The sequence below is a fragment of the Globicephala melas genome, chromosome 13, assembly GCF_963455315.2.
Source record: "Globicephala melas chromosome 13, mGloMel1.2, whole genome shotgun sequence".
NCBI lineage: Eukaryota > Metazoa > Chordata > Mammalia > Artiodactyla > Delphinidae > Globicephala > Globicephala melas.
Window position 1 is genome coordinate 67,783,888 of NC_083326.1, and position 288,358 is coordinate 68,072,245.

The 288,358-nt window shown below is 45.8% G+C and overlaps 3 protein-coding genes, 1 long non-coding RNA gene and 1 pseudogene across 6 annotated transcripts; 3 read left to right on the top strand and 2 right to left on the bottom strand.

Annotated features, from left to right (window-relative positions):
• The first annotated feature begins 1,660 nt into the window (after positions 1–1,660).
• LOC132598336 (uncharacterized) lies at positions 1,661–4,565 on the top strand. Of its 2 annotated transcripts, XR_009566377.1 has the most exons (4): positions 1,661–1,771; positions 1,963–2,064; positions 2,581–2,671; positions 3,832–4,565. It is a non-coding gene; the product is annotated as an uncharacterized lncRNA (long non-coding RNA). The 2 variants fall into 2 exon arrangements; XR_009566376.1 differs by having other exon boundaries at positions 1,676–2,064.
• Positions 4,126–68,594, bottom strand: KREMEN1 (kringle containing transmembrane protein 1). Of its 2 annotated transcripts, XM_060310370.1 has the most exons (11): positions 68,464–68,594; positions 50,230–50,392; positions 48,543–48,570; positions 46,888–46,925; positions 45,275–45,366; positions 28,255–28,379; positions 21,737–21,890; positions 11,515–11,847; positions 10,507–10,665; positions 9,344–9,428; positions 4,126–7,722 (listed from the first exon to the last, which is right to left on the bottom strand). In XM_060310370.1, the coding sequence occupies exons 1-11, from the start codon at positions 68,558–68,560 to the stop codon at positions 7,554–7,556; spliced, it is 1,443 nt and encodes a 480-aa protein (XP_060166353.1). In that variant the 5' UTR covers positions 68,561–68,594; the 3' UTR covers positions 4,126–7,553. The 2 variants fall into 2 exon arrangements, with proteins under 2 accessions (XP_060166353.1, XP_030716592.1); XM_030860732.2 differs by lacking the exons at positions 46,888–46,925; positions 48,543–48,570.
• Positions 68,595–77,842: 9,248 nt separating this feature from the next.
• On the top strand, positions 77,843–79,221 carry C13H22orf31 (chromosome 13 C22orf31 homolog). The gene is given in 3 exon segments (XM_060310133.2): positions 77,843–77,877; positions 78,778–78,901; positions 78,904–79,221. Coding segments are annotated over 3 exon segments (447 nt in total). The 5' UTR covers positions 77,843–77,872.
• A 609-nt stretch (positions 79,222–79,830) lies between these two features.
• Positions 79,831–228,143, bottom strand: ZNRF3 (zinc and ring finger 3). The gene is made up of 9 exons (XM_030860725.2): positions 227,844–228,143; positions 137,359–137,484; positions 92,189–92,263; positions 91,642–91,773; positions 90,200–90,310; positions 89,142–89,309; positions 87,225–87,327; positions 84,785–86,554; positions 79,831–83,370 (listed from the first exon to the last, which is right to left on the bottom strand). The coding sequence occupies exons 1-9, from the start codon at positions 228,141–228,143 to the stop codon at positions 83,327–83,329; spliced, it is 2,829 nt and encodes a 942-aa protein (XP_030716585.1). The 3' UTR covers positions 79,831–83,326.
• LOC115855443 (origin recognition complex subunit 4 pseudogene) lies at positions 179,136–180,434 on the top strand (annotated as a pseudogene).
• Positions 228,144–288,358: the final 60,215 nt, after the last annotated feature.

Below are 288,358 nucleotides of genomic sequence, written 5' to 3' on the forward strand. Positions count from 1 at the left end.
TGGTTGGAGTGGATGCTGCCCCCAACCAGTGCAGGCAGAGTTGAGAGGTTGTGACAGAGACTGGAGACCACAGGACCCACAAAAGGTAAAATAGTTACTATTTAGCCCTTTGCAGAAGAAGTTTGCTAACTCCTGGTGTGAGTACCTGACACTGGATAAGTGATCAGTAAAGTGTATATGCATGGTTACTATTATGATTATTACTCTTTTGGTCTAGTTTTAACTTTCAGGTACCCCTGTTTTGGCTTAATGGAGAGATTCTGAACCTGAAGTCCATGGAAGGGTTTCTGGGGCTGGGTGGGGAGCATCTGTGAATCTCCAGAATTTCTATGTAGCTTTTGCAGGTGAGGTCTTTTGGGGACAGGCTTCGTGACATTCCTCTGATTCCCAAAGGAGTCTGGGTTGCCAAATAGGTAAAGAAGTGTAGAGTTGATGCCTTCCTCACCCCAGGCAAATTGATCTGTATTTTCCCTGGGCTGTCTGGAAGCAACAGGGATGATATTTGGGGGAAATATTTGGGGGCCACAGGGTTTCCCCTCAGACCCCAACCCCCTGCCCAAGTGGGAGGGGCTTGCAGAGCAACAGGAACCAGGAGCCTTGGCTTTGGAGCCAGCAGACTTGGGCTCAGTCCTGGCCTTGCCCTCCACTGGCCGGACTGCTTCTCTGAGCCTTGGTTCCCAGGCTGGGTTGACCCAGGGACGACTTTAAGGGTTGAGCACAGTGTCTGGCACACATACCGCAGAAATGGTAGCTATTATTATTATCAGCAGCAGCAGCATCCTTGCACATTCAGATTTCCTCAGCTCACCTGGGACCTATAAAAAGCTGCCCCACATTTGGCTAATATGAGGTTTGAATTCCCACTGAGTGCTCTTGATCCGATTTTACCTTTGGTACCAGTGACTAAGGCGAGTTCATTACACATATTCTCACGATCAGTGTGCAAAACAGCAGGTCCTCAATTAAGTTTTTAGAAGTTCAGTGGCTTCACTTGAACAGGGACAATGGTAAACGTTCCTGAGAGCTAAATAAGAGAACTGAAGCTTCTCTGTTGCAAGAACTTTGGCTGTTTCAGATCCTGCCATCTTTTTTCCCAAGGAGTTACTCTGGACCTCAAGCTTGGATCTGTTTTCCCCCTAAAATGCTTCCCTGTGGAGCCTGGTTCCCCAGCCCAGTCATCCACAGTGGGCAGGTTCATTCCAGAGCCTGGTAAACACCACTGAGAGGGCTGAGGGCATCCCTGCTACCGGGCTGTCCTGGAGAGGGGCTTCTCAGACACAGGCTGGTCCACGGCCAGCCCAGCCCGGTGCTGTCTGCGTCCAGTTGCCGGGTGTAGTCCCATTCAGCAGGGATCTGGTGGCTCCAGACAACAGCTGGAGACCAGGACGGGAGACTTCCAGCTACAAGCAAATGTTGCTGCTTCTTGAGGCTGAAATATTCTATCCCCAAAGTGTCCCTTTCAGCCAAGCAAAAACAATCAATCCCCCATGGGGACCCGACCCTGCCAGAGGAACAAAAGCTTCCCAGTTCTCTGCATCCCAGAGACCGTCTGCAGCTTCAGGCACGCACAGCCCAGTGGGGAGAGGGGATGATCACATGACCCCCAAGCTTGGAGACAAGGTCACCCTTGTCCAGCCCTTTCGTCTCCATGGGAAGAAGGGCCTTGGTTGCCTGACAGAGGATGGTGCTGATGCTGCCCTGGTGCTGGCTCCCGGATGGGCGGGTTTTAGTGTCCCATCTTGCGGGTTTGGAACAAGGAGATGAGGTCAAGGTCAGCGATCTCCAGAGTCCACTCAGATGGGTTTTGGGGGCTCCTCCTGGCGCTGCTTTGGGCAGGACAGTGGTGTGCATCCTGGCTGCGTGTATTTATTTTTCTGTTGCAGGCGGATCCATCTCTAAGAAGTTCACCAGCTAGGCTGTCCCATTTGTCTTCCACCAGACATTAAAAATATTTTCCTTCAGGGAAGGAAAGCGCATATGGGAAACAGAGGAGAGCTCAGAGAAGATAAACACTCAAGTGAAGCTGGCCTGTGAGGTGCCATCATGTGGCAACGGCCACAGCAGGTTAGGGCTGACTGGCGCCCTGGGCGCAGGCCGAGGTCAGGAAGGGAGGGGACAGCGGGAGGGGGGCACAAACCCCACGTCAAGGCAGCGCTTTCTGGAGAAGTGTCTGGAATGACTGCTGTGCTGCGCAGTTCTCCTCCCCTGCCCCTCTCTGTTCCGCAATGAATCTCTGGAGTGATACGGCCTTCAAAGTTGAGTAACCAATACACTGTGGATAGTGGAGGAAGCAGCCAGTGGAACTTAAGGCCACTGCCTATGAGTGGATGATTCGTTTTAGAGGAAAAGGTGACTACTGACCAAACGTCTCAAACAAGAGGGCTGTCACAGTTCAGTGAGCGTCGGCAACACTCAGAAGCTTCCCAGGGATTCTGGCAGGTCTGGGGTGGGGCCCAGGAACCTGCATTTCGAACAAGCACACCAGGGATTCTGAAGCAAGTGGTCCAGGCACTGCTCTGAGGAACGCGTCTGCATCTGAGGCGGTGGTAACGTGCCCCCTTTTCTCATTGCCATAACCAGCTGGAGCAGGGAGACCTCCCCCAGCAAACTGCCTCCTGAGAATTTGGACCCGGGGCTCCCAGAACCAGCAGTGGCTGTGTGACTGAACCAGGTAGGTCCGAAGCTTGGCTTCCGGGGCTGCCCCCTCTCCTTCTCCACGAGCCAGCTCCCCCCACCCCACTCCTGCCCAGGCTCCCCCTCATCTGCCTGAGTGTGTCCGTGACACTGTCCTCAGCAGCCTCCTGGGTGGCCCCAGACACACCCTGGAGATGTCATCTGTGTCCCCATTTCCATGGGCTGTGGAACCTAGGTCTGACCCTCCCTGGGTCTCAGGCTGCCTGTCCCGGCCTGACAGCTCTGCCTCCATGTCCCACGGGATCTCACTCAGCCCAAACAGAACTCAGCGTGTCTTCTCTCTCTTCCGGTGCCTTTTACGTCCTTTATCGAAAAGACTGGCCTCTCTCTCTCCCCAGCACCCAAGTCAGGATACTTGGGCATCACCTTAGACACTCCCTTGTTCTTCACCCCCCAGCTCCTTTCTAAAATAACAAGGAACAGCCACCACTTACTGAAAACATACCACAGGTAATAACTCATCACAACTCGATGAGGTAAATAAGTACTGTAATTGCCCTCACCTGACAGGTGAGAAAACAGGCACCTGGGGAGGGGGCATGCGCCCGAGGTCACGTGGTGGTGGGGTTGGGGGATGAGCCAGGCCCCTGGCCTGCGGAGGTGGCCAACTCTCTCTCAGGCCCTCCCCTCCCTCCACGGCGCTGGTGTGGGGGCCTCGGCATCTCCCAACTGGCCTCCTCGCCCTTGGTCTTACCCCACTCCGACCTGTTTTCCAAATGCACGTAGGAAATCCTTCTCACTGGGAATCTGGCGTCGCTCCTCCACTGAAACCCTTCAAAGGCTCCCTGTTTTACACCCCCGGGCTCACAGTGAACCAATGGTGGGAGCTGAATCCTGCAGGCTGACTCAGCCGTACTCTTAGTTTACTGCCCCGCACTCCTATCTGAGCCTCAGCTTCCTCATCGTCAAAACAGGGACCACAGGACCCAATGCAAGGGCCACTGGGGTGCACAGCTCCTCACGGGAGAGGGCAGGTCACATCCGAGCTTCTTCCGTGTTATAAAAAGGAAGGGGTGGGGGGAAAGGGGAGAGGAAGAGCTGGCTGCTCTGAAAGGCAGGGAAACCCATGTGGATGATAATCATGCAGCATGCTAGCCTTCTTGACCTTCTGAGACGTAGATGCTGTGCATCTTACAGGAGGGGAAGCTGGGCCGACCGACCTGAAGCCACTTCAGACCCAGGTTTTCTGAGTGCAGAGCCCTGTGCCCTTGCCCGTGGCCACCCTATGTCCACCGTGCACCATGTGAGTTTGGAATCCCAACTCTTCAGACCTTACCGGCCGGAGATCGGCTGTGGGTCAGAGACGCGATGAGAGCTGAGCGACTGGAAGACGCTGACCCAGTGAGAGCCTGAGGTCCTCCCAGCGCGACACCTTCCTGGCCTCGGGCTTGGGAGCCTCCCGTAAACACGACAACCTAGGGCCCATCACGGTTTCTACAACAATGAGAATATTTATTTTCTCCAGACGGTAAAAATAACATTTTTCTCTCTTTTGTAAAAGTACCATTACATTCCATTTTCTTAAATAACAATCCTAAAAATATATATTAAATTGTATACAGTGCGTCACACTTCATCTTATATTTTAAAATACATGATGTTTCTATTTTATTCTCAAAGTTGTGTATTAAGAGCATATTTACAAATAAAGCCATGTCATCCAAAGTCAGGATCCCTGCGGGAAGGTGAGTCTGGATGTGGGCAGGTCCTGGCGCTGTGTGGACCCCTCGGCGGCAGCCCCTCAACCGTGTGCTCCTGAGGACACGTCCTTTCTGAAGCAGTAGATTGACCTCAGACTTTCCTCCACACCCCACTGCTGCCTCGTTAAATATGTTCAACTTGGCAAGATGGGAACCTGGGAGATGGGCCCCCTGGGGTCTGCAAACAGAGGGTGAGGCCCCATCCCCCTGGGCCAGCCAGCCTGAGAGGAGGCAGCTGGGCTGGAAGGTCTGAAAAACACCCTGGGCCAGGGTAGCTAAGCTGAGAGCCCTGGCCAGGAGGTAGAACAGTGAGGAGGGTAAACAGACACCAGAGGAAAACAATCAAAAGGTTAAACATTCCCAAGGTGGTAACAAAAGCAGACATCAAACAGCAAGGAGAAGATTGGAAACCCAAGAGGGCAGCAGTTGACCGGGCTACAGAGTGGGGGCCACCAGGCTCTGCAGGAGGCCTGGGGTGCTCATCAGACAAGGGGATGGGACCTCGGAGGCCGTCCCCCTGTAAGTGCTAGGGAAGATGAAGTGCCAGGAAGCATGGGGGCTTGGTGACAGGCTGCATGCCCTGCTGGTGTCAGGATGACCCGGCCGGACACTGAGCAGGTCAGGCCACTCCTGCCTGGGGCTGATGATGGGCCATGCGGGTGGGGCCGTGCCCACCCATGGGTTCGGCCTAAGGGCCAGGACAGCTGTGCTTGCGAGTGCTTTGATCTTTGCGCTGCGGGTTTCTGGCCGGCTGGAGTCTTGAGCCAGAGCCCACACTTCAGAAGTTACAGCAACCTGGTTACCTCGCTCATGCCCAGAAAGGGGGCGCCTCACCCTTTTCTCAGGGTCACCCCTTTCCAGTCCCCTCCAACCCCCACTTTCTTGCCTCTAAAGTGGTTTCTTAGCAGATCAAGTGCTTCCTCCTTCGGTGCTCCTGGGTGTACATCTCCCCTCTTCTGGCCTCACAGGTTCCCCTCTTCTGGGACAATTTATGCCTCTAGTGTTTACTTAGCCACGGGGGGCCCTCTGGGGGATCATGCTTACAGAGGTTGGCCTGGGACAATTTATGGCCCTCTCCCCCCATGCTGTCCTGAGGCCGGTTTGGGATTCCTGGGGCTGCTCCCGGGATGGTAAGTGGGTCCCAGGGTGCTGGGCTGTGCCTGGGGTGGCAAGAAGGACAACACTGGGGTCACAGCCCTTCTGGGATCTCTGAAAAAGGGCTGCTCCAGGTGCTCAGACACACCGTGACCTGAAGTCACGAAATGTGAAGAGGGCAGGCGGGCCCATAGGATGCCCCAAGGCCAGTGATCAGAGGGAGCCCACGGCTGCGAGCGACTGCCCCTGGCCGGGTGGACCCCTCCCGGGTGGGACTCCACATTCCCTCTGTGCTGCGCGGACCTATTCACAGCACAGGGCCCTCTGTGACTGCACACACCTGACACTTGTGTTTGAGAGGAGATTCCATAAAGGCCAGGAATAGCTTGGAGGGGAGACTGCATACGTCAGTATATTCCAGTGGTCCTTGCACTCGGCAGGCCTGTCTCCAGACCCTGCTGACAGCTGCTCGGGGTAACCGCCCTTTCCAGATCAAAGCCTCACCCGGTGCCTGGGGCAGCGCCCCCGCTCTCCCGTGGACACGTGGCGTTTCCCCCTCCAAACGCCCCTGGCCCACGCTGCCAGCTCCCAGCATCTCTCCTGGTTGCTGGTGTCGCCTCCCAGCTGGCCCCACGCGGCCCTCTGTCTTTCTGGGAGCTGGGCGCAGACGCCTGCCGGTGTGGCAGACCCCTAGGGAAGGCCACAGCAGGCAGTAGCTCAGGGGTTCGGCGAGGGGGGGCAAAGTGCCCCAAACACTTGGCACAACGAGGCCCAAGGCTCGAGTGCCTGCGGGAGAGCCACACTCCGACAGAGGCCAGGCCCGGCCTTTGGGGTCCCAGGTGCTCCTCCCGGCTGCTGTAGACAAGGCTGCTCTTGGACGGACGGCAGGGCTTCTGGACGGGATGGCACGGACTCCCACCGCCCACGGCCGCTGCAGGTGCAGCTCTCAATCTTCGGAGGCCTTTCCTCAGTGGGGCTCCCGTTCCCACACCCTCCCTCCCCACTCCGCATGCCACTCTCTGCGGCTCCCCTCCCCTTCTGGGGGGCAGAGGGTGTGGGAGTAGGGACAAGAGGCCTCTCCTTCCCCACTGAGCCATTCCGAAGCCCACCCTGTCCCCATAAGAAGAGGCATGGAGGCCGCAGAGAGCACAGGCCATGGGAAATTTTTCATCCTCTTTTAAAATAAGGGACACTTAAAGGAGGGACTGCTGGCACCCTGTGTCACACGTTGCTTCCTGGATGCTCAACCATGTTTACACTCCCTGTTCTGAACTGAGAGTCAGCTTAGGAATCCCGAGACGGGGCCTGGCTCAGGCTTCACAGGACGAGCAGCTTGGGGGAGAGGTCACCAAATCCAGCCCAACAAGGAGCTACTGAGCACCTAGAAAAGCTTTCGGTAAAGTCTACTGCATGAATAAATGAATGGATGTTTCCTATGACCACCCCTCAAACTTGTCTGCTGGTCACCAAGCTGCAGAAGAAGCCATAGAAAGAAGCCCATGGGTGAAGGTGTCAGGTTTTTACATGACAGGCCCTTCCAGGCTGGAGGCGGCCCATTCTCTCCTGGAGCCCACGGAGCAAAGCCCCAGAGTCAGCACAGAGCGTGGGTTTCTGTCATGCTTTGGGGGGCCAACCCCCAGGACAGCCTCAGAACTCTCTCTGCCTAGCCTGTTCCAAACCATAAAGACCAGGAGAAAGCAATCTGTGTGGACAAAACTGAGAAGAAGCACTACCTACCCACTACCTGACAGTCGTCTAGAACGTACCTGAGCCCAGTGCTGGACACAACCATCTCTGTCATCTCAGCCCCACTGTCCCGACACCCTGTTCCTAGATCAGAGAGAGAGAGATGCAGGAGGCACGGACCGTAGGACCATGAGTCTCTCTCCTAAGTGCAGTGATGAAGCAGGTCGAATCCAGGCTATGCTGCCCCTGTGGCCGGTGCCCCAGAAGAGGCCAAGGGAGAGGCAGGAAGAGTCAGTCAAAGGAAACCACGGGAGAAGTGGTCCCCAGGGGCCTCGAGCTCAGAGGGATCTCACGTCCTGGGCACAGAGCGGGGAGGTTTTAGTCACTCACAAGAGGATTACGGTCATCTTGTTGACTCTGACCCTTGAGCTTCTTCTTAAAGATGGAAATCGAAGTAGAAGGCTTATAAAAAATGCTCCAGATTTCCCCCGACGTCCCTGGTTGACGACAGTCCCTAAGGTCCCCTAAGGCAGGAACACGATGGGATCTGTCGAACAAAAATAACTTAATTTTTCAAGTAGAATAGAACAAAGCGTCCGAAAGAACCTACCATCTCATGAGATACCTGCACCTATAAAATGGGACATTCAGTGACGTGAGGCCTCAGGAAACCTTATAGCTGCCTTTAGAGACCCGAGGGACTGCCATCTGGATGACCTGCGCCCTGTGGGATGGCAGTGCAGTGGGGCAGGTTCCAGCTCAGTGTAATGAAGAACCTTCTAGCTGGAAGGATTATTCAAATCTGGAAAGGGCTGGCCTGAGAGATTATGAGTTTTCAAAATACTTCTTTCTTTTTAAGCAGAAGAACTCTTTTCAAATGACACTTATTCGGAAGCCCACCTAGCTAAACAGGATGAAGGCAAGCCTGCTCTTCTTGGACTGGGACCTGCCTTTCTGCCCACGCCTGCCCTGCCCCCATGCCAGCCCCCGGCACTGCTTGACAGGGAAGCTGCAGAGGGGCTCGGTGTCAGATGAAAGTCAGACATGGGCTTTGGTGCCTCAGTGTGCGGTGAAGTGCTGGACCCTAGAGAGAGTGTCCTGCGCTCTCCCTGCTGTGGGGGGACACGCAGACGGGACTGTGCCTGAGAGGCTTCCCCAGAATGTGTGAACTGGGACTTAAAAAAAAAAAAGAAAGAGAAACACAGATATAGATGCCCAGTAGACAATAACAAGGACATTGTTTCCACTGAAAAATGTAAAGTGCAGGGTGGAAAGGCCTATGGGTGGTGCCAAAGAGGCCAAGGGCAGCCTTTACAGGGCAATGGAGGAGACGGCATTTAATGTACAAAGAAGTCTGTGGCAGAGAGCAAGCCAGAAGGTCAGGGAAAAGGTAGCTTTTACAGGACACCAATGCTCAGGAAGGCCTTGAAATGGAGAGAGCCCTTATGTTAATTATATCTCAGTAAAACTGAGAAAAAAGTTTTACTGAGGAAAAGAAAAGAAATGGAGAGAGCCTGGACTGAGAACCACAGGAAAGACAGAGCAGAGGGCTAAGAAAATTAGCACCCCCCTCTGCAGGCACACAAACATCAGTGCATGAACCATCACCCCTTTCCTGGAAGGCAGAACGGTTAAACCTGAACAGCGGAAGTAAGGGGAGGAAATATTTTTTTCCAAATTGGTTGGAACTGAAGGATGAAGTTTTTAAAAGCTTCTTAAATAATTGTTTTAAAATAATTATTAAGCAATAGTTAATAAAATGTTGGAATTCTCTTCCTAAGAATGTCTCACAGTTTCTAGAAGGCATCAGGAAATATGCCTGGTATTGTCCTAGGAATCTTTGCTCTTATGTAAACATCTCTTCAGGGGGCCAGCACAAGCCAAAAGATGGAAATTGTCCTGTTTTATGCCCAGACTATTTCAATCCTCCTTGAAATCGTATCCTTTAGACCCAGGAGCACACACACAATCCCTCAAACCTAGTGAGATTTGTCCAGTTGTACATTTCACTCTACAGAGAATGAGGAATGTCTATGGCCTCACGCTGCCCAGCACTGAGCGCTTTGGAATCATGTTCCGATATTACAAGTGTTCTCAGACAACTGAAGCGTAGTAGAAAAGGAGCCCTGAGCCTTCCCCTCCTGGAGTCGGATGGCTCTCATACTCACTTGAAAGTGATGTGCAGAAGCATCTTTGCTATGACGGCTGTGACTGTGAGGATAAGGAGCGTTGCCAGGCCATACACTGTCCATCCTGCAAGTGCAAAAGACAGGGGTGATCGGACTGTGTTGTGTGAGCTCACTTTTCAGAAGGAGGTCTGAGTGAGGCCTGGTGGCTCAGAGAAGCAGGCCTGGCTGAGGAGCTCCCTGCAGGTGGGGGGTAGCCATGCAACGCAGCTCGAGCTGGGCTGGCCCGGAGTACCAGACCTTCTGAGCACCTCGACTTGCTCTAGACTCCCTCCTGGAGAGAGGCAGGCAGTGTGGTCCAAAGCACACTCAACTTGGAGTTGAAAGGAGTGGTGCACATTCTGTCTCTACCACTGGAATCACTGTGCGACCACAGACGAATTACATAAACTCTCTGGGCCTCATTTCCTCATCTGAGGAATGGGATGTGTGACTTGTGAAATCCTACAGATACACAAACAATAGGATACACAGGAAGGGGCTCTCCTCCCTGACTTCCTACTGTGAGTCTTGCAGGGGAAAACCTCTAGTCCAGGGAATTGCGAATGGTATCTGCAGCTCCAACTTCCTTGGCAGAAAAGAGAGAGTCACAGTCCGTACCCGACCAAGTTAGCCAGCTTGAACCATAAGATCACCACCCTCTCTCCACCCGTCTCCTGCAGGACCTGCCTTCACAGCTCTGGTGACTATCTGACTCTTCTTTTGCTTTTTGTCTTTCTCCTTCCATGTGTCAGCCACAGATGGGCAGGGATTTTGTGTGGTTCGCTGTACAATCCAGTGCCTAAGACAGAGCCTGACACCATTAAAGCACTTACACATCTTCCGAATGACTGAATAAACACAGCTCTGGCAACTGCTGATGCACTCAGAGAGCTACAACTTGGGGCCGCAGGAAACACTGGGTTAGCTGATTAATCACCACGTACTAAAGGCAGCCGTGTTGGATGTTGGAGGTAAGGACTACGGAATCAAGCTAAAGAGAAAATGTCCCTCCAAGGCCAGGACAAACAGAGTCATGGAGCCAGGACCCCCAGCCTACCTCGGAAAGAGAAACACCTGAGAGAGCTCTGTTTCTGTAACCGCCAAGTGCACTACCCCCAAGCTCTGTGGCTCCCACCCCTTTGATGGTGTCTGGGAACTGCTACCTGGCATGGTCTGGGGTGGGTGGCTGGGGCTGGTGGTGATGACGTAGAGGACTTTGGAGGACCGGGCAGCGCTGACACTGAGGTTGGCCTGCTCCGTGAACACCTCAGCCAGCGTCTGGTTGGCAGTGGGCCTCTCCTGTGGCGGGTCTTCCTTGACGGCTGGAAGATCAAAAGAATTAGCTGGGGGAAAGCTGGTGGAGACAATGAAGAGGAGGAGGCACTGGTCATGAAGAGAAGGCAGTTTTCTATAGTTCAGTGCTGGGGGCAATTCTTGGCCCCGCTGGCCCCAAAGCAGAACCTGCCAGGCTCTGGCTCCGAAGGAGCCATTTGACGTGTCTCTGCGTGGATCCCGGAACGTGCTTTAGGGTTTTCCTGCCCTTGTGCCTCTGCAGCTATGGTCCCTCTGCCCCAAAGGCCCTCTTCCTTCCTATCTGTCTACCCCAACTCTACCTGTTCTTTCAGCCCGTCCCACCCGTGAGGAGGCCTCCTCCTCCTTCCTGTAGCCGCACACTGACCGAACTCTTCTTGAGGCCCTTGACGTCCAGGACAGAGACTAGGTCATGGACACCTGCTGTGTTCTCATGTGCGGGCAAGGAGTTGTGCCTAGCACACGTGTGTTCACATTACAGGGGCAGGAGTGCAGCCCCATGTTAGGAGGGTCTGAAGATGGTAAACCAGGCTTTGGGGATTGGCTAGGATGTTCAGAGGCAGGAGGATGGAGCAAATGACCTCTCTGGAACCTTCTGATTCTGCCAATCTCAGCTCTTTCTTTTAGTTAGTCTTTTAACTCTCCCATGAAAACTGTCATGAGAACGACTAAGACAGCAGAACTCACAGGTGGCACCTCGTTTCTGTATCATGAAGTGGGTACCAGTTATAAAATAGGAGGCGGGAAAACCTGCAAGTTGAGTGGGCAGATCCTGACGTACAGTCCTTCTGGCAAGAAGCACCCGAGGTCTACACATCACAATGAGGTTCAAGGGGAGCCCAAGGAGGCCGGGGTCTTACCTTGGTACAAGACAGCAAATCCCTGGGCCTGATTGACGCGATCAGAGAAGAAATACAAGATGACAAAGTCCAGAGAGATGTTAAAGGACAAAGGTGGGCGGTTCCTCCCGTTGAAACGGACCAGGACGCGGTGGGTGTAGCCGTCCAGCAGCTCCACCATGTCTGCGGAATCCCGGATGTCAAACAAGGCAAAGTTGAAGTAGATGTGGGAGGCTCCCGGGACCCGGATGGTCCAGTAGCAGACCCTCCCTGTGGCGTATGCGTCGGGAAAGTCGGGGGAATAGACCACGGAAGTCATGGCCGAGTAATTCCCACCACAGGCACCGACCAGAGCTGCAGGAGACAAAAGGATACCAGCCCTCAGGCTGGGGCTCGGCCACAGGGCTCACTTTTCAACCTGTTACAAACAAAACTTCCTAGCTGATGGGATCCAGTTTGGGATGTTGTTTTTTGTCTGCAAAACCAGACTGTCTCATGTTTCAGGATTGAATCACAGAATGAATCGCTTAAACCCTGAACAAATGACTGGAGGCTTTTTTTTTTTCCCCCAGGAGACCTTAAAGTTAGCACACAGCACAGCAGTGCGGCCCCGGCAGGGGCCAGGCTGGAGTCAGAGAGTCTGGGTTCGGAACCAGCTGGGCCATTGATCCCAGGGGCCATACTTCACATCCAGACCTCTAGCTTCTCACAGCTTTGAGAGTGGAGAGACCACCACCTACCTGCTCTCGTATCACATAAATGTGTGAGGACAGATGAGACAAAGCACATGAAAACACAGGACCTCTCTGCAGGGGGCACGGATGAGGTAAGGTCGTAAAAAGCCAAGGGCATCCCAAGTACCTTAGGGGTGCGAGGTTCATTTGAGGGGCCACACTTGTTTTTCAAGTGGGAAACTGTGGCACAAGAAATGACTTTCTGCAGAGGGGAAGCTCACTGATCACTCTGCAGCAGCACATTTGATGTCTCTGGACTCCCAGTTCTGAGTGGCAGGTTCTGAGTGGCAGATACACTTCACTGTATCTTATGTGCTGAAGTGCAAATAAGATCCTGGAAATGAAAGTCCTCAAGAGGGAGGGTAGGGCTGGGATTTAAAAAGCAGGCTTTGGGGGAGTTCTGCTTCCCTTTAGGATGTAGAAAGCTGCTTTCATCCTAACAATGAGAAAAAGCTCAGAACTTTTCTTCAATGCATTAGAAAGCTGAGGTCTCAAGACAACCAAGGCAATTTAATTCTAAAAAGTAAGAAGCTCCTCTGAGGAGAGTCAGGCCACACAAAGTGTTTCATCGTTGACGGAGCACAAGAGGAAGAGGGGGTCGCCATGAAAGTAAGAAAGAAGAAAGCAGCTAAAATTTTAACAAATTTCTAAAGGCTGAATGTGGGCTAGCCTCTCAGTCCAGGATGCCCGGGGACCCCAGACACAACAGGAGTCTGCACTCACTTGCAAGCAATTCTGTGCAGGCCTCCACCCAGGGCCCACGAGAATGACCAGGGTAGGGCAGGACACCAAAGGGTCCCCATTGGTGGTACCAGTGAGTAGAAGGTGACGGGTAGGAGGTGATGAGCCACTGCTGGGGGACAGGCCTGAAACCCTGCCCTCTTCCAGGACCCTCCTCTCAAAGGAAACAAAAGCCTTAAGCTGCAAGGGGAGGGGTAGCAAACCCTCCTGCTCCCAGGGCCAGCGTAGAAGCCCCTGGGGAGGGAGCAGGAGACTCTCTCGTTCCTGTCAAAGTAACCAGGCAAAAACTCATTGCTTCCGGGGGAAGAGCAGAGGCAAAAGCCATCAGCCCCTGGTTGCCTTGAGCCCCAGGATCCTGGACCAATGTCAAGCAGAGGTCTGCTACCCAATGGAGGGGCAGGAGACTCTTTTCTTCCCGGAAGCCCCCACAGATACAAGGCAGTGCTCGGCTGCCGGGAGAGGGGTATTTGGGGATGCTGGAAAGACCCCATCCCTGAGGCCCAGTGACACGACGTGTCTGAGATGGAGGATGGTGCAGGAGAACCAAGAACCCCCAACCACACCACGAGCACAGCGCCAAGTAACAAGCAGCAGAAGTCTACCATCAAGGGAGGGGAAAGGTCACGGGCAAGGAGGAACTGCTCAAAGTTGAGGGTGGAATGGGAACAATGAAAAAACCCCACTGGCATCCCAGGCTCCACACTGAGCACGAGGTAACAGCAGCCATCATGGGAGGAATCTGAAGGTTGACATGCACTGCAGGTGATGACAGGAACAGGGAAACCCAAACCCAGCTCGACCACTGATAGAAAGGCTCAATCAATCCCCACACCGAGCAGGCCTGCCCATTTCCAGGTGTAAATACACTTCCTCAGCCTCTACTATCCTTCTACGTATAGTGTACGGTATTCAATACAATATTACAACACACAAAACATAAAAGCGGGCTTCCCTGGTGGCACAGTGGTTGAGAGTCCGCCTGCCGATGCAGGGGACATGGGTTCGTGCCCCGGTCCGGGAAGATCCCACATGCCGCAGAGCGGCTGGGCCCGTGAGCCATGGCTGCTGAACCTGCACGTCCAGAGCCTGCGCTCCACAACGGGAGAGGCCACAACAGTGAGAGGCCCACGTACTGCTAAAAAAAAAACCAAAAAAAACATAAAAGCAAGCAAGCAAGAAAGAAAGGAAAATAAAAGAAAGGAAAATAAAAGACACTGTCGGGACTTCCCTGGTGGTGCGATAGTTAAGAGTCCACCTGCCAATGCAGGGGACACAGGTTCAATCCCTGGTCAGGGAAGATCCCACATGCCGTGAAGCCCCCATGTGCTACAGCTACTGAGCCTGCGCTCTAGAGCTTGCAAGCCACTACTGAGCCTGTGTGCCACAATCACTGAAGCCTGTGTGCCTAGAGCCTGTGCTCCGCAACAAGAGAAGCCAGCGCAATGAGAAGCCCACGCGCCGCAACGAAGACCCAAAGCAGCCAAAAATAAATTAATTAATTTATATTAAAAAAAAAGACACTGTCAAGAGATAAAACATCCGGTAATCATTTCACAATATATATACATATTGAGTGATTATGTTGTACACCTAAAACTAATCTAGTGTTATATGTCAATTACATCTCAATTTTTAAAAAAGGAGATAAAACAATCCACAGAACCAGACTCAATAATGACCCAGACATTAGAACTACCAGACAGAAAATATCTAGGGGAAAAGATGGACAACATGCTTGAACAGATTGGAAATTTCAGCAGAGATATGGAAACTACAAAAAAGAGTCAGATGTAAATTCTAGAAATAAAACAAACAATATTAGAGATGAAGAATTCCTTTGATGGGCTTAGAAACAGATTACACACACTGAGAAAAGAATCAACATGCTTGAAAATAGGTCAGTAGAAATTATCCAAAATGAAACACAGAGAAAAAAATAAATGAAAAAAGCAGAACAGAGCTTCCAACAGCTGGGGCACAATATCAAACGGTCTAACAATATATAATTGGAGTCCCAGAAAGAGAAGAAAAAGAGAATAAGATAGGAGAAATAGTTGAAGAGATAATGGCTAAGAATGCTCCAAAGTTGATGAAAGGTTATTTAAGAATCTCAGCAATCTTCAGGCAAATAAAACAAAAATTTAAAAAACAAAGGGAATTCCCAGGAGGTCCAGTGGTTAGGACTTGGCACTTTCACTGTCAAGGGCCCAGGTTCGATCCCTGGTCCGGGAACAAAGATCCCACATGCCGTGTGGCATGGCCAAAAAAAAAAAAGAAGGTGAAATAAGGCTTTCTCAAACAAAAGCTGAGAGAAGCCATTGACAGCAGACCTGCATTAGAGAAAATGCTAAAGGAACTTCTTTAGGCCGAAAGAATATGATACCAGATGGCAAATAAGAACATGAAAAGATGTTCAACATCATTAGAAATTATGGAAATGCAAAGTAAAACCATGAGTTACCACGACACACACGACAGAATGGTTAACATTAAAAAAGAGACAATACAAAAGTACAGGTGAGGATGAGGAGCAACTGGAAATCTTATATCTTGTCAGCCAGAGCGCAAAATGGTATAACCACTTCAAAAAACAGCTGGCAGTGTCTTATAAACGCTGAATATGCACTTAGTGTATGGCCCAGAAATGCTGTAATTCCTAGGTACTCACCCAAGAGAAATACAAACACACGCTCACACAAACACCTGTACATGTGTGTGTACAGCAGCTGTACAGCATCTTTATCATAGACTGATGTTTATCGATTGGTAAATGATGAATGAGTTCTGATACATTTGTACAAAGGCATGTTTCTTAGCAATAAAAAGGAACTACTGAAACAACACAAGCGAATCTCAAAAGTATTCTTCTAAGTGAAAGAAGCCAAACGCAAATGTTTAAGTACTGTATAATTCCATTTATATGACTTTGTTCAGAACACAAAACCATACAGATGGAACACGGGATCAGTGGCTGCTGAGGGCTGGGGGTGGTGACCACAAAGGGGCACAAGAGAGCTTTCTGAGGTGACAAAAATGTCCTATATTTCGACTGTGTACATATTTGTCAAATCTTACTGGACTATGCAACTAAAAGGGTGACTTTACTATATGTAATTTCACCTCAATAAACCTAAATTAACAAAATAAAGATTCCTGGGTTCTAATCTTGACTTTACCATGTACTAACTATGAATTTGAGCAAGATACTTATCTTCTGTATACCTCAGTTTCCTCATCTATAAAATGAAATTAGTAATAGTTTCTCCCTCATGAGGTTATAAGAATCAAAATGAGTTGATGCATGTAAAGTGATTAGTATGAGATCTGGCACAGAGTACAAGCTCAGTTACGTGTTAGTTATTTTATTATTATTATTATTATTTGAAAAGAAAAAAGTGTCCAGGTTAAACTGATGTTTCAACAGCAAAGGCAGACAAACTCAGAAATTTCGATTCCTAGATGCGTGCCATGCTGACAGTACATCCAATTCAGCAATTTTGAGAATAAGCACGTGACATCTATGATGGATTATTAAGTTCAGTGATAATTCAGGAAAAAAGGAAACTTACATTTCGGATAATAAGGAAACTTAAAACTTACGACTATATTCAAGATCTTATTTTTTGAAGGGGACATTGACCTGACACACAACCTAGGATGTGTCTTTCAGTCCGTGCATGTCACTGTTTAATTGGAAGCATTTTTTTCCCTTCAGTGGCATATAAAATAATGTTGCATCTCACAACTGATGGCATCTTGGAATCTATGAAATACAATTACTAATACAGTCCCAGCTGTCAGATCCTACATGTCCTTAGGCCCTCAATCTTTTTCACCATTAATCTCCTCCCTTCCCATCAAAATGTAAGTTCCATGAGGGCAGGATCTCTATCTGTGGGACTCTGGGCAAGTTACTAAACTTTTATGAGCCTCAGTTTTCTTGTGGGGCAAGTAAAGATAACAGTACCTGCTTCACAGTATTATGAGAATTAAGGGAGAGAATGCCTGGGAAATGGATAGCACAGTGCCCTGTAAATATAAGTGCTCCACTAATGTTACCAAGTAAGACCCAACCTATATGACTCACTTCTCCCTTCAGTGCCTAGAAGCTGAGGGAGGCCAAGAGGGCTGTTGGGCAGTCCCTGTGACCTGTTGCTGACGCTGGCCTATCTGATCTTCTGTTTGGTTCTGTTAATTCAGTACGTTTAACTCTGGGGGCAGCAGAGGCTCTGAAGCCTTCATCAGCGCCACTTTTACACACAGAACACAACCTACTTCAGCAACCTCCCTAAGCTCATGAGAGCCTGCTGGAAAATCAGTCACAGAGCCTGTGACAAATCACTGGATGTGGCAACAAATACTGAGCAGACAGCTTCCGCCCGCTGCCTGAGTAGTCTCTCTCCCGAGGTGGTTGTTCTGAGACACAGAGACTGAAACCTGGTCCCTTTCTCACATCTAACTCTCCTCCAATCTCTTAGGAGAGGCACCTTTGCCCTCCCAAATTACGGGATAGTCTGCAGTCACCATCTCTGAAATGCTCAGCCTCATCCAGTGGATCATAAGGATCTCCATGAGGCAGTACTTAAGCTCTTTAAACTATTTTACTCCTAACAGATGAAACTTTACAGATTATTTCTACAGTGCTGCATTTTGTACCTTTCTTTACAAAGCTGTGGGGTACGAATTATGAGTTGGCTGCTGTCAGGGGCCCCTGCCAGTCAACACACATCGGGGCCTCTGAAGACTGGAATAGGCAGCCTCTCAGTGCCATTCTTTTTAGTCCTCGAGGGCGTGGAAGCCAGAGGGGGCAGTTAGAGACCTGCGGAAGGGGCCAGTTTGATCATAATCTGAACAACCGGGCAAACTTTGTTCACATACTTTTTTTTTTTTTTTTTTTTGGTACGCGGGCCTCTCACTATTGTGGCCTCTCCCGTTGCTGAGCACAGGCTCCGGACGCGCAGGCTCAGCGGCCATGGCTCACGGGCCCAGCCACTCCGCGGCATGTGGGATCTTCCCAGACCGGGGCACGAACCCGTGTCCGCTGCATCGGCAGGCGGACTCTCAACCACTGCGCCACCAGGGAAGCCCTGTTCACATACTTTTAAAGCATTAAACTGGATCTGGTATTATGATCTATTTTGTTATTGTTAATACAAGGGATTTTTAGCTGCTGAAAATAGAAAAATAAAAAACTGTGGCAAACCTGAGTTTGAATCCTGGCTCTGGCACTTATTAGCTTGGACAAATTATTTAATCTTTTGATCCACAGCTTCCTTATCAACTGGGCTGTTGCAAGGATTAAATAACAAACTAAACAAGTGCCCCAGCATCAAGTCTAACATGAAGCAAGCACTCAATAGAGAGCAACTATTTTCATCGTAATTAATTTGTCTTAGGGCACTTTTGTGTGAGGCCCAGTGCTAACTCCTAGATATATTTCTAGTACCAAAGATGATACTTGGTACAAAGATGACTGACTTTAAACCAAATTATTTCCGTTTGACACTCCAGTAGAGGCACTGTGCAAATAAAACATAATTTATCTGCCACACTGAAGATACCCAATAAAAATGTGCTAAATGAATGAAAGAGTACCATATAAAAACTACACTTATTTTTATTGATATGAAATTCATCATTTTAACCACTTAAAAGAGTACAATTCAGTGGTATTTAGTTTTGTCACAATGTTGTGTATCCACTGCTACTATCTAATTCCAGGATATTTTCATTACCCCAAAAAGAAAACCCATACCTCCTAAGCAATCATTTCTCATGCCTCCCCTTTCCCCAGCTCTTGGCAACCATTAATCTGTTTTCTGTCTGTATGGATTTGCCTATTCTGGACATTTCTTATCAATGGAATCATTAAATATGCGCCCCGTATGTCTGGTTTCTTTCACCGAGCATCATGTTTTCAAGGTTCCTCATGTTGTGGCAGGGGTCAGTAATTCATTTCTTTTTGGGGCTAAATAATATTCCATTGTATGGACACACCACATTTTGTTCACCCATTTGTCAGTTGATGGACATCTGGGTTGTTGCTACTTTTTGGCTGTTATGAATAATGCTGCTAATGAACATTCATGTACAAGCTTTTGTGTGAACATATGTTTTCAGCTCTCTCGGGTATATACTTAGGAGTGGAATTACTGGGTCATAAGATGATTCTGTTTCACGTTTTGAGGAACTGCCAGACTGCTTCAAAGGAGCTGCATCATTAACATTTATACCAACAACGTACAGGGTTTCAATTTCTCCATATTCTCACCAACACTTATTTTTCATTAAAAAAAATTAACACTATATTCTGTTTAAAGTAGAAAAACAGGTAATGAACCCACACACCCTGCTTCTGTTTACTGTCTACGCCCACGGCTTGTTGGTGGTGTGAGTCCTGGCAAGTTATTTATCCTCTCCACAACCTAGGACTCTCTTCCGTAAAATGAGAGGGATAATAATGCCTTCCTCAGATGGCTGCCAGGAGGGCCCAACGTGACAATTCTTATAAAGCCTTACATACTAGGGACTCAGTATTTTTCTCCTTATTTTTTTTACTTAAGAGTATACCAGGGCTTCCCTGGTGGCGCAGTGGTTGAGAGTCCGCCTGCCGATGCAGGGGACACGGGTTCGTGCCCCGGTCCGGGAAGATCCCACATGCCGTGGAGCGGCTGGGCCCGTGAGCCGTGGCCGCTGAGCCTGTGCTTCTGGAGCCTGTGCTCCGCAACGGGAGAGGCCACAGCAGTAAGAGGCTCGCATACCACACACACACACACAAAAACAACAACAGGAAGAACAGAGATAGAAAAGGGATGTAGGGAAGGTAAAGAATAGGTGTTATGAGAAAAACAGAAGTACTGAACATTAAGAACAGTGTGCAGTGGACTTCCCTGGCAGTCCAGTGGTTAAGACTCCACCTTCCAATGCAGGGGGCGTGGGTTCAACCCCTGGTCGAGGAATTAAGATCCCACGTGTCTCGCGGCGTGGCCATAAATTTAAAAAAAAACAGCAACAACAACAGCAACAACAAAACAAAACAAAAAACCAAAACGGTGTGCAGGATTTAGCTGAATCTTGAACGTCACCCTTGGCAGAAAAAAAAAAAAAAAGAGTATACCAGGCACTCTGTAAGGTCAGCCAACATACTCTCCTGGGTTGGGGTGTTGAGGCAGAGGATTTTATAACAATGAACTCTGGAGATGAAAGGCTAAATGGATGTGCAGCACATATTATTTGCCAACTATTCTCCCTGAAACATTAGCTAAGGTGCAGCCTTTAACAGAGGTACTAACACTGAGCAAAACAGGATGTATAGAAAGCCACTGACAGTCTCCAATGGGCACACAACTAAAAAGACCAAAAATTAACCACGTGAGTTCTGCTCGCCAATCCTCCTGCTGTCCTCCCCCCACAAAAAAACACATTTTTGACAGTGTCTAAGCTGTAACCTGCGAAAGCATCAGTTATAAACTCGGGCTGGGTTTTACAGACACCATACGTAGTGGCTGAATCATGTCCTCCAAAAAGATATGTTTAAGTCCTAATGCCTGGTGTCTGTGTTGGTGACCTTATTTGAAAACAGGGTCTTTACACATGTTATCAAGTTAACTGAGGCTGTACTAGATTAGGGTAGGCCTAATCCAATGACTAGTGTCCTTGTAAGGAGGCACAGAGGGAAGTCAGTCACGTAAAGAAGACAGAGACCGGAGTGATGCAGCTACAAGTCAAGGAATGCCGAAGACTGCCAGCAATGACCGGATAGTAGGAAGAGGCAAAGGAAGATTCTTCCCTGGAGCCTTCATAGGGAACATGGCCCTGACAACGCCTTGATTTTGGACTTCTAGGCTCCCAAACTATGAGAGAAGAAATTTCTGTTGTTTGAAGCCACCCAGTTGGTGATAATTTGCTATGGCAGCAGCCCCAGGACACTGACGCACCACATGACATTCTGGCTTAAAACTGAGCCACTCAGCCTAGTCAAGATGTCAGCATCTAATCTAGCCTGGGGACTAACAACACTGTAGACTCTACAGTGTGTCTCAGTAAGCTCAAGCCTTTCCCTTCGTCTGCCTCATCTGTGACTATCTCCTTTCTGCCATCTTAAAATCTGGCGCTGCACTGGTACGAGGGCGCTTGCAAACTCTCATTACCACCGCGTAGATGTGGGTGGATTACGGGGGATCAAGTGGGCCAGCGGTTGAAGAGGTCAAGGCCCCAGGCCATACCCCGTTTAGATGCTCTGCCCTGGCTAGCATCTCACAGAGTGGCGGAGTGGCGGGTCAGGGAGGAGATGGGTGGGTCAGAGCACACTCAGTACCAGGCCTGGAAAGATAACTCGAAGCTTTGCATCTCTTCTCTGCTCTATCACAGTAAGATGTGTGTGATCTTATCACAGTAAGATCTCAGATGCCTCAGAAAACACTAAAAGGGCTTGCAAATTACATTAAACAAGAGGATCTTAAAGCTGATACTGAACCATTATATCAGTGTCCCTATTATCTTTTCTAGGTTGTCTGAGCATCTCACAATAGGCCAGGGCACAACTGTAAGTAATTACTTGTTAAACGTCTGTGCTCCCTTCTAGAGTCTTCTGGTTCAGTGCTGTATCCCCAGGGTCTGGTCAGTGACTGCCTGGCCTGTAGTAGGTGCTTAATAAGTATTGCCAAGTGAATGAATGGATAACGGGGAGGGAGGAAGCAGGGGCAGGCTGGTTCCCCTGGCCCAGGGTTCCTGTGCCTTGGACAGTGCCGGGCACAGGGCATACTCACTGTCAAAGACGATGATCCTGCCATCGCCCCCACAGGGCTGGGTGTGATCCCCGAAGCAGACGCTGTTGCACTCAGTACTGGCTGCCTCCCCGTACTTCCAGTAATCAGGACTGTTTCCACAGAAGCAAGCATAGCCTGACTCCATCCCGGCAAACTGCCACGACAGAGAAGCAGCACTTGGTAAGCGTCAGTCAGGGGTGTCGGTGGCCTGAAGGAGCCTGGCAGGTTTGGCCCCCAGCAAGCAAGCACTTCGTCTTCCCAGCCCATGTTCCCCAGGGACCTCTGCCTCATCCCACCCTCACCACACTTCATTACATGTGGACTGGTAACTACACACCACCAAGGTGCTTCCCCTTCAGTAAGCATCCCTTATTAATGTTTGCATTTCTACTGTATTTAAGTTAAAGGCAGGGGGGAATCTCATTAACTTGAAACATTAATAATAATAACAGCTAAACACTTTATTGAATGTTTACTATGTGCCAGGTGGTAAATGCTTTAAAGTTAGTACTCACAGAAAACTTACTCTAGGCCCCATTTAACATTTTTATTTTTTATATTACCATACAGTACGACTATTTATATGGTACACAGTCCTATGAATTTTAACCTATGTATAGATTTGTACACCCACCACTACAATCAGGATACAGAACAGGTGCATCACCCCAGGAACCTTCCTTGTGCTATCGCTTTATATAATAGTTCTCCCTCTAGAACCCCTGGCAACCACTAATTAGTTTTCTACACTATAGTTTTATCTTTTCGAGTATGTCATACGCTATAGACTGAATGCCGGTGTCCCCCCCAACCCCCGAAATTTATATGTTGAAAGCTAATTCCCAATGTGATGGTACTTAGTGGTGAGACCTCTGGGAAGTGAGGGCTTGCTCTCATGAATGGGGTTAGAGCCTTTATAAAAGAGACCCCCTTGCCCCTTCTGCCATGCGAGGACACAGTGAGAAGATGGTCATCTATGAACCAGGAAACGGGCCATCACCAGCCACCAAATCTGCCAAAGCCTTGATTTTGGACTTCTCAGCCTTTAGAACCATGAGAAATGAATGCCTGGTTTAAGCCAACCATTTTGTAACAGCAGCCAGAATGGACTAAGACATTGTATACTGTACATGGAATCATACAGTATGTTATGTTTTGAGAGTGGCTTCTTTCACTCAGCATAATGTCTCTGAGGTTCATCCAAATTGACGCATGTATTTTATAATTTGCTGAGCAGTAGTCTGTTGTATGAATGTACCACAGTTTGTTAATCCATTGAGTTGTTTTTAGTTTTTCATAATTATAAAATAGAGCTGCTATAAACATTTGTGTAGATTTTTGTGTGAACATAAGTTTTCCTTCCTCTAGGGTAAATACCTAGAAATGAGATTTCTGGGTTGTAATTTCTCTACAACCTCACTAACACTTGCTTTTGTCGTTTAAAAAAAATTACAGCTGTCCTAGGTTATTTATTATATGAAGTGGTATCTGATTGGTTTTGATTTGCATTTCCCTAAAGACTAGTAATATTCAGCATCTTTTCATGTGCTTATTGGCCATTTGTACATCTTCTATGGAGAAATGTCTATTCAAATCCTTTGCTCATCAGGGCTTCCCTGGTGGCACAGGGGTCAAGAATCCGCCTGCCAATGCCGGGGACAAGGGTTTGAGCCTTGGTCTGGGAAGATCCCACATGCCTGGAACAACTAAGCCCGTGAGCCACAACTACTGAGCCTGCGCTCTACAGCCTGTGAGCCACAACTACTGAGCCCGCGTGCCACAACTACTGAAGCCTGCGTGCCTAGAGCCCATGCTCCACAACACGAGAAGCCACCACAATAAGAAGCCTGTGCACCGCAACGAAGAGTAGCCCCCGCTAGCCACAACTATGCCGTGGAGCAACTAAGCCCATGCACCACAACTACTGAGCCTGCACTCTACAGCCTGAGAGCCACAACTACTGAGCCCGCATGCCACAACTACTGAAGCCCGCGTGCCTAAAGCCCATGCTCCACAACAAGAGAAGCCACCGCAATGAGAAGGCTGTGCACCGGCAACAAAGAGTAGCCCCCGTTAGCCACAACTAGAGAAAGCCCATGTGCAGCAACAAAGACCCAATGCAGCCAAAAATAAATAAATAAATAAATAAATATAAAAAAAAAAATCTACAGATCGTTTGCTCATTTTTTAGTTGGGTTGCTTGTCTTTTTATTGTCACATTGTAAGAGTTCTTTATATATTCTGGGCATTAGATTTTTATTCAGATATATGTTTTGCAAATATTTTCTCTATTCTGTGAGTTGCTTTTTCACTTTCTTAATAGTGTCCCTGATACACAGACGTTTTAAATTTTGATGAAGTCCAATTTACCTATTTTTTCTTTGTTTGTTTGTGCTTTTGGTATCATAACTAAAAAAACCACTGCTTAATCCAAGGTCATGTATATTTGTACCCATACTTCTTTCTAAACTTTTATAGTTTTAGCTATTACATGTAGGCCTGTGATCCATTTTTAATTAATTTTCATATGTAATATGAGGTAGGGGTCCAAATTCATTCTTTTTCCATGTGGATATCCAGTTGTCCCAGCACTATTTGTTGAAAAGACTATTCTTTCCCCATTGAATGATATGGCACCCTTGTCAAATATCAATTAGCCTTGGGACTTCCCTGGCGGCCCAGTGGTTAAGACTTTGCCTTCCAATGCAGGGGATGTGGGTTCGATCCCTGTTCGGGGAGCTAAGATCCCACATGCCTCAGGGCCAAAAAACCAAAACATAAAACAGAAGCAATATTGTAACAAACTTAATAAAGACTTTAAAAAAATGGTCCACATAAAAAAGAAACTTAAAAAAAAATCAATTGGCCTTAAATAAATGTATGGGTTTATCTCTGGACTCTAAATTCTATTCCATTGGCTTATATGTCCATCTTTATGTCAGTACTATAGCTATTTTTTCAGTAGTATAATTTGAAGTTATGATGTGATGTAAGGACAGGGGTTCATGTTTTTCATAAAGAGCTCCAGTTCTCCAGAACCATTTGTTGAAAGACTATCCTCTCTCCCACTGAATTACCTTGGCATCTCTGTTGAAAATCAACTGTCCATCTAAGTGCAGGTCTATTTCTGGACTCTCTATCCAGTTCCATTGATCTATAACAAAGGTTGGAAAACTCCTTCTATAAAAGGTCATACAGTAAATGTTTTCAGCTTTGTGGGTCACACGGTCTCTTCTCAATGACTAAACATGAAAGCAGGCCTGGACAATATACACAGGAATGGGTGTGGCTGTGTGTCAATAAAACTTTTTTTTTTTTTTTTACAGAAATATGTGGGTGGTAGGATTTGGCCCACATGCCAAATCTGACTCATGATCTATGTGACTATTTGTATGCCAATACTACTGTCTTGATTACTGTAGCTTTACAGAAAGTCTTGAGATCATGCAGGGCAAGTCCTCCTAGGATGATCTCTTTAAAAATTATTTTGATTATTCTAAGTTCTTTGCCTTTCCATATAAATTCTAGGATCAGCTTGTCAATTTAAAAAATCTGGTATGATTTTGATTAGGATTGTATTGAATCTATAGATCAATTTGGGGAAAACTGACATTATAACAATATTGAGCCTTCTGATCTATGAACAATGTCTATGTCTCCATTCATTTAGATCGTCTTTAATTTTCCCTTGCCATGTAGTATTCAGTGTATAGGTCTTCAATATCCTTTGTTAAACTTATTTCTGTTATTTATGCTACTGTAAATAGCATTTAAATTTTTGTTTTAATTTTTAAAATAAAACTTTAATTAAAAATTATTTTTAAAATTAATTTTTAAATTGAAAATTTAATTGTTCACTTTTAGTATATAAAAATGCAACTAATTTTTGTATATGACCTTATAAACTGCAACCCTGCTAAATCTACTTATTAGTTCTAATAGCTTTCTCATAGATTCCTTATGTCTACATACATGATCATCTTGTCCATAAATAAAGAAAATTTTACTTCTCCCTTTCCAACCTACATGCCTTTTATTTACTTTTCTTTCCTTATTTTATTGGAAAGGACCTCCAATACAATGCTGATCAGAAGAGGTGGCAGTGGGTCTCACTGTTTGTTCCTGATCGTACATGTAAAGCACTGAACCTTTCACCACTGAACATAAATTTAGCTTTAGCGTTTTTGGTAGATGCTCGTAATCAAATTGAGGAAGTTCCCTTCTCTTCCTAGTTTGCTTATGACTTTTCTCATTAATGGGTGTTGTGTTTTCTCAAATACTTATGCTGTATTTTCATTTTGAAATAATTCCAAACCTACAGAAAAGTTGCAAGAATAATACAAAGAACTGCCCTTTCCCTCTCACCTCGAGACCCACATTCAAGTTGGCAACTGCCTTTGTAGAAAAGGATCCAATCCAGCATCACAGACATACTTAGCTGTCGGGTCTCCTCAGTCTCCTTCAATCTGGAATAGCTGCAGGCCTTCCTTGACCTTTGTGACCTTAACATTTCTGAAGAATAAAGGCTATTTTGTAGAATGTCCCTCGTTTCAGATTTACCTAGTGTTTCATGCTTATATTCATATTACACATTTTTGGCAGACAATCACCAAAGTGATGTTATGCTCTTGACAGGTCAGGTGAGACACAATGTCTAGTGGTCCCATCACTGGTGATACTAACTTTGATCACCTGCATATGGTAGTGTACGCCAGTTTTCTTCACTGTAGAATTACTTGTTTTCCCTTTATGGTAGTATTTTGTGGGGAGATCTCTGAAGCTATATAAATATCCTATTCCTCACGCAACTTTCACTCACTAGTAAAACTTTTACTCACCATCCATGAGGATGTGGAATATTTACATACCTTGATATTTGTTCTCTGAATCAATTATTACTATGATGGTGGCCAAATGGTGAATTTTCTAATTCCATCATTTCTTCTACATTTATTAGTTGGCATTCTCCTGTAAGGAAATGCTTTTCTTCTCCTCATTTATTTGTTCACTTTTTTTTTTAACATCTTTATTGGTGTATAATTGCTTTACCATGGTGTGTTAGTTTCTGCTCTATAACAAAGTGAATCAGCTATACATATATCCCCATATCTCCTCCCTCTTGCATCTCCTTCCCACCCTCCCTATCCCACCCCTCTAGGTGGTCACAAAGCACCAAGTTGATCTCCCTGTGCTATGTGGCTGCTTCCCACTAGCTATCTATTTTACATTTGGTAGTATTCAGTTATTTTTTTATATCAGCGTGAATTTGCAGATTCTTATTTTATTTAATGGAGTATATTTAGTATTCTTATTATTTGTTTTGAAGCTCAAATTATGTTAGATTTAGCCAGTGGGAGTCCCTCCAAGTGGGTTCCTGTGTCCTTTTGACAAGTCCCTCACATTCCTTACTTTCTTGTACAAGATGTTTCAGGATCATCTTGTGCTTTCTCAGAAAAAAAAACCCAACAACCTTATCTTGCGATTTCTCTAGAATCAGCAATTTTCTCCAAGGAGCCCTAGTTCTTTTTAATGGAGAACAGTATTTATAAACCAAGATATGAGTGCTAAATGTGACCTTTACTACCAGTGTGGCACTGTTCCCAGGCCTTTTCAGTGGACAGACCTAGGAAATATACATGTATATACATACATACATACACACACACACTTTTATAGTTAAATTTACTTCTCTATATATATGTATCAGAAACCATACACTACACTAATAACTTCAATCCCTGTCCAACACTATAGACTTCATTCCAGTTTTCCCTGGCTTTCTTCTCTAATAATGAGAAACCTAGCTCCCATTATCCTCAGTATAGTTACTTATACGCTCAATCTTTTGCAAGCAACCAATCCCTTGATCACGTTGGGCTAACTGCCTTGCTCAGCTACCTGCCCCACAGAGGCCCTGAACCCTGCCAGTCTATTCTCCTCGCTTGGGCCTGATTAATGATCTTTTGACTGAAGAAGGAAGGAAGGAAGGAAGGGAGGGAGGGAGGGAGGGAGGGAGGGAGGGAAAGACTTTCTTTCTTTTTTTTGATATAATAAACAAGAGCATTACTGAACCTTCATGGCCGACGAATGAGTTTCAGATAGAAGAATGGATAGGAAGGAAAGAAACTATTTTGGACTGGTGTCCAGGCTAGGGCACCCTAATGTATCAAAGAAGTAACCACTACCTTGGCTTATTCCCAGATCCCCCACGGAGCCAGAGATGTCTCTGCTCATAACATGCAGGGGCTCAAGGACACATGTAACTGTGTTGGAGGTCAAACTGGGATGCAGATATTGGTGCTTTTCCTCCCCTTTTCTCGCAGTCTTTGGACAGAGTGCTGCCTCACGCCCTTGAATCCCAAACCTCACGCTTCCTCCAACTTCTCCTTGGCAGAAAAGTATACAGTCATATAGCTTCACAGGTTGTTTTTTAAAATTTATATGTTTTAAAGGTATCTTAGCAGAATGCACTTACACCTTTATCTTTTTCTATAGATACATAGCCACAGAACCATTACCTTGAACCTTTGACTCCGACAAAAACTGATACAGGTTTGTATGGTAAGTCTGTTAGACGTTTTACTGGCACCAGTTAGAGGAGGTGGGTTTCCATGATCCTTGTAGCAGCCAAGGTTTCCAGGCACTGAAGAAAAAAGAAAAACAAAAGAACTTTACAACATCTGGCTGTGAACACCAAGAGGGAAAAGCGTGTTGTGTCAGGTACTCTCATCTCAGCCAACATTTCCACTCCTAAGGTGCAAATGAATAACAAGCAATAAGCTTTAAAAATGGAAACCTTGGGCTTTCCTGGTGGTGCAGTAGTTGAGAGTCCGCCTGCTGATGCAGAGGACACGGGTTCGTGCCCCGGTCTGGGAAGATCCCATATGCCGCAGAGCGGCTGGGCCCATGAGCCATGGCCGCTGAGCCTGCGTGTCTGGAGCCTGTGCTCCGCAATGGGGGAGGCCACAGCAGTTAGAGGCCCGCGTACCTCAAAAAAAAAAAAAAAAAAAAAAGGAAGCCTTAGTGTCCTCTGCTAGCTGCTATGTTTTTGTTTTATTTTGACGAGTGAGGCCCATATAACTAAGCCTAAGAAATTTTTCACCTGTTCAATATTGATAGAATTTAGTATTGATGAGAACTAGGAATAACTTCCTAAAAACAGAGAAGCTACAATATGTAAATTACGTTTCAGAGTCACTGGACAGCAAAAAAGCCCTTGGAAGCCCACCATCCTATGCCTTATGCCTCCCCTTGTTTCTTAAAAAGCCCCGCAAGTTGGTTTAACCAGGTCCTTTGGTGAATGTATTAGTTTCCTATTGCTACTGGAATAAATGACCACAAATCTAGTGGCTTAAAGTAGCATAAATTCATTATCTTAACAGTTCTGGAGGTCAGATGTACTAAATGGGTCTTTTGGGGCTAAAATCAAGGCGTCAGCAGAGCTGTGTTCCTTCACAGGCTCGAGGGGACAACCTGTTCCTTGCCTTTTCCGTCTCCTAGAAGCTGCCCCTATTCCTTGGCTTGTGGCTGCCCCATCCCAGCCTCTGCTTGCCCCCCTCTGCTTCTATCATCACATCACCTTCTCTGACTCTAGTCCTCCTGCCTCTATGTTACAAGGACCTGTGTGGTTACACCGGCCCACCTGGGTAATTCAGGACAATCCTCCCCATCTCAAAATTCTTAACTTGATCACATGTGCCATGTAAGGTAACATATTTAAAGATTCTGGGGGTTACAAAATAGACATTTTGGGGAAGGAGATTATTCTGTTTACCACAGTGAACATATTAGTGTTTCACACAATCAGATGGTCTGGTCTAGTAGAAAAAGCTGCAACTGAGAATAAGGAAACCTAAATATATATACCAACTGTGGTAGACAGCTTTCAAAGACGGCCCTCCATGATCCCTACCTCCTGGTGTTCATGCCCTTGTGTGATCCCCTCCCCTTGAGTGTGGGCTGGAAGAGTTACTTGCTTTCGTCCAACAGAATGTGGCAAAGTTGATGGGACGCCACTTCTGTGATTGGGTTACAAGAGACTGTGACTTTAGTCTTGCTAGTAGACTCTCTCTATCGCCCTCTCAGCTTATATACTTTGTTAAAGCAACATATCATGCCCAAGATGTCATATGGCAAGGAACTGAGAATGGCCTTCAGCCAACAGCCAGCAAGGAACTGAGACTTTCAGTTTCTGCAAAGGCTGAATCCCACCAACAACTATGTATGCTTGAAGTAGATCCTTCCCCAGAGGAACCTTCAGAGGAGATCCCGGCCCTGGCAGACACATGAGAGACCTTGAAGCAGAGGACCCAGCTAAGCCATGCCCAGATTTCCTGGCCCACAGAAAGTGTGAGATAATAAATGTGTGCTGGGGCTTTCCTGGTGGTGCAGTGGTTAAGAATCCGCCTGCCAATGCAGGGGACACGGGTTCGAGCCCTGGTCCGGGAAGATCCCACATGCCGTGGAGCAACTACGCCCATGCGCCACAGCTACTAAGTCTGTGCTCTAGAGCCCGCGAGCCACAACTACTGAGCCTGCGAGCCGCAACCACTGAAGCCTGTGCGCCTAGAGCCAGTGCTCCGCAACAGGAGAAGCCACCACAATGAGAAGCCCGTGCACCGCGACGAAGAGTAGCCCCCGCTCGCCACAACTAGAGAAAGCCCACGTGCAGCAACGAAGACCCAACGCAGCCAAATAAATAAATAAAAATAATTTTTAAAAAAGTCATTAAAAAATGTGTGTTGTTTTGATTCATTAAATTTTAGAGTAATTTGTCATATAGCAATAGACAACTAACACACCTATATAACACATACTAAATATATGCTCATTGAATGAAGGAATGAATTTATTGTGAGCCATGGACAAATCAACCTCTCTGCCCCTTAGTTTTCCATCTGTGTTATTAATTTATGAATCACTTCACTATCAGATGAAGCCCTTTCCCTACGTTCTCTGTTTGGCTCCTCACAGTTTACATAACTACAGCTATAAAAAGACATGAATGAGGCCTGGTCCTAGAAGCACTTCTAGGTCAGTCAAGAGTTATACATTATCCAATTCCAAAGTGAGACATATAGATTCTTAGGAAGCACTTTTCCTTTATGTTTAAGACTGGAGAACAGCATGGTCCAGTTTAGTAAGCTTTATATCCAAACTAGTTTTTGGCATATAAAAATATACATGTATATAGGTATATGTGTGCATAATATATATATGTACACATACACACTTTTTAATTTCTGTCACCAACTGCATTTAACCAGCTCATTTTAAATTGGCAGGAAGTTAACCCAAAGAGTCATCCTTCCCCCCTAAGCCAAGTGGTTACCCTTCTCCTTTGCATCACACATGGTTCAAATATAACAAATGTGGCTCACCACACAAATGTTAAAATGCATCTTTCGGAAACAAACCAAATCTCTATAGAAGCAAATGCAAACAGAAAAGCTCTAGGCAGTAGGAGTTCACAGTGTTCAGTGGGGGCCTAGCTTGGGAATGGCTGGATTTTAGAGTTTAAACAAATGCAGTGAGTTAAGTAAGCATCTCTAGTCGGAGGCATATCTTATAAGCCCAGTTTGTTAAAGGGGCTTTACATATGGAAACCTGAGCCATGCGTTTAATGGTTTTTAATAAGAGCTACTTGATCGTGATCGTCTTGGTCATTTACTCTGATTTCTCTCTCATTTATTCCATTATGTTCACAAATAAGCATGATATTATGTATTCATTTATAGACAGCCCAAGGCACATAATCATAAATGTTAAGATTAGACATAAACAGGGTCGTAGTTTGCATTGATGCAGCTGGAACCTATAAGCTTTATTCACAATAATTCGGTGAGCAAATCCAGGCAGCTCATGTTCCAGTGGGGCAGTGAGGTCCCAAAACGCACCGGGAGGTAGATCACTGGAAATCAGACCACACCATGCTGCTGCTGCTCCACCCCTCTGAATACCCATGGCCTTAGGTATCATCCTTGACACCCAAGTCAATCGCTTGCCAGACACTGTCAATTCTACCTCCTAAAATACTGCAGACACCTGTCCACGTCTCTATCCAGCCTGCCATTTCCCCCGTTTAGGCCACCGTTCTCCCACTCAGACTATTCCATCAGTCTCCTATTCCATTTCCCTGCTCCTAGGCTCACCCTATTCTAATCTAGTTAGTACACTGCAAGCAGAGTAATCTTTACAGTACATTCCAGGCAGAGGAAGGCCAAGGGCAAAGGCCTAAGGCAAGAACAACCTTGGCCTTTGCAGGAACACAAAGTAGTGAGTATGACCAGTGAAAGAGAGGGAAAAGCAGCAGGAGATGCAGAGGTATGCAGGAGCCCTGCCTAAAACCCTCAAAGCTCCCATGCTGCCCTTCAGGATAAAGTCCAAACTCTCTCACATGGTACACAAGGTCCTGCCTGATCTGTGCTGTTCCCCTACCCCACCCCCATCAGCATGACCCCTCTCTCTATCCCTCGGCTCACATTCTATATGAAAGCCAAGATAAATCATAGTGCATCTGCAAGTTTCCCACCTGCACATTGCTCTATGGCCTCTGGACTTTCTTACAAAAGTCTGTTTCTTCTGCTTAGAATGCTCTTCCCTGCTTAAGATTGCAGCCTGAGCATCATTTCCCTTGGGAAGCCCCATGGGCCTCCCATCATCCTCCCATCCCACAAAACAGGTTATACGCCCCTGCTGTGTAGTCCTACAGCAGCCTATGCTAAGCTTGATTCTAAACACTTGTTTATGTGTCTCTCTCCCCAGTTAACCATGAACAACTTAAGGGTAGGACTGTACCTTCTGCCCACTTGTATTCCCAGGGCCTAGCATGGTCCTAGCCATACAGCACGTGCTCTAAAACTGTGTGCTGAGTGAACAAATGTGTCCCACACTGCCAGCTGAACTCATGGAGAGAGAGAGGTACCTCTTAGGCAGCAGGGAGTCGAGAGAGCAGAGCAGAGTGAAAGGCAGAGCTGATCTGCATCACGACGTCCACTTACAGCCAGTACCCATTGGTTTTGACTCCTCTCTGTCCTCTTTGACTATCTGGAAACACCATTCCAGATAACCAAGTTCTCCATTAAAGGTTAACTTTAAAACTTAAAATTCTATCTTTATCATTTTGGATGAAACTTTTCTAAAATGCATTAGCTATTTTTTTTAAAAAAACTTAGTTTAACTTACACACTTTTAAGTTTTTCTTGGTGGCTTGAGGTCACCAGATGTACGTCACCAAATGGTCCCAGACTGGTGTGCTTTTCTGTGTTCCTGTGTCTGACTTTAATAGTTAACCTGTCTCCGTGGTTACTGTTGGGGCAGCTGAACCCTCAGAACATTAGAACTGGAAGGAGTCTTAGCATCTACTTGCTACTGTTCGTGCCTGTGGTCCTTGCTTATCCTCTTCTTAATTTTCTGCTTCTTAGGCTTAGAAGAAAACTATCGAGCTTATTAGAACTGTGTGGAAAATAATAGTTTCTGAAAGAGGGAAGGCCTTTACCACTTCCCACTTTCGGCCATCCATACTGTAGCTCAGGGGTTGTTTTTTGCTTGCTCACTTCCCAGTTCTTGGCAACGTTCTGAAGAGCACTGGTGCTACCATCACCTGTCCAGAAGCAGCCAGCATTTTGCAGCATTCACAAATGTGGGCTTTCGAGTCAGGAGGACCCCAGGCTTAACTCTGGCCCCTCCACCATGGCCTTTCTAAGCTGAGGTTCGTCCACAGTGGAATGAGGAACAATATGGGCCTCAAAGGGTTCTTGTGAGAATTAAAATTAGATAATGTAAATAAAGTAAACACCACAAGGCCTGGCAATATAGTATGTGCTGAATAAACAGTGTTTGTTATCATTATATACAACAAGGCTTTCATCATTTACCACACCAACAGGAATAACCTGCTCGGTTAACAGAAGAGTAAAATGGGACTTCCCTGGTGGCACAGTGGTTAAGAACCTGCCTGCCAATGCAGGGGACACGAGTTCAAGCCCTGGTCTGGGAAGATCCCACATGCCGTGGAGCAACTAAGCCCCGGTGCCACAACTACTGAGCCTGCACCCTGGAGCCCGCAAGCCACAACTACTGAGCCTGCATACCACAACTACGGAAGCCGGTGCACCTAGAGCCCATGCTCTGCAACAAGAGAAGCCACGACAATGAAAAGCCCACGCACCGCAACGAAGAATAGCCCCCGCTCGCCGCAACTAGAGAAAGCCCGTGTGCAACAAGGAAGACCCAATGCAGCCAAAAATAAATTAATTAATTTAAAAAAAAAAGAAGAGTAAAATAGCATTGACTTAAAAGATAAAGTCAAAGGCAGCCACCTTGGAAAACCGGGTTTGATTCTAGATATTAAAATATTAACCTCTTACATCTGGCTAGATACAGTGCACTGCCATGCGAGCCTTTCACATGAAACTCAGGTCCCTTTCAAGAAGGTGGGACAGGTGATGTGCTTCCTAGGTGACTGAGAAGCTGCAGTTCAGCAAGGTTAAGGGCCTTGCATGGGGACACACAAGATGGAACTAACTGGAGAGCAGAGGTCAGCTCTAGAGTGGCAGATTCTCACTCCACGGTATTTTTCTTGGTGTCCCTGCCCCCCCCCCTTTCCTCATGGGGACAGTCTGGGAGCTAAACGACAGTGACTTCCTGAGAATAAGGACTGAATCTGCAAACACGCAGTCCCTCAGCGCCCTGTGTCCCACAAGGCTGGCCTCTGAGGGCTGTCACTGCCTCTGACTCGCACTGGAAAGTGTGGCTCGAAGTCTCGCCAGAGAAGACACGTCATTGTCGTCTTCAAAAGCATGACTAGTCAACTGAGTGGATTTCCAGACTGTGTCCCACCCTTAGCTCTTCCCAGAAGCAGGGAGGAAAAGTCAATTTGAAAAAGGATATTTGTCCTCAGATTCCTTTTTACTTTCAAGACCACTTTAAAGTCCTGTTGCTTGGTCATGCATTTTTTTCTTACCAAAGAGGCTCCAACACATTCAAGTTTTAAAAATCATCTTAAAATATAAATGGACCCCTTGTTTATCATACTTGATGCTTTAAAATGTGACAGTTAATTACCAACAACCTCTTCAGATGTTCAGAGTTCCTGACAGAGATAAAAGTTTTAGAGGTGGCTGAGGGAAGATGGTTCTCTCTTCGGATTAATCCAAGAACTATTGTTCTTTTACTACCACAAGGAACTGTTGGGAAGCAACCAGGCAGGCTTCCTAAATAGCCATTACATTTGGATATGACTGTGGCCTCATTGTGAAGGTGCTAAACACACCTCCATGGGGGCCTCCACAGCCGACAGCCCTTTTCTGAGAACCACTGTCTCAGAGGACCTGCTACCTGCTACCGTAACTGCTGCTGGGTGGGGACAGGCCAAAGAACCCCACCCATCCTCTGGTCACAGCTGACTCCCACTGGGGCCACCAGATCCTCTCTCCCAGGAAGGTGGAACTGGATTCCAGTAAGTGAATTACAGGCACTGGACTTGTAGGGTTCAGTCAAGTAGGGATTAAGGCAACCAGCCACGTTTGGAGCACGTGAGTGGATGAGTGAGCTGATTCTGTTGGTCCACAAAGAGGAAGAAGAATGGACACCATACTGAGAGAGAGGCATAGACGGGAGGCCATGTGGCCCCAAAGAGAAATGGCAAGAGAGGGTACTTCCTTCCCAGGTTCTTGGGACACAGGTATTGACTTCTGCAATATATTCCCAGTGTCCTTCCAATAAATAAATCTCTTTTGCTCAAGTTAGCTTGAGTGAGTTCTATTCCTCGCAATCTAACAATTCCTGACAAACACAGAAAACATGGCTTTTATTGTACAAGCTCAATCTGAATAAAAATCTTCAGATGGTAATTTGCTTAAGAAGAAGTCCTGACCCATTACTGTGTTTTCTATTCCAGTGCTCTGACCAAATCTGAGATATTTGTTTAAGAAACCAGAAGCAGGGCTTCCCTAGTGGCGCAGTAGTTGAGAGTCCGCCTGCCGATGCAGGGGACACGGGTTTGTGCCCCGGTCCAGGAAGATCCCACATGCCGCAGAGTGGCTGGGCCCGTGAGCCATGGCTGCTGAACCTGCGCGTCTGGAGCCTGTGCTCCGCAACGGGAGAGGCTACAACAGTGAGAGGCCCGCATACCGCCAAAAAGAAAAAAAAAAAAAAAGAGAGAGAAAGAAACCAGAAGCAAAGTTCTACATTTTAGAAAACTCTTCCCTGGCTGTACAGAACTCCTCTTACTTTTTCTTACAAATAAAAATTTGGTTCTTCAGAAACCATGCAGTGACTGCTTATTTTTTTATACTACAAGAATAAAGATTTTTATTAAGCATTGTAAGTTGCATTCAATAGCCTTCAGATACACCACACCACAACCCATATACAATCAGTCAAACCCAACAGCAGTTCATTCTTGCACAATCCATGACTTAAGGCAAAACTCCCTTCAACTTACAGTAAGACCCTACTCAGGTCTTGCAGGCAGGGACTGGGGAATTGCATCTTATTTCTGATCACTAATGTGTGATGAAGAGCATCAGGAGAATTATATAAAAATGAATAAGAAGTGATCTGATTTCAAAGTACATTGTTTGGAAACATTGACAAAAACATCAAAATGATATAAGTATACCTGCTTCTATTAAATTCTTGATGGGAAAGTTCTCAAGAACAAGCAATTTGTTTCCTGCTACAGAAGGGGGGGGCGGTGACTGCTTATTTTAAATGTCATTTAACCTTGTGTGGCAGAGACTATCTTCTGTCTCAGGGACTCCACATTGGTGCCTCAGTAGCTGAATTCTCCCTTCCGTGGGAATAAGGACTAAGTACACATGAGATGATACCACTGGTGTCCTATCAGAGGACCAGCCAATTCAAATACCTCCTTCAGAGCATCAATAGGCTAAGCGTGGATTACTCCACACTCTCAGCCCATGACTATGAGCACACTGTACCCCATCCTGTCCATCTATAACTTCCGTTCCAAACCTGACAGCCACCAGTTTGGTCCAAGTCTTATCATAATATGGCCCCTTTCTACCTCTATAACTTTTTTTTAAAGTTTTTTTTCTTTCTTTGGCCATGCTGTGCGGCATGCGGGATCCTAGTTCCCGCACCAGGGATTGAACCCGTGCACCCTGCAGTGGAAGCATGGAGTCTTAACCACTGGACCATCAGGGAATCCCTCTACCTCTATAACTTTATTTCTAAACATCAATTCTCATTTTCAGTCACTCTGATTCTTCATAGCAGCCCTACTTATGTCTCTGAGTCTCGTTATCGACTCACCCAAATAAATAAGTAAACACCGCTTTTTCTTCCGCTTTGAAATTTTACCTTTAGGGGAAGGTGGTAAGAGTTCCTAAGGATCCTGACCCCCATATAACCCTGATGTATCACAGAGATAGTTCTCCTCTGGCAGGAGTTCCTTCTTTGAAACTTAATTTCTGGTGATATAATGCGGGAGACAGTCTCCAAAGGAGGGTCTAATCATTTCTCCCCTCCCCACTTATGTCATACATGTGTGTGACTCCCCACTTTAAACTTGGAATCAATTTCTTCTCCTCTTGAATCTGGACTGACCTTGTGACTTGCTTTGATTAACAGAATATGGTGGACTTCTGAGTTCACTTCTTAAGGGGACTGGAAGCTTCTCTTGGAAGCCAGCCACCCTATAAGAGGTCTAAGTATGCTGTTGGAAAGAGAGGTTGCCCAGGTAGAGGCCTGAAGCTGTCTTGGATGCCCCAGCCCCAGGAGAGCCCCCAGGTGGATGCAGCCACCTGACTGAGCCCAGGTAAGAGCAGTAGAAGCATGGCCGAGCTGAAACTCAGCCAACCCACAGAGTCAGGAGAAATGACAAGTTGTTGTTGTTTTAAGCCACTGGGGTTTGGGGTGGTTTCTGATGCAGTAACAGACAACTGAAACACCTTACTTGACAAAAGTTCAGTCCAAGTTCAAGAGGAATGATACAGCTGTGTCTCTGGGAAGAAGAGCTCAGTCTGACTTGAACATTTTTTCTGGGACACCACAAATATCCCAGGCAAAGAACCACAGAGGCATCTTTTACTCTTCCTGCTGTTTCATCCCTTATATATTCCACTTGTCAAGTTCTGACTTCTTCCTAAATGCATCTTGGATTAACCCTTCCTGCACGATCTCACTGCTGCCATCACCGCCCAGGCCCTCATCTCCTGCGTTTAGAAATCTACACCCATTCTCTCCTCCCCAAACATCCCTCCCCCGATCTACCCTCTAAGGGACACTGGGCTCATCTTCCTGAACGAGGGCTTTCAGCGTGTCAGCTGCCAACTAATCAGCCCTGGCTTTCAAGGTTCTGACCCGGTTCCTCTCTGTCTGCTCCTTTCCTCAGGCATCTTGGCTCCCACCAGCGTGCATGGCAATCCCGTGTCCTTCCTCCAAGTCTCTGTCCAGCTGTTCCCTGACCTGCTGTGCCCTGACCTGTCCAGCCCCATCAGCCTTACTCGATAACAATGCCTCCAGCTCCCCAACCCTCACGGAGCCCTCTCATCTTCAAAAACTCACAGTTCTCTACCTCGTAATTCAATCTTATTTATATAATTGGTGGGCTGGTCTCCAATTTTCTCCTGTGTTTATAACTCAGATTCCTAATTACATCATAAGATTGAGGGTAGGGACTATTTCTTATGTTTATGTATACTCCTTACAGGCAAGTGCTGGTGTAAAGATTTTACAGTAAAATTGCCCTTATTGATCTAAATGATTTTCCCTTTTTAAGTTATTAGTATGCTTTACACAACTTTGCTTTAGAACATTTTGGAAATGTGATATACGTAACTGTCGCTGAGGAAAATGTCCATTTGGTTCAGAAAGTCTGTATTTTTTTAGTGAAAAATTAAATAATATCCACTGCCAAAAACAATGAGTAATCGAGTATATGCCAGATCTGAAAGCATAAAACTGCACTGTCAGAACGAATGTGGGGCCTCCTGTGCTCCCCGAGTGCAGTGTCACATCAGGCCCCAGGGGAACGGCCTCCGAGCAGCTGAGGCACAGCTCCGGGGCCCTGGGGCCAGTCATATAAAGCAGGAACAGAAAGAAATAAAATGCAGGTCAGGAATAACCTGTTTAGGAATTAGATGACAGGAGCATGCCAATGGTGGTTTATGTCTTGGAGAAAGCACAGGCCACCACAATCCATGCTGTTACTTGCATGCCTTCCCTCTGCTAGGTCCTGGACTCAGAGTCATGTGTATTTTACTCATCTAATCTTCAAAATAACCCTGAAAGGTAGAGATGTGGAAACCAAGGCTCAGAGGAGAGTCATTTGGCCGTGAGCTATTAAGCGAGTAATGATTACAACCTAAGCCGGTATGACTCTGGAGGCCACATTCTTTCCACTAGATTGTGTTGTCTCTCTTCTTGGGAGAGATATGACATCACATCAGCAAGAATATTTAGTGAGCACCTGTTACAGCCTCCACAGTGCTAGATGTTGTGGAAGATTTTTAAAATATATGGCTCGAGGAGGGAAAGCCCCAATAAATTCCATCAGTACCCCTCTGTAAATAAACATACAGTCCAAGTAAAATGAGGGGGCCGGCTGAGCAAACACAGCTTTCAGAGAAACCCTCGAGTACCCCTCCACCTTAAGTCTCTCCTTCAGAGATTCCAGAGCTACCCCTGTGCCGATATTTGAACAGCTTAGTCCAGTTGGGAAAACAAAACTGCTCACATCAAGCAAGAATAAACAATCAAAAACAAGATTCTGACCATGCTAATTTGGGTAGTCTAAAAGGGTTCAATTAGACAAAAACATTAAATAATTGTAGTGGAAAGAGAGAAAAGGTAAAAAATGAGCCGGCATAATTCATATTATTAACGTTCATCTTTTCTTTGGCTACCAGCTAAAGTTTAAGGTTTCATTTTAGCTGTAAAGTGTTAGTGACGTGCTGAGATGTGTCTTTTTCAAGGTGAGGTTCAGCCAGTGCAATGGAAACACGGTGCTGGGAGAGACCCTGAGGCCTGGACAAGGCTGCTGATGCAGGGTTTCAAACAAAAGGTCCACTTCTGGGGAGCCCCTTCCCAGCTGAGAACAGCTGGGCCGGGAACACCCGCGGAGATGGGCCCAACAGTCTCCAGAGCTGGCTCTGCCTGCAACAAATGCTTCCTGGATACCATCGCAGCCTGCTTACTCCCGGGGCTTGGGATTTCCCAAACTCAAAGAAGAAAAGAAAATGACTTGGAGCTAACAGCTTGAACTGCAGACCCTCTGTCGCCACTGAGTTAATCCTTTGGTTTCTACAATGTCAAAAAGGCAATCCTAATAATTCAGCATACTATCAGAATTTCAAACTCTAATTCCCAAACAATCCACGAAGAAAAATTCTCAAGAATGACCTCAACAGTAGCCTGGATCCATCTCAAGGTTCCCGCTTTTAAGGAAATAAAGGAAATGGGGCTGTTCTCAAGTACTGGACAGAAATGGCACTGGTCTTGCCATTAGGAGTCCTAGATTCAAATCCTATTTGGCTCAGAGGGTAATCCTCATCAAATCACTTAACCACTCCAGCTTCATTTTCTCATCTGACCAAGGGGAGCAGGCGGGAGAGGACATACCACCTGCTTCATAGAATTGTTGAAAAGGTTAATAAGATAATGTGAATATAAGTGCTGTACACGTACTAGGTACTCAATAATAACTGAAATAAAAGCTAAAATGTTTAAAAATCAGTGCTGACATTAAAATGCAGAAAGTGCTGACAAAAACGAAACATTTTCTATAATTGAGAGACTGCTCTGACCACTACTACCAAAGTGCCCTTGGCTTTTTACTCAAAGTCTGAACTTTAAAAACTCAGTCTGAACTTTAAAACTTGAAGTCTGAACTTGAAAAACTCTTATTAGGGATCACAATCGGAAGGTTTCAAATCCTGTTTTGGGGGTTGCACTTTTGTAAGGAACAACAAATCTGTTTTAACAAAGTCAGGGTATCATTTAAATAAAAGGAAATTGAGTCAGTGAGACTGACCGAAGTTCCCATATGGCAGAGGTGCCATTGCTGGCATCCTCTTAGGCTGGTCTGGGAGAATATGATACAATCACTACAGAACTTCTCACGGATTAGGAGGGAGAAACCTCACCCCATATCCCTAATACAGAGGCTTAAGAAGTTATGGAGAAATGTTTCCTTCTGACCCTCCACACTCCCCTCAGCCTCATCACTATCTTCTTGGGTCAAGTCTGTACCCAGAACATTATCTGGCCCCATCTAATTCTTCTCGGACCTCATCTCCTGTCCTTCCTTCTTAAAACTGATATCTCAGCAACACTGATTTTGCTTGGGAATTCATGTGTGCGTGTGTGTGTATACGCATGTAAACTGTTTCCTTTGCCCAACCCTAACACCTAGAACCTGGCTGCTTGAAGTGTGGTCCTGCAGTGCCAGCATCCCAGGGGTGTGTTAGAAATGCAGAGTCCCAGATCTGTCCCAGAACTACTGAATCAGAATCTGCACTTTAATAAGATCCTTGGTGATGGTATGTACCTTACAGTGGGAGAAGCCCTGAACTAAGACCCCACTCCTTCCAGAAGCCCTCTGACAAAGAGCAGGCCTGCCACCCACCGTGCCAGGGCAGATGCCCCCCTTTAGTGCTCCCATCCTTTTGCTCATCTCACTTATTACAGAGTATCTCACATTTGCTGATCTGTTTATATGTCGGCCTTCAGTCCTAAACTAGGGGCTCCCTACAGGCTGCAGATCATGCCACCCTGTGTCCTCTACTTTGTACAAGGTCTGGTATATGGTTAGAGCTTAAATAATGTCATTTGTCACAGCTAATGACTTCTAAAGTCCTTGTGATTTTAAACTCTAATAACTAATTTTAAATAACTAACTCTAATAACTAATAGTTTTAATAACTTTAAATAACTAATAGTTTTAATAAGTTTAATAACTAAAACTTTAATAACTAACCTTAATAAATAACTCAAATACCTGTGAGTTATATTTAAAAAGTACTACAATTTAGCTTAGTCATGTTACACATTTGAATCCAGATACTTTGAATGTATTTACACATTCACTTTTAAATTTTTTAAACGTTATAAAATTTTTTAATATTACAAAAATTATTTTTATAATTGAAACTTTCAAGTATACACAAAAGTAGGAAAGAATATGAGGCCCTTACCCAGCATCAACAAATAGCCACTTTTAAAAAACCATTCTTGGGCTTCCCTAGTGGCACAATGGTTGAGAGTCCACCTGCCGATGCAGGGGACATGGGTTCGTGCCCCGGTCCGGGAAGATCCCACATGCTGCGGAGCGGCTGGGCCCGTGAGCCATGGCCGCTGAGCCTGTGTGTCCGGAGCCTGTGCTCCGCAACGGGAGAGGCCACAACAGTGAGAGGCCCGCATACCGCAAAATAAAAAAAAAAAAAGGACTCTCTGTATATGTAAACGACCATGCCATTATTGTACCTAATAAAATTAAGAGTGATTTCTTAATATAATCTAATACTCAGCCTGTATTCAAATTTCCCTATTTCAAAGATGAATTTTTATAGTTGAGTTTGTAGAAATGAGGTGAATATTTAACAGCAAACCAAAAATAGCTCTCGGAGCCAACATGATAAATATCTCATGCCTGTGGCCTCAGGCCCTAATCAGGTATGTGAAAAAAATTATATCTGCCTTTAAGTGCCATTTGCAGGTTCTGCTCCCCCTCAACTAGATTACTTACTTTAAAAAACTGTACAAAACTTTTATAAGAATCTATAGGTAAAAGAACAAAACAAAAGCCATGCTAAGCATTACACAGCATGTCCCTCAAAAGCAATAAAATAAAGAGGAATTGGACTGGTGAGGATGATTATTTAACAACAGACAGATGCGCAAGGGGTGGACATTAAGCCAAATGATTTCTCCCTCAGTAGCCAAACCAATAGGACTTAGAGATTTAGAAGGCGGGACACAGAGGAGTGGTAAACTTGATGCTGTTGGAATTTCCTTTTAAAAATCTGTATTTCTTCTCTCTGCAATAAGAACGAGGTTTCTGAGAAACATACTGGCAGAAGCAGTTTAAACAGCAAATCCAATTACCTCAGAGTTGTTCTCCTTTTAACAGTAAGTTCTGATCCATGTTCCGTAGGTCAAGAGCACAGTTCAAATCTCTCTTTGCCCCCTTCTGAATCAGGCTTGTCTTTGCCTCCCTGCTCCTTTTAGCTCTCTACGTAACAGAAATTCCGGTCTCCACACAATGGCCCACCATTCAACCACACTCAGCTTTGTCCCTAAACATTCACTCCCCCTGGCTCCTGCTGGGTCTGTTATATTCAGATATGAACTTTCCAGGAATCTGATCATGTCACAGGCCTTTTCCTGTATGACAAGTTCAATGCTAATCATGAATAGCAGGCTTCACACAGAGGGTTAGCATTATTCATGATGACTCCACATCCAGAAATAGGGCAAAACTGACCTAAAATAGGCAGGCTGGATCTCAGTTGAGTCCACCAGGCAATTACCAAGGTCTCTTGCTGCAAACAGCACAGAAGTTTTTCTCAACTTTGTTAATCTGACACATTAGAAGCACAATGTCCTTCCAGACTCAAGGTCTGAGGCTCAGCTTCATGGGAAGCACTGGTGCCCTCAGGGTGAACAGAAGGGTTTTCCGAAGAACCAAAGCCAGACACTGCTCATTCCTCCCACACCCCCAAACCAGGGGCTCCCCAGTTCTCATTCCCAACTTCTGTATGTCTCCCTACCCTGATCATTTCAAGACTGGCTTTAGAAGCTTTGAGAGAGTTACCAAAGGGCCTTAAGAAAAATAATATTTAATTTTTCTCTTTGGGGACAGTGAGGCACATCTGACAAATATTACAGATTAGAGGGAAATTTAGGTGGTTCATACTGTTTTGCTATAATTCTCTCCTCTGGAACTTAGTCTCAGTGACCACATGAGTCCACTCCCATTGGCCCAAATTATATTTTATAAATGCGAGTTGAGGATTATCTTTCCAAATAAAAGCGACCGGATTGAAATCCCCTCTTCGCCATTCCTGAGAGAATGACATAGGCTGGTACTAAAAGACTATCTTTGTGTAGAACTAATGGACCAAGGAAAATCTGCTTTCCTCTCCCCCTGCCCCTTCCTTTTTTACATAACTAGAGCCAAATGAGATGTTTTTCACTTTAAAAATTTGATTAAGCAGCCTGGGCAAAAGCCTAGTCTTCTGGTCTTTACTGTTTTCTCAATTTGGGGGACTGAATCAAGGTATATCAGGTTGGAAGGATAGCAAAGTGAGGGTCTGACTGCCAGACAGTCGTGACATGTGGAAGTTTAGTTCATGAAAGGTGAGCACTGGTCCCCTTGAGGCAGAATTCAGACCGCTGTGGTCGGCAGGAGGGAGAGGGTCGCGGGTCCCACATGGACCTCCATACCCTCTCCACACACACCCTCCTGCCCTGAGGACTGGGAGAGGAGGCAGGGCAAGGGGTAGGTTTAAATCATAAGGAAAAAGAAAAAAAAACAGGTAGAATTATTATGAATGAGCTGTCCTTTTCTTCAGCTCTAGGACCTGAAAAACCTTGTTCCTCTGGCATATTTAAGAAGATATTATAAACACTGCATTAGTAAACGCCTTACAGTGCCATGTTTGATTTTGGTTCCTGTACTCTAAATCTTCCCACAACAGTTTCCACCTTGTTTTAAAGTATCCTTCTAAGATCCCCTGCCACATCACATATTCCCTGAGGGTCAGGGTATCTTTCTGCCTTTGTACCTTACAGATAATAAACACTGAATACGGGAATGAATGAATGAACCAGTTAGAAAACAGGTCTTGTGCTAAAGAAAGAAGAAAGTGGGTTTTCCAGTAGTAGAGAGTGACAAGTTGTGAGTTATCATAAAATAACAATAGAACATATTTATGCTAATGTGAGGAAAGGGACTATCACATTGGCTTTGGAGGGTATCTAATTAGATATTTACTGAACACCATTTTTCAGGAGACATATCACATCAAATCTAAATAGTAAGCAGTATCATAACTTAGTTTTACTGTCTATAAAGGGCTATTCATTCATTGTAAAAAAAAAATTTTTTTTTTGGCAGCACCATGTGGCCTGAGAGATCTTAGTTCCCCAACTAGGGACTGAACCTGGGCCCCAGCAGTGAGAGTGCTGAGCCCTAACCACTGGACCGCCAGGGAATTCCCTCATTCTAAAAAATTAATTCCCCAAAGTGCAAGGTACTTTTTTTTTTCTGGACTGCTACTGAGCTGGTGCCATCTCTATTCAAGAAAGAATCAGCATGAGGAAATCAAGCAGAAGCAGAAATTGTGGTTGGGCTTATCCATCAAGGGAATGGGTCCTGAGAGAACCTGAGAGTCCCGTTTCTGAAAAGCCTCCATAAGAGAAGTGAAAATCCTCAGCCCAGGTGGCTCCTCCTTTCACCTGCTTCAGGAAATCCACCTGCCTGCACTACCTGCCCCCGGCAGTGGCCTCCACTCTGCACGCCTAGTGCTCAGCGTCCCGAAACCTGCCATGGGTGCATTAGAGCCTTACTCTGGCAGGCGGGAATCTCACAGTACTTCCAGTAGACACCATCCTCGTGCTCCGCCACGTAGCACCAGGGGCTCACATCACCGTCTGGGTTTCTGTGGAGGGAAAAGGACACACCTGGTAACACTCCCATTGTTTTAAGTCAACTGGCTCATTGCTTTTCAGTTTTACCAAATGCCCCTCACCAAAAACAAACAAACAAAAAACAAAAAAACACTTCAGCTTCTGTGTTGTTTCTAATAATTCGTATAGATTTTAATGCCACCTCTTATGAAGAAGAAAAAAGTGGTAATACTACAAGAACAAAGCTATCCACTCCAACAGAAACTTCAGAGTTTGAGGGTGGGGGTAGGGAGTGAGTAAAGGTGAAATATGTTTACACAAATTCACTGCAGTGTAACTGGGACAATTAACCACTGAACAGATGATGCCAAACAGCACTGGCACCTTAACCATGAACACGGTGGTCCCATGGCTGGGAGAACACAGGTGCGCGCAAAACTACAGATAAGAATACGAATGGAGCAGGGACTACCCTGGTGGCACAGTGGTTAAGAATCCACCTGCCGTGGAGAAAAGGGAACCCTCCTGCACTGTTGGTGGGAATGTAAATTGATACAACCACTATGGAGAACAGTATGGAGGTTCCTTAAAAAACTAAAAATAGAATTACCATATGACCCAGCAATCCCACTACTGGGCATATACCCAGAGAAAACCATAATTCAGAAAGACACATGCACCCCAAGGTTCACTGCAGCACTATTTACAATAGCCAGGTCATGGAAACAACCTAAATGCCCATCGACAGACGAATAGATAAAGAAGATGTAGTAAATATATACAATGGAATATTACTCAGCCATTAAAAGGAACGAAACTAGGTCATTTGTAGAGACGTGGATGGACCTAGAGACTGTCATACAGAGTGAAGTTAATTCAGAAAGAGAAAAACAAATATCGTATATTAATGCATATATATGGAATCTAGAAAAATGGTACAGATGAACTGGTTTGCAAGGCAGAAATTGAGACACAGGTGTAGAGAACAAACGTATGGACACCAAGTGGGGAAAGTGGGGGGGGGCATGGTGGTGGTGGGATGAATTGGGAGATTGGGGTTGATATATATACACTAATATGTATAAAATAGCTAACTAATAAGAACCTGCTGTATAAAAATTAAAAAAATTAAATTAAATTAAAAAAGAATCCACCTGCCAATGCAGGGGACACAGGTTTGAGCCCTGGTCTGGGAAGATCCCACGTGCCATGCAGCAACTAAGCCCTGCACCACAACTACTGAGCTTGTGCTCTAGACCCCGTGAGCCACAACTACTGAGTCACATGCCACAACTACTGAAGCCCGTGCACCTAGAACCCGTGCTCTGCAACAAGAGAAGCCACTGCAATGAGAAGCCCATGCACCGCAATGAAGAGCAGCCCCTGCTCGCCGCAACTAGAGAAAGCCCACACGCAGCAATGAAGGCCCAATGCAGCCAAAATAAATAAATAAATTTTTAAAAATATAATAATAATGTGAATGGAGTGAACGGTCAGGATGGAAACTTGGTGATTAGAGTCAAAGGCCCTGAAGATACGCAAACCCCCTTTACTTGGCAATTTCTCCTTTAGTGCTATATTCTAAGGAAATCTTTACTTACAAAGATGTTCACCACAGCATTTTCATAATGCAAAAAAGATAGAAACAACAATTAAGGATTGGTTAAACAAATATGTCCATATAAGGGAATACTAGGCAGCTGGTAAAAATGTGGTGTAGAGACACATTTATTAATATGGAAAGATATTCACAATGTCTTGTTAGGTTTTTTTAAAAAGGCAGCTCTAAAACATGATGGATGACAACAATCCCATTTTTGAAAAGATATATTTAAGGAAGGATATGCACCAGACTTTGAAAGTATTTATCACTGGATGATGGGACTACTGGTAATTTTAATTTTTTTCTTTTCCAATTCTCTTTATTTTCTCATTTCTTCTACAATGAACACTGTGTAATTTTTAAGCAATAAAGTAAAATTCACATCATGTAGTCTGCACTGACAAGCTTTCACCAGGATCAGGCCAGTCAACTCATGTTTGATAGAAATGGGTCCTATTTCCACGTCAAAACACTAACTTCTCAGGGAATTCTGAAAAAAACGATGCCAAAGAGTTTCACTCAGAACATACAGTCCTATAATCCTGGTACCAACTTCTGATATGGCAATAATAATTGCAAAAGACTTATTCCACATTTCTAAATGAGTGGCTTGGAATAAATGCCTTTAAGGTCTTTTCAACTCAGAGATGCCACGACAATAATGGGCAGCACTGCTGAAATAGAGCAAAAGATGGCAGGGGTTACTGGACACACAGAAAAGCCTCGCCTCTCCTCGCTGCTTTTCAAGCTCCTTTTATTTGGACTCAGAACACTGGAAACCTGACACTCCGGTTAGGCCGGAAATGGGCATAAAGACCCTGCAGCCGGAGCTCTGGAGCAGCCCCTATCAGGCCTGGGAGGGATCAGCCTATTGTGTGGCCCAGAAGATAAGCTGCCCTGAAGCACAAAGGGTCCTTTTATTTTTTTTGTGCCCAAAGGCAGGTACCAGTGCCAACCCTGCTGTCCTGGCCTCTCTGCCTCCCCCCAGTCCAGATACGTGGAGCCAGAGAAGTGCGTCCCCATCACTGGCCATCTCGCAGACATCTCAACTGGGATGGGTCTGGAAACATCGCATAAGACAAACATGGTGTCGGATGTCAGCTGAGAAATCAAAGTCGGAGAATTTGTACAAAGCCCTTCTTTAAACAGTTTCACTGTCATTTTCCTCCCTCTATTCAGTGTTCAGCTTTGATGTAGTATTTGGTAAAGGCTTTCGAAAACAACTGTTTGTCATCAATGTCAAAACCATTCTGAAAAGCATCGGAATAGGTTAAAAAAAAAAAGAACAAGCAAATTCATCTTTGACTCTGCTGCAGTGCTAAAACGAAAGGCCCCAGCTCTCTGATGTGATAATAATCGACAATTTCAGTATCCCTTTTTCTGAAGGATAAACTGTTAGTTCAGGTCTGGTACATTCCATCAAATCAAAGGAGAGGACCGCAGCCAGCCAAGGCTCAGGAGGAAGGTGGTCCCCTGGCTCTCAGTGTTTTCTTAATGGATATTTACTGGTGCATTTCTGAGAGCCTAGTGGTAAACTGGGTACTAATCTATAAGAAAAGATTTTCTTGTCAGATAAATAAACTTCATTGGAAATTTAAAATTTACCTTAAAATCAGGAGCACGTCTGAGAAGGCTTGCTTGATAGAAGGCAACAGAATAACAGAATAATATAATAGAATAAACCAACAGCCTAATACCAAGGGACACTTTAGAACAATAAGATAAGTAACTATGTAAAAATAAAAAACAAACACTGGTTTCTCTTCCTAAATACTCTTCCCAACCCAAGCCAACTATTCCCATGAATAGGAAAACTAGGGGAAGAAAATAAGCCAGAAGTGGAGTGGGGTTAATTTTTTTAATTATGCAAGAAAAAAATGAATGAACATGTATAACTTTGAAAATAAAACATCAAAGAATTCTTTAATGAGCATGTGTAATGTTAACAATAAAATACAAATGATAGCGAAATGTGAAATAGCATATATACAAATTGTTACCTCTGGGAAGTAGGCCTTGTTGGAGAGGATTTGGGAGGAAAGAGGTACAATGGGGACTTTTATTTAAACAATATATATATCTGTTGTGTTGGAGAATTTTTTTCTGGAAAAACTTTTAATACTTTTATAACAAACAAATAATACAGTGTAACATATAAAATATAGCAATCAAATAACAAACTAAAAAATAGTGCAATAGCAACAATGGGGGAATGACCAGTTGGTACACATTAGAACCAAGGTGAAGCAAAGAGCTGAAGGCACAGGGATAAAGATAACATGGACTACAGGCCTTGAGACTTCAAGAAAAGCACAAGGGTCCTAGGGTGTTAGCAAAGGTACCTGGAGAGGGCAGTAGGTAAACACTGTGGCCCATGCAATGCAGGTATAAATATGTTGTCTCAGCTGGGTCAACAGTGCCATGGTTGAGATTCCAACATTCTGGTAGCACTGGGGGCACAGTGTGTAGCTCAAAGAGTAGCTTGGTGATCATTTTTCCCTGTCCCAATGGCTCAAGAGGCTGCCTTTGCACCTGTCCTATTAATAATTAAATTCAACACATGGCTGACCCAGGAGTCATGTTACCAGGATCCTGGGTATAAATAGCTAAAACGTAGCTATAACCAAGGGTGCTCTGGTCCCTACTGACCAGTGATTCTCAACTTGTTTTGGATCACAGAAAACTTTGAGAATCTGATCAAAGCCATGGATCATCTCTCCAATCACAAGTACATGCTTGAAGCACCATGGGTCTCAGCCCCTGCGAGGGTCAGACAGGAGGTGAAAGAGCAAAGGAACACCTTAGTCTGTTGAAAAGAAGGAAACAGCACAAATCTGATGGCTACAGCTGCTCCCAGAGCAAGGTGGTACTGGGCTGGCAGGAGGTGGTACAACGCAGGGAGGGCAGCTTCCTTTGCTCAGAAGCAGAGGGAGGTTTGGGTCACAGATGGTGCTCTGCTTGCCCATGACATTCACAGCAGCTTAAGAAGCTGCGCTGTTTGTGCACTGTCTTCTGGGACAACTAAGAAAACCCTCTCAGAGAGACATGAAGCTATCAGACAGGAAAGCAGAGCTCTGAAAACCAGTATCAAAGCAACCCAAGTTGAAAAGAGTGGGTAGATTGTGTGTGTGCGTGCGCAGTTTTGGGAGAAAGATTTTTAAAACAGTAACAAGAAAGGCCTTGTGAGTTGGGCAAAAGAAGACAAAGAAGCCCTCCCTGTTGTGAGTAAGGCCAGAAGAAATGGGAAGAGGAGACCAGAGATTTTTTTAAGTACTGTGAAACCCCATCTTACCTGCAGTAATTATGCTCGCCCAGGCCCCCCTCCCCGTTGGGGTATTTCAGAGTGTTGTATGGATGCTGGAAAGTCTCGTTCCAGAACAGACATGGCTTCCCGCCTTGCAGTGCTGTCCAGTTCTGTGTTCCCCTATAATCTGCACCGTTGGCTGTGAAACATTCTAGGAGAAAGAAAAGACAGAGCAAACTAATTTTCTGGCAACATCTATAGCTTCCTCCCTCTCTGCTTGATGTTTTATTTGTTTTGTTTGGACCAAGCTAGAAATGGATAGTGTCTTGCTGATCCTGGACACAGTGGATTTAACATTGGTAGGGCTGAGGAAATCTGAAACGAGGTACCCTCCAAATGCTAGGCTCATCTTGGCACTCGCTTGTCTACAGACACTAGGACATTTTCCCCTGAAGTATACAGATCCCAACTAGGATATAAACAGGGAGCTGAACGGTAATGAAGCCTATGGAGTGAACCGGGAAACCCCCAAATCTGGGAAGAGTTGGTAACAGCCATCCGTGAGGAACTCTGGGTGCTCGGAGGGGGTCACTGCTCTCGCCAGCATCTCTGTGTGGTAACTAGAACCAGGTCACCAGCTGTAACTGAGCTCTCCCCTACAGTCTGAAAGGCTGCACTGACACTTGGATTTAATAAGACCATCAGATACAGCAAAGTTTTGGAATCCCAATCACACGAGTCTGGGAATGACTCACATTCCCCGGTAATGAAGAACAGTCCTCCCCACGCTGTTTGAGATAGAGGTGCCACAAAACAGACAGTCAACAGGAGGGAACAGGGGCTGAGTTGGCATTTTCTCTCACCTCTTTCTGAAATTCGTTCCTACAGGACACATTCAACATGGTCTGAGGTCCGTTTAATAAAATGACAAAATCCTTGCAGGTGCAGCAATGTGCTTCTAAAATCTGCCTCTCAGGGACATCCCTGGTGGTGCAGTGGTTAAGAATCCGCCTGCCAATGCAGGGGACACGGGTTCGAGCCCTGGTCTGGGAAGATCCCACATGCCGCGGAGCAACTAAGTCCGTGCGCCACAACTACTGAGCCTGCGCTCTAGAGCCCGCGCGCTGCAACTACTGAGTCCACATGCTGCAACTACTGAAGCCCGCATGCCTAAAGCCCATGCTCCACAACAAGAGAAGCCACCGCAGTGAGAAGCCCACGCACTGCAACGAAGAGCAGCCCCTGCTCGCCACAACTAGAGAAAGCCCGCGCATAGCAACGAAGACCCAATGCAGCCAAATCAAATCAAATCAGATCAAATCAAATTAAATCTGCCTCTCAGACTTTGGGGGGATGGGAACTTTAGCTGAGAGGATTTCCCCCCACATGTTGCATGCATTAAATTCACAGAGGTTCATGAGAAAGGCACAGTACAAAGAGCAATTTTTAAAAATTAGCTTAGTTGAAACAGATAGAAGCACTTCAAACACTTTTTAAAGATGTATCACTAGGAACCTGACAATCTGGGGGAGTTACATTAACATTCTTAGCTTTATTTCTTTCCCTCTCCTGGCATGTGCTGACCCACGACTTCCGGTATGAAGGACTCTCACTGCCGGCTCCTGCTGCAGTGCATGTGCCTCCTCTGGCCTAAGCATGTGCACAACACAAGCACATCTATATTCTGAAAGATATTCCTTTTACTATTTGAAATCTACCTGCTAACCATCTCTCTTTCTGTACCCCCTTCCTCTCCCTATCTGGGCCCTGCGTTTCATCTGGAACAGCCCAGTTTTATGGACAGCCAAAATAACCTGGACTCCCAGGCTGCAAAGGACACCCTAGCACTTTATCGTGCCTGGTGTGACATTTACATGTTATGAGAAGTGCAACTCATCATGTTCCAAGACAACCGAACCCTCCACCAAGAGTCTGCATAAATAAAAAAGTTCAAAGGTAATTGAAGGAGGCAGCTCGGTACAGCAGAAAATACACTGAACCAAGAGCCTAAGCCCTGGCTTCTTGTCCTGGACCTGCTGCTGACCAGTTGTGCAACCTTGGACGAATCACCACAGTCTGCATCACCGCTGATGTTTACAGAGTGTTCTACCGTGTGCCAAGCTCTGTGCTAAGTGCTTTACAACAACTCACCACCAACCCAGTGGGGAGGTCCCTTAATACTCCCATTTCACAGATGAGGCACCTGGGGCACTCGATCACACTCTATACTGCCTCCGACAGAACACTTCGGCATCATCCTTGCTTTCCCCATGCTCTTCCTCACCCCCATTTCTGCTCATCAGCAAGTCCTGTTGACTTTCTTCGAATATGTTCCCTGAAACCCCCCTCTCCTCTCCATCTTGGGTGCTGCCACCTTCTTCCTGTTCACCATCGGAGGACAATACGGTCCTGTTCAGGTCTCACAGCTTCGACTTTCGTGCTCCCGCAATGCATTCTCTGCACAGGGCTCAAAGTGCCCAGGAAAACGTGAGCACTGGGAACAAAACCCAAAGCCGTCATCCTTGTCTGTGAAGCCCCCTCGATGTGGCCCCAGGCCCTCCCTCCACCGGGCCCGAGCTCTTCCCCTCATCACGTGCTGTGCTCCAGCCACACTCGTCTGCTTTTAATTCTGTAAACACACCACGCTATTTCCTGCCCGAAACGTTCTTTCCCTAATACTTCCCATCACAGACTAAATATTACCTCCTCAGAAAACCCTTACCCACCATCTCCACTCCTGTTTTTCTGCCCTTCATTTTCTTGCTTCATAGCATTTATTATCACTAGGAATATATATGATCTGCTAGAGAGAAAGAAAGAGGGAGAGCGAGACTCACGTGTGCGCATGTGTGTGTGTGTGCGTGTGTGTGTGTACCACACCAGAGCCCTACCCAATCCCAAGGTTAGAGTGGGATCTGGGAACCTATATTTCTAGAAAGCTGCTCAGGTGATGATTCTAAGAACATCAAGCCAATCTTTGCTAATTGCTAGAATTTTAATTGCTATGTGTTAATACATCTTTTTCTCCTATCAAAAGTGGTTGAGGGTGGCTTGGGAGCCAGAAATGCTGGCCGACCACTGGAAGGCACTGGAAAGCCTTAGTAATAGACAGCAACCTGCAGGGCAGTGGGGTCGGTGTTCCCAGAGACTCAGATGACTTGATTTGTAACACAAAAGAATGTGGTAGCCATCCACACAAGTGTCAGCCCTCAGGAATGGAGTGAGGTGGCATCTGAGACAGGGAATGGGTAAGAGCAAGCCTGTTTGCTTTAGTCTATTCCTCCTAGACCCAGTCTTATTCTTAGCTATGCTAGGGAAATGGAGGCAGTGTTACCAGATTTGACAATTATTTTTTTAACAGACTTGTCCAGTGCATGTCAATTTTGGGGGGGAAAAAAAAACAAACTTGAACGTTCTGGATTAAAGTTATGTGTGCATCTTGATTTCATCAGAATACTGGGGTGTGCACTAGGTAATGAGGACCCTGCCTCCCTTGTTTCCTACCACTATGAAACTGGCCTAAGCTCTGGCTAGACAAGCAAGGAGTGGATTAAACCAATAAAAAATAAAATATCACATGGCTGGTTGTAATATTTATGCATTCAGTGAAAGAGAACAAGCAAAGGTGATAAATCTAATGTCTACGATATTATTCATTAATTCAACAAATATTTACTCAACACTATGTGTCTGGCACTGTTCACAGCACTGGGACAGCAGTGGTGAACACTCTGTGTTCCTAGAGCGCACATGCTCACAGGGCTTCACGCTCATAATACACCAATCAAAATTAACACTAGCCAGTGAGAAGTGCTACAAGGGAAAATGGAGTTAGGGGACGGAGATGGAAGGGTGGGGGTTCTCTTTTAGAAGAAGTGGGTCAGGAAAGGCCTGGAAAGGAGACGAGGAGAGGACGAGGGGAGATGTGGACAAGGGGAGGAAGCGAACAACGGAAAGGACACGGGAAGGGCATTCCAGGCAGAGGGCACAGCCAGTGCAAAACCTCCGCAAGCAGCAATGTGCTGGGGAAGGCTTGGGGAACTGTGAGGCAGCTCCTCTGATCCGACCAGGTAGGGTGAGTGCAGGGGAGGGTGGTGGGAAATGAAGAGGAGGAGGAGGCAGGCAAGGCCAGGACATGTAAAGTCTTGAGGGTCGTATAAATTAGATTTTGGCTTTTGTTCTAAGAGTTACAGGACGTCATTGGAGGGCTCTGAGCAGAGAAATGACACGATCTGACTTATCTTTTAGTAGAACTGTAGCTGCTGGGTGGAGGAAGAGCTGTGTAGAGACAGCTAGGCACTCAGCAGGGAAACCAGTTAGGTGCCTACTTGCAGAAGGATGAGCTGGAAAGAAGGATGGCTTGGGCCAGGCTGGTAGCTGAAGGATAGGAAGAAGTGCCCGGATTCCAGATGTATTTTGAAGGTAGAACCAAAAGTATTTGCTGGGGTCCCAGAGAGAGAGGAATTAGGTACAACACCAAGCAGCTGGATAAGCAGTGTTGCCATTTACTACGATGGGGATGACCCAAGAGGCACAGAATATCTTGGGGTGGAATCAAGGCTTTGGTTTTGGATAGGAAAATTGGATGGAGATACACAGTAAGCAGACGGCTAGATGAGCCTAGAGTTGAGGAAAGAAGCCAAGGCTAGATCCAGAGTGTGGAGGTAACAGCACTTGTGTGGAGAGAGAAGACATCTGGGGCTGAGCCCTGGGGCCCTGCAATGTTTCAGGCCTGGAAAGAGAAGGGCCCAGCAGTGATGTGCAGCCTGGGAGGTGGGAGAAAAGCATGTGGGTCTCAGAAGGTAAGGGAGAAGGTGTTTTGAGAAGAGAGGAATAAGAAGCTGTGAAAGCACTTTTATTTCCTCCCTGTCTTCTCCAGTTGGAACCCATTCCATTCATCTCTGCTGGACCTTCCTCTCCATCAGAAATCTTTTGCTTTGGGGATTGAATGAAAACAGCCATTAAGTTAGATACAAGTCTGACAAAAACTTAGTAAATACAGAAGAAAACTCCTTAATAAAAACTTCCAAGGCTGGCATCAAAGCACTCGGAATTAATTCTACTTTTCTAAGCTGGCGATTCCTTATCTTTTTCTCCAGCACCAAAACCTTCCAAAATATGGCATATGGCATTTATTTTTAAAAACTGGAGATGCGGGCTTCCCTGGTGGTGCAGTGGTTAAGAATCCGCATGCCACAGAGTAAATAAGCCCGTGCGCCACAACTACTGAGTCTGCGCTCTAGAACCCATGAGCCACAACTGCTGAGCCCACAGGTCTAGAGCCCGTGCTCTGCAACAAGAGAAGCCACCGCAATGAGAAGCCCGCGCATGGCAACAAAGAGTAGCCCCCGCTTTCCGCAACTAGAGAAAGCCCGCGCCCAGCAATGAAGACCCAACGCAGCCAAAAATAAATAAATAAATTTATTTTTTAAAAAAAACCTGGAGATGCTACTTTCATTGAAATTCTCTGGAGATATATGGAATCACATTAGGGTATACAAATCTTGGGTGAGAATCTCTGCGCAAATGGTTTTGTGCAGACCAACTGTTTTCTGCAGGACCTGCTGCTGCATGAAGGCCTGGAGGTCATCCCCATGGTAGGAAGATCTGAGGACAAAGACCATGTCTGGGTGAAAGTTCAATACTCCCCATTGCTAATAAAGGCAAGCTTGAGTTTTCTCTCATAAAACTATTATTGTTTATTATGTTTGGAATTCAGAAGGGTCGGTATAAAGACTGATTGACTTGATGGCATATATATTCAAAACTTTGATATTTATCCCTCAAATTCTATAGGCTCTCATACTCGCATGCTGTATGTAACATTATTTGAAGATTTCAGTTGATTTAGAGGCATGACCTGTAGAGGACCTAGAAATATTCCCAGATACATTTTCCACAATACAATTCCCAAAGTCTGTCTACCTAGTGATTTAATGGGCAGTTATCAGGCTACCATCAGGATAGGAAAAATATATATGGTTTGAACCCTATGTTGAATCCCAGCATTCAGTGGATAAAAAGTAAGGAAAAAAAGGTACGTTTTTCTTAATCAACATTTAAACTGTGGGATGAAACACATCTTTGTTTATATATGCTACTGAAGTCACATAATTCAATATCTGTACTTATTATAAGTGAAGAAAATGCCAAGTTAAGAGAACCAGGCAATTTAACTCCTGACAGGTTGCACGTGCACTGCATTTTTAAAGTTCATATTTAAAACTATAATGATGTGTTTTAAAATAATCAAAACTTGACATATATGAGATGGTGGTAGGAAAGCAAAAGACATTCTATTCCTTGATAACATTTAATAAAGTTGAAGAATAAGTTCTCAATGAAGCTCTATAACTAGGTCATTCCTAACTACACTGTTTGCCTGAAACCACACTATTGAGGTTTTTCTCATATTGAGTCTTGAATTTTCCTGGTTTTCTGGTAGCTAATTACTAGTTAGATCTCTATTATATGATGTTTGTGAGAGTCACTGTTTTTAATCCATCAAAGCTGACTTTCTGTTCCATGTAGGACCACTCAGCATCTCTATTGATCCTATGTTGGAAGAATCTGGCTGGTTTTAGCCCAGTTTGAAATTAACATGAATCAATAAGCATTAAATTGAATTATGGCATCTTAAAATAAGAAGGCAGAAACATTTTCCAGTGGGAACATCTGTTCTTTTAAAGACATCTATAAAATTTGGTAGGTGGGTAGATTATAGAAATACAAGGCTTAGTTGAAAAAGCTCCGTTTAATATACAGAGGGCAACACAAGAGTGTCGTCAGATGTTTGCACAACACACCTGATGCTCTGTTGGGTTTCCAGTACAGACTGGTGTCCAGTGGGAACTCATGGGTAGGTCTTCAAAGCCTATGGTCCCTGGCAAAATCGCCTTTTGCTCTCAGACACTCCAAAGCACTTCAGGAATGCTTATTTCAGTTATGTGGAACCCCACGGTAAAGAGGCACGTGGCCTTGGGAAGGCAGGGGTTCCCAGACTTTCCCATCCTAACACAGCTGAGCCTGTGAGAAGACACTGTGCATCTTTAACGCCGATGGCTCCCCAAGGGAAGAGATTCCCATGATTACATGGAGGCAGGCGATCAGGTCTAGATCACCTAGATTACTTAGAGAGACGGTAGGAGGGAGGGGCCTTCTAAGCACATGGTACATATTGAGAATCACTGGAAGAAAGGGGAAATGACACCAGACGAGTAGCTGACACTGCAGGGTTTGAAGAAATCACCTGGATTTGGGGCTCCATTTCTTCACTGGTGAAACAAGGGGACTTGAGACAGGTGGTCTCAATATCCCTTCACACTAAACTCTAATTTCAAGATTCTAACAAAATAGAACTGAGGCTCAAAAGTCTGAGGGAGTGTGACAGGAAAGGACTGATGGCTAAAATCTCTCCCAGGCTTAAAATTCTCTAATTCTACCTATTTCTCTAATGGAAGTGAGAATTCTATGGAAAAAAATAACTCACCTTTATGTGGGCCCTCCTTCTGAAGAGGCATTTAAGCACTCTTTTTGTTTAGAAGAAACTACATCTTCAACAAATAAATTTCAAGAAAAAAAAAGAAAAAGAGGAGAAACCTCTAGGTTAATAGAGACTCAAAAGTCACATCACCTAACTGTACCTGGCTTCGGTCCTGGTTTGAACGGTAAAAACACCGATGAGACAACCAGGGATATCTGAAAACTGATTACTGACTGGATATTTGATGATATTAAGAAATTACTGCTAAAATTTTAGTTGTGATAATGGTAGTGGTACTGCTACTATGTTTGTTTTTTTTAAATATTTATTCATTTATTTAAGTTGCGCCAGATCTTAGTTGTGGCACGTGGGATCTTCGTTGCAGCATGTGGGATCTTTTTTTTTTTTAGCTGCGGTGTGTGGACTTCGTAGTTGTGGCACACGGACTCTTACTTGCAGCATGCATGCTGGATCTAGTTCTCCGAGCAGGGATCAAACCCAGCGCCCCACCCCCCGAACCCCCCCCCCCCCCCCGCCCCGCATTGGGAGCATGGAGTCTTACCCAGTGGACCACCAGGGAAGTCTCTGTTGCTATGTTTTTGAAAAGAGTTCTTATCCTTTAGGGATACATACTGAAATATTTACAGATAAGATGATATGATATCTGAGATTTGTTAAGAAATAATCTAGTTGGGGGGATGAAAGAGGTAGAGATGAAATACTTTGGCCTTGGTTTATGATTGTGGAAGCTGGGAGATGGATACACATGACTTCCTTACACTTTTATTTTTGAATATGTTCTAAATCTCCCAAAGCAAAATTTTTTGAAAGGACATCTTGAAAATACTTACTAACATGTTGTTTTACAATTAATCTACCTTAGTTTCTTTTCAAGAACGATAAACAAACTCAATCAGCCATAAATTCAGTCATCTAAAATCAAGACAGACATTCACCTACCATGTTCTTAGACTATGTATTCACAGTTCAAATGACCAGAGGACAAAGTACTTTTGTACTTTTGCCCAAAGTAGAATTACCACAAAAATAATCACTGCAATTATTTATCAGTAGCTTTTCCATTAAAATATCTTTTAGATCTTCCTTTTCATTCATGGGAACAATGTCAGAAGAAAAGGCCATACCTCTCAAAGTTATTTTAACTAAAGAATTCATACTTTTGGAAGGAGACCTGAGGTCTTCTATTTGAATCTCCAGTTTATTCATCTCTATTAACAGATAAATACTTAATTAAAAGACTATTTTAAGAAAAACTGAACATATCATAAGTAACAGACAACAGGTTTAAATCCAGAAGACCCACGAAAACACTTCAGAGAGGGGTCCTTATTATTTGCTGTATAAAAATTGGAAAAATAGATAATTCTTGAGGCAGAGCAGGCCCAGAATGCAGTGCTGCTTGGGTACCACTCCTCCCATCTGGCTCTCATCTTGAATATGCTCCACTCCTACCCAGGCAGGACCCACTGGAAAGCATGCTGTGGCTGTCACTGTGAAGGACATGTGTTTTTGCTAGGAAGAGTCACCATGAACATGCAGTAGTGCTTGAGGAACTTACATTCATCATTTAGGATATTATATACAAGTACAATCATCAAACTGAAGACCAGGAGATAGTTCTTAAGAAAGAATGACCATTAACCTATCAACATCTAGCTCTGTAACATATACAGAGAGATTAGGCCAAGCCTCAGTGAAAGCATGGACTCACTAAGTTAGAAGTTACTAGCTCAGCAGAACTCTACGAAAAACATTTCATTAATTAACCATGGGCTTTACTGCCAATACCAACAGAACATATTCTATCATGGTGTGGTGATGGCACCTCTCTCGGTGTAATGTTTGAGTATAAATGGATCTACTTTAGATGTTTATTTATAAATATCCTCTTCAATCTTGAAATAAAATTTCACACTAGAGTTTTCACATAAGGAAACGGGAAGCACAATAAGATGTTTTAAAGCTCAAAGTCCAGTTCTCTGATGGACAATAACTTAGTACATTATAAATCAACTCTAAAGGAAACAAAAAAGACAAAAGATGGAGAACTATTTGAAAGCTCAGGGTCTAGAGGAGAGAGCACTATACTCCTATGGAAACCAGAGGCTCTAAAACAAGTCCCACAGCACCTGCTGCCCCAGCTCTTCTAAGATTTGATCAGCTTGATCTATAATTGCTCAAGAAGCACCTGGCCCTGCTTCCACTAGCCCGCAAGTTTCTTCACTCATCTTTGTATTCTCAGCAACTACAGAACAAACAGAACGTGCCTGGCAAACTTTTGTTGAATGAGGGAATCAGGTGTATGGAGGGCTAAGGGGAAAAACCCATGACAGACATGTTCAGAGTGCCCTGGTTTCCTCACCAATTTGTGCCTCCAGGCTAGCTATCACGCCCTACCTAGCAATGACCTGGGAGAAGTTCCAGAAAAGCTCATATAAATCAAGTATTTGAAAATCAAATGCTTGCTATTTAAACCAGGGGAGTCTGCTATTTAAATGGAATCCACGGTAGAGCTACTTGTAATAGGGAATAAGCAACCCCCTTTGTAATGAACACTCATGTTGATACTGAGTTTGCTTTCAATGGGAGACACCTGGCTCAAATCTACACCTTGCCTCACCATCACTTGAGCAACACTATTTCACGCTGTCTGAAGCTCTCAGTCAGACTAAAAAGGAGATAAAATAAACTGTTATAATCCAGCTTTTGCACAACTTTCATCAGTATTGCCTGTACCCTATTTTTAATTTCAGAGGGCAAGAAAGTTCCCCAATAATGGAGCCCTGGAGGGCAGCCAATGCTCCATGGAAGCCAGGCTCTGGGCTATTCAGCTTCCCTTGGTTGACGTGGGATGGGCAAGTAATACAACAGTCCTTGAATGGGGAGCTAGCTGACTGCCAGGTAGACAGCGTATCTCTAGAGAACATCTTTAAAGTAAAACCCGAAGCAACAAAATTGTCATCTTCTAAGAACCGGTACAGGGATGAGTCCTAGTCAGAGATGCTGGGCATACAGTAGGCATTTGATAAGCGTTTGTTAGTTGGTCCCAAGATAAAAATATGACTCAAGTGACAAGTTTCAGAAGTTCTGGCCATGGAGACAGCTTGAGGCAGAAGGAAAGTGTCAGTGTAGCACTGACTTACAAACAAGAACAGGCGTTGCTGTCACCTCTAGTCACCCAGAACAATAAGGGCAGATGGTGGCCAACAGACTGATTTGCTAGTCAAAGGTTTAAAGTTTCATGTAATGTTTCATGGATCTAGAGTAGGGTTGTCAGATTTAGCAAATGAAAGTACAGAATGCCCAGTTACATTTGAATTTCATATAAACAACGAATGATTTTTAAAGTATTCCCAAATATTGCATGAGACAAACACAAAAAATTACTGTTTATCTGAAATTCAAATTTAATTGAGTGTCCTGTATTTAATCTGGCACTCTTACTCTAGAGAAAGTGGAAACATACGGTGACCCACAGACCTTACTCCATTAAGATTTCTGAAACACTGTTCACGGAAATGCTTAAGGAGTTTAGATATGGACAATGAAGAATCTATTTTCTTAAGAGTGAAAAAAGATGTTGATCAGAGTTGCCTACTCCGAGGCCACAGTGAAGGGAAGGATAAGAGAATAATATAATTAGGACACGGTTTCTCGACCTCAGCGCTACTGACGTTTCAGGTTGGATAATTCTGGGGGGGAAGGGGGCCGCTGTCCTGTGCACTCCAGGATCGTAAGCAGCATCCCTGGCCTCTCTACCTGCTAGATGCCAGTAGCACATCCCTCCCCACCACACAGTGAGTTGTGACAAGCAAAAATGTCTCCAGATATTGCCAAGTGTCCCTTGGGGGCAAAAAATCTCCTCTAGTTGAAACCACTGACTTAGAAGAAATGGTCAAATAAACAGAAAGTGTCATATCCATTAACCAACCGGTGGTCATACAACAAAAGATTCTTCTCAAGGGAGAAATTTTCAGCTCACCCCGGGGCTGCCTCGGGATGAGAGGGCTAGTCATTTCAGCTAAGACAATCAGAAACCCTTCATCCGCCAGAAGCACTACAGAAGAATCTTTGGTAAGCCAAGCTGATGAAGCTCTGCATGGCAGTACACACATCACAGCAAGCAGGGCATCGAACCCAGCCTTTGAAGATGTTCCTTTTAAGTTAACCTCCCTTCCAACTAAACTTTTTCCAAATCTCTTCCTGCCATTTGGAAGTTGAGTGATTCTCAGCTGAAAAGGACTGTATATACGAGGTGCAGATGGCAGCAGTTACGGCCCTCACCAGATGCTGCAGTCTCTAATTTGATTGAAAGGATATAATTAGACAACAGAAACACTTTAATGAAAGAGCAAAACATGGAGGGAGGGAAGGATTGAAGGCCCTTAACTGATGCCAAAACACCCACCAGTAATAGAGGCTTTGAGTCTGGGGAAAAGGAAGGGGAAAGCCCCTTAAAAGGACAGTCCCCATCCTGTTTATTTCCCCATAGACATAGGAATAGGGATTTTATTATTGTAGATTTCCACTGTATTTTATGTGGGAACAATCTGATTAAAACCAGAAGAAGTCTTTGGAAGAACATCAAAGAAAAACAAATATGGCTTCTGTGGTCATTATTAAAAATATTTTTACCAGCCCAATAATTTTCTTTGAAGATGAATTTTTATAGATTGAACAGCAGCAAGTAATTTACATACTGTGATGACACTGGTTAACAATCCCTACTGTTCTAGAACTACTTGGTCGCCATGTTTTCATCCAACTTTAGGACACCAAGGAACATGGACAGCCATTTAACATTTCTGTTTAAAAGATATAAACTCTAACTCTGTTTAGAGTTAGTCCTATAAGTCAATGCCACAACTGTTTTGTATCATCTTTAAAAGTTGCCTATGCTGTTTTTATTATTTCCGAGCTTTCAAACTTTGAGTGTGAATATACTGCTCTGGTTCTAACCAAGAATCTAACCAAACTGAAAGAAATCCAGCCCTCAAAGTCTGAAGTTGCTAATGTGGTATGACACTGGGGTTTGGAAGCCTCCTCAGCCCACTAGAAGCAGGGCCCCGCCCTCGTGGTAAATTGAACAATAAAAGTTTAATGCTTTGGCTACTTGCCAGGGATTAAATCAGTGGCAAGAAAACTAGAAGCTGGGCCCAGCAGAGGGGCAGCCCCGAGAGGGTACTGTTATTAAGTACCCTCTCATAACTGCAGGAGGGAGAGGCAGCCTTGCGTGAGGTGGCCTCAAATCTTTTGTCTGTAAAGTACTTCCTAGCCCCCAACCTCATTCCTCTTCAAACCGTTGCAAGTCCAGAAGAGGGAGGTGTTTACCTAGAAAGAGGATTAAAAGGGGGATGGAAGGAATTTCCTTAGAGGATGAGAAGGCAGGTTTCTGTGGAGTGGCTATTTTTGAGGAGTGTGGACACCCTTCTAATGTTTCTACAACGGCCTCCATCCTTTCCCTGTTTAATCCGAATCCAGGATAATGTCCCAGAGGTGACGTCTGGGGAAGAAGCACTGCCATCTTGAGAGAATGACACTGAAGACAACAGAGGGGGAAAAAACAGAGTGACCTCAGGCTCCTCTCCTAGACTAATGCTTCCGGGTTCCACCTGGATACTCAAGGTCAAAATGAATGTGGAAGAATGTCAGTCACCGTCTTCACCCATTCACTGTGAGCCAGACAGAAACTAACCTGCCAGGTGACAAAAGGGGGCTTGAGGAGACCTCACCTCAAAACCTGCACAGGTAGTTTGCTAAGGAACACATTCACTTCCTCCTCTGTTATCCTTATTCAGGAGGCAAAAACTAAGAAAAAACTACAGATCCAAACTTGCGGCCTCTCCCAAGTGTTTTGCATTAACTGTTCCACAGTACAAACACAATGAATTTGGTATGTTTGAGTGTTTCATTTTGTTTTTTCGAAAATGTTTTAATTAAAACAAAATAATCATCCATGCTAAGCACACTGTTGTTTTTTAAAGGCCACTTTAAAAATGACAATAGAACCATTCAACTGTTTAGGAAAGTGACAGAAGTTTTCTTTTTTTTTTCTTTTCTTTTTTTTTTTTTAAATGTCTCAGGGCTGGTGCCACCTGCTGCCTGGGCTTTCCTCTGAGAAACAAATCTCTCAACAGTTTGATCCAAGCAACATCTGCATAGCTGAACAAACAATGCGCTGGTTCCGAGAAAGGCTCTATTTTCTTTATGTAGTGCACACTGAACCATACTGAATTACTTTTTTTTTTTTTTTGCGGTACTTGGGCCTCTCACTGTTGTGGCCTCTCCCGTTGCGGAGCACAGGCTCCGGACGCGCAGGCTCAGCGGCCATGGCTCACGGGCCCAGCCGCTCCGCGGCACGTGGGATCTTCTTGGACCGGGGCACGAACCCGTGTCCCCTGCATCGGCAGGCGGACTCAACCACCGCGCCACCAGGGAAGCCCCTGAATTTCTTTTTAAAGTATTTTTTAAAGTCTTATTAAAGATCTAAATGTATGTGTATGAAATTTCCGTCCCTTGATATGTTTTTTTTTAATTGTGGTAAAATATACCTAACACAAAATTTACCTTTTTAACCATTTCTCCCATGCCTCTTAAAGTTAGTTTATAGTAAAAGGTAAAAGGTTCATTTAGCAAGCCTCCTTGTCACTTTTCCAGACCAGTGAACACTGCAAAAAATCAACACATATGGACCTAGAGCAGGACTTGGTCAAGTCCAGCCTGCAGGCCAACTCTGGCCCACTGCCTGTTTTTGTATGGCCCATGAGCTAAAAATGCTTTTTAAACTTTTAAACGGTTGAAAACAACCAAAAGAACAGTATTTTGTGACATATAAAAATCACATTAGACTTCCCTGGTGGTTAAGAATCCACCTGCCAATGGAGGGGACATGGGTTCGAGCCCTGGTCCGGGAAGATCCCACATGCCGCGGAGCAACTAAGCCCGTGTGCCACAACTACTCAGTCTGCACTCTAGAGCCTGCAAGCCACAACTACTGAGCCCACGTGCCACAACTACTGAAGCCCGCACGCCTACAGCCCGTGCTCCGCAATTAGAGAAGCCACCGCAATGAGAAGCCCGGACACCACAACAAAGAGTTGCCCCCACTCGCTGCAACTAGAGAACGCCCGCATGTACAACAATGAAGACCCAACACAGCCAAAAATAAATAAAATTTTTAAAAAACTGTTAAAAAAATCACATGAAATTCAAATATTGGTGTCCATGTAAGTTTTCTTGGAAGACAGCCACACCTATCCATTCACAGTCTGTCTATGGCTGCTTTGCTCTATAAACATGACCTCCCTTCTCTTCATTCTTTGAGATTCTGCAGCTGTTGTACTGCAACAGACAGTACATGGCCCACAAAGCCCAAATTATTTACTGTCTAGCCCTTTACAAAAAATGTTTGCTGACACCTACCTGACTTAGAGCCTAAGATGGCATTATAGGCTCAAAAATTCTAAACTAAAGATGGTATATTGCCCATCACCCAAAATTTCTAATCTGTATATTGTAAAGCAATTTAAAGCAATATATTTTACCTTCATCATTTATTGCTTTTGATCCACATATGCTAAATCATAAGTGTATCAATAATATCTATATTAAGTGTACCAACTTGCTGTTTATTAGCAGTGAGCCTAAATTGAACTTCATTCTGCTCTAAGATTTATAAAAGGTCTCACTGCATATCTCAAACAGTTAAACAGCTTTGTCGAGGAGCCAAAAATTTTCACAAAAAGATCAGAGTTCTTTGATGCCAGGTCAGTTTTGATAGTTTCCTGTTTCTTAAAATACATAAAAGTAACTGGTAATGCACGTTAGTCCCCTTCACTCCTCTCAGCCCCTGGGTTGTATACAGGTAATTCTATACAACATAAATGGAGTCCCCAAGAGGGATAAGGCCCTGTACAGTATGAAGCTCTCACTGTTAACTGAACTCATAGGTTTTATGGCAAGACACACTGCTGTCTAATGGGACAAATTCTACATGAGGAGCTGGAGGAGGATGAGCATAAAAGGCTATTCACAGCAAACATAACCAGAGTTGATACACTCTGTTGACGCACACCTGAAAGCCCCTAAATGTGGTGAAACACCCAAGCAGGTATATGCCTTAGGCGGAAAACTCAGAGCTGAAGTCCACTCAGCCTTCCCTGCTCTTCCTACCTCTCGGCTGTCCCCTGCAGGTCAGTAAATTCCAGATGGGAGTTCACTTCAGAGAGCCCATCAGCCCACGGCCCTGGCTGCCTTCCTCCTTGAAAAGGGAGTCTAGATTCCACCACTAACCTCTACCTTCCTCCTTATCAGTTGTGAAGGAAAGGAAAGAATCTCAAAGAATGAAGAGAAGGGAGGTCATCTGGGGTTGGCTACACACTGTAATTAGAAGTAGCACTGATAGGGAATGAGCTAACTTTTTATAAAGTCAGCATTCAAAAATGCAAACCACCAGTAATCTAAATATTACAAAATTATGCAGAATATAAGTATTGAAATAATTTTTTCCATCCACAAAATTTTAGAGAAAATTACAGTATCAAAAATATGAAATGTCAAGTTTGGCATATCCTCAGAGTAAAACGTGTTTTTCATTGGAAAGGATTTTTAAAAACTAGTGGGTAGGCTCTAGACAGGATGTGATGCTGAAGACCATGTGGTATCTCCCTAAAACTGCCTCTGGAACTAAAGAGGAGAAGTCACAAAGGCACTGATGTACTAGGATGGGAGGGAAAAAAGCTGGTAAGGCTCACTGAATTGGGAACATGGGCCACTTATCATAAATCATTTCACAATGGTTATTTATTAACCAGACTCCAATAAAAGCACACACCAAGGTTTGAGGTTCAAACTACATAAGAGCTGCTGCATTTGACCCTTCCAAGCAAAGCAAAGGTGCCTGAGGAGAGGGTGCCACCTTCCAATAAGCATAAGCACACAGCTGGCTCACTGAACACTTTTCAGAGCTATTACTCTGCCCTTTCCAGGAGAGGAAACAGTTTATTTCCACCCATACCTCTCTCTCCATAGAGGTCATTAAATCCTGACCACACATATGGCAAAGTGGAGCTAAGGGGTTACTAGGTTACAGTTATGTTGACATATCCTGGCTCTCAGAAAGTCCCTCCTTCATTCCCCACATACAGCAAACAGTAGAAGTGATCAAACTTCTGCACAAGTTTTTGTAGTTGTCCCCTGGAAGGCCACTGATCACTCAGAAACCACTTCCTGAGCCTAAGGTTTATAGCACTTGGAGAGCCCCCTTCTACCACTCTAAAGCCAAGCTTTGCCTTTAACAGGGATTAATCAGACTCGAAGCTCATAGCATTCCCAGGGCAAAGGAGGTGTCCAGCACTTGGTGAACTGTAAAGCACTATAAAAAGAAGTATTAAATATGTTTAGTGACTGCCTGCTACATGTGGGTGTGTTACCTGCAGTACATCATTTAATCTTCACAACACCCTGCAAGGGAGTTATCATCATCCCTCCTTTACAGATGAGGAAACTGAGGCTCAGAGAGCTGAAGGCACAACCCAAAGTCACATAGTAAGTGACAACACTAAATCCTTATCTTTATCACAAATCCAAGCTGGTAAGTAAACAAAGCAACTTGGAGTTTTCTTTCATCAGCAAAATCCTGTCTCTCCAACATCACAGTCTGCGACTTTGGGTGGAGAACCCAGAGGCCGGTTTTCTTACTTCAGCAAACCTGTAATGCACTTTTCCTGTCCCTTCCATTAATGCCGAATTCTCAACACCTGAACAACTTGCGAACCAATGTACCTGGGCCAGACAACGCCCCCTTGCCTGCTCTTCAACTTGGAGAGTTCTGTTGCAAGGAAGGGTGTGCGGGCAAGCTAAGCAAAGTCACAGCTTCCATCCTGGTCTAGGGCCCCACCTGGGGAAGACCTGGCCTTGACCTTGGCCTGGGGAGCGGGTTACCCTGTTTAAAGTGTGGGCCTACTGGGGAAACGAGTGCTCTGCACTGTACTCTCAGGATAAGCACCCTAAGCTCTGTAGGGGAGAAGATTCCCATCATCCCTTACTTTCTTCCCCTCTCCACGCTGGACCTGCACCGAGTCACGGGGAAGTTCAAAGCGGCCCCGGTGGGGTGGGGGATGGCTAGGGAGGGAACGTTCTGGCTGGGTAGAGCCGGTCGTCTCCGGACCCAGGTCTACCTCTAGCAGGGCGGGCAGGTCAACTTTACTCTCCTCAACTTGTACTCAGAAATTAGTGTTGGGCAAGCGGGTGCAGCCGGGACCGGGCAGAGGGGCCGGGTACCCGCTCCCGTCGCCTCCGCACCCGCTCGTGAGCGGGCAGACTCAGGGTTCGCGGGCGTGGGTGGGAGGGGGGACTGGGGGCGCCGTTGTGGGGCTTGCGGAGGGGATCCTGGCCCCGGGTGTCGCTGAGGGGCTTGGCGGGGGGGGCAGCGTCTTGAGGCGGAGTGGGGGAGCGTCCCGGCCCGGGGGGAGTCGCTGAGGGGCTTGAGCTGGGGGTGCCGGGTCCTGAGACAGAGGAGACATCCCGGCCGGGGGAACGTCGCTGAGGAGCCTGACCAAAGGGTCTGGGAGGTACTGAGGCAGACAGGGCGCCGGCCGAGGGCGGCTGAAGGGGTCTGGGGGAGTCCCAGGTCCTGAGGAGAGGGGCCGCCCCGTCTGAGGGGCGTCGCTGAGGGACTGGAGAAGGAGTCCCAGAAGGCAGGGGCGAGGGAGTTGGGCCCCCCGGGCGGGCTCCGCGCAGGACGGGCGGAGCGGGGGGTGGGGGGGCAGCTCACTCACCGGGTCCGGGACCGAGGCCGGGGCTGGGCGCGGGCCGGGCGGCCAGCGTGAGCGCGGCGGCGGAGAGCAGGGCGAGGCGGGCGGCGGGCGGCGCCATGGGCCGTCAGTGCGGGGCCCCGGGGCGCGGCCCGGGGGAGAAGGGGCAACGCAGGGAGCCGGGGGCGGCCATGGGAGCGGGACGCTAGGCTCGAGCGTGGCCCCGCCCCGGCCGCCCGGCCGCCCCGCCCCGGCCCGCCCTCCCCAGCGCCGCCACCACCCCTGCCGCCAGCGGCCCGCCAGGCTCCGCCGCGAGGCCCGAGGGGCGGAGCCGACTGCGCACGCCCGCCTCGCCCCGCCCGCGCCTGTCACTCACGCCCCAGGCCCCACCCACATCCCCCCTGCACCTGGGCCCGCCCACCCGCGGACCACTTTCTTGGTTTGTTTGAGGGGCGGGGCCAGCAGGTGAGGGGCGGAGCCTGGGGCACAGCCTCCGAGTCCACAAGCGGAGGTTTGACCCGGCTGGACCGGGCCGGGCGTCCAGTGACCCTTGCTCCAACCTCACTCGGGTCGTGACCCACACGCGGGCTCAGCCGCAGCCGTTATAGTCAGAACAGCAGTCTGCAAACCGCTTTTCCCTGCTTGGCTCATCACAGCGGTTTAGAAAAGGGTGCTCTGGAGTCAGCCTGTCCGGGTTCATATCCCACTTGATCACCTGTAAAATCTTGGGCGGATTTAAAAGAAAAATAGCTCTCTTACTTCAATTTCCTTATCTGTTAAATGGGGACGTTGATAGCAATTACTCCCAAAGAGGTTGTACTAAATGAGACAATGCGTGGAAACTTTGACACACACACAGTAGGAGCTTAGAAAATGTTGAGCTCCTTTTACCAACCCAATTTTTGCAGCCACAAAAGAGGCAGCATACTGAGCCCCGGTTCCGAATCCTATCGCACATTTTTTGTCAGCTGGGGCATGTTTCCTGCTCTTTGTCATCTGCAAAATAGGAATATTAAAAGGTCTTCACAAGATTAGATTAGCTAGATGCAAGTAAAGCGCCCGATACCAAGAAAATCCAGAAGTGGGTGGGGCAATGGTGCTTTCTTAGACACTGCCATGCCGGGACGCAGAGAGCGCGTGGCTCGCTTAAACTCTCGGCCCCGCGTGGCCTCACTCCCCCACAAGGTCTTCCCCGCTCGCCCCCGCGGTCTGTGGTGGGCCTCTCTCCTCCCCCACACTACCCCAGGCAGAGATTCTCCTTCGGCTCCAGCCTAAACCGCCGCGGTGACGCCCCGCGGGGCAGGTCCGGGCGGTGCGCCGGGCGCTTTTAAGTCCCTGGTCCCAGACTTGCAAGTGCGGGCCTGTGCCCCACGCGGCGGCGGGAACCTCAGCCCTCCTGTGCTGACTCGCCGCGCCCTGAGCGGTGCTGGGCTGTCCCCGGCCCGCCTTAGGTGCACCGGCCCCTTCGCCCCCTAGCCATCCCCCTCGCCCGGTCCAAAGACCCGCCACCTCGCCCCCAACCATCCACCCATCCCAGCTGCTCCCAGAGCTGGGCCCCAAAGGCACAACTACACCCACGAGGCTTCTTGGCTCCGTCACACTACCCACACGACCCAGTGCCACGGCAAGAGTATGCTTGTTCAATCACTGTTTTCCCTGGGTCATTACCAAGGTCGAGAATCCTCTGGCTCCTTATTGGAGCAGGGGGATGCCCTCCACATCCCACCTGGTGTCTCCCACTCTTGCTTACCTTCTCCTTCACCATTTTGGGCCCTTCCCCACCTCCAAAATCACCTCCTCCAACATAACCTGGCACTCCTTCAACTCTTAACTTGCACTCTCCCAGGCAGGAGGCCCTAGAAGGAGAATAAAATGGGAAGATGCAGGTAAAACCATCAGCACAAAGCAAGTACTCAGTAAGCGTGATCCCTCCTCCATTCAACAAATATTCAGTGTGGAGCCTGTCAAGAGCACCAGCAAGACAAGAACTTACACTCCTAGAACTGACACTCAAAAGGAGGGGAGAGGCCAGTCAACCAACTGGAAAATAATGTGAATTTCAGAGAGCAAAATGTACTACAAAAACAAGAAAATGATGATATTGACAGAGGGTGCTCTGTGGACTGTTTTAAACAGAGTGCAGGGGAAAGGTTTTAGCAAAGCAGGACACAGCTGTCTACAGTTTACAAGGTCCTTTCATATCTCATCCTAGTTTCAGAGGAGGAAATAAGAAGAGGCAGATGGGGGGGGCGGGGATTCAAAATCAGGTTTATTTGGCCAAGTCTGGGGATTTATGCCTCATGGTAGCAGCTCCCATCTGTCTTACTGCCCTGCAGAAAGGCACCCCTGTTGACTGGGTACCAGCCCCCTTCCTTTATTCTGCTCTCTTGGCCTTGTGTAACCAGAATGGGCTACAGTGAAAAATGAAAATGAAAATGTGGGGCCCCTTGTTCAAAATTTTTAAGAATTTCAAGATGGTGACAACAGAGCATTAAACCAAGCCTGAGGTCCTTCTAAGCTCGGGGGCGGGGGGGTGGGCCTGTGTCATTAACTATACACACCCCTGAAATGTTGCAAGCCCATGAAAGCTGACTTGTGCAACAGAGCTCAGAAATAGTGTGCAAGCTCCTACCCCCACTGGCTGCCATGAGAAACATCTCTCTAGCTGTCCCCAGCCCTCCCTCCCCTCTTTTCCAGCGTAAAGCCCAGCACAGGTGATGGAAACAGCACACAGAGGCTAAAAATACCACCGAGCAGGTCTAGGTCAGGGCACGTAATGGCTCAAGGTCTTTGCTCAGTTATGTGGTCCCTGGCCCTGGCAAGGAGCTGCCTGAGATATTCATTTCAATACTTCACATGCCTCAGTCCTTAAGCAGCTTTATTTCATGGAAAGAGTGAGGGCATTGACTGTAGCCCCCGGGCCTCCAGGAAGATATTGGTGTCTGTCTGTCTGCCGGCTCTGCAGTCAGGCCCTTGGATTCCTCCCGAGGGCAGCAGGATTTGCCAAGAAGCTGAGAGATCTCAGCTGGTGGAGTTTGGGCGATCCTGGTATCTTTGAAACTCCAGCTGCGGTGATTTCTACTCAAAGGGCAGTCATGTTGTGGAGAGAGCACTGGATGAGGAGTCTGATTATAATAACAAGAATAGCAAACCTTTACTGAGGATTTTACTAAGCTTTCAGCAGTGTGCAATGTTTGTCATCACATTTCTCATATGATGGTAGCCCTATGAGGGAGGCACTCTTACGAGCCCCCTCATACAGAGAGGTTAAATGGCTTGCTTAGAGGTTGCCTAGTGGTGGAGCTGGGCTATGACCCCAGGCAGTGGGACTTTAGGACCCTACTCCTCATCACCATGGTAAATTGCCTTCTTATCTTTATGGGGTTCTAGCAACCAACGCCTACTGAGTGGTCCAGGGCTGGGATTAGGGTGAGGCAAGTGAGGCATTGGCCTCAGGCACAAGATTTAAGGGGGCCCCCCAAAACTCAGTAATCAAGACAAATATTTAATCAATTTTTAAATATATTAAATATATTTAATGGACAGTGTTTTAATGCAATATCTTTAAAAACTCTAAATGAACGTCAAAAAATTAATGATGGACAGGGCTTCCCTGGTGGCGCAGTGGTTGAGAGTCCGCCTGCCAATGCAGGGGACGCGGGTTCGTGCCCCGGTCCGGGAAGATCCCACATGCCGCAGAGCGGCTGGGCCCGTGAGCCATGGCCGCTAAGCCTGCACGTCCAGAGCCTGTGCTCTGCAACGGGAGAGGCCACAACAGTGAGAGGTCTGCGTACCTCAAAAAAAAAAAAAAAAAAAATTAATGATGAACAGAATCTCAAAACTGTAAATAAAAATAAAAAATAAAAAAAAACTGTAAATAAAAACAGGACCTAGATTCCTGATTTTCCTTTAGCCTCAGGCTCATCTCAGCACTGATCCTGTCTCCCAGGTTCTGGGTCAGGCAACTAGTGATGGAAAATTCAAGAGAAGCAGTAGTTAGTCTGTTCTGATGGGGGTGAAGGGAGAAAAAGAATTTGGTTTTGAACATAACAAGTTAGCAGTGTCTGTGGGGCATCCAGGTGGCCACACCTGAGAACTCAGAGCCAGGTGAGAAGGGGCGGCAGAATGGGCAGGGCAACCTCATTTCACATACTTGGCCCATGATAGGTGTGTATTCAGTACATGTGGTCTAAATCACTAGTCCTCCGAGTTTGCATCATGGTTCAGGAATCTTTTCAAGTTCTCTCATCCAAAGTTTTTCTCTTCTCTCCTAAAACTTCTACATCACAAACCTCAGATGTGTTCCCATATGGGTGTGGAAGTTTACTTGCTTGGGTGTTAAAATAAAAACATCTTCTGAGGAAATTAAAAACAACTAAATTCCACTAGAATTTGGGGGTGGGGCATGAAGGAGGAAGATGAGAGTTCATATAAATTGGCTCAATTTCCTCTTTTCTTTAACTTTTTTTTTTTTTTAATTTTTGGCTGCGTTGGGTCTTCATTGCTGCACGCAGGCTTTCTCTAGTTGTGGAGAGCGGGGCTGCTCTTTGGTGAGTGTGCGGGTTTCTCATCATGGTGGCTTCTCTCCTCGCGGAGCACGGGCTCCAGGTGCGCAGACTTCAGTAGCTGCGGCGCGTGGACTCGGTAGTTGTGGCTCGCCGGCTCTAGAGCACAGGCTCAGTAGTTGTAGCGCACGGGCTTAGTTGCTTTACGGCATGAGGGATCTTCCCTGACCAGGGCTCGAACCTGTGTTCCCTGAATTGGCAGGAGGATTCTTAACCACTGCTCCACCAGGGAAGCCCGGCTCAATTTCCTCTTTATTCACTGACCCTCTGGAAAGAGAACAGGAGCTCAGAGAAATTAGAGAGAAGAGTGGTAGTAGAGGAGAGAAAGAAAGAAGAAAGATTATCGGAGCTAAAAATACATTGAGCAGAGACTGGCTAAGCATCAGAGACGGGCAGATGTGTTTCCAGACAGAAGCAGTGGTTTAGATATGTCAGGAAGAACAGCTCCAAAGGATGGGTGGAAAATAAAGGTTATTTAGACTGATCTCAGCAGAGTGAAAAAGGTTCATTGGCGAACCAAACTCAGGAACAGGACTTTCAGCAACATGGAAGCCCTATGACCTCAGCCCCAAGGTCTCTGGATCAAGTGTTGGCACCAACAATGGAAACTCTTGCCATGGTTTCAGGACCCTGGATCAAATAGAGTCTTTCCATCCTGACTTTATACTTCTGAACAACCTTCAACAGAACAACCTCTGTTAAAGACTAGTTACTTTCCTTAGTGTGTCCTCAGGTACCCGCTTCCCTTTCCATCTAACAAAGCAGGGATATTCGGGACAACTTCTAAAACCAAGGGGAAATGTAGCTCCTGTAGATACATCACCTCCATAAGGTTGATGAATCTGACAAATGTTTAGTGAAGGTGGATCGTGGGAAAAGAAATGTCATGATACCCAAGTCAGATCAGAATCATCCCCTGTTTCAAGAGGCTGATTGCTTGACAGCAAGGATTTACTGTGTGGCACAGGGAACTATATTCAATATCTTGTAATAACCTATAATAGAAAAGAATCTGAAAAACTATACCTCAATTAAAAAAAAAAAAAGAGGCTCATTGCTTGGTCTCATAAACCAGATGGGCACACAGCTAAGGACCTGGGATGAAGTTCCTATAAAATGTTGGGTTAAGTCACTCAGACCATGAGCAACAGGGGCTCAAGAAGGGGTCAGATGAGTGAATGGGCCATAATGTTAATAACATTAGGGACTTCCCTGCTGGTCCAGTGGTTAAGACTCCGTGCTTCCACCACAGGGGGCGTGGGTTCAATCTTTGGTTCGGGAACTAAGGTCCCGCATGCCTCACAGCACAGCCAAAAAAAACAAAAAAAAACCCCAAAAAAACCCCCAACATTAATTAGAACTTTATTTACTGAGCACTTACTCTCTGCCAGGAGCCATGCCAAGTGCTTCACATGCGTTGTCCCATTTCCTCCGCGTAGTGATCCTGGGGTAGGCACTCCTACTATCCGCATTTCACAGATGAGGCAAGTAAGGCCCAGAGATGTGAATTCACTTGCCCATTGAGAAATGGATCTGGGAGCCATCAATAGGACTTGATGTGGTCCGTGCCCAGGTGTGGTACGTGGATGGGCCAACCAGATGCAAGGCAAAGTGTCACAGCATAGCTCTGAGTGGATAAGAGCAAAGGTGGTATAGACCCTGGTTGGGTTGAGTCCAGCCTTTGTTGGTTACTAGCTTTTGGGCCTGAGGCATGGTCCTTGAGCAATTGAACCTTCAGTTTCTTTTCTTTTTAAAAAATTTTAATTAATTAATGTATTTATTTATGGCTGTGTTGGGTCTTAGTTGCAGCACGCAGGCTCTTCGTTGTGGTATGGGCTTCTCTCTAGTTGTGGTGTGTAGGTTTTCTCTCTCTAGTTGTGGCACGTGGGCTCCAGAGCACGTGGGCTCTGTAGCTTGCGGCATTCGGGCTCTCTATTTGGGCACAAGAGCTCAGTAGTTGTGGCATGCGGGCTTAGTTGCCCCGCAGCATGTGGGACCTTAGTTCCGCAACCATGGATTGAACCCACGTACCCTGCATTGGAAGGCAGATTCTTTACCACTGGACAACCAGGGAAGTCCCTGACCTTCAGTTTCTTCATCTATAAAGTAGGGATGGCAGCAGCACCCAAACTCATGCAGAAGACTGTTGGTAGCATTTGGTGAGATGATGTTGGTAAAGTGTTGTCTAGAACCATGTTTGGACTACAATGAGCATTCAAATCAACACAGATTTTACTGAAACAGGAGAAATAGCACAGGCCAAATTACCCTGAGTTATTTCTAAGGAACGTGAGGCTTACTGCTAGGGCAGGGTCAATTGAAGGGAGTTACACAGAAGGGAGAGAAGAATTTGATAGAACTTGAAGAGTCTGTATCAGCTGCCATCTGTGTGAACAGCTCTGTGCTAGAAGGAGACACTGAGTGCTTCTTGAGTCAAAGGCCTAGGAAAGTAAATACATTTGAGTGTCTGGAAAGAGGTGGTGTGGGAAAGCCAACCTCAAGATGGGGAAGGAGAGAAGGAAAGCAGAAGAGCAGCTCCATGTGCCATTCTTGCCCTTCTGTCCCTGCCACGCAGAGTAAAGGCAGACCGTAGCCCCAGGGCCCGGTGGCACTTCTCCAGGGCTCACTGGCTTTGAAAGGATGCCTGCCTGCCCAGTCTCCAGACGTTTGCAGACCCTTCCCAAAGACAAACCCTTTCCAACGCCCAGCTCTAAAACTGACCGACCTCTCGAGAGGTGAGGCCAGAGCTTGCCACTGAATTAACCCCACTGTCCTCCCAAGCATCTGTGGGTCCAGATGCCGGTGGCCTGGTGGTGGTTCCACGGTGGCCTGCGGTGCGGTCTGCCTGCGACTTTGATTCACTCCAGGGACAAAAAAACTCAAACAGGCAACGCATGTGATTCCAGGAACTCCTGCCAGACTCATACTCTGTTTTTCCACCATTTCGCTCTCCTCCCCCCGGAGAGGGAGCCTCCTTTGGCATTCTGTACATGAAAAATCAAAACCACCAACAGGGCAGGCACCTGATAAGGAGATAGGCATTGCCCAAGAGTTCCCAGGAAGAGGCGTCTTTGTTCTTGTTTCAAGCCTTTGACACTGCTAACAGCTCTAATTACTGCATTTGCCATGGGATGTAAAATAAAACCGCATTCCAGAAACCACGTATTCTCCCCCGAGAGAGACATGCGGGCAGAGGTGCCCAGGGCTGCAGGAACGTGTTCTTTCATTTCTGGTCCCTAGCCTTGGCAGCTATTCTGAGAACTTAACAGTACCTCCTTTATGTGCACGGAGAAGGGCCCTTTCGCACCTGTAAGGATGCATCTCGCTACCTGTATCCACAGATCTGGTCTGCATATTTGACTACATTGCGTGCAAAGTGTGCTTCTTAAGAATGTCAGAACCTTTAAAATTCACCCGCGCCATATTGGGGAAAATGAGGGCTTGAGAAGTTCCTGAGGCTGTAAGCACAAGAAAATAGAACTTCTTCCAACATAATTTAATTATAAAAATCTGATGATGTAACACCCACCCACACCCACATCACAAACCAGAGTGACATCACAAATACTAGAGATAATGGTTCAAAACTGCATGAGAGGCAAAATCTAAACAAACAGCAATTTGCCCATACGTGACTAGGGCAGAGAAAGACAGGTGATAGAAATATTAAAACAAAACAAAAAACAGAGAAAAGGGAAAAGAAAATACATATTTCTTCCCCCTACTAAGCTAACTAAAATAAAATTTAAGGCAACCGAAATACGGTAAGGTGATTTTATTTTATTATAGATGACATTTCTTAGAAAGCCAGGTCTCTTTAAGTGTGTGATTCTAATCTATCCAAATTGTTCTCTTGTTCTTGGCTGGTCCCAAGAAATGGAGGCCAGCATCATTTACATTGTGCTTTTGCCTTTTTAGACCCCAGAGTATATTTCCCTGCTTAGCAGCTTTTCTTGGCTCATGGCAGTCTGGTTAGAAAGTGATTTCAGGGCTTGGCACGATTTTACCTGCTGTCATTTCTGGGTTGCAGCATAGTGGAGGAGTGGCTACAGCTCCTATAGGAAGCTTGAGCGATCCCATCTCCCATTCCTTTCCTGCCATGGGTTCCCTTAGCTTTCCAGGGGACAGAAATGGTCTTTAATTCCTTATAAATGCTCTCTGACCCTCCCTCAGCTTCCAGCCCAAGCATGCTATGTTCTCTGAGAACCTGACCATCACTGTGACCTTGTGAAGTTCTACTGCTTCCCTACTTGGTACAAAAGGTTTTGGTGTGCAGGAGAGAGGTTGTGCAGAAAGATTTCTAAGAGCTGTGTGGAAGGAATGGTCTATAAAAAGATGTTAATACTTTACCTCCAAAGTAGACCTTCTAGTCTCTGCTTGAGAATTGGCCTTTTTTATTCCTTTTCTCCCCCTTATAATTCTAGCATCCAATCTCTGTGAGATGAGATCCCAGCAACCCCACCTATGGACTCTGACAGTCTATCTTATGAACACCAGGCTTCAGGACTGCTATGTGGACTCGCCAGCTCTCACCAACATCTGGACAACCAGAAAGTGTGCAAAGCAGAACATCAATGCTCCCGTACCAGGTACCACCTCTTCTTGGGAAGTTGTAAAGAACCCATTAATTGCCAGTTCCTTCTCCCTGGTTAGACTTTTGCTCAGGCGACAACTGAAGGAGAAATGCTGCCCAGTACCACGCAAGTTTGGAGATGCGAAACCCTCAAAGAGATTAAAGCCCAAGGACGATTCAGCAACGAAAGCCGCCCAGCGGGGCGGGATAAGAAACTCCATCAGTTCCAACAGCAAGTGGCCAGTGGGGCAGTGGCCAGGTTCACCCAGGCACAGGAGGCCTGCAGGAGGCGTCAATGAGGTAGGTGATGGCTGGTGGTGGAGAAAATGTGATGGGGTGGGGAGAAGGAAAGGTAAGCTAGGGCTTCATGCCGAGAGAAGGAAACCCTGAAGTTAAAGACAGGATTGTGGGGGGTCAGGATGGGGGTGGGGGCGTGATTTAGTGGAGAGAGGACAGATCTGGGGTCATGCATATTTCTCCTTTGCTCAGTTTGAGAGGAGGATAAAGTGGCTTTCAGAAGTGGAGACAAAAGAAACTTGACTTGAAGCAAAAATGAGGATGGGAAAGGCTCAGATGCACATGCTTGAACCCCAGAGCTGAGCCACAGACCTGGTCATGAACGTCCACATGGAGAACTTGGCGCCCAGAGGCCTGATCTGAGTCCAGCTCCGTTAGTCCACAGTGGCCGGCAGAGCTCAGAATGCACCCTGGAGCTAGGTGGTCAGTGTTCAAATCCCAGCTCTGACCGTAATTGAGGGGGACCGTGGGCTCAGTCTCTTTCTACCTAGGTTTTTGTCATCTATAAGATGTGGAGAAACAGCCCTCCCCTCACAGGGTTTCATGAGGATGAAATGAGTTAATGCATGCAAAGGGCTTTTGAGCAGAGCCTGGCACAGAGTAGATGTTTGGGGTCCTGGGTGGCACTCAGTAGGTAACAGCCGTGGTCCACCTTCTGGCTGTGTGGCCTTGGGCAAACCCATTCCAATTTCCTTGCTTTTAAAGCTGTCTCCTGCTGACCTTACAGGGCTGTGGGGAAACACTCGCAGTGGTATCCCTGAAGGAATTCGGTAAACTAGAACATGCTAGACAAATGTTGGTTGTGGCTGTAACCAAGACCTGGGGACACAAATCCCAGATAATTATCCTGAGCTCCCTTCTCAAGTTTTAGCTTTGACTTCTCTGCTTTCTTCCTGGCTACAGTAAAGAAAGTTCAAAGGAGAAAAAAGGAACACTCTGCCAAGATCTTGAGAGCAGATATGCTGAACATGTGGCTGCCTCCCAAGTGCTACCCCGGGACATTGGGACAGTGTCCTGGAAGGGCCGAGCCTCACCTCACTTCCGGAAACCAGGAAGAGACAGCAGCTGTCGGAGGATGCATTAACCACCCATGGCCTCTGCACAGAGGGCCACTGGGCTCTGCACCACACGGTGGTGGAGCCAATGCTGTGGAACCCTTCAGGGACCCCCGAGAGGTACACTTAGGAGCTGGGCAAGGCCATCAAAACAAAGCCCTGGGAGGCTCTTTGCAGACAGGCTGCCACCCCTGAAGGTGCTCAGAAGGACCCACTGCCAGGCAGGAAGAGGCCAGAGGTCCACGAGGAGCATGCTCCCAAGAAATGGCCCAAGTCAAAGAGCGAGAAATAGGGACAGGAGCTCACAGGATTAGGGTATTCTCTGCTAAATGTCCGAAGAATAAACACCACTTTGCACCTTCCACGCGATCTCAGAGCACTTTACAGATCAGTGACTACCCTCCCTGGGAAACAAGACAGATGGGTATGAGATTCACTTTAGACTCGGGGCCCCTCTCCACCTTCATGATTTGGTCATTTCCAGGCTGGATGCTTAAGCTTTTTTCCTACAAGTCCCTTTTCCTTAAAGAGGGGCTGGAGGGCCTCAGTCTTCCAGATAGGAAAAGGCTTAGCAGATGAAGTCGACGGTTGTACCCAGTTTACGGTCACTATGTTCAAAAAGTGGACTGCTGGGATTGACCACCATTCCCCCCATAGGGCTGAGGAGAAAACCTATCACCACCTCAGAGACATAATCTCAAACGCTGTCTCTCAGATACTTGCCCAGACACCACCTGGATCCCCAATAACCTGAACTCTGTGTTAACAGGAGAGGAAATTACACAGATGCTCCCATGAGCGAGCGGATGTTATTAGGCACTGCTTCACGCAGACCTCTCCTTTGTGGAATCTGTAGACCTTTACCAAATAGAGCAATGACAATATATAACGTACTTGATAAAATTGTATTTTTTTTTTACAGTCATTTGTACAATTTGTTACAAAACCATAGAAGACTACAACTTGTTTTAAATCATTTTTGGTCGGCAAATATGTAAAATCTGTGTGCAATTATCATGTATTTACAGGGCCTCATGTTAGTCATTTTCAATGATTATTCCAACGTCACACTCTCAACATAAGACATGGCTTAAGATAAATATATTAGTAAATAAATATTCTGAGAACATATTTCCATAAATGAAATGTGCTGCTATACATATACAGAATATACATAAGTTGTTTTCTAGCCTTTAAAACATTTTTTTTTTAATGGTAATGTTGGAGAAGGAGCCCTTAGACCACTTTATTACAAAATCTTTACAGCAAAGTCTTTACAAAATATCTTTTAAGTGCTATGGGAGAAATTTTTAAAAAAACATTTTAAAATAGTGCCTTGTTAGACCAACACAATAGAGTTTATATAAAGAATAGAAAAAGGCAGTTCTGTTTAAAAAATAATACTCTTGATTAGTAATTATTTTTTAGACCTCATTTTAAAAGCATTAGTCCTGCATGAACTTTGAGTAGGAACTAGCAGCACATAAGGGAGGGTGTGAGTGGTGGACAGCAGAGTGGTGGACGTGTCATAAAACGGCATGGGTTAGGGTTAGGGTTAGGGTTAGGGAGAGGCAAAGAGACGGAGAGTTAAGGCCAGCATCCTGGGGCTGTGTCTACTACAAAGAGGTACCTGGTGGACCAGAACTCCCAACCCCCCATTTTTAACTGGTTCTAGCACTCTTCAGTCTACATGGCTGTCCTATACCCAAGGCTGAGCCACGGGACCACACCCAACAGTCACATTCCTGCGCGCGTGTGTGTTTGTGTGTGTGTGTGTGTGTGTGCGCGTGTGTGTGTCTCTCTCAATGGAAGATGTGATGCTCCCAGTTTCCATAGCTATGTAACTCCCACATGCCACTGAGAGGCCACCAAGGAAAGGTACTTGTCATCATTATTGGAGTCTTACGACTTCAAAGAAGACATTTCTTTTGATTTGAATGGTGAGGCGATATAGTTGGTCACCATACTCTGGTGACCCAACACAAATTTAAGACAACGGCTGAGGTTTAAAGCCTGAAAGTTTCACTTTTCTGTTTCTACCACCCTATAAACTATGAAAATTAAATGTCGTTTTTTTGGCCATCTGTAGTTACTGCTCTTTCAAATGAAAATTGGACTCATTTATTTTAATAAGCCCAGTTGAAGCCACATGCTCTCCTCATCTATTTATTGCTTAAGGCTGCTGAGGAGTGGTTTTCCAGCCAGGGCTAAAGAAAGCCACTTTGGGGGTATGATTTCAGACAAGGAAGATAATATGCACTCAAAGGCATTAAAAACAAACAAACAAACACAAAGCCACAAACGAACAAACAAAATCTCAACAATGAGAAGCTGCTTTTTGTAGTTCATGTTAGAAGCCATACCCCCCACCCCTTCCCTAAAATCACAAGATGCAAGCTGCTGTCCTCAGCAGCTGCTACTCCTGGCCCGAGGAATAAAGGCGGCCCAGATCACGTGTCACGGGGCTCAGGCATTTCGCACACCCTCGCCAACAGGTGTGCTGGGCACAGGCGGTGCTGGGGGTGGGGGTGGGGGCAGCCCCCAAGGGACTGCACCTCAGAGGCTGGATGACAAATCTCACCACAGTGAGCTCCTTAATGGCAAACGGCTCAATCGTTTGATGCTGGAATTTCTTTCTGACAAATCCTGTCTGGAAGTAAGTAAATTTCCTCATCACAGGCTGGGGTTTTTAAGAAAAAGGGATTCAGTAAGATTCTCATTCAAAACGTTGTGATGTGGACCCTGGGCTGACCTTCCCTGGGCCTGACTGGAGAAGAGCCGTCACAGTCCCCTGGCAGCCCAGGGTGGGTCTCTGCTTCCCCACCTACAGGGGGCCAGGACTCAAGGTTCCTATTCAGCAAATGAGCATTTCAGATGACAACAAACACCTGCTGAATAAATGAATAAACAGAAGTGACCAGAAGAGTTAGCGAACACAAGAGCTAATGTGATTAGTTTCTTCTAAAAAATTTTTTAATAACAAGAAATACATTGGACAAAAAGGATAACGATCCCTGATCTGAAATAGCTTTAAATAGATTCTCCCTTTTAAAATGGAAACTTTTAAAAAATGGTTTGGGTTTTTAAGCTCTTCTTCCCTCTTAAAACAACAACAGCAACAACAAACAACAAAAGGTTGGAACAATATATAAAAACCTACCCTTTGGGTCTAAACTATCTGATAGTCTCTTTCACTCTGTCTCATGGAGAATCAATACAGAATAGTGCATTAGGTAGAAAGGATAGTAGACATTTACAGGCGAGATGAGCAATTTCAGCCACGAGGCAGAGGGCTGAACAACCCTGAAGCAATGGGATGGGAAACGTTGTCATTCAAAGGGAGCTCAGACCCTATCGGGTCCCGGCGACGCGCACCCAGGAAGGCAGCCCAACGCCGGAAGCAGCCGGGGTGTGTGTGGCCGGGCACACACGGACGCATGCGCACAGGTCCGCTCCGGGGCGCCCTCCATCCCACCTCTCCCACAGCTGGGGTAGACACCAAGGCTGCAAAACCACGTACATTCCTCCTGGGTGTCTCTCCCCACACACCCCGTCGAGCCATCTCTGCAGCCAGTGGCAGGAAGCCCAAAATCAGGACTGTAAACTCTGTCCTAGTTAGGACGATGACCAGAGGGGACAGACTGAGGACACTACGCAGAATCGTCCCTGTCACCCTGGGGCTTACGTAGCAATGGCTTGTCCCGGCTCCGCAGTGCTGCAGACCTTCCACCCGACCCCAGGCTGTTTCCATCAGCTGCCTGAAGGTGCAGGCTGGAGAGGCATGGCTTCCGAGAAGGCCTGACATTTTGTATGTTGGGATTTGCCACGAGAAAGTAAGAGGCAGCATTGCATTGTTCCTCAGAGTTTGTACCCATATCAACTAGCTTTACTTCAAGTTTCTGGTTCATTTTCTAAGGCAGGTGTAGCCCTGAGCTTTTCAAAGGCCTGAGCTCCCTCCAGGGAGACAACAGTATCTACACATGATGTGGTTCAATTACTGCAGCAGTGATTTTTTTTTCAGCAAAAGTTGGCGGTTAGGGTTCTTTAAAATATATATTTAAATAACTTTTTACATTTACATATAATATCTTAAAAAACAAAGCAGAGAAGTCAATCCCACACACCTCGAACCCCAAGCACACACACTTTACAAAACAGAAGAGTAACATGTTATCAAGAGGCAAAAGACTAAGAGAATTTTGTCTGTTGGTTTGTTAATTGGGAGGAGGGGTTGCCACACGTGGCTCACATTTTGGGTTGAGGAGGGCTCTCTTTATTACCACTTTTGTGTTTGTCAAAGCTAAAAAAATCTTTTTTTTTTCTTTTTTTTTCTGTAGGAAGTCAGAGTTTGGAATCTCCATACAGTTCCCATTTCCACGGAAGAGTTCCATCTGAGCTCAGGCTCCAGGGCCTCCACTGTCGGCCAGGCGAGATCTTGGTCCTGGGAGAGAAAGAACAATCGTCAGGGGAGGGGGCCAGGCCCGCAGGCTTTGGGCACCACATGCAGGGACGAGGCAAGGGACCTGGGGGCCCATCCCAGCGTGTGGTGGGCTCTCAGAAGTGACAGCTCTGGATGCTGGATGGACTGTGTATATGGTAAAGGGCTGAAGTGGAGCCCCCTTTCTGAGGGCACGGAGGCCTTCTAGGGAGCCGGCCTCCCACATTGGGCTGTGCAGAGCCTTCTGGAAACACTTAGGCAGCATGAAAACACAATGTACAAAAGATGTGCCTTGGGCCCTGTTGCAGGCACTGGGAAGACCCCCATTACGGAGCTCCCACACCGCACAACAAAGTAATTTCAGATTGTGAAAACCTGGGAAGTAAACAGAGGGTGTGAGAGTGAGCTCGGAGGGGGCTGGAGGCCAGCTCTTAACCCAAGATCTGCAGGAGAGAAGCGGTAGAGAGGCCTGGAGGCTGGAATGAACCTGGCACGTTGGAGGAACAGGACGGGGGCAAGGCGGCTGACATCATGAAGAAGGAGGGATGCGGGAGGAGGTTGGGCGGGGGCGGCAGGGCCTGATCATACAGACCTGGGTGAGGGGTTTACATTTCTAAAATTTGGAAGGTAATGGCAAGTCAGTGAAGAGTTTTCTGGTATAAAGACAGACTTATGTTTTAAAAAAGACGACTCTGGCACCCACGTGGAACAGAAGGCAAGACTGGCCACAGGAGACCAGTCAGAAGGCTACTGCCCTCACCCTAGAGAGAGGAAATAGGCCTGGCTGCGGACAGCAGGCGGGGAGCAGAGCAGATCCACGTGGGGTTTACTTTGGAGTTGGAATTGTCCCAGTGCTATTCAAAGGTGCTAGACTGCACACTGTTCACTACTGAAGACAAAAGATTTGGCAACTTTATCACAATTTGATGATGTCTGCTGAATCTAATAATAAAAAATCTGGACTTGGGTTTTGCATGTCTTTTGCTAAGTTTCATTTTTCTGGGGATTCAATTTTCTGGACCAGGGGAAAACCAGCACATGTGGTTCTCACAGACAGGCTGAGAAGCCCAGGACCCTGATGCATGAGGGGCAGGGAAGGCTCAGGGCTGGGGCCTGGGCTTTTGGCCTGAGCATCTGGGTAGGGAGCCTTGGAGAAGGGGGTGCAGAGGGAGGAACTCGAGACACTGCTGTGGCAGGATCAAGCGGGATGCTTCTGCAGCATCTGGGGGAGAGAGCTCATGGAAGCAGAGGGCCAGCAGGTCTGGAGCCCAGAGGAAGGGCTGGATTGGGGAGTAACACTTGGAAATCATCAGTTACGGATGCTGTTTAAAGCCAAGGGCACCAAGAAAGTCACTCAGAAAGTGACTGTGTGGAGAGAAGACCCAGATCCTGGCCTACCGTCACCGCCCGCTCTCACCTGCAGCCTCAGTGGCTGTGGCACTGGAGTCCTGAGTGTCCTGGGGGGCACTGGGGAAGCTGGCCCCAGGGGCCCCCACATCCTCTGGAGGGCAGGGAAGTGACAGCGGTGCCCTGGCCGGGCAGCACGGAACCCGCTCTTCTTGCTGGGCTGCTCCCAAGCCTCTGTGGGGCCACAGGGCATCCGGACCTGGCAGTGTCCCACCCCAGGGGCTGAGGCCCCGGGTCCCTTGGCATTCAGAGGGCAAGCCCAAGTCACAGTCCACATCCTCCGGAATGATGGGGATGCGCTGGCTCAGGTCCCGGGCCCCGGGGTGGCAGCTGGGCGGGAGCTCCTGGGCCAGCGTGTACTGCACACGTACCGAGCAGTCCTCGGTGTAGCGGCCGCCACCCCCGCCCCCGCCCCCGCCATGGGCCACCTGCTTCTCTTCATAGAAGCAGCAGGGCAGGCCCTCATACTTCACCCCATCTGTCCTGGGCAAGTGGTCCGGGTGAAGGCCATAGGGGCCCTGGGAGCTCCCCGGCTGTGACTCCCCACCCTGGGGGCCGCAGCCCTCACAGGGCGGGGGGCCCAGGAACAAGATGCCGCCCCCAGCCGCTCCCGCTCCGGGGTCTGGGGCGGGGGTCTGGGGCTCACAGCAGCAGGCACACATCGGCCCCTCCCGGGCCCCCTTCCAGGTCCTCCTGAGGTCCGGGGCGGCCCCGGGAGAGGCCTCGAGCCCCCCTTCTGAGGTAGAGCTGTTGGGCCCCCGGGGCTCCAGGGAGGAGCTACTGCTGTAGTTCATCTCCAGGCTGCAGGTGGACAGCTGGTCCCCCGAGGGAGAGGCGGGCCCGGGCCAGGGCTCTCCCCGCCCCGCACCTGGGCCTCGGGCCGCAGCCAGGACCTCCTCGGGGGGCGGGGAGCCCTCGAGGCGCACCACGGGCCCCCGGCCTGAGCCCCCCATGTCTCCGGCGCGACAGGGGCTGCGGCTGCGGTAGACGAAGGGGTCGTAGTCGCTGCTGAGAGAGCTGCGGAAGGTGGAGCAGCTCCCGTACACGCCCTGGTTGCTGACCTCCGTGCAGTCCACCACCGAGTCGCTGGAGGAGCAGCGGCACTGGCCCGAGCTGCCGCTGCTGCTGCTGCTGTCGCTGCCCGGGCCGTCGGCCAGGTAGCCGCTGCACACCGAGCGGTGGCCGTGGTAGCAGCTGAAGCTGGACGCGCTGCCGCTCTCCAGGTGCGAGGCCGGGGCCGCGTGCACCGCGGGGGCGAAGAGCAGGCTGCTGCTGCCGCCGCCGCCGCCGCCCGGGGGGAAGGCCCGAGCCGGCCCCCCAGGGGTGAGGCCGGGAGGGGGCTGCCCCTCCTGCTCGGGGTAGCTGAGGCCCCGGAAGTAGTAGTGCTGGTACATGGTCTCGTACTGGGAGAAGCAAGCTGCCTTGGAGAAGCTGCGGCCGCCGAACTTGGGCCTGCGGAAGGGGGGGGCCGGCGAGTAAGGCCGGTGCTCCAGGCCGCAGCGGTGAGGGGCCAGGCTGTGGTCCAGATGGAGGGGCGGGTAGCCGCGGATGTAGGCGGGGGTCTGCGGCGGGAAGAGGCCCTGCTCCCCGCGCCGGTCCACGGTCAGCAGCGTGACAGGGTTCCCGTGGGCGTCCATGCTCGTCCTCGTGGGGTAGGCGGGGATGGCGCTGGCCCTGTGTACGCGGCCGGGGTAGTGCACCGGCAAGATCACCCTCTGCTGCCGGCCGCGCGCCAGACTGCCGGTCTCCAAGCACACGGCGCTCGGGTTTCCCTTTTGTTCTGGGGAGAGGCGGAGGAAACGCGGTCAGGGGGGCGTGCACGCTGGGGCCAAGGGCTCAAGGGGCGGATGCGGGCAGAGACTGAGGCGGCCGGCGCCAAGGTGCCCAGTCTCACGACCATGGCCCATTCTAAGCTGTCGCCAAACCTGGCCACGCGGGTAGAGGCCTCCTGCTTCTCCACTCGAAAGGTGGTCACTCCTGTCAGGGTCCATCTCCCACCTCCCAGCTGCTCTGCACGGCATAAGGCTCGAGAGAGCAACAGGGACACGGAGGGGAAAGGCATTTTCCCTCTTGAGAGAACAGCTATACCTGGAGGGCACCCTGCCTTCTGGGCCCTCATCCACCACCACAGGGAGGCAGCAGCAGCATCACAACCCCGAGGTACCAGGCACAGCAAGCGTCACCACTGTCATCCCGCTGAAGAGATTGTGGGCCCAGGGCCTGGAGAGGCCGGGTGCCTGGCCCAAGGTCAGGAAGCCAGTTCATGTCAAAGCCAGAACCCAGACTCAGGGTGATTCTTCAGAGGCCTCCAAACCCCAAGCCCCCACGCCTCCAAGTCCAGGTGGCAATGCTGCGGTGGTTTGCTCGCTCCCCAGCACGTGTCCTGCTCCTGCTAGGTACTCGGTAAAGACAGTGACACTCCAGCAACAACAGAGGCAGCGGAGAATTACCTATGATGTTGTGTCGACAGTGGGGGCAGGTGTGGTGCTGCAGCAGCCACGGGTCCACGCACTTCCTGTGAAAGCGGTGAGTACAGGGGATGACCCGCAGCTCCTGGGAGGGAGAGAGGACACACAGCCTGAAGGAAGGGCACAGGCAGAGGGCGGTGCTGTCTTCAGCCCTGCAGTGTTTCTTCCCGTGGACCAAGGAGCCCAGTTCACTGTGGCAGTGCCCAGAGGCTCCCCCTCCCCATCTCTAGCTACAAGTGGGCTCCGTTCCCTGGAGTCAGGGCCCACACATGGGTTCTAGGGAGAAAGACACGGACCATCAGCCAGCTCCAACCACGGTGCTTGGTGTTGAGGGAGGAAGCCAGCTCCCTTCTTGTGAGGAGGGCACTCACACCCACGCCACATATAAGGGACCGCCAGAGCTGTATGCTAGTGCAAATGGTGAGCCTGGGAGTATGGAAGGGTGGCTAGATACACCCCAAAACCTTCTGCACTTCTGGGATGGTGGCTGGCTCCAGATACCCAAAATGGGGTGGGTAGAAAGGAAGATGCCCAGGACTCATGATTGACAGGTGGGGCAGCAAGGGGGCAAAGTTCTCCCGTCCTCCCCTTCACTGGACCCTCAGCACTCACCTGGGGGCACACAGTTAATAACAAAGCACCCAACGTGGAGAGGAGGTAATGGGGTTCTGAGGCAGGCAGAACCACCTCTAAAGTTCCTGAGCCCAAAGCACCCTCCAGACTTGCTAATTTTACTTTGATTTTCCATTCTCTGACCAGCTCAATGCAGTAACATTCAAACACCTAAGGCTGTGCCTGACCGTGGCAAGAGTCCTATCTGGATTTTCTCGTGTAACCTTTGTGATCACCTGGAGTACAGGTCAGTCTCGGGCCCATATCACAAGCATAGGCACAGAGAATAAAGTCACTTGCCCAAGATCACAAAGCTAGAACCCTCCTGGGCCCAGATGAGAACTCAGGCAGTCTGCAGGTAGAGACCATGTGAGACTATTCATCTGGAGGCCTCTGCAAAACCTCTTTTTTCATCCAACAGTCTACACAGCAGCGGGACACTTTCATCAAAGGGGCATCAAATGCCTGCAACTAATTCTGAAGTGGTTTGCTCCCCACTCCCCAAAATGTGTGTGTATATGCACGCCTCTATCCAGAAGGAGATGAAGCAAATGTGGCAAAATGTTAACAATGGGTGATTCTAGATGAATGATCCAGCATTCATTGTCTGATTCTTGCAACTTTTCTGAAAGTCTTAAAATTTCAGAAAAAAGCTAGAAGGAAAAAGGGGACATCACATCCCTTGTCTCTCTTTCTTTCTTTTTTTTTTTGCGGTACGCGGGCCTCTCACTGTTGTGGCCTCTCCCGTTGCGGAGCACAGGCTCCGGACGCACAGGCTCAGCAGCCATGGCTCATGGGCCCAGTCGCTCCGCGGCATGTGGGATCTTCCCGGACCGGGTCACGAACCTGCGTCCCCTGCATCGGCAGGCGGACTCTCAACCACTGTGCCACCAGGGAAGCCCCCCTTGTCTCTTTATAAGTAAAAACGTAAACGTTCCATACGGCTTTGTAAGAGAGGTTTGTATCAAGTCAAGCGCCAGAGTTTTCAGAAGAGCAATTCTGAAATTAAGTGTAAATGTTCTTACAACTAGACGTTTTCTGGCCCATTATATATTTCTGATCAACTTCCGAAATCACCTATGTTCAGCTCGGTCCCCTGGAGAGAGTGTCTGTGTATGTGGCCACCTGCTTCCGGGGGGCGGGGGGGAAGAGCAGTTTGAAGGTCTCAGGACGTCTCCTGGAGACCTAGGCAGCTCGGCCCTTCCCCTGTGGGAAAAGCCCTTCCCCTTTCATCTGCAGGCCTGTCTACCTCATCCCCACCAGGACTGGCCCCGCCTCTGCCATTACCTCTCCATCGATGTACTTCTCCAGGCAGATGGCACAGTCGGACGTGGAGCTGCTGCTGAGCGTGTCCAGGGCCCCACAGCTCCCCTCCCGGCGCCCCTTGCTCTTGGAGTTGAACTTCCTGGTTTCCATCTTCTCCAGGGCCTGCACGGCCAGTCTGTTCATGGAATTCTGCACAGCAGAACGTGGTCCATGTTAGGGTCTGGGACATGTTAACAGCACTAGTCACCCCTGGGGCCATGGTCGGCCAAACACTAGTCTCCATCAGGCCAGGACAGACTTCTGAGAAATCACTAAAGATTCAGAGGCCACGGCACAAGAGCACAGATCTTCTAGACTCCCAAGTGTCCACCACATCGGTCTAAGCAGCAGTACCAGCAGAGGTCTACTCTAATTATTTGGCCAACTCTGCTCTGTGCTAAGGGTTCCTTCCTTCATTGGAGAACGTTCTGAGGGCAAATGAGACCATGCATTGGGGTGCCCAGCACTTAGCAAACCAGACACGCTCGACAAACATCAGCTGCTGCTCCGTCGCTGATGGCCACCCATCCTCCAGAGAAGTCAGCGCCCAGTCCACCGTCTCTCGCTGTGGACATCACACTGCTACACCTCTGAGAGTCTAGATTCCCGAGTATCCTCCCATTGCCCTCTACCCCCAATCCTTCCTTCCTACAAGCACATCGCCTGGAGAGCTTGGTAGATGCAGAGTCGGATGAAGCAGGTCTGAGGTGGGGCCTGAGATTCTGAGTTTCTGCCAAGCTCCCAGGTGATGCTGATGCTGCTGGTCCCCAGATCATATTTGAGGAGCAGGGCTCTAGGGGTCCAGGTTGACATTTAAACATTTCTTTGGAAAAACCCCCGGCTGGAAACGGCCCCAGGGCTTGGCCTTTGTAGGACTGGCCCTTTCAGAACAGAGACGACACAGTGCTATAAGCTTTGCTCTGCTTTTTCTCCATCTTTGCTGGTTCTAGGCCGCTGGGGACAGGCTGCAGGGCTCAGGACCAGGTCTGCGCCGGCAAAGGGGCCGCAGGGATGAACGCTCACAGGCTGCTCTGCGTTACCTGACTGCGTCGCTGCTTCAGCTTGATTTTGACAAGGAGGATGAGGCAGACCAAGGAGACCACGACAAAGAAGGCCAGGAAGATCCCCATATCAAAGTATTCCGTGGGTTGCTGGAACAGAACACGGACACAGTGAGTCACAGGGGATTGGCACACGGGCTGGGCCAGCCCTGGTCGGGAGAAGGATGGGGCCACCGGGCTGCTTTCCCCTCCTTTGCAGGGCACATGTAGGGTTCTGCTAAGACACACACAGTGTGCTATCCAGGCCCAGGTAGTGCCCCACAGCGTGGCCCGGGGAGGCCGCAGCGGTCTCAGCCAGGCCTCCTAACAGCCAGGAGAACTCTTTTCACAGAGCCTCGCTCCCTGCAGAATAGCGCAAAGTTCACCGTAACCGGTAGGAGAGGCCCTTCCAAATAAACACAAATATCACATTTATGGGACAAAAGAGTGAGTGTCATGTTTTGAGGGAACCGTGATTACTAACCATATAATTAATGGTTTACAACAACTCAGAAAATTGTATGCTGCTTCCACAAATATCAGCTTCCACTACAATGAGTCATATTTACCAAAGCGCCCTTTTTTCCTTTAAAAAGCAGCCAGCAAGTCAGTTCTTTTGCAAACTCCCTCTAGTTTTAGTTCTTACCTTTTCCTCATGGCACACTGCCTCCTAAAACCTTAAAGTTACCTCATCTGGGACGTGTTTAGCCAACAGGAATGGAGTTTTGCTAATTGAATGCTATGGGTATCCGGATATTTTGTGCAAAAGACCCATCCTCTATGTGAATATTCCAATATTCGTGAGGAGGAAATAAACCATCTGTGGGGCACCTGTCCTAGGTTCCTAGAATCTTCAGTCTGAGGTTGGGCAAAAGATGCCAGCAGTGTCCCTTTAATACACCTAAGAGAAGCCTAAAAAATGAAGCTATTCATTAACCACCTGGAAGTCGTGAGCCCCAATCCCTGTTGAAAGCTTACTTTTCCAGAATCAAATACAAGTTAGGGGGTTTCAGTAATGCATTTGCCCCATAGGAAGAAGGAAGCACAGGCTTTATCCTCTAGTCTAGGCCAGACGGAAGGAGGGAGATACAGGAAGCTGAGTGCAGGGTGTCCTTCCCTTCAATGCTCCTCAGTTAGCCTTTCACAGGGAGATGGGACAGAAGAGAAAAAAGGATAGGAGTTTACCCAGAGGGGATGCCAGGTGGAAGAGACATTTGGTCACAAATCACCTATCTCTGGAAGGACTTTTCAAATCCCCTCTAGAGGAGCCGGGTGAAATTTCTCCCTGGCCTCCAGCCTTAAGTCTGATCTAAACCTGCAGGAGCCTGGGGCGCATCAGCATTGTAGACGGAAAGAAGGTAGGAGCAAAAGGCCAAAGCCCAAAGGGGATTAAGGCACAGGCGGCAGCAGGGAAGGTGGCGGCGTGGCCAGCGGAGGCTCACTCGAGGAGGGCGGTGCTGGATCCTTGCTCGAGCCACTTTCTGCTTGTTGACAATGTTCATCAGCTTGATGGCGTCTGCGCCCTTCACGTACACCACTGGCCTCTTGAGTGGGTCTTCTGACCCCTGGTTTAGCTAAGGAAGGAGAGGAGGTCCTGGTTAGAAGACGTAATTACTTCAAGAAGCAGGAGAGAGAAAGAAAGGCTGGAGGAAAAGAACACGAGATACCCTTTTGGAAATCCTCAAACTCCTCAAGCATCGTAGGCTTGGAGCTCCCAGAAGGACGAGGCTGAGGATGATGCCCCTTTTAGGATGGAGCGGGACCCCAGAAGGGCCTTTGAAAATGCCTCACCAACCCTCAGCTTCTTGGCTCTTACCCCTCTTGATACACTTGCCTTGGAATATGATGTGCAAACACGGATAACTAACAAGGGCAGACAAGTGCAAGGGCCCTGAGGATGAGGGTGACACAACCGTGAGAAGCCAGGCTAAGTAAAGGAGGTGCTTCTCTCAGGGACACTGCAGCATTGGCCTGGCCTGAGGAGCTTACCTGGTCGATAGCTTCTGGGTTTTCAGACACATCGAAGATGACTGCGGTGGCTCCCCGCTGCACGGCTCGCTTGGCCTGGCAGAGTGAAAAAGAGCAGGTTGGCACCCTGGTCCTTACCTTTCTGAAGCTGGTCTTGGAAATCAGACCTGTATTCGAATGCAGAATCTGACAGTCACCAACTAATGTGACTGGGTGAGTTACTAACTTTCCTAAGCCTCAACTTGCCCATCTGTTTAAAAAAAGGGGGGGGTGGGGAGTGGGCAACAGCACCTTGTACAGTTATCCTGGGAACCAAATGAGTTAGAAATGGTGAAAATAAACAGCTGGGTACTCGATTAACCTTTGTCTCCCTATCCAGCCTAAACCTTAAAATCAAACTACAAACCAATAACCTGCCCAGTCAGCATAAAGGTATTGGTTTCAGTATTTTCTGCTATGAACACAGGGCCACTGGCAGCTAAAGCAAATGCCTTTGGTCCTTCTCTTGCGGTCCTGCTTCCTCCCCACATCATCCAGCACCGCAGTTAGAGGAACGTACTGAATATTTCCGAAGGAATCTCAAAACGGTCAATTTTAATAAGTGACATAAACTAAAGACCTTTGGACATGCTGTCGGGGGAAAAGCTACGAGAAATAATTGTAAATGGGGATTTGGAGCAGTTGGCTGCCAAACCTGGCTGCACATCAAAAACCACTTGGGAAGTCTGTAAAGCAGATTTCCTGGCTCAAACCACAGAGACTGATTCAGCAGGGCTGGAGTAAGGCCCAGGAAACTGAGTTCTGAAGCTTTTCCGAGGGATTCTGATGATTCAACCACTTGGGGAACTACTGATCAAAGATGAGATTAGAACGTTTTAGGGAAAAATGAGAAGGGGTGGGATTCTCTTTTGGAGGAAAGGATTCCTTTCCACCCCAGTGAACCTTCTAATTTCATGTCCAGCTAAGGGAACAATGGGTAGAAGCTGAGGAAGAACAAGACGTAAGACATAATCCTTGCTTATAGGAACCTGAATCTCGTTAGGGAAGCGAGACACCTCTAACGGGTGGGGGGAGAGCTCAAAACAAAAACCAAAGCCCCTATAAGATGGGCAAATGATGGCTAGTACTCAGAGGTCAAGAAAGTCTCTGTGAGCCAGAGTGCTTGAGAAAGAATAAAATCTGAATTCCTTCCCCACAGGAAAGCAACACTGAGCCTTAGACCAGAATGTGGCTAGAGCAATAGCTCCATCAGCCACCAGAGGGCGGCCTTACCTCACACCTTCTACAACAAGACAGCTCCCTGTACTTGGTACTAAATAAGCAGGACGGTGGATTGTCAGGGATGCAGCAAAGTCCTCCGCAACTGAACAAGCTCAGACACCTGAGTGCTGTGCTGCAGAAGCTGTCCTTGTTCTGCTGGGGACCCTTTCCTGTTGAACTGAGATTCGATGTATTTAGTCTGCTCTGCCGCTTGCCTGTCCCACCCCGTTTCCCCACCAGCACGCTGCATCAGGAGGGGCCCCTGGGCGCTGTCTCCAGCTCTGCCAGACAAGCTGCCAGTGGTGGGCGAGTCAGAGTCTCTTTCAGCCCCAGCCTCAGTTTCCCCATCTGTAAAAGGAGGAGGGAGCCTCTGTCATGAGGACTAGGGTCCCTTCCAGTTCGCAGTCTTGGCCACTCAAGGAGGCAAGGGACTGTCCAGAGTGACGCAGAAAGAGCTGCAACAGCTGTCACTTGCCTCCAGCAAGAGAGGACATGATGGCCCAGTGAGAAGTTTCGGGGCCAGGTGGTGTCACTTTCCTCCATAAAGCTCTTTAGGGGCACAGACCCCTTTGCCTGAGGTCAACAAGCCCTCGGGGGCTCCAGAGTTAACTAACAGCAAGTGGGTGCCAGTCTCAGGGGGTAGCCCAGCCGTGTTCACAAATTCAGGGACGCAGAAGGCCCTGAGGGACAGCACCACAAACGAGGAAATAGACAGGACTTCTCGTTCCTTTATTTGGCTTTTGTTCCCTGCTTGAGCACATCAAACAGCACCTGAGGGGACTGTGCGTGCAGCTCCCTCTTGCTTGGGAGCTTCAGTGGGGTGCATCTGGAGAGCCTGGAGGCCAAGAGGCTGCAGGCCCCAGGGCAGTGCAAGCCTCGGCTGCCGCCTGCTCCCGCCTCCAGCCCCCCTGGCTTCACGAGGAGGCAGAAGTCACGGGGATCTGGAGGCCAGGTATGACCCCCATGGGCCAGGCATGTTTTAAAAGACATTTTAAACAAAATCTAGGAGGGAGGACTCATCTCCAGGTTTCTCGAGTGAAAAGAGCAGGTCAAGAATAAGGTGCTTAATCCTGTTTATAGCTCAACTTTAGACACAACCAGGTTAATGCACAGGGTCCAAAGTACTAATATTTTGAGAAAATGATAATTCTCACAGTCGGCTTACTTTAAAAGTTATGTTTAATGTAAGCTGCTGTTAAATTAAGGTTGTATTTCCTGCACTCAGGACTGGACAGGAGGCAAGTCAGGATTACGTCAGGAACTCGCCTGTCAGGAGCAAGGCTTGGGATTGAAAATAGGCCATGAATAATCCACACTTAAGAAAATGACACGTTGATCATACTATTCCCAAAACAAACGAAAACACAGACCACTACTTGGTCATACTTTCCCCTTTGCCCCACATTTTCAGTTTAAAAATTGATGAGGCATCCTTAAACATGTCTTCATATGTTAGATCTTTCACTGTTTTCTCTAGTCAAGCTTGGGCTGGAATATTATTTCAAAACACTAACTTTATAAAGGCACACACCCAATGTCCAAATCTCTCAGAATAAGGCTGTTTCAACAAAAGGCTGAGAAAGATACAGCCTGGTGCCTGTTGCTAGATGAAGGTCACTGGTCACTGGGCTTCAGTTGGAGAGGGCAGTTACCCTTGACCTGTGCACAGACTGGATTGGGAAGAAGAGCATCAGAAGGGTGTGAGCAGCAGAAAGCAGGTGGGATGTCCTGGCAAGGCCTCCCAGAAGCAACTGAAGGCCTTGCCTACTGACCTCTGCTCGCCCTTCCCCTCACCCCACTCACACAGGTGTTCCCCACCCTTCATCACTGCTGCTGCTTCCATCAGGCCAGGACAGGTTGGCACCAGCCAGCAGGTGACCACAAGCCCCGCAGCAGAATGAGGAGTAAAAGGTTGTCATGGTCTCTCATTTACCTTTCCAGGGCTGTGAGACCCGAGGCTAGACAGTTGCCACAGCCACTGAGACACGTAGCAAAAGCACAAACATCTGCAGACTTACCTATTGCAAAGTACAAAAGGTCAAGCTCTAGAAGACAGGATCTTACGTGGCTGGCACTTATCACAATGCGAGACTCCTATGGTTATTCGATAAACGGTCATTCTAATTGAAAGCAAACCTGCCCAGACCGTACTCTTGGGTTACTGCTCCCTGAACGTGGATGTGGCTTTCTCCTAAGAAAGTGCTTCTATCAATATGTTTGAGTCTTGGGACTTCCCTGGCGGTCGAGTGGTTAAGACTCCACACTCTCAATGCAGGGGGCTCGTGAATTTCTGGACGCGTGGGGGGCATTCTGATAAGAATAGTCCCATTACCACCTTGTGGGTGAGAAAACCTACAGCCTAGAGTCTGCTTGGGTTTCAATTAAATTCAGGAATTCCAATCAGGAATGGACCTGGCACTCTCCCTGGTGTGTGCAGTAACACCCAGACTTGGTTCGGGGCTTGGTCCCACCCCATAGCTACTCCACAGAGCCCCTGGGAACAGACTCCATTTCCCCATTTATCCGTTTCTTCGTCAAGCACTCGATGTGGCGTCCCAGTGCCTAATCTTTATTGTAGGAAAACTTTCGATAGCACACAACCTTAATCGTAAATAACCCAAAAGATGGCCCCAAATCTCCTTTGTCCCAAACGCCTGACCAGAGGATAACCCAGGAAGCTGGACTGTTAGCACTGATATGAAGGCTTGTGTCTTCAACCTCTCACAGGAAGTTCTGACATATGGGGGCTTCAAGCAGACTTTTTTTTTTTTGCCTCTATTGAATATAATTTCCCATTCTGGCCTTTTTGTACTTATCATAAGCTTCCAACAAGTCATTTAAATTTTTTTGTTAATATGTTTAAGGCTGTGATATATCTCTTCAGATACGCTACTCATATCTTTTTGATATTTGGGCTATTCCAGTTTTTTCTTTATTCTTGTAATTAATGCCATGTTGAATGAATCTTGGCTTACATTTCCAATTTTCTTAGGATGGAGGCCCAGGGCCAAAGAATATGAAGATTATTAAGAATCTTAATACAATCCACATAGGATTTTAAGGCCCCTCCTTATAAACCCACTCAACTCTTAATTTATCTGCAGTAATGACAAGATAAGATGACACAGACAGTAAAAGACAAATCTGTCAACAGATTTAACTTCTGGATAAAGTGGCCCATTGCTGAGCTGGCTAGGAGGAGGCAGGCAGTCTCAGAGTAATGCTCTGCGTGATGCTTCAGGTGCACAAAGATCTCCAAAGTGAACTATAATGAGTTGATCTTACCTAGCCTACTGATTCTTCAAGGTCAAGTTCATGTGCAAAGCCTGTCACATAAGACCGGTAAGTGCTTCTCTTTAGTGAAAAGCAGCTCTTATCCCTCTCTGAGTTCTAATACCAGTCAAGATTCTCCTCTGCCACTTACCACTTTCTGGGATGCATTTTTCCCCACAAGTGTGACCATCTTTAGTACTTTTGCTATTAATAAAAGTAATATGAGCCTGACATGAAAATTTTAAAACAATTGAGAAACTGAAAGCAAAAGATAATCTACCTATTACCTCCCTATATCCCAGCTTTATAATAGTGTGGTTTATATCTTTCCATTTTTTTCAAACTCATATATTAGCAGCAATAAAATGCTTATGTTTATATACACTCACATACCAAAATATACTTAAAAATAAATTGGATGTATATAATGTTCTCAACTCTGCTGTTTTCCCCCTTAACTCAACAATATTATATGCAGTGATGCAGAAAAATGTCCATTCTTCTTACCGGCTACATATATTCTTCCCTTATATGGAGCTTAAGACTGTCCCTCTGACAGGCATTCAGGGGATTTCTTCATTTTCTCTATTATGAACAGTGCTGTATTTATCTTCTTGTACTAGCATTCTGGTGGAATCTATATCCTTTAAATTGCTACAAGTGGCCCTGCGGAGTCAAATGGCACTAACATCTCACATGTAAATGTCTTGACTGGGTACCAGGCTAAGCTGCCCCGGGGTCTATGGAGCCAGGAGGTACATCTCTGACCAGTGTCTGTGCCCCGTAAAGCCTAACAGAGCAGACTGCCCTGGGCGCGGCCCATACTCCACAAATTAACATAGTAGGCGGCAGTAGAGTTTAATTGTATTTGAGGTGCCATTTATTACTTTATTTGTTCACGTAGTAATTAACCAATTACTACGTGCGCCAGGCCTGGAGGATACACACAGTGAGCAGAATGGTGGCCGCGCGTCCTCACGGAGTGTCCATTCTGTCAGCAGTGCTGGCACAGGGCTCTCTGAAGAGGCTGGGGGAGTCATCAGGAAAGGTCCGAGCGTTTGGTTCTGAGGGCCAATGAGTAAGAAACTACCAACCAGGAGTCACTTATCCCACATCCCTGTAGTAGGTGTCAGGGGAGGAGAGACTGTCCCGGTCAGTGTCCTTTGAGAAATGCTGCCTGTGATAAGGCTCTTAGCTACCCGGCATCCCCAGGTTTTTTGACACAGGACCCTTTTTGCAGCAACTCCTGTCCATACCCTACCCTCCCTTCTATGGGAGAAATTTTGGGACCCAAGGCTCCGTGCACAGGCCACGCTCACGTGACAGGAATCTCACCCCCTAACCACTCCCTGGCTTTAACTCACGTAAGAGGGTGAGGGATGGGCCACAGATCGACGTTTTGATCTGGAAAATGATACTAAGGAATACACACACTGCAGTTTAAATGAGATGGTTCCTGGTATATTCAATTACAGTTGACCCTTGAACGACGTGGGGGTTAGGGTGCTAACCCTCTGCGCAGTTGAAGGAAAATCCACGTGTAACTCAGTCACCCTCCGCAATCTCGGTTCCTCTGTCTCCAAGGTCCTCCATACCCACAGTTCTGCATCCACAGATTCAACCAACTGGGATGTGTAGCACTGTAATATTTACTACCGAAAAAAACCCATGTATAAGTGGGCTGCATGGTTCAAACCTGTGTTGTTCAAGGGTCAACTGTATACAGTTCAATTTGACAACTACCTAAGAGGGCCAACTGTGTGCCAGGAGCCCCAAGAAAGATACAAGCCAGGACCTCCTAGAAGTGTCTGTCTCCACACACTTGCTGGTGTCCTGGGGGAAGAGATCTTGCTTAGCAAGGAGCAGGGTGAGGGCACTGAGGTCTCTTCCTTTCTTACCCAAGAGAGTGTTCTCTTGCAGCTCTCCTCTGGCATACTGATACAGCAGTATGACCCAAGGTGGCAGAAACCATGATCATGGAGAATCCAAAATGGCACCAGAGTCTCAGGGCTTAGTTCCCACAACCTGGCATCAGCTTTCTGCTTCAGCAAGGTCCCCAAGCTCCTGCCGCTGCTCCCGGGGCAGAGCTCACTGTTCTTGCTCAGGCTGATACAGGTGCATGGGCCTACCCTCCATGCAGTCCTCACATTCCTACAACCAGGGCTCCCTCCTTAGGGAGGTGCCCCGCTAGCGCCCCCAGGGGGCCAAGCTAAACTACAACCCTTTGCCCTCACCCCTACACTCAACTGCTTACTAAGTTTTGCTGATTCCATCTTCCAAATCCATCCACTGTTTTTCCATCTCCACTGCTGCCACCCTGTACAGGACACCAGACTTCCCACGTAAGTCACAACAACACTCCCCCCCTGGGGGTTCCTTAGTCCACCCCACCTGCCCCTGGTAGGGTCTCCACGCAGCATAAGAGGGACTTTTCTAGTTAATAAACCACCGATCTGACCTGCCCCACTCTCCCCGAACGACTCTGTGTCTGCTCTTAGAATAAGATGTGACTTCCCTGGCTTTTAGCAAACTCAACACTCCAGCCCCAGAGCTTGACTAGGAGGAGCCTCTATAGGTGAGCCTGCCCACCTGCTGGGGAAACACACCACATCGCCCCACAGCCCGCCTTGCCTCCTCTAACTCTCCCTGCCTTGGGTGTCACTCCCTCTGCACTGCCTGGCCTGCAGCCTGCCTCTGAGCCCCACGGGTGCAGCTCTTGTGACATCACACTGTAACTGTTTACTTAAAGTGCCTCCCTCACTAGAGGGCAGCCAAGGCCTCAGACTTCTTTCCTGCTCAATGCCCAGAATCCCACAGAGAGCCTGGCACAGGGTAAATGGCCAAGAAATGTCTGTTGCTTAACCTAAAAAGGATGAGATTTTGCCCTTGGGGTTAGCATCAAACACCCTGGGCCCTGCTACTCCAAACACAGGCTGTAGCTCGCTCCAGGCCGCCTGATCTCCTGTTTCCTTTGACTCTTGAATTGTGGAAGGTCCAGTTCTCTACCATATCTTCTTAGAACTCAAGATTCTCCGCAGTGCAGATGTTCGGGATTTGGTTTCTTATTAACCGCATGCACGTCTTCTGCCATAGTGCTTGCTGATGGGTCTTTGATTGGTGGTTGGTTCTAATGTAGGAATTATTCTCCCTGGGCAACCTCGACCCCAGTCACTGAAAGTGGCTCTGCCTCGTGGTGGATCCTTATGGGGCCCCAGGCCTCTTGTGAACACATCTCCGATGTCAGAGCTCTCAGAAAACGAGCCTGTGCACTTGCAGAGTCTGGCCTTTCTACTCAAGGGAGGAATGCAAGCCTCCCTGAGAACTCTCACCAAAGGAAAGCAGACCAAACGATCAGCTTCGGGCATATCCACAGGGACAAACGGCAGGAGATGTGGATTTTCAGTTTTCTCCCGATATCACTTAGGGGAACTTTGCTTTTCTTCAGCCTAAAAGACTGATGGAAAAAGATGGCCTGCACCACACAGGGAAGAGAGTGTGTGGACAGTGGCCTGCCCTCCCCACCTGCTGTGAAGATCCTGGGAACTGGCCGCAGATTCCAAACTCTAAACTCAGTGGTGGCCTCAGGTGGACCAATGAGAGACTAAAAGCACAGGCTTGCGAGGCTTGTCCACCTGAGGCCTGAGCTTCAAGCAAATCACTGCCAGGAACCCAGGGCCGGTAACAAGCCCTGCTTAGGCTGCCACTGCCACAGGGCCTGCTTCTGTGGCCAGGGAGGGGCAAGGGCCTGTCAACACGACAGAGACCCACCAGCCAGACCCAGAGACACCTCGCCTGATGGCCACCAGTCTCTCTTGGCTGCTCCCGCCCCAGTGCAAACAAGCCAGCGCTCACCACGTCCCTTTATGCCCCTCCCTCTGGAGGCCACTAAGTGGATTTTAAAGCTGCCCTCCTCACTTTTTCCTTTCCTCCTCCCCCGTGTTCTTCACTGAGTAGTGACCACCCAGGCACCGGGCTCTTGAGCATTCTGGTCAGCTGCTGTGCCCTGAAGCATGAGTCACTGCACGACAGGGGACACACTTGCCAGGCAAGGGCGCTTGCAAGGCCCGTCTCACCAAGAGCCCTGTTTTCCTGCAGAAACCTTTCATTCCATAGGAAATGAGGTCACACACCAGCGCACATGGGTAACTGGTGAGAAAATCCTGGTGCCAAGAAGGGGGCGGGGCATCAGAAGAAGTGGCCAGAAAAAAACGACCCTAACACCTTAACGTGCACAAACCTCAGGGGAATCACCTGCAGCTCTGAGGGAATCTGTAGGGGGTAGGAAGGAGGGGGGGCACATAGCTTAAAAAATAACCTGGTTTCTTTTACAGTATGTACAACAAACACGATCTTTGCAAACCAAACGTGCAGGGCATTTGTCTAGTTGACTGTCACGGCTTGGAGCCCCTAACCCACTGCCTAAGGCAGACCAACACAAAACAGCCCCCAACGGAGTGGAGGTCGGGATGCCAGGCAGCCAGGCGGGCTCACTTTCCGCGGCGGGAGGAGGCGAGTGGGGGGTGCGGGTGGGGGGTGCAGGTGGGTGGCGCAGCCCGGCCCGCTCCACCGGCTCCTGGCTCCGGGGCTTGGCTGCAGCCGGGCCTGACCTTCCAGGTTTCCCTGGCCGGAGATCAAAGCGCCAGAGCCACAAACACGGCTCAGAACTCCGAGGCCCCGCGGCCACCCCCGTCCCCGGTCCCTCCCCATCGGCTTCCCCACACCCCCAGCCCCTCCCCCCACCCGGTGGGGCCGCTTTCGGGGGGGGGGCGGGGGCGGGCTCCCATCCGGCCTCCTCTGACCCTAGCTCGCCGGCCGGGCCCCTCCCACCCGGAGAAGGTACTCCTCGCCATAATTGAAGTCATTAAGCCTCCAAAGTCTCCTGTCGGCTGCTGGTTCTGAGCTCCGGAACGAAGGTGATGCATTTTAAGTCCTAGTGAAGATTATGCTCATCTATTTAGGAGACATGTAGCAGCGAGAACTCCGCGGTTAAGTTAGTGGTTAAGGCTGCCTAAGTTTAGCGTTATTTATTCTCAAAATATGTAGCAGCCCCACTTAATTTCTCCTAATTAAAGGAACCGGCAGAAGAGGCTGGAGGCCGCGGCCGTGTCACGGCGCCATTACCAGGTTGGTGCCCTTCACAGTCAGAAAATACTGGGTCTCAAACGGAAATGCGTTTCCCTAGATCTTAATCTTAAACATAGACATTTAGGCCAGTTCCAAGAAACACAATGATCCTCTTTGTTTTAACACCTGACAAGGAGCACCAAAACCCAGGAAGCTGTCCACACCCTCCGCTCCGTCGCCACTGCCGGGTCAGGGGGTGTTATGGAAAAACGTCAGCAGCTGGCTTGTTTAGTGAGATGTCTATGGCTGCAAGAGAAACTTCTGGAAGAACCTGTTAGCTGCTAGCTATCCCGGGTTGAGTTTCCAGAAGTCCCACTTCGGGCCAAATCTTACAAAGTCAGCAACTAGAAACTTCAGAAAGGACCACCCCCTTCTTCGCATATGGCAGCGAACACTTGTTTATAAACAAGTGTTAATTAGGTGGCGGAATGGGGCTTAACAAGGAACAACAGTGCCTGCAAAGTCTGAAGACCCTACAGTCTCCCTTCCACCAGGAGAGTGGAGACGGGGCTCTTGTTGAGGCTGAGCTGGGTGGACTTGCTTCTCAACCTTGGCCCCCTGGGGAGGCAACTGGGCCCCGCCGGCCCCTCGAGATGCCTATTTCATCTATGTGGAATGGAGCCCCACAGAAGTATTTTTCTCAAAGTTTCCCAGTTAGTTTTAAAATTCAGGTAGGGCTGAGTACCACTGAGCCCCAAACTGCACGAAGCCTCTGGGATGCCTGTCAGATGCACATTCCGGACCCTCTCCTGGTTCAGCTGGACTCGTGGAGGTCCAGAAGCTGCCTACCCAGCACCCCAGGCAAACCTTGTGATGAGGCAAAGGAACATGGTAGAGAGTTCCTGAATCAGGTGGCAAACTGAAAAAACAAAACAAAACAAAAACCCAAGATATTTTGATTATATGACTTTCTTATTTTTATTAAGAGGAAAGGAATCTGGCTGAAAGAATTTCTGCATGCCCGAAGCAGGCTTGCTCCTAACATTTCTGGGGCTTGGGACAAAGCTAAAAAACCATTAAATAAAATCAATGCTACCCTCTATCTTAACATATACACCTTCCTAAAGACCTGAAAGTTCAGGTTCCAAACGATTTCTCTAACTCCTTGTTAGAATGTGTCAGTGTGGAGAAAGCTCACCCCTGGCCCACTGTGCATTTTGAGGGGGGCTTACACACATGCGAGTGGACACTCCAGCCTTGAGGCCAAGGTCTGTCCACCCTCCTTGGGAAGACGGGTGTGCTCCTAGGATAGTCTGCGCCCAGGAGGAGGGTCTTGGAGAAGAGGTCTGCAAGGTCCTGGAAGCCAGCACAGGGTCATCTTGGGGCAATGTGGGGATCTGGGAAATGATTTAGAAGGGGACTTCCTCTTGGACTCGTCACCAATTGGCCAGAAGCTTTAGAAGCAAGGGCTCCCTTGCCTGGTCTTGGGACGTTACTGCCCCAAAGTATCAGACTCCAAGGGGGAAAAGTAAGGAAAGTACTTATTATGTACGGGGCAAGGCAATGAGCGCTTTCAAATAGCACTAAATCTGCACAGCATCTGCAGGCGAGGTGGGGCTGATTCCCATTTCACAGCTGGAGGCTCAGAAGTTACATCACACAGCCACGGAGTAGTAGAGAGCTGACAATTTGACATCACCCTCTCTCCATAATCCCAGGCTACAGAAACACTCATGTTATCCTAGGGGCTTCCAAAAATCAAGCATGATGGAGGTATGTGCACAAGTATAAACATGAATGCTGAAACTCAGGTAGTCCATTAACAGCTTATGTAAGTATTCTATTTCCCAACCCCACAAGGAAATTCCAGATATCTCTTATCCTAACCCATCTGGACTCCCTCCATCTTTTTTGGGGGGCGTGGGGGGGCATGCCACACAGCATGTGGGATCTTTGTTCTCCGACCAGGGATCGAACCCATGCCCCCTGCATTGGAAGCACAGAGTCTTAACCACTGGACCAACAGGGAAGTCCCACGGACTCCATCTTTAAAACTCCCTTTACAAATGTCATGCAGCTCATATAGTCAACATAAGGAGGGATGGCAGGGTTGCAAGTTCTACTTTTGTACAAGGTTAGCTGCTTTGAAAGCTCATGCCTGTTTCATCAGAGGCTCTTTCATTCAGAGGAGTTATATCCATTGCTCTTTAGCCAATGCAAGTTCACAAATAGTACAACCTTCACCCTGTATACTTCTTAAGGATCTACGAAGCTTGTTTCCATATGGTCCTTGGCATACCCTATTGTATTGATTCCTTGTATCTGTGACTTGTATTAGAATTTAAGAATGATATAGTTTCATTATCTCAACTTCATACCAAAATCATTTATAACAGCAACAGAACCAAATCTCTCCCCACACCTACCTTGGGCAGTGTTACCAGCTGGGTCCCCCTCAGCCTAGCTATTCTTATCTGGCCCCCAGCCACGGTGGCCCTGAGGAAGAACACAGCCTGAAAGTGACTTGTGAATGGGCGGGCCAACCCAGGTTCTTTTTAGCACTGCCATGGGGGAAGGCAGGGGATGGAGCTGTCACCTCACACTGTTTAATTCGGGCTCATCTCCCCAGCTCTGGCTGTGAGTAGACGTGACGACCTTTCTCAGCTCCCATTTGTTCACCTGCACAGTGGGGATAATGCTAACAGGCAAGATGAGAAGATGCCTGGCACACGGTAAGCACTTCAGCTGGATCTCCATCTCGACACAGCACATACACTATGAGTGTTTCCTTGGGGCGCCCGGCCCTCCCCTTGACCATCTGCATACAGGGTTCCTCTCCTCTCCAAGAAGGAGAGCTGAGGCACCCTGTCTGAACCCTCCTGCAGGTCCAGTTCCCACACAGAGTGGCACGCACTTGGGACTCACAGTGACTGTACCTTCGGAAGGTTCTGGAAGTCGACCTTAGTGTACTGCACACCATATACACACAGGAACCTCACGGTTTAGGCACCAAAACCGGCAGAAGGTGGTCACTGGCTGTCAGAGTGGCACATCGGAATGTTCTGGGGAGCTTTTTAACAATACAGAGACAGGGACTTCCCTGGTGGTCCAGTGGCTAGGACTCCGTGCTCCCAATGCAGGGGGCTCAGGTTTGATCCCTGCTCAGGGAACTAAGATGCCACATGCTGCAACTAAGACCCGAGGCAGCCAAATAAATAAATAAATATTAAAAACAGGGGCAGACCCCTCCCTGGAGACTGGGGGGCACTGGGCTAGAAGTGGACCCGGCCTCTGTAGGCCTGAAAGCTCCCCAGGTTGATCCTTGGGCACAGCCAAGATAGGGACCCACCAGACAAAGACCTTAAGGAGGTCAGAGGACAGGGTGGTGGGAGTGTGCTTCTCAAGCCCAGCTCACCCATCCCTTGTTCCTCCCCTCCCGGAACTGCCAGATTCCTTTCTCAGTTAGACTATTTGGTTTCTAGACACCCACTTAGGCTACTGTAACTCAGACTTAAGGAAAGCTCTCAGAAAAATGTGCTTCAAGGCAATAAGCAGTTGAGCTTCTTGGCATGTCTGGCTGTGGGAATGATACACCTCCCCCCCGCCCTGCCCCAAGCAGAAGCCTGGGGCTCTCACAGTCAAAGGTCTGGGGGTGGGCAGCCACTATCCCAGGCATCCTCCGGTCACCAGGCCCCCAGCAGGCAGGGTATCTGGAACCCAGCAGGCAGCAAATGCCACGGGGCACAGATGCTGGGGGGAGGCGCTGTGGCATAAGAGCAACTATCTACTCCTTACAGGGCAGGCTTTGGGGTTCACAGCTTAGGACCTCCCTGAGTCCAGGACCCTCCACCCCCTGACTGGACAGAGCAATAGAATGTAAGTTCCAAAAGTCTTCTGTGATAATAGCATGATGAAAATTCAGAAAGACAAGAATTTCAAGAAAGCCATTTTCAAGTTTAAGTCTCGTTTTTCTTCACAAAACACACGCTTTTTTAAAAAAATTAATTTATTTATCTATCTTTGGCTGCGTTGGGTCTTTGTTGCTGCGCGCGGGCTTTCTCTAGTTGCAGCGAAGCGGGGCTACTCTTCGTTGCGGTGCGCGGGCTTCTCATTGCCGTGGCTTCTCTTGTTGCGGAGCACGGGCTCTAGGCACGTGGGCTTCAGTAGTTGTGGCACACAGGCTCAGTAGTTGTGGCTCGTGGGCTCTAGAGTGCAGGCTAGTAGTTGTGGCACACGGGCTTAGTTGCTCCGTGGCATGTGGGATCTTTGCGGACCAGGGCTCGAATCCGTGTCCCCTGCATTGGCAGGTGGATTCTTAACCACTGTGCCACCAGGGAAGTCCCTAAAACACATGCTTTCCTGAATGAAGTCTGCAAACACACACTGAGCTGAGTTAACCAAGTCACAGAACGTGGATGCCAACTGCCCACCTAATCTCCACTTCCCTGCAATAAGTCACGACTGCTTGATGGGACTATGCGTGTGGAGGGGTGATACAGGCTGCAGCAGCTCAGATCACAGGTTAGGCTATAAAACATAATGTGAGTTAAAGCCAGAAAGGCCATATTTTAGTGTCTAATTCAAAGAACAAGCCTTAGAATCCCATTTCTATAGGCCAACAAGCTGAAGGCCACATTGAAAGTACACTCTTTATTTTTTTTCCGAATGCATTCCAGGCCTGGCGCTCAATAAACAGTCACAACAATGGTGGTGATGATGGAAGGGGAAGGAGAAAAGCTGAATAGGCACCAAGCAGGCCTTCCTCAGGCCGAGAAAGGACCTGAGCTGGAGGAAGAAGATGCTCTCGGGCATCCCTGCCCGGTGTCAGGCAATGGTACTTCCTGCTCCTGGGTTCACAGTCCCATCCTGCCCCACCACCTGGGCTGCAAAGCAGTCGGGAATGAGAGCTCGCCTGTGCAGAGCTTGCAATCTTCTGACTTAGAGAGAGGGAGCTGGACCAACAAGGAAAACAAATGGGTCAAGAGCCCAACTGTGTGGGACCACCCTGAGGGAGGCTCCAAACAGGTCTGGAACAGATGAGCTTGGATGTGGGGGTGGTGTGTGCTATGGGCTGGCGTGGTCGGGAAGGGCTTCATGGAGACCAAGCTGCCCGGATGAAGAGGAAGGGAAGGCTGGCCAGGAGCTGGACATACAAGGCGCTGGCTGAGGCCACAGACCCTGCAAACACGTCAAGTCCCACGAAGGGAAGAGGCGGTGCTCGGTTGCATGGTGATTACACATTACAGTCCACTCCTAAGGCCATCATATAAACACTGACTACTACTTACTGACTCTTTTTCTCTCAGTAGCAGGCAGCACACCCACAGGTTAGTTTGTGACACAGTGTCCAAGCAGCCCCTATAGTTTACTGACATTTTTGGATCACTAACTGAAATTTTATTTTCTCTGACCCCTACACTAGCTCAGTCTGCTCACTGTGTGCTTACAGGGAAACGTGTAATTCTAAGTGACCGTCTTCCCCAGGAGTTAATTTAACACATATTTCTTGAATGCCTACCATGATGGTACAATCGTATGCTGAACAGGCTCAGTCCTAGAAGATTTAGTCCCTCTTAACTTGGAGCTCCAGTAATCACACTAGGGGGCCTGCGTGCACAGCAAGAAATACTTCCTTGAATGAAGGGAAGGTGGGGGTGGCAGGGGGGGAAGAAAGGTGCCTGCTGACAGGGCTCATGTGTCTCCCCTTTACATCAGACCTCAACTCATCATCCTGTGCACGGAACCCTCACTCAGCAAATATTGAAACATCTCTCTTATCCAAGAACAAATATACGGGCAATTATTGCTTCAAGAAGGCAGATTAATTTTAAAGTACAGTTTGATAGTCTTTAACTGTGCCGAAAATTGAAAAAAACAGTTAATAACTTTGAAAGTCATTATAATGAAACAGACTAAAAGGACTATGAACCACAGAAAGGTGGAGTTGGGCTGGATCACTTCCTTTGGTCAATAATAGGTCGATGACTGTGTCATTAAGAAAAGGACTTCTTGCAAAGGAACAGTTTAATCCCAGGAAAAGGAAAGAGTAAGAAGGTTACATTAAGGGAATCAGGGATAATCTCTATCAATTACCCAGAGCCTTTCCTGTTGGGGAAGTCTCAAAAGAAGAACAGGAAAAGAGCTGGGTCATGATCCAGGTGCTTACGCTTTGTTTCACAACCTAGGAGCTTGGCAGTCTGGTTTGTGGTAAGTGGAGAGAGCTGAAACTACAAAGTGCCATGAGACTCCCCCCCCCCCCCCGCAAACAAGCAGACAATTGTAGAATATGCCAAGGTTGGTTCAAGAGGCACCCAACTATCAGGCAGGCGGGGGGTGGGGGCTGGCTGGCATCATTTTGAGACTAAACAAGTCAAATTGTGTACACTGCAGGAGGCTGGACATTTGGAAGGACCAGTGAGCCAAATCCAGAGGAGAGACTGAGCCTGCTTTCCCCAGCCCCGAGCACCAGTATGGCCCAGCTGAAGAGTCACTGCAGTCCTCATGCAGAGGGACAAATGGGCCCTCTTAGGCAACAATGACCTTGACTACGGTCCATCTGAATCGATTAAGTGCCTCTCAGTCCTGGAATGGGATTAAAGAGCACCTAGTCCCACGTCCCAGATTTGCAAAAGGATGCGGTGACTTCCCGAGGTCAGAGCTGCTGGCAGCAGGGGAGGGTGTTCAACTCAGAGCTGACTGCATCCTGTCAGCCCTGCCCCCCAACTTCTTTATGGTCCCTTACGTTTTGTCATGTCTAAGTTTTCCCTTTTGGAGAAAATCAAAACTTAGGGAAATCCAATGTTAGTTTTCCAAAAATAACTGAAAGATAATATTTAACCAGCACCTATTAGTAAGAATATAAGTATTTTGCATATTATTTTAAGCGATCGTTTACTAGAACATTCCTATACTAAGAGGTCTGAAACCAAGCATTTAAGGAAAGAGTTTATTAAAAACTGATTTGTGAAAGGAATAAGGTTGACTGTAATGAACTTGGTAGCAGACAAGTGTATGCTAGCCTTAAAAGGGGATGGAGTCTTGAAAAGAAGTGTAAATTAAAATAATTTCAAATATACCAATTGAGTTCACTATAAAAAAAAATCCTAAAGTGAGTACTTTTGAAACAATACAGAAGTCCCCTAATTTCTGCCCATATACTGAGTTTGCTTCTACTGGGCATTTGCATAGCTCAGGTATATAAATAAAAGAGTTGACTGAAGCCCAGGCTTTTCACTGAGCACCCAGCTCCTCCTATTCTGCTGGTCACACCACCATAAAGCCCAAAGTCCCACTGTCATGAGAGAATGAAGATGTGCTACATTCAGATATGATGCTGGGCAGGGACCAACCAAGACTCACAAGTACTGGGTTACCCAAGCCCCACAGCCGGACTTCAGTTTTAGCCCCGAGAGAAAGGGTGCCCAGGATCAGGGTCTGACAGTCAAGAGGTTGTTAGGTTTGGGGGTCACGTTAACAGCTAACAGATGAAGTTACAGATTAACTCATCACTGGCATTAGTTAGTTAATGTACAATTTTGTAGGTAACTTCAATAGTCCTGGGCCAAGTTCAGTTAAAAAAAGCAGTGTTCCCTTTTCTCGTTTAAAATTTAAAAAGGAATAAAAAGGAATAAACTGCTGATACAATCAATGGATGAACCTCACAGTAATTATGCTGAGTGAAAGAAGTCGGATTAAAGAGTACATATTGTATGATTTCATTCATATAAAGTCAAACTAATCTAGAGAGAAGAAAGCAGATAATGGTTGTGTGGGGACTGGCAAGGGACAGAGAGAGAAGGGGGAGGAAGGTCTTCAAAGGGGCATGAGGGAACTTTCTGGAGCGATGGGAAGTTCATTATTTTGATTGTGGTCATGGTTTCATGGACGTGTGTGTGTGTAGGTCAAAACTTATCAAATTGTACACTTTAAATACATTCTGTTTATAATGTCTACTATACTTCAATAAAGAACTTTAAAAAATTAGGGGTGGGGACAGAATGTACAAACATTCTTTTCCCATTATTGCTCTTATTGCTTAAAAGCGAAATTTTTATGACACAAATAGCTTTCATCATGTGAATGCTGTTAATTCTAGTTAATATAGGAAAATTCTAAAGCTGGTTTTAAAAATTATCCAGACTGAGCAAGGTAAGACCTTCTGATATGTAAAAGTGTCCCAGCATCCTAAAACAAATCCACTCTCAGTGAATCTAGGTGAATGGTAAAGCTGGACCAGCAGTAGGGAGCCCACGGGGACTCCCAGGTCACGCAGGAGATCACATCAATGTGAGGATGGTCAGGACTGGAGGGGGCAGTGAGGGGGGTGCATGTCCCTGCGCACATGCTCCTGCTGCCCGTAGTCCTGGGAGCCCAGTGGCCTGAGGGATTTTTAAAAATTCCCAATTCTATTACTTCCTAAATAGGTGCCCACTGTCGAGTCACTTCTGATCCTCAGGCGCCTCATCTGTAGAAACGGGCCAGTGACAGGACTCCGTAAGGGTGTTCAGGGGATCAGACAGTTCATGGGCGTAAAGTGCTTGCCACGGTTTGGGCACACTGAAGGCACCAATTAATGGCAGCTATGATGTAGTCTTAAATGAGTCACGGCACTAAGAAGTGTTGATTGCTGCAAATTAGACAATGCTGCTTTGAGAGAAAGGAACTTGGGTTTGAGTTTTGAACAAGGAATATCAATGTCTTTAGTAATCTCTTTAGCTTGCTCTCATGAATACGAGTGGCATTGTTTTCCCCTGCACCACCTTCAGTTTTCATTTGGAGCAGAACTGAAACAATCTCCACAATTAGATGAGTCTTCAGAATTTAAACTGCTCCACTGTGATCTTCAATCCTTCCTGGCTCAATTGAGAATTACACGATTGACCCAAAGCATCAAATAGCTCCTTTGGCCAACTGTTACGAGAAATTCACACCTGTCAGGGTAGATGGGGAAAAAATGGCCACAATACTTTGTGGCTCCTCCCATCAAGGGGTGGAGTTTATTTCTACAGCCCTTGAACTTGGGCTTGGTCATGTTACTTGCTTTGGCCAGTGGTTCATTAGCACATATGATGCCTGCAGAGGCTTGGTAAGTGCCTGTGCACTGGGCTTGCCCTCTTCTTCTGCTGGGAACCCTGAGACGACCACATGAAGAAGCCTGGGCCAGCCTCCTGGATGATGAGAGCACGGACTGAGAAGGTACCACTGTTCCGAGCGAGGCCCCAAAGAACCGCCAGCAGACCACAGGGATAGCCAAGCTGGCCCAGACCAAAACTGCTCAGCTGACCCATAGAATCATGAATAAATGAGAACAACTGCTGTTTTTTAGGATACTAGGTTTCAGGGTACTTTGTTATGCAGCAAAAACTAATGGATACACATGTGTTAACTGAATGCACGACAAGGTCATGCTCCCTCACCTGGGTTGTCCTCTGTGCTGGTCCACAACCCTGTGAACACTGCTCTGAGCTCACGGGCTGGCCTCTCTCCTCTCTCACACGTTCAGGTTCCCCTTGATGACTCTTACGTGGTCCCACTCACTGCCTGCTTGCCTCTGGAAATTTCCAAACACTAATCTCCTCTTGACATACCGCTCTCCGTAACTACTCCTCAATCTCTTTTATTGGCTTTCCCCTCTCGTCATCCCTTATTCCAAGTTTTCCTTGGAATCCTGTGCTGGCCCCCTTTCTCTTCCTGGTCTATATTTTCTTCCTGGACAAGCTCATTCAGACTCTTGGTTTGAAAACACACTCCCCCCACAATGACTTCCCAACCGCCAGCCCCCGCCCCTTTCTTGGATTCCAGGTCTCCTATTCAATACAGCCAAAATCAGCCAGCAAGTTTCTCTCAAACCTACATTACTTGTCTCAGATTAATGGAACCACCATCACGTGAATCCAGAAACCCTCTCCCGCTGTCTGCCTCCAAAGCACTGTGTGCCCCCGACATATGGTCGCCCCAATTCTGAAAAATTAAGACACACAAACACCTTCTTGCTTAGGCTGTTCCTTTTCCCTGAATGGCTCTCCTGGATCCTTCTCTACCTCTCAAAGCCCTCCTCATGCTCAAGGACCTACCCAAAAGCCTCCTTTCTCTGCAAAGTCTTACCCATTTTTCCCAGAACCATCTCTAGACCACTGTAGCCTCCGTGTGAGCGCCTCTTATGAACCTTTACTTCACTCACCCTGGTTGATGGAATGTAAGCTTCCTGTTTTCATGTCGTATAGGCCTAGCACGGTCAGGTGTCCTGTGCCCAGCATGCCTGGGACAGCTGTGATTTATACTTGTCTTCCCACCATAATGAATAGTGACAGCATACCCTTCCATTCTCAAAAGTGTTCTAGCATGGATGACAAATGACGTGGTCACCCTACATTGGTCTTATAGTGCTTGACACAAATCAGAGGCATAAAAGAATTTGGCAAATCCAACCCATCTTGGATTCTTCTTCATACTGACTGTTTGACCATCAGAAAATAGTGGTCTGTGTTCACACTTGATTCACTAAACCTTCTGCAGACAACCTTGATGGTATTTCCCTGGCAGTTTAAAAATCACGCAATGGAGATCACAAACTCAGCTGCCCACAGGGCCAGGTAGAAGGCTGACGGCAGCACATATGCTGCCACGGTGAGAGGAAAGCAGCCGAGTGGCGGGGACAGTGGCAGACTGGTTGGGGCACGTCTGTTTGATGGGGGCAGGGTCCATGCAGCTCAGGTGATCCTGATCAGCAGGGATGGGGCACCAGCACTGCCGGACCTTCTCATTTTTCAAGAGAAGGTAGAAATGCAGGTTTTTATATTAAAATCTTCCAACTGAAGTGTTGACACCTAATTTATACTTAAAACACTGTGCAGGTGCACGTTGAGTGGCCAGTGCCTTACATCTTTGGCCTTCAACAAACCCTCAGATTTCTGCCTGGAAAACGCCCCACTTCAGGAACGGAAATAAATGAGTAGGCTCCTGAGCTGGGCCGAGTCCGTCTCTGCCACTCACCAGCTCTGCCCCCAAAGACCATTTGTGGGGGCAGAGCACCGCTGTCTCAGTTTATCTAGAATACAGGGACCAAACCACCTTTCTCTCTAGGCAAGCATTACGTTTCTCTCCCATTTCAAGTCTCCTGGATGAAAATGAGTTGCACAGGTGGCTTTGTGCACTGCTGTGCACACTCCCGAGGACATGGGGGAGCCTCATCCAGAAGGGGAGGGATGTTTCTCCAGCTGAAGTCATGTTTCTGTGAGGTACAGCAGCCCCACCACCACCACCACTGCTCCCAGCCCACCCCAACATAAGCCAGCTCTCTCTCAGCCGGGGCAAGTACTTTAAATCAGAATATGAAAAGTCTTATTTGAAACTCCTTGGTTAATCAGTAATCACTTAAATACTAAGAGGTCACTCACGTATTAAGGAACAAATACACTTCTGTTTCCACTGCCTTTAACAGGTAATTTGCAAAAATCCCTAAATTCAAGCTTTATCTCAAGTCTCATTAAATTAACCCTTGAATTTAAGTTCCTTAAATTAACCTTCATTGAACAACTGAAAGGATGGCCTCATTCAGGCTTTTCCTACTATAATTATTCAGTGTTAGCAAGACTTTACTTAGTAGAACAAACAAAGGAAGTGGGTTCTAGTATAAACCTTTTATTTGCTAGAGCTCCCACCCCTTGCCCTGGCAAAGCCTTACTTCCCATTCACTTTTTTCTAAAGAGAAAGTTCTCTAGCTCATTGCAACCTGTCTCCACACTTGTGTCTTCCGTAGGTGGTCAGACACCGCTTCACCTTCCCAAATGCACGGATCGCGGGCTGAGAGGGCGCTTGGGTGGTCTGGTCTCTAGATTCTGAAGCGAAGGCAAGGTCAACGCACCGGGAAGCTCTGCGTGAACTGTGACCGTGGGCTTTGCCAGGACCACAGACATAGGGATGGATCAGCTGACCTCTTGCAACATTATTTAATTCAGAGTAGAAGATACAAGTCTCATCAGCCAAGCCAGTCTGCATGTTAATCAGTTTTGGGTTGTTCTTTTCCCCCTTTCCTTCCTTCCCTTCTTAAAGCCACTGGGAGAGGGCAAGAAGTCTGGAAGGAAGGATGTTAACTCAAAGCAATACACCAAAACCGGAGTAAGTTTCAATTAAACTTTGGGTTTCTTAGGCTACAACTTAGCATTAAAAAAAAAAAAAAAACCCACACGGTAAGTTTTTGGCAATTATTAGAATAAAAGATTTTGCATATAGTACATCCTGTTACATCACATAGCACATTATATAACTTTTAGAGGTTTGAAAGCAGTTGTCACCAAATAGTCAAGTAGATAATATTTAACAAGATACCTAAAATAAGCCGTTAACTTTCTGCAAAACTTGAGTGCTCTTGTTTTATTACTTGGCAGATAGGACATATATGGTAGCAAAGTGCCATTTGATGGTTAGAAAGTGACAGGAATCACAGGAATCAAGAGCTCACACCTCACGCGGCAGATGTGCTGAAGAGCAGGTGCCAGAGCGGGTAGGTGCAGAGGCAGGCACACTGTGACGTGGTGAGGGGTGTGGGAATGTTTCCCTCTTTTTTTCCAGGAACCTTGACCCTGGGCTCTCAGTTCAAGGCAGCCTATATGGAGAGACACCCCACTCATCCTCCCACCCCTGTTTATTGGTCTTGCGATGCACGTCACAGGCTGCACTCAGCCTGTTGTATATGTGTGTACTTGCTGGTGTCCTCTGCATCCCCCCACTGCCTGTGAGCCCCCTGTGGGCAGGGGACTTGTCTATCTGAGTCACCACTGTATTAGCAGCATTTAGCAGAAGACCTGGGATATAGGAGGTACTTAATAAACAGGAATGAAATCTAAAGATGCAGTCGGTTCTTCTACATTGAGCTACAAAAGGGAGCCGCTTAGAGTCAAGCTCGTTGCATCCTGTCACCACTGCTGGGAGCCTCGGGTGTCTTTGCTTCTGGTCACATGAAGGGGTTGCAGTAAAATGGTCCACAAGCTTTTGTCCCCACCCTGGCTTCTGTGCAGTGCACTGCTGAGCTGCCCTGGCTCAGGGATCCCACAGACATGAGAAATCACATCACCCAAGCCTGCCCGACAGGTCAAGCAGCCCATGGGGCTACTGCTCCTGGGGGAAGGGACTGAGGGCGTGTAGGGCATTAACAAATGACTTCAGATGACTGAGTGACACCAAAGATGCCACTACTATTAAACTGTCTTGTTAAAAAAACAAACAAAAACAATTTTAAAAAGTGGCGGGGAAGGGGGAGCACAAAGCAAGAAAAACAACAGTGGTAATTCGAGTGACATTTCTCAGCTCTTCCTAGGGGCAAGATTTGGGCGAGGATCCTCACTGTTGTTTCAGCCCTCGCACGTCTGTGTGACTTTCTGGCAACATGGAAATAACCAGGGCAAGAGGAAAAATACAGGGAAAGATATTTACGGGACAATATTAAGACTACGAAGCCTTTTGCACTGTTTTGTTTTTTTCTCTTCTGAGCATGGAGATATTTTAACATTATTAACAATGCTAGGCTGTTCTGGGAAAGACCACCACCAATATTCTGTGACGACTGTGGTTGCTTATGTTAGAGAATGGTACCCACTCCAACCCAGGCCCACCCCACCAGTTCCTCATGCTAATGGAGTGAAGCATCATTGCCGTAAATCCACTATTGTTCAGTTTTCTCCGTGTCATAGCTACACCGGCAATTGAAAAATCTGTGATAGAATTCGGTTCCTGACACGTGAGTCCCTTTCCAAGCCCACTGTCTTCACAAGTTTAGCAGGCAACGGTTTAAGCTGATCATTAGGTACAAGCTGACATGCAAATGATCATATACCCTCCTTTCGGTCTGATACAGCTTTAAATTAGCTGTGAGGGTGTAACATGGCCAAGATTTTCTACAACAAGGGTCAAGTTGCTACCACATTCTGTCACCTAAGCACCACACTCCCCAAAGAGCGACAGGATAAATCAAGGCCATGGTGGGAAGGTTTTCTTTTGTCTTATCTCTTTAAAAGGATCAACGTGGCCTCTAAAAACTTAGTTGTCTTTTTATTTCTGGATCTACCCGTTTCCCAATGACTTTAAGTAGTTTCTACAAGCCCCAATGAAAACTGAAGCACGAATGCGAGGTTGGAACAGGGCCAGTTGCTGGCACTGACAGGATACTCTCCACTGGCATCATCTTGCCAGGCAGTGGCCGAGCTACAGCGGCCTAACCACAGGCATGGCGCGGGAAGACAGACGTCCTGGGGTTCCCTGAAACCTCACTTCAGACAGTCTGAGCAAGCTGAGGGCTTGTGGGAAACAGACACAGTGGACACGTCCCTCTGGCACATGACAACCAGGAATGGGTGGCAGCGCTGGGCTCCTCTCCAGTCGGGGGCGTGGACTGTTGGTCAGGAATCTGTCTGTCCTGTTACACATGCACAAGTAGAAGAAGAACTGCCGTCTGTAGGCTCAGCTTCTAATTCAAAGGACATAACTAACGGGCAAAGAGGAGCTGGGTGGCCTAGAAAGAGCAGGTCTGAAGTTACCTCAGGACCTGGACAGAGCCAGGAGGTGGCTGTGGGTAAGTCTCCTCCCCGAGACTCAGTGTATTCATCTTAAAGGCGGGTATCAACTGGCTCCCGGAGCTGTGAACACCAGAGGACACTCTGTCTGGACAGAGTGCAGCCCAGGGCTCAGCACGGAACTCAGGAGAAGCGTGCTTCACACATTTGACTCCAAAAAGTGTAATTTCCCCTTATGAACTTTTAAAGTCACTCAGGCACAAGCACCCAGTGAACTTAACGATGAATAAGGTAACAGCCCTCAATTGTGCATAAAATGCTCAGGCACACAAAGTTCTCACGCGCCCTTCCCACACTTACCAACATGAAGGACGAAGGGTGCCTCAAAGATCAGCTGGGAAATGGCACATCGCTCGTGCTCATGGTAATTATCTAGAATTGTCTAAAATTGATTCTATCATTTACCAACAGTCTTATACTTTGGGCCCAGAGAACACTGCTCATTTGCCTTTTTAGGACAAAAGAGTAAAAATGAGAGAGATCATCTGTTCTAGCCCCTGAGGGTTCCTGGGCAAGTCAACGATGTACCCACAACAAAACAAAACAGGTGTATGTGGATTCTCTACACACGCGATACTTCCGGATAATCAAGAACTAAGAGGTGATCAGTCTGAAAGGAGCATAGCCCCTCCACTTCATGGCCAAGATCAAGAAGCATAGACTCATGTGCAAGGCTGAAGACATAAGAGGGTCCCACCACCCAGTGCCAATTCGACCTTGGCCTTGGCACCTCAGAGCTGCAGTTCCCCCTCACTGCTTTGCATTTTGTTCTCACTGTTCTCCTTCGGGACTTAAGAAACTTCACTTGCAGTCTAAGCGTGGATTTGAGCATCTCATGGGGCGGGGGCGCAGCCCGGGATCCAACTTGGCCAACAGCTTCAAACGACTGGCCAATCCAGGTGACCCAGCTCTTGGCCCAGACCGAGCTCTTTGTTTTGGGTTAGGCTGGTGGTGGGGTCCCCCGGCTGCGGTGGGCCCACATTGTCAACTTGTTGCTTCTTTCCCAAAAGAGGATCTTGTTACAAAGAGAAGCTGGAAATTTCTTTGCACACAAGCAGAGACATGGCGGCCCTGCAAAGGCCCCAGGGTAAGGATTAAAGAAAAACAAAATAGAAACCCTTCCATCTCTAATTAGGGTCTTCATTTGCCAAAGTGCCATTCCCCAACAGGAGAATTTACATTCAGGCCGTTGCTTGGAGTTACTTGGAAAACGTCTCCCAGCAGGTTGGTTCCTCGGTTCAGGGTCCTTTGAGCCAACAGTTTCTGGTTACTTGGAGGAGAGCTGCCTGCATATTGTTTTAACTGGCTTGGCTTCTGCAGCCAGCTTAGCTGTGTGAACAATCTCCCATTCAGAATCCAAAGATAAAAGCACAGTTTGGTTGAAAAATCTTTTTTTCTTTTTTAAACTTGGGAATTATAGGTTTTGGAACTGGCACTACTTCTCTCATACACAAGAGTGTTCCCCCCCCCCCCCCGCCTTGGTTCTCCGCCAGCAAAGGCTGCATCCTGGAGCCCGGCCAGCCGCCAGCCCCCACTTCCTCACCATTCACACCATGGGGCTGGTGGCAGCTGGCCACGGAGGCGGACAGGAGCTCCCCATTTGCAAGGGGTCAACCACAGAATAGTGCAGCCAGCTTGCTGGACCCCTGTGGCCAGCCTAGGAACAGCCTTGGAACCTTCTGTGCAGTTCCGTATCATTCTTTGTATCCACAACAGCACATCTTCCAACATGTCGAGTCCCCGAGAGCCTGGCCCAGGAAGTAAAATTTCTCTTCCTTTCTGGAACTCTCAGGACAACAGTAAATTCTAAACCAAGACCGAGTAGTAAGATATGCTTGTATAACTTTCTATGTGTAAGAAAATGTTAGCTGATGATGAATTAAGGAGCAAGTGCAAAAGAGAGAGAAGAGACAACAAAAGCACAGGCCACAAAAGGAAAAAAAAAACTGGAGAATCTGGATTTCAACTCAATTAAAAAATGGGCAAAGGACTTGAATAGTCCTTCTCCAAAGCAGATATACAAATAGCCAATAAGCACATGAAAAGATGCTCAGCATCACCAATCATTAGGAAAATGCAAGTCAAAATCACAGTGAAAAACCACCTCACACCTCTTAAGATGACTATTCTACAAAACAAAACAGAAAACAAGAAGTGTTGATGGGATGTGGAGAAATTGAACCCTTGTACATTACTGGCGGGAATGCAAAATGGTGCAACTGTTGTAGAAAATGGAATTACTGTATGACCCAGCAATTCCACTTCTGGGTATATACCCAAAAGAACCAAAAGTAGGGTCTTAAAGAGACATTTGTATATCTGTGTTCATAGTAACATTATTCACAATACCCAAAAGATGGAAACAACCCAAATGTCCATCGAGGGATGAATGCATAAACAAACATGGTGTATACATACAGTGGGATATTACTCAACCATAAAAAGGAAGGAAATTCTGATACGTGCTACAGCATGGATGAACCTTAAAGACATTATGCTAAGTAAAAAGCATATAAAAGGACAAATATTATATGATTCCACTTACATGAGGCACCTGGAGTAGTCAAATTCATAGAGACAAAAAGTAGAATGGTGGCTGCCAGGGGCTGGGGAGAGGGATGAATGCGGAGTTAGTATTTAACGGGTACCAAGTTTCAACTGAAAATGAGAAAGTTCTGGAGATGGATGGTGGTGATGGTGGCACAAAATGTGAATGCACTTAATGCCACAGAATCGCACACTTGAAAATGCCTAAAATGGTAACTTTACATTATGTATATATTGAACCACGATTTAGAGAGAGAGAGAGAGAGAGAGAGAAGATTCAGGGTAAAAAGAATTAGCGCCACAGGGAAGGGAAATTAGAGCCCTGTTTGTGTTTTACGTTGGCCGGGCAGGTTCTACCAAGTACCACTTTAGTTCAATCATGTAAAACTTCTCTGGGATTTTACATTTTAAGGCCTCTGATACGTTGTTTTATTCCTCTCTTTTACTTAAATTGCCACAGAATAGCAATTTACAGCAACATCATAGAAATGTCCAAACTGGGAATCTATTTCTAGGCCTAATCACATCCTGGTTCCCTCTGCTGGGACCACGTGCCCCTCCCCTCCACTGTGTGTTCCTCTTTTGCACACCTCTTGACACACTCCCTGGAAATGCCTTCCCTACCAAGGGGATCTCCTGTCTACTAAAACCACACAGCCGGGTCAAGTTGCTCTTTCTGACCCACCCTGGGACACACCAACTACACACCAGCAGGCTACTCCTGCTGGCCCCACTCCTGGCGTTTCCTCCTGCATCCCTTTCTTACCCCAAACCCACCCATTCCTGAAGGTTCGGTTTCACCTCTTCTGTGAAGCCTTCCCTTGCTAACACACCACAGACCCAGAAAGACTTTTAAAAGAAAGCAATGTATAAGCAAAGACCTGAAGGAGTCTGTCCTAATTTTCTCCCCATGACGGCCCTGCAGTGCCCAGAGGGTGGTTGGAGCCCTGTGGACACCCCGAAGCTACCTCTGTAGATCAAGGGACCGTGGCAACCAGGGCAAAGGAGTATGTGGGAAGCTGTAGTTCTGAGCCATCAGGTAAATTTAACATCCTGTACACATCCGCATCTTAAATGACAAACTCTGGCCCAATAACTGAATAAACCTTCTTGGTAACAAAAAAGAGTAATTGGCTCCTTATACTATCACAGCCACAGAACTTGGACAAACAATAGAACTGAATTGGAGAATCAATTTCGAGCGGTGAGAGACATCCAATTCTCCTAATCCTTCTATTAAAGCTGCCAACAAGGATAGTCGTTAGCATAACTGGTGAAAAACCAATAACCTTCTTCTGAAGAACTGCTAAATTCAAGCCAAGAGCCATCACCAATGCACCCTCCACCTGCCATCCCACGCCCATCCCATTTAGTTCTGTCCTGAGAACACACAGAAAGAAAACGGTGCTCATTCGTTCAGCCTTGAAGTACTACGTCCAAGTTAGGCCTGACACTGGGGAGAAAGGAAAGACAGAAAACCCAAAAGGTTCAAGTGAATCAAGAACCCTAACCTCTCTTTCCTAGTTTCTTCAAGACACGTGCCTGACACCTAAAAGGGCCAAAGTAAATCACACCACCATTAACTTCTGCATGTCGAGGTAGATAAAGAATCTCGAGAGAGTTGGCTCAGAACCTGGAATGAGGGAAGCCATCACCTCCAGGAGCATGCACTCGGGTGAACAGCTATCCCTGGACCCCATGGCCACGGCCAGACTCTGAACAGCTCAAGGTCTCCAACTCCCACTAGTAAGAATACAATTTGGAGCATGTACTCTGCCCACCAAACAGGACATGGTGATGATGACATTTTTTAATACACAGAACTTGTGCCATCCTTGCATGTCCTTCCTCATCATCTGAGTGTGCAAACGAGAGAAGTACCATTTCAGATAGTTTTGTAAAAAGGAAAGAGATACAGTTTTTATAGAAGGGGCAAATGAGCAAGAGAAAAAGAGGAGGTACGATCAAAATATTACAAAAGGTAAAGACAGGTAGCAAATTAACAGCTGGAGAAACATCCAATTTCCCACACATGTTCTAGCTCAGGAAGCTCAAGGCAGAAATTAACATCTTGGGCCGCAAGCGAGGGGGGCAGGCTTGACATTTGAAAGGTGAGCTCTCAGAGCACATTCACCTTTTACTTCCAGCATCACTGTACAGCAGCCCACCCAGATGGTTAACACTGATTCTGTCTCTCCAAACAATGTGAGAGGCTCCACTCCTCTGCATTATTCAACAAACAAGCAAAGATGAAAGTCAAACCTGGAGGTGAGGGGTAGGGTGACTGCTCTGGCATCCGTGGTCCTGGAGGAGTGAGCAGATACCCTCCTCACCCTGGCTCTGGGGACAGGAAGCCAGGGTCACCTGCCTTGACTCCATTCTCTGCTGACCCCAAAAGCTAACGGAGAAAGTCCCACATGGCCTGCCAGTCCCATGACCTTCCTCAGTCCAAGCCTCCTCTTCCTTCCCCTCTCCTACCCCCAACAAGGCCACCTCTCTTCCAGTTTATAAGGGCCTTAGGCTTTGTTCTTTCCTTCAACTTCAGAAAGGCTCCCAAAGGCTCACCACCTGTAATCTCTACATCCCATCCAAATCTAGCCGGGGCACGCGAGACGGGCGTACACATGCACTCGCCTGCCCTGTGCACATCCACACGCTCTGCTGAGGGTATTTCTGCGAGGCTGCACAGCCTCACTCGGCAGAGGCAAGGTTTTCCTCCTGGCAAGCGAGGGTCAGAGGCCTGGCTCGGAGGAGCTGCTTATTGTGTGGCCGCCTGGGGCGGGCAGCTCAAGCGCCGGGAGGGGAAAGGTTCCCTTTGAAGCACATGGCGCTGAGCGCTTCCCAGTGACCATGGAAACAGGCGCAGTGGGTTCCCAGCCTGAGAACCAGGGAGAGCAGCCATGATTCAAACACAAAACACACACTGGGTCTGAAAAGCAGAGACAGGAGGGGCTGGGGTGAGGGGCAGGCGGCTGAGCTGGCAGGAACTGAGCGGCTCCCTGGTAGGAAAATCTGGCCAGTGAAGCCAAGCAGGTTCACAGGGTTTCCTTTTCATTCCCGAGGCTTTCTTCTCGCTCCCGTCACTGCCCCTCGGGTCCTATTCAGCACCTCATCAGATCAGTAGAGCCGGGCCTTTGGCTGGCCTGCTGGCGGCGGGGCCTGGAACCGGGAGGGAGGTGATCAAAGGGGCCGCTGGTGCAGCCACCACCCTCCTCCCGCCAGCCCTCCCGCCCTCCTCCGATGAGGCCCTGCCAAGGTGATCCAGTGGAAGCCACTGGGGGAGGGCAAGGAAGAGAGGGAGTTTTCACGTCTGCCGTTCTGTTAGAAGAGACACAAAGCACAGCTTGAATGGAGGAGACATGCCACTAGCAGGTCAGAGCAACCTCCTTCTGGGATGTCTCTGCTCTTAAACCAGGAGACCCAGAAGCCACCTAGAATGATGCACTTGGGGTGCACGTGGATGCCCAGCCCCCCTGAGACATGCTACTTCCAGGTCCTCTTTCATAGCTGTCCACCTCCTAACCCTCGAGATGGATGACATTACACTGAAAAAGTTACCTGAGATGCTATGCCCCGTCCCTTCAGCGTTCCAATTTAAAAGGGGAGAAAAAGCTATCGGGGATTTTTTCAGCAAGGAAGAGGAAGCTATGTGATTAGAATCTGTTAAGGAGGAAAGATCTCTCTCTTACTGATAAGTATCTTTCCTCTCGGGTCGGATGGATCGAAGTCCAACAGCGTCCTACTGGGCACAGGGCCAGGGACAGTGAGAGAAGCGAGCCCACTTCTCGGCCAGGCCTTGTCGCCACCGCCGAGCAGGGTAGGCTCTGGCCCTGACCAGCAGCTCTTGAGGAAGGCAGTGTTTGGACAGGCCTGTAATTTGAAAAGCCCATGAGGTACGTTCTCCCTTGCTTACCTTTGTTGGGCTGCCAAAATATTTACTTGACTTCTTAACTCTATATCTCTGAAACACACCTGCATTGCCTAAAACAGGCAATTTTCTTATTTTCTCTCATTCATAGAAGAGAGCCCAACCTCAGCAGAGATGACAATAGCACAGAGGGATAAAGAGGGTGAGGGCCTGGTAAGAGATGCAGCTTTACAGAATACCACCTTCTTAACATAATACAATGCTTAAGAGATGGGTGTATACTGCATTTGTCTTTTTTTTTGGTGGTGATGGGGGTTCGTTTGCAGGGCAGTGTGGATAGCTGAAAGCAATTCTACAAGTAATCCTTTTGCAAAACAAACTGACTACTTTGACCTTTAGGGAAGAGTCCATTTCCATGTCAAGTAAACATTCTGTGTGGTAGCCAATTGCATCCAGTCTCCTATCTATCGGATCGATGGATGGATCGATCTATCTATCCATCTTCACATAATCATGATATAAAAGCTAACTGCACTGTAATATGAGCAGAGGAACTCAAGACTATATAACAGGAAAAATGGGGTGCTTGAACAACAAACAGTATTTGCAGGGTCTTAGATGAATTTCAGATGCTATAAATGACACAGAAATAACTACAAAAACTTTTCTCCCTTTTCTCGGTGCTTCTGGCCCCACGAGAAAGAACTTGGGAAAAGTCTCAGGTCTAGCAGGCATGAAGTCACTGCAACCACCAGCTCCTCTGCCATGTGTGCCCGTCTATCAGCTCCCATTTCTGCCAGGCGCTTTCTGATTGCCAAGGCTGAGTGAAGTCAGGCCTTCCAGACAGGCTGTGGGTTACGGCTAGAACTCAATGGAAGGTCCCTGCACTGCCTGTTGGTGCTGCTCTTAGGAGCACAGCATCCTGGTCGATGACCCTCAACCCCGAAGACCGTACCTACACTCTCTTCTGAGAACAGGGGTGTGGCCATCAGTTAGGGGGAATTATTTTCACAGTCTGGTGCTCATCAGTAAACCTTTGAGAGAAAAATGATTTTAGAAACATTTGAAGATCTTGAGTGTTCTAAAATGGGACCTTTGAGCTATTGTCTTTTCAAAGGCACTAATAGCACAGCAGAGGTGGGAGCCTTACTGACAGCTGTCACTCGCCTACGTCCTTTCTGTAGCATTTGGCTCTTCTTTTCCCTTTATTTTGATAGACTGTCTTGTCTTCCCTACTTAAACCTGACAGAATATAACCTTAAACCCTAAAGAAATCGGGTCCCTAACTCTGGTCAGCAAGAGTACCCATATTCATGGGCATTTGCTGGGATTCTAGGAAGTGGCAGGCCAGTCTCTTCCAAAACCATCATTAGCTAAAAAAAGGAGAAGGCTGGGCAGTAGCTCTGCTGCCTTTCCATATATTTAACCCAGCCATTCAGCTACTGAGCTGGAACTGAAGGAGTCCTCACCACTGCATGCCCCGTGCTGGACCAGCCACCTGCCACAGGATACGTGGAGACTGTAGTGGCTCAGATGACCCCGGTGAAATCAAGGGATCTGGAGAGCAGCTCAAGACAAGGACTGGCGATGAAGAGAGACCAGTGCTTCCTGGCCCTCTGTTAGCTTTAAGCTTCTGGAAAGAAAGAGAATAAATTCTTTATTACAAATCCCAGAAGGGCTTTAAATATACGACCATGTAAAATACCACACTAAAGATGACTAGTGGGTCTCAGTGAAAGAATGAGCTTTCCATCCTGTGATAAACCACAATGGAAAAGAATATGAAAAAGAATATATATATATGTATAACTCAATCACTTTGCTGTACAACAGAAATTGACACAACGTTGTAAATCAACTATACTTCAATAAAATTAAAAAGAATGAGTTTTCCAATGGTTTCTTAGGCATGACACCAAAAGAAAACAGATCAACTGAACTTTGCTGAAATTTAAACTTTTATGCTTCAAAGGACACTAGTAACAAAGTGAAAGAAGCCCCATAGAATAGGAGAAAATATTTGCAAATCATGTGTCTGATAAGGGACATGTATCTAGGATACATAAAGAACACTTACAACTCAATAATAAAGAGATAAATTATCAATTAAAAAATGGGCAAAGGATCTGAAGAGATATTTCGCCAAAGAAGATATACAACCCTTCAATAAGCTCATGGAAAAGATGTTCAACATCATTAGCCATCAGGGAAATGCAAATCAAAACCACAATGAGATACCACTTCATACCCACTAGGATGGCTGTAATCAAAAAGACAGATAATAACAAGTGTTGGCTAGGATGTGGAGAAATCATACACTGCTGGCAGTAATGCAGAATGTGTGGCCACTTTGGAAAACAGTCTGGCAGTTCCTCAGAGGTTAAACAGTTACCATATGACCCAGCAATTCCACTCTTAATTATTTATCCAAGAGAAGTGAAAACCTATACCTACTCAAAATCATGTACACAGGGACTTCCCTGGTGGTCCGGTGGTAAAGAATCTGCCTTACAATGCAGGGGACACGGGTTCAATCCCTGGTCAGGGAACTAAGATCCCACATGCCGTGGGGCAACTAAGCCCGCACACCACAACTACTGAGCTCGTGCACCTCAACTAGAGAGCCCGCGCACCACAACTACAGAGCCCATGTGCCCTGGAGTCTGCGCGCCACAACTAAAGAAGAGAAAACCCACATGCCACAACTAGAGAGAAGCCTGTGCGCCACAATGAAGAGCCCGCGCACCTCAACGAATATCCCGCATGCTGCCACAAATGTCCCGCATGCTGCAACTAAGACCTGATGCAGCCAAAAATAAATAAAATAAATAAATAATAAATAAATCTTAAAAAAGAAATCATGTACACAAATATTCACAGATTATTCTTAGTAACCAAAATGTCCATCAACTGATAAACAAGCAATAAACACACAATGAACTATTTGGCAATAAGAAGAAATGATGTACTGCTGACTGCTGCTTGCTGCAACACGGATGAACCCTGAAGACATGATGGTAAACAAAAAGAAACAAATACAAAAGACCACGTTCTGCATGACTCCATTTATACGGAATGTCCAGGATGGAAGGGAGATAATGGCTCAGTGGTAAGGGGTTTCTTTTTGGGTTGATGGAAATGTTCAGACATCTGATAAGGGACTTGTATCTAATAATATTTAAAGAACATGAAAATACTAAAATTGATTGTGGTGGTAGTTGCACAATTCTATGAATATACTAAAAACCACTGGGCACTTAGAGAAAAAGAAGCCTTCATGTGGGAACAATCTGATCAGTCATTTCTGTTCTATTTCTGTATAGAGTCCAATCATCTATTTCTTGAACAGAAATGGGTAGAAAAGTTTTGGTGGTGAAACAATCTTGGGTAACCGAAAGTTGAAATAGGCTTAGTAGTTGGTTTTAACCACAGTATACATTTCCTAATAAAAATTTTGTGTGCGTGCTGGAATGGAGTGAAACTTGAATATGGCAATTACAATAATGAACAGATTCTGAAAGCAGCTCCCCATGCTGACAGAGTTGGGGCAGGGTTATGATATACTCACTAAGTGGGAGAGGATGAGGATTAACTAGGATTCCCTGCTCTAAAGAATACCACAAACAGGCATTTGCTTTGTTGATTTACTGATGGATTAATTCTTTTAAATGTGTTCGCAAGCATATTTCATTTAACTCTAGGACTGTGTTCTAAAACAACAAAAATTAAAACAGTGTGGTATTGGCCCAAAAAGGATACAGAATTTGACAGTAGATAACACAGGATGTGATTCTGTTACAGAATTCAGTAGAACAGAATATATTTTTTAAAAGGAGGAAGATACATAAAATGAAGGCAATGACAACTCTGAGAAAGAGAGAGACTCTACTTAGCCACTCCCTGATATTACACATCAAAATAAATTTTGAGTGATTTAAAGGTGCAATATATTAAAACCAGTGATCACAGAAAATGTAGAAAAGGCAAAAATGATTCTAAGCTTGCAAGGGAGGGAAGAAAATAATTAAGTTTAAAAGCAATAGAAGAAATCATGAAGGAGTGATGACTGTAAAATTTTAAACTCCTGCATGCCAAGAGAGCTAAAACAAAAAAAAAATTAGTAAACAAAAAGGGCCAGTTTAAAAATATTCCAAAATGACAAGGAATTAATACATTGCTATAAAAAAAAAACCTACATTAAGATCCACACATAAATGAGCAAGGGACCAGAATAGACAATTCACAAGAGAGGAAATTTAATTAGTAGATGGAAAAATGCTTGGCGCTTAATACTTGCTAATAATCAAAGAAATGCGAATGAAAACAATGAAGTATTATTTTTATCTTTCAAACTAGTAAAGAAACATTAATGATAACAGTCAATGTTAGCATTGTTTCTGTGGAAAATGGTTCACTCTTACTTCACTAGTGGCAAGGTAAACTGAGGGAACTTTCCTGAAAAGCAATTTGTAACTGTTTGCACCAAGAATCATTTAAAAAATGTTCATATCCTTTGATCTATAATCTCCTCCTGGAATATTACCATGAGAGAATAATTCAAAGAGGGAAAAAAAACCCCAAAAGCCCATCTTACATAAAGAAAGCTTTCAGTTTGGTTTCTTTGTAAGGATTAAAAATAAAACAGAAGCAATCTAATTACTGAACCCTGGGGGAATGGTCAACTACATCACGGTATGTTCTATTGTCATGTTATGCAACCAATAAAATGATAGGTTATGAAGATAATAGCAAACTGGTAAAATGACTAGCATATGTTATTAAGTTTGAAAAGGCAGAACAGATGTTCATACCTTCATAATAATTACGTTAAAAATCAGACTTGTGTTCCCTGGAAGACAGGAAAGGAATAAACCAAGATTGACAGTACATGTGTTAAAGGAGCAAAATTAAAGTTGGGTTTTTTCCTTCTATTTTTAAATTCTCCATAGTTAATTGTTTCATGCAACAAATATCTACTGAGTGCCCACTATATGTACGAGGCACTGTTCCTGGCACTAGGAATATGAGAATTACACACTTAAAAAAAAAGACAAAGGAACCAGAAAATTTGTTAGTTACAGAAACAGTAAAATAAGTTAATGCTATAAATTTTGGATATACCTTTAAAATTAGGGGTTAAGATTAGGGGTTATAAAAATGTTAAGATTCTAGGGCTCCCCTGGTGGCGCAGTGGTTGAGAGTCCGCCTGCCGATGCAGAGGACACGGGTTCGTGCCCCGGTCCGGGAAGATCCCACATGCTGTGGAGTGGCTGGGCCTGTGAGCCATGGCCGCTGAGCCTGCGCGTCCGGAGCCTGTGCTCCACAACGGGAGAGGCCACAACAGTGAGAGGCCCGCACACCGCAAAAAAAAAAAAAGTTAAGATTCTAGCAACTGAAACTCTAAAAAAAAAGGAAAAACACTAAGAAAATAACTCATTTTAAAAGCCAATCTACTATGCTTACAAATAGATGAAAAAGAAAGCTTTTGAAGCTAAACGCTTTAAAATTTGATTAAGAGCAAGCCAAGGTAACAAAAGTTCCTTGCATATTCCACATTCTTTTCTCTGAGGTTAAGTTAAAAGTTGATACATTTGTGAACATCTATCAGCAACCGGGTAAGGTGTAATAGTGAAGGCCGAGGGCTTTACACATGCCAAGAAACAGCCAAAGTTCTTCAGGCTGACTAGAATTTTATTGCATCCAGCAGTGCATAGAACTACTGGAATGTGTTGATACTCTTTTATTATTTTTATAACTAGCAAAAATGATGCAGAATTTAAAGGATTTCAGTATCCCAATTGTTTAGACTGCCTCGAACTTAAAACAGCACAGAAAGTATTAGAACACACAGCCCGAGGTCTGATTTGGAAAATAAGATCACCAAAGCTGAATGCTACCTTTTATCAAATGAAATATGGTGCTTTCTGTAAGGGGAACAAACACGAAAGACAGAGGACGAGGCAAAGAAGTGGCTTTTGTCCGCAGTCTGAGAAGGTCTTGTGACCAAGGTTAGCAGACAAGATCTGGCCAGGGGCTTCCCTGGTGGCGCAGTGGTTGAGAGTCCGCCTGCTGATGCAGGGGACACAGGTTCGTGCCCCGGTCTGGGAAGATCCCACATGCCGTGGAGCGGCTGGGCCCGTGAGCCATGGCCACTGAGCCTGCGTGTCTGGAGCCTGTGCTCCGCAACGGGAGAGGCCACAACAGTGATAGGCCCGCGTACCGCAAAAAAAAAAAGAAAAAAAAAGATCTGGCCAGTATTCCCGTTCCTCCACGTCTTCACCCAATGGGTCTCTCCGCCCAGGTTGGGCACCCAGGCGCCCTCCTGCACAGGTGCAGCTCAAGTGCCCTAGACTGTGAGCTGGTCAAACCTTGTGCACAGGTTCTCCACGTAGATCGTTAACCAGTTACATGCAGTCACTGTCAAGACAGGCCCCCACCAAATCTGAAATGCCCCTGGACATGGCCAGAAACGCACTCGAGGGGCAGCCCGCTGCTGCTTATTTGGGTTAATTCACGCACACAGCCAGGTGCGTGCAAGACCCCTCTCTCTGAGAACAGTGAGCAGATGGGACTTTGGGGCTTATCTCCAGGTATAAGAGATTCAGGTCACCTGACTTGGGACTGGTACTATACATATTATCATGACTTAATATGTTAGGTTTTAACTTCGGTTATTATTCAAAATGGCCTCTCAAAAGTCGACAAGGTCATCAACTGTTTTTGATGGTTTTTCTGCTGGCTCATCACACCAGTCCTAGTCTTCCAGGACAGCCTCATTTGTGGCCCCTGCTCTATTGATGGCCTGGCTCAATCAGAGGGGACAATGGCCAGAAGGAGTGTAGTGAGCCAGGCTTCCCCCAGGCTGGGGAGATGGCCATCAGCCTGTGCTCCTTGGGTTGGCAGAAACATTATTTGTTCTGTTCACTCGCTCTATCTTCAAAACTCCCTTAAGTCTTTCAGAAGATTTCAAATAATGGTTTCAGTTAGCCTTTTATAGCTGAAAATGTCTCAGACCTAGTTTAAGAAAAAAAAAAAAAAAGTCTTGTGCTTAATATAGCCTTTTAACCAAGAGGTTCCTGGAAGATTTAGGCATAGAAGAAAAGCAACAGATTAAAAGTTTGTGACTTTCAAATCAGACACATGACCTTAGAAGAAAAGTGGGAGTCCCCAAGTTTTTCCTTTTTCCATTCATATCATGTCAATCTTTTCCTCCTGATCTGATTTCTTTCACTAAGTTCCTTTCTTGTTTTCCTTTTTAACCAAAGATGGGAGGTATTTACCCAAGTACTCCTTAAAATAAATCTGAAGAGCCTTCCAAACTTCCTCTCCAACCAGAAACCCACCTCATCTCAGGAGTATGTTTAGAGAAGGGAGGAAATTGATATTTGTTGAGTATTCACACACTCCGAGAACTCGACACACATCATTTTTTTAATTGTCACAACTATCTTTACAGAGGGCAATATGGAGAAACAAAGACCAAGAGAGGTTAACTGGCCTAAAGTGAGGAGCGCAGAGGACCGCAGGGAGCCCAAATCGTGAAGCCACGCAGCATAGTTGCAAATCGTGCTCCCCGCGCTCCTCACGTGGAAACACAAACGTGCTCTAACACTGCTCGTGCACTTCAACGAACACACCACAGGACACCAGGAACCTGTCTCTGTACTGGAGGCCAGCAGGGCAGAGAAGCAAAGGATGAAGGAAGAAGTGGAATTTAAGGTCTTCTTAGGGAGAGAAAACGTGTCACAGAAAGACAGGAATTCTCAATGGTGACACTACTGACATTGGGGCCAGAATGTTCTTTGTTGTAGGGGGGCTGGCCTATGCCTTGTAGGGTGATAAGCAGCAGCCCCACCCCCATCCTCGCCTGGATATTTTTATCTGAAAACCAAAAATGTCTCCAGATATTGCCAAATGTCCCCTGGGGCGGTGTGTGTGTATGTGTGTGTGTGTGTGTGTGCGCGCACATGGGCGCACACTGTGTACACCCCCAGTTGAGAACCGCTGCAATAAGATGCCTTGGGTAACATGCTCTGGGAAGGTGTGACACAGGTAAGTGTCCCAAGCACAGGTGCTCCCAAGGATACCACGGCAATGAGCTGTGGGTAGTCACAGTACCCTGAGCTCAGGTATGTGGCAAATATCACACTCACTTCCCTGCCTCAAGAGGCCAATGCCTGTGATGGGGGCAGCTGCTCTGAGACCCTGCTCCAGTCAGCCACCACCTTCCTTTCAAGTCAGACCCTAAGATTTTAGTCCCACCATCGCTCTTGAGACAAAGCGGGGAATCTCATTCTCAGGAGCGCTAGGCTGGGCTCAGCCTAAGGGCCGGGGCACCCAATACTGCAGGAAATACCCATCTGTGACCAAACTCTGAACGAGAAGGGCACGACGAGCCCCCTGCCCCCTCCACCGCCCATCTCCAGAACTTTTCCACCTCCTCCTGAAACTCTGGCCCCGTTAAACTCTAATTCCTCATTCTCCCCTTCCCGCAGCCCTGGCAACCACCACTCTATTTTCTGTCTCTAAGGATCTGACTACTTAAGTAACAGCACTGTGAGTGCTGAAAGAAACTGAAGGATAATAAGGGAGGGAAGGAGCGAGGGAGGGAGAGAGGATGTGCACCAAGAGCTGCTAATTTGTGTTTCCAGCCACGCGTGAACCTGACATACACTCTCTCCCTGAGGTGCCTCGAGGTTCCTGTCTCCTGAGGTAGAAATGGGCAGAGGGGTTCAGGAACCATCCCAGGTCACATGGATTAAAGGGTTGGAACTGGGGTTTAAATTCAGGTTAGTTTGATGACTAAACCCCAGTCTTAACCATTATGTGTTCCCTCTCCTCCCAACCATCCTGAAAATATTAAATTCCTTTGATTCTGTTTTCTGCCTTGTGGTCACTTTGGTCACTAAGGTCTTTGTTCTCTTTGAAGAAGTTACCTAGACACTCCGAGGGCTGGATGTGGGTCGGTGGAGTGAACGCAAGGGTTCAGTTCTCCACTGACCATGCCCCCACCTGCCACCGGGTTTCGCGCTGCTCATCAGAAGAGCCAGGACTGCCGAGCCGCTCCCCTGCCTCACAGGCACAGCGGTTCCCGGCAGTGTCCACCTGCCGTGCGCTCGGCCAGGCTGCTGCTGCAGGTGGAAACTGGAGAGGCGAGATGAAGAGCCGGGAAATTTTCCGAGATGGAGACAAGATCGGGCCCGTCTAGGGTGGTTTGGCCGTAGACAAGCCGGGAAATCTGAAGGTGAACACGAGGTGTCCTTGGCAACGTCACAGGCTGGAGCCTCACCAAAGCGTTCAAGAGACTTGACGTCTGGGCCCATTCAGCTCCAGAAGCACCCACCAGCAGAGTAACCTGACCCTCCCCTCTCCCACCAGCCTAGACACACTGCCAAATGAACATCCCCACAACCTTCAGTGGCTCCCAGCTTCCTGGGGGATGAAGATGAAACTCCTTCATCCGAAACCCTCTTCCTGCCCCAGCAACTTTCAATGCCCCCTGAGGAACTTGCTCCCGTTCTTCCCGCCCTCTTCCTGGAGGTTATGCGCCCGCCTCAGAGCCCCAACCCCTCCGGCACTGGGGACGTGCTTCTCCTCACAACAACCACTGTCTGTGCCAGCGACTGGCCCTCGGTTCAGGGCAAGAGGAGGTGACTCTTGCCAGCACACAGGAACCAGAGCAGGCCCTTCCAACTGGCGCCTCTCTGACCGACCTGGGATAAACTGAGGCCATCGTCCAGCTGCTTGTGAGTGCACATGTGATTGGGTGACTGAGGGAGCTGCTTGGGGACGGTAGCCCAGCACTGCCCCCACCAGCTTCCTTCTGGAAGGCACACCTTCCACCCACGCCGCACACACGGCTGGGCAGTCGCAGTGTACTCCCAGCCCCGGATCACAGCTGACCAGACTACAGGTGAGCACCTGATCCAAGATGGGCCACTAAATCCCTTTTCTGGAATCCTTTAGACTTGAAACCAAGAGCGACAGCCCAAGGGATATTGGGGTGCTGTCCCCGACCAAGGAGGTGGGGGGTGGTGGAGAATATCGCAGATTCCCAGAAGACCTAAGCCCTGCGGTCGGCGGTTCCAGAGGAGCAGCAGCGCACCCATCACAGGCTCCCTGACGACACACTCAGGAGCTTCCAGAGCAGATTCCCCTTTCGGCTCAACACAGCTCAAGCACGGTTTCTATTCAATGCGACCAACAGTCCTTGCCCAGCCAGTGACTACTGAAACGCATCCGATTTTTATCTAGAAAAACCGGCAAAGGCAAAAGGAGGCAGGAGGAAGAAACCAGCGCTGATGCGGCGGCGTGACAGTCCTGATCTCAGATCTCGGCTCAGCAATTGGGAGCCGTTGGATCTCAGGTTAGGTTGAGATCTCCTCATCGTTAAGATGGGAATCTGGACACGGTCCCAGAGTTGGCCTGACAATGAGAGGAGACGCTGCTCGGAAAGCTCTCGGCATTCAGCGAGCACCCACCACACGAGGGCTGCTCTTACACTCTTTCCGGGCGTCCCCCGAGGGCCAGGCTCTGTGTTCAGGGCCCCTCGCAGTACCCCCAACACAGTGACAAGGGCAGCATGAGCCCCAAGAACTGAAGTGACCTTCTCGAGGTCACTCAGCCAGAGCTGCATCTCTTTGACCTAAATCCCTTGTTTTTCTTGTCTTTCTGCTAACTTTCTGCTCTCCTCCTAAGGACTGGCAAGAGCCAATATCATGCCTGTTGTCCACCCTGCCCTTTAAAACCATCCCTACGAGTCCACTCCAGCGTGGGGTGTGAGGGAGAGAGGCTGGTTTTCTTCCATGTTTGGTGAATCTGGGCCAGGCGGGCTGTGTTAGATCTGAGCACGTCTTGTGTGTTCCCTGCCACGAGGCTCTCCATGAGGTGGAAGAGTCGTAAGAACCACGGCTATTAAAGTCGACCTTCCAATGTCTTACCAATCCCGTAAGATGCTTAAATAATAAACACTGTTTGAACTGAAGGGTTAAAATGCCTGGGGCATAAACACAGACTCCTGCACTTTGCGGATGGTTTAAGACCCTTACTTTCAATAACAAGCTGCTCAGTAACGTCTATTTCTTTCTGTTTCAATTTCCGAGGACGTAAACTGTTGCAGGTTAACAGAGACTTTCAAGGCCGCACCTAGAAATCCCCAAAAACTGGAATGTCAAGGGGAGATTTTTAATATGATACAGAAGTTCAAAATGTTAGACAATCAAGGAGCCCAGAACAGCCTCTTCACATGAAGTGGAAAAGAAAGGCCCAGAAAGCGGAAGGGATTTGCCCGGGGCCTGGCCTGGTGCCATGGCCTGCTACGTTCTGGGGGAGCTCACCCCCACCCCAACTCTGCCCCCCTAGCTGATCCGACTGTCTGCCCTGCCTCCTCCAGAATCAAAAAGATTATAAGGCGGGGATCATAAATCATTTTTCTCTCATGAGTTTACAGTGTTCCTTTTTTGGAGTTCAAAAGCACTTAGTAATAAACGGAGGTGATGAGTTTACGTCTTTCCCTTTTAAAATGAAACTTTATTTGAACTCCTGGAGAGGCATTTACGTTTTCTTAATTTAGGACATTCCTCTGTTATTTTCCACATTTCACCCCATGGCACTTTCTGTGGGCAGGTGGGTGATGGGGGTAGGTGATGGGGGAGGGAGAGGGGTCTGCGTCTGCCCCTCCCCCTTCTCCCCCAGGCTCCTCCAAACGCCCGACAGCACCCCCACCCCCCACCCCGGTCTATGGTTTTCAACAAGTCTCAACATCTACACGGAGGAGTCCCTCCCCCACCCCCACGGGGACCTGGCTGTAGCGTCTTCCTTTTGTGCTTCTCTTAGCTGCCCACCTCCTTCTTGCCTTCACCACTAAGGGCAAAGAAAGGGTAGAAAACCATGCTGTGTGTCTGCAGGTGAGCAGGCCACCCATGAGGACCACTTTGCTCTTCCTACCCTAGCCTCTTGCCACTGCACTTGGGGGCTCAGAAAGAAAGAAAACAGTTAGCGAAGTTAATAAAATTGAAGCTGAAAACAACTACACTTAAGAACAAGGTGAGAGAGCAGAAGAGAGGGAGGGAGAAAGAGGAAGAGGAAGGAGAGGGAGAGGGAGAGGGAGAGGGAGAGGGAGAGGGAGAGGGAGAGGGAGAGGGAGAGGGAGAGATGCCTGACTCTTTGTACCTCCTGTACCAACCCAAGTTTTAAGCAAACGCTAAACCGTCTTGCTTTGTCTGGCCCAAGCGCGTTGGCTAATGATTTTATTCACGTGTTAAGCCAAATTTCAGTAATTAACCACTTGCAAATACGACCTGGCCACCACCACAGCCTCTCCAAACAGAAACATGTTTCTCCCAACACGGAGAAACATGGAGTGGGGTGCTGCTTGTTAGCAGGTACAACCGTGCGCTTAGCTCCTGGGCCCCTGCATTCAATAAATACTTGGTGAATGAATAAACTCAAGAAATACTTAATGAGGCAATATATGTCGAGGGTTTTTATTCCCTGTGGCTTCACAGGCCAGCAGGCCAAACCATACAGAACTCTTCAAGTCAAACCACTACATGGTTGTCCCAGGCGGAGGAGGAGCAGTTGGGTTCTCTGAGGGACTTCATCACCACTAGGCCATGGGAGAACATGGGGTGTCTCCGAGGGGCCCTGTTCCAACCCATTTACAGACATGACAGACGCGTAGGTGGAGACCCACTGGAGTGGGGCAAACAAAATGAAGCTGAGCTGCTGAGCCCTGCACAGCAGCAGCTTAAGTACAGGAGAAAATATTCTATTAGGAGAGTGCTACCTACAAGGAAAGCACTGTTCCTAATCTTTGGATGGAGCTGGCATTTCTCCTAGGAAAACACTAACGTATTCTCAAGGGGGTCACTGCTCTCCGAGCATCATTAGGCAGCTCTGGCCAACTATTTAAATGATGAAGTATCGGGGCCTGGGCTGCCTAAAACACATTGATTCACCTTCGGGAATTATAAACCAAATAGGTAATAGTCCCTGTGGTTTTTTTTTTCTTCTTCTTCTCCTTCTATAAAAGGGCAGGGGAACTTGACAAGTGGTCGGAAGCTACTCAGAAGACAAGTGGGACACAAACATCACAAATTAGATCCATGAGGGTCTCCTGGGCCAGAAGTCTTTCAGGAGACACCGGCTGGGACAGCTTTGACTGTGGGAAAGGCTCCCTACATCAAAACCACCTCTTCTCTGGCCTGAATCTCCTCAAGAGGTCAGAACCAGGACTGTTTTCCCCCCAGCTGTCTCCCCATGATACTTAGAACAGCAGCTTCTGAGAATATAAAAAATTCCCAAGCAATAACACTACCCTTAGGATATACTACCTTTTCTCCAACCAAAATTCTAACAACTTTCTCCAAACCTTTCCCTTTAACAAAATGATCCAGTTTAAAACAGGTTGTTGGGACTTCCCTGGTGGCACAGTGGTTAAGAATCCACCTGCCAATGTAGGGGACACGGGTTCAAGCCCTGGTCCAAGAAGATCCCACATGTCGCGGTGCAACTAAGCCCGTGGGCCACAACTACTGAGCCCGCGTGCTGCAACTACTGAAGCTCACGCCTAGAGCCGGTGCTCCGCAACAAAAGAAGCAACCACAGTGAGAAGCCCGCGCACCATAACGAAGAGCAGCTCCCGCTCACTGCAACTAGAGAAAGCCTGCGCGCGGCAACAAAGACCCAATGCAGCCAAAAATAAATAATTAAAAAAAAAAACCAAAACAGGTTGTTATCTGTCATATTTTAAGATCATTGACAGATGGTTTTCCAAAGTAAATGTATTTCTGTCTTTTATCTTATACTGCAGCCAGAGGTAATGCTGACCCTTAAGGCTAAGAAAGTTTTTTTTTTTTAGTACTTCTAAACGGAATATCAATAGCCAATGGCAGTGAACATTTCTGGAGAGCTTTCTCTGCTAGACGTTTGTATCTCATCTCACCTGCTAACCATCCTATGAGGTAAGGTCTAATACAGGACCACAACTGCTATCTGCCATTCTGAAACTGAAAAAGCTCTACAACCCCAGAGTCTATTCAGAACTTACTTGGCAGCGAAACTTAATGGCCCTGAACTCATTTGGAGGCACAGCTGCCCTGAACTAACACGGGGCTATTTAGATTTTAGTTGTCCCACTTAATGTGAATATCCATGTAGTTTGCTACACAAATATGCATGTGTTTCGTTCCTGAGGACGGCCCCACGTCTCCTGGGAGCTCCTTAATACAAAATATGTGCATCTTAATACCTTTCTAAATGCCCCAAATCTCAGAATTCTGAAATATCTGGCCCCAAGGGTGTAAGATAGGGATGGTGAATCTCTATTATCAACCCAGTTCACAGAGAAGAAACTGAGACTCCTCAAGGGGAAGTGGCCTGCCCAAGGCCACACAGTGGGCAGGGTGGAGCCCACTCTGAGGCTGGCAGCTGCCATCAGAGTCCAAGCTTCTGGGTACCATGGGGGGCTGCTCCAAGCCATGACTTCAGCCAGGAAAGAGTGCTGTGCCAGCAAGGCTCTTCTCCGTAACCGGCTGTTTGAGGAATTGGGGAAATAAGGGTGTGGAGAACACCAATCAAAACGGGAGCAATTCAGAGGGCCTCGTGCTTACCTTGCCGAGGACAGTGAGGCATGGTTTCGGGTCCAGTTCTGGTTGTTCCAGCTTCACCACTCCTACCCAGCCATATTCATACAAGTCCTCTTCATCATTGTTATTACACAGGCCCAGTGGGTGCATCTAGGAAACAAATGGAAAGAAAACTTCAGTAGGCAGGCTGCAGACCTGCTTGACTCCCGGTGTGCACGTCTCAGACTCAACAGTCAAAAACAACTTCAAAACTTAAAGTCATATGGGCGGGATGCATTTTTCAACCCATTGAGTGGATCCTATTTCAGTACAATGAGCTGAGCCCTGGAGAGAACACAGTAGAGCCACTACAAATAGACTTCACAGATGCTTTCTCACTGCTTTGTAAGCAGTGGTTACCTAAGGTGGACACCACCCAATGGGATGCAGGAAAAGAGAGATAGCGTAACTCCCACATAAATCCCGGTCTAGATGGCTGTGAAATACCATAACATTCAGTGGCAGCTACAGAGGAGACGAGCTAGGTTAGCATCCAAAACTATTTGGCTTCCAGACCTTGACAACACATCTACTTCAACTGATGCAAGAGGACCTCGAAACACATTCAGGAATTTATGGAGAGACCATTAGACATACAGCGGAATCACCAGGATAATTAACAGGCTGTTTAAAGGCTACCCCTGGTTACTGGAAAATAGACGAAATTCTTTGAGGTTTCTTCAAAATTTGCAAAACACAAAATCAAAGATAGGTAGGAGAGCACTGTCAAATTTTTACTAGTAAAAGTGCATTTAGTGGAAGCCTGAACACAGAATGGTACTACGGCTTGCGCTCACAGTTCTAGTATTGAGTTTTATCAGACCCCAGAATCCCTAATAACCATCTGAGAAGAGGAAGTCCTTGTGGATAAACCTAACCTACCGAGACGTGAAGGAGTCTAGCACGGTGCTAAACTCTTTAAATAGCTGGAAGAAATATGTCTTTAGAGTCATGGCATATTAGAGATACAAGAGACTGAAGAATCCACTGTGTTAGCCAGAATAATGGCCCATGAGACATCTATGTCCTAATCCCCAGAACCTGTGAATACATTACCTTACAAGGCACCAGAAACTTTATAGACGTGATTAAGCTTGATATCCTGGATTACCTGGGTAAGCCCAATGTAATTGCAAAGGTCCTTACAAGGAAAAAAGGGAATCGTGGAAACAGAAGAGATGTGACCAGGGAAGCAGGGGTTGGAGTGATGTGCTCAGAAGATGGAGGTGGGAGCCATGAGCCAAGGAATGCAGGCGGCCCGCCTCCAGAAGCTGGAAAAGACAAGGATTCTCTCTAGACCCTCCACAAGGAACGTAGCCCTGCTGACCCATTTTTGACTTCTGACCTCCAGAACTATGAGAGATTAAGTTTGTGTTGCTTTAAGCCACTAAGTTTGTAGTAACTTGTTATAGTAGCAAATAGGAAACTAATACAACCTCCTTATCCCCCACTCATTTTAGGATGAGAAGTTCAAGATAAATAGCTTTTCCAAGACAACACAGCCAGCAAGTGGCTGCCCCTGGGGTGGCCTGGCCCTTGAATTCACAGTCCAGTACCTTCCAACTCCACTTGCTTAACTTTATTGTCCCTTCTTCTGAGAGCTGGTCACCTGACTGGGGAGAAAAGACTAAGAGGTACAAATCTCTGTAAAGAAAGGCTGCCTGCCAGCTCTGAACTGGGTGGTGTGGGAGTGTAATGTGAGTTTGGTGCAGGTGGCCAGAGCTGCAGCTGAGCCTTGAGCTGAGCTTCAAAGGGAGAGCTGGACGGGTCCGGGGCAGGGGAGAGGACGGGCGGCCATCCACACCCGGGGACGAGGAGCTGAGGGATTTAGGGGGAGAAGAGAGGCTACCTGAGCAGCATGGAGGGACACAGTCGACACCAAGAAGAGAGAGACAGGCTCAAAAATCAGGAAGGCATGTGGACACCAGGACAGCACCACAGGTTCTTTGGAAAAGCGGCGCACCAAGAACAGTAATTTGAGGCAGGCGGGTTGCACCTTCTGGCAATGGTGGCCCTGGACTGGAGAGGATGAGTGAGCGGAGGAGGGGAGGGAGCAGCCCAGAGGGCAGAGATCCTTGGCAAGTCGATGGACCCACAAGGAAGGGTGAGCGCCGCAAGCTCAAGGGGTGGCCGGCAGCTGTCTTCGTAGCAGGCACAGGATAACCCTGCCCTGGGAATTGCAGGACCTGAGATGGGGAAGCCTGCGACATATGATTTTTGCACCAGCCCTCAGGCTCGAAGAGTCTGCCCAAAGGACCAAGGAGGGTCCTGCAGTGCAGTGGATGGCACAGCCTCCCTCCAGCTGCCCCTGAAAAACTCAGCCCACTCTAGGATGTTCGATGGTTATTAAATGATGAGCGGCTTGAAATGCAGATCTCCAACTGGAGAGGATGGGCAAGGGCAATAAGCCAGTCGTGCCAAGAGCCAGGTACTTCTGACCCTCCAGGAAGTGGCTCCCAGCCGGGCTCAAGTCAGCTTCCTGAATCCCAGGTCAAGTCACGTCAATGGTAGCCCCTCTACTGACACTTTTCTACAGTGTTCCGTGATATTTTTAACCTGGCCATGTGCCTTGGAGGTTTCCAGAGGGAAAGGTGCTTTTTGTTACTTACACCTATATAGGGTTTGGTCAGTGATAGAGAGCTGCGTCGAGGGAAGCAGAGGAATCATGCAGGTCTAAGACTTTGTATTAAAACTTTACTGAAGAAGGAAGCCAGATGTAAAAGGCCATATATTGTATAATTCCACTGATATGAAATATCCACAACAGGCAAATCCATAGAAACAGACAGCAGCAGATTAGTGGATGCCTGCCTGGGGGAGGGGGAAACGGAGAGTGACTGCTTAATAGGTACAGGAGACCTTTTACGGTGATAAAAATGTTCTGGCATCAGATGATAGTAACAGATGGGTGACCATTGTGAATGTACCAAATGCCTCTGAATTTTATACTTTAAAATGGCTTAAGTGGTAAATTCTGTATCAATTTTACCACAATAAATAAGTTTTTTAAAAAAGTCCCAAGAGTCAGGGACTGCCCTGGTGGTCCAGTGGGTAAGACTCCACGCTCCCAATGCAGGGGGCCCAGGTTCGATCCCTGGTTGGGGAACTAGATTCCGCACACACGCTGCAACTAAAAGATCCTGCGTGCCGCAACTAAGAGCCAGTGCAGCCAAAATAAATTATAAATAAATAAATAAACATTAAAAAAAAAAAAAAAGTCCTAAGAGTTTACTCAGAAATGACTGTCCTCAGCCAACATGGGAATCCACAGTGTAGGACGATGTGGTTTCCACACTTCCTGAGCCTAAGCCAACCACCAGAGCCCTTCGGGAAACTGTGTCCTGCAGAATACTAGCCCTGCACGATGATAAATGGGTTCCTGCACACGCAACTAATGCTGAGGAATAGGACATAGGGATTCGGGATCTACATTTGGAAATTAAAGCTCTGCAGAGGCCTAAGGTTTAAATAACTTAAAAGGGTTTTAACCTTTGCTAAAACCAGCATTTCCTACCCGTTGATGATCAACCCATTTTGTGTTTAATATGCTCACACTGTTTCATGGGACACACTCCGAGAAATGCCAAGTTAGGGAGAGCACAGGTACGCGCGTGAGAAGAAACGAACCTGAAGTAGATGTGATCCGAGCCAAACGCTGACACGCGTGATGCGAAGAGCAAAGGCTGCAGTGGGAGGAGATGGAGGGACGGTGGGGGGCGGCTGGAGAGAAGGGGGGGCCTGGGAGGGCGGGAGGAGGAGGAGGGCGTGACTGTGAACCCAGAGCAACAGAAGCAGGAGTAGAAGCTGAGGCCCTTAGCAGACCAGGCTGAGGCTCGAGCTGTGGAGCAGGACACGTGGCCAGGGGAGGCATGGCAAGAGGGCGTCCGAAGCACTTGGAAATCCCAACTGTGTGAGCCTCACACACGCTGAGGTCCCCCTGGCACCCTGGGCCGCACCCCATGTGGGGCCCTCCCCCTCCTTGGCCCCAAGACTCCTTTTCAAAGCATCCGCTGTCACTGAGGTGCTTGTGAGCAGCTCAAAGTGTCAGCCCTGTCAAGGGTGTTGACTTCTGCACGGGGATCAAAGATTTAAAAACCAAAAGGAATTTTTTCTCAAGTGCTGGTGGGTGTAATCGGTTGGCGTGGGTGGTTTATTTTCCCAGGGAGGGTAAAGGGCCACCAAAATCACATCTCAGAGCATCCAAAACCGACCTCACCATCCTCCCCCTTCCCAGCTCCACTCCGGAGTTTCTTCTCTTCTGAGTTCCTTATTCCAGTCTGTATCTCCAGAGGTCCAAACTACTGGGGTTGTGAATTCAACCTCAGCTACGTCTCAAGTGTAACTGGCCTCTCTGACTCACCTGCCAATATTGTACAATTCAGGTCTCTTTCAGCTCGCCCCTGATGACAGCATCAGCTTCCAGAAATGCCCGCCACCCTAGGTCTCCAAACATTTACGCCCTGGGGTTCTCTTTTCCCAAGGGCTCAGCAGAATGTTTTATAGGGAAGCCATAACATGAAAATATTCACTCATAAACTGACCTGTGTCAAAGGATGGAATACTCTAGGCAAAGGCATAAAATGCAAACGAATATGCCAAATCTGGGGAAAGTGAAGGAGACGGCTTTCTTGTTAACTGAGCATCAACCATATTACTCTGTTTATGTATTTTACCTTGTTTAATCCTTACAGCAACCTCTTGCTAATTGGTCTATCAGACGACAGAGTGACTAGACCATGGCGATAAATTGCAAACTAGAACCGCAAATCAGCCAATGATGCAAATATAACAGAGTCCACCAAAGTCATATTAGTCAACAACAGGATCCACTCAAAGCAAATGGCAAACAATCTAGCTAAGGATTAAAGAAGAAATCCACATGGGGGTTTCCATGGAGAATGATCAAAGGATTAAGACAGAACTTTGGGAAAAGAGAGAGTTCTCTAACATTTTTGGAAAAATGACTTTGGGTGATCCTGCCACTGGAGTCAAACATAAGAGAAGGATGTCACATCCATATTCTCAGACAGTTTTGCTGGAAATATCCCAACACTGCCAACAGGGGATTTGCTCTTTGTTCTCAGAAATCAGAACAAAGTTGCAATTATAATTTAACTTGTTAAATTCAAATACAAACTTATTTTGTGTTCCACGTTTCAAGATAAAGCCCCAACCAAATCTTTCTACTGTCTACTGAGAAATAGTAGCCCTTAACTTAAAAAGATCCCAAAGTCCTTTTCTGGATCACAGTCATCTACGGAGAATGAGGACCTCCAACATATGAAACACATATATTCTAAATATTCAGTGATACATTGCTGCCAGACAGTCATCACATGAAAACCACGCTTGTGAATTCGTACATGCTGACACCAGCCAGTGACATATAGGCAGTGACTACACATAAGACCTGTGTGTGCAAAATTAATCTTAGGAGATTTCAATGAATGATGTTCAAGCATGTTAACTTTGAACTTAATGTGGCATATAAGCATTTAACAATTATAGGAATTTCTGAGTTTATTTTCTTAAAATGTTTGGGTGTGTGGGGTTTACCTGATCAGATGTTTGAAATTTAAGAAGTTTTTGCCTTCATATTTTTAAGAAGGTTAAAAATGGCTGAATTGGGGGTGGGGAGAACTGGATGAAGGTAGTCAGAAGGTACAAATTTCCAGGACATAAGATAAATAAGTACCAGGGATGTAATGTACATCATGATAAATATAATGAACACTGCTGTATGTTACATATGAATGGTTAAGAGAGTAAATCCTGAGTTCTCATCACAAGGAAAAAATATATTTTTCTCTCTTTAATGTTGTATCTGTATGAGATGATGGATGTTCACTAGACTTCTTGTGATAATTACTTCATGATGTATGTAAGTCAAATCATTATGCTCTACATCCTAAACTTATGCAGTGCTGTATGTCAAAACTGGAAGAAAAAAAATGGCTAAATTGTGTATAAGAACTCAGGATTGTCAGAAAGAACTACTAATGAAAACATAAAGGGAAAACCAAATAAACTCAGAAACCTAGAATGGGTTTGACAAAACTTGACAAAAACTCACTGGACAGAGAATAATGAAGGAGGAGAAGGACAGCCTGAAATGAGAAGATAAGCAAAACTCCTGGGGCGGGTCCAGAGAAGAAAAATGCCAATAATTAACAAGCCACACTAAAGTGTGAGGATTTAACAGAAGATATGTCCTGAGTTATAACTTTGGTCTTGTGCTCTCAGAATAACTTCAGGATGTCAACACCCTGGCTTAAGTCAATTGAAGGCAAATTCCCAGTTAGTCCTCTATCGGGAGGTTTGACATTAAGAAGCGGTGCCTCTGGCTGTCTTACTCCTGATTTTGTTCTGAGGGGTGTTTGGGGGATGGAGAGGATGAGAGCTTTGGAATCATGTAACCATGTTTTGAAACCTGCCTCTTATGAGGCATACCTCCTTGAGCAGATGACTCGATTTCTATAAACCTCTATTTTCTCATCTGTAAAATGGGGACAGTACCATCCACTTCAACAGGGTGCTGTGCAGATTAAATGAGATAAAATATATAATCTTAGTTGCATGGTAGACGCTCAATCAGTGGGAAAGCCCTCTCCTTCTTCACTTTCTCTTGACATATCACGTTTGCTTGCCCTTCATGCATTTGCCTAGAATTCTCTGTCCTTCAAGACCAGTTTAAACGTCAGCCCTTCCATGGAGCTTTCTTGAAGGCACCAGTATAGCTAGTTGCTTCCACCTCTACATTCCCAAATGCTTTACATGGTGCTTAGCACAGTTCCCTCAGCCTCTCCTCTGGGATGGGTACCTGCTCCTACAAGGAGTCTTGCCCAGAGGTCCCCTTTCACCCCACCCAGAGCCTTGTGCCCAATAGGTGCTCAGTAAATGACCGCTGGGTGTCTCCAGCCCTCAGCCTGGAGACAGGCCTGCTGCCGCATCTCAGCTCTGTTTGGGGAAGCCATTTGCGTCTCTGTTCGGCTAACTGAGGGAACAAGACAAAGAGATCAGGATTTCAACAAATTGCTGCCGGAACTTTAATAAAAGATCCGGCTCCTAGAGTCATTGATCCCCAAGTCACCAAACACATTCCCAGGACTTTACCGGCAATCTCAAGATTTACTGGGAATGGCACAGGAGCAAAGGCTGTTCCTTCTTGGTCTCAGCAGCTGGGCTTGCAGAGGCAGGTAACACTCTCCATGTGCAGAAAACACAATGCCGCTGCCCTTACTCAGGCAGGCCCACGACAGTGCTTTATGAGGGTGATGGAGGGGGAAGAGGAATAGAGGATTCCTCCCCTAAAAAGCAAAACCTCAAAATTTCCGGCCCCTGTCTGACCTCAGAAGCTGCTGTCAGCTCCGAGAAAACAAGGGAATAAACCGAGGAAGAGGCAGGCATGGGATCCAGGGCACAGAGAATCCAACAGAGAAGAAAAATAGAGGGAAATCCCAGGAGGACAGCTATGCCACCAGCCTGCCAGGCGACCAGCCCAGATAGGGTCAGAAGGATGAGGGCTGCAGGAGAGCTCCCCAAATAAGCAAACAAACAACAACCTGAGTCATCACCCAGTGGGACTGACAGTGTTGAGAAGTGTTACAGTCCCGAACAGGAGAATGAAATGTGATAATCAGATAGCAAACTAAAGTAATGGGGTGGGGGCGACAGTTATTAACTCCAGAAAAAAACCAAAAAGTCACACCAGAATTGTAAACCATAAGCAGGGTATGGCATGCATGGCCTGGCTGGCAACAGTGACAGCCATAATAACGTAAATCCTTACCTAAACATTGATTGTGATATAACTACATTGGGAAAATGCAGAGATGGGAAATTTGTGTATGGGGGTGGGGAGGTGGAAAGGCCGGGCAGGGGAAGGGATGAGGGGGTTAAGAGAACAAAATCGCCATCTTCCAGAGTAGGAAGTTGAAAAATGTATAAATGGGCTAAAAATATGAGGCAGTATAAGCAGGTTTAGAAATTATTGACAGAAATTTAGAAATATTCCCAGAGGTGAACGGCAGAAGAAACCACTAAATAATTGAAAGTAGTTGCCTCTGAGAATAGCAATCAGGGATGGCAAAGGGTACACCAGAGGAACGCTCTTTTAATTAAAAGCCATGAAGTACTCTTTCCCTTCTGTAAACGTATACGTGCTTTATTTTGGTTAAGATCTTCGTAGGCACTGCTGGACAAATGTCCCCTTCCTCAGGTGTTCCAGCAGATTCTCTGGGTCCTGCAGGGAAGCATTGCATCAGGCCAAAGAGAGACCCCAACAGGCAACCTGCACAGGACTATGGACTTGGAGGACTGCCTGGGACGACGCTCGGGAGCCCCCAGGCCCTGGGCTGGGGACAGCTGGAACACAGCACATGGATGATTCAGGGAGAATGGTGAAGAAGGAACCAGCAGCCCTCACCACCCCCATAAGCCAAATAACTTCCGGGGGCACCAGAGTGTGATGTGGATTTGGGAGTTACAGAGGTGGCAGACACAACAACCAGGGTGGTTGTTCTAGGGAGCCCCAGTTTTCTCCCAGACACAGACAGATCCTATAACCTCTACAAGGGGTGCTGAACATCCTCCTTGCATTTCCAAACAAGGAGCTGCTCGGGCAAAATGGCTAACAATAAGCAGGGCAGCGTCCTGGCCACCATCAGTGCCAGGTATCGAGCATCTGGTTTTACGCTGAAACATGAAGATGGACCTTCTTCAAATTTCTCGGAGCCCAATGAGGTTGGCTATCATGATTTCACTGTTTTGTTAATGGACAAAGACTCTACGGGAACTTCAAAGCCAAAAGACTATGTCAGACAAGGTTAAGTATCTGGAGAAACAGAACTACGTTCCCTTGGGTACAGGACATCAAGCCAAGCTTTGAAACCAAGACCAGCTCTTTAAGAAGCTTTCAGTACAAAATCCTGGAGATATACTGGGGCACTTTCCACACGCCTGAAAGGGCAAAACTGAAACCGGGGCTGGTGGTGCTCTTATCCAAGGCTACAATATCTCCACACTCTGCTGGAAGTTTAAAATAACTTCAAAAGGGCCGCCTGCTTCTAAGTGGGTTACTGTTACACTGGAGCCAAACACGGAACGAATAGGAGGAGAGACATTTTACTCTGTAATATTATCTCATCAAAAAATTCCTGGGGATTTAAAAGGGAAACTTCCTTCCTTTTGTCCTTTTGCCGCCGCAGACCAGGGTAGGGTGTCACTGTGGTACAGAGTTTCACATGAAACAACAGCCCTGGACCTTTTCTTAAAAGGTGTGGTGGCTGGAATCAAGACTTATAATTTATGTGAAAGAATGGAAAAGGACAGCTCCACCCATTTTTCTCTTGAATCATAAGGATTATTTTTTCTCTTCTATGTACAAGGAAACAGACAACTCTCTTTTGCTCTTTGAACAAACAGCCTGAGCCTTTTTCTGGATCTAGAATCCAGAGGTACCCGAACACAGTTTTTTCCCCCCGTTGTCATAGCAATGGGAACGGAAAGGACCCCAGACACAGAAAAGGAGCTGGCTGTTGCTGCTGTTTGTTGGAAACTTCCAAATGGGAACTGCGTGAGGATTAAAACCGGCATTTCTTCGCTGAGGGGTCTGGTCTTCCAAACACTGTCTTCTGCAGTGGGTGTCACTTTTTAGAGAAAAACCAAGAACAGCCTCTACCCTGTTTGGTTCCTCTTGTTCTTGGTACCAAAAGAACAACTGAGAAGTTGCCTGTCGGAATCTGGGCAAAGCAGCAAGTATTTCAAATCTACCTTCTCACCTGAATATCTCCCATCCCCTGAATTGCATTTTGTCAGATAATCATGTTGAAACTTAGATACGGCCCTGTGTATATCGCATGTCTGACTTTACAGACCTTCACTTAGAACTTCCAATTCCAAGTAGGTAAGGAGATGTTTCATAGGTTACGTTTTGTAAAAAAAAAAAAAAAAAAAAGTATCCAATAGCCGATAGGAAACCATCTGAAAATGTTAAGCAAAATTTAATTCTAAATCTATTCTTTAAATGACTCAAATTGACACATACAGCTACCAGATGACAAGTATTGAGCTCTACATAGAAATTCACAGACATAGTTTTATTTTAAATTACAAGGCAACATCATAAAGGACACTTGATTGTTCTTATTATAAAAAGGTAAGGATTTGGTGCTTGTGCACACAAAACAGTTATTAAATCAAGAAGAAATATGTTGGAGGGGAAAGGGGAAAGAAGGCTTCTCATTCTTCCAGATTTAAAAAGAATACTATAAAACCACAAAATCAATAAAACTACATGATGCCAGTCTGGAACTAGAAAAATAAAACAAGTGGAAAAGAAATTCCAAAAACATATTTAAAATATTAAAAGATCTTATGATGCAAACCAGGACAACATAAGGATGCAGAAAGGACTCAATAAATTCTGTCGGGACAGGTGGATAGCAATGCAGAGAAAAGCTCAGTTTGGCCGTCCATAAGTTATTCTGAGAATCAGTGAGGCAACTCGAGTTAAGGGAAGTCCTTTAGGACAATTAACAAGCTAGACAGTGACAAAGGAGGCGGAAAGAGCAATATATTCTTAAAACTTCTCCGTATTATCAGTAACAGAAAGGAATGAAGTGACAGTTATGGGATATATATAAATAGTTTATAGTAAGAAAACAGAAAGACCATCAACCTTGTTGCTGATGAATGCACAGTAAAATCACCAACGTAACTCAATGCTACTGGGTGTATGGGCTGCTGGGTGTATGTGGACACACCTGGCTGGCCACGCTGCAAATTGGCTCAGTTTGGGGTAATCTGTCTATCAATATGCAACAAACCCAAGATCCTATGACTTTCTTTCTCCCATAATTCCATTTTTAGAGCAGATCCTGAGGAAGTAACCTAAAACTAAGTCAAAAACAAACGAAATAAATAAATAAAACAAAGAAGTAACTTTCCATGATATAATCTTCAAGCAGTCCTTCTCCAAACTATGAAAATGTGAAAGAAAAAAAAAAAAGTCTTCCCAAAGACTATATAATCAAACAAAACAATGTGCATAATTTAGGGGATATTATATAATTATAAGAGGATAATGATGAAGATAACATGGTATAAAAAGTACCATGTATGAAATTTTAAGAAAAGCATATGTGCAAAACAACACCTGTTTAAAAATACCATCTGCAGATGGGCGAAAACCGCAAGGAAACAAAGAATCTTAAAAGTTGATGGGTTTAGAGAGTAAGGGTAGCTGGAGACTTTCCTTTTTTGGATTCTAGTATTCATCCAAACCAATATCTGCTGAGCACTGACTCTGTGCCGGACACTGGACAAGAAAAGGTAATTAAGACCCACTGTTGTTTGATCAGTAATTTGAAAAAAAAAAAAAATCTAAAATGTATGTGCATTTGCTGACACAACAGGTGACGGAAATTTGAAGCTCATCAGGGCTTTTCTCATATAAATCAGCTCTATGTACAACACAGTTTAAAAGTAACAAACGGCATTACTAGGTAGTGACACGCATCTGCAAACAGATGTGCTCCTCCCCACAGCAACACGCCACCACAGAATGGTCCAGCAGCTGAGCACACCCTGGAGAGAGCGTTCCGTGGGTGCTGGACAGGACAGCCAGGCATTGGGAGCCTGTGCTGGCCAAGCAGCACAGGCTGCCTGCAAGGGCTCAGCAAGAAAACATGAGAGGAAAGTATGATAAACCGGCAAGCAGTGTGTAATCAACAATAAACACCATCCTAATGGATGATGACAGCAGTCTAGCGTCGGTCATCCCGACACGATGAGCTTGTGCCAGAGGCCACCTGATCAAAGAAATACTTTATGAAGTTACACCATGGTTTTGGTTCCTTCCTTTGACACACGCAAAACAGATGGAGAAAAACACTCAAAACAAAAACAAAGCTAAAAATCCTTTCACCATCTGCTAGAAATACACTCCCTGCCCCCACACAAAAACTTGTACCTGAAAGTTTATGGTAACATTATTCATAGCAGCCAAAAAAGTGGAAATAACCCAAATGTCCATCAACGGGTGAATCAGTAAACAAAATGTGGTATACCCAAACAATGGAATATCATTTGGCTACACAAAGGAACAATATTGATACATGCTACAACGTGGATAAGCCTGGAAAATATTAAGCTGAGTGAAAGAAGCCAGTCAAAAGTCCACATCTTCTATTCGCTATTCATATGAAAGTCCGGCATAGGGAAATCTATAAAGACAGAAAATAGATTAGTGGTTGCATAAGGCTGGAGGGTTGAGGAATGAAAGGATAGGGAAGTAGGAGCTAAAAGGTACAGGGTTTGTTTTTTGATATGATTTATATGTTCTAAAATTGATTGTGGTGATGGTCTACAACTCTGTGAATATACTAAAACCCACTAAACTGTACACTTCATATAGGTGAATTGAATGGTGTGTGAATTATATCTCAACAAAGCTGCTAGTGAAAGAGTTAATGCAAATAAAGGGCAAGTTAGAAAAGAAAAAAAAAAAAAGAGTAGGGCAAGACTCTAATTATGCCGTGTTGAAAAGAACACAGCCCCAAGGTCCAGTTTCCTCGTGTGTAAAATAGGGACAGCGCCTGCATCACCCGAGTTAGATGGCACAAGCCAATGCACTCGGTAAATTAGGATTCCAAGGTTGGGGGTGAGGGGACTGTATTAGAGCACAGTGCCTAAGAGGGAAAGGGCTCTAGCCAGGGCAGTGTCACCATGAAAAGAGTAACGACAGGAGATTGGTGAGAGCAGAGTGAGGTGGAAATAGAACTACTCCTATTCACCATGCCCAAGACCATGGACCCAAGCAAGAAACCTATCGCAAGAATGCAGGAAAGCAGGACACCAGTGATAGATCCAGAATGGGGGCAAGAGCCCGTGGGGAGGGGAAGGGCACCTCAAGCTCCTCGAGGACTCGCTAGCTACACCCACAGGCTACAGATTCACCCCCATCCCATCCTCGCTTCTCTGTAACTGCACTGGTGAGTTTCCAAACCAGAGCGCTTCAGAAAGGGTCACTTGATGAAAATCGCCTGATTAAAATAGTCCTGTGTAGTCTGTTAATAACAGGGGCAGGGGGCTAGGGAGGAAAGGAAACCACAGTGTTAAAAGCAATAAATTATATGCTGCGCTTTGCCACCCTCACCCGACCTTGGGTGAGTCATATAAGGGCCCCATTCTCTCTGATCCTGAGAGCAAGGGGAATGCCTGCCACCTGCCTACCCCATGGGGGTTTTGGGAAGATTAATGAGATAATGTCTGAGCTGTGGTTCGGGCTCCCTGGAGACAATACTAGGTCTCAGGCACTATTAGCACAAGCTAGGACAGTTTCTTGCCCATTCCTCACCTCATTATGCCACCTGTGCTTTATTACGTCTGCTATTAAAGTTCTCTCTCAAAGAGTGGACCAGGGAGGTCATAACCCAGGCTGGGTCTGCTCTGCCTGGCCAACCTTGTTAACGCCACTCCCTACACCCTGCTCATCAGCAATAGGGTACCTTGAACGTTCAGCACAGCGCCCAGCATTTGATGCCAGAGACGGATGGTTAAAAAGGCTCTCTGGACTTTTGGGTTTTAATTGAGACCCTTTGCTTCGTGTTACTGCCCTCACACCCCAACATTTAGGGCCCTAGGGGAGTGACCGCCATGCTGGGGAGGGGAGCAGGAACAAGCTCCCGGAGTACTGAACTACTCTGTTCCTGGGTGTCAGGCTCACGGACAGGTTTTTGTAGGTTTTAAGTTCAAGGCTACCAACTAATGAAACCAAATGGACTCTGAGTTCACATACAAAGAAACCTGTATTTACCGTGTTTCAAAGCGAGGGCAAGGCCATGTGTAAAATTGCATGTGCGTGTAAAATTGATACAAAAAACTATACTTGATGTGGGTCTCTGTCTTCAAGGGTCTCTATCCAGTTCGGTGAACTGATATTATAAGGGTGTTGTAAAGATTAGAGATAACATATGTTAAACTTCCAGAGCGGTGATTATAATAGCCGCTAACACTTAACTGTGTGCTTGCCATGTTCTGGGCACTGGTTTTCTAGTTTTATAGGTGTCAACTCATTTGATCCTAACAGGCTTGAGGGGGGTATTCTTAGTATTCTCGTTTTATAGATGAGGAAACCAAGAAGACGTTCAGTGATTTGCTCAAGGTCACACCCAAGTCAGTGGCAGAGCTGGGATTTAAACCCGGGTAGCCTTTACCACCCTGCCATAGTAGACATGAAATATATTCCCATTACCTTCTTGGTGCTGAAAAGAAAGTAACATGTTTTATCTAATCCAAGTGCTTAGAATGGTGCCTGTCCTGATACCCTCTTAGTTATTTGATTAACCTTGAGTTTAAACAAACAAACAAACAATGAGAAAAAGAGAAGGCTTGGCAGGGATGTAGATAACAAGAGACTGAAGAAGTGATAAGTGATGGGGGGTGGGGAGCAGAGCAGAATCAAATAGGTTCCCAGTTAAGAAGGACAAACTGAGCTTCATGACCCTCTGCCTCCACAAACCAAAGGTCCAAATCTAGGAATATGCAAGCATTCACAATAATTCAGCCAAACACTGGACCCGTGTAAGACAGATGTAGCAATGGAAGTAAAAATACCAAATTCAAGATGGTGGTCACATTTTGCAGGAAAGGAGAGGGAAATACTATTTCTTGGGCTTGTTCATAAATACCCAAGTATCTTATATATTGTTTCACATCTCAATCCCTTGATTTCTTAAGAAAGCATAAACCGGATGACATTATTACATAAGAAATCCACCCATAGCACCCCCATCTCAAGCACACTCTACCCACTCCATAAATCAGTGATCTCCCTAGCATGTCTGTCTACTTTCAGATATTTTTCCCAAAGTCCTGAGTGGCAAAAACCTAATTCCTACCTCTGCAAAGCTCTTAGGTCCTTGTCTAAATGAAGGGGAAAGGTGTAAAAAAATTAAACGTCTGAAATTCAACAAGGTACCAAAAATACCTTGGCAGGAAGAAAACTACCAATCTATGTCAACTTTCCCAACCTGAAGAAAAAAGTAACACATAATAGCAAATCGTAAGTGTACCAACTTGGTCCAGCAACAAGTTAATAAAGGAAATAGGTCATTTAAAAAAAAAACAAAACTGGGAGGCGGCCAAAGAAGCAGGGACTACACCAGGTGTTTAGTCTGTGTGTCGGCACAGGAGGGTAACCAGCCAGTCTTCCCTTCTCCTTCACCAGGATGCAGCGGACACACAGCCAGAAGCCCTGGCAAGAAAGATCACCTGCCACAATAGGAGCCCAGCAAGAGAACTTTAACTTACACCTTAGCCTGGAGAACTAAATAATTCCAGATCGCCCAGGACGTCTGCTTAGCTGACTTACCACCCTGAGGAGAGGTGGACAGAGCACGGACTCTGGGTCACAGCCTCAACTCGGTCTCTTACAGCCATGGCCTTGAACATGTCATTGTCATTTAGACCCTCTGGGCCTCGAGGTTCTGTGTCTATAAAATATGGCAAGAAACACCCCAGCTCGTACATCTTCAGATACAGTGTGTAGCAGAGGGTGGCCACTTAGAACACAGGTCCCAGTTCCCGCTCAATGAGGCAATCTGTGGCTGCTTAAGGGCATAAACAATAACCTACTGCCTTAGCATTTAGGATCGAGGCTTGTGATGAAGTAGGATGTGGTCAGAAAAAAAAGACTACCTTAAAACTGCCACTCCTTGGTAGATTACCTGCCTTCTCTCTTTCGGTGGTTTGGGAGATTTTGGCTTTATCCCTACATTGGGCTATTTCACTGCAACATGTCTAGGGGTGGACTTGTGGGTTTATTTTAATTCACCTTGTTAAACAAAGCACTGTGTGTGTTTTCAATCTGAAAACTCATGTCTTATTTTGCTTCTGGAAAATTCTCAGCCTTCATCTTTCTGAACAGTGCTTGTCTGCCACTGCCCCATCTCTCTTCCTCTAGAACATCTATCAGACCAGGGTTGGAGGCTTAGGTCTGCCCTCCACGTGGCCCAAGTACTCTGTCAAAACATTTCTACTCCTCCTCCTGCATTCTGCATATCTTCCAACTCACTAATCCTATCTGCATCTTTGGCCAGTGTGGAGCTTCATTTATTAAGATTTAAATTTCGATGCTTACTTTTCATTTCCAGCATTTACAGGTTTTTGTTCATACCTACCTATTAATATTTCCTTTCTGCCTGTTGTGTTTCATATTTTCTTTTAGCTGTAATGCCTTTCATCTCTGATAATTCTAAACATGCATTTTACACTTGGCATCAGATGGCTCTCTTTTCATTTAATCCTGAACAAATTAATCTCTCACTGTTGATTTTGCTGGTTATCTTTAGTAGTTTAGGTGTTCTGGAATTTTGGTTTGTAAATTCATATGGTCAGAGTTGGTCAGGAGGACGTGGAGTGGGGTGAGGTAGGGTTGGGGAGGGGAGGTCTTCTCCGTACCACCCCTCCCCCACAGTTTTGTGGTCACTACTCCCAGGATCTGCAAGCCTAGAACAAGTCTCGTGTTGACAGACCAGGACCCCTCGAACACAGTGACACGGGTAAACTTCAGTCATGTCTCCAGGTGATGTTGGCCCATGAGTGGGCTGCAAGCTTGTGTCTGTTTCTTCCCGCCGCCCTAGACTTCACCCTGAGCAGTAATTGTCTTGGATGTTTTTAGCCTCCTTCCATAGCTGGAGCAGCCCAGCCCAGACCTTGTTTTCAGCAGTGAGTCTGGCTCATGGGCTACTTTTAGTTCCCTCTGCCCCAGCAGAGCGGAGCTCCCAGCTCCACCGCCTATTTCCAGACTCACAGCAGAGCGGGGCTGTGGCTTCAGCATCAATCTGCTTTGTATTTGTTTTTTTACAGATATGTTTATCTTGTTTTTGAGCATAATTACATCTTTAATTTTGTTTGGTGTTTGGAACTGGGGGACAAATGGAAGTGATCCAAAATTAAACATATACACTGAACAGAAGGTGATAGATATTTAAACAAAGACGTAAAGGGAAGTAAGGGAGAGAGTCACGCCTGGAGGAAGAAAGTTATTCCAGACAGAGGGAACAACAGCAAGTGCAAAAAGCCTGAGGCAGGTCTGGAATGTTTGAAGAACAGAGTGAGCACAGGGGATGGAGCGCAGCAGGAGAAAAGGGAGAGAGGGGACAGGAGGCCAAACCACGGAGGGTTACAAGCCCTCATAAGTCAATGGGAAATTCTCCACAGAGTAGCAAGAGGGTTGGACTTAGGTTTTAACAGGATTGTTCTGGCTGCTGCACTTGGAAAAAGATGGGGTGGGGGAGAGTGGCAGGAAGTGGGAGGTAAGATGAAGGGAGACCAGTTAGGAGGCTCCTGCAAGAACCCAGAGGATAAATGAGGGTGGGTGAGAACAGGGTAGAGGTGGTGAAAGTGGTTGGATTCTGAATATAATTTGAAGGTAGAGCAGCAGAAATTGTTGATGGGCTGGATGTGGGCGGGGGAGAAAGACAGGAGTCAAGAATGACTCCAAGGATAGAAATGCTATTAGCTGAGATAAGGAAGAATGACAGAATAGGTTTGTTTTGGAAGGAGTTCAGTTTTAAACACTAAAATGAAAGTTGGGCCTTGTCTTACTACAAAGACACCAAAATTACTGTGAGACTCAAAAGAAGACTGAGGACTACTATCCGGAATATATAAAGAACTCTTAAAACTCAATAACAGAAGCACAAAACAATCCAATTAAAAACGGGCAAAGGATTTGAATAAAGACTTCACAAAGGAGAGACAGGGATGACAAACAAGCACATGAAACGATGCTCAACATCATTAGTCATCAGAGAAATGCAAAGTAAACACAAGATACTGCTACATACCCACTAGAATGGCTGAAATTAAAAGACTGATAATACGAAGCGTTGGTGACAACGTGGAGCAACGGGAACTCTCATGCACTGCTTTCAGGAATGCAAAGTGCCACAGTCACTCTGGAAAACAGTTCGGCAGTTTCTTATAAAGTAAAACATACACCTACCAGGTGACCCAGCCATTCTACTCCTAGGTATTTATACAAGAGAAATGAAAACATTTTTCCACACAAATCTTGTACTCAAATAGCCATAGCAGCTTTGTTTGTAATAGCCAAAAAGTGGAAACAACCCAACGTCCATCAACAAAGTAAATGAATAAATAAAATCTGGTGCATTCATACAATGGAATACTACCTGGCCATAAAAAGCAACAAAACATTGATGCACGCTACAACATAGATGAATCCAAAATCAACACAGTGAATAAAATAACCCAGACTTACTCCCCTCCCCCCAAAAACGGTACATAATGCATGTTTCCATTCATATAAAATTCTAGAAAATAAAAGGTTATCTACAGTGACAGAATGCAGGGATTGTCTGGGGCTGGGGCAGAGGAAGGGATGGACTGCCAAGGGACAAGAAACATTCAGGGGTGATGAAAATGTTGGTTGTGGTGCTGGTTTCACAGGTGTATACATCTATCAAAACTCCCTAATGGGGGCTTCCCTGGTGGTGCAGTGGTTAAGAATCAGCCTGCCAATGCAGGAGACACGGGTTCGAGGCCTGATCCGGGAAGATCCTACATGCTGTGGAGCAACTAAGCCCGTGCACCACAACTACCGAGCCTGCGCTCTAGAGCCCGTGAGCCACAACTACTGAAGCCTGCACGCCTAGAGCCCGTGCTCTGCAACAAGAGAATCCACCACAATGAGAAGCCCACGTACAGCAACAAAGAGTAGCCCCCTACTCGCTGCAACTAGAGAAAGACCACACACAGCAACAAAGACCCAATGCAGCCAAAAATAAATAATCAATTAATTTTTAAAAAACCCTATACTGCATCTTTAAATGGTTTATGGTAAATAAATACTTCAATTAAAAGGGTTTTTGTTTGTTTTTTTTAAGGAAATTGCGGAATTCGGTGCAAAAACAAAGACAGCATTATAAAAAGAGAGTCAACAACTCTACCATGGAGCTCTCCAACCCAACCCAAAGTAACAAGCATCCCAGCGCCAACACTCAGTTATGTAAGTGGGCTTTAATTCATAAACACATGATGACCCAGGGGAGAAAAGAGAAAACCTTCCTTTTCTGATTCAGGTCTAGCTCAGAATCGGGCCATGAAAACCAATATGAGACGACGTCTTTTTTAGACAGCTAGTATGGGTTTGGCTCTTCATGCTTCGTAAACCCTAATCTTGGTAGAATAAAGACTAAAACCTAGAGCAGGGCCCTTGAGATGTCTAACCATCCCGTCAGAGGCAGTGTACATGCTGAGACACACAAGAGCCCTCTTTGCCTCCCTCTTCCAAAAGGACACTCCCAGTGTAAGCTACTGTGTGTAAAACGACTCACCTCAATGCAGTTGAACTAAGACCAGCCCCTTATCTGTAACTCTGCATTCAGGTTTTTATTCTTGCAAACCCAAAGTATGTACAAACCAAATTCCAGTCGGAGACGGGCAACAAAGAACATTCTTAAGGGTGGAGGCGGCAACATGGCAGCTCGTTCCTCTGCACAGGAGCTTTTCTGGCTACAGCTGTTCTCCCCACCATACCTCTCCCAACACAGGCAGATATCTTCACACGTATGCCTTCACCCACCCACACACAACCATGTAAATACGCACCACTAACAGCACATGTAATATGGCCACATATAAACATGGGACAAACGATAATACAGTTGTCCCTCAGTCTCCACGGGTGACTGGTTCTGGGACCCCTGCGGACACCAAAATCCGAGGATGCTCAAGTCCCTTACACGAAATGGTGCAGTATTTGCATATAACCTACACACATCCTCCCGTATACTTTAAATCATCTCTAGGTTACTTATAATACTCAGTACAATGTAAACAGTTGTAAACACAATGTAAATGCTAAATAGTCACCATAATGAGGCAAATTCACTTTTTGCTTTCTGGAACTTTCTGGAATTTTGTTTCCCAACTGAACATTTTCAATCTACAGTTGGTTCAATCCATGGATGTGGAACCTGTGGTTACGCTGGGCTGACGGACACTGATTCTAGATTCTATCGTGGGATGCTGCCCAACCACAGGAGCACTTGTACCGGAGTCAGTACAACTCAGGTCAGAGGTCTTCCCTCTCTGTGAAAAACAAGCGACTGCTTGTGTCTTTTAGGGAGCTGAACCAGAGACTGCTAGAACATGGCCTAAACACATGTCAGTGCCATGGACAGCTTTATCACACCTTCTATGCTCCGAGCCTTCCTTGTAAGGTCAGAGGTCATGGGAAGTCACTCAGTCGGGGCTGCAGCTGTGGACCAGGGCTGGCAAACAACAGCACCTTCCACGGCAATGGGCAAGCTCTGTTCCTGCACTGACAATGCAGGAGCCGTGAGCCACGTGTGGCTGTTGGAGGCAGGGAACTGGACTTTAAATTTTACCTAATTTTAATTAATTCAAATTTAAGAAGCCACATCTGGCTAATGACTGCTATGTTAACTTTAGACTCTGAAATCTAATACTCCCCTACAATCTCAAGAAAGAAAGGAAAACAAAAGTCCAAACACACTCTTACCCTGTCCACCTCCAGTTATCTTAAAAGTATCAAATTAAAGTCAGGACTGGCTCAAATCTAGAAGATAAAGAAATGTGTTTGATGATACAGGTTAACAGTGGAAATGCTGTTTTAAAAAGATTTTGTTTTGGCAGCACCAGGCAATGCAAAATAAAACAAAACACCACAGGAAACGAGTAGTGAAGGTGTTCTGGGGTCAGAGACCAGTGGGAGGTCAGGTGACACAGGAAACTTAAGATAGCAAGAGGGAGAGCTCAGGCTGCCAGTGATCTCACTGGGTAGTCTTGGGCAAATCACTTCTTCTCTCTGGACCTCAGTTTCTCAGCAATACATAGGATTCACACACATACATCTAATTCACAGAGCTGTTAGAAAGGAGAAGAAAAAGTAATGAGTACCAAAGAGTACCAAATGCTACCTAAAAGCAAGATGTCACCATAAATTCACCTAAGTAACCTGGAGGTCCTTATGCCCCATTCCTTGGCTCCATCCACTCTTCATGGTCCAGCTCTAACCCCACTGCCTCTGCTTGATCTTTCCAGAACCCTTCCACTCACTATTACTGCTCCCACTTCTGAACGCCTACCCTGTTTGGACTCTTCTAAGCTTAACTACTGCATGTGTATTCTCTCCCTATGGAGAGGGTAGGGGGTTGTCAATCACTGGCTCTGGATCAAATGACAAACCTTGATATTATGAAAAATAAACAGCAACATCATAAAGGAAAGGGAGCTGATGCACTCAAGTGAGTCACCAAGAAGAAGCCAAGAATGGCATTGGTCTTCTACACTTAGGATGACTGGCAACAGCCACAGAAGAACCAGTAGCTGGGAAACCCTAACCATGGAATTGCAGGGGACCCCGCCAAGAAGGGGTTGGAGCCTGCAAGAGCCTGACAGGCGATGGGCTCTGCTGTGGTCTGAATGCTTGTCTCCCCACAGAATTCCTATGTTGCAATCCTAACCCCCAAAGGTGATGGTATTAAGTAGGTGGGGCCTCTGGGAGGTGCTTAAAGTTACGTATGGGATCAGTGCCTCATGAAAGAGGCTCCACAGAGCTCCCTGGACTCCTCTGCCACACAAGGATACAAGAAGTCTGTAACCCAGGAGAGGGCCCTCACTCGACCATGCTGGCACCCACATCTCAGACTTCCAGCCTCCAGGACGGTGAATGATAAATTTCGGTTGTTTATAAGCTACCCAGTCCGTGGTATTTTGTTAAAACAGCCCAAAGGAGTTGAAAGTGCAAGCAACAACGTAGACGCCACATCTGGAACTGAAAACACCCTGATTTCGGAAGGGAGAAGCAAGGCAGGCCCAGAGGTTGCCTGCAACTCCTAAGCAAGTTGCCAAAATATGTCTTTTTAAAATATAGTCCCTATCAATAGGATCCAAGATCTACAGAATTCAAGAACCTTGAATTCAGATGGTAACTCCAATCCCCAACCCTTCCTGCTAGATCAAACTTCCAACGCTGTACTGTAGTTCATTAATTACCAGTGGCTCTCTGGCCTCAGCCACTATTAACAAGAAGCACTGGGGCACTGCTAGATGCACAGTCCAGTGGGGACTGACTGGGAAGGGGCACGAGGGAATCTTCTGGACTGATGGTCATATTGTTCTTTATCTTGACAAAAAAGATACAGGTTGAGTTACATAAGGGGACACATTTGTCAAAACCCACAGGGTAGAATACTTAAGATTTGTACATTTCATTCCATGCAAATTTTAACCTCAAAGAAAGAACTGTAAAGAAACAAAAAATGCACGGTCCAGCCATACACAGAACCCCAGCCAGAGTCTCTAGGGCTGGGACACAGACTTAGGAATTTTAACATGATTCTGATGAAGGTGAACTTCTGAGAACACTTTGAAAATTACTTGCCTAGGCCAAAGAAAAACAGGTCAAGTGTAGACAAGGAAGATAATTCAAATTAGGCTTCCCATTTTCTACCTGAAACTGACTACATGACAGAAATCATAACTCAATGCTTCCAAGTAGTGGAAAAAATGATATGAAATGGCTACTGTTTGCCAAGTTCTTTATTTACAAAAATTGCACTTGCATATGGTAATTAGGTACTATTACTTCTAGATGCAAGCATGCACCTTGGCGAATGGGCATCTTCTTATCCATAGAAGAGGATAACCTTAATTTGTCAATATAAGAGGTCCACTCAGGCCAGAGGTTTGTCTCCATTGTGAACTGCAATGCTCCCCTAGGAGAGGGGAGGTGGCACTAGCCAGGGTGTGTGGCAGTCTGCGGGCATGGCGTCCCTCCAGCTGCCTGGTTCCACAGCTAAGGGATCACTTCCCACGTGGGAGCCACAGAGCTGCTGGGCCAGAGCCTTGTGTAAACTGAATCTCCTTCGTCCTCTAAAAAGACCAGCTTGTATCTTCCTGTTTCTGAGGTCTAGTTTTTCAACAAAACTGGGATTCTCATCCCTGTGGTTGTAAGACATACTTGAGAAGCTACTCAGCTTCCCTTGGGAAGGATGGGAGAGTGAGTACCAAAAGGTAATTTTCATGAGCACTTGTGACTGGTGAGAAATTCCAGACCAGAAAGGGCACTCTCCTCCAGGGCCTCGCCTTCCCACGAGACTGCGTTCTTCTCTGCTGATGAAGTCGGCACTCACTCTGCCAAGCTCCCAGGGTACCATTTAGCTCTTGCTATAAGATGCGAGGACAAAATGTACCAGGTGCAAGTCATTCAGTTTCGACCACAGTAACTTGTTTACCTAGAGCTAAGAGAGAAGCCAAACTGGGAAATGGGCCAAACGAAGGAAACTGGATGAGTTGGTACCCACCAAATGCAGCCCGTCACAAGCCTGAGGCTCCTGGAGTCTGTGCCCCACAAGGGCCACTCTTTCATCCTCTCCCCCCGACTGAAAGACAGGCCCCATGCTTTGTAGACATGCCTCTCTTCCCGTGAGCGGCAACCACTTTGGGGTACCCAGTCTTTACAACCCTTAATGAAGGTCATATCCACTCCTTCGCTGCAAGTATGCATGACAGAGATTACTGTCCCTGTGTGTTGAGGAAGAGCCTGCGCTCAGGAGGCGACACATCCAAAGAGACACAGAGGCAGCTGGACCCACGTTCAAACCAGCCACTCTGATCCCCTCTGCCAACTAGGCCCCCGAGTCACTGGGTCATACACCTTCCCCAACAGGAAAAATAAATGACTGTTTAGTCATTCTTTGGATTTGAGGGAGACAAAAGTAAAAACAACTTTTACCCATCGCCAAATCAATCAGTTACTGATTTATTGCCGGCATAGTAGGCAAATAGTTGTTGGTAGATCAACTGGTTTCAGCAAAGACCAAACTGATTCCAATGGCTTGGAGCCTCAGTTCTTATTAACAACCAGACAGAAGAGTCACTTGCTTTTCAAAGCATCGTTCTCCACTCCGCTGCCCCACCCCATATCCCAAAGTTCTTCACACTGCCAGACAGAGAAAAAACATTGGTTCCCGCCTCTAAACGTGGTGCAACCTGGGGGAGGCAGTATACGATCTTGCTGGATGCAGCACAATGGACGAGGTCTCAGAAAGCAATCTGTAAGTTTATAAACCCGTTCAGGGCTTCCCTGGTGGCGCAGTGGTTGAGAGTCCGCCTGCCGATGCAGAGGACACGGGTTCGTGCCCCGGTCCAGGAAGATCCCACATGCCGCAGAGTGGCTGGGCCCGTGAGCCATGGCCACTGAGCCTGCGCGTACGGAGCCTGTGCTCCGCAATGGGAGAGGCCACATCAGTGAGAGGCCTGCGTATCACAAAAAAAGAAAAAAGAATCGCCTGCCAATGCAGGGGACACGGGTTCGAGCCCTGGTCCAGGAAGATCCCACATGCCACGGAGCAACTAAGCCCGTGTGCCACAACTACTGAGCCTGCGCTCTAGAGCCCACAAGCCACAACTACTGAGCCCATGTGCCACAACTACTGAAGCCCACGTGCCTAGAGCCCGTGCTCCACACAAGAGAAGCCACCGCAATGAGTAGCCCCCGCTCGCCACAACAAGAGAAAGCCCGTGCTCAGCAACAAAGACCCAATGCAACCAAAAATAAATAAATAAATTAAATAAATTTATTAAAAATATATAAATAAACACGTTCACTAAATTTACTGAGCACCCTCTGGGTGTCATGCACTGTGACAGGTGCAGTGAGTGACACAGTGAAGAGTCAGACCAAGGATCCCACGCTGGAGAGGCTCCAGATGATAATCGGCTTGGAATTCTTTGACTGTCAGTCTTATCTTGTAACCGGTGCCAACAGAGCAGAATCTCAGAACTGCAAGGCCCCTCGACAAAGACAGAATTTGGAAAGCACTGTCCTGGCTCCAAAGATGGAATCTGGAAAGCAAGCACTGTCCTGGCTCCAAACCATAACACTGTAATAAACCAAAAATTGTCATAAACCAAAGACACTACACACAAATCTACACTGCTCTACAATTCTCTTCCAAATGCAGACAGCCTTGAACAAAAAGCCCTGTGGTCTGCCCTATATGCATATTACCTTTCTAGACCTAATTCAAATCTTCCTTCTTAACAAATCAAGATGTGCTGGGAGGGGGAAGTGCCACTCGGGACTCCTGGTGCCCCTGGACCCCACTTGGCTGCTGAGACCCTCAGGGCTAAATACACTTTGGGGTGAAAAGCAGTCATGGCTGTTAGGCCCTATTTTTCCTCCAGAATGGACCCAGCATGATTCCAAAGCCTTCTGGGACTATTCATCCCCCAGACCTGAAGGCATGGAGACCCCCCTCTACAGGAGGCCTGTGATGCCCAGAGGTCTAAGAAGCAGGAGTGCCTTACTCGGTTCTCAGCTCTCTGGCAGATAAAGTTAAAGCAGGAATGCATGAAGCCCTCTGCACGCACCTCACGTACTGCTTTGGGGGCGATTAAGTAACTTTTTGCTCAGCTCAAGGTTCAAGAAGCTAGTGGGGAAACGGTCTCAGTCAGAGCAGATGACTTCAAAGGACTGAAAGTCAGGTCCCATGCTTTGTAGACATGCCTCTCTTCCTGGAGTAGGCAAAATCAGCTTCCCCAAATTCTCCATGCTACACACTCGGTCATGAAGAAAACACCAGCCCCAGAAAAGGGAAGGAAAGAAGAGTCAGGAGGTCTCTTTGTTTCTAGGAAGCTCGGGATTTCATCCAATACAAGAAGCTGCTGCTAAAAAAAGAAAAAAAAAAAAAAAATCAAGGAAACAAAAATCAAAGGTTGCTCAGAAAACCTAAAATATGTCATCAGACACTTCCGGCTAACAGGAAGATCTACAGGTATTAGCAGGAACTATCCCTCACCCCTCCCCACCTTATCTGTACTACACACTGTCCAGTCCCTTGTATTTCAGGGTTGGCCTCCCACATCACTTTACCAGCCCATTTCCATCCCAGAAAGCAGCCTGCAGAGAACACACCCCCTACTTGAAGGCACTATTGGCCAAGGCGGACATCCCTGTCTCTGACCATCTCTGTGGTACTTGATATGCTCCAACAATGAACAGAGCAACCACCCATCAGCCAGGTGGGCCAACGTGCTTTTCCTGTCCCGGGGATGAAGAGAACACTTTGCACTCCATCCTGCCCAGCCTTTAGGACCGCAGCAGGTAGTCAGTGGGGTAAATGGAAGGATGGCTTATTGCTGGTTTCCAAGCCATGTTTAGTACAGGAAGTCCTTTCTTTTTCTTTTTTAAAATTTATTTATTTATTTTTGGCCGCGTTGGGTCTTCGCTGCTGCGCGTGGGCTTTCTCTAGTTGCAGCGAGCAGGGGCTACTTACTCTTCATTGTGGTGCGTGGGCTTCTCATTGCAGTGGTTTCTCTTGTTGAGAAGCATGGGCTCTAGGCGCATGGGCTTCAGTAGTTGTGGCATGTGGGCTCAGTAGTTGTGACTCACAGGCTCTAGAGAGCAGGCTCAGTAGTTGTGGCACACGGGCTTAGTTGCTCCGTGGCATGTGGGATCTTCCCGGACCAGGGCTTGAACCCACGTCCCCTGCATTAGCAGGCAGATTCTTAACCACTGCACCACCAGGGAGGCCCCAGGAAGTCCTTTCTATCAACCCACCCTTAAGTAAATCCACAGAGGATTCTAGGTGGTGGACAGGCGGACTTTTTAAAACATATGTTTTATGTTCATATACATAAATATACATATGTTCATTTTACCATGAATTAGAAGAGAGAAGCACAAATTCTTGATAAAATCTCCTTTTTCACCAAAGCTAAGACACCATCAACCAAACATCTTTGAGTGGCAAGGAAAAAATTAAACAAGGACACACAATGGATTTTAAGACATTCCAATGTCAGAAATGATAAGACACAAAAAAAGCAAAGCATCTAAGAATCAACAAAATCAAAAGTTACTTCAGTTTTTAGAATTATAGTCACTTTAAAGAGAAATATTAAATGAGTGTGGCACACAGATATGGGAGGAATTGTGAAGGTGTTATAAGAATGACTACATTATATAACAAGAGCAAGCCGTGCTTGCTTAGGGCCCTGCTCTAAGTGCTTTATAGAACTGAATATATTTAATCTTTAAAACAACCCCATGACGAGGTACCGCATCATGCCTGTTTTCAGAGCAGCGAACTGCAGAATGATGGGGGCGGTGACCTGCCCGATGTCACACACAGGTGGTGCCGAGGTGAGAAGCCCAGCCCAGCACCAGGCATGTGGGTCCCAGCTCCCTGCTCTTCTGAGCCTCTCCAGAGAACTCCGGGTAGGACCATGGGAAACCGCCAATATTTAACTATTTCTGACTTACAAAAATGGCAAGTGCAAAGGATTCAATCTAATAGTCGCACCAGCCATTTGTTAAATGTCTGATTAACGGCTGAAACGTGACTGACTAGAGAGAATTCCTTTCAGGGCAGAGTGGAACCTCGGTCGTGGGCGGCGCATCCCTAACCTCAATCCAAAACCCTGAAACTTTTGAAATATTCTAGAATGTTTACCTAAAGCCCCTTTCATTTTCTTCACTTGGATTCCAGTCTCCAGAATCAATTGAAGGACAGGAAGGAATACTTGCAGGAGAAAGGTATAAAAAGGAGAAATGCAAGTACATTCTGTTCCTAAACTTCAGGGCTGGCCTGCAAGCAATTTCAGGACAACCTTAAGAGACAACTAATAATTCTCTGGATTGATCTTTCACAAGCTGTGGCCTCACCCCTGTCAAGCTGTGGCTAAGCTAGTGGCTGCAGGGCAAAAGCCATAAGCCGGGGTTGGCCAAATACTTCTCAAGATGAATGATTTGGTTCATCAAGGGCACAGAATATCAAAGGTTATGCCCAGGGTCTGTTTCTAAAAGTAATTATGTAATAAATGACCCCCAAAGCAGGGGCCCCCACCCACCATGCCTTTCCTGTCGGCACCTGCACTCAGGGCTGCACGCAGCCGGCTCCAGCCGGCACCCTTCACACCCTGGTCTCATCTACTCAGATGAATGGGGCCCCTAGAGTTGTGCAACATGCTGGCCCTTCCTGCACATATGTAGAGAAGGAGCTCAGGTTTCTAATAACTCTGGGCAAATGCCCAGAGAAGATCTGAAGTTAAGCAGAAACCTGATACACAAAACTGGGATCATCACGGAGGAAGGCAAGGAAAAACCTGGATCTTATTTTAGGAAAATACTTTATTCTGACATTTAACTCAAAATACCTTAATAGTCAAGGACTCTGAGCTGGTTAATACTCCTGGTTCTAAAATCAGCACAGACCCCGACATAGGAACCTCTTTCATTTTTATTTCTTTGTAACTTGCAAAGCTCATTCTCATTACTGATATGCCTCCATTAACTCCTAATTCCAGAGAAGTTTAAAATACACACATTCTCAAACATGTTCTTTTTTTTTAATCGTCAAAGCTCAGCACCAGAAAAAATTAACTCAAGCCAGAGAAGATTATCTTCATAAACATTATGTTCTTAATAGAAGTAAACTGCTCTTTTCCCTTAAGCAAAATAGAACATTATGCAGCGCCTTTTGTACTCGGCTTTCAAAATGTGAATGGGAACACTTTACCAAAGTCACGAATATACAAAAGGACCAAACAAAATCGCAAAAAAAACATGGAAATGAAAAACTTCTCTCTGCCGAAAGGAACTGTTCTTTGTTGATAAAGGGAGGTTCAAACATATTTTAAATATTTTTAAACAAAGGCCTAGCTGATGTCCCTTAATCCATCCATCCAGCTCAACTTTCTGCGCAGGCAGCTGCCACAGCGCAGCGCCCGTCCAGAAGGGAGGGCCGGAGGCATTTCCTCAGTGGCCCACATTCCTGGGGGACACGGGACTTAGCAAAGTTAACAGCAATTTTCAACCTCCAATGCAAGTACAACAACATCTTCATAAAAGTTTTACAAGGACATCCTGGCAAGAACCAAACTACCACGAAGAGCAATGTTTCGGGGCCCCGAGCATTCCAGCAGCTCGCTTTTCTTGGCCACCTCTCCTTGCAGTGTGGTGCAAACAGGCGGTCAGCTGGGAACCCGCAGGAGGGTCCCAGGGAGAAAGCACTTGGAGAAAATAAAGCCAAATGTACCCATTCTGGCTCAACACTCCTTGCTCCGCAGGAAAGGGGAGCAAGAGGAGGCCAGGCAGATTTCAACATCTCTCATCAGTGCCGGGGAAAGGATGGGTGCAGATGCGTGAAGCTGCCTGCCCCGGAGTCCAATACCGTCTCTCTCCATTCCTCCAGAGGATGCCATCCTCAACCTTGCATTCCTCATCAGTGAGAGCACTAAGGGAGCATTGCTCTGAGTAGGACCCTCACACGGGGGGTGGCACAGGTCGCCCTGGGAGACCATCCATGGTGCGACCTATGGAACAAAGGTCCAAGGTGAATAACAGAACCACGGGGCCACGAGGGAGAGCAGTCAGCCTTGAAACCAGGATCAGGGTCCTAGGGTTGTCCTAACAAATGCCACAGACTGGGTGGTTTCAACACCAACGCACTGTCTCACAGTGCAGAAGGCCGGAAGTCAGAGATCAAGGTGTCTGATGGCTGAGGGAGAATCTGTTCCCACCTCTCCCTTCGCTTCTGGCGGGGGGCTGCTGGCAATCTTTGGCGTTCCGTGGTTTGTAGAATCATCACCCCATCACTGCTTCCCATCTTCACATGGTTCTCCCTGTGTTCGTGTCTGTGTCCAGATTTCCCCATTTTATAAGGACACCAGCCATATTTGATCAGGACCCTCCCTAAATGATCTCATTTTCACTTGATTACCTCTGTAAAGAATCCATCTCCCAAAATGGTCACATTCTGAGGTACTGGGGGTTAAAGCTTCAACACATGAATTTGGAGGAAGGGACATAATTCAACCCCATAAGAGGGCCCTTGGAGAATCACTGGTAGTTGAGAAAGAAAGGGTCCTGTAAGAAATTAGCATTTTCATTCTTTAGCATCTCTTGCACAATAAGTAACTGCAGAAGCCAAAAGTCTGTATCACAATGCAGGAATAAGTTAAATGAATAATTTTTTTTAAGCGGGCAGAAAGATGTGGGAGAGAAACACAGGCAAGGTGCCATCACAAGGGGAAACAGGAAAAATGAGGTGTAAAATGATACATTCATAAACAGTTTTGGCAGAGGCCTGTTGCCAGGAGCTATACAGTAGACTCTCTGAGTTTGGCAAGATATAAAAGAGAACAAGGCCCAAAATACATTAATGGCCCAGCTATGGCTTTAGATCGGGTCATAATTGGCTGGGAAACGGGGCTCACCTTACAATTCCGTGAACTGCTAACTTTGAGTCTCATGCCATTCAGTGAGGATTTACATGGCAAGGATCAGGTCATTGCCAGCCACTGGCCTGGGCTTGAGCTAGACACCCATCTAGGGTTTCCAGAGTAAGGAGTGTCCTGAGAAACAGACATATGCAGGAAGGCCCTAAAGGGCCCCTGTTTTCTCAAACTCAAAACATGAAATAAGGAAACATCACATCTGGCAAAGGTGGGTGATGAAGAGAGGCTTTTTCTTGGAAGAAAAAGAAAAGAAAACGGGAAGGCATTTTATTTTCAAAGGAGCCTCAGTGGTAATAGCTTTGTGATTCTGAATATTGCTGAAGACTAGGAAGAATGTCCAACTACAAGGTGCATAATACACGCACACATACACACACACTGTCACTATCATCATGCAAATGTGTGCTAACATCTGAGATAACAGAGAGGCAAGTGCCTTCAAAACAATTTCACCCCAATTTCCATTAAATGCCATCTAGCCCGTGTTTCTCAAAGTCCACTCTATAAGCTCCTGGTGGGGCGGCAGTGGGGGTGGTCCTTAAACCTTTTAAAAGAATCTGCGAGGGCAATACCATATTTGTAATAATACTAAGACAACAACTGCCTTTTACATTATGCCGACATTTGCACTGATTGTGTAAATGTAACAGTGGGATAATACTGTTGAGTGAATCAAGGCAGTGGCGCCAGATTGCACTCCTGACTACTGTATACTTGCAATCAGAAAAAGGAGTTTCCTTAAGAATGCTGACGAAGCAATACTGATGAAGAACACTGATGAATAAAAACTATTTTTATTTTATTGTTTTTTATTTTATTAGCTCCCAACTCCTGAGTACATACTTCTTTAATATTCTGTGTGACAAAGGAAGTATGCGTAGAGCACTTCTGCTGCATACCAAAGCACATGGTTGCTTCATGATAAAGTACTTGTGCAATTGTGAGTTGCAAACTGAACTAGCCACTTTTTTATGGGACACCATTTTTACTTAAAAGAATAACTGACAAAGTATGGTTATACAGATAAGTACAGGGCAGACATTTTCTCACGAATGAAGCGAGCCTGCCACTTCAAGGAAAACAATTGACAATATTTGTTGCCAACAATAAAATCTGAGCTTCCAAGTAAAATTAGAATTTGGGGAAATTTGTATCTACCACCATGTGCTTGACAGAATCCCAATACTACTTAAAGACTTTCCTATTGAGGATGATGAGGATATTAACAAATGTGATTTTTTAATACTGTATAATGAAATGTGTCAGCATTTGAAAGAGCCATATGACTCAGTGAATCAGTATTTTCTAAATAACCAATGCACGATAATACAAAATCATTCATTAGTAACAGACCCATTCAAAGTGCAAGCAAGACCAATGGATTTCAACATAAAAGAATATGAAGAGTTCATCTATATGGCTTCAGGTTCCACATTACAATTAACCTTCAAGAAACTACCTCTTGCTGAGTTTTGATGTAGTATCAAAGATATCCACAATTATCTTAAGAAACTAATAAAATACTTCTCCCTTTTCCAACTACACATCTGTATAAGGCCAGATTTTCTTCATATACTTCAACCAAAGCATATCAAAACAAACTGGGTACAGAAGTAGATGTGAGAATCCAACTATCTTCTATTAAGCCAGATATTAAAGAGATAAAAATATTAAAAAGACCACTCTTCATTATATTTTCCAAAGCATAATATTGTTTCATAAAAAATGTTAGTTATGTTAACATGTAATGGGTTTATTATTATTTTAAAGCATATTTTAAAATTAAATATTTTTAAAGTTTTTGTTTTAATTTCTCACCTGGCAAATATCAGTAGATACAACCCACATAAAGAAAATCTCTTTGTGCACCTTAATACTTCATGAGGGACTTCCCTCGTGATCCAGTGGGTAAGACTCTGCGCTCCCAATGCAGGGGGCCCAGGTTCGTTCCTGGCTGGGGAACTAGATCCCACATGCATGCCACAACCAAGAGTCCGCATGCCGCAACCAGTAAGTCCACATGCCACAACTAAGGAGCATGCGCGCTGCAACTAAGACCCAGTGCAAATAAATAAATATTAAAAAAAAAAAAACTTTATGAGCGTTAAGAACTCTTACAATAAAAAAAAAAGAATTACCCAATTTAAGTGGACAAAGGATCTGAGTAGACATTTTTCCAAATAAGATATACAAAAGACCAATAAGCATACGGAAAGATGCTTAACACCATTAGCCCCAGAGAAATGCAATCAGAACACGAGGTACTACTTCACATCTACTAGGATGACTATAATCAAAAAAACAGACAACAAGTGTTGATGAGGACAGAGAGAAATTGGAACCCTCATGCACTGCTGATAAGAATGTAAAATGGTGCAATCACTTGGAAAATAGTCTAGTAGTTCCTGAAAATATGAAACATAGAGTTACCGTATGACCTAGCAATTCTACTGGTACGTTTACACCCAAGAGAAATGAAAACATGTCCACACAAGGACGTGAACATGAATGTTCACAGCAGCACTGTTTATAATAACCAAAGAGTGGAAACAACCCAAATGATCATAAACTGATGAATGGATAAACAAAATGTGGTGTCCATACGATGTAACGTTATTCAGTAATCTGTGGTTAATAACAGGATACCAGTTAAAAGAAAACTCCATCTAGACACCTGTGGATTCCCACATGTGCCTATTTAAAGGATTCAAAATAGAAGAGATATTAAAAAACTAAACCCTCTCAGGAGAGCCAACCCTAACTTCACCAGTCCCTCCCACAAGATGAACCCAACAGAAGCTAGTTTTACCCATATTCCAGCATTCTAGACTTGCCTCTCAATGCCTTCCCAAGAAATGAGTGCTATATTTCTCTTCCTCCCAGCTTTATGAGCTTCCCAAGTAATTGGTGACAGTGAGGGTTGAAGAAGCATAAGGCTTGTAGCATAGCTGAATAACTCAACCAACCTCATAGTCAAGTTCACCTTAACAAACAGTGCAGATCTTCCTACCATCAGCCACCATCGGCTACTGTCAAACACAAATGAAACACGCCCTCCGGTCCCCAAAACACTCTCCCACCACCCTGATGCCCCTAGATAACCTGCTCATAGAACCATCACCTGCGAAACTTCTCTTTCTTCCCCCAAATCACAAATATTTCCAAATAAAGGTAAGGTCCATAACTAGTGATTTCAACCACTAACAAACAGAAGGGCTTCCAAAGCCCAGTGCCATGCATCCACCTTTAACAAATGGACAGTCCAGCTGGACTTTGCCAAAAACAACCAATCCAAACACCAATGCCCACAAACTAGTAAGTCACTTTGAAGTCAGGCATCATTGCATGATTACAAAAGATGATATATTATTTTATTGAATTCCTGCTAAGGGATAGAACTTCCTTTTGGATAAAACCACAACTTCTTAAAGCTGCAAAGCCATTTCTCTCACACAAAGAATGATGGTTGCATCAATTTAAAAAAAAAACAAAAAAAAAAACCCACAAGCACATTCTAATGACAAAAAAAACAAAGAAGAGATGCATTATCTTGGTTCACCTATTTAAAAAATACTTAGCTTTGAAAGAAAATATTATCAATGTACTTTGTGGGTTAATCTGTAGGGAATCAATTTTTTAAATTTCTCAGCTTATAAAAGTAATTATCTGATCACTGAAGAACTCGGAATATGAAGAAAATTAACACACCCCAAAATCTCATTACCGGAGAAAAAATTGAGAGGTAGTATTTCATTATAGCCTTTTTCTATGTATGCCATACAATTTTTCTTATTTTTTAATGAAAAAAAAGTAGGATCATATGATATACTACACTTTTTTTGCTGCACCTCGCAGCACGCGGGATCTTAGTTCCGCAACCAGGGATTGAACCCATACCCCCTGCAGTGGAAGCACAGAGCCCTAACTACTGGACCGCCAGGGAATTCCCTATACTACATTATTATATTCTGCTTTTTTCCCATTTATGAGCATTTTCCCTTGACATTAGATACTCTCAAACAATTTTAATGTCTGTAAAGCACTCTACTATATGAACAAAAGCACTATCACTTTGCCAGCCAGATATCCTCATTGTTGGCAATTTTTATCATAAATAACATATTAGTGAACATCCTCACACAAAAATCTTGATATGCACCTCTGATTTTGTTTTTTATTTTTTGTTTTTTAGGATAAATTCCTAGAAGAAAAACTGTTGAGTCAAGGAGTATGAATATTTTTAAGGCCCTTGATACGTACGCTGCTACAAACAACCCTCCTACCAGCAGTGCATAAAAATGTCTATTTTCTTGTACCTTTTTACTAAAATGTGTGCTACTATTATTTTAGCCGTTGTCACTTGGATAGGTTAAAAAAAAAAAAGGCTAGTTTTTGTTTTAATCGAGGGTTCCTTTGGAATCCTTGCTGTTCCACAATGTCCTCATTCTGTCCAAGGCAAGTTCACAGAGCTGAACAGAAATCCACACACTAGCTGTGCACAGCACATCAGGGGCTGTCCAAGCAAGACAGGGGCCACATGTGAGGGGATTCTGCTGCTGTAAAGAAAGAAAAATTGATGCTTTGGGGGAAAACACGGGTGTTCAAGTGTGTGGAGATTTAGGTACTTCGGCAATTCCCAGCACTCAGGTTACATGGGGAAGCAAGTTTACTGCCAACATACTAACACCTGGGGGGAGTGGGGGGCCAAAGAGTGCCCTCCCGTCCTAATAAGTGTTAATCACATTATAATAAAAATGAAAAGTTAACCAAATAGCTTCAGTAAGGAATCACTGCAGCAACTATTTCCACATTATCTCACAACTAGGGCAATCCTACACACTCAAAACTGTGCTTGATTCTGCACAAATATCCCCTCCACACCCCCACCCCCGCAAAACCTCATATTCTGGAAAGAGAAAGCACAGGCTGAGGGACGCTGGGAACCCTAAAAGAAATGTGCTAACAGCAGGCTCCTACCCCCAGCCTGGTAAATCTCTCATCTATAATCCAACACAAGAGACAACAGGCAAACAGCAAGAGGTCATCTTCAAAGAGCCGGTTGCTACGGGAAGCAAGTGTAGAGGCAGCAAGCATGTCCCCATCAAAGTCCGGCAGCTGCAGAAGAACCACAAAGGTACAGCTCCCCTCGGAGCATAGCACGGATGCGGGAGGGGCGTCTCCGGGGGAGGGGGCACAGGAGGAGGAGGAAGAAGGGGAGAGAAAAACATCAGACCAGCAGCAACTGCCCAGTGGAACATAAAACCTGGCAGTTTTGTGCTGCTCAACAAGGGGGAAAGTAGGAAAAGAAGAAACACAGAAAATAGCATTTCCTGAACTTGCCTTTTTAAGCGCTAGTCAAAACTGTCAACGTACCTCAGAGACGGCCAGATAAAACCCACGGCTATGGAAAGAGAAAGAGCCATTAGTGATAAAACGGCAAGTATCAGCTTTAAGCACCATCTCAGTACAAATGTGATCACCTCCCGGCAGAAAAATCTCTAAATCCTTGGTCCAAATGCCCCCTTCCCAATACAGCAACAGCAGCCACAAAGAAGAGTAGACCTACCACTTGCCCACAGAATCCAAATAGGGGAATCTCAGGGCGGCCTTTAATTTGGGTAAAAGCTGCCCTCATTTTTCCAGGTAAAAAGCACAAGAGTCGACAGGATTCACAGCCCCTAAGTGGACATCTCAAATAGTCCCTTTTGCATTTGAGCTCTCCAACCCCAGAGGTAGCACTGGTGCACAGAAATCACACAGGACTCAGGGGGAAGAGACCACTAGAGAATCAAGTCCCATTCCTTCACTCCAAATGAAGACAGACCTTAGGCCATTCCCCCAGCTCATCTGGAAGCCAGGTCTCCCAAATCCCAAGCTGAAGTTCTTGGTTGTCATGGGCAACAACCATAAAGGTCTAGGTACAAGGAGAGGGGCTAAAGCTTCGTCTTCGCTTCTGGCTGCTACTAAATGGCTTGATGTGCTATATGAAGTTCTGAAACAAAGTGCTCCCAAAGAACAGTCCATCTGTTGGTTCTGGTGGGTTTTCACAGAAGTCAGGCCCACAGGCAGGTGGACACATCTGTATGTCCTCACCCTGCTCTCTGTGTCTGTATCACATGGCTCTGCTGAGAAAGTGCTCAGACTCTCAAAGAAGATATCATTTTGCTCAAAATGATTTCCTGAAACAGGTGAGAGGTTCATGGGGCTAGATGTACACACACAAAGGGTTCAGGCCTGAAACTCAATCACAGAACCATATCCCATGTGAAAGGGCAAGGCTAAAATGGCACGGGTGATTTCTTCCAGGGTAAACACTCAGAAGTCACAGACTTGTGCAATCTGTTTTTATGAATGGCTCTGTCTTCATCACATTTTGCGGATACAAAATGTGCTGTTAAAAAAAAAAACAAACAAATTTAAATGGTTCTTTCAATAGGCCAAGACTTTATCTGTATTTGTCCTCAGCCAAGTGGAAAAGAGTAAACATGAAATTAAAAAAATAAAAATGAAATAAACTCTGAATTCAAATCAACAAAAATAAGTCTGCAGTACTCCAGACACCTTTTATTGCCACCCAGCTAGTAAACAAGCAAGTGCTCCTAATCAGCGTGCCAGGGTCTCATCACTTTCTTCCTCAGCCGCCAATGCTGCCACCAACACAGGACTTCTCAGAACCCTACTTCTACTCTTGTGGGTTTTTTGTTTTGTTTTGGTTTTTAGTGTCAAGAAAAGAGAGAAGTACAGTACTCTGTAATGGCCTATATGGGAAAAGAATCTAAAAAAGAGTAGATATATGTATAACTGACTCACTTTGCTATACAGCAGAAACTAACACAACATTGTAAATCAACTATACTCCAATAAAAATTAAAAAGAAAAAAAAAAGAAGAGAAGTATGAGGAAAGATGTAGGCACTTATTTATATGAAGAAAGACTTCTCGAGTACCTTCCACTGTCACTTAACATGTTAGAGAACTGAAGACAGAAAACGAGGAGGGAAAAAAAAAAAAGGAATTCATGAGGGTGATTCAAGTGCCTGAAAAGGAACAACTGTCCATAAAATGAACAACCTCAGTTAAATACATTTTTGTTATATTGGGTCATTTTCATAAATATTTTTGGCTGAAACCATTAGAAGCTTCTGGCTGCAATGGTAAATGATAAAGGGGAGTTGGTCTCCCTTACAGTTCACAACTGGAGATTAAGTTTAAGAGACCCAACCCAACCCCCTAACCCAAAGAATCAAACTTGCTCCTGCCCTCTCAGCCTTCCAAAGGCCCAGAGGAAGACCTCTGTGGCCCCAGGTCAGGTGCCAGCAGCCTCTGAAGGGGAGGGAAAGTGCTTCTGAATGACCAGATTAAGTCTGAATGGAGGAAGAACCTGTGATTAAGTTTTCTGAATAGTTGGCTCTCTTAGGGGGAGCAAACTCCTTCCAAAAAAAAAACACAAAACAGCAGAAACCTCGCCTGGCTCTCTGTTACTACCCTTCAGAAATGGGAGTCCTGCTCTTTGGATCCAGGAAAGTGGATTTTCACATACTCAAGTCAAGCCCACTTTCCAACCAACGTGTGGGGTTCAGCCAATTTTCAAGGGAAAGGAGAAAAAAAATAACACTGCCTTATTTCTTCTCCAGATTACTATTTAGACAGTTCAGGTTGACATGGACCATGTTTTAACCGCCAATCCCCCAGGACAAACTTAGAAACTTCTCCAAGCCATTACACAGCAAAGAAGCTACTCTTTCCTTCAACTCACTTAGCTTCATCTTCAACCAAAACTTCTTTACAATATTATTCCAGCTTTGCTGGTCCAGAATCTTTGCCAGAAGGTTCTTTACCCCAAGCATAAGTAGGAAAGGAAAAAGGCAAAAGGCATTTTATCTAACCTGTGGCAGTCTGGTCGGAATTGTCCTGGCTACACAAGACGCAGGCCTGCTGAGGTTTTGTTCTGCTTTTCTAAGTTGGGGGGCGGGGAATATCAACATAAATCTTTCTTCCCAGTGAAAGATCCGAGGACTAAGTTAACTCATAACACAGACTACTCATATATTAAGATACAGTTCATTAAAAATCTTGAACAAAATGTTGAGTGACCCATCCATGTTAAAAACTCAAGTTTGGGTGTAAAAGGCCAACGTCTGAAAAACCCAGGGGGGAAGAATGGTTGGGAGAGGTGAAAAAACTCTACCAAGACCATCCTGTTTAAGCTCGACCATCTTGGCAAGGAGAGCGTGCACCTCCCCTCCTAAAGCACCTGGTTCTGCAACTGATGTTCAACGTGTTTCCATTTAACTGCAGGGGACACAAGAATGAAAGGCAGAGATCCTGCCCTTCAAAGAGACTGCAGTTACAGAGGAGAGAAGGCACGAAAAGAATAAAATGCACGTGGGAGTGAGGGGTAAGTGCCAAGAGCGAGGCCCATCAAGAGAGGGCAAGATGGGGGCATGAGGCGTCCCGGGAGGCCTTCAGGATTTGGTCTCGAGAGATAACAGACTGTGAGATTTGGCTCCTTACTTATTTCTGTCTAGAACTTTCCAAGGATTTTTTTTTTTCCCTTAATTTAGGCCGCGCCGCATACCATGCATGATCCTAGTTCCCCAACCAGGGATCAAACCCGTGCCCCCTGCAGTGGAAGCGCTGAGTCCCAACCACTGCACCGCCAGGGAAGTCCTCCAAGTTTCCACTCAGCAACTGATGTGGCACAGATTACACATTTATATTTATTAAGCCCACTAAATATATAAAATACTTAATATATATTTGTGTATTTATTAAGCATAACAATAGCTAGCTCTTACTATGTATCTGTTTAATCTTACAACCATAAGAAGTTTTTTTTTTTTTTGCTGTACGCGGGCCTCTCACTGTTGTGGCCTCTCCCGTTGCGGAGCACAGGCTCTGGACGCGCAAGCTTAGCGGCCATGGCTCACGGGCCCAGCTGCTCTGTAGCATGTGGGATCTTCCCGGACCGGGGCACGAACCTGTATCCCCTGCATCGGCAGGCAGACTCTCAACCACTGCGCCACCAGGGAAGCCCATAAGAAGTATTTTTTAAGATACTCATAACAAAAACTCAGAGAGGCTAAGTGCCTTACCTAGGGTCACTCAGCTGAAAAGTAACACTAGACTTCGAACTCAGGTCAGATTGCCAAGTCTGATGCTGCATTTCCCTCTGCACCTCGGCAATGCAACAGTTCCAAGCACACATCCCCTCCTCCAGTGGATTTTTTTTTAAGGTGTCAAAACCCCACCAGTAATTTTAAACCTCCGGTGTAATTCTTAGCCTATAATTATTTGTTTACATGCATGTCCTCCCAACTAACCCAAGTTCCTTAACGACATCCTTCACCTTCATATTCTAGCACTGGGTGTGGCACACAGGAAAGCTGAACAAACACACCATGGTCACACTAAACTGAGTGGCTCACGACACTCAAAACGCCAGAGAGCCTGCTTCAGCTAGAAAGTCGTCAAAGGGTTTTGCTCGCTTAACCTCCCTGACCCTGTTTCCTCATCTGTTAATAAGGACAATAATGATACCTGTTTCATAAGGTTGTTTTGATAAGTGTGTTAGATAATGCATGCTAAAGGCTTGGCAGTGCCTGGAACATGCTAAGTACTCCACAGAGGCGGGCAAATAATGTCTAACCTCCAATGCAAGATAAAAGGGAGGTATGCCCTACCTCACCTTTCATCCACTAGACTTAAATTCTGGAAACTGATATTATTAAGTTTTAAAAGGGTTCCAAGCAATGTGTGCTATCCATTGAAATACAATGGGACAGATCTAGATATACTGATAAAGAAAAACTTTCAAGACACATTAAATGAAAAAAAAAAAAGGTGTGTGTGTGGTCTGATTACATAGGTATATAAGTGCACAGAAAAATACTCTGAAATATATAGGTAATGAGATGGGAGGAGTAAAGAGGTCTTTTCCTTCTGTCACTATTCAGTTCTGATATTTGAATCTTATTATAAAAAAACATTAAAAGTAATATTTTCATTAAAAGCAAAAACAGTGTGGAGTTAACAGTAATGTACCACTGTTGGTTCCTTAGTTGTGACAAATGTACCACAATAATGTAAGACATTAACAATAAGAGAAACTGGGTGAATGGTATATGGGAACTCGCTATCTTGGCAGCTTATCTTAAGTCTAAAACGATTCTAAAATTTAAAGTTTGTTTTGGACTTCCCTGGCGGTCCAGTGGTTAAGATTCCGTGTGTCCACTGCAGGGGGTGCAGGTTCAGTCCCTGGTGGGGGAAGTTCCACATGCTGCAAGGTAAAAGCAATAATATGTATAGCACAGAACCACCTTTGCTTTTAAAACTCTGTCCATATACATAAATATATATTCACTACATTTCAAATGTTAACAATGGTTCTGAGTGGTAAGATTGAAGATGGTGCTCATTTCCTTGTACCTTCTAGATCAGTGGTTCTCAAAGGGTGGTTGCCAGATCAGCCGTAGCAGTGATATCGGGAAACTTGTTAGAAATGCAAATTATCAGGCCCCACCCCAGGGCCACTGAATCAGACTCTCTTGAGGTGGGGGCCAGATGATTTTGATGCACATAAAAGTTTGAGAACCCTGTTCCAGATCACAGAAACTGGTTTTATAAAAAGTGTCCCTTTTATAGTCAAAACAACAGAAAAATGAAACTTGAAAAGGGGGTCAGTATGTTGATGAATGAATAGCATTTTAAGCCCAGATGCAGGCCCTGACACAGCACGTGCACCAGGATGCAAGCACAGGCCAGTCCCAACTCAGACTGACCTGCTCTGTCCCTTCCCTTGTCTCCCCACCATCCCAGGCCAGCTTCCATGGGAGCCCCTGGGATACCTACAGAGACAAGTTTCAGACAAACAAATCTGGCATGGGGGGAGGGTTTCTTTTTTTAAAAATTTTTTATTGTAAGAGGAAAGTTTGCTGGCAACAGCTCATCATCTTCAAATTTATGGCCTCCAGTCTCAGTTGTATATTAACAGCACCAGCCAGGGCATGACAACTAACAGTTTAAGAGGTAGAGACTCATCTTCATAATTAAAAAAAAAAAATTCCTAAAACATGAATGTAGTAGCAGCTCACATGAACAAGGTGTGAGCCTATCAGCCCTGCCTTTGGAATGGCCCCGGATGTCCTCTGCCATCCTACTCCGAGGCCCCGGGAGTATTTATAATGCCCGGCTGGCTTCCTCCCCTCCAGGTACATCCCGAGACTCCTTCCACCTCGTGCAGAAGACCCTTGGAGTCTGTACTTCAGCTCTGCTTTCAGAGACCCTCAAGGGGCTGCTCTGCCTGCTGGCTCAGCTCCATGAGAGCCATGGTAAAGGGAGTATGGGTGTATCGCTGGCAGCGGCAGCAGGTGAGGCAGAGCAGAGTATGCGGTGAGAGGAGCCTATGAAGGGATTCCTGCGGTCCCCAGAATCCTGCTCTGCCCTGGATTTCAATTTGTTGAAATGAGCAGTCGTAAATCAAAGAGTAACAACTTAATACAAGCAGAATACCTTTCGCGGGTACAAAGAATTTTACGTGAAAGATTTTGTCATCAGAGTCCACATAGTAACCTATTTGGAGTACAAGTACAATATAAACACTTAATTGAGCTGCTGAAAAGAACTGCTATCCATGGAGAAAGTAATTCTGCTCTCATTATTGGACCCCGAGGATCAGGAAAGACTATGTTAATAAACCATGCTTTGAAAGAACTAATAGAAGTAGAAGAGGGAGTGAAAATGTATTACAAGTTCACTTAAATGGACTGCTGCAGATCGATGATAAAATTGCCCTAAAGGCAGTTAAATCTGGAAACTGTAGTTGGAGATAAAGTTTTTGGAAGCTTTGCTGAAAACCTTTCATTTCTTCTGGAAGCTTTAAAAAAAGGTGACTGGACTAGTAGTTGCCCAGCGATCTTCATGTTAGATGAATTTGATCTTTTTGCTCATCATAAAAACCAAACGCTCCTCTATAATCTTTTTGACATTTCTCAGTTTGCACAGACTCCAGTAGCAGTTATTGGTCTTACACGTAGATTGCATATTTTGGAACTCTTAGAAAAAAGAGTGAAGTCACGATTTTTCCACTGGCAGATACACTTAATGAATTCATTTGGTTTTCCACAGTATCTTAAAATATTTAGAGAACAATTATCTCTATCTGCAGTATTTCCAGACAAGATTTTCACTGAGAAGTGGAATGAGAAGGTTCAGAGTCTCTCAGAAGATAGAAGTGTGCAAGAAGTGCTGCAGAAGCATTTCAATGTCAGCAAAAACCTGCGGTCATTACACATGCTACTGAGGCTTGCTTTAAATCGCGTAACAACATCACAACCATTTATGACTGCAGCAGATCTGATGGGGGCAAACCAGCTGTGTAGCGTGGACTCTAAAGCAAATATTGTACGTGGTCTGTCGGTCTTGGAAATTTGTCTTATCATAGCAATGAAACATTTAAATGACATCTATGAAGAGGAGCCCTTTAATTTTAAAATGGTTTATAATGAGTTTCAGAAGTTTGTTCAAAGGAGGGCCCATTCTGTTTATAATTTTGAGAAACCTGTTGTCATGAAGGCTTTTGAACACTTACAACAATTAGAATTAATAAGGCCCCTGGAAAGAACATCAGTAAATGCACAGAGGGAGTACCGGCTGATGAAACTACTTCTGGATAACACACAAATTATGAATGCTTTGCAGAAATACCCTAACTGTCCTACATATGTTAGGCAGTGGGCAACATCCTCCTTAAACTGGTTATAAATATAACCATGGCTTCAGTTATGGAGTTTCAGGCATACTTCTCTAAAGAACTAAAAGCTATTGTCCTTTAACAAGATATGTTACTATGTTTTCCTATATTTATAAAGATGTATTTTTGTATTTATGGAGACTGTTACATATGCAGTATCATGGCTGTGCCTTGCCTTTGAATCACAAGCAGTTACATGATTTATAATTCCAGTGACTTAGATTATTTTGTAAGTAGCTGTTCAAAAAAATAAGTATGACTCTTTTAGGGATTGAACCACATGCTTATTTAACACTTGTGAAGTATTTATGTGGTACATTTGAAGAGTTCATTTCAACCCAGCAGCCAGATGTTTTAACAATCCTTAAAACAGTAAAGAAACAATGGTAAGAGTTGAGGTGTAATGAGTAATCTTTTGGTCCATTGGGAGGTGCTGCAGTTTTTCTGTATTCATGGAAATTTGGGTTTCTGTCCCAGACCAAGGTCTTCTAGTTCAGGAGACTGATCAGTTTGGCTAGAAGATGGTTCACATGGAAGAAAAAAGCCAAAAGTTTGAACATTTTCTTCCAGACTTCTTAAAATATGGTACTCATACCATCTACAGAAGAATCTTTTGTAGGAGGTTTTTAAATACAGATTTTTGGGCCTCTTCTAGGGACTAGCATTTGTCTTTCTAACAGGCACTTTACGAAATTCCTGTAAAACCACTCCCACAAATAATGGAAAGTGTGTGACAGTGTTAACTAAATCTATTTGTAACAAAAAGTAGACCCCTATGAGGAATGTGGAAATGTCAAAGCATTACCTTATAAATTCAGGAATCCATGAACTAATACTGGTATATGTTTGCTTGTTTATTTATTTATTTTTATTTTGGCAGCAATGGATCTTCAATGCGAGGCGAGCATGCAGGTTCAGTAGTTGCTGCGTGAGGGCTTAGTTGCCCGGAGGCGTATGGAATCTTACTTACCCGACCAGGGATTGAACCCGCGTCCCCTGCACTGGAAGGCGGATTCTTAACCACTGGACCACCAGGGAAGTCCCTGGTATATGTTTAAAGTGAAATTTAATAAGCATTCATTAAGTGTTGTGACTTCATTTATTCAAGAATATTTGATTGCCTATTCCTTTCATGGAAGGTTTACAGAAGAGAGAGTCCCTATCCTTGTGCAGTTTGTAATCCTTTTAACTGTCGAAGACCCAATGATATTTAGTTACTGTTGTTTACAGGTGAGAAAACTAACACAGTAGTGGCCCTGTCCAGAGGATTGACAGACCCTGGAATTCAACTCATTTCGCTGACACCAAAGCTCAGTAACGTGTTCCTTACCATGTATTTTTAAAAGTGTACTCTAAGAAATTATTTACTTGGTTTTGAAGAAGTATTGCGTTTAGAATGGAATATGAGATTTCTGTGCATAAAAATAGCTCTTCAGTAGTTGCAACCTATTCTTTGCATACTTAGGCATTCTAAGTTTTCAGATCACTGTCAATTACTTTTCAGCAGTGTCTCATGAAAGCTAAGGCTTGCATCCTGGTTCTATGCAATAGTCTATAGATTTTTAGGGGACAGTTTGCCAAAATACTTACCATGGTAGATTCACTATTACTAGAAGCAAGGATTTTGCACTTGAGCTAAAATTGTCCCTTTAAAAATTTTTCTGAACTGTTTTAGGGAAGTACCCTCTGCTTTAAAGGCACTGACCACAAAAGTACCTAAAGAACTGGCTTGAAGACTGCAAATTTTTATCAGCTTAAGATTCCACTAAAAGATTAAGAGCACTCATCTGCCTCCCTGTCTCCATAAGAGCTACAGAAAATCCATCAACATCAGTGAAAGAGCTATAAAACAAACTAGAAAAAATAGGTTAGCAAAAGTCATACAAATGAAGCACGTGCCTACATTTCAAAGACATTTTTTCAGAGAAGGAATGTTGATATTCCCCTTTCCATATTCCCTAATACAGAGAAGCTAAAATATACTTTAAATTTTTAAAACTAACTTCATCTCTTAAATTGTTTAAACCATCATCAATAAAATAAAAACCAAATCTGAAAAAGCCCTAGTAAAAAACTTTTGAGAATAATGTAAACAAATATGGCTTAAAGATATTTTCATTTACTAGAGGAGGAATGTAGCCTGTTAACAGCACAATCAAAAGATTGAAAAACAGGTGAGGAGGAATGTTAGAGGCATTGCTGCAGTTTTCACGCATGTGATCCCTCCAAGTGCCCTACCAGAAACAGGATCTTACTAAGAAAAAAAAACAAAACGTCTTTCCAATTTTGTGGACATGCATGTGAATGGCTCTGAGGAATTAAGAGCTGTTGGTTCAAATTTACCACATCATAATGCTATATATGATGATTATATACAATTAACTTCCTGAAGAATCTGTTTTGCAGAGCAGCGCTGTGGAAACAGTTTTGGTCTTTCTGCAGAGATTCCTTGCAGATTCCACTGTGGTTTGCATTTTCATTTGGTTTTAGAAGACAACGCAGGTTCTTTCAAAACACCATAACCCAAGTGTTGCCCTTTCCTTAACCTTTACCCTAAAAAAACTGAGAATCCATTGGTGTGAACTATGACACTAAATGTGACTAGGTGGGGCTCTTCCACCCCCATTTTCTTTGCAAGTCATGGGATAAACGAAAGAATTTGCAACACTAAAAATGTAAATGAAACTAGCTTCCTTGGTGATCACCCTAAGTGAAAATAACAGAATTCTTCCGTTCAATTGTTAAACTAGTTATAGCTGGGAAGTGTAGTTTATATCTTGATGTCTATTTCCTAAGCCACTTTTAAAAAATCTCTGTATGAAAAAGACAAGATAACTAATGCCATTTAGCCTCTTTTAAAATTGACAGGACCAACATATGTACTTTTGTGGGAATACAATCTGCTTACACACAAAGGAGGGAAATGCCACAATTGACAAACCTCCCTTTCACCTATCCCCATTCTTGCAAATCTCAAGGTGTAAGCCTCACTATAAATTATAAAGCTACTGTTTCTCTCTTTAAGAACATATAACTGAAGACAAACTTCATATGCGAATCATACAGCTTTTTTTTTAACTTGGGAATGGAATGGGGATAGCACACATTTTATTTGTACAATACCTAATCACTTACCCAAGGTGGGGTTTTATGGGACTTTTTTTCTTTTTTTAACTTTCTGTTAAATACTTGCAGAAAAAAGAGCAAGTAAAATTTGACAGTAGCCCAACCTGTGCCCAAAACACTAACACGAAATACAGAGTAAAGCCAAAATAATTGTTTACCAATATTTTGAGAGGTAACAAATATGATATTGGTTGAGACTGCATAAAAAATGTACTGCTGGTTGAATATCTGAGGTAAATGATGTTCAATCAAGATGCTACTTGTGGCTTCCCTGGTGGTGCAGTGGTTAGGAATCCGCCTGCCAATGCAGGGGACACAGGTTCAAGCCCTGGTCCGGGAAGATCCCACATGCCGCGGAGCAACTAAGCCCGTGTGCCACAACTACTGAGCCTGTGCTCTAGAGCCCATGAGACACAACTACTGAGCCCACGTGCCACAACCCACGAAGCCCACACGCCTAGAGCCTGTGCTCCGCAACAAGAGAAGCCACCACAATGAGAAGGCTGCGCACCACAATGAAGAGTAGCCCCAGCTCGCCACAACTAAAGAAAGCCCACTCGCAGCAACGAAGAACCAGTGCAGCCAAAAATAAAATAAATTTATGAAAAAAAAGATGCTATTTGTATCATTTTGCCCATAAATCAGTAAATAATTTTATGCACATTATACCAAATGTTCCTAAAAAGTAATATTTTTAAAAGGTGAAAAAGAGAAACTGGAAAGCCATGGTAAAGAAAAGCACAGAGGGGCTTCCCTGGTGGTGCAGTGGTTAAGAATCTGCCTGCTGATGCAGGGGACGCGGGTTCGTGCCCCGGTCTGGGAAGATCCCACATGCCGTGGAGCGGCTGGGCCCGTGAGCCATGGCCGCTGAGCCTGTGCGTCCAGAGCCTGTGCTCCACAACGGGAGAGGCCACAACAGTGAGAGGCCCGTGTACCACACACACACACAAAAAAATCCGCCTGCCAATGCACGGGACACGGGTTCGAGCCCTGGTCCAGGAAGATCCCACATGCTGCAGAGCAACTAAGCCCGCGAGCCACAACTACTGAAGCCCATGCGCCTAGAGCCCATGCTCTGCAACAAGAGAAGCCACCGTAATGAGAAGCCCACGCACTGCAATGAAGAGCAGCCCCCACCTGCCACAACTAGAGAAAGCCCGCGCGCAGCAACAAAGACCCAATGCAGCCAAAGATAAATAATAAATTAATTAATTTTAAAAAAATTACTACCTCCTAGAGCCAAGGGGGAGGAGGAATGGGAGATGAGCAAGACCACAGCCATCAGAAGTGAGCCATCCACGACCCAGCAGCCACTCAGGGCACTTCACAGGCCCAGGAACCGAGGGCCACACACCCAGGCACTGAGCCTGCTGCTCTGCCAGGGCCCCGGGAACCCAAGAGAGGTGCCGAGGCACTGGGACCTGAAAGATGTCGGGCCTGCTGCTGACGGACTCCAGGGCTCGGGGACAGCACGTCCTCAAGGCAGGAAACTGCACAGGTGTGGTGTGCGGAGGGGGCATGACAGCCACACAACCCAGGTTGCACAAGTAGAGATGGGAGGTCGACCAAGCTAGAAAGGCCACCTAGGGTCCGAGTCTGGGACATGGCTGGGTCAGGTCAGGACTTTCAGCCAGAGGATAAGGAGAGTGACACTGGAGAGTCGACAGGAGACTGTCCTCCCCATTAGGGACCTACAGCTGAAAGACCTTCACATGAGTCTGGGAGCAGCAGGCCAGCCAGTGAGTGGAAACCAGCAATAAAGGTGCCGGGTGAATCAAAACAGCTCTTGGGAGAGCCTGACAGATGCAGAGAAACCTATGCCAGAGAAGCGAGGGTCTGGCTTCCTAAATCACCTCGACTGGGCCTTTGGTCTGCACCCCTGGAGTCTCCCGCGCCGAGGAGGGGACCAGGAAAGGCCTGGTGGGGTTCAGTGCACGGTGGGGAAGGACAAAAGTACAAGCACTGCTTCTTCTAATAAAAAGATCATCTACTCACCTGCCGAGACTCCTGGGGTTGGTGAGGTGGATGGGGATCCAGGTGGGGAGCCTCTTTGGAGGCCCTCAGGGAATACTCTGTTGCTGGTGGAAGGGACCCCATAACCAGATTAGGAAAATGGATTCTCTCATAAACCACTGTGATGGAATTGTAGAAAATCATTTTCTGCAGCCACTGGAGGACAGAACCCAACAAACCTTGGAGGAGGAGGTGGGCTGACCTGGGGCAGCTGGCCAGATGTGTGGGGTGTCAGGGGATCAACAGTGGACAGGCCAGCCTCCGAGGTGCAAAGACAGCAGCCTTGCCCTCAGGGAGCAGAGCCTGGTGAATGCATGCCAAGCAAAGAGCCCAGAATAAAGACAGATGAACCGAGGGCACCAGCAGGGCACGCGAAACCCAAGCCACAGAGAAGCAATGCCGAGGTCGGGGCCGAGTGACCAGAAACCTGAAAACAACGGGGCTTTATCACCTGTGACACCAAGGTGGGCTGCCTCTGAAGGGCTCCCACAGAAATGCCTCTCGGGACAAAGGTCGGGTACAGGGACAGGGTCTGTGTGCTCGTATCTGAGATCAAAAGAATTGAGATATTTATTCAGAAATTCCATTTCGGAAGTGCCCTATTAGGAGAACAACACCAGAAGAATCAAGAATTGTTGACAGCCATACCCAGAAACTGGGGCAACATCTGAAGCGTACAGAAGAGACATGAAACCCAGGGGCGTAAGGTAAGCACCGCTGTCCCACGAATGCCTGCGAGTGTGTCCTGTTTCACACGACCCGCACTGCACACCCCGCTGAGGCTTGGTTATGGTGCTCCGGTGCCCCTGCTCCATTCGGAGAAGCCCTGGGTCAGCAAGTCTAGGAACAGGGTACACAGATAACTGCCAAAAAGAAAAACCAGGCACCCAGCTGGTCATGGCAGCATCTACAGGAGGAAGAGTAGGGTGGGAAGGCTTCTCCTTTCTTAATCTATATACTTTTTCACTGATTAGACTTTAATGCTTGCTTGAATTATACGAGTTTTGCCTTAAAACAATTTTTTAAAACAAAATTTAAGGCCAAAAATACAGGAGCACTGAGTGATGGTGATCAATGAATGGCCTTTGATGTCAACTCTCAATGCACCTCATCAGCTCTTTTTCCAGAGGGTATTTGAGAGTAAATAAGAGGCAGAGAGAAATGGCCACTCCAAAGCACTCTATACAGAAACAGGCTAAAATTTTATGGGGCCCTCTAGGCTGAGAAGCTATTAGAAGCCACAGCTCCAAAGCAGCTAGGTGGCAGAGAAAGCACTCCAGAGGGGCTATTCAGGAGCCTCCAACATCGTCCCATTTGTGAGTTTGAAAGTACTTTTGTTCTTCTCTGGGTTTAAGTTTCTGGGTCACCCCAGCCTTTTGTTAATAACCAAATGAACACATCTGCAATAGAGCAGTACCCCCTTTATGTGTCCCCCCAAATATTAGTGGCCTCAGAGCATTAATACCTCAGAGAGCACTCGACTGTGTCTCATTGTACCTCGCCATCACTCTGTCTCCAAGAAGCAATTTTAATGAGTATCCCTAATAGGAAAAGAGGTACCATTCATTTTTATACAATAAAATAATTACTACAGCGCTCTCCCCCGGATCCAGATAACTCGTGTGTGTGTGTGTGTGTGTGTGTGTATTGGGGGGGCAGGGGGTGCTGACAGGAGGTTACAAAATGTTAAGAAGGCAAACTCTATGTACCCGCAAAGCCAGTTGTTTCTCTGGATATAATCAAGAATCTTCCTTTGTTGAGGCCTAATGTCTATTCTCATCCTGTTCTAGCATCTCCTTGGAGGAAAAACAAAGCTCGACTGCCAGAAAATGTTCCAAATAATTGTTGATAACAGATAACGGCAGAGGAAGCCCTCTGGTTAATGTTTAAACACGGCAAGGGTAACACTAACTCCTTAACAGTTATGATGCCCACCAGAAGACTCCAACGTTTGCTTCACGGGCCCATGGCTCATCAGGTACACTGACGGCTTCAATCAAGTTCAGGAATGTTCCTTAAAAAAAGAAAATCAGAATAACACCTAAAACTCCTTTTAACTACCATACTGCTCAGACTTGAACTGATTCATTTTTGAACACTTATAATGTACAATCCCTCAGTTTTTATAAGTAGATTCCAATAATTTCTAGAGACATTAAGGAGAAGAAAGGGAAGATCATGGGAGAATCAGGGTATAATTCAGAAGAATGCATTTGTTCGTGAGTTTAGATGATATTTTAAAAACCACAAGCTATTAAAATACAGCTTTGCCATGAGAAGAAGGTCTATATTCTAAAACGTCAGATGATGTACTTTGGAAGATTTGGCTGTTATTATAGGTGGAACACACACACACACACACACACACACACACAACACTTCATTCTAATAAACCTTGGCAATCTTTGTTTCCATATTATTAGAAGTTTTGCTTTCTGTCTTTCAGGCAGAGGGAGGGAGAGGCAAGGGGCATGGGGACGAGGGGCGAGAAGGAACAGCACATCTGAGAGAGGATGCAACTGAAGATTCACTACTGCCGGTAAAGAGAAGGCGGACACTGAGTAAACCTCCTCCAGGCAGGTTCTTAAGGAGAACCAACCACAGCCAGAGACACCCAAGACAAGGACTGAAGTAAATAGGGATCAGCCCTGCACCAGCTTTCAGGGCTCTAGTTGCAGAAACCACTTCTCTGCTCAGTCTTGCCTCTCAGCTCAAGTCACTGCCGGGCAGAGCGGCCCGGGGACAGACCACGAGTACATGCACAAAATGACCCCATGTTGCTGTGTGCCACTCTCACGCTGCCTGAGCTTCTGTACATGACAACAGGGGCCTGGCCATCTACAAACAGACGTTTTGCATTCACTCCAAAGGTAGCACAAGCCAGGAAAAGCCAGGTCCCCTCCACTCACCCGGATCACTGATCAAAGATCAAAGAGGCAAGTGGTTACATTCTTACTCAACAATGTTAAGTTTTTTTCTGTGTGTTTTTTTTTTTTTTTAAATCAAACCAGGAGAGACCTTTGAGATGTAGGCCTCGTTTTACAGGTAAGGAAACCAAGCTCAGGAGAGGGCCAGGCCCCTCCCCAGCTAAGATAAGCATCAGCTCCTCCACACCCTACTGCCCCAGGCAGACCTCCCTGTTCTAGGCTCTTACCCTTGATTTCAAATAGGTGCTCAGGGATGACTGTGTGCGTAGCTCAACTCGTCCTCTCCGAGCTTGAGCAGGGTAAGGTCATCACCTGAGCCTCAGCTATAGGTACCGCACACACCCCTGTCCCTTCCACAGCCTCTGTTCCAAGTTGGCCCCGTGCCTGGCTGACAACCTACACTTGTCACCGAGTTCGAGTCTCCCAGGCTCTCCACACCGATGCATCACCAAGCTCGGCATGTCCCCATCACGCCTTCTCTGACCACGGGAGCCTCACCTGTATTTTGGCATGTGACCAAAGCTTAGCTGTTTCTCGATCACACATGTACTACACATACAGCCCCAGGGAACTGGACAGGAAGAGTCCCTCTGTTTCCAGAATGACTGTACTGGGACATAGGTTCCCCAGTGCGATGTTGGATCCATGTCTTTTCCATTGCAGCGTTCCTAGTGCCTGACCTAGTGCCTGGCAAGGATGGATGGGCTCCCTAACCAATAGTAGCCTCCTGGATTGATTCCCCTTTTGTCACTTCCCATGTCAAAAGACTAGTGTTAGCTTCAGGGCAGAATTTATGCTGTATTAATAACAATTTGCATCAATAATTCCAGGGTTTCCCTAATGCTAACTGAGACACAATTTCGCTATTCTTCAAGCTACAAACATACTTACAAAGTAACGTCTTCACTTACTGAGAAGATTCTAGCTTCCCTTGATGGGAGAAGGAGGAAGGTTACAAAAAGAAGTAACTGGATGGGTTCAGTTTCCCTAACTGGTGACACTCCACAACAAACGGTCCTTCAAGGTCTGAACATCAGTGTGAGATTTACCTAACCATTCATTCAACAGCACAAGACTCTGCTGACATAACCAACGTTGGTCAGCCTGATGATGAAAGAATGAAAGTGGCATCCTGGCAAAAATAAATAAATTTTACTGTCCAGAAGACCCTAGAATGTTGCACTGCAACGATGATTTCTTCTCCTCCGGGGTGGTGCAGTCTCCACAAGTCACTTACTTTGCATGCGCGTCAAAGCGCGGGTACAGGACCTGTGATGAGAACCCTGCCAGCCTCTGACACCCCAGCCGAGCCCCTGTCCTCCCACCTCCTGCCCCCTCATTCCCGTCTGCTCTCTGGGTTCATCACTGAGAAGCCAGTAATCTCCACTCAAGCAAGACCTGCAACAAAGACTCAGTCATGCCATGTGGCTTTGCCATCAGCATGGTAGGAGCCCAGAGCGATTTCCTCCGGGATGGGTATGAACATGCACTGAGCAAAGTCGCTTGTCTCCTACTCTGGTCCAAAGCTCTCAGTGTGAGGGTTCAAGTGTCCTCTGGTCAGAGAGCAAGAAGCAGCCAAACACATCCTCAGAAGAGCAATCCATTCTCAGACTCAGCAAAAGCTAACTCATCAATAACACCCCAGGGGCCCACAGCACATTTGCAAAGGCACATCCTGCGTGTCCGTTAGGTGACCTGTGTGGAACCTGCAGGATAACCTGCTTGGTAGTTAGGCATAGCTGTCACTCCCACCTGGCAGATGAGCAACGAGAAGCTTGGGGCCTCTAAGGCAGATCTTTCCCCCAGATCTTCCAACTCCTGAGGAGGCCCACACTTAGAAAGGGCACCACCTTTGTCTGGAGCCTCTCCGCTACTTCAGAATAGAGCAGGGGCTATTGACAGACCAGCCCAATATGCCGTGAGCCAGCACCTGCTCCCACTGCAGATGCCTGGCCAGGAAACCATCACCAGGACCACCACACGCCACTGCTCCCACCAGCCAGGCTGTACGTGTTTGTAAATCTGTTTATGCTAACTCTATCTGATATAAATTTATAACAACACTAAATCTTAAATGATACAAAAAGTTGAGTTTTACCCTAGGAAGACTAAGTCAAATAATTTGGAAAGAAAGATTAAACGAAGACAAATAACTAAAAATGGCTGAGAACTAAGTGCAACTTTTTTTTTTTTTTTTTTGCGGTACGCGGGCCTCTCACTGTTGTGACCTCTCCCGCTGCGGAGCACAAGCTCTGGACGCGCAGGCCCAGCGGCCATGGCTCACGGGCCCAGCCGCTCCGTGGCATGTGGGATCCTCCCAGACCGGGGCACGAACCCGTGTCCCCTGCATCGGCAGGCGGACTCTCAACCACTGCGCCACCAGGGAAGCCCCTAAGTGCAACTTTTGAAGACTAGACAAAAAGGGGGAAAACGGCAAATTTCTAGAAGGCTCCTGATAGTCTGCAAGTACTTGTTTTTCCTTCACTTTGAAAAAAAAGCCCAGAACTGTGAATTTTAAGTGCTAAATCAAGAGGAGGACTAAAGTAAGACTCTAAGGAATACAGATCAGTGGTCCCATTCACAAAAGCCTGGGTTTGACTGTCTGCTCACAGACTTTCATTAAAATATGATTTTAAACTTTTTAAATCATTCCCAGCTTCAACTGAACTGATCTTTTTCAATCATCCAACTATCCACAGGTCCCAATAATATCAGGTAACAAACTCCAGCTAAAGTGTGAAAATCACAAAAGGCACACGCTCTGTTGTCATCTGCCAAGTGATTTCAATCCCTTCTAGATGCCAGTGACATCTAGAAATTTCTGGGTTCTCAGACAGGGATAGGGCTTAACATAGTTTAATTCTCACTGTAATAGGAAATGTCTCTCCACAGAAATTCATCAGTAGCATAATTAACCCCAACTCAATAATTAACCCTAAAGAGTTTCTAGAACAATGGTTCTTAACTACAGGCAGTTTTGTGCTGTGCCCCCGCCCCCCAACACACACACACACACACATATCTGGAGACGTTTCTAGCTGTCATAACTGACAGGGAAGCTTGTTACTGGCATCTAGTGGGTAGGGGCCTGGGATGCTGCTCAACATCCTCTGATGCGTGGGACAGTGCCCCCACCACAAAGAATGATCCAGCTTGAAGTGCCAAGAGTAGAGAAGCCACCCTGGAAAAAGGAGATCTAAGACCTACAGACACTGTTACATCATCAGAAAAAAACAGCCTTCTGAACAAACCAAAGGAAGAGCTGATTTCTTCCCTCTTGATTCAAACAGTACTCAAAGGCCACCGGCCTCTTGGCATTCTTAGTAAAACTCCCAATCTCTCAGCAAGAATTTTCAAAGACCACAATTTTTGGTTATGTGGTGAAACTGCGCAAGAGTCTTGGTCAGTTTTCTTTTTTCTTTTACATTCCACAATACCTCCAATTATCTCATGGATGACGATAAAAATGAACTAAAAAATTTGTCCAGAGCTTCGTTTTTAAATATAAGAAGATGGAAAAGTGAAATTGGTTTGGTTTATTGTGATAGTAGGACTGTGTTAGAAGCTTTTCCTTTTATTTTGCTTTCCCATTAGCATTACAGTATCTGTGCATCATCACAATATAACTACTTAAAAGTTGAATACTATGAGAGAAGCCTGAATGCATCCTGGATTTTTTAAGGCCAGCTATTTCGGACATGTCTGAGACACTTAGAGAAATCTCTAACATGTCAATTTCACAGGCGTGATGATGACACAGTGGTTAGGAGCATGTCCTTAATCTTAGCTGGATGTATGCTGGAGTATTAAGGGGTAAAAGGTCATGGTATTGGCATCTTTCAAATGGTCTAGCCAAAACAGAAAAAAATACACACACACACACACACACACACACACACACACAGCATATGTTAGAGTATAAACTGAGCCACTGTTAACATTTTGCCACACTCAACTATTCATTTAACTTTTCTAAATGCTTAAAAACTTCAAAATAAAAGAGCTAGGCAAAAATTAAACACAGACCAAGACGGCGGTTAGGGAGACAATCAAATCACAAGTACCGCTGGATCATGAATCTAGACCAACCAAAAAAAAGGTCTCCAAACAGAATCAAACTGGAGATGGTGGTCTTCGCTTCATTATTAAAAGGCTGCATAGCTGCCTTCTACCGCTACAGCAAAATAAAATAGGTATAACCCTGGAGTAAAAAAAAGGCACACCCAGCAGATTCACAACACAACCCATGTCACACACCTCTTGGCACCCTGGAGGCACCATGGAGACCATGGCAAAGTCAGGTCGTTCTTCTGAACACATACACACACACCCCTAAAACTGAAACCTCTCTGAACCCAACCCCTTAAGCAAGGAAACCACAGGCTGGAATGAAAATATGCTCCCCACGCGCAAGGTGAAGAGCTTACCCATCCTATGAAGAGAAAGAATCTGGTAAGCTTGCAGACCTGGTCCATTTCCTGCTTATAACAGTGAAAGAAAGGGCTTCTGCTCTAGAAGACTTTGCACACACCCGCAATCCCAACGGCTTGTTCCGGAGGAGACACAAAGCTGAGCACAGCAAAGAAAAAGAAAAGCTCACAGGAAGCCAGTTTAAGTGCAACAAGCTGTGGTTCATCTAAACTTTGCAAAGCTTTTTACATCTAAGTTTTTACATATAAGTCAAAATATTTTAGGATTCCAGGATCCTTCGAGCAGATTTACAAGTGAGAGCTAAAGCCTTTCAACTGAAAGGGTCATACAAATAAGCTGACTTTGTCGATTCCAATGAGATTTCCCTCCAAAGCACATGTTCATATTGATATTTCAAGAAATGTGACTTGTTTTACTTACTCAAAAATAAAAATAAACAACACAGTACTCTTCAAACTAGAGATCTTTAAAACCAGCTTCTTTAAAAACCTACCAGGGGCTTCCCTGGTGGTGCAGTGGTTGAGAGTCTGCCTGCCGACGCAGGGAACACGGGTTCGTGCCCCGGTCCGGGAGGATCCCACATGCCGTGGAGCGGCTGGGCCCGTGAGCCATGGCCGCTGAGCCTGCGCGTCTGGAGCCTGTGCTCCACAACGGGAGAGGCCAGAACAGTGAGAGGCCCGCATACCGCAAAAAAAAAAACTACCAGAAGTTCCACCCAGCTGGCTAACCGTTCACTCTACAGTAGCACCCTTGTTGTACGAAAATCTACAGTCTCTGAGCCCTGCAACCACCAGGCAGCAAAGGGTTGGACAAGACCGAGGAAGAGCAATGGGCTCCATTCCAGGAAGCATGAGGAGGCAAGTCACTCAAACACAACAGGTCTCCAAGGCAAACTCCATGCCCCAGGTTGTCCTCTGGCCACTGCAAGCTTCTGGGTTCTCCCTTGAGTGTCCAAATCAAGAAGCAAAATCCCTGGGGCTGCTCCAACTTGAGAGAGAGAGAGAGAGAGAAAGACAGATATTTGGATCTAAAAGTTGTAAAACCAGAATAAAAAGGGAACCTCAAAAAACCCTGTCATATCCATTAAAACATCTGAGCACCTACCATATACATGTACCCAGGTTTCAAATATTAAAGACATATCACATGAACAGATGGACAGATATGTGATATGGCAAGCAGAGTAAAATGTTAATGGTAGAATATAGACAATGAGTATATAGGTGTTCACTATAAAATTCTTTTACTTTTCCTTTATGTCTGAAATTTTTCATGATCAAATACTGGGGGGCGGGGGTTGTAGAAGATGGGGGAAATCTGATTTACAGTTTAAAAAAGGATAAAAAAAACCCTCCCAGTCTTGCTGTCAAGAAGCTTACAGACAATTCGACATGCGTGGACAGAGGCATCTTTGGGGCCAGAAGAGAGAAGACAGTCTAGACAGACAGCAGGATTTCAGCTTGAGTTACAGGCAAGAACCCAAGAGAAAAGGATTTGGGGACAGAAGAGAAATCTGGTTTTACAGGTGCTGGTTTGCTTGGCGTGCCCATAAGATGCTGAGGTGGACGTTAGTCACCATGACTTAGCCTGGTTGAGTGCCTCAGACCCCACTGATCCCGACCTCTGATGTGAGAAAGATCTTGGGAAGGAGCTCAAGGGCCAGCAAGCTGGCTCAATTTGGAAGACTGCTTTGTCTGTGCAACTACTTGTCTGTAAGACAATGGAGCATGGCTATCATGGAGGTATGCATGGCACAGAGTTTCGCCAATGTGTGTCCTGAACAAACAGCTAAAGGCAGACACACCAGCTTAAGCTGGGAACACCTAGAAAATCAGCCACTCGTCTGTGATTCTTATAAAAACTTGGAAAATATTCAGGCTGGGGGTGGTGGAGATCCTGGCATTCTGCCATATTGTTGGGGACCCCCCCCCTCAACAGAAAGCCCTGCTCACCAGCCTCAGGCAAGCCTCTCACACCCACTGGGGAAGGGACAGATGAGCAGGAACGACCCCAGACAGCCCACACACTCCCCTGCCTACTCCTGGTTTGTCTCCCACCTGGACCAGGTGTGTTCCAAAGCCTGACTCATCCACCAGAGGAGGCTGCTTTCAAAATCTCAGGAGGGTCACTTGGGAACAAACCCGACCATCCTAAGAAAGGGACAAAAATCAGCTGCTCTTAACAGAAACAGTTTGTCTTTTACGGAAAAATCTGCAAGTCCATCTAAGAAAACTCCCTCCGCTTGGGGCATTCCTGCCCGACCGCCCCCGCTCCCGCCCCCGCGCCTACCCCAGCCCGGCTTAGAGCCTCCAGATGCCGCCTGCCCTCCACGGCACACGCTTCACCTCTCTAAACAAACAAGGGGTGTCTTTGTTTAAATTAAAAAAAAAAAAAAAAAAAAGAACCTGTCTCACAGGCTATGATTACATCAGCAGAGCGCTCTCATTCTCTGCATCAATCCGGGCTGCTCCGGCGGCTTTGAAGCGCTGAGCGCGCGGCGCCCTTTGATCTTGAGGTTCCAGCCCTGGGGCCAAGCTGATACCATCGCGCGCCCACGCAGGGACCCACCGTCCACGCTGGGACCGTCCGGCCCAAGCCCGCCTCTGTCCCCACCAGCTCTCCGTCCCCGCCAGCGCCCGCCAGATCAGGGCGCCAGTGCCAGGGACACCTGACGGCTTACGAAGTGGGGGGAAGGGGCACTGTCCCTTTGGGGGGACACCACTAACAGCGTTAACCTGTTGTGGGAATAGCACTAAGATTACATTTTTTAAGAAAAACTCAGATATTTACAGATTTATAAATATTTACAGATTAAAAAATGATAATGCTGGCTTTGCTTCAAAATAACATGAGAGGTTGGGGTGCAGATGAAACAAGAGGGGCCAGGAGTTGACAACTTCTAAAGCAGGTGATGATGACTGGGTGGGGCATGACAGCGGAGGTACACTGTGTACAGGACACCTACTGTCTACTTGTGAATACATGTAACACTTTCTATAATAAGAACTTGAAAAAGAAACCAACCTCTAACTCTTTGCTATTTTAAAAGGTTATTCCTCACAGACTTTTATTTTAGGAAAGAAAACAGCAGTTTGACACTGGATGGGGTGAGGGTGGATCACATCAGACTTTCCAACTGTGCCCCCAGGGCAGTCCCTGGAGTTACCAGGGCGCAGCAGGCCCACAGGGCCAGCTTCCCCAGTGCAATCCCTGCAGGGGGAGGGGCACAAATGGCACCCCCCCTTGGGGGCTCTTCCCTGGTTGAAGGATCTCAGCCCTCTTTAACAGAAAGATGAATGTTGTAAAACTCATCTCTCCAGAAAAACACCCATAAACACAGGAGAACCTGGAGGAACTACCAAACCCACCCTCAAAATCCATCATGTATAGAAATCTGATTAGAAATGGCCCTTGGACTAAGCACTCCAGGTTGCTTCATTTGGACAACTCCCTCCCTCAAAAGGCTACAGGTACCCAACCAGTCACTGGCCTCCCAATGCCACCACACAGGGCCGTCGTGGGGCATGGTACATCTCTGAGTTGCCTCACAAGGCCAATTCTGCTCCTTACTGGCCCTGTGGCCTTAGGTAAGTCGTGAACCACTCCCTGCAGGTCCCCGCATTTTGTAAATGGAGAGGTATTAATGACGACCTGTGTTGCCACCACCTCTTCTACTACACGCTTAACTGGGGAGTAAGAAGTGGAAAAAATGCCAAGAAGGAAAAGGTACATGGGGATGCAAACACGATTCTATCCACTGCTGCAGCTGAACAAGCCACACGCAGACCAGGCACAAAAGAGTTAACTCAGAAGCAGGAAGGGTCCAGGACTGTTAGGTGTGTTCAAAGCCAGAATTTCATACACACAGGCCTGAAGGCAGAGGGGAGGAATGGGAGGGGGCGGAGAAGGGAAAATATATCCTTCCCATACAGGTGGATCCGCCTTTGGAGGTCAAACTAAAAATCCAGTGAAGACCACCAACCTACCTGCACCCCTCAGAGTCGAGGGCAAAACCATAAACTACGGAAAGGGTCAAGGAAACAAAACACAGTATCATAATAGCTAAGAAGATTAGGGGGACTTCTAATCTAACGACTGGTGGTCCAGTGGTTAAGACCCCGTGCTTCCACTGCAGGGGGCAAGGGTTTGATCCCCGGTCGGTGAACTAAGATTCCCCATGCCGTGCAGCAAAAAAAAAAAAAAAAAGAAAAGAAAAGATTAGGGATATTTTTAAGAGAAGAACACAACTATAACAGTGTGAGAAGAGATCCAAGAAATGAGTTTGAGGGAGAAGTTATCAGAACACTGAAGTAAAAACCTAAAAATAAAAGGGCAACTAACTGGGGAGCAAAACATCATCAGCAGATTAAAACTGCATGTATTTGTTAGATGTCATCCTGAAGGGGTCTAGGTCCAAAATTCCCACTATAGACCATTTCTCAGTAAAACCACACATATTAAAAAATGTACACAAACTCCCCGATTCATTCAAGGACTCCTGATTTAAAAGCATACTGATTCTGGCATAGCAAGATCTCAAGATCTTTCTGGCATAAAAATCTCTCTGCTAATTATTTTATTTTGGAAACTCATTTATCAAGTCTTTCATTCCTATTAACAGAAAAAAGTTAACATTACAGTCCCAGATCCTTATGTAGCATCCAGCCTAGGCCCAATGGAGTGCTGGTGTGATGTAAAGCAGTTCAGAAGGCCTGCCTCTGACCTCAGTAGGCCCGCAATCTAGTGAGAAGACAGACACACCCACAAATTAAACAACAAAAAAATAACACATTATGAAGTGTCGAATTCATGACCAGACCAGGTTGTCTCAAGTTCAGAGGCAGCAGAGATGACTGGGTCCTGCAATGGTCCAAGAGAGCTTCCTGGAGGTGGCAGCCTTGAAAGATGGGCAGAATGTGAGCAGAGGCAAATAAAGGCCAGAGCCTGCTTGGAGGAGGCGAATGGTTCTACAGTAGGGTATCAAACTGCAAAGACAGATGGGGAGCAAAATGCCAAGGGCTTTAACATTAGGGTTAAGGCAGGGTTTAGACTCCATCCTATAAAGAGTAAAAAAGCTCTTAAAGATTTGTGAAGAGCAACGTGACATCTGGCAGCCAAGTAGCAGAATCGAAGAGGGGATGTGGGGCCCTAACTGAAACAGACCACTGGAGGGTGGGGGGCTTCCTGCTCAAAGAAAAATGACTGTCCCTCAATGAACTAGAGAGAATCATGTGCTCAGCCTACTACGAGTGTGGCTTTTTTGGAGTGTATGTGTGTGTGTGTGTGTGTGTGTGTGTGTAACAAGGGGATGAAGATCAAAAGAAACTGTTTGCAAATGACAGCCCTCCTACTCCTCTGACTTGTCATTTCTATTCCTTTCATCTTCCCTCCTGTTTGAAATTCAGGTGAAAAGAAGAAGCATGTGGCCAGTGGCCTGCTGGCCAGCCCTGGGTCTGGCCCCAAGTGTAATAGGGGGCAAATCACTCAAGCTTTCCCAGCTCGCTCCCCCTCTCCCTCCTTAACTGAGGAAGGTCAAGGATGGGATCTCAAGTCCCTTGTAGTAAGTGCCAAGTCTGGATCTAGGTTGGGGAAAAGACCGACAGCCTACAGCTAAGACTCCTAGAGGTACAGGCTATACCCATCAATCCCTAACACCAAGAACTTCAACTGTAGGAAAGCCACGACTACAGAGCCCTACAACCATCGTCCCTCCTTCCCAATGAGAAAGAAAACAGCATTTACGTTCTAAAGACAACACAGAGAGTTAGAAATTAGAAAAGTTCCTTTTCAGAAATGACAAGGGGAAAAAGCATTTATGTTTATTCAAATACAACTGATCAGCAAGAATCAACAGATGAACGTAACCATCTGCAGAGTTCAACGTTCTGCTTCTTTCCCTAAAAACAGTTTCTGACCGGGCTTGGGGCACTGAATTAAATTTCATCCTTCAACACTTACTGTAATTTAGAGCTATGAAGAGTAAAGGGTCTAAAATCAGCTTGACTGGGCCTGTATTTCCATACTTGTATCAGTAGGTAGTAAGACCTTGGGTAAGTCATTTCCCTTCTTTAAGCCTCAGTTTCTTCATCTATAAAACAGGGACAAGTGCTTCACAGCACAAGACTGCTATGAGGAGTAAATATGATCGTTTGTGTTGGGTGCTTAACGTCATGCCTGGCACAAGTCAGCGATAAATGTTAGCCCTGTGATATTTTAAATCTGTGGCCCTCACGCCTTGTCTAAGAGACAGGAAGTAGTGTCATGAGAAGTAAGAAATCCATATGATAAGGGCATCTCCCAAGGAAGAAAGGACTGCAAACCCCAGCTCAGAAAGAACTTGTGTGGCCCCATCTGTGGGGAGAAACAGGTTGGCATTCTTCTCTAGAATATAACAGCTGCCTCTCCTCCCATCTCACCCTGACCCCTCCTCGGCTGCAAATACTCAAGGATTAAGAAGACATTCAAGCTTTGTTCCGTCTCATTTCTGCTCTGGCATTCTTCTCTTCGGCCCCTTTTTCCTAAATGCCATTTCTGCTCAACAGCAGGCCCTGCACTGGAGAAGTGTCTTGTACTTTCTCAGGGTGCCCCCAACCCTTTATTTCCACAGATCCTTACAACATCCTGGTGGCAGGAGCTGCCAGCCCCACTTTACAGAATGGGACCCCAAGGTTAAGAGGAGTCAGAGCATCGTGCTGGGTCTCAGCAAGTAGTCCCAAGCGTCAGAACCAGAACTTCCCTGCTCTGAGCCCACGGGTCTTCTGGACTGAGCTGCTCTGATCTGAATCAGAGGCGGGATCCGTGGCGGCTGTCCTACACCGGTGTGGGGAGCAAGGAGTCAGGCTCACCGCTTGAGGACCAAGTAGAGATACCAGGGCTTCCCATGAACCAAGACGCCACCCGGCCACCCCCACTGGAGCAGCCCTAGGGAGCCGTATAGTCAAAGGGATTCCTGCCCGCGCCAGGAGCTGCAGTCTAACCGTCTCTCTCGTGGAGAAACACTCCTTTCGCAGAGACTTTAAACACAAATACACACATACACACAGAGGAAGCCAGCTGCGACCCGGCTGTGAGCTGTGAAATGTGTGGGGAGACCCTACCGGCTGGTGGGTCACCAGGAAGCCTGGGGGCTCGGTCCCCGGGCAAACTTCCTGGGAGAGACATGCGCGCAGGCCCCGCTCCAGGTTCGGTTCGCCACCAGGTTTTACCCTTCACCGCTTCTCCCCACACTTCAAAGGAAGTATTTTTGTACAGCCCAGGGAGGAGTGTAAACTGGCCAGCTGCTTCCAAAGCAGAGCCGTTAACCCTGAGAGGGCCGTGGGGGCCTGGTGGGGTCGCGGGGAGCGGAGCCACGCCCGCTCAGCCTGCTCACTCCCTACAGTCAGGCCGCCCCGCTTCCTCCGAGCACGCAAACAGCCCGTGATAAATCCCCTCCTGCTGGAGGTTCAGAGGCTCCGGCAGCCAGCGCTTCAGTGGCAACTCCAACTAACAGAACAGGCCTCTCTCTCACACCCAGTCCCTCCCTGAGCCACACGAGGGGATGAAGGGCTCAAAAGCCAGCACCATGAAGCCTGCCCCCCAAAGTCCGACCCCTTCAGGCCTGGAGGCCAGGGGAGAGCTCGCCCTCAGCAGCATCCTAGCAGCTGAGCCCTTTCTAAACGTTCAAAGCAGCGCCCTGAGGGGGGGCTGCCCCTTCCCCTGGACTCTCAAGGGCGGCCTGCAAAGCTTTCCACAGAGGCAGGTGAGGGAAGATTAAGACCCCTTTCAGGCCTTCTCGAGAGCTTTCACATTCTCTCCAGATTCTTCACCCTCCAGAGATTGTACCAACCCAAATCCAAAGCCAGCATCTTGAGTTCCTGGGTTGAAATCTGAGGGATCCTTCCAGGGACAATTACACAGACACTGCACTGCACACTGATCTAACCTAACAAGCTTCTCTGCACAGACCACTGAAGACACAGCTACCTGGGGGCTGGCAGTTAGAGCAGCATGGGCTTCTCTCAAGAGTCCACATACCCTGGCATCCTTTGTTCTTTTACCCGCAACCACACCATCTCCAAGGACCTGGGCTCTACTAGAGCAGTGCTAACCATAAGTCTTCTTCTGACTCAGGCATTGATGTTTAGAGTGCTCAGGGTCCAAGTTTATTCACCAGTCTTGTCCTTCCTTATACTTCAGTTTTAGGAAAGCCAGTGGGGATACTTATTTCAAAAGAACAAATAAATGTAGAGATGTGTTTATTCTTTTGAAGTGTAATTGGCATCCCAGCAGGCCTCAGCCCAGGGAGGCCCCCGCAGCACTCAGGTGGGACTCAGCTCCTGCCACCTGGCTGCAAACTTCTGGGCAGCAGCATAGTGGCGGGCAGGTGGGTGTTTGCCCTGTCCCACTGGCAAGAGCATCCTGTAATTTCCTGACACTGAAAAGTATGCTATAAATAGTTGGTGTTTTTGATGTTGTCGGGCCTAACAGCTGTGTGGGGCCAGGGCTCTGGGCATCTCAGAGCTACAATTTGGAAACCCTGGGTGGTGTAGTCAAAGCATCTTCAAAGAAAGGAACTCCAAGAGTGTCGCACTCCATCTGAACAGAATACAGTGGAGGGAGAAAGTCTGTCAGAACTATCCATCAGGATTTACAAACCACTACTTAGCAGAAAAGTGAATGGCGCTGAGGGTCTCTTCGTGGAAAGATCCACAATTCAACAGCAAAAGGGGAAGCAACCAGAAAAACCCCCTAACCCCAAGCTGATATTTCTGCCGCATTTAGGCCTCTGAGGCACAACAGGACACTCCTGATTAAATAAGCACAAGATGATTCAGAGGCTTCATTTAGTCATTCAACAAACTTTTTTTTTTTAAACTTGGTTCTGCCAAGTGCTGAAAATACAAAGAACAAAACAGATAAGCCTTTTGACACTTAATTTCTGGTGGAGGAGATGTGGGCAATAAGAAGTAAAACAATCTCCAAAAGTGAAGAGGATACCTTATAATTTTAAATCTAATTACACTAGAACTTGGCATAAGAGTCTGTACCTAAAAGGAGTTATATTCAAGTAACTGAGTTACTTCTAGACTCTCCAGACAGCAATTACACTTCAAAAGAACAAACACATCTCTACATTTATTTGTTCTTTTGAAATAACTACCCGCATTGGCTTTCCTAAAACTGAAGTATAAGGAAGGACAAGAGTGGTGTATAAACTTGGACCCTGAGCACTTAACTCTAAAAATCAATGCCTGACTCAGAAGAAGACTATGGTTAGCACTGCTCTCATGAGTGTGTGTGTGTGTGTGTGTGTGTATACACACGTGTGCATGTGTCAATGGTCAGACCTATTCAGGCACAATTAAAGATGAATATATAAAAGTTGCCACTGAAACTCAGGTCCATTTTTAAATTTTTCAAAAAAATCATCAAAACCATTTGCTGGAGCAGATATTGGGATGAATTCCATCTAGAATACAGCAAGCAGTTCAGAGTGCTCGACTTTGTCTCTTCTTAACTGAAAGCAAGTCTAGAAGACTCCAAGACGGTCAGGGACCTCAAAACCATCTCATGTGAAGAATAACGAAAAGAACCAGGGTGCTCAGCAAGGAGAAAACAAATGTTATTGGTTTAATTGGTGGTGGTGGTGGGTACGGGGTGACAGGATAACCACCTTCAAAGATCTGAAGGGCCATCATGTCTTAGTGGCTCTACGTTATGGGTTGAATTGTGTCTCCCCAAATCTCTATATTGAAGGTCAAACCCCCAGGACCTCAGAGTGTGACTATTTGGAGACAGGGTCTTTAAAGAGGTAATTAAGTTAAAGATGAGCTCTAATCCAATATGACTGGTGTCATTTTTAAGAGGAGGAAATTTGGACACAGACAGTCACAGACGGAAGACCACGTGAAGACATAGGAAGAAGACAGTTGGCCGTCTACAAGCCAAAGGGAAAGGCCTCCAAAGAAATCAACCCTGCCATCACCTTCTTCTTGGACTTGTAGCCTCCAGAACTGTGAGAAAACTAATTTCTGTTGTATAAGCCACCTACTCTTTGGTGCTTTGTTCTGGCAGCCCTAGGACACTAATATACTCTAGAAAGCAGAACCAGAACCAAGGCACAGAAGTCTGATCCAGTGTAAGGAAGAACTTTCTGACAATCAGCACCCTGCAAGAAGAGGATGCTTCCTTAAGGGGTGTGTGTGTGTTGAGGGGGGAAGCTGAGAAGGGGCTGAGCCCCACCCTTAGTGCAGTAGCAGAGCCTGGGGCCTCATCAAAAGCCACTGAGGCAAAGGGCTGGATGCCCAAGGCTATGGAGAGAACTTAGCTGCTGACAATATCCATCAGGTAGGTCAACCCAACTTTAAAAAGTTAAAAAAAAAAAAAAAGCCCTATGTCAACACTCTATGAAATGTGACACGTTGTTGGAGAAGAATTTAAATTCATCTGGAGTCTCCTCTTAGCACCTCACAGGGGGAGGAGCATCTCAGCCCTGCTCACGTCACATTCTTCCTAAAGGCAACTAGAGCCAGAAATGCGTATTTAATCTTTTTGTGCATTAACCAAGGTAGACAAAGTTGAAAAATGCACATCCATTCACCTCAGCCCAGCGCCTCCAAGGCAGTTGGCCCCCAAAACCCGGCAGCCAAACTCACAGCTTAAAGAGTCAGAGTTGGGGAGGGTGGCCAACCCCAAATCCAGCAGAGCAGCCAGAGACAGCTCCCTTCCAGAGAGCTCTCAGAGCTGCATTTCATCCAACTCTTAACACGCCAACCTTGGGGGAGTCTAAGGGATTGTTCCGCGTGAACATGTGCTAAACACAGGGCCGAGTCTAATGACAAGTCATTTAGGACGTCCCAGCTGCCAGGGTGCTCCTTTATCTTATCTCCCCACAGCTCGCTCAGTTGCAACACACGCACTCCTTCCCACCCCTGACAAGCACCCAGAGGACAGGCTGCTTGGACCCGTGCTAAGCTTGCTTTGGTATCACTTCCTATCCGCTTGGAAGGTATTTCTGTTTAACTCTTTCATGAATCTTCCCATTCTAGTAGAAATTAAATTCTTCAAAGAGAGGTGCTGTTTCTTGCTTCTTTTATACTCCGACCCCTACCCCATCCATCACCCAAGTACAGAGAAGACCACAAACCTGCTAAGCCCAAATGGAAGAAAAGGTCCCATCACAGCTGAAAGGCATTCTGACCGCTCTTGGTGGGCACAACTGTATCCCAGGGCCCTGTGGGAAGTTGGAAATCAACAGTCTTGGGCTTCTGAGCTCATAATCCAGTGGGACACCAACTGGACAAGCCCGGCCCGTAAACCAACCTAACACAAGCTATTTGAGAGTGGAATTTCCCCAGCACCTTGGGGCCTTCGAAAAAGGAGTTCTGGGATCAAGGATATTTGCAAAATGCCAGCTTGAATAGAGTTCATTTAAATTCCTTTTCAGCAGTATTTCTCAGAGCTATTACTACTGTGCAGTCTAAATCTCCAAGAGGCAATGATGATAAACAGCATTCTCAAAGTTAGCTCACCAAGGAACCCTTTCCAGAGTATTCTGTAGGACTGGTATCCTTCAGAAGGTGCCTTGAAGAAAGCTCATTTTGAGGCATAATCCAGAGAAATCTGCATCTGGCATTAGAAACTGTACCTCTATTTTAATACAGGTGTGCCTGAGGCCCTAAAAATTCACAGCATACCCAAACCAAAATAAATCAAGCCAGCTGGTAAAGACCCAAATCAGTAAGAGCTGGGAAACTCTGTCCCTGAGCCTGATGGTCTTTGCCTATCCCCAGAAGTACGTCTTATGGGACAACAACAAAGGCAAGGCAGCCTCTGTCTCCCTCCCCTGGAGTGTTTGCTCTGCACCTGACATCCTTCCTAGGGACAGAGAAGCAATAATTAAGTGCTTTGGTTAGGAGGAGGGTTCCTTGATCCCCAGATGTAATCCAGCATAGCTAAGAGATAAGAATCAAGCTAAAAAAAAAAAAAAAAGTTACTTAAGCAGAAAGGAATAAAGGTCACAAAGAGCTGAAATTATGAGAAGCAGGGGAAGATGAAAATAGAAAATTAAACATCCTAGAGAAAATTCCGCCTGGACTGGCCCAGATCATTCTGCACCTCCTGCCCTAAATTAAAAAGCTGACACGTGCTTTGGTCCTGGCTAGAGCAAGCAACGCTTCTGGAACAACTTCACCTTGGTTACATATTTCTACTTTAAACATTCCGAAGTTGCTAAAGGCCTCCCAGGAGCATCTGCTCCTGTTTCTCAGGAGGGAGTTAGTTCCTGTGGAAAGTGTTTGTTTAGTTTGATTACAACTTTGAAGAGGGGTAGGAATTCTGGCCCAGAAGAATTTAATGGCCAGGCCCTTCTCTTACATAATTTGTAAACAAACAGAGTTTATCCTAGTGTGGCTCATTTGGCTCAGTGGCTGGATGTAGAAAAATATATTCCTCATTCATTTGGGAGAAGCCACAGTAAGGCCTGTCAATAACCAGAAAAATGTCCAAACCACCCTGTCACTCTATTGCCTAATCCTAACGGACCTCGAAATCTCTCCTCTGAAACCCAGGACTGTCAACAGATGGAGCCCCAACTGATGGGTTATGGGCAGGACCTGAATGGCAGCTGATGAATCGCCCTCCCGAAGTTTCTACGCACTCATGGTATATTAAAAAAAAACTCTCGGAAAAAAGAGCCACAACAGCAAATTTCCCCAGGGTGTCATGAATGGTTGAGAGTACGGGTGGAGAGCAATTTGTTACTAATAACAGTTAAAGGCCAAAGCTGGCATGTAATTTATTTATCTTTAATAAAGCGAATTCAAGGTTTTCACTTGAATGCCACTTACTCCCTTACATTCCAGGCTGTTCTCAGGAGAGGAGAGCACAGCTCCCAACTGAGCCTCCGGGCTGGTGTGATTACAAACCGTGCTGCTGGGGAACACAGACCAGGGGAGGTGGTGTTATCAAAAATCTGGCCGTGCACATAGACCTCATCTACCGCACATGGCTGTGGGACCTATCAGTCTCTACAAAAAACGTCAAACACCTTCCCTGACATTGAAAGCCCCTCCTGTCCATCCCCTACTCGCCCTCTTAAGTTCATTTCCCTCCCTGGTTCTCCAGTTTGGGTGTCCAGTTTGGGTGATTCTCCCCCTTCCTGCTCCTGCCCCACCCCCGACCCCGGGCACACAGATCTAAGCCCCCAGGCATCTCACCCAGTTTACCGATGTGTGGGCTGAGGCTCAGGGAGGCTGGCTCCCCTCGGGTCTCACTTAAGTGACAGATCGGGGAGCAGATCGGGCGTCTTGTCTCCTAGCCATGCCTCATTCTGCCACAAGCACGTTACACACCAGGTGGCCTCCGGTCTACTTGTTACCCCCACAAACTAGGAAAAGCCCCATAGGATGCCAAGCCAGCCTGGGTCTCAGCAAGGAATGCCCCCCACCTACCCACCCACCCACCCACAGGCTGGCAGGGCTAAGATCCAAGCGGCAGCCTTCTTTAAGAACCCAGCTGGAGGCCCGCCCCCAGGAGCTTCTCAGCAATTCTAGGCACTTTCCCGCCACCCCAGGCATGTGGTACTCAGTCCAGCCATGTCACCATCTCAGGGACACATGCTGGCTTTCCCACTGGCCCATAAGCCCTCCCCACCACCCATGCCCCAGAAGGAGGCCGGCAGTGATTCTGTGAACACTATCCAGAAGATGTCAAGCCCGTATCCATCAAACCGCTCCAGGAAAGAAGGCACTTAGCATGGCCAGACACAACTTTATACACCAGAGGTTTCCTTACCGACGTACCCAAGAACACAGGAACAGGGCAGACGTCAGTGAAGACACTGGGGCTGCTCCAATCCACAGAAGACGGCACTGCGTTACCTCACCTTTCCTCTTACTACACTTCAGATCCAAAGTCTAACAGAGAAACTGAGGCTCCCGGGCACAAACCAGATTTCATCAAATTCATTGCGTAAATGAGGAAAGTACATGAGCCAGAGGAAGGCCTTTTCTTCTTTTTGCTGAACATTTCCAGGAATATAGCATACGGATCTGATTTGCATAATCATCCTATACCAGCAAGAGCAAATTTTAGTTTGATTATTTTCTGAGAAAATCAGTACAAGTGAAAACTGTCCTGGTCTAGAGGTAGGTAGAGTCCACAGCAGGGCAGTGAACAAGGCCAACAGGAAGGCCACAGGACCGTCGAGGCTAAGAGGCTGTCAGCTCCTAGGTGCTGCCCATCCCCAAAGGGCAAGTTTCCACAGACTTAAGACCAGGAAGGGCTTCAGAGTTTGGGAAAGTGGTTCAAAACCAAAAAACCTTCTGCAGGCAAGGGTGCCTAAAAAGCCCAACTGAGACACGAGGCCTGGCCTGGGAACCCATGGTCTCTACTCGACCATTACCTTCATCTTTGCTCCCTGCCCAGACAGCTCTAATCCCCAATTACAAACACCCAAACTGCAAGCACAGGTCCTATCACTGTTATCATCAATGCAGGATTTCCCCTCCTTGAGCAAAACCACACTGCGTCCGACTGACTGTGCAAGCGGCAGTCCAGCTGAGCCGGAGGAAGGGGTGCGATGTGGAATGGCCTTTGCTCCTAGTTTTGACAACCAGAGTCGGGGCAGACACACCCCATAGGGCATGGGGAAAGTGGATGGTCCATAAGTATTGTTAGAAAACATAAATATCGCCATGTTCAGGCCCTAGGGGGACTAATTCAACCCTCTTAGACTTCTTTCTGTCCAAATTTGTTAGTGACGCCCACTTCTCCCCTCCAAAACAGCCTTGCACACTACCCAACACTGCTTGGAGATGTGCTTCCAGACACTACTGCTTTATCCTTATCCATGGCTGGAGTGTACTGGGAACCAAGGACAAAAGGACGCCACCAAGATGCCCAAGAGAAGGTAAGTAAACATCAAGGGTGTTGGGGGTTCTTTGGAAAGAAATCGGCTTTGCTCAATTCTCATGGACACTATGGAGCTGACCTGCAGCAAATTTCAGTCGCATGCTGCCTTCTCTCTCTCATTCACCCTTCTTCCAAACCCTCCTCCTAAGTCAATCAGTGCTTGATTTAGCTGAATATAAGCTACTTTAACGTGAAGTTAAGCATGCGATTTATTTATTTTTAAAATAGATTTATTTGTTAATTTATTTTTGGCTGCGTTGGGTCTTCATTGCTGTCCACGGGCTTTCTCTAGTTGCAGCCAGCGGCGCCTGCTCTTCGCTGCGGTGTGTGGGCTTCTCATTGCGGTGACCTCTCGTTGCGGAGCACAGGCTCTAGGTGTGCGGGCTTCAACAGGGGTGGCGCGTGTTGAATTCTTCAACAGAATTCAACTACGTGGCGCGTAGATGTGGCTCGTGGGCCCTAGAGCGCAGGCTAAGTAGTTGTGGCGCACGGGCTTAGTTGCTCCGTGGCATGTGGGATCTTCCTGGACCAGGGCTTGAACCCGTGTCCCCTGCATTGGCAGGCGGATTCTTAACCACTGCGCCATCAGGGAAGCCCAAGCATGCTATTTAAAGAAAGCATGGGTACGAATGCTGAATAGATTGACCCATGCTGGTGGTACCTTCAAACAGAGCCAGGTAAAAAATTAACATTATGTTCATGGTCCAAAAGTAGTTAGAGCATCATCTTAGCTTCAAATCAACAGTGTATTTAGAAAACACCCACCTCCCACTGAAAGCTCGCTAACTCTACGAGAAAGGCACAGAAATTACCTTAAATCTATTTTAGAAAAAAGGCTTATTTGGGTTCTTAAAGTATATAGAAGACAATAGCAACTGCCTTTCAACTGTATCTTTTGTTCAGTTGTACTACTTGTTAAAAATATTTAACATATTTGGTTAAATATGTTATCAATCAACTCAACAAATGAAAGTTATGAACCATCTACTCTGTACCACGCACACGGTGGTTAGTTAAAAAGTTCTCCTGCACAACCATCCCCGCGGCTTGTGAAGGGGTGGGGAGGTGAAGAATGGGACCTATGTTTCCAGACAGCCAATGACAGAGACAATGAAACTAAGCAGAGAAACAAGCTACAGTGCTGGTAATCAAATCCGAATATGGCACTGGGTTGGAAAACCAAATCAAAGCAAAATCTTATCAACAAAATCCCCACGGAACCAGACCATGAGAAGGCACGGACACCATCTGGGCACTGTGAGGAACAAAAGGATCACCACCTGCTCCCTCGGCAAGTCGCTTGTACATTCTCAAGGACAGTACCGTTTTCATGTATGAGAGACCGGGAAAATTAGATAAGGTTAAAATAACAGTTGAAGGATAACACAAAGCCATAAGAGATAAACTGTCAAATGCCCATTTGGCACCTTAGGATTTCATGTGAAAATGACTTCTGGAAGTTTTTCTCCAGGTGGCAATTAACATTTTAACCCAAATTCCCCCAAGGGAAAGGGAAATTTCAGGAGGGGGAGGGAAGTGTGACTCAAAGCTCTGCCTCACACAGGGCAAGCACTCAATCCGCATCTGCTGAATGAAAGAAGACAGAAAACCAAGCCGGTGGCTCTGTCCTGGGCCCGTGCTAAGCACTAGCACATCTCTGCGGCAGCTACCACGTTCACCTGCTTTACCTGACTGTCCTTCCGGCAGGACTGTGAATTCCTTGAGGGTGATAATTCTATAGCAGCAAAGCCACAGGTACTACACGTATTAAGCACTTACTGGATGCCTTACATATATTATCTCATTTAATCCTCACAATCCTTTGGAGGTACAAGCTATACTGTCCCATGTTAGAGATGAGGAAACAGTAGTTCAGGAAGGTTGGGTGACCTGGTCAAGGTCACAGAGCTGGCAGTGGCAGAGCCGGGATGCAAATGCTGGCCTGACTCCAGGACGCTGCTCTCCACTACTGTACCCCTTACGTGGCAAAAGTCTGGTCAACTCTGAACTCTCAGAATGCAACTCACAGCTGATGTTAGATGTAAAAGGTTTTTAGCCATAAGAGATCAGCAGACCGCCATCGGATTTACCCACCTCAGACTACCTTATGGTGAGGCTGGAAACACAGTCCTGTGTTCCAGGCCAGCTTCTCCATTCACTAGTTGTGTTAAACCTCTCTGCACCTTGGTGTCCTCATCTAGAAACACAGGGATGGAACCTGTTATCGCTCAGAATGGTCCTGAGGATCTAGTGGGACCAACAATGTAAAGCTCCAAGGACAGTGTCTGACACAGTATTCATTCATTCAAATATTTCACCAACCACCTATGTGACCTTCAGCCCCAAAAGCCTTCCACGTAGGAGGAGGCAGCCAGCAGCGATGAAGGCAGCCACAGAAAGGTTCCAGGCCCGGGGAAGTGACAGCAGCTGAGAAGGAAGAAAAAAAGCTTAGATTGTTTCACAAGCAGAGTGTTTACCCAAAGTCCAAGCTGGAGAAACCACTGTCCTCTGTCCTGTCATTTGATTTGATTGGTACAAAGTTTCCTTTTCCTTTTCCTTAATGGTTTAACAAATCTACATCACAGCTCTGTTTTTCCCATTCCTGAGTCTGAAGTCGACCATTCTCTATTACTTTCGGCCAGGAAGTCCAGCAAAGCCAAATGGAGCAAGCCTGCAATGATCAGAACAGAGTTCTGTCTATCTGTATTTCCTGCCCCAGCTACAACAGTCTCTGCCAAAGTTACATCATAAATCATAACTTGCTGAGGCCCGGTCAAGACGCACAGGCAGAGTAGGACAGCGCAGCCTGGTCATCCATAAAGAGACACCTTCACACACATTGCCCAGGTCTCTGCATGGACCTAAAAGGTTTCAGGTCAGCCAGAGAGCAGATTCCTGATCCAAATCAGAAAAAACCTCAGTCTCTAGAAAGTCAAGGGACAAAGAGAAGTGCTTTAAGCAAATTCAAGCAGGCAGATGATACACAGAGGTAGCCTTTACCAAAGAAGCAAAAGGAAGAGTCAATCCTGTGTGTGTGAATGCAGCCAAAGAGCCTTCGCCAAAGCTGCAAAGGAAACAAAAATAAACTAACAGGATAAAAGGAAGGCTGTTGCATGAGGAAGAACTTTTGCTCCAGTTTGAAAAAAAAAGAGAGAGAGAGAGAGAGAAGAAAAGAAAAGAAAAAGAAAGCACACGCTGAAATGATCTAAAGCTGCCTATAAATATTTGGGAACATCAAAGGCGGTCCTGTTAAATTAAAAATGCTGTCACACAGATAGGAACTAGCCTCTAGCACTGCCAGCTTCAACATGTGAGCCTGTGATCTGAGGAGTGAGGGCTCAGCTCCTCGAGAAATCTGATTCACTAAAGAAAAAAGCGAACGAGCAGTTGAGTTTTAATAAGGGCATTAAATACCTTAGGAATGAGCTAATTAGAGTTTAACTCTTTCAAGACTGTCCGAGCTCTTAAGAATGCTGTAAAGTGAGCTCCCTCCAGAATCTAGTTAAATCGGTCTCGAAACCTGCAGTGTAAAAGAAAAGTATTAAAATAGCACCTTAGGACTTCAAAGCTGGTAAATCCCACCAGGTCCGCTCAGAGGCCGAGTGAAGAGAAGGGAGGAGGCTGGCCCAGAATCGTTTTCAAGGTGAGGTTAGGTTGCTTGCTTATTTAGAGGCTTTTCTTCTTTCCAGTTTGGACTGGGTAAGAATGACCTCACTTCCTGATACCAGATACATTCTACTTACCCTGTGAGTGGGCCCTTCACCTAAGACACTGCAAGGGTGTCGAGTGGAAGCCCTGACCTCGCTCGAGTGCCTCACGAGAAATTACAGCTGAGCCCCACCAGGCACACTCAAGGTCACTGCAGGAAGTCACCGAGCAGTTTCCCTACACACATTCAGGATCAGGATCCTAAGGAAACCAGAAGAGTCCCCATTTAAGAAAGTTCCATCAGGATGCCAGATCCTTCGAGGAGCAAGATTCTTTGGCCTTGAAGTAGAAAGAAGCGGTACCTCTTGGAGAAAGCAAGGAGAAAACACACCTGCACAGAAGGGGAAGGGGCATCTTTCCATCACCCAGTCTCAGGAATGTGCGAGAAGGGGGTAGACAGAGATGGAAACTACCGTCTCCATTCAAGGAGAGGAATGCACTGCACAGTCTTGGCAGAGTCGGTGGGGGGAGTTATTAAAAAAAAAACAAAAAACCCACAATGCACTCCTATCATTCCCATTTTTAGAAAAAGTCCATGTGCCTAACTTGGGGGGTTAAGATTAATACAGTATTTGCATTGGCATAATTGCACAGTGGATCAAATCAAGCATTGAAGTCACCTGTGCCTGCCACAGGTCCCACATAATTAGGACCCCAGAGCACAGCCTTAGCACATCACAACATTCCACATGACCTGGCTGGATCCAAAGAAGCAAGCCACAACGCCACTTCCCTTCCGAGCAGTCATGCCCATGTGCAGGCCAAGCGTCCTCAGGAACAACAGACAGGCTGGCCTAGAAACCCAGCCTCCTGTGCACCGGACTTGCAGTTCACACACTTCTGTGCGTGTGTGTCTGTGTGTGTGTGCGCACGGGCCCAAGTGACAGAGCTCAGAGCCTGGACGGTGATCTAGCTGTAGCGTGCAGGGGTGAGCAGATGGAGCCGCAGCAAACACCCCCACACCCCCCGCCCCCCACCCCACCCCTGCCCAGGACACAGAGCTGAAAGAGGGAACCAGGGATCAGCAAGGTGTGAACACCCCGGCCCCTCGCAGAGCGCTTCCAGGGGAGAAAGGACACAGGTGCAAGTGGTCAGCACTGAGCATGTTGGAAATGATACCTACAATATGATCATTTCTCTTGTCAATGACTAGCATCTTTGGATTCTTTAACCTTGATAAACTACGACTTTAGAATAAAAATTTCCAGCCATTTGGGAACTACAACATAAGTGTTAGTATATGTGAGGAACATTATGTAACTCTGTATGTTATTTTCTTCATCATCATCGTTATCATCACTAGACACAAAGAGCGTGGTGTGAGTAACTCAACTCCATTGTACAGATGAAGAAACTGAGACCCAGAAAGGCAAAGTCACCTTTCCACAGCAGGTAACTGGCAGAGTCAGGTCCAAGCCAAGGCAGTCTGGCTCCAGACTTGGTGCTCTGCTGCCTCTCCCATCAGCAAAGGAAATCCAGAACCACTTTGTTCTGCAAAATTTACAACACAGTTTAAGGAACCCGACAAACCTTGGGTGTCTGCATAGCAAAGGTGCAGACTCCTGCTTCTAATAGCCACACCAATGTCCCATGACACGGAAGTGCTGTCCCAACTCCTCCCAAATACAGTTGGTTCAAGGTTGTAACACTGAACTAAAGAGAACTTACACCCAAATCAGGTTATAGACAGAAAGTTAATTTTTAAGTTGGTTACTAGGAAGACATGTGTATCTTCTCCCATAAAATGGTGATGCCATTTCTGCTCCACAAAAGGCCTATCCATTTAATTGTAATGCACCCAAGGCCTGAGGACCCCGCTCCAGACAGCACAAAGCAAAAAAGCAGCCAAAGGAGATGTCAAGAATCCGTGTACTAAACTCCTTACTCACCTTGGTATCTTGTTTTTTAACGTTACACTCAATTCTGGCAAACGTGGTTCCCTGGTGTTCTAGGAATAGACTACAGAAATTAGAAGCGGCAAATCACAACTTCTGAGAGAGAAGCGCTGGAGAGGAGGGAACAACTTGCAGACAGGTGCCTCAAGCCTGCACAACTCTAGGAGGCGCTGTCCACTTCTGGAGTCATCCTAGATCCACATTATGGCAAACAGAAGCCAGGTATCTTAAGGAAGGGACAGCTTTTCCTAATTCACGCAGAGGGACCCTTTGTGTTGAAGTGGGGAAATGTTAAAAGGTTGAGACACCAGCCCTGTGCTGAAGATGAGACAATCTACTGGGGAGTCACACAGGTGACTCCAAGTCAGCAAGCAACGATTAGATGTGTGGTCAGCATCCACTTCTGAATAGTAAGTTTTCATTCAAAGGCAGGGACTTCTCTGGTGGCGCAGTGGTTAAGAATCTGCCTGCCAATGCAGGGGACGCAGGTTTGAGCCCTCGTCTGGGAGGATCCCACATGCCACGGAGCAACAAAGCCCGTACACCACAACTACTGAGCCTGCGCTCTAGAGCCCACGGGCCACAACTACTGAACCTGCGTGACACAACTACTGAAGCCTGCGTGCCTAGAGCCCGTGCTCCACGAGAGAAGTCACCGCAGTGAGAAGCCATGCACAATGAAGAGTAGCCCCCGCGCGCAGCAACCAGGATCCAATGCAGCCAAAAATAAATAAATAAATAAATAAATTTACAAAGGGGTGGGGTGCTTTCTTTTCTGTGGGATGAGCCTTGAGGACAGGCCCTCTACGTCATGGGACTGCCTGAGCTACTGAAGCTGCACAAGCCCAGCCTCCAGTGGCTTGGGTCTCCTTCTGTAGAGGGGCTCTAGGACAGAGGATGGTGCCCAAGCGTCCCATCCCATCCTGCCATCCGGGGCTCCCATCTGGCTTACCAGGCCTGATCAATTCCCTTCTGGACCTTTCACTGCACACCACCAAGCACTACAGAATTATGCGGGATACCATATGCAAAGGGGCTGACAGAATTCCAGTGCTGGATGCCAAGACACATCACTCCTCTTCCTCTCCCAGCTCTTGAATGCCAAACCTTGAGAGCTTGGGGCATCCTAAGATCCCACTTATGGGTGATGGCACCTGTCACCATGGTCTTTGCTGAATATACACGATCAGGGAGGGGAGAGGATAAGCCTTCCTGAAATGGGAAGTAGGGAGGAATGAGGATAAGGAGCTGGGGAGGGGGAGTCCCCCAACCATCCCGCCTACTGCTCTTTCCCTTCCCCTCCCCCAATCAGCCATTACTGGATCAGAGTTACCAGAGGGCAAGGGATGTTGGCAGGAGGTGGGAGGAAGGGTTTGTAAATAGTATGACACAGAAGATTCCTTATTTACCCTGCAGCAAGTAGGGAAGACATTTATACGTGAACTTAGACAAGTTTGCAAGAGGACAATTAAAACAGCCTTGCCTAAGTAAATTTTAAAAATTAATTATTAAGAAAATTAATGTCATCTGAGCATGTTGTAAGAATTCTAGAGTTTTCTACATCTTCTTGTAGGACACAAGAAGATGTAGGGAATAATATAGGGAATATATATTCCCTATATAGGGAATATAGGGAATATATATATAGGGAATAATTTCACTTGGAATATTCAAAACTACCCCCATCCCATTGCTGTTTCAGAGCCTCCCCCTTCCAAAAACAAGGTTGGCATGGCAACCAGAGCACCAGTCACTGTGGTCCCTAACCACATCCGCCAGGGCCTGGCTTGCTAAGACGTGTGCCAGCTCTGTTGTCTGTAGGGCACTCCTGGCCACAGCACACAGCAAGCTATAATCAAGTCAGAAACCATCGCATTTGTATAGAACTCGGCTCAACATAAATATTCATTAAATGTGAAATCCTATGGTGATGCAATGTTGAGACTGCAAATTTAAACACAAGAGTCAGGAAATGCAAAAATTGCCTCTCGAACTTGAATCACTCATACGGCACATTTAATGCCAAGCAAGTTTATATGTGTCCTAGAGATTTACACCTAATAACTCCAAAGTTTCAAAACTACACATTAGCTGTTCATTTAACTCCCTGAGTGAGGGTGATATTTACTGATGGGCACTGGAACATTTCCGGAGTGGACATGCCGTGAAAAGGCATGACAACCCTCTAGTACAAGTGAACTATAACACGTCATGGATAGACTCTGGAATATTCCTGGAGGCCCCAGCACCCATATAATAACCACTGTTCCACAACAAACAGCAACAATAACCCAAAAAAATTTCAATATGTACATAATGAAGCAATAACTTAATAATTCCCAAATGCTTATAGTGGGGCCCTTAAAGAGTAGAAAATCACATTCATTAAACTGAAATCTAAATTTCTTCCACTCGTAGTGTGCTGGTCTCTTTAGAAATACTACTGTAGTCCTTTAAAACTGCTTCCCATCCAGCACCTAAACACAGGCTCAGCCAGAACTTCCAAGGCTGGAGGGAGGGGGATCGAGGAAACAATATGGTATAAATTTAAGTAAGGATGGGTCATTCTGGAACTACACGTAACTGTTCCTATTCCCCAAAATGCCAGTTTTTTAAGTGACACCAAAATATTGTTCATATTTAAATAAAACATACCCCCTAAAAGTCTACAGTCAGGCTGAGATGTTTCTTCTCCAGCATGCTCTGAACACTGCACCCAGGCAGCCACACGCCAGCCTGGGAGGAGTCAGATGGTGCTACGTCCTGATCCCACATCCTTTTTCCAGGCCTGGAGAACAGAGGCAAGGTGAAATTATTTTCAGAGTCTGCTCCATTCCCAACTACTTGGAATATCCCTAGGACACACCTATGTCTTGTGAATTGTTTCTACAATCACAGAAAGCTCTCCCTCAAAAAGCCAAGTCTTCTTCTGGCTACACTAACATCTCCATCACTATCCTATCCCAAAGTATCATGATCTAGAAGAATTTCAGCTCAGTAAATATTTAAGAGTTTTACTGCAGGGCAACAGGGGGATGAGTAAGACACAAGCCCGCTCTGCTGGGAGCTGTGATTTTGTGGGGAAAAGAAAACAAAGAATAAGGTATTGAAGACCAGCTGAGAAGTGAAAAATGGAGTGCTTCAGTCGAAGGAACCCACCAGTAGAACTTGGAAACACTTGATGGGAAGAGCTGGAAGTTTGACCACAGGTGAAAGCATTGGGAGAGAGGATAGGAGGGTAGGGGGCAAAGGTGGGGGTCAGGAACATGGAGGCGTAGAAACATATTCCCGCAGAAGGGCAATCCAAAACGAAGGGCACAGAGGGAAGAAAGCCCAGGACCCATTCAGGAAATAAGGGCGGGAACACACAGGATCCAGGCCCGCATCCCAGGCCATCTCTGTGCTCAGCTTGCTAGTAAACAACAGGATGGCACTGAAAGATTTTGATCAAGGGAATGACAAGATCAGAGGTTACTTTGGAAAGATGAATCCGGTGGGGAGGGGAAGAACTGCTGGGAGGAGTGAGACTGTGAGGCAGGGAGATGCTTAGGCAGCACCTGGCATGAAGCGGTAAGGTCATCAAGGAAAGAGCAAGTTCATTTCCTCTGACTTGGCCACAAGCTACCTTGATTTAAATTTTGAAATGGCTTTGCAAGTCAAGCTTGCAACATTCTTTACATGCCATTAGCTGCCTGCTTCCCACCTACTCCAAGACTGAGGCACTTTCTGAAAAGATGCCAAGTCACCGAGTACCCATTGATGGTTCCAAAAATCGTATAAAGGTGCTGAACACACAATGTCAAATGCATTTAAGTAAAAGCATACAATAGGTACAAAGAAAAGCATTCTACGTCAAGTGTGGGACAAGCCTTGGCAACCAGGACAACCTGAACAGCAGACGGCCTTCTGGGTAGAATCCAGGGAAGGTGCTCCTAGCTGGGAGGATGAAACAAGATAACACAGGTGAAAGTTCATGGGGGCCCCTAAAGCATGTGGAAGATTTGCTGGAACCTGAGCATCAGAGTGGGATGCCGCTCTAGAAAGACCAGCACCTGGGAACACCAAGACCCAAGTTCTAACCCCAGCTCCTCTCGTGACCAAAGGCTTGAGGAGCCTGCCCACAGCGCCCTCACTGTAAAAGGAGAGCAAAGCCACAGCATTCGAGGGTGCCCTCCAGCTCAATCAAGGACTCTTGCAGTCAAAAGAAACCAAGGAGCAAAAAGAGAGAAGGGACAAAGATCATAATGAAGGCACAGGCCAAATGGCTCTAGAAAATGCAAGCACCTATGTCAAAGTGAAGAGAACACTCTGGTCACCCTAGGGCCAGTGCAGCCCTCCCCGGTAGCAGAACTTGAGGCTCACATGGTCTGGTGAAGTGTCATAAAGCCACTAATGGCCATCTGAAACGCAAATGGCTGAGAAAGGAGCGAACAGAGACCTGCCAAGTGCAACTTAAAAGCTTTCAGCTCCAGAACTTCCAGCGATAGAACGGATGGCAAACGTCAATACCCACAGGGCCCAGGCACTGGTAGACACCGGATCGCTACAGTGCGCGCAGCAAGCCGCAGCAACGCAACAGAGGCTTATAAACTGGGGCCTGTGTCCCATCTGAAGAGGGCAGCTGTTATTCCACTGGGGCAGGCTGTCGCCACGTGGGAATGTGGGTCCAACGTTGCCAGATCTTTTCATTTTTCAGGAAGAGCCAAAGCTCCAGATTATTATGTAAAATTTCTAGATTTTTTTAACAGGGATCAAACAAAATAGCAAGAATTCATTTTCAGCCCATGGGCCTGCTGTTTGGAGGCACCCTGACGGTCTGGTGCTTGGCTCTAATGCATCTCTGCCCACCACAAACTGACGGCATCACTCTGAATGAAAGGACGGGGAAAGAGACAGGGCAGAAAACATCAAGTGCAGCAGCACCCACCTGGGCCACAATCAGTTGCCACGGGGTATGCTGACAGCACAGTGGTCCCTCCCGTGAGGTCGCCTCTAGGCCTCGGAGCATGGCCATCTGCCTGGCCAGCCGATGTGTCCCTGCCCAGAACACTAGGGTAGCAGCTCCTGGATTGTGCTCAGATACGCCTACAAGGGAGGTACCCAGGTACCACGCCAGGTACCTTCCCTTCGATGCGGACATTGGTCATAACTCGGATCCTCATGGCAGAGGGAAAAAGCCAGTACTTTACCATTTACTAAGTGATAGGAATATATAGCCTTTCACTTTTATGAAATTGTTTTCTGATGTGGGTTTGTTTTTTTTTTAAGAAACAGATACTACCCATTGTGAGTGGGTGTGTGTGGACCTGGTTGGGGAGTGTAAACTAGATCCACTCTTCTGCAGAGCAAACTGACAATACATAACAAGAGCATGAAAAATGTTTATACCTCTCGACCCAGTGGTCCCAATTCTAGAACTTGATTCTTTGAAGACAATCAAGAGACAGAGAAAAGATGTTCCTCACAGCATTACTTACAATAAAGAAAAACAAGACACTAAAAATGTTTCAGAGTATTTATTAGTAAGAGGAAAATACTTAAGGTACATGAAGGGTTATAAACACTATGTAATGTTTTTTCCAATTTTCTTAAAAATCCCTCCAAGCTCATAGTAAAAAAAGAAAGGAAATCTATACCAAAACACAAAAGGTTAACAGAGTATGTGTAGGCAGCGGGATTGATTTTCTTTTTCATACTTTTCTGTATTTTCCAAGTATTCTACAATAAATATGCATTATTTTTATAATTAAAAAATAAGTTAGATGATTTTTTTTTAAAGGAAAATTTTGGCCCTGACAAGAAGTAATGTAAAATGAATCTACTCTAACATTTTTGCCCAAATTGTATCAAAATACACCCAGGTCCTTAAGCAAGAAGGTCAGTGAGCTTTGTCTTCAAGTGACCCAAGTTCACTCCCAGCTCTGTGGCCTTGAGAAGCTTACTTACACTCTCAGCCCTGGTTTCCTCTGTTAAGTGCAGCTAATTCAACTGCCCAAATATGTATGGGAGAAATCATGAAAATGACATCTGTAAATCACAAACTGTATTGTGGGTGTATATGTTTCTTCTCTAGGCTGTATTCATGGTAAGAACTCAATAAATGTCTGCTGACAAGTTAGGGTATTCAGTTTAAGTAGAAAATCAAGTTTTAATTAAATTCTTACAGCACTGAATGGCTTCCCATACACACACCTAATCGAGCACCACCCCTACTCTCCTATTTTTAAAATGCAGCAGCTTCTGCACCAGGAGACCAGAAGTCCCCATTCCAACATAAATTCCCCCGTGAAACTTCTAGAATCATCAAAGTCTGTTTTCACCAAATGAGCTCTACACACTGAGTTTCTAAACAACCATAACAGACTGGCTGCTGGGGAAAGAAGGGGGTTAATATCAAGTCTTACAACACATCTTAAGGGTAATAAAAATAAAACGCTCTCCCTTGAACCACAATAGGCCAGCTGACCTCATTCTCTTCACACTATCATGAGTCAACAGAGCCGCTAAAAGTCAGATTTTAAAACATCTCATTCAAGCTGCAAATGGAACAAAGAACCTCTACTCTTTACAGCCTCCCCATCCTGTTTGACAGGTATAAAGGCACGTCTCCACGAAGGGGTTATCAGCTTTAACCTCAAAGGTAGGTAAAAAAATGAGTCAGAAAGGGCCAGAAGGCGCAAATCCATGTACTGTGTCATTACAGACGTTTTTCTTCAGAATGGGTTGCCCAGGCCTACACATAGCACCAGGGCCAGACGTACCCTCAGTATCCCATAGGCGTGTTCCACCAGAGGACCTGTGGTTGGCACGCTGTCCGCCCCCTCCACTCAGCTGCATGCAGGCAGGGCCAGTGTCTCACTCGTCCCCACCTGCTGCCTCACCCCGCACAGGGTCTGGGGACAGAAGGCAGCAGTGAATGCCTGTCCATTACGGAAATGCAGACCTATGGGAAGGTTTAACAGCCAGAAGGATGGCATGAGCGGGGAGAAGCCACAGCTTTAGGTTCTTACAATCTTTTAAATCAAATTTCAAATCACAAGGAACATGCAGACTGTGTAAAGTAAGAAAGGTGATGGACACAGGATGGGGCCTCTTTGGAAAAAGCCATGCAGGCTCCGAAATGGCTCTAAAAAGCTGGCCACAGGAAGGAGGTGTGTCTCACGTCAGAAATCCCTTTAAATGCCAGAGCGCCATGGCCATTCCAACTTTCCCAAAGCCAAACAACAACGGATGTGCCACGGAGCGACGGTTGTGTACTCAAGTCACTGGTCCCTCTTCCCAACCTTGGCAGAATGGCTCTTTGTGGAAAAAACAAGGTAGAATGAGACTGTGTGATTAAAAAAAGAAGAAAGAGAGAAAAGGGGAAGGAGGGAAGAAAGGAAGGAAGGAAGGAAGGAAGGGCGGGAGGCAGGGAGGGAAGAGATCTCTAAGAGTGGAGGGTTTTCTCAGTTGAAGTTACAGACTCATTTCTTGGTCCATCTGTCTGGATTACTGACTCTAAATTCCACCATCAGCTGCCATAATCTCACCCCAAGCAGAAGAAAGTGCCAAGTGAAGCAGTCTTGTAAAAACAGAAATGGCTTAGAATCACACAGACCTGGGTTTGAATCTGATCCCTGCTACCGACCTGCTCAGTGACTTCACCTCTCTGAGCTTAGTTTCTTCATCTGAAAACCTGGGGCATCCCATTTACCTCGTCCGTTAAGTGTAAGCACAGCACTGGCCCAAGGCCTGGCATGCAGAAGCATATGATCATTACTACCTATTTTTAAAAGCTCTGACAGAGGAAAACTGAGCAACTCAAAATCTAAATTAAAGGAGAAAAGCAACCACTTAAACCCAATGTGCAGATTTAGAAGGTCTGGCTTTCCCCAAGTATACACCTGATCATAAAGCACGCTTCTCTGTTGGCTCTCCCTGGCACACTCAGACGAGGTGCAGCCGAGGATGACATAAAGGCCCAAGCCTGGAAGTCAGGAGACCCAGACAGTTCTCCAGGGTCATCTATACCTCACCATGTGGCCCTGGCCCTTCGCTTCTTTGGAACTTCGTCTCCTTATCGAACACATTAAAGGGCTGAGTCTGGTTCTTCGGATTATTAAGATGGATTTAAAAGTCATTTTTGTCATGAACTGCAAATCCGCATCGTCCAGACGTGGGAAACGCCATCAAGAAGCAAAGTTTTCACATGACATATATTCAGGTTAATGATGATTCTGAATACCAAACCTTTATAGTTATTCCCAGGGACACTAGGGTTTGGCTGTGAACTATTCTCCATGTGTCTGTCCATCCATAACAGCTGTCCACATTAGGGCTTTCTCAATTATCAGTGTTTTACCACGAAAAGCACGTCTTCAGACCTTTATGTCAGGTACCCTGCCCCTGAACATGTGCACACACACAGGTCACTTTCATACAACCTGGTATTATAATATCAGTGGGTCCACCAGAACCATTCTTTGCATCTAATCAAGCAAGTTTCTGTAAATAACAACCAAGAAGGAAAGCTAATCCCAGCATGTATAGCCAAAGCAAATGACGTTGTTCTCATCGATTAATCCAAGCCCATTAAGACCCACTGTCTGCCTGGTGTCCACTCTGAATCCATCATTCATTCACTAATAGTGAGTGTCTGATAAGCAGCAGGTACCAGGGACCCAGGGATGAACAAAAGCAAATAGGCCTGTGCCCAGGTCCACAAGGAAGATGTAAGGAGTTGCTCTTAAGGCATTTCAACATCGACGGACACTCCGTTTCATTTTCCAGTGAATTACTGCAAAGGCACAAACATCCGCACTTCGCACTCTCACACCCTGCATTGAGCCTCACCTTCTTGCCCTTCACCAGCTAAATGCAGAAAATTCTTTATTTTTTTTTAACTTAAGTATAATTGACCTACAACATTATGTTAGTTCCAGGTACACAACATAATGATTCGATATTAAAATGCACAAAATTCTGGGAGTGACCATCTTCTCACTTCTCCCAAGGATGATGCATTTAACTACTATCAGATAGACGCACAGGAGAGAAGTTAATCCATTAGAGACAATGGATGCCTTCAGGACCAAGAGCTCTATTGTGCAGGGAAACCCAGTTGGGAAGAATTATCATTTATCCACACACGTCTGGCTCTATAAGGGACTGTGAACTCCAGAAGACAACAGCAATACAGTATCTGGTACAGAATAGGGCTTTGGTAGAAATCTATCAAATGAACATGCTCGATGGAAACACATAAACCTGCAGACCTCTCTACAACTCACGCCACTCAAATCCTCAGTGATGCACTACTTGATGACAGGTACTAGGTGAGTGCTTCTTTTTCCTCTTGGAGAGGAGGGGCATCACAGAACCCACCAAGGGGAAAAATTATATATCTTCTCAGGAAAATGAAAGTGCACATACACGGGATTGTGTGTATAATTTCAGGGGTTCACAGGCGCTCTCTGGAAGTCTGTGTCCCTCGGGTTAAGAACCCCTATGCTAGACTGTTAAAAATTAGACTTGGGACTTCCCTGGTGGTCCAGTGGTAAAGAATCCACCTTCCAATGCAGGGGACACGGGTTCAATCCCTAGTCAGGGAACTAAGATCCCACATGCCATGGGGCAACTAAGCCTGCACGCCACAACTACTGAGCCCGTGCATCCTGGAGCCCCTGTGCCACAACTAGAGAGAAACCCACGCCACAGCTAAAGATAAGCCCACACACCACAACGAAGAGCCCGCAACGCAGTGAAAGATCCCGCATGCCTCAACGAAGATACCGCATGCTGCAACTAAGACCCAATGCGGCCAAAAAAAATAAAATTAAATAAATAAAATAATTTTAAAAATTAGACGTGAATTAATGTCAAGACCTAGCCGGCCAAGTCCTATTTATTTGGCGATAATAGGAAGAAAGGGGCCAGAAAGACCTGGGTTTCAACCCAGGTTTTATCATGCGCTAGATGTGTGAGGTCGAATAAGTCAAATCGCCTTTCTCAGCCTCAGTTTCCTCATCTGTGAAATGGGTTAACAACAGTTGTTGAGTCCATGTTAAAGTAATGATTAGATGAGCAAACACATGACGTGCTTGGCACAGTGCCCGGTACAAAATAAATGCTCCTAAATGGAAGCCATCACCACCCTCTCTAGTCTCCAGACCCCACACTTACCTCCCACTCCCATCTTCATCTCCATACAGAGCTGTATTAGTAACCCCCAGGGCATCTCAAAGAACAAGACAGAAAATAAGAGCCCCTAAGAATTCACCAGGTCACAAAACACAGCCCTAATGTTTTTCCCAAAATCAAATGCTTGGTTTTAACCTATGAAGGCCCTTCTGACAAGACAGTCAGCAGTCCCTTTTTGTGTAAATCCAGGTCAGCTGTCAGCACGCAATTGTTCTATTAGGCCAAGTCAATTTTTAGAGGCAGGCCTGTTAAGTTAACTTAAAATGGAGAGGAAAAGAAAGTGATCAAATGCTAAACTGCAGAAACAAACTGACAGGGAAACAAGGCAGAGGAATTAGGTTCCTAAAATTATTGTCTCTGATACCCTTAGTTAACACTGGCTATTTAAGGACCTCACTCAGCCTTTCTAACCTACCACTCAGCTCTCCTCCCACCCCTCATGGCTAAAGGCACTGGCTTAGTTCTTTTTTTTTTTTTTAATAAATGTATTTATTTTTGGCTGCGTTGGCTCTTCATTGCTGTGTGCGGGCTTTCCCTAGTTGCAGCGAGCAGGGACTACCCTTCCTTGCAGTGCGCGGGAGTCTCATTGCAGTGGCTTCTCTTGTTGTGAAGCACGGGCTCTAGGCGCACGGGCTTCAGTAGCTGTAGTACGCAGGCTCAGTAGTTGTGGCTCGCGGGCTCTAGAGTGCAGGCTCAGTAGTTGTGGCGCACGGGCTTAGTTGCTCCGCAGCATGTGGGATCTTCACGAACCAGGGATCGAACCCGCGTCCCCTGCATTAGCAGGCAGATTCTTAACCACTACACCACCAGGGAAGTCCCACTGGCTTAGTTCTTAAATGTTCTCAGCAAGCTGTGCTTTCAAGACCATTCATCACTTAACCCAGGATCCAGAGAGGCCGATTTTAAAGTTACACAAAACCTACCAATCAGATGTCTTCTACAGATGAATTTCTCAAGCATTTCCAAATATCTGACTTCAAGAGGGGAAAAGATGCATTTCCACTTTGAAACAATCTTTCACCTCTATGCAAGTTTTCTTTGTTTGCTTAACCAATCCACATACCCTAGCCAGTGTTTAATTGGGCCTTTATTTAACATCACTAACCATGTGAGTTGAACAACCAAGTCTCAAAGTTTCAGATAAGGATCTCATTAATAGCAACAAATTGGTTCAAAGATGAAATATGTATCAATATGTCTAAGAACCCTTTAAAGTTCCACACTTCAGAACTATGGGAGAAGTGTAATTACTTCCTCCATCATTCACACTGTATGCTTGACACTTAAAAGCAAATGGGCTTTAATGCTGCATGAATAAATAAGATAATAAAAGTAATGAATAGCATTTCATAGCAACACATTGTTTTCACAACTTTCACAGAGGAAGATGTCAAAAAAAATCTTTTTCCAGAGCACACTGATGACCTTGGGAAAGTTATTTAAGCCTAAAATGCACAAGGAGAGAACCAAGACTCCTGTGACTAATCCCAAGGTTCGAATCTCTCCCTCTCTCTCTCTCTCACTCACAGACACACACACAGACACACACAGACACACACACACACAGACACACACACACACACACACACACACACACACCCTAAGCCTCCCCCTACTCCAACTCATGCAGATGAACAGGTACTCTAATTAGGAGTATCTGGGCAAACCAGACTATGATAAGGTATCTACTCTATAAACATACACACACACATACTTCCATTGCATAAAATACGGAGGGAAAAAAATCAGTGATACAAACCAATTTCCTATCTTAGAATTCTTAAAGGAGAGAGTCTCCCAAAACGGTTCTTTTCTCCCCTAAAGCATGAACAACAGGGCTGCGGAATCCCACGGGAAATAACAAAAGCAATCCTATAGGTGCTACTATTTACGTTTCGTTAAAGGAAAATGAACTCTGCTCTGAAGACCATAAAATATTAAATAGCAAGTTATGCAGAGTTTTTTCAAGATAGTAAATAGAAGGAGGCTTGAAAAGTTCAACAAGGGCACTTAGAAAACCTGATTAATCTGAAGCTGAACACCAATTTGTTTCTTGTACATTCTCATTTCTCACGCAAAATGTGACATTCCTTCTCAGCAGTCCTAAAACATCAGCTTTCCTTACAAAAACGTTCTTCAGGGCTGACGGGCCACACCAGTTCCTTCACTCAAGCGTATTCGAAGAAATAATAAAAGCATGCCAGCCTCTGTACACACACAGCCCTAGAAGCCACGCTGAGCTCCTTCTGTGCACACGGAGAGGTTCGGCAAGTAGGCCTCACAACAAAGTTATCAAAGATATAGAGTGAGAACACCAAGAAATGACTATTCAGACAGCTCAGATAAACTCACCAGCATTACTGCAGTTATAAGGGAATTAAGGACACCTATTAGTGACTGCTTAACAGGTAAACTTATTAAATACCATTTAAGTCATTTTTCTTTACTTAGCAATTGTTGACTTTTTTTTTGGCGAGGCTAATGGACTACAAAGGAGTTAGATAAGCACTTCAAAAAGTTTTAAAAGAGAATAGATTCCTTCTGCCAAATTCACACATTATCTCTCCACTCACAAGGATAAAAGTTACAAATGGTGTGTTTAAACTGCTAATTTTGTATTAAATGGCGAACCCCAGATTATCTCCAAAGCATAGCACTACTCATAACGGATAGCTCGCCAGACAAACTACCAGGGAGAAAGAGTACAAGTTAAAAAACACTGCAGATAAAAATCGCGAACTTCAAAAGTCTCCTTCAAAAAGTGAAGTGCCACGTTAAAACATCTTTTCTCTTAGAAGGCTGTAAATCAAACATTTTCTATAGGCATCAGGCCACAGTGAAAGCCTCAAAGAGAAACAAGGAGTCACAACGAGTAAGCTTTAAGATTCAAACTGTGCTTGAAGGTTGCGAATGAAATGTGTAGGAATCTTCAGCAAACCATGGTCTCTAAATCTTATAAAGACCGTAATTATAACATTATCAAAACAAAAAAAGTCCAAAATCCTTTAACATATATGTAGTCACAGAACTCAAACAACATGCGTTTTCCCTTCTATTCAACCTGCAGAAGTTTAAGATAGGGATGTAAGGACACACCTCTAAGGGTCAAGCTGCAGGGCTCCCTGTCCTAACCACGCAGGCCTTTGAGTCTGCACCAGGAGAGGGGAAAGGAAAGGCTGCTTGCAGTTATTCCACTCGGGCCCCCTCTCTTCATTCATAAGTCATCCAAGAGTGAAGTGCAGAAGGCCCAAAGCTTAGAGCCCTGCAGCCAACCCTTCTCCCCCAAAAGGTTCAAAGACAAGCCAAACGTTTCAAATCGCCCCCATCCCAGGCACGCATATTAACCGCAGTAAGTGCGCTGGCTGTCTACTAACAAGTTGATAAAATCATAGCCCCGAAGCAGGAAGGCATCTACCCAGTTCACCATCTGCAGAGGCTTGGGCTCAGAGTTCCTCCTTGAAAGAGCGGGGTCAGCTTAAAGCTAGCTCTCCCTAGCCTTTGGAATGCACACCTCTTTCATCTGGAGCAAGGTGGAGGCCCTGTCAGTGAGCGACCCCGTCTCCCGATTTGCAGGCCCTCTGCAGAAGTCCTTGGCCGAGAAGCGGGCAGGCTGCCTCCCTCCCACCCTCTGTAATCTGAGGCACGCAGCGAGGGCTGCCTGCTTCGTCCACTCCAGGGCACCCGCGATCCCCACTCCTCGGCGGGCTCCCGCTGCTCTCCTCCTGCCGCTGCTTGTCCAGAGCCCCACAGGAGGGTCAGCGCCCAGGTGAGGCTGGCGGCAGGTTCCACGGGAGAACCTGATGTTGTGCAGCCCCTCAGACAAGGCTGGCTACTCCCCAAAAGAACATGCACGGGTGGGAAGGACAGCCTGCGACCTGGAACAAGCCAACCCATCCTTCATCACTTATCTTTCCGAAGTTGGCATTCAACAGGTAGTTCCCGGGACTTACACCTGAGGCAAACCGAAAGCCCCAACGGCCCGAGGCGGCTGCCGCAACGTGGGTGCCCGGACCCGGGGTCCCGCTCCCGCTCCCCGGACCCACAGGAGGCCGAGCCCCCACGTGCGCTCGCCCCCCGCAGCGGCGCCCTGGAGGCCGCGTCCCGCCCGCCAGCCAGGGAGGGATGCCGCTGGCCTCCTCGCTGCCCCTCCCGCCCGCCCGCCCGCCAGCCCGCGGCGGGGTCGGCGGGCGCAGCCCCCGGAGCCATCTTGTGGCGGCGGCGGCGCGGGGCCCGGGCGGCGGGCAGCTACCTGCACAATCTCGCCCTCCGCGCTGAGCGTGGCCCCGGCCCGCGAGAAGCGGCCCGTGAGGCCGGTGGTGTAGGTGGTGTAGTCGCCGCTCGGGCTCGACTCGAACAGCACCACCTCCACGAACGCCGTCTCCTTGGCCCGCGCCGCGCCGGGCCCCGCGGCCGCCAGCAACAGCCCGAGCAGCAGCGGCAGCGGCGGCGGCGGCGGCAGGCGGCGGCCGCGGGGGCAGCGGGGGCGGCGGCGGAGGCGGCGGCGGCGGCGGCCCGGGGCCCCTGGGCGCCCGCCCGAGCGCGGCCTCATGGTCCTGCGGCGGGAGGGCGCGGAGGGCGGGCGCGGCCGGGCATAGTCGCGGGCCGGCGGAGGACCGAGCGCGGGCGGACGCCTCACAGCCCCATCGCGGCGGCGGCGGCGGCGGCTTTGTGGGTCGCAGGCTCTGCTCGGCTCCCCCGGGCGTCGCGCTGCGGCCCTTTCATCTGCTCCACGTGAGGGGTTATCCCCGCCCCGGCAACGTCGTGACCCGCTCTCCCCTCCCTCTCAGCGCTCGACCTCCTCTGCAGCCGGGGGGAGAGGGAAGGCGGGGCGGGCGCGCCTGCGGCGGGGGCGGGGCCGGATGGCCGGGCACGCCCCCGTTTTAGCCCCGCCCCTCATCCCAGCCCCGCCTCTCGTCCGCAGCTGCGCTCCTCCCCTTGCTGTCGCACCGCCCACCGTCTCGCTCCGCCCCCTCATCCTCGCCCCGCCCCCACGCTCTAGCTCCACCCCTTGGGTCGAGCTCCGCCCCCACCGCGCTCCGCCCTCCGCGGCAGACATTTCTCCTCGCGGTTGCTGAAGTTCGGCGGGAATGGGGACCGCATTCTGCTCTGGGCCGATGTGCGTCCTCTATGGAGACCCCACGCCTCCTGCTCCCATGCAAGATTTAGATTCTTGTCCTTCCCGGCTCCCCCGCCCCAATCTGCAGTTCCTGGGAGCGGAGCCACTGCACCTGGTCCTCCACCCCCACCCCCACCCCCACCCCCAGGATCGAAAGGGAACGACTCCGGCGGTCTGGGGAGGTGTGCCGCTGGGCCATGACGGGGCGTGTCCGGTTCTTGCACTGGTGTCGCTTAGACAGCTACTCTCAACTGTGTGTGTAGGAGGGGGGCGGGGGTGAGAAAGCCATTAAGTCATTTGGACTCTGATGGAAATAATCTGTCTGCAACCCCAGAGGCTGTAACTGAAACATCCCCCTCGATAGAAGTTCTGAAACTTTGTCTCCTGTGCAGGAGTCCAGAGGATTCCAACACCATCGCACTTTATGCGCAGAGGATAGATGCTAAATTATCATACCTAAGACACGTGCTCTAGGGCCCAGGGTTTCCCAGTCACCCAAAAGATAAACTTTGAATTCTCTTTGGAATATGCCTTTTCCTTCCTCATCTATTCCTCTCTGAGAATCGAACCTTCTTTCAAAATCCAGATTCAATTCCCATTTCCTCTGTGGAGTCTTCCCTGTATGACCAGAAGGACTTTGTTCAGATATTTGCAAATAGTTGGTTAAGATGATCTGCTTCTACTTGCTACCACACCCAAAATATTAAAAAGAAAACTCATTGTGAATTGTCTTGGGTAAACAACTTACCAAGGTTACAATTTAAAGTAGAAAAAATGTGGAATAGAAAATACACTTGAAAAAACTCCACAGGTCTGTGTTGCTGCATTTGGACCACCCAGAGCTACTGCTCAGGAGGGAGGCACCTGGAAAAGCAGGGTTTTGAGTATGGTGGCTTTTTAGTTTCTCCAGAACCAAGCCTAACCAGTGCTGACTGGACTGGGCAACATCAGTCCTGACAATGGGCTCCCTCTACATGGCACAGTCCAGTCCTTAACAGGGAGGTCCATCGCTACAGCCCATCCATGACACGCTGCAATATTTAAAATTCAAGGTCACCATCAACTGATGAATGGATAAACAAAATGTGGTATATCCATACAATGGCATATTATTCTTCAAGGAATGAAGTACTGATGCATGCTGCAACATGGATGAACCTTGAAAACATGCTGAGTGAAAGAATCCAATCACAAAGGACCACATAGTACATGATTCCATTTATATGAAATGTCCAAATTAGGCAAATCTACAGAGACAGAAAGTAGATTAGTGGTTGCCAGGGACCGGGAGGAGGCAGGAATGGGTAGTGGCTGCTAATGGGTTTCTTCTGGGGGTGATGAAAATGTTCCAGAATTAGATAATGGTGATGGTTGCACAACTCTGTAAATACACTAAAAACTACTGAATTGTACACTTTAAAAGGATGAGTTTAATGGTATGAGCATTACATCTCAGTACAGTTGTTCAACAAATACAAAGTCATTAGTGGTCTTTTTCATGCAAACATACACATAACATACAAGATACTGTGTAAGGATATTCTGTGTTCTTTGAAGTCTTAGTTCAAATCTCACACCCTCAGCAAAAACAGCAGTATGCCCCCTGTCCCCCCAATCCCAACCTCCTTTGGCCTGTTCATCCCCCCACCCCATAGCATTTATCACCTCCTCACATACTAAATAACTTGCTTGTTTATTTTTGTCTCTCCTCCATGCGCATAAACACACATGCTGGAGAACAAACTCTATAATGGCAAGGATCTTGTCTTGTTCACTGACTTAGGCTGAGGCTGCCTGGCCCAGAGTCCACACTCAATTATAAATATTTGTTGCATGAATTAATGACTAAATGAATGAGTGATAAGCTCATTGTTGTGTAACCCTCTCATTTTGCAGGCATTTGGGGCAGCTTGTTAACAGCTGTTTAGGAGCACTGGGCTTCATGGAACCAAAATAAACTCTGAACATGGAGAAGAGCAACAGTCTTTCCCTCAGGGACTGTGATGAAAGCCCAGTAAAGGGTCAAAAAAGAAACCGGTTTAGATTTTTTAAAATCTGCTTGAAGAAAGGTACAGTTAATAAGACACAGGTCATCAACACAGAGGTAATATTATTCATCTCAACAGTGTAAAGCTGTTTAGAAATGGAGGTGTTTGCTGAGTAATGAAATGTCACCAAAATCTGCTGGGCAGTAAGGGAAGATAGAAGATAACTTCAGATAAGAGGGAAGGCACATAGGCCAGGAGCAAGGGCTGGATCAGCGAGCTGGATCAAGTGATAGGAGTGAAGAGAAGCAATGCACATTCACTATCCTTCAAGGCACATCCCTAATCATCCCGAGTATAACTTGCCTTGCTCCTTTCTCTACTTATCAGACACAGCTCAGATGAAAATAACGGAGAACAGGTGCATCAGCATCAGTTAAAGCTGCCAGCCAGACCTTGAACAAATCTCACTGACTTAGGCCAGAAACCACACAAAGCTTCAGGAAATTTTCTGCCATCAAAGTTCTATTTACATGACCAAATAGCGAAGTTTGGGGATTTCAGATCCATAAAACATATGCTTTAGTACCTAAAGAGACTGTATCTGTTATAGAGAACAGACTTGTGGTTGCCAGGGGGGAGGTGGGGAGGGGAGGGAAGGAATGGGAATTTGGGATTAGCAGAGGCAAACTATTATATATGGGCTGGATAAACAACAAGGTCCTACTGTAGAGCACAGATAACTATATTCAATATCCTGTGACAAACCATAATAGAAAAGAATATGAAAAAGAATATATATATGTATATATTACTGAGTCACTTTGCTGTACAGAAGAAATTAACGCAACATTGTAAATCAACTATGCTTCAATAAAATTTTTAAAAAAGAGAGAGAGACTGTATCTGCTTAAATCAAAACAGACATGGATATTCACAGCAGTATTGTCTCCTCTCCCCCTAACCCCAAGCCTTGGGGTGCGGGATCTTAGTTCAACAACCAGGGACCAGGAATCAAACCCACGTCCCCTGCAGTGGAAGAGTGGAAGCACAGAGTCTTAACCACTGAACCACCAGGGAAGTCCCACAGCCGTAATACTTTTAATAATAAAAGACAGGAAACAGTCTAAATGCTTATCAATAGGGGATTAGTTAAATAAATTCTTTTATGATACATCCATTTATTATATCATGGAACACATATTAAATAGTCATTAAAAACAATGAAGAAGCGTTCTATGAACTTACATAGAATGATCTCCAATATATATTGCCCAGTGAAGAAGATGTGCATATGGTTATTCTACAGTGGAGGGGGGTGGTGAGGAGGCAACAGATACGTGAGGTATGAACTTGCAAACATGAACAATGTGTGGAAGAAGCTATAAGAAATGAATAAATGGTTGCCTCTGGAGGCATCTGGGTGACTGGGAGGCAGGGAAGGAAGGAGACGTACTCTTCCCTGTATACCCTTTGAATGTATTGAATTTGTTCCCTGCACATATATTACCTATTCAAAGGTAATAAAATAAAATAGAGCAACCAACCCGCTAAGTCAACAGATAACATTCATTTTCCATATGCAAACATATTCATTCAATAAACCTTATTTTTAAAAAATTTTTTTGAAAGTCTTTACTGAATTTGTTAAAATATTGCTTCTGTTTTATGTTTTGGCTTTTGGCCGCAAGACATGTGGGATCTTAGCTCCCTGACCAGGGATCTAATTTGTACCCCCTGCACTGGAAGGGCGAAGTCTTAACCACTGGACCACCAGGGAAGTCCCCTCAAAAAAACTATATTGAACACCTTCTACGTGCCACTGGAATATGAAATGGGATTGGCCTACAGTTATGGAAGGTGTTAGCATTAGTGGAATCTAGGTAATGAGAACATGGGACCTCTCTGTACTATTTTTGTAACTTCTTCTTCTAGTTATTTACAAGTAAAAATTAAAATTTTAATAATGGATTGGCCATGGGACTTCCCTGGTGGTCCAGTGATTAAGCCTTCACCTTCCAGTGCAGGGGGTGCACTGGTCAGGGAGATAAGATCCCTGGTCAGGGAGATAAGATCCCACATGCATCGTGGCCAAAAAAGCAAAACATAAAACAGAAGCAATATTTTAACAAATTCAATAAAACTTAAAAAATGGTCCACATCAAAAAAAATCTTTTAAAAAATCAATTGGCAAGTCCCAGTATTCAAGTAGCTTCCTTCCTTTTTCCTTCCTTCCTTTCTTCTCTCCTTCCATCCTTCTGCAAACATTGATATCTCTATGGGGCAGTTAGAGAAGTCATAAAAGATTACAATAAAGTCTACTTTATTTTACAAAGTAATTTTAAGAGTTTGAATCTCATCTTGTTTCTTTAAGGCGATTCAAACTTAAGACATGCTAGCATTCTTCCACAGTATTTATATCTATTTCTGGAAACTTTAATTTATTGTATTTAAAGATCATATAATTCTCTTGAAAGGTACAATAGATGTTACACGGACAAGTAGCGGCAGTTCTTTCAAAACTCTTACAAGTGTCTCTTCCGCCTTTGAAGTATACCATCAATCTATGTCTACTTTGAGCCTTGAGGCAGAAGGCCAATCTGGGCCCGATTCATCAGTGGTTTAAACCCTGCTTCAACCTGTCCCTGATTTGCAATGGCCACCCAACCAGGAGTCACAAACTCAAACAATGCTCCAGGGGCCAGGCAGGGAATGTGACTGAGTGAGGTGGGCCAGGTGTAAGCAAAAATAACCAGCAAGTAAGAAGGTAAATGGCAAAGGGGCCTCAGGCAGGAACACCCTTGGGAGTGGTGGCCTGGGAACGCACGGCCGGTCCAGAGGGCCACTCCCGAGCATCATTGCTCTGGGGAACATGGGCCCAGGTTCACAGATCTTCCAAGTTGTTCAAAACAAGCAAAATTCCAAATGTATTTGTAGTGTCTCCTGGTTTTAAAATGTTTACAATAGATTTAAAATATTTATATTGCTGTGTGGGGCCAAATAAACACACCTACAGGTCCAAAAAGCAACACATTTTGTGCCCAAAAGACACAGACCAGTGACAAAGCAAATGCTGATTGGACCAGGTCGTAAAACTGTTGCTTCTAGGCTGCTAAGTTAGAGGAAAAGGAAGAAACCCTAATATCTGAGAAGTATAAATGCTGCACTATATAAAGGAGATAGCTGTATGTGTGGGCTGCACCTCTGACCACAGGAGGAGCCTATCTTCAGGATGTAATATTCAATTGAGGTGGAAATGTAATCACATACCTACTTGACAAAGAAAGGCTGATAGTAGATAAGGGGGTCATTGGAGCTTTGAAAAATAGATGAGTCAGGTGGCTTTAACACTGATTATACCTCTATTTGAAAGTAAAAAGGGATTGAGTGAAAACACTAGAAGAAAGTAAAGGCCAATCACTTGCTTTTCTCCAACTGTGTGGGACAAAGTGGCTTAGAACAGAGGTGAGTCAATAAGAGAGAAGAGGGATTTGGGGTGAGAATGCAGAAATGCACACTCCATTCATCCTGGCTGGAAAGCCCCATCAGCTTGCAGAGAAGTGGTAATGAACAGGAATTGTTGACTCAGCATCTCTTCCTGTGGGTACCCACCTCTTCCTGGCCCATACCATCTCTCTGCGGCTGTCAAACACAGGACTCAGCTCCCCAGCTTAGGTGGGCATGTGGCCCAGAATGGCCAGAGTACTCCACTCCTCTAGCTACAGTGATTGGTTCAGAGGTAGGCATGTGACCAAAGCAGGGGCAACCAGAGTCTTCCCTAAAATTTGATCTTTTTGGAAACTGAGGGAGAGAAGGTCTGTCTTCCCCCATGGGATCTCAAACCCTAAGGATTATGTAAATTTAAGGTATTTGTGGCTATTTTCCCCAACCACAGAGAAGATGCTGCTACTGTAGGAGAAGAAGGAGAAGCAGAGGCAAGCTGAGATGAGACAAACAAGAATACGAAGGGTACTGGCTGCATCCTTTGATCCCCTGGATCCATCCCTATGACAAAAGACTCATAGGATTTCCCTGGAGGTCCAGTGGGTAAGACTCCGCACTCCCAATGCAGGGGGCCTGGGTTCGATCCTTGGTCAGGGAACTAGATCCCATGCCGCAACTAAGAGTCCGCATGCTGCAACTAAAAAAAAAATCCTACGTACCACAACTAAGACCCAGTGCAGCCAAAATAAATAAATATATATTTTTTACATCTTTATTGGAGTATAATTGTTTTACAATGGTGTGTTAGTTTCTGCTTTATACCAAAGTGAATCAGTTATACATATACATATGTTCCCATATCTCTTCCCTCTTGAGGTTCCTTCCTATCCACCCTCCCTATCCCACCCCTCTAGGTGGTCACAAAGCACCGAGCTGATCTCCCTGTGCTATGCGGCTATTTCCCACTAGCTATCTGTTTTACGTTTGGTAGTGTATATATGTCCATGCCACTCTCTCACTTTGTCACAGCTTACCCTTCCCCCTCCCCATATCCTCAAGTCCATTCTCTAGTAGGTCTGTGTCTTTATTCCTGTCTTACCCCTAGGTTCTTCATGACTTTTTTTTCTTAGATTCCATGTATATGTGTTAGCATACGGTATTTGTCTTTCTCTTTCTGACTTACTTCACTCTGTATGACAGACTCTAGGTCCATCCACCTCATCACAAATAGCTCAATTTCATTTCATTTTATGGCTGAGTAATATCCCATTGTATATATGTGCCACATCTTCTTTATCCATTCATCCGATGATGGACACTTAGGTTGTTTCCATCTCCGGGCTATTGTAAATAGAGCTGCAGTGAACATTTTGGTACATGACTCTTTTTGAATTATGGTTTTCTCAGGGTATATGCCCAGTAGTGGGATTGCTGGGTCATATGGTAGTTCTATTTGTAGTTTTTTAAGGAACCTCCATACTGTTCTCCATAGTGGCTGTACCACTTCACATTCCCACCAGCAATGCAAGAGTGTTCCCTTTTCTCCACACCCTCTCCAGCATCTATTGTTTGTAGATTTTTTGATGATGGCCATTCTGACTGGTGTGAGATGATATCTCATTGTAGTTTTGATTTGCATTTCTCTAATGATTAATGATGTTGAGCATTCTTTCATATGTTTGTTGGCACTCTGTACATCTTCTTTAGAGAAATGTCTATTTAGGTCTTCTGCCCATTTTTGGATTGGGTTGTTTGTTTTTTTGTTATTGAGCTGCATGAGCTGCTTATAAATTTTGGAGATTAATCCTTTGTCAGTTGCTTCATTAGCAAATATTTTCTCCCATTCTGAGGGTTGCCTTTTGGTCTTGTTTATAGTTTCCTTTGCTGTGCAAAGGCTTTGAAGTTTCATTAGGTTCCATTTGTTTATTTTTGGTGTTTTATTTCCATTTCTCTAGGAGGTGGGTCAAAAAGTATCTTGCTGTGATTTATGTCGTAAGTGTTCTGCCTATGTTTTCCTCTAAGAGTTTGATAGTTTCTGGCCTTACATTTAGGTCTTTAATCCATTTTGAGCTTATTTTTGTGTATGGTGTTAGGGAGTGTTCTAATCTCATACTTTTACATGTACCTGTCCAGTTTTCCCAGCACCACTTATTGAAGAGGCTGTCCTTTCACCACTGTACGTTCCTGCCTCCTTTATCAAAGATAAGGTGACCATATGTGTGTGGGTTTATCTCTGGGCTTTCTATTCTGTTCCATTGATCTATCTTTCTGTTTTTGTGCCAGTACCATACTGTCTTGATTACTGTAGCTTTGTAGTATAGTCTGAAGTCAGGGAGCCTGATTCCTCCAGCTCCGTTTTTCATTCTCAAGATTGCTTTGGCTGTTCGGGGTCTTTTGTTTTTCCATACAAATTGTGAAATTTTTTGTTCTAGTTCTCTGAAAAATGCCAGTGGTAGTTTGATAGGGATTGCATTGAATCTGTAGATTGCTTTGGGTAGTAGAGTCATTTTCACAATGTTGATTCTTCCAATCCAAGAACATGGTATATCTCTCCATCTATTTGTAACATCTCTAATTTCTTTCATCAGTGTCTTATAATTTTCTGCATACAGGTCTTTTGTCTCCTTAGGTAGGTTTATTCCTAGATATTTTATTCTTTTTGTTGCAATGGTAAATGGGAGTGTTTTCTTGATTTCACTTTCAGATTTTTCATCATTAGTGTATAGGAATGCCAGAGATTTCTGTGCATTAATTTTGTATCCTGCTACTTTACCAAATTCATTGATTAGCTCTAGTAGTTTTCTGGTAGTAAATAAATAAATATTAAAAAAAAAAAAGACTCATGTCAAATACAACAGTAAAAAAGGTGCCTAGTTCAATGATAGTTGCAGCAGCAGCAATAGGAAGTAAACACACACACACACACACACACACACAAAGAAACTCTGAGATTGAGGTAGATCGAGAAACCCACATTTTGCTAAAAGCAATTGAGTCAATCAGTTTCATCTTGAGAGCTCTAGTATCTATCACGCCCCCCAAATTTTTGCAAGTCGAGAAAAATGAAAGAATTCCAAAACAAAAGATCTAAAATAAAGAAGTATTCAATATATTAACTGAGTGGATGAATGAATGAATGAATGAATGAGTACATACTCAGACTAGAGTTCCTTGTCATTTCAATTTGAGAAAACTTGGAGGAAATAGCTCACTACATAGAAAACAACAAAACTGTAATCTCCAAAATGTGACATGGAATTCAGAGAGGCCTCACATTTTACTGCTCAAAGGCACCTTAGAAATCATATAAGTGTTGTTTGTTTGACAGATAAGAAAACCAAGACCTAGAACCCACAACAAGCTAATAGATGGACGCAAATTATAGAGTACAGCTTTCCCCAGCCTTCGACATCTCCTCATTTATGTACAAGTGCTGTCTGGCAACAATTAAACACTGGGCACAGAAGTGCTGTGGAAGAGAGAAGTCCCACACTTCTGCTTTATTTGTTTGTGTGTTTGGGGCACTGGCTTGCAGCAGTGCCACCTTCTCCTGCCCTGGTCAGCTGGAGCCTTGAGGCTCTTGGAAGCCACAGCTCAGGCACCAAGGAGCTGACAGTCCTTTCCCAAGAACAGCTTTATGAGTGGCCTTACTTCTGCCTTTCATACTTATTTCTGCCTCTGGGCATCTTTCCTGTTTTCATCTTAGATAGAAGGAAGAAGAGAAAAATCAAGAAACAGCAACCTGAAATGAATTTCTCATTATTGAATGAGAAAGAGGTTTAAAAGATGCCAAAGAACTGGACTCCCCTGGTGGTCCAGCGGTTAAGACTCCATGCTCCCAGCGCAGGGGGCCCGGGTTTGATCCCTGGTCAGGGAACTAGATCCCACATGCCACAACTAAGACCCGGTGCAGCCAAATAAATAAATATATTTTTAAAAAAAGATACCAAAGAATTGATGATGCAGAGTGGGAACTGGGGCAACCCCTTTAGGAGACAATCTGGCAAAATCTATCAGAATTTAACATTCATTTGCCCTTTGGATCAAACAAGCCCACTAGTGTAAACCTATTCTACAGATTCCCTTACACTTGCTGTAAAGATTTATTTATAAGGATGTTCACTGTAGCACTGTTCATAGAAGCCAAAGAGTGCAAACAACCTGTGTTCACCAATAGAGCGCAAGTTATGGACAAATGATAAGGTAGACAAGATTTGCTTCAAAATAATGCACTGGGGGAGGGAGCAGGGCTGGGGTACAAATGAAACAAGATTGGCCAGATGATGGTAATTACTGAAGCAGGGTGTTGGATACATGGAACTCCCTTTTGCTGTTCTCTTGTATATGTTTGAAATTTTCCATGATAAAAATTTTTAAGTATTTAAATTATGACATGTCCATTAACAGAATATTCTGTATAGGTTAAAAATTATATAGGATGTGCTATATGCACTGATACAGCAAGAGTTCCGAGACATATTGTTACATACAAAATACAGTGTACATTATAACATACACAGTATTTTCCCAATTTATTTTTCTCTCTGGTCCTCAGGTATATAGAATTAAATTAGCCTTGGCACACACATTATTGGTCCATACATGGCCCACTTTTATTTAGTTAGCTAATTAGTTTTAATAATAGAATACCACCCATGATCCCACTGAATTTCATTTTGGATGAAATGAAAACTAGGACCTTGAAAATAACCTATAGGCTATTGTATAATGTGACATGAATTATGTTAAGAGAAGCATTACTCACAAGAGCAAAAACTTGGGAGATAGCCCAAATGCACATCAACATAAGAACGAAATGAATAAATTCTGACATATCTATGCAATGAAATATTATACCAGTCAAAACAAGTAAACTTCAACGACTTAGAACAATATGGATGAATATTAGCAATATAATATTAAGTGAAAAAAAGATCCGCAAAGATTATATTCATTGTGATATCCTTTTATAAAGTTAAAAGTAACTGATTTGGGAAAAAACTCAGCATTATATATTAATGCAATTAAAGTATATAAAAGGAAAGCCAGGGATTCAAGATGAATAACTCAATGGGGGAAGGCAGGGTCATGAGATGGAGGTATCTTATGGTTAGATATCCATTTCTGTAAAACAAACAAACATATATGTATGTATACATTTTTTTCCCCTGGAATGTACAGAAGAAACTGTTATTCAGAATTGTTTGAATAAAGGAAAAAATTGTAAGTCTGGGATGGGAGAGAGACTAAACATAATCCTTTCTCTTATAACAGAAATCCAACTCAAACAGGCTTAAGCAAAAAAAAAAAAAAAAAAAAGTGGGGGGTGGATTTAATGATTCACATAACCGCAAGGTCCAGAGATAATTTTGGTTTCAGACACAGCTGAGTTCAGGGGCTCAAAGGATGTTATCAAGCACCTTCTTCCTCCAGCTCTTAGCTCTGCTTTCTTCTATGACGTCATTTTTCTCGGTTTCTACTCAGCAACCCCTTCCAGGGGGTTGTCTTCCAGGCTCACATCATGCTGTCTTCCAGGCTCACATCATCCACGTTGCCAACACTCCCAGGGAAGGCAGAGCTTCTTTACTCTCGTTTCCACCCCGTCATAACTTGACTCTCATTGGCCAGAGCTGGTTTACGTACACCACAGTGAACCAATCACTATGGCCAGGGGGATGGACTATGCTGATTGACTAGGCCTGGCTCAAGGTGTTCTTTGGACCTGGAGAAGAGGGTCAGTCCCTTCCAGCCACAGGGACTGAGATTGACTGATGACTGGAGGGGGAATGGATGCTGGGCAGGCAAAACCCACAAAAGCAAAACTAGATGCCATAGTCACCTCCTCCTTCCCCGGCTCCCTACCCCTGCATGGACAGGTGTTCCTCCCCTGTTCTCCTGGCACCTTAAGCAGATCCCTTTTAGAGTTTCGATCACATTGACAACATTCCTCCATTTGTGTGCCTGTTTCCTCCTACTGGACCGTTTAATTCCTTGAGGACAACGACTATGCCTTTCACTTAGGCAGTAATTCCTGCCAAAATGCCTTACATACAGTTGGCACATTATAAATATTTGCTAAATGAATGAATAGCTTCAGTCTATGCTAAAATAAAGTCCTGACATTCAAACCAACCTGCCTCTTCTGCACCTTCCACAGCCTATAGGTCAGCAACCACCTCTAAGCCTTCATCCTGCTACTCCCTTGGCCTGATTGCCCTCCCTCCACACCCAAAGGGTTCACAATGGAGGGATCTGGAAAGGTTGGCCAACCAGTTTTCTGACAACAAGATCTTGCAGTTGAAATTTCTGTAATATAAACCTTTTGACTAGTCTGCTCAACTTCTCATCTCCACTTTTCTTTCTTTTTTTATAAGGTATTATTATTATTTTAAATTATTTATCTATTTATTTGGCTGATATGCGTCTTAGTTGTGGCAGGCGGGATGCTTGTTGCATCATGCAGGTTCTTCGTTACAGCGCACGGGCTTCTCTCTAGTTGTGGCGCAGGCTCCAGAGCCCGCGGGCTCAGTAGTTGTGGCATGCAGGCTTAGTTGACCCACGGCACGTGGGATCTTAGTTCCCTGACCAGGGATCGAATCCACGTCCTCCGCATTGGAAGGCAGACTCCTAACCACTGAATCACCAGGGAAGTCCCTCATCTCCACTTAAAGTCAATCCACACTCACTTGAGACTGTTTGAACAAAAGCAGCCTCCCTTGCAATAGCTGGTTCTCTGACTGAAGAAGTCAGGCCCAGGTGCTAGTGAGCTGATGGGCAGTGTTGGAGCCGGGAGGGCTGGGGAGGCTGTTTCCTACCATGTGAGATGGTAAGAGCAACTCCTGTTTGTTGAGCATTTATTATGTGCCAGGCTTTGTGCCAAGGGCTTTGCACGTGTTATCACCTTTGATCCCTCCATGGGAAGCACAGCAACCCCATTTAGTGGTGGGGAAGTGGCATGTGTGCCTGAGGTCGCAGAGGTAATAAATGGTGAGGCTAGGATTGGACCCAGCTCTGATGCTATCACCCTTGCTCTTAACCCCAAAATAGAGGGAGGAATAAAATTAATGTTCAGTTAGAAGTAGAGTTGGGAGACTATGTAATCCCAGAAAAAGAGAGAGAAGGGGTCAGTGGCCTCCTGGTCTCCTGATGGCTTTGCTAGTCCTGGCCCCTGTCCTTTTTTTTTTTTTTTTTTTTTTAACAAGTTACATATATCATTACAGAGTCTTGTGGGAAGTTCATAAGCCATTTTTAAAAATTTGTTTATTTATTTATTTTTGGCTGTGTTGGGCCTTCGTTGCTAGGCACGGGCTTACTCTAATTGTGGCGAACAGGGCTACTCTTTGTTGCGGTGCACGGGCTTCTCATTGCGGTGGCTTCTCTTATTGCGGAGCATGGGCTCTAGGCGCACAGGCTTCAGTAGTTGCAGCATGCAGGCTCAGTAGTTGTGGCACACGGGCTTAGTTGTACCATGGCATGTGGGATCTTCCTGGACCAGGGATCGAACCCGTGTCCCCTGCATTGGCAGGCGGATTCTCAACCACTGCGCCACCAGGGAAGTCCTGGCCCCTGTCTTTTAAGAGGCCCAGCTATGCTTGTTACCCTTAACGTCCTAAACACACCCTGAACCTTAATTCATTCCCCTTTTTGCTAAAGCCAGCTCTGTTGTTTTCCCCACCACTGATAAGCTGTGTGACCGGGCCAAGTTCTCTCCCTCTCTGGGCTTGGTTTTCCTGGTCTGTGAAATGTAGGCAGTCCTCACCCTACCTCAGAGGGTCGGCATGAGGATTAGATGAGATCATCATGGATCGTGGAGGGCACGGTGATGGCATACCCATGGTGGCACATGGCTACCTGTGATGGCTGCGAGCTCTGGTACCCCCAGCTCCGAGCTGAGGGCAGATTCTGATTTTCCATGCCTCTGTCCACACAGCACCTGCACTGTGACTCCTTTGTAGAGAAGTTGCTCAGAAAATGCTCCCACCAGCCTGTGGGAACCTTGAGTGGCAGTCTCTCCTGATAAGTGGGACTTCTTAACGTCCAGGCGGCTCTCACGTCCTCGTGCTGGAGTGGCCTATGCTCCTGTCTGTTTCTTCAGTGAGTTAATGATTTACCTCCAGTGTTTAATTTTGTTTAAACAGACATGACCCTGTTGGTGCCCAAGGCTCTGTCTCCACCAAAGTGGCCCAGGGATCAAAGAAGCTCAAAGACACAGCAAGCCTCCCTCTGCCCCGTCCTGGAATTGTCCTTTAGTTTGCAAGCATCCACCTCTGCACTGCTGCCCCCGGACCTTACCTATTCTGCCGTTAATTACGCACTGGTTAGCCCTTAGCCTGTCTTTGAGACTCGTCTGCTGCTCTCCGGCCCACTGTGGTGGCTGAAGTGTCCACTCCCTCACTGCCCCATGCCCCTTGGGCCTCCCTGGGGTCCCTCCTGCCTCTCTCCTCTGTAGGTGAGGTATCTCAAGGGGTCTGGAGTGGATTCATTCATTTCACTGGGGACACTGGGAGCCAAGGTTCCTTCCATTGTGGCCCTGTCACTTACATCCTCTCCCTGGCCGCTGTGCCCTCTTCCTAGAAGTGAGGGAGTGGACTTCCTCCTGGCTGAGAGTTTGGACAGGCTGCATCCTGCTGCCCACCTCATCTTCTCCAGCCCTCCAGCCTGGGCTCCCCATCCATCAGCGCCCCCCACTCCAGCTACCCACCCGTATGAGTCTTCTAGGGCTGCCGGAACAGATTCCCACAAACTTGGGGGCTTACCACAACAGAAATATAGTCTCTCACAGTTCTGGAGGCCAGAAGTCTGAAATCAAGGTGTCCCCAGGACTATGCTCCCTCCAAAGACTCTTGGGAGAGGATCCTTCCTTGGCTCTCCCAGCTTCTGGTGGCTGCCTGAGTTCCTGGGCTTGTGGCTGCTTCACTCCAACTCTGCCTCCATCTTTACACAGCCTTCTTCTTCTCTCTGTGTGGCTTTTTGTCTTCTGTCTCTTATGAAGACACTTGACATTGGATTTAGGGCCTACTAGGTAATCCAGGATGATCCCATCTTGAGATCTTTAACATTATTACATTTGCACAGACACTTTTTCCAAATAAGATCATAGTTACGGATTCTGGGTAGATGTATCTTTTGCGGGGGGGCACCATTCAACCCACCACAACTAATATTAACTGAGACCAGAAGAATATGGACATGCTAGGTAATGAGAACAAAACCAGTGAAGGCCCGAGGTAATAGAGAGCCTGGTCCATGTGGCTGGAGCACAGAATGGTGAGAGGTGAGGAGGGAACTTTGCGGGGGGAGTATGTGCAAGACCTTGCAGACTGAAGCAAGGAAACTGGGGCCTCTCCTCATGGCATGGAGAACCACGGAAGGGTTTTAAGTAGCGGAATGACATTAGCCAATTGTCATTGATTATTGAACATCTGGTGAACAGACAACTTGTTATCCAAATAGAAAAATGAGGGGAGGGAATCCCTGCATCACAACATCCCCAAAAATCAATTCCAAGAAGATTAAATTGCTCAACTTAAAAAGCAAGACTTCAAAAGGCAAATATTGTTTTGACTCTGGAGTAGGAAAATATATCTTAAACAAGTCACACCATAAAGGAAAAGAGAGACAAATTAAACTTTAAATCTTCTGTTCAACAAAAGACATCATTAAAAAGGGAAAACACAAACCACAGATGGGAAGATTTTTGCAATACGTAATCAACAAAATATCGGTATCAGGAGGACCTAAAGAGCATCTATGAACAAATAGGCTAAAGATAAGCAACCAATAGAAAAGTGGGCACAACACCATCAGGCAAGCCACAGAATAGGCAATGTGAACAGCCAATAAATGTGTGAAGAAACTCACTGATGAAAAGGGAAGCGCAAATTAAAACCATGGTTAGATCCGTTTCACGGCCATCAGTTGGCAAAAGTTAGAAAGGCTGACAATACCAAGTGTCGGTAGTGACGTGCAACCACAGAAACTCACACCGCTGGGAGCGTGTAAGTTGGCACGGTGGGTTTGGAGAGTAATTTCATAGTATCTGGTAAAGCGAAAGATGTGTTGCCCCAAACCACCTCTCACTCACATGCCTACATGCATATATATGCAAAAAGTCGTGCTCATGCACACAAGGAGGTGAGTCATAATGCTCAGAGAGCATTGTTTGTAATAGCAAAAAATTGGGGAGAAAATGACTATTAACAGAAGAATGGATAGATGTGGTTCATTCACCATGAAACAGCATAGAGCAGGGGAAGTGAATGGACTAAGCTACATGCCTCAACTTGGTTGTTTCATAAATGCTAAATAAAAAGGTGAAGACACACTGCATGATTTCATTTAAATAAGCTGTACAAACATGCAAAACAATACTACTTTTTGGTAGGGCATACATATAGGTGTAATATAGTTATAAAGAAATACACGGGAATAATAGACATCAGGCTTGGGATAGGGTTCACGTGGGGGAGAAGTGAACGGGAAGGGACGCAGAGGGAATCCTGCAGCTTGGAGAATGTTTTATTCCTTGAGCCATGTGGTGGAAACACAGGTGTTTATTGTATCACCCTTTATATATTTTGGCACATCAAATATTACATACTTTTAAAAGAAGTGATACCAAAGAAATAGATAAATGGCCAACAAGGTCATGAAACGATTCTCAATGTCTTTAAGCCATCAGAGAAATCCAAATCAAAACCACAGTGAGATACTACTTCACAGCCACTAGGATGGCCATGATTTAAAAAACAAAAACAGAAAGTAACAAGTGTTGACAAAGATGCAGAGAAATTGAAACACTCTGCATTGCTGGTGGGAATGGAAAATAGTGCAGCTGCTATAGAAAACAGTTTGGCAGTTCCTCAGAAAGTTAAATATAGGGGCTTCCCTGGTGGCGTAGTGGTTGAGAGTCCGCCTGCCGATGTAGGGGATATGGGTTCGTGCACCGGTCCGGGAAGATCCCACATGCCGCGGAGCAGCTGGGCCTGTGAGCCATGGCCGCTGAGCCTGCGCATCCGGAGCCTGTGCTCCACAACGGGAGAGGCCACAACAGTGAGAGGCCCAAGTACCGCCAAAAAAAAAAAAAAAAAAAAAAAAAAAAAAAAAATTCACTGTGACTTCCCTGGTGGTCCAGTGGTTAAGGCTCTGCACTTCCACTGCAGTGGCACAGGTTCAATCCCTGCATGGCCAAAAAAATTCACCAAAAAAGTAAAAGGATGGGGACTTCCCTGTCAGTCTAGTGGTTGGGACTTCACCTTCCAAGGCAGGGGGTGCAGGTTTGATCCCTGGTCAGGGAGCTAGGATCCCACATGCCTCCCGGCCAAAAAAACAGAACATAAAACAGAAGCAATATTGTAACAAATTCAATGAAGACTTAAAAAATGGTCCACATCAAAAGAAAAAATCTTAAAAACAAAAGCTGGTATTAAGCTATTTAAAAAATAATAATAAAAGGATGGAAAAAGATATACCAACTAAATTCTAATAAAAAGAAAACTGTAGTGACTGTATTTTTTAAAAAAAGATACTATAGCAAAGTGACACAGCATTGAATCTAAGCTAGTTATCACCAATATTTGCTTAATAAATATTTTATTTTAAAAATGTAACTCTTTAAAGTTTCCGGGTCGGGGGCATACACATTATTTTGTCAAATATTAACCTACTTGCAGAGAAGTGCAAAAAATCATAAGCGTGCACCTTGATGAAGTTTTACAAAATGAACACATCTGTGTAACCAGCTACTAGACCAAGAAACAAAACATTATCCTGCCCCACCCAGAAGCCTTCTTAATACCTACCTTCCCCCAAGAGTAACCAGTTTCGTGACTTTCATCACCACAAATGAGTTTTGCCTGTTTTTGAACTTAATGTAAATGGAATTACATGGCACATAGTCTTTTGAGTCGGCACTTTTAATTCAACACATTTATAAGATTCCTCCTATTGCAGTAAGTAATTTTAGTTCTTTCATTCTCACTGCTGAATAGAATCCCATTGTGCAAATATACCCGTTTATTTATCCATTCTACTGTTGATGAGCTTCAGGGCAGTTTTCAGTGTTTGCTGCTATTACAAAGAGTGCTGCTGTGAACACTCTGGTCCATGCCTTTTGGTGCACATATGCACACATTTCTGTTGAGTGAATACCTAGGAGTGGCACTACTGGGTCATAAAATTTGTGTATATTGCCAACTTCAGTAAACAGATTTCCAAAGTGGCTGTCCCAGTCATCCCTCCTGCCAGCAGCATGCGAGAGCTCCAACTGCTCCACATCCCCAACATTTGGTAGGTATTGTGTGCCTTTTTCATCTTAACACATCTTAATCTAGTGGGTGTGTGACATGCACGTTTTTTGTTTTCTGTTTTTTGTTTTTGTGGTACGCGGGCCTCTCACTGTTGTGGCCTCTCCCGTTGCAGGACACAGGCTCCGGACGCGCAGGCTCAGCGACCATGGCTCAGCGGCCATCGCTCAGGGGCCCAGCCGCTCCGCGGCATGTGGGATCTTCCCGGACCGGGGCACGAACCCGTGGCCCCTGCATCGGCAGGCGGACTCTCAACCACTGCACCACCAGGGAAGCCCCATGCACGTTTTTAAAAGGCTTTTGATTCATTTTGCCCAGTAGATCTCTGGAGAGCTGCTCTGATTTTGTTTCTGCCAACAATGCATAAGAGCTCAGAAATCTGGCATTCCTTTACTGAGTCCACGATGACCTAAGTGTCCATCAATAGATGAATGGATAAAGCTGATGTGGTATATGTATACAATGGAATATTATCTCACCATAAAAAAGAATGAAATTTTGCCATTTGCGGCAACATGGATGGACTTGAAGGGCATTATGCTAAGTGAAAGAAGTCAGAGAAAGACAAATACTGTATGATATCACTTATATGTGGAATCTAAAAAAATACAACAAACTAAAAAAAATATACAACAAACTAGTGAATATAACAAAAAAGACGCAGACTCACAGATATAGAGAACAAACTAGTGGGGAGAGGGAAGTGGGGAGAGGGTGAGGAATGGGAGGTACAAACTATTGGGTGTAAGATAGGTTACAAGGATATATTGTACATGAGGAATATAGTCAGTATTTTGTAATAACTGTAAATGGAAAGTAACCTTTAAAAATTGTATTAAAAAATTTTAAAATGTTTTTAAAGTAGAAAGAAGAGGAAAAAAAAAAAGATGATAAATATGTCCCCAAAAGGGTCCCTACAAAAATCATTATCACGTTCCCTTGGACTTGTATGGTGTATTTGCCCTTTGCAATGTAGTTTCAGGTATATGGTCTTTGACCTTCATAACCTGAGATAGGTAAAGTAGATATAATTATCCCCATTTTATAAGTGGAGGGACTGAGGTTCTGAGACATTTAGTCATTAGGTTTATAAATAGTGAGGCCAGGAACAGAACGCAGGTCTTCTGACTTCTAGTCCAGTAGTACTAACAGGACACATTTACTTGCATCCGGTTTTAAATGGATGGTGGCTACATCATACAATGGACATATCTTTCAGGAATGAAACCCTAGTTAATTCCAAATTTCCTTAGAGGAACCTGATATTTGTGCCTAAATGTAGCCACATTCTGTACCTGGATGTGAAAATTCCAAGCAAAGTTCTGAAGGTCAAGGGCAAAGTCGCATACATGCTCTCCTCGCATTCAGGCTGTGGCTCTTCTTCTCTATGCATGGCCTCAATGGACCTTCCTATCACGTGCTGGTCTTATCGGTACATCACAGCAAGAGAGTATCGCTAAACTGTTTTCTCTTCTAAACAAAATCTCAGTCTACACCCTAGTGTTCCTCCTTCTGGTTGTCCATTTGTCATTCACAGGCCATTTATCACTCACATGCCTTACCTCCAACTACATGTGTGATCCATGACAGATCCAAGATTCATGGGCGATTCAGCCCTGTTCCCTTTGATGGAAGTCTGAGTCTCCAGCCATCCCTGTAGAAGGTTCGGGTTTGTGAGCTTAAGGTTTCAGAAGAGGTAGGGGAACCAAAGCAGAGAGCAATCATCTTTCTGCATCAACCCCTGCATCTAACAGCACGCAACTGCAATAGCAGAATGCGTTCCAATGTTCTGACCGCCCCCTAGTGCTAGAAACAAGAACAGCACACTACGGGGGTTGTAACAATTTCTAGCTGCAAAAAACTGCCCTTAGAGATCTTAATTCAATCAAAACCCTTCATTTCAAGTCTAATAAGGACACTAATCCTATTGGATTAGAGAGGAAGTTGAGGAAGGCAAGGTCCACAGAGGGAAAGGAAATCATCAGGACGTACGGTAACTTAATGGTGAAGCCAGGACTAGAACCAACTCCTAAACTTTGACTCCCATATTCTGGATGCCTACCATAAAGCGATAATCCAAGAAATAATTTTCTCAAAAACCCAATATAGAACATGATATAAGACAGACAAATTCACATAAATTTTTTTCTTGTTTTAGAATGCAAATTACTTGAAGGCAAGAACTTTGGGTGGTGTACCCCGAGGATTAATAATGATGGTGGCCTTACTACCTATTGTGCTATGTTCCAGACACTGAGCTTAGTAGCACTAGGCTGCTGTGACCACCACCCCATCTTCCTTCTTTCATTCACTCAACAAACACTTATGGAGCTCTTCCTCTGTACCAGGCACTGTTATTGGTTCTGGGGATGCCAAATGGACCCAAATGGAATCCCTGCCTTCAGGGAGACTAGATTCTAATTTGGAAAGATGGGTGGTAAACAGGGCAATAACCAAACACATGGCATGTTGGTGTTATGGACTGAATGTTTGTGTCCCCCCACCACAAATCCTAATATTGAAGCTCTAAGCCCCAGTGTGACTTTGGAGAGAGGACCTATAAGGAACTAATTAAGATTAAATGAGGTCATAAGGATGGGGCCCTGATCCAGTAGGATTAGTGTCCTCATAAGGTGAGACCCCAAAGAGCACTTGTTTGCTCTCCGTCCCCTCATGCACAAAGAGGTCATGTGAGCACACAGTGGGAAGGCAGCAGCACGCAGCCAGGAAGGGGACTCTCCCCAGAAATGAAGTCAGCCTGAACCTTGAATCTTGAACTTCTCAGCCTCCAGAATTACAAGAAAACAAATGTCTGTTGTTTAGGCCACCCTGTCTGTGGTACTATGTTATGGCAGCCCGAGCTGACTAAGACAGTTGAGTAGTCATAATTACTGTGAAGAAAAATAAGACAGGGCCACAGTATCAGGATGTGGGGAGGCAATATACTACTTCCACTGAAGTGGTGAGGAAAAGTCTTTCTGATATGGTGCCAGTGTACATATACCATACTTGTGGAACATCCATCCAGATCAAGACGTGAAACATTTCCATAAATCAACTATACTTCAATTTTTAAAAAAGATATGAAATTTCTAGCACCTAAACACACTCACTTGTGGCCCCCGACAGTCAGTACCCACCTAAGGGTAACTTTTTTTTTTTTTTTGGCCACGCCTCTCGGCTTGCAGGACCTTAGTTCCCCGACCAGGGATTGAACACCGTCCTGTCAGTGAAAGCACCAAGTCCTAACCACTGGACCACCAGGGAATTCCCGGGTAACCATTATTCTGATTTCCATCATTGTGGATTAATCTTGTCTGTTTCTAAACTTTATACTAGTGGAATCTTATGTTGATGGACATTTGGGTTGTTTCCAGTTTGAGGTCATTATGAATAAAGCTGCAGAGAACATTCTTGAACATGTCCTTTGGTAGATGTAACACTTACTTCTGTTGGGTATGTGCCCAGGAATGGAATTGTTGGGTCATGGAGTATACATATATTTAGGTTTAGTAACTACTGCCGAATACTTTTTCAAAGCGGTATCAACACATGTTCCCGGTATCAACATGGTATCAACAGAAGGAGAGGATTCCGTTGTTCCTCACCAACACTTGGTATGTCAGTCTTTTTCACTTTAGCCCTTCTGGTGAGTATATTGTGCTAGCCCTTTGTGGTTGTAATTTACATTTCTCTCATGAAGACGGTGAGCAACTTTTCATGAGTTTATTGGTCATTTTGATATTCTTTTCTGTGAAATATCTGTGCAATTCTCTTGCCCATTTAAAAAATTGGATTGTTTACCCACAGAAGGGGAGGTGCAAATTATATATAAGGGTCTAGTATCCAGAATATATAAAGAATTCCTACAACTCAACAACAAAAATACAAACAACCCCATTTAAAAATGAGGAAAGGACTTGTGTAGACATTTCTTCAAAGAAGATATGTAAATGACCAAAAAGTATGTGAAAAGATGTTCAACATCATTAGTCAATAGGGAAATGCAAATCAAAACCACAATGAGGTGGGCTTCCCTGGTGGCACAGTGGTTGAGAGTCCGCCTGCCGATGCAGGGGACGCGGGTTCTTGCCCCGGTCCAGGAGGATCCCACATGCCGCGGAGCGGCTGGGCCCGTGAGCCATGGCCGCTGAGCCTGCACATCCGGAGCCTGTGCTCCGCAGCGGGAGAGGCCACAACAGTGAGAGGCCCGCGTACTGCAAAAAAAAAAAAAAAAACACAATGAGGTACCATTTCACACCCACTAGGATAGCCATTAGAACAAAATAATAATAATAATAAATATGCAGGGAATTTGGAACCCTCACACATTGCTGGTGGGAATGTCTAAAGGCGTAGCTCCTGTGGAAAACAGTTTGGCGGCTCCTCACAAGGGTAAACATAGAATCACCACACGACCCAGCCATTCAACTCTCAGTTACATCCCGAAAGAATTGAAAACATACGTCCACACTTGTGCAAAAACTTGTATGCGCATGTTTATAGCAACTCAACAATAGTCAAAATGTGGAAACAACCCAAGTGTCCATCAACTGATGAAGGATAAATTAAATGTAGTGCAACTATACAATGGAATATTATTCAGCCAGAAAAGGAATGAAGCACAACCTAGATGAACCTTGAAAACATTATGCCAAGTGAAAGAAGCCAGACCCCAAAGGCCTCATGTTGTATGATTCCATTTATATGCAATATCCAGAAAATGCAAACCCATAGAGACAGAAAGCAGATTAGTGGTTACCAGAGGATGAGGGAGGGGGGAATAGGGAGTGACTGCTAATGGGTATTTGAGGTGATGGAAAAGTTCTGGAATTAGATAGTGGTGATGGTTGCACAATACTGTAGATGTCCTTAGTGCCACTGAACTGTATACTTTAAAATTTACAATGACAATGGGACTTCCCTGGTGGCACAGTAGTTAAGACTCTGTGCTCCCAATGCAGGATGCCCGGGTTCGATCCCTGGTCAGGGAACTGGATCCCGCATGCAGCAACTAAGACCTGGCCCAGCCTAATAAATAAATAAATATTAAAAAAAAAATTTACAATGACGAATTTTATATTATGTATATTTTACCCCATACAAAAAAGTGGGTTGTCATTTCTTATTCATTTGTAAGAGTTTTTTATATATTCTGGATATGAGTCTTTTGCAATATATATCTATGATAAATATCTTCTACATCTCTGTGTCTTACCTTCCCACCCTCAGCGTTGTCTTTTTTTTTTTTTGGTCACACCATGCAGCATGCGGGATCTTAGTTCCTCGACTAGGGATCAAACCTGTGCGCCCTTCAGTGGAAGCACGGAGTCTTAACCACTGGACCGTCAGGGAAGTCCTCAGTGTTGTCTTTTTTTTTTTTTTTTTTTTTTGCAGTATGCGGGCCTCTCGCTGTTGTGGCCTCTCCTGTTGCGGAGCACAGGCTCCGGACGCGCAGGCTCAGCAGCCATGGCTCACGGGCCCAACCGCTCCGCGGCATGTGGGATCTTCTCAGACCGGGGCACGAACCCATGTCCCCTGCATCAGCAGGCGGACTCTCAACCACTGCGCCACCAGGGAAGCACCTCAGTGTTGTCTTTTGATGAATGAAAGTCCTTAATTCTGATGACATCCAGTTCATCAGTCTTTCATATTAATAGTGCTTTTTGTGCCTTATTGAAGAAATCTTTGCCTATCCTAAGGTCATGAAACATTCTTCTATATCTTTTTCTAGATGCTTGATTTGTTTCAAGTTGAAGTCTGTGATTATCCCTAATTAATGCTTGTGCATGGTATGAAGTATGAGTGAAGGTTCATTTTCTTCCATACAGAAACCAAGTTCACCCAGATCATTTATTGAAATACCATCCTTTCCCCACTGCACTGCAGTGTCACCTTTGTTAAAATCTGGTGATGAACTATGTGAGGATCTGCTTCTGGACCCTATGTTCCATCTGTTGGACTGTTGGCCCACCTGGCACCAGTACCAAGTTGTCTAATTGGCTGCAGCTTTTTACAAGGTCTCAATGTCTTGTAGTGCAGGTCTTCTAGCTTTGTTCTTCTTTGCTATTACCTTGGTTATTCTAGGTCTTTTGCACTTCCATATAAATTTTACAATCAATTTACCAATTTACACACACACACACCTGCTGGGATTTTGACTGGGATTATACTGAAGCTATAGATCTGTTGGGGAAAGGCTGATAGAGAGTCAAGAGGCCATCCTCAATCTTTCTCTCCCGCAAGCAGGCAAAGATCCTGCTCCATCAGGTTGCCATGCCTCCCCATACTCCTCTCCTCACCTTCATGTCATCAGCAAGTTTCCACTAATGCTACTTTCTCCCAGAAATGCTTGCTTCCTTCTCTGAAGTTTCACAGAAAGCTCTCCACATCTTTCTGTTGTATCTCAACATTGTATTAAAATCCTTTGGTTATCTGGTTGTCTGTGAGCTTCTAGAGAACAGGGAACAACATCGGATTCCTTTGAGAGAGGGTGGGGAAAGCAGTATGATGAAGTGGGAAAGGTATAGACCAGCACCTTCCAAGAGAACATCTGTGATGATGGATATGTGCTCTATTTGCTCTGTCCAGTCCTATGCCAGTAGCCAAGTATGGCTTGAAATGTGACAAGTGTGGCTGAGGAACTGAATTTTCAATTTTCCTTAATTATAATTAATTAAATTGAATTTTGGAGAGGAACTGATCCCCCACTTACAAGCCGTTACCAAGCCTTGTCCACTCTGCTTCCTGCAGATGTTCCAAATCCACAGCCTCCTCCCCATCCCACTGTCAATCTGACTTACATCACAGCCAAAACCTGGTGCAGGTTGCTCACCTGCTGCTGCCAGACTGATCTTTTGGACTGAAAATATGATCCTGCCCCTTCTTTACTGAAAATACTTCAGTGTCCCCCACTAATAAGAGCTGCTTCTGAAACCAAGAGCTAATGATGTATTCTTGGGGCTCCCTGAGCTGTCTGTGATAATTTTCTCTCTAAATCTCAAATCCACAGAAGAGTGTCAAGAACAGTCTATATAGCTTTCATTTAGAATTACAAATTATTAACCTTCTTCCCTATCTTTCTGTTCCACTTTTGCTGAACGATTTGAAAGTAAGTTACAGATGTGAAAACATTTTACTCCTACACACTTCAAAATACATCTCCTAAGAATAAGGACATTTTCTTATATAACCACAGTATTTTTATGTTTATGACCATTTTACTGTTCTGTTTTAATAATATAAAAAACTTGATATAAACGTATTCTGGATCATCCAGATGACCTTTTTATATTATAGCATTGCCACTCAAATTCAGTGCCTGGATTAGACAGGATAGGTTAGATTATGCTGCAGTAACAAACAGACTCCAAACCTCAGTGTCTTGTAATAACGTTACTATCTTTATTACTATCTTATGCTACATATTCATTACATGTTGGCTGGTGCTTTGTTCCACACCACCTCCCTTCAAAAGCCAGCATAATACCAAAGTAGCCCCCATTTTGAATGTTGCTGGTTGTCATGACAGCAGAGAATAGAGCTCTGAAAGCTCTCACACCAACAATGAAATATTCTGGCTCAGTTCACCTCTCATTTGTCCATAGGTGGCCAGAAGTCAGAGAGGCAGAAATTTAGGTGAACAGCGTAAATGAGCAACACAATGCTCAAGTTTTTGTTTGTGTTTGATCCTCATGTAGATGAGACAGCACTGCTTTAATTGTCATGGGCCAGTAAGGAAAGAAAAGAGTTGGACTCAATGCTTAAAATTTATGCTCGCATCAAGCAAAGGCTGGTGATATCCCAGCAGGGTGAACGGTGGAAGGTTTCAGAGCCTCCTTTCCCTCCTCCCCCTCTGCCTCCTAGCACTTCTGCTGTCACTAATACAAGCACTGTTCTAAGCATCTTACACAAATTATTTCATTTTGTTATCCCTATGAGATAGGTGTCATCACCACACCATTTTATTCCTGAGAAAACCATGACTCAGAGAAGAGAAGTCATTTGCCCAAAGCACATAGCTAGTAAGTGGTAGGAGCCCGGGTCTACCTCGGGCAGCCTGACTCCAGAGTGCACATTACAAAGACCAGGTGGGGTCGATACTCAGAGAAAAGTCGTGGGAAAATAGCGTCAGCCTGACCCACTGGACTATAAGCGGGTCACCTGTAAAGAACTGAGCCATTGCAGTCAGCATCACCTCCTTGTTTTGAGTGGTAATACAGTTTGAGCAAAGCAACACCATCTGGGGCTTCCCTGGTGGTCCAGTGGTTAGGACTCCGTGCTTCCATTGCAGGGGGCACAGGTTAGATCCCTGGTCGGGGAACTGAGATCCTACCTGCTGTGAGGTGCGGGCAAAAAAACAAACAAACAAAACAACATCATCTGTCACATTAGATTGTTGACAACTAATTTTTATTTGCAAATTTGGTTTTATATCTTTGTAAGGAGTGTACAGCTAGTGTTATGTTTCTGCATTATCATAAAAGCACTTTCAGTGAATACTATGGCAAGGAGAGGGCAGGAAGAAGTATCTTCCTTTTAAAGAAGCCCATTTATACATTATCCAGGTTCAAGGAACAGAAGCCTCCGGGATAAAGCCCAAATCCCTAGGCAAAACATCAAAGGCCCTTTGTGATCTGGTCCCTGCACGTGTCCAACCCCATCATCTATACAGCTCCTTTTCTCCAGTCCCCTGAACCACTTCTAGCTCCGCAGCTTAACATATCTTGCTCTCTCAGGCCTTGAATAAACTAGGAATTGGTTTGGCTCCGTATAACAGAAAGCCCAGCTTATGGTGGCTTAACCAAATGGGGGCCTTATTCTTCTCATGTAACAGAAAGCCCAGATCTGGGCAGCCGAGGGCTTGTATTGTGGCTCCTCGATGCCAACAGAGACCCCTTATTGAAGCATAGTTGATGTACAATGTTGTGTTAGTTTCAGGTGTACAGCAAAGTGATTCAGTTTTTTATATATATATACACACACACATATACATATACATATATATATTCTGATGTATATATCTTATATATGAGATATATATATATATATATATATATATTCTTTTTCGGATTCTTTTCCATTATAGGTTATTACAAGATACTGAGTATAGTTCCCTGTGCTATACAGTAGGTCTTTGTTGTTTATCTATTTTATATATACAATAGTGTGTATCTGTTAATCCCAAACTCCTAATTTATCCCTCCTCTTCCTTTCCCCTTTGATAACCGTAAGTTTGTTTTCTATGTCTGTGAGTCTGTTTGTTTTATAAATAAATTCATTTGTATTATTTTTTAAGATTCCACATGTAAGTGAAATCATAGGATATTTGTCTTTCTCTGTCTGACTTACTTTTCTTAGTATGATAAGCTCTAGGTCCATCCATGTTGCTGCAAATGGCATTATTTCATTCTTTTTTATGGCCGAGTAATATTCCATTGTATACATGTGCCACATTTTCTTTATCTATTCATCTGTTGATGGACATTTAGGTTGCTTCCATGTCTTAGCTATTATAAATAGTGCTTCTATGAACATTGGGATGCATGTATCTTTTTGAATTAGAGTTTTCATCTTTTCTGCCCAGGAGTGGAATTGCCAGATTATATGGTAACTATTTTAGTTTTTTAAGGAACCTCCATACTGTTGTCCATAGTGGCTGAGCCAGGTTACATTCCCACCAACAGTGTAGGAGGGTTCCCTTTTCTCCACACCCTCTCCAGCATTTATTATTTTTGATGATGGCCATTCTGACTAATGTGAGGCAATATCTCATTGTAGTTTTTATTTGCATTTCTCTAATAATTAGCAATATTGAGCATCTTTTCATGTGCCTGTTGGCCATCTGTATGTCTTCTTTGGAGAAATGTCTATTTAGGTCTTCTGCCCACTTTTTGATTGGGTTGTTTGTTTTTTTGATATTGAGCTGAATGAGCTATTTGTATATTTTGGAAATTAAGCGCTTTGACACACAAAAGTTTTAAATTTTGATGCTGTCCAATTGATCTATTTTTGCATCTTGATTTTTTGTTTTGTTTTGTTTTTTGTTTTTTTTTTGCGGTACGCGGGCCTTTCACTCTTGTGGCCTCTCCCGTTGCGGAGCACAGGCTCCAGACGTGCAGGCTCAGCGGCCATGGCTCACGGGCCCAGCCACTCCGCAGCATGTGGGATCTTCCCGGACCAGGGCACGAACCCATGTCCCCTGCATCAGCAGGCAGACTCTCAACCACTGCACCACCAGGGAAGCCCTTGCATCTTGATTTTTACCTGGCCCTTGTCTCTGATGGACTTGGGCAAAACTAGCACTGTAAGAACCTCAGGAAACTATGTTTCTTATCGACTTGCAGCTTTTTTGTAGGACCTGCATGAATTTTTCTGCCTTTGCTATAGCCTCTCTCACTTGGAGTGCTTTTTGTTTTTGTTTTTTTAAATATTTATTTATTTGCCTTCACCAGGTCTTAGTTGCAGCGCATGGGATCTTTGTTGTGGCATGTGAACTCTTAGTTGTGCCATGTGGGATCTAGTTCCCTGACCAGAGATCGAACCCAGGCCCCTTGCATTGGGAGCGTGGAGTCTTAGCCACTGGACCACCAGGGAAGTCCCTGGAGTGGTTTTTATATGGGCAATAGGCTCTAGCCAGTTACAACTCACATTTTCATTTAATCTTTGTTGCTTTCAACATGCCATCTCAACAATGTCTACATTTGGCCACCAGGTTCTGAAACGTTTGCTTACCTGCTGGCGGTGACTGTCAGTTTCTCCAGTGAAGCTGAGAAAATGGAAAGGATTTCCACATCCTGGACAATGGCTGCTTCTACTGCAAAAAGTCCCCAAAATACAGATGCGTCTGTCATATTTTCCAAGAAGCAGACAGTGAGATAGGCTTAGACGTGGGAGAGATTTATGGGAGAAACAGCTGTGGACGTTAAAGGGGAGGAGACAGAGAAGGAAAGGAGAGTCTTTAGACCTCCACGCAGGTCTCAAACGTGTGAAAGGGAGGGGCCGGAAGGAGGGCTGGCTGAAAAGACTCTCAGATGACCATGCAGTTCTAGTAAAGTTTCAGCCATGCCAACGGGGAGGCCCGGAGCCAATGCTGCTTATTTTAGGTGTCCCGAGTCTCCTAGGAATGGGCGTGCACCAGTAGCCCCACTTGCTGTGTCACTGGCTGGGAGGCGTTGGTGTGAATGCAGGCTGGACCCAGAGGGCAGCACCTGGGCGGCCAGTCAGTGATGCTCCCTGAAGCAGGAGAGCTGAGCGACGCATCTTCATGACACCATATGCTGTGTTAGATTTTTGGATTGAAGGACTTCTCAAAATCCTACTTCCATGATGCCTGCGGAACCAAGTCTGAAGTTCAAACTCATGTCCTGAATGTCCTGGCCTCTTCTCCCCTCCACCGAGTGTGGAGGAGGAATCCCTTTCCCCCTTCTGTGTGTGTGGAGTTCCCTGCTAGGTAAATCTTGGAAGAACACTCTTCTCACCTCAGAAGCCCCCAGCCCCAGATGCCAGCTTGCCCTGCACCCCCAGGCAGCTAGGCTTGGCCATCCTACTGTTGGCAAGTGAGGCAACAGTACTTTGCAGATTTGCTTTGATGACTAAATGGGGTAAAAACAAAATGGCCTCAGCACATACTTGACCCTCAATAATTGTTACTCACTCGTCCCCACTGAGAAATGTGGAGAAATGTGGATCACCACCTCAGCCGGGTGATCAAGGTCAACACCAACAGTGATGACACATGTTGGAAGTGTGTGCCCTGGACTGGATGTGATGAGAGTGGCACTTTACCTCTGGAGTCTTCCTCCTAAAAACTCATAACTCTGCTCTAATCGTCATAAAATTATACCTGACCAGGACTCCTCAAAACTGTCAAGGTCATCAAAAACAAGGAAAGTCCGAGAAACTGTCACAGCCAACAACAGCCTAAGGAGACATGATAACTAGATATAATGTCTTCCGGATGGAATCCTGGAGCAGAAGGACATTAGGTAAAAACTAAGGAAATTTGAATAAAGTATGGACTTTAGTTAATAAAAACATATTGCTATGGGTCATTCATTGTAACAAATATACCACATTGATGTAAGATGTTAATATAGGAGAAAACTGGGTGTTGGGTGTGTGGGGACTCTGTGTACTATCTTTGCAATTTTTCTTGGTATATCTAAAACTTTTCTTTAAAAATTACGTTTATTTTAAAAAAATACGTATCATGATCAGAGTTAGCAACATAGTGTGGTGTAAAGTTGTCACCATAGTCACTTGCCTTAAGACGTCACCTCCTTTTCTTTTTTTTTTTTCTTTTTTGCGGTACACGGGTCTCTCACTGTTGTGGCCTCTCCTGTTGCGGAGCACAGGCTCCGGACGCGCAGGCTCAGCAGCCATGGCCCGTGGGCCCAGCCACTCCGGGGCATGTGGGATCCTCCCGGACCGGGGCACGAACCCGTGTCCCCTGCATCGGCAGGCGGACTCTCAACCACTGTGCCACCAGGGAAGCCCTCCTTTTCTTTTTTTAAAATATTTATTTATTTTATTTATTTGGTTGTGCTGGGTCCTGGCTGTGGCTCATGGGCTCCTTAGTTGTGACATGTGAACTCCCGGCCACGGCATGCATGCAGGATCCCACTCCCCAACCATGGATCAAACCTGGGTCCCCCACCACCACTCACCGGGAGTGCAGAGTCCTAACCACTGCACCACCAGGGAAATCCCACCTCCTTTTCTTGAAGGCTAGTATATTTGAAAAGGGGATCTATGGAAAGCGCAGAGCTTAAGCTGATTGCTCAGGTGCTCCAAGGGCAGTTTTAAAGTCACAAAACAACCCCAGAGAACTGCGGGCTAAAGAGAGCTGGATAGTTTCCTTTTACCGTAACTGAAAATTTCGATTCAATTTTTTAATACCTATAGGCTGTGGTAGCCCAGACTAGCCCTGCTGCATTGAAACCTCAAGTGGGTTTAGTAGGGCAGCGAGAAATAAAATGCAGAAGTGACCGGTGACTGGGGCATTTTGAACTTTGTAAGGAATTTTGAACTTACCAATATCAGGCTCATGGCACAGTGGCTAACCTAGGTCCCTCTTCCAGAATAAAAAGAGACAAATGCCCCCCACCAGGGTTCTACACCACTCTGGTGGGTAACATTCCTCCTCCCACTAGGAAAGCTGAGGCCACTGGATTTCCGGTGCACCTCTGGGGACTAGGGGTCTAAATCCATGGCCGGGGGTACCTTCCATCTCACTGTCTCCTTCGTGCAGCTCTTTGGCAGCTGGTCCAAGTCATCTGCCTCACCAGTCCTTGAACCTGGAGAGCGTCTGGCCTAGCTCATAGTCTCACTTAGTTATGGGAGGTCACAGACTACAGAGGACGAAATGGCTTGAAGGGTGAGATACCTCTCCAGGCAGAAGCACTGTGAACACGAAGCATGTAGTAAGTCAGAAACAGTCACCGTCACTTTTCCCTTTACAATGCAATTTGTCACGCAGATGTCTTAAATTTTGATACAGTCAAATTTGACAATCTTTTCTTTAATGGTTTGTACTTTTTGCATCTTATTTAAAAGGTCCTTCTCCACTCTGATATTCCAAATATATTTGTTAAAATTTTTTCTAAAATTTTAAGGTTTGGGGACTTCCCTGGTGGCGCAGTGGTTAAGAATCCACCTGCCAATGCAGGGAACATGGGTTCGAGCCCTGGTCCGGGAAGATCCCACATGCCGTGGAGCAACTAAGCCCGTGCGCCACAACTACTGAGCCTGCGCGCCTATGGCCTGTGCTCCGCAACAAGAGAAGCCACCGCACCGCAACAAAGAGTAGCCCCTGCTCGCTACAACTAGAGAAAGCCCGTGGGCAGCAACGAAGACCCAACGCAGCCAAAAATAAATAAATAAATTTATAATAAAATAAAATTGTAAAGTTTAATGTTTCACCGTTGGAGCTTTAATGCATCTGAAATTCATTATGGTCTGATGGGACAGAGGGAGACAATTCTGTTTTTTTCCATACAAAGAGTCTGTTGTCTCAACACCAACCCTTCCATGCCGACCTACTGGTCTGGCACCTGAGTCAAAGTGGGCCAGTTCAGCAGCTGCAGCGGAGGCCTGTCGGAGCAGCCGCCCTCTTGGGCGCTGAACTTACAGCCAACACTTTAGAAGCTGTGTTGATGAAGCAGACACCTTTTATGGTTTTTAGAAAAGTTGCAGTTTAAAACTTTAGAAAGTATGGGCAGAGAGCGAAGAGTAGTCCAAGGTCATAGTTACAGATCCAGGGTTTAGAGTCAGGCAGATTTACATCAGCCCCCACTTTCCCTCTCACACGTGTTTCCTCCTGGTGCCCCTCCTGGGTATCCCCTGCTCTGACCACAACATCACCCCCCGCTCTTCCCTGGCTGCCTAACTCCGCGTCCCCCCACCCAAGTCACAGATGACTCAGGTGGGCGCTGGACAAAGGGAACCTACTCTCAGAGGCTTAGGTTGGTTTCCCTAGAAGCAGAGCCTGGAGCAGGCAGGGATTCTAGTGCAAGTGATTTATTGAGGAAGGACCCTAGGGAGGAACCTGTAAGGAAGTGAAAGAAGCAGGACAGAGCCAGGGAGGAAGCCAAGAAAATGTGTGCTTTCAGGAGAGGTCTAACCACAGCCTGATCCCACAGGGAGCTAGGGGTATTTATTACACTGCAGTCTGTCCCGCCTTGAGGCCAGGGAGCTGGGCTTTATATCCCACCCTGTTAGTCAGCCATTGGCCATGGGCCACCCCGGCCAGTCGTGTGTTGTAACCTCCCAGGCATCTCCTGGCAGGGCAGATCCCATTAGCTAAGAGAATCCTCCAGAGAAGGATGGAGCCATGAGCTTTTAGTAGCCAACACCCAGAGCAGCTAGTAAGAGGGTGTACCATTTCCTAGTGGGCAGGGCACCAACAGCATCTACCCCAGAGACCAAATCTCCCTACACGCTGCAGTTCAGTGTGAATTAGAAAGAAATAGTCTAAGCAGAGTCTGAGGATGTGCTGATGGGAAAGGAATATTGAAAAATATGTACATGGACATATCTTCACAAAACTTTGTCTGAGAATGATCTATTTTACTGTTTGATGCTTGTTATGTTACATTGGTTTAATTAAATTGTCCTTTGGCTTTATTTTTTCTGATGACAAAAGAAATCTAGGTTCATGGTAAATTATTCAGATGCTAAAGTAATTTATATCTTAGTAAGTAATGTCATGCAACCTCTCCCCCATTCTGAGAGAACCACTGTTAAGAGTTGGAATTATATTATCTCAGTTCTTATCTATAGGAGTCACCATGTGGAAAGGTCTAGAAAGCAGAAGACATCCCATTAAACCTGACCCTCTGGAAACCTTTAGCAAATATACTTAATGGTAACTTTGAAAGCTCTCTTTCTGAGACGGGGAAGGAGACCAAGGTATCTGCTCTCATCACAAATATTTAGCATGGTCCTTTAGGCCATTCGAGAGGCAATAATTAAGGCATAAGGTATGGACAGACAGAAGTAAAACTACCAGTATTCAGTAGTCCCATGATTGTGCATGTAGAAAGCCCAAATGAATCTAAACATAAACTATTAAAATAAAGACATTAATTTAGCAAGTTTGCCAGATACAAGGTTGATATAAAAGATGCATTTCTACACACAAGCAACAATTATAAAATGAAATGTAAAACAGCATCGTGTATAATGGCATCAAAAGTAAAATACCTAGAAATCAGTATTAAAAAGCTGTATATGATCTCTTTACGAAGACAAACAACATATATACACTACTGTATATAAAATAGATAAACAAGGACCTACTGTATAGCACAGGGAACTCTACTCAATATTTCTGTAATAACCTATATGGGAAAAGAATCTGAAAAAGAATGGATATATGTATATGTATAACTGAATCACTTTGCTGTACACCTGAAACTAATACATTGTAAATCAACTATACTCCAATATAAAATAAAAATTAAATTAAAAAACAAAGACAAACAAAAAACAACGAACAACACCTATAAAACACTATTGAGAGGAAGTAAAGGATTTCTGAGACAATGCTTGGGCTCTTCATAGTGAGCCTTTTACAATACTTGAGCCTGTTGGGTGGATTTGTGTCCCTACCTGGGCTATGCTGTCTTTCTATAAGCACTGAACAAATTAATAGCAGAAGTTTACTTGTCAGGAACAGTGGCAAATAAACACCATGTACACTTTCCTTTGTCTTCAGAACAGTCCTGTCCACTGTTATCTCCATTGTGTAAGAGGAAACTGAGGGTCAGAGAGTTTGGGTAACTTGCCCAAAGTCACCCAGACAGCAAACTCACCCAGGCCTGTCTGACTTGGGTAACAGTGCTCAGAATCACCATTTACTGGCTGGAAACGCAATCTTCAGATTTATTCTGAGGCAATAATTTTAAGTCTAAGGTTGTAGGAACGTTTTTAAAATGAATTTCAGAAATTCCACAAAATGACCAAGGTTGATTCTCATGCCAGAAGCCCTGGGGGGGAATTAACCTTTGTTGGGAGCTGTGGAATAGTTGTCACTTGCACATACAGTGAGAACAAATGGCCACTAGATGGCCCTGCAGTTCTTTTCAGTGTCACCGCCCTCCACCTTGGCCTCTGCGCTCCTAGTGGCCAAACCACAAAAAGAGCAGAGAAATGAGAAAAATATGCACAATGTGGGGCATTTTTCAAAAAGTTTAATGTATTAAATTTAAAAGACCTTTCTCTATTCTGAGATCATGCCCTTCTTACTTTGGGGGATGGCAATAGATGGTCACTCCTTAGCAAATATTCTTCCTTGGCAAAATTGACCTACTGGAAAGTCTGGGATCAGTAAAGTACTAGCTTATCATGAAAAATGGATCCAAGTCAAATATCTTAATGCGGTTTAAAGATTCTCAGCCCTCCAAGCAGCGGCCTTTGAAATAAACAAGCTACAGTACCTGAGAAATTTCAATATAGTCATGAACACCGTATTTAGAGGCTTTTTAAAAAATAGTGAAATGAAAAGATGTTGATAAAAGAATTGTAAAGTCAAGGAAGTTCAGAGCCAGTAGGAATTTCCCAAGGGAAATATTGACTCAGTTGTTAAATAGTAGGAGTGTCAGGAAGGTATCAACAGAAAGATACATGGAGATGTCTCTAGAGAAAGTAAAGCAAGAAGTCTTTTATCACATTGCAGGTCAAGGCACAACTGAGAGGTTGATGAGAAAGCTCAGACCTGCCCAGGGTTGGGGATGTTCTGAAATGGAAGGAAGGGGAACAGGGAAGAGGAATCCTGGATGAACACAGGCTTTGGTCTTGCACTTAAAGATGGTGAATCTCAGGCTTCCCTGGTGGCACAGTGGTTGAGAGTCCGCCTGCCAATGCAGCAGACACGGGTTTGTGCCCCGGTCTGGGAAGATCCCACATGCCGCGGAGTGGCTGGGCCCGTGAGCCATGGCCGCTGAGCCTGTGCGTCCGGAGCCTGTGCTCCGCAACGGGAGAGGCCACAACAGTGAGAGGGAAAGATGGTGAGTCTCTAGGTGTGGCCAAACAGCATCAGAGTCCCGGGGATGGGTGTAGAAGACCATCCAATTACGCACACAGCTGTTGTTCTGTATGTTTTGGTTTTTTCTTAAGAACTGTTAAAATCTGAGACCCTCACTCAGCTTGGCCTCGCTTCCAGAAGTCTTGGCTCTGTCCCGCTGCCCACGCACTCACCAAAGCCAACTGTCTGCTGCTGTTTCTTGGCCTGACTAGAAATGCTCCTTCCGTGTTTCTTTGGCTAATAATTTCCTTAGGCCCACTCTGTGCCGATCACAGTTCGAATTGCTGTACACCTTGAATCTTCACAACACGAATAATCTCTCCCAAGTTACCAGTGAGGGGTCTGAGACTACAGAGAGCTGTGGTGATTCTCTAGAGGTGACTTTCCCTCTTGGTCATGCAGGTGGATCCTGGATTCTCCCTAGGCTAGGCCTTCGGGAGCCGGGCTGGGTGCGGTTGGTCTGCAGCTGTGGGGTGTATGGAGGAATTGGAGTCTGAACCCCAAATGCAGAGAGGCAGGCAAAGTCCCAAGTGTCATGTTTAGAAAAGTAAGTTTGGGGCATCAGCTAGGAAGCCAAGATGGTCATCTGAGAGCAAGCAAACAGAGCCAGCAAGTCTGGGATGCAGTGCTGGGAAGATTCCCATAGACACAGGGATTGATGAGCAAGAACATTCTGGGGGCGGGGGTGGGGGGTGGAGGGGTGGGATTGTGTGGCACCTGGAATCCATAACCTCAGAGGGAGAAGGGCAGCAAGAAATGAGGCTGGCCCCAGAAGTTAGACACAGCTGGAGGCGGAAGAGAGTGTCTCTGTGTGGGGCACCTCACCTCCAATTCTTGCATTTTCCCCTCCCTCCTCCATCTCGGTGCTCTGAGCTCTAAAAGTACCCCCCATTTTCCTGAATAGGAAATAGGCATGCAAAAGTGTTCAGTAGGCATGCGATTTGATCCTTCTAATTCTAGGTTTCCCTTTTTAAACTACATTCTAAGTAACATGTGCATATAGCTTGTTTTGTTTTTAGTCAAGGCAGACTTAAAAGGCTTACAACAAAATCCAGGTTGCCTACCCTACCTCTCGCCTCTTCCGAGTCTTACCCATCAGAGGCAACTTCCTTGCCATTACTTCATGTTATGTCATGGGTTTATCTCCATTTCTGTAAATAATAACCTTATATTGTTCTATTTTGACTTCCTTAATTGACTTGCAGGTGAGAAATTCATTCTCTTTTTACCATCACCCCCCACTGCCCCTCATTCTTCCGATATATTTTATGTCACCATTTTTATTAGTGGTGTGAGTTATTATGATTGTTATTATTAGTCACAGCTGAGACGCATAGTCTATGATGATTAGATTGCCTTTCTTTTTGGAACTTTTTCGTTTTCCTGTACTTGATAACAACCTTGTTTTTTTCGTTTTCTTACTTTTCTATGTAATTGTTGCTTTTTTTAAAAATTTTTTACCCAAATGCTTTTGTGGATTTTTGTTGTTGTTGTTCCTATCTAGAACCTTCCTGCTCCAATGTAGACTGTTTGCTGCCTTAGCCTGTGGTACAAACGTCCTCCTCAGATTCTCTTCACCCGCTCCTGCGTGGGAGTTCTTTATTTTCTGGATCTCATTACTTCCTCTTTCTTGGACACGTTCTTATTTTCCTGAAGCACATCTGGCCTGTAGTGCCCTAAACATATGCAGTGGACATCTTTACATATGGACATCTTTAATTTCCATAAAATTTACATACCGTATAATTAATCCATTTAAAATGTAAAATTCAACGGTTTTCAGTATATTCAGAGTTGTGAAATCATAACTACAATCATCCCCACGCCAAAAGAAACTCCATACCTTTAGCTGTTACCCCCAACCCCTCTCACTATTCTACCACGCCAGCCCTGGGCAACAACAAACCTACTTTCTGCCTCTATGGATTTGCCTGTTACGAACTTTTCATATAAATGGAATCACACAGTACATGGTTCTTTGTGACTGGCTGCTTTCAATTAGCATAAAGTTTTCAAGATTCATCCATGTTGTAGCATGTATCAGCACTTTACTTAAAAACTTTAATTATGGTAAAATACACATAATAAAATTTACCATCTTAACCATTTAAGGGTACAGTTCTGTAGTGTTAAGTATATTCACATTGTGTTGTGCATCCAGTCTCCAAAACTCTTTTTTATCTTGTAAAACTGAAACACTATACCCGCTAAACATCTCCCTATTTGCCCTCCCCCTAGTCCCGGGCATTCATTGTTCTACTTTCTGTATGAATTTGATTACTCATGGGGACCTCATGTCATTTGTGACTGGCTTATTTCGCTTGCCATAACATCCTCCAGGTTTATCTGTGTCAGAGCGTGTGTCACAATTTCCTTCCTTTTCCATTGTAGGTATAGACCACATTTTGTTTATCCATTCATCCATCAGTGGACACTTGGGTTGCTCTCACCTTTTTGCTATTTGTGAATAATGCTGCTATGAACATGGTGTGCAAGTATCTTGAGTCCCTGCTTTCAACTCTTTTTATTGCCAAGTATTATTCCATTGTAGAGATAAACTACGTTTTATTTATCTACTCATCAGTTGATGGGCATAAGTTGTCTCTACTTTTTGGCTCTTATAAATAATGCTGCTATGAAAATTTGTGTACAAGTTTTTGTATAGACATGTTTTCATTTCTCTTGGGTATATACCTAGGAGTGGAATTGCTGGGTTATAGGGTAACTCTATTTCACATTTTGAGGAAACTGCAGACTGCTTTCCAAAGCAGCTGCACCATTTAACATTCCTACCAGCAGGGGGTGAGAGTTGATTCCAATTTCTCCACCTTCTCATCAACACTTGTTATTTTCTGTCTTTTTAATTAAAGCCACCCTAGTTGGTATAAAGTGATATCGCACTGTGCTTTTGATTTGCATTTCCCTAAATGACTAATGATGTTGAACATCTTTTCATGTGCTTGTTGGCCATTTGTGTATCTTCTTTGGAGAAATGTCTACTCAGATCCTTTTTCCATTTTTAATGGCTTGTCTTTTTATTATTAAATTATAATAGACTATATATTTTAAATACAAGTCCCTTATCAGATATAGGATTTTCAAACATTTTCTCTCATTCTATGGGATGGCAGGATACTTTTTTTTTTTGGCTGCACCACACGGCTTGCAGGATCTTAGTTCCCTGACCAGGGATCGACCCAGGCCCACAGCAGTGAAAGCGTCGAGTCCTAACCACTGGACTGCCAGGAATTCCTGCAAGATACACTTTTTGAGTCCTGGAATGTTTGAAGAAATTCTTTATTCCATCCTAACACTTGATTAGTGGGTTTGGCTGGGTTGCGAAGTCAAAGTTGAAAATAATTTTCCTCAAAATTTGAAGACGTTGCCCATGACTTCAAGGTTTGAATGTTGCTTTTGAGAAATTCTATCCGTTATGATTTCCAGTCTGTTGTATTTGATTGTTTTTCTTTCTAGAAATGTACTATTCTCTCTTTATCCATGGTGTTCTGAATGTAAAAATGCCTTCCTGTGGCTCTTTGCATTCTCTGTGCTGGGTAGTCAGAAAACACTTTTAAAGATAAAGCTTCATAGCCTCTACTTTGGGGAAATTTTTTTTTTGTATTACTTCTTCAATAATTTCCACACTTCCATTTTCTCTGTTCTTTCTTACTGGAACGTCTATTAGTTGGATATTAGACCTCCTGGATTGAGCCACCAATAGGGAATACTTTTTTCTCTCATATTGTCCATCTCTTTGTCTTTTTGTTCTGCTCCCCCAGGCATTTCTTTGTCTCTACCTTACAAGTTTTCTGGGGTTTTTTGTTGTTGCTTTTTAATTTTAGCTATCATACTTCTTCTCATCAAGAGCTCTTTTTAAATTTTGTTCCTTTTTCATAACATCCTGTTCTGGAGTGATGGCAATATTTTCCCCACCTCTCTGAGGATAATGACTCTAGGTTTGGGGTTACTTGTTTATTACTGTTGTTCTTTTGTTTTCTCATATCCCCTGCATTGCTTCTGTTTTCTCAGATTCCTTTTTCTTTTTCTTTTGTTCTCAGGCTTTCATAGTGAAGAATTTCCTCAAATGTCTAAGGATCCTTGGCCATCAGTTCAAAGTTAAGAATGGAGGAACTGGGCTTCTGTGGTGGCGCAGTGGTTAAGAACCCACCTTTCAATGCAGGGGACATGGGATCGAGCCCTGGTCCGGGAGGATCCCACATGCTGCGGAGCAATGAAGTCTGTGCGCCACAACTACTGAACCTGCGTTCTAGAGCCCACAAGCCACAGCTACTGAGCCTGCATGCCACAGCTACTAAAGCCCACAAGCCTGAAGCCTGTGCTCCACAACAAGAGAAGCCACCGCAATGAGAAACCACTGCAACGAAGTCAACGCAACTGAAGAAAGCCTGCCTGCAGCAACGAAGACCCAATGCAGCCAAAAATAAATAAATAAATAATTTTTTAAAAAAGAAAAGAATGGAGGAACTAGAAACCTGATTCAAGGTTCTGTATTTGTTGGGGGGTGGGCTTGTCAATCATTTGGTTTTCCCTGTAACGTGATCAAGGGAAAGCCTGTCTTTTTCGTTTGAGGACTCCCAAAATGACAGGGCATGTAAGTCATTTATCTGGGACAATTCAGTTTTTCTGGAGAAGAACCTCTGAACTCCTGTTTGGGGATAAATTGTCTGGGACTAGGGGAGGGAATGAGGCCTGGAAGTCTAACCATTTGTTCTGAAGACTTTCCATTAATCCCTTTGTTCTTAGTTCAGAGTCTTACTTCCATCCTCTGCTCTGCGGGGGTCCCCAAATCTAAGGTCTCTGAGGCTCAGTTTTCCCAGAATCTAAATTTAGCTCCACAGGTGAACTTTTCAGAGAATGAATCTGTTTATTTTTCACCAGATATGTCATTTCATTTTATCCCTTAATGATGACAAGGCTTTCTATAATGCCTCAAACATAAGGTTGCCAGATTTACCAAATGAAAATACAGGATGATCAGTTAAATGTGAATTTCAGATAAACAGTATGATATTTGATACATGCTTTGTACTAGTCAGCTTGGGCTACCATAATGAAATACCATAGATGTGGGGGCTTAAACAACAAGAATGATTTTCTCACAGTTCTGGAGGCTAGGGGTCCAAGATCAAGGTTCTGGCTAATTCATTTTCTAGTGAGAGTTCTCTTCCTGGCTTGCAGATGGCAGCCTTCTCACTGTGTCTTTACAGGATGGGGAGAGAACAGAGAGCAGCTTTCTGGTATTTCTTCTAAGGACACTAACTTTACTGCATCAGGGCCCCACCCATCTGACCTCATTTAACCTTAATTACTTCTTCCAAATACAGGTTAGGGCTTCAACGTGTGAATTTGGGGGATGGAGGGGCAAACACAAACGTTCAGTGCATAACAGTGATATGCTAAAGATTATTTGTTGTTTATTTGAAATTCAAATGTAACTGGATGTTCTACATTTTACCTGACAATCCTACTCACACAGCCATGCTTTCTGACACCTTTCCCTGTGCTGGACTCTGGGATCAGCTGGCTCAGTCCTCAAGACAGTGCTGCTAGGGGGGATGTTATCATTCCTGCTTTTACCCCAGGAGGAAGGCATGCCTTGAGAAATTAAGCAACTTGCCCAAAGTCACACAACTACCAAGTGGCTGAGGCAGATAGATGAGGCAGGGTCAAACCCAGAGCATCTGACTACAAAACAAGGCGGGTGACCACTTTTTTTTTCTTTTCTTTTTTAATCTTTTGGCCGTGCCTCATGGCATGTGGGATCTTAGTTCCCCGACCAGGATGGAACCGGCGCCCCCTGCATTGGAAGCACGGGGTCTTAACACTGGACCACCAGGGAAGTCCCCAGGTGACCGCTTTTTCAAAGCCCCTCTCCAGAGAGGGCTAAATCTACTATTGTGCTCAGGACCCAGCTCCATTAGCTCAAAGCACATAGAGTTCTCCGAAATGAAATTATGTGTGTACAAAAGCCATATGCCCACAAGTGAGTAATAATGCAACCTCTTCCCCTCCAAAAACTGTACTCATAAAACAAGCAATGAAGTACCAGCAAACAGTTCTTCAGGGCAACACCTTTAAAAATGGATGATTTCCTACTGTATAGCACAGGGAACTCTACTTAATACTCTGTAATGACCTACATGGGAATAGAATCTAAAAAAGAGTGGATATATGTATATGAATAATGGCTTCACTTTGCGGTACAGCAGAAACTAACACAACATTGTAAATCAACTTTACTTCAATAAAAATTAATTTTTAAAAAACGGATGAATTGACTCCAGGGAAACTTGTCAAATCAAATATTGCTGGGACCAGGACTTCCCTGGTGGGGCAGTAGTTAGGAATCCGCCTGCCAATGCAGGGGACGTGGGATCGAGCCCTGGTCTGGGAGGATTCCACATGCCGCGGAGCAGCTAAGCCCGTGTGCCATAACTGCTGAGCCCGCGTGCCTAGAGCCTGTGCTTCACAAGAAGAGAAGCTACCGTGATGAGAAGCCCGCACATCGAAACGAAGAGTGTCCCCCACTGGCCGCAACTAGAGAAAGCCCATGCACAGTAACTAAGACCCAATGCAGCCAAAAATTAATTAATTAAAAATAAATAAATGTTAAAAAAATATCGCTGGGTTCTCTTTTATTTTTATTTGGCTGCACCATGCGGCTTATGGGATCTTGGTTCCCTGACCAGGGATTGAACCTGGACCCTCGGCAGTGAAAGCTGGAGTCCTAACCACTAGACCACCAGGGAATTCCCCACCTTTTCATTTTTTAATTAAAAATTTAAAAAAAATTTAATGAGGTATAATTAACATCAATAAAATGCACAAATCTTGACATACAATTTGGTACTTTTGGACAATTGTTTATACTCTGTAACAATTGCCCAAAACAAGATTCAGACAATTTCCATCACCCCAGAAAGTTCCCTGTGCCTCTTTCCAGTCATGCCCTTTCCTCCCCGGCTACCCCTGTTCTGATTTCTATCACCAGAGACAAGCCTGTTCCCAAACTTCAGATAAATTGATTCATACAGATCATATTCTTTTGTATCTGGCTTCAGAACGTTTATTGTTTTTGATTGAGGTGAAATTCACATAACATAAAAGTAATCATTTTAAAGTGTGCAGTTTCATGGCATTTAGTACATTCACAATGTTGTGAAACCACCACCTCTATCAAGTTCTAAAACAGTTTCATCACTCCCCCAAAGGAGACCACGCCCCCAATAAGCACTCACCCTCCAGTTCTTCCCCACCCCCAGCACCTGGCAACCATTCATCTGCTTTCTAACCTTTACTTTTTATGGCTCATCAATCCTCAAATGTCTGGTAAAATCCCACAAGTAGAGAGGAATTATTAAAAAGGGCTCCAAGGAAGGGAAAGCAGGAGGACAGAAGCAACACTAGGTAAAGTAAAATTAAGCCACATGATCAAGCCACGAAGAAGGACAACATTCCTAACACCAGCAAGAGAAAACCTATTCTTCATCTTGAGCAGAAGGCTCCTGCTCCAACCAGTCTTAAAGGCTGCTCGGTGCTATCTTAGCAAGTGGTGTTTATTTTCTTATCAACAAAGCACAATTCAGGGACAATGTTGAAACAGAAAAGCCCCACAGCTGGCTCTCTGTACAAAAGGCATTGACATAAAGACCAAAGTAAATGTTAGCATCCTGGAAACAGCAGCAGGTGTTTTAAATACAAGAATAGCAGCCACTTGGGAGAATTGTGACCACCTGCTAAGTAGCAGCTACTCAATCTAAAATGGCTAATCACAGGGATGATTTCTGACCTCTAGGTGCTTTCTGCCGTTGGTATTTTTGCTCGTTCTTTCTTTGCAGGAGATTTCTGGATAATTTGGATGTTTTCTAACCAGATTCTTGCTCACCATCACATGCTTAGCACCTAATATCTAAGGTGATGCTTGGCACACAGTAGGTGAACAATAAGACATTTTGGAGTGAAATACATGAACTGTGCTACTGATTGTAAAAGTGGAATCATAAAATCACTGTACTTTAGACTCAGCAGAACTAGAAAGAAGGAAAACAAATGACCTCCCACAAGGGACTGTGCAAGGCGGTTTCCATACATCATCCCACTTCATCCTCACAATTACCTTAAAAGGTATCATGATGCCAACTTCACAGATGAGGAGACTGATGGTCACAGAGGCACCCTGCTATCTCCTGGAATAGCAAGTTCAAGGCTTTCGTTTGGTAACTGAGGAAACTCGGGCCCAAGGCAGTCAGGGGTCTTGACTCAGGTGACCGAGTCAAGGCTGTTTAGTTAGCAACCTACCTGGAATGTTCCCAGATGTTGGGCTGCACCTCGCAGGCCTGAGAGCCTTGTAGTTGCCCAGCCTTGAGACCAAAGAAAGAGCCTGGAGACAGCTACAGAGACATCAATGACTTGTTGGACAGAGGATCTTACACAAAATGTCCTGGAGCAATACCGCCACCATGTACAGCAGACAGCAGGAAGGACATAGCAGTAATCTTCCTTGCTTGGAGGAGAAGGAGGCTGCCCTTTATAGGGGGAATTGACATCAGGTGGGCTCATCAATAAACAGGGATTAATGAAGCCCTATAATGAAGAGGGTTGGGTAGTCATGTGAGTGAAGCAGGGACTGGTAGAGCAGGGGGGATGGACAGAGAGCAAGAGAACATCCATTTTGAGTGGCCGAAACTCACACCAAGTCTGTTAGCTGAAGGCAGGGTGTACTGATCCTAGAAGCAAAAGGACCATTGTGTCTAGGCATAGAGTTTCCAAATCTAGTGCTTGTTTAAAAAAATAAATAAAGACCACCAGCCTCCTGGGCAGGTTTTAGGCAATTAAGCCTTTACCGGTTACACTAGTTACACCCATATCTCAGGAATCCCGGGGGACGATCATGGGTGAGCAGCAGCAGGCCGGACACTCAGGAGGCAGGCGGGCTGGGCACAGGAACACGAGGGATTAGCCAGTGGGTCCTGGCCAAGTCCCTTTTTCCTTTCTGTGCCTCAGATATGAAACGGATTAGGGATGTGCTGAGTGCCTGCCAAACGCTCTGCCAGAAAGGGCAAACTCAGTCAAGAAAAATCACTGAGTGCAATCAAGTGGCTCAGGGACACAAAAGTGCATAAGATCTGGTCCCTGCTTCTTTCTCTGATAGGTGACCAACCATCCTGGTTTGCTGGGACTCTTCCAATTCAAGCACTGAAAGTCCCGCGTCCGGGAAAACCCCTCAGTCCCTTGGCCACCTCTGTGCGGTCTCGGTGGCCAGAGGAAAGCACACGCATGATAATGACAGCACCACAGGGAGCACGTGACGCCATGTGTAATACAAAGACCCCAGTGGACAGAGGGCAACGGTGCTGTGCCAACCTCAATGGAGCATGCAGCACAAGGAAAAACCAACAACACTGATCCGAAACAGACTCACAGACTTAGAGAACGAACTCATGGTTACCAGGAGGAAGGGTGTGGGAAGGGATAGATTGGGAGTTTGGGATTGACCCGTACACACTACTATATTTAAAATAACCAACAAGGACCTACTGTATAGCACAGGGAACTCTGCTCGATATTCTGTAATAACCTAAATGGGAAAAGAATTTGAAAAAGAATAGATACTTGTATAACCAAATCACATTGTTGTACACCTGAAACTAACACAACATTGTTAATCAAGGATACTCCAATATAAAACATTAAAAAAATAGTAACAAAAAATGGGATACTTTGTTCATCACAGATTTCTTTTGCAGCAATTTAGATTTTTAAAAATATTGCATCAGGGCTTCCCTGGTGGCGCAGTGGTTGAGAGTCCGCCTGCCGATGCAGGGAACATGGGTTCGTGCCCCGGTCCGGGAAGATCCCACATGCAGCGGAGTGGCTGGGCCCGTGAGCCATGGCCGCTGAGCCTGCGCGTCTGGAGCCTGTGCTCCGCAATGGGAGAGGCCACAACAGTGAGAGGCCCACGTACCGCAAAAAAAAAAAAAAAAAAAAAATTGCATCAAAGTATTCTTTATCTTGATTACTGAATTTCTCTTGAATTTTGCACCTGAGGCAAGTGTCTCTCTGGTCTCATCCCTGTCCCAACCCTGCAGGGCAGCCTTCAGTGCTAGTCACCAGACCTGGGACAAATCACAGGTCTTCTCCGTCTGAATGTCTTCATCCACATGCGGAGGAGGGTGGACTACACAGCCCCTAGGGGCCCTCCAGGTCCAAGTTCTGTGGTTTCACGACTAGATGTGGGAAAACTGAGAGGAGCAGGAGGTAGTGGATCCTGGGGGGGTCAGGGAAGAGAAAGGGAAGAAGCGTGTCTGCTTGCCTCCTACCAAAGAACCAGGACCAGGAGGAGGGATGAGTCATATACGTGTGTATATAGATAAAGACTCATATATGTATATGAATTGGCTTATGTGGTTGTGAGGCTGGCAAGTCTGAAGTTTGCGGGGTAGACTGGCAGGCTGGAAACTGGGCAGAAGCCAGTGCTGCCTGAGAAGGAATTTCTTCTTCTTCTGAGTAACTTCAGATTTGCTCCTAAGGCCTGTCTTTGATTGGAGGAGGCCCGCTCAGATGATCCCCTTTACCTGATTGCAGAGGTTAATCACGTCTACAAAATATCTTCACAGCAACACCTAGATTAGTGTTTAACAGCCTAACTGGGTATTATAGTTTAGCCAAATTGACTCATTAAACTAACCATCATAAGAGCAGGAAATCATTCAGAGAAGTTATGTAAATTCTCCAAGATTATCCAGCTGACCTGTGTCACGTCGGGACTGAAAACGTGCTATGGTGACCACAAAGTACACATTCTCCCATGAGTTTTGCTGTGTCTGGGCCTCCAGAGAAGTTTCTGAAGCATCAGGGCAGCTTCCTTATCCTCTGCATGATGCTGTTACGTCTGTGTCATAACCATTTGGGCGCATCTCCTCCTGGACACAAGAGCCCTGCAGGTGTCAGGCATTCAGTGAATATTTGCAGAATTAGGGAATCACTAATAGTTCCCAACATCTGTTTCCTAGATACCAGCCCTGAACTAAGCTTTAACTCTAAGAGGTTAACTCTTTTTTTTTGTTTGTTTGTTAACTATTGCTTGAATTGAATCTCAGGTTCCCCGACAACAACAAAAAGCCAGAGGAAAGAACTCTTGTAGCCAGGATGGAATATTCTAGAATTCTATTGTGCATTCTGACTCTGATTTCTTGATAACCCTGTGAGGTGGGTCCTACTATTATTCTTGGTTGAATAATAGGAAAACAGAGGCTCTGAAAAGTTAAGGACTTGTCTAGAGTCACAGAGTTTGTAAGTGGTGAAGCTCACACTTGAACCCAGGGAGCTGGATTCTACCCTCCGCAGGCCTACCCATCAGGCCGCACTGCCCAAGGCAAACTGACCCCTGCAGCCAGATTCCTACATCATTGAGTTGATTTCCTCCACTTCCAGATGAAGGGCAGAGAAGTAAAAGTGGCAGCACCAGGACCAGCGCTCCGCGCTCCCGGCTCCCAGCCCACAGACCCCTTCTCCTGTTTACCTCTCAAAATGAGGCCTCGCTGGGGACCTTGCGTGCCCTGCCTGGGCCTCTAGGTGCTATTTACTCAGCTAGGTGTGGACTCTGCCTGGATCCCAGTCTGCTGTTTGCACAGTAAATGTCACCTAGTCTATACCCCCAACGATGGAGGGGAACAGGGACCGAAAGGAATATTCTTTTGCTGGTTTCAGACACCTTGACTTGGGTTTTCAGTTTCTTAGATACAATGCAAATCACTGAAGGTGGGGGTTGCCTCAGAAGCATCTTGTCCTAAAAGCAATAGGCCAGGCCTGGGTTCTTTCCATGCCTGTGCAACCTCCAGGAAACCGGACAATCTCCGAAGTCACAGGGATCTAAGTTTGAATCCCAGTTCTACCACGTGACCTTGGGCTTAACTCCTTCCTCTTCTGAGAAAATGAGCCAAATCCTACCTTGCAGAAATTAAAGAGTAGATGCCAAGGGCTCTGCACAGTTCCTGGCTCACGTCCTGTACTCATTAGCTAATGTTCCTAATACTGACTTATTTCACACATCCTCATGTTGGTTCCTTTGAAAATAAAGGGAGTAAGGAGGCTACAAACAAGGCTTACTGTTCTTTATTTTCCCGATGTCCCATTACTTGGCTTCTTCCTGGAAAAGCGTTCCAAGAACTTTCAGAAGTAGAGAGTAAACAAACAAGGGAGGTTTTAATCTGTGAAAGAAACATGCAGATTCTGCCTTTCTCAGGAAGGCCACTGCCTGAAGCTTGAAGCAGATCCACTAATTCAGTAACTTTACTCCCTGATTGATTTCCAACCAGCGGTTCCGGCTTTTGAACCAGGATGTGCAAACAAGAACACTTACTCTAAGGGAGGTTTCGAGGCCTCTGGATTTCGTCAGCTGCCCACTCTCCCAGGAGAGCAGGTGGGACCAGTCAAGCCAGCGGCCAAGGCCAGAAAGTAAGCTGAACGTTTCAAGGTCTACGAGGCCTCTTCCTTTTGAGTTTTTAATTTCAGTGGGATACACGTAAGAAATGCCAAGGAGGAAACAGGTTGATTCATGGTTGCCAAACCAAGTGGGGTGCAGAGAAAAAAGAACAAGATGAAATGGAAAAGGTCAGCTACCTCATTGTACAAAGTGAGGAGAGCTGCAGGGGATGGGGGGCACAGCCTCCGGTCCTAGGACCCCGGGTTCCCACCGGGTTCCTGACCCCGAGAGATAACCCGTCCCTGGGGCTCGGGAGAGTGACAGCACTGCCTGAGCTCAGACACCCAGAAGTCCCTTCTGACTCCTTTAAGGAGAGAAGCACAGCAAGGAACCAGGGAGAGAGTGACTGGGCAGAATTTAAAGCCAAACAAGGGAAGGGTGGGGAGGATGGGAGGGAATCCTCTCTCTCTCTCTCTCTCTCTCACTCCTGCTTCCATTTTTAAAGAAAAGGTCTTGGTTAAAACAAAAATACCAAGGAAGTCTTGAAGGAGACTAAGGATGAGAGTAGGAAAGGGACAAAGGATGTCCCAGGAGAGTTGAAATAAGTATACAGAAATCCGGAAGGATCTTCTTATCCACTTAGTCTCAGGAATAGTAGCAGGTGTCAAAGGTTGAATACATGTATGTTGTGTTAGTTTCAGGTCTTTTTTAGCCCCTGGTGAACTATTACTGCTTTCTTGAGATTCTAGCTCAGGGTCCAGGTGGCATCTAGCTCTAGCAGAGAGAAGTGGCAAGGGAAAAAGTAAAGCTAAATCCTATGCAAACTCCTACTCATCCTTCAAGGCTCTCACGAATATTGCCTCCTCTATGAGGCCTTCCCGGATGGCCCTACAGAGTTAGGTCCTCTCTCCTCGGTACCACTCCTAAGGGCTGGTTACAGTTATACTACCTTAGAATTACTTATTACCTTTCTCCTCTTCTAGATTCTGCTCCCCGAGGGAAGATAAAGGTGGCACAGCTTTCGGGATGAATGAATGACCCCAAATCAAGGTTTTCTGGCTGTGGTTCTGATCATGACGTTGGAAATATCAGTTTATTGCACGTGGACACATAAATTTTAAAAAATCCTTGAATGCAAATGTTTGAGCACAGGCAAAGGGTGGAAATTTTCAGGAGAACCTCAAGTCAGTACAAACTGCTCTCTCTTGTCCTGGTTCCTGGAGGGGTGGGGGACATTTGCTGATCAAGTGTAGGGGAGTCCCTTTAGAAAACTGTTTTCAATTCCCCCCCACCAAATTTTTAAAGTGACACTTAGACAATCCATTTCCTGCAAGCCTGAACAAATTTGATTTTTCAAGACACTGATGAAACACCTCAATTGAGAAATGTTTATTCCCATTCAAAGCTGTACCCAGGGCCGCTATCTTCTCACCCCCTTTCTCTGTTCCAGAAGGTAAGAAAAAGTCAGACTCACAGGCCCTTTGCGTTATAAAGTCACCCGGTCACCTGGAAAGTGACTCTAGAGAAGTCCTGTCCACCGGTATGTATCTTTGGGATGTCGGAGAATCTGTGTTCGTTCCTTCAGTGGATGCACCTGTCCCTGGACAGTGCTGCCCTGGATGGGAGTCTAAGGCTGGCGGGTGGGCACTCTGGTCACCTGCACTTTGTTCCTGGGCACCAAAGAGGCCATTTGTGGGCAGGGGGAGTTCAAACAGGGGGTTGTCTCTGCTGCTGTCATCCTCCTTCAGATACCAAGTCAGGGCCTCCCAAGTGAAGTGAAGAGGCTCAGGCTGGGATAGGCTGCCTTTGTTCCAGGATGGGAGCCTGGAACTAAATGCAAGAAACTCCTTCCTGTGTTGCAGGCACTCTGCTAGGTTGCTTTCATGTACACTCCTGTCTTTTATAGTAAAACAAACAACAATGGGAAAAAAAAAACAACTCTTTTTTTTAACATCTTTATAGGAGTATAATTGCTTTACAATGTTGTGTTAGTTTCTGTTGTATAACAAAGTAAATCAGCTATATGTATACATATATCCCCATATCTCCTCTCCCTTGCGTCTCCCTCTCACCCTCCCTATCCTACCCCTCTAGGCAGTCACAAAGCACTGAGCTGATCTCCCTGTGCTATGCGGCTGCTTCCCATTAGCTAGCTATTTTACATTTGGTAGTGTATATATGTCCATGCCACTCTCTCACTTCGTCCCAGCTTACACTTCTCCCTCCCTGTGTCCTCAAGTCCATTCTTTACGTCTGCGTCTTTATTCCTGTCCTGCCCCTAGGCTCTTCAGAACCACTCAAAAAAAAAAAAAACTCTTGAAGAGGTTCATGGTTTATTCCAGGTCACCCAGCAGAGTCAAGCACTAACCTCCACCGTCCTGTTCAAGTTTAGTGGTCGGTCCCCCACCTCTGGCACAGACCATGACAAAGGGCTTTTGGGAGCACGTTGTGGGTGCTAAGGACTATAATAAACTCTGTAATTCTGGAACTCTAGGCTGGAAATTACGACTCATTTCCAAACAGAAAATGATTGTGTTCAGTAGGAAACAACATTTCCTTTTTTAAATTGGAGATCCAACCTCTTCTTTCCCAGATCCTGCAGGCTGGCTCACCTGTTCTGTGAAGAGCAGCTCAAGTCCCCCACCCCCAGGGATGGCGTCATCCAGACCCTGCCCCGGAATCTCACCAGAGGTCAGGGGTCTGTGTACCCAGGAAATGTTTGCTGCCCTCTGCTGGGAATGGTGTCCTAGGTCACACTGACAGAGCCGGTCATCAGCAGCCCATGGCCAGGTCCAGTCCACCCAGGGATCAAGTGGGCATTTTGTTCTCTTGTTGGGGGAGGGAGCAGCTGGCGAAAACTCACCTGGTGTCCATTGCTATGACACATCTCCTGCTTCATGGACCCTGTCCCTGCTTGTGACCAGTGATCAAATTTTATACTCAGACATATTTTAAAGATTTGGACACACCATTGTTCTACTTAACCTTCTGGGACCTGTCAAACTTCCTGGCTGCCAAATATCAAAAGACAGAAGAAAGGATGAGATTAATGGGAAACTAGGAAGATTGTGGGAATGGTACTCGGCATTAAGGTGGATGGCCCCCGGTAACAATAATTCTTAACATGCATGGTGTGCTTTCTCTGTGTCATGAACTGTGTTTAATATATTATCTCGGTCAACTCTTGATTCTCATTTTTCTGACAGGGAAACTGAGGCTCAGAGGGGTTAAGTAACTTATCCAAGGTTCCCTAACTAGTGCATGTTAGAGCCAAAAACCTGCCTGATGTCCATCCATCTGTGTCACAAGCCCAGGCTCCCAGCACCCAGGTTATAAGGACTGTTCTTATAGTGTCTGGAAATGGAAGATGGATGGTCTCTGTCCCAGTATTCTCAGAGGCAATCATAATTCTACTCCTCCGCTCCCAAAGCTTTTCTCTTCTCGTATCTCCTTTATTCAACACACCGGAGTTTCATCTATATTTTACCCAGCTGACTCTTGGAATCACATAAATCCTGGATGTTGTCATGAAAAAAAAAAAAGTTTATGAGACAACAGAATATGTACAGCCTGCTGTCTTTCCCCACAGGAATATCAGATGTACAAAGTCAGTATAAATAAAAGAGAGGTTTTTTTTTTTTTTTTTTAATGTTGAGAGACCCTGGGCCATTCTCAGGAAATCTAGTCTCCTACAAGCCAGGTCATGAAAAACCTCACAGCATCACCTAAAGGCAAGGCCACCTCACCAGTGGGGGAGGGATTCAGTTGCTGTTATTTTGGAATTAGAGCCTCAGGGTACGTATGTGTCTGGGAAGGTTGCACTTGAGTAAATCCAGCACTTCAAACAAATATCATTTACTGAAATTAGTCATGAAACATTTTGCAAAAATAGATGTTCCATACAGAAGCTAAGTAATCAAAACCAAGGCAGGATCCTGGAACAGAAAACAGACTTTAAGAGGGAAACTGTTGAAATCCAAATAAAGTCTAGAGTTTAGTTAATAGCACTGTGTCAGTGTTGGTTTCTGAGTTTTGACAAATGTACCGATGGTAGTGTAGGCTGATAACGTTAGGGGAAACTAGAACCAGGTTGGGGGTTGGTAGCATATGGGAATTCTCTGTACCGGACTTGCAACTTTTCTGTCAATATAGAATTACACCAAAAAAAAAAAAAAGTTTATTAAAAAAAGTTCAAAGCCGGTGAACTGATGTTTATTCTCTTAGTACTAATGGGGCCTACAGCACTTAAACTTCTTTCAAGTAAGATAAAACTTGCTTCTCTTGCCACCTTTGAACCTTGGTGTCAATAAAGGTACCGACAATGGAGAGTTTGTGCTTTCTTTAAGGAGACAAAACCAAATGTTGAGCCATTTACTGCTCTGGGTCAATGCCAAGTGCAAAAGAGAGCGTGCAATATCTTTTCACTTTTCAAACGAACCTTTTCCTTTTGTTGTTGTGCCCTTTTAGGCTCTGTTTAATTTACCGAACAAGTGAACTACAGCGTTTTGTGGAAGCCAAAGGAGTACTGAATTTCTTAGAACCCTAATACACACAAATGAACTATAAGAAGTGTTGCAACTCTTCTCCAGAAAGGGGTGGGCAGCCGCAGGATTGAAGGAAACATCCGCCAACACCACCAGGAGGATTTCCTGCCCACGCATTTGGCGTCTCAACGTTACTTAAACGGTTCAAAAACGTCCGCCTTTGAAAACAGTCATGAAATTAAAAGTACTAGAATCATTAGTCCTAGTAAACCAAAAGACTTCATCCATCTCTCGAGGGTACTGAATCCCTGTGCATCCAGGTCGGTTTCTTAGTTGTGACAAATGTACCATGGTCGTGTAAAAGGACAACATCAAGGGAAATCGGAACTGGGTGAGGGGTGTACGTAGCACTTTTTGCAAGATTCAGATGCAACTTTGATTCCATTAAGGAAACAAAAATAGTATATATAGACCTTTGCTCTTTCCCCTATTGTTTAAGGGTTTTTCATTTCTCCTTGTGAGAGTATGAAAAGTTGTCTTACAATTTAAAAAAAAAAAAAATTTATTTATTTATCTGTGTTGGGTCTTCATTTCTGTGCGAGGGCTTTCTCTAGTTGCAGCGAGCGGGGGCCAATCTTCATCGCGGTGCGCGGGCCTCTCACTGTCACGGCCTCTCTTGTTGGAGAGCACAGGCTCCAGACGCACAGGCTCAGTAGCTGTGGCTCACGGGCCCAGTTGCTCCGCAGCATGTGGGATCTTCCCAGACCAGGGCTCGAACCTGGTCCCCTGCATTGGCAGACAGATTCTCAACCACTGCGCCACCAGGGAAGCCCCTGTCTTACAATTTTTGCTTTCCATTTCCATTTAACTTGTGTTTAGAACAATGAGCAACGTAGCGCTTTCCTGCTAGAATCTTGACTACAGCGTGGAAGCCTGTAAAATATGACACCAAGCAAAGGCGTGGGACACCGGAGTCTTTAAGAGTGAGTGTCAAAATCATGGCATCAAGGAGCCAGGATTCCTGAAATCTGTTCCCATTCTTCTCCTGGACCATTTAAAAATCTATTTAGTAGATGGGCAGGGGGATTACAAAGATGAGCCAGATGCAGTCCCTGCCTTCAGGGAGCTCACAGTCTAATGTGGAGATGAAGACAGGTGGATTGTACTGCCAAGTATCACAGGTGTGTTGCTGGAAGTCTGTGCAGGTGCACAGAAGCGTGGTGTTTGACACAGTTTAGAGCAGTGGATCTCAGCTGGGGGAGGTCTTGGCTCTCAGGGATATTTGACAATGTCCAGAGACAGTTTTGGTTGTCATAACTGGGAAGAGTGGGTGGTGCTCCTGGCATCTTGTGAGTAGGACCTGGGGTGCTAGTAAAATTTACAATGCACAGGACAGCCCTCACCCCACAACAAAGAATTGTCCAGCCCCAAATGTCAGTAATGCTGAGGTTGAGAAACTATGGTGTAAACAGAGAGAGGAAAAGGGCATTCCAGGAAAACGGTAGGACTGAAGTATGGGACAGATAGATAAGCTGGAAAAGTAATCTACAGCCTTAAGATGATTATTTTGTTCCTTTGGACCTCAATTTTTCTGGCCACAAAATAGTGATGCTAATGCTAAGTGACTCATCTCTTTTCCTGGTGTCAGAAGAAAGTGCCACTGATAAAAATTATGTCCTTGGGATCCACCTACTTCCTGATGCCATACTTAAGCATACTAGTTCCTCAGCCATACTAGTAGCCTGTTCATGAGAAAAACAAAGATGGTATTTGGAGAATCTAACTTAGGGCAGTATGGTAAGTGCCTGTAAAAGTGAGGATTGTGTTGTATGGCATGTAATAGAAACCCAGCCACCATGATATTTCTAGTTGTCACGTAACTTGGGATCTGGAAGTGGGCAGTCTAGAGCTAGGTCAGAGCTAGATGGTCACTCCATGATGCCATCAGGAACCCAGACTCCTCTGTCTTTCCCCTCTGACATCCTTAGCTTGTGGCTTCCTTCCTCATGCTTGCAAGATGGCTGCTGAACTGTCTCAACCTTTTGAACTTTCATCAGCATTCCAGGCAAGAAGAAGCATTGCCTGGGGGAAAGGGGCAACAGGAAAAAGGTGAAAGGCATCCCAGTAGAGTCTTCTCCATTTAACAAGCTTTCCTGGAATTCTCTCTGCCTAGAACTTCCACTTATACATTGGCCTGAACTTTATTCCACAGCTACTCATAATTTCAAGGGAATCCGGAAGCTGAGTGTTTTCAGCTAGGCACCCTGAACAAACATTATTATTATTATTATTAATAAGAAAGTAGAATAGACACCATGTAAGTAACTAGAAATATTGCCTTAGTGCCTTAAAATGAGCACATTCCAGGCTTTAGTAATAAGTCCAAGATAGACCAACCTTGTGTTGAATTCTGCTTTCAAGAAAATGGTATTATGTAGCAGTCTGCCAGAGTAATTTAAAAGATGTTCTGTCTTTTAAAGCATATTGCAGACAACCTAACAGTTTAATAATTATTTAAAAATATATTTATTGAATGTCTAATGTGTACTCAGCACTATACTAAACACAAAGAAGTATAACGCATGCTTCTGTTTCTAATGAGCTTTTCAAAATCCAGTTGGAAAAAAACATAGCAACATAAACAAATGAAAAGTTGGGTAATAATGAAAGAGTTAAATAACAATCTGTTATAGTAGTCTAAGAATGCCTTGCGTTGCTGGTGGAAATGTCGAATGATAAAACCACTTTGAGCCGAAGCTGGCAGTTTCTAAAAATGTTGAACATACACCTACCTCGTGATCCCGCAGTTTCCCCAATGGGTATAGAATATTTACCCAAGAGAAATGAAAATACAAAGATTTTTTTCACACAAAGATTTGTACACAAGTGCTCACAGCAGCTGTATTCATAAAAGCTAAAACTTGGAAACAATTCCATTTCTAAACCCTGAAGCACAAAGATCAATCTCACTCTGCAAGAGTAAAATGACATCAAATGTTGTACATGTTCCTGGTGGAGAGGAAAGTTCTCTGTGAGATCATATTTGTTAATTGTGCTATTCACATCTTTCCTGTCTGCTCTATTGGTTGATTCTGAGTGAGGTGTATTTGTCTCCCACTGTGACTGTGGATCTGTCAATTTCACTATTTATTTTCAGTTTTTGTTTTATACATTTCAAAATTATGCTACTATGTTTGTAAAATGCATGACTCATAACTTGTGCCTTTAATCAACATGAAACACCCTTCTTTGTGCTTTTTAAATGCTTTTGTTTTAAATTCTATTTTGTCTGATACAAATGTTGCTCCATATGCTTGTTTTCTATATACATTTGCCTGGTGAGCCATTTTCCATTCTTATGCTGTTTAGTTTTACGTGTATTTCCTATAAACAGCATATAGCTGGAATTTGGATTTTTCACTTAAACCAGAGTCTCCTTCTTTTACGAAGGGAATATAATCCATTCATATTTATTTTTGATTATTTATATATTTGGACGTATTCCTACCATGTTATTTCATGTTTTCTCCTTACCATGTTTCTTGTGTTTTCCTCTTTTCTTATATGTTTTGGAATGATTGTTGTTCTCTGTCTCTCACTGGCTCACTTTTGTCCTCTGTTTCTCTCTCCGAATGGTTTGGTTCTATTCTTCTGCTACAATGGTCTTAAAACTTTTTTGTTCACATGGTCCCTAAAATAATTTAGTAAAACTAGATACCACATTTTAAATACACCCCACATTTTAAACATCTAAAATTTCTCATGATAAGCTTAAATATTCGTTGCAATGGATGTCATTTCTAATGCAACTGGGAGTATTGACATTTTAAAGTAAAACTTTTGTATCACTCTATTAGCTGTGTTCAATGGAATCGAAATACCAGTTATTTGCCATCCATCATCACACATTTGGAAATATGAGTCAAGGATTTGGCCAAGAATAGCTGGCTGGGGTGAGGAGGTTTGCATATTCTGGGGCCAAGGATTCAACCAGCCATTGCCAATAGATTAATTACATACATTTGTATACATGAGAATTTAATAGGCATCTGTTTCCTTATTGTCAGAGAACAGAGTTAAAATCATGAAAAGAGGGAAGGCTAGAACAAACCCTTTGGTGTTGAATTAGAGTTGGAGTTATTGGTGTGCACTCATGAGTTTTTAATATATAAGATAGATCGATATAAAAATAGGTATAGACATACAAACATCTATATATTTCTATATCTTTTTATGTGGGTATGTATACACATATATATACAAATATTATTTCCTAGTTCTATCCACTGAGACAACCTAGAAGCAATGACACCCCAGTGTCAAAATAGGTATTATTAATAAGTACAAAAGCTACTAATTAACTTTAGGAGACAGCATCTTAACCAATTGGTAAAAGTTAATATCACTGGTTATGGGACAAATTGACATCTTCTGCCTCCTGATATGATGCACCGAGAAGAAAACAGCATCACTATGTGGTATTCCTGCCCAAAACACATAAATCATGAGGTCACATCAGACAAACCCACACTTAGGGTCATTCTACAAAATAATTGACCCATACATTTCAAAAATGTCAACATCAGAAAAGACATGAGGCAGGCTTCCCTGGTGGCGTAATGGTTAAGAATCCACCTGCCAATGCAGGGGACACATGTTCAAGCCCTGGTCCAGGAAGGTCCCACAGGCCACACAGCAACTAAGCCCGGACGCCACAACTACTGAGCCCACATGCCACGACTACTGAAGCCTGTGTGCCTAGAGCCCATGCTCTGCAACGAGAGAAGCCACCTCAATGAGAAGCCCACGCACTGCAATGATGAGTAGCCCCTGCTCACCGCAACTAGAGAAAGCCCACGTGCAGCAATGAAGACCCAACACAGCCAAAAAAAAAAAAAAAAAAAGTTTGGGTGAAGAGTCTGCCAGAACTCTTTGTACAATTCTTACATCTTTTCTGTAAGTTTGAAATTATATCAAAATCAAAAGTTAAAAAAAATCAACAAGCTCTTTATTAAGAACCAGAAAACTTCCCTTATTTCTCTTTCTTAAGTTATATTTCCATTCTACTTTCCTTACAGACTTTTATCTCAATGTAATATAGTTTTATGTTTAAAAGTCTACTATTGATTACCCAATAGGCTACCTTGCATAAAAATATACACATTTAAATATTTTAAAGCTTTCTTCAAACCATAAAAAATTATTCTACATGGAGCTACCATAACAATTAAAATCAGTACAAATTTTATCAAAACAACAAATATTCCAAATTTTGATAATTATTAAACATAGAGAGTAAAATATTGGAAATGTATCTTTGCACCATGTATCAGTGGATTAACAATACTTATTGCTATAGTGAGGCAGGATTCAGCATTAATTTTATTCCTTTTTTTAATTAAAAAAAGTGCCCCAAAACATTGTTCGTATAACTAAATGGATGGGGAAGGAAGGCATTTTGTTATAACGATGTCCTTCAATTGTTTGAACATCTTTTAAGTTAGAAGCCAAGTCACATAATGACCTATTATTAAAAATTATTGTATTCCAGTCCCAGCTGACAACTCAATCTTATCTTCCATCAATTTTGTTGAAAACAAGGAATTAGAACCAATGGAGTTGGAAAGGGATTGATACTCAGTGATGAGGGTCATTTCCTTTTTCAATCTCATCACCAATAGCTTGACTGGTCTATTTGTTCGAAGCCCCAGAGATTTTTCTACCTCAGGGCAGTGCACCTTGGGAAGACTAAGCATGAGTGATGTGAGTGAAGAGTGCTAGAATGGAGACTGTGAAAAAGACAGGTGGGAAAAAGAATCAATTGCCACCTGTGGTCAGTGGCTACCATATTAGAGATCAGTTCTTGAATTTTAGTTTCAGATTGCTACTGGGTTTGGTGTAGTTCTTTTACTTATTTAGACTTAATGTTCTACTGTTTCTTGCATTTCACAAAGACTAAGAACTTTGTATTTTATACATTTTATAGCTCTTATCACAAGTGCCTAGTAACTGTTTTAAAATATTACTGGCATCTGATGCAAGAATTATCAGAGTAGTGTTACAGAGAGGATATAAAACTGTTTAAAGGTTTGGACACGAGTGTTCACGATTCCACAGACAGCAATCTGCACTGGGTCCAATTACTGTTTTTGAGTATGATTTAACATGTTTATCAAAAAGATGAAAGCCTTGAAAACAAAGCTGGGGGAGTCGATTTCAACATTCCATTTCTACCCAATTAACCAAGACTAAAATGCAATCCACTGGCTTTTTCTCCTCTGCCCCAGCATCTTGTACCTTCTCCTTATGGTTACTCATTTACACCATGATGGACTAATAGAGGCCTCATGCATTTTCTTTTTATGTCTAAATGATTTAAATTTCTTCTAGTTTCCCTGAGATTTCTTACACAGTGCCAGACATTCTTTTGGCATTCACAAATATTAACTTAAAGACTGCATGACAATTACATGACTTTTCTCAGAACCTCTTACAGCTTTCCAAGGTCCTTTCACAGGAACGAGTAGGTCTCAACCAGAAGGTATTCTGAAGAATTCTCCCCAAAGGTCCCAGGGCCAGTAGTGAGTCTCTCACCCCTGCAGGCACTTTAGGACCCAGCTAGTTCAAGGCTGATGGGAGTTAAAAAGGAGGCAGGCTGTTTTGTCCTGGTCTCTGATTAGTCCCCATCTCTTTCCCAGTCCACAGAAGCAGCCTGTGTTCAGGATGGCCTGAGCTGGGCCAGCTCAGTTTAAACAAAGTCATTGATTTACTCTGCCAATTTGGAGAAGAAAATACTAGGAGGCTCACAGTCCAGTCCTGGGAATGACGGAAACTATGCCCTTGAAAGGGCCTATATATCGAAAGACTGAATTGCTTTCATTCATTCCTTCTTCCCATACTGTTTTTTTCCCACCAAAATATAACTGAAGAGCTAACCTGACTTAGTAACACCGAAGAATTACCTGGAAGGGTTCTATCTTTTCACTTTTTGCATATCTTCCAACCACCAGCTAGGAGATTTACTCATCTCTGCATCCCTAGAACCTAGAACAGTGCTGGGCATTGAGGAAGCAGTAACTACTTATTAAAGAACGTATTGCTTTGTAATTCTAGGGAACTTAACATTTTGTAATTTGCTTCAAAAAAGTGAAAATGCCCGTGTGGGGTGTTTCCTCGGGTTTCTCCATTTTAATATTCCTGTGTCTAAACTGGTCCCTAGCTACCGTTCGGAGGCCCCTCTTTCACAAGTCCCCCTCCCCCCCCCCCCGCCCCTTTGCGCCGCAACACGCGGGCAAGAGCCCTGAACCTCCCCTCATGTCTTATACATGCCATTTTTTCATTTCATAATAATAATAATGTACGCTCATAGCAGAAAGTTTAGAGATGCAAAGAAAAATGAAATTACACGTATTCCTGCCACTCTGAGAGAACACCACGTAAGGTTTATTAAGCCTTCAC

What these genes read in the sequence shown, in the direction of transcription:
- KREMEN1 (XM_060310370.1), bottom strand. Translation starts at nt 68,560, where the DNA reads ATGGCGCCGCCCGCCGCCCGCCTCGCCCTGCTCTCCGCCGCCGCGCTC. An exon ending in CGGCCTCGGTCCCGGACCCG is followed by an intron (nt 50,393 to 68,463) that starts GTGAGTGAGCTG and finishes TCTTTCTCCTAG; the next exon opens with AATGTTTCACAGCCAACGGT. An exon ending in ATTTGCTGTCTTGTACCAAG is followed by an intron (nt 10,666 to 11,514) that starts GTAAGACCCCGG and finishes TTGATCTTCCAG; the next exon opens with CCGTCAAGGAAGACCCGCCA.
- ZNRF3 (XM_030860725.2), bottom strand. Translation starts at nt 228,143, where the DNA reads ATGAGGCCGCGCTCGGGCGGGCGCCCAGGGGCCCCGGGCCGCCGCCGC. An exon ending in GCCTCACTGTCCTCGGCAAG is followed by an intron (nt 92,264 to 137,358) that starts GTAAGCACGAGG and finishes TCACTCTGCCAG; the next exon opens with GCCAAGCGAGCCGTGCAGCG. An exon ending in TCCAGCACCGCCCTCCTCGA is followed by an intron (nt 90,311 to 91,641) that starts GTGAGCCTCCGC and finishes GTTCTGTTCCAG; the next exon opens with CAACCCACGGAATACTTTGA.